At 38.7% G+C, this 288,358-nt stretch overlaps 3 protein-coding genes across 7 annotated transcripts; 1 reads left to right on the top strand and 2 right to left on the bottom strand.

Annotated features, from left to right (window-relative positions):
• Positions 1-31,190: 31,190 nt before the first annotated feature.
• ARHGAP5 (Rho GTPase activating protein 5) lies at positions 31,191-76,981 on the bottom strand. Of its 3 annotated transcripts, none has more exons than XM_032187779.1 (9): positions 76,877-76,981; positions 75,127-75,240; positions 69,565-69,671; positions 62,293-66,192; positions 53,497-53,644; positions 43,465-43,542; positions 42,018-42,149; positions 40,902-41,007; positions 31,191-34,987 (listed from the first exon to the last, which is right to left on the bottom strand). In XM_032187779.1, the coding sequence occupies exons 4-9, from the start codon at positions 66,013-66,015 to the stop codon at positions 34,657-34,659; spliced, it is 4,518 nt and encodes a 1,505-aa protein (XP_032043670.1). In that variant the 5' UTR covers positions 66,016-66,192; positions 69,565-69,671; positions 75,127-75,240; positions 76,877-76,981; the 3' UTR covers positions 31,191-34,656. The 3 variants fall into 3 exon arrangements, with proteins under 3 accessions (XP_032043670.1, XP_032043672.1, XP_032043671.1); XM_032187781.1 differs by having other exon boundaries at positions 53,497-53,641; XM_032187780.1 differs by lacking the exon at positions 75,127-75,240.
• Positions 76,982-171,361: 94,380 nt separating this feature from the next.
• On the bottom strand, positions 171,362-261,031 carry NUBPL (nucleotide binding protein like). Its single transcript, XM_032187648.1, has 11 exons — positions 260,932-261,031; positions 259,873-260,020; positions 254,205-254,239; positions 243,477-243,567; positions 229,784-229,823; positions 229,606-229,696; positions 208,618-208,711; positions 194,824-194,909; positions 188,738-188,858; positions 183,695-183,777; positions 171,362-172,272 (listed from the first exon to the last, which is right to left on the bottom strand). The coding sequence occupies exons 1-11, from the start codon at positions 261,013-261,015 to the stop codon at positions 172,210-172,212; spliced, it is 936 nt and encodes a 311-aa protein (XP_032043539.1). The 5' UTR covers positions 261,016-261,031; the 3' UTR covers positions 171,362-172,209.
• Positions 261,032-276,679: 15,648 nt separating this feature from the next.
• On the top strand, positions 276,680-287,839 carry DTD2 (D-aminoacyl-tRNA deacylase 2). Of its 3 annotated transcripts, none has more exons than XM_032187650.1 (3): positions 276,680-276,771; positions 285,440-285,509; positions 287,488-287,839. In XM_032187650.1, the coding sequence occupies exons 1-3, from the start codon at positions 276,706-276,708 to the stop codon at positions 287,811-287,813; spliced, it is 462 nt and encodes a 153-aa protein (XP_032043541.1). In that variant the 5' UTR covers positions 276,680-276,705; the 3' UTR covers positions 287,814-287,839. The 3 variants fall into 3 exon arrangements, with proteins under 3 accessions (XP_032043541.1, XP_032043540.1, XP_032043542.1); XM_032187649.1 differs by having other exon boundaries at positions 276,680-276,813; XM_032187651.1 differs by lacking the exon at positions 276,680-276,771 and adding an exon at positions 280,999-282,189.
• Positions 287,840-288,358: the final 519 nt, after the last annotated feature.

Here is a 288,358-nt window from a genome sequence, read left to right as displayed (position 1 = left end):
AGCCGAAACACATTAGTACATTTGGGATATCACAAGCAAACTTTTAAAAGTAGCCTTTACTGGATTTTGGTTTTTCAGTTTAAAGCAGACAGTGTTTCCAAGGTAATTTAGTGGAGTTTAAGAATAGCTTCTGTTTATAGCAATGGGACTATGCTTCTACAGAGATATTGCCCTACATCTGAGAAAAGCCAGGGCAATTAACAGCACTCTTGTCACAGAAAAAGAAAATGCATTTTAAGTGCTTCCATTTCATGTATGAAAAAAATGAATCTTATTCATGACCTAAGCTGGGGAAAAAAAAAAAAAAAGAAAAAGAAAAAGAAAAAAAGTGATTCTGCTGCTGAAATTCAGGAAAAGGATTTGTCACCCTGACGGTTCACACGTTCTTCATATGGCCTCAGGTGAGTCATGTCTCTGTGCCTTAGCTCCAACCTGGGAAACAGCAGTGGCAGTGTATCAAATCTGTTTCATCTGTGCCTTTCACATCTACCTAAATTGTCTTATCTTTAGGACAGGAACAAATTCTGAGGCCTTGTTTTTTTCTTAATGGAAGATGGCTAATAAGGCATACATTAATAAAATGCTTGCCCATGCTCACACTAAACTATTTGCTACACCACAAAGGAGAGAGGAAATAAAAGCAAGTAGGCCTCACACAGAGGCAGTTTAATGGGGGGAATTTCTGTCATTCTACTTTTTCTCTGATCCTCAAGAAATTTTGTACAATAACTAAGAGGGAGGCATTTCAGAGTAGGCCCAATGTCCCTTGTCCATGAAGATACCATCTCTAGAACTTGCTGGGTCTACTCAGAAGTATACCCAAGCAGGATGAGTATTGATTCCCCTTGTCTATCTTGCAAATTCTCCCCTTGATAAGCAAGCCCATGCGGTACCAGATGGATGCTTGTTCCAGCTGACAGCTTTTAGGCTTTCGCACTGCCAGAACACGGGGCATGCAGGAATGAAGGAAAGGAAACAATATATTTGCTTAAGTCCTTTCGCAGAGATGTTGCATAGTCTTCTAAAGCTGCCTGGTTTTGGTGCTGAATACTTGAGTTCCTCAGTAAGAACAGCTTGTTCCCTCCCCCAGACAAATGAGCTGGAGGGAACCCTGCAAATAGTTCCCAGCTTCCGACAAGGTTTTCACTATACAGGGGATAATCTACTTTGCAAAGCTTTGTAATAGTTAATGGGCATCAGGGTGGTGCAGAGAAAATTATGACTAAATGGGCTTCAGTAAAATGAAGGTAAGTTGCTGGAGCAGTACACAAAAGGAAGGCACTTTGCTGCCAAGCTAAAATGCCTCAGATCTGACACAGGCATTACTGATTACGTACACACCCCCATAACCACCTTGTCCACTCTTTGCAGAAGTGAGCATAGCTTTATGCACTCCATATCTCCTACTTAGCAGCTATCACGTAGTGTCATACACAGATAAATTGTACACAATCCTAAAAGCAATGCAGTCAGGAACCTCATTTGCAGGTATTTTTTTCTGTGGCATCTTCACAGATGATTTATCCCAAATTAACCTGTTTAACTAAGTGTAACAGGGACAGCATGGCTACATCTTTCTTATTCTCATAAATATTTTCTGAAGTGAAATCAAGTTTGTAGTTCTTCTTAAAAAAAAAAAAAAAAAAAAAAAAAAAAAAAAAAAAAAAAAAAAAAAAGTCCCAACCCCATCGTAAACTGTGACAAAACTTACCAATTTTCTAAAAATATGAAAGCATTCATAACGTTGCCTATTCATTTGCTAGGAATAATGGAAGAAAAGAAGAATAAATTAATGCAACCAGGAACTTAGCAAATTCTATAAAATCACACAGACAGGAAGAAAATTTGCTCAGTGTCAAATCTTTAGCTCAGTTAAGCTCTAATTGCACTGTAGTTTAAGATGGAAATGACTTACAGAGCTCATCAAATTTATGTCACTGCAAGGGCTGTCACAGAAGATGTATCAGATAGTAAGCGGAGGATACATTTGTTCTTAGCAAAAAGGCCAAGAAAAAAATCTATCTTCTTCCTACATCCATCAGCTGAGGCAAGAACACATAACTGGTTTAGAAGATAAGGCAATAACTAATTCAGTCATGTGGAAAGAGCTGCCATGAAATCCCTCCCACCACCCACAACATTTTTCCACCCACATTGTTTGTGCTGCAGCACAATCCCCACCTAAACTTTAAGAAACTGAAATTCATCTCTTGGCAATCCTAAATGCTTTGTTATTTCAACCCACGATTCTTTGCTTCGTTGGCGGCATAATATGTTAACTACAATGAAATCACTACAGGCCTAATTCAAGACCTTCTGATGTCCACAGCAGCAGTCACTTGAAAGGGAATCCATCCTTATTAGAGGAGAGAGGATTTTCAATCAATAACTGTCAGCTGTACATTTTCTTAAACATGCTGTCAGTAGGATTTCTGTCCTTCCTTGTATCAGTCAAATGCTTTTCATACTCACAAATGTGAGAGCCATTTAGTCACTTCATGCATCTGCTTAGATTTTAGTTTCTCCGGTGAGAATGCCAAAAAGGAGGCCAACTTTCACTGTGATTATTCTGTTATCTGTGTACACATGTAGTAGAAATTGTATTGAGACCACAAACTCATTTCACATTCTGTAGGTCACTGAACAGCTGCTCATAATGATTTTTACTCACTAATGACCTAGGTTATATTTGAATCAGTGCCCTAGAGGTGAAAAACTCTGTATTCCATTACTGATCCCCTGAGTCATAAAATCCCTTGATATATTTTTTTTTTCTGAGGTGGCTTTTGCAGTATTATTATTTATTATCTTATAAAAATTACATGTTCATCAAGCTCCAGTAAAATGCATAATAAACAAGCTGCATATATAACAGACAGAAGCATTTGCATTAAATGACCCTCAAAAAGTGGCAATACAATAGAATCAACACTATATAACAGTCATAGGAGTAGAAAGCAGGAGGGGTGCAATCCATGGAAAGGAAATATTCTGTCAGGAGAATATAACTGTATAACAAAACAAATTAACAAGATATTATTTCTGGCACAGCTGAAAAAGCCTTAGTAAATGAATTATAAACTTGGCTTTTAGCCCCATCCTTAGGTAATATTACTATGTATATTAGTCCCATATTTAAGTTAACATGGTCATTTCTACTGGGGAAGTATATTACTTTTATTAAGATATTATACATATCACTTGTGCTATGACCTCCCATGTGTTACATATACACATAATTCTCCCATTCCGAGTGAGGGATTAATTAAGAGAAGTACCCAGGACCCTAGGAGAAAGAAAAACAAAATAAAACACTGTTGTGATTCTTAAAAACACAGACTTGTATAAGAAATGTAGCAAGGGGTTAAAAAGACAGACATAAACTGCTTTGGTGTCTTGATGTACCAGTGCTTTTCAAATATTAGACTCTTCCTACCTGCTGTGCTTAGCTTCAAAATTTGGTGCTGCCACAGGGAAAAAAAAAAATCTGTTTGCTTTTTCATCCATGTACCACATGGCTTTCACTTTCATCAAAACACAGCAAAAGTGTCACAGGGGAATCATTCCCTTGGCTGCCTGAGCACTTGTGATCTTTGACCTCTGCTGGAAATGGATTCCAGGCACACTTCTGCCTGACAAGTGAACCGTGTAAAATCTTGATGAGGTGTGTATTTTGTTTTGTTTGATTAGCAAGCCCTAAAATCGAGGCAAAGCTTTGTCTTACTATGAAAAGCCCACTTTCTTTAGCCGTGCTTTCCCTTTGCAAATTTACTGACCTAGAATGGCAAATGCTGTTTTCTACACAGGTAAAAAGAACATTAGTACATGAAAGTGGCGTTTCAGCGAGACACAAAGGGCACCAGCTCCGAGCGCAGATCTTGTGGCAGAAGAGGAAGGCTTAGAGCCATGACGTCATAAATCTCAGCAACTCCTGCAATGCACTGTGCGCGTACCCGCAGCATAATGAATCTGCTCCCTGGAGGAAGAAGCTTAGGAGCAGGAGGGAAAAAAAAAAAAAAAAAAAAGATTATTTTTAGCTAAGGGAACCCTTTGTCATACAGCATTAAAAATCCTTGAATTGGCTTCTCACAAAAGCAGCCTTGTGCAGTGCTCTACTTTTAACTCGTGGAGTGCTGTAAAATGTAACAATCGCAGAGTAAAGCACAACCTTCTGAACTTGTCTGCTTCTTATTCAATGCCCTTCTGGCTTCAGTTAAAATTTTGCACATGTCAAAGCTTCTGGTTTTAGCTATAGAATTCAGAACTCTTGTTCTTATCCACTACCAAGTTACACATTTTCGTGTGTTATACAGACGTCAGCAACAGGAGCAATAAGCATCGTTTATTAGCCTGACAGGTTTAAAATGTAATACCTAAAATTAATCTGAAGGTCCATTCCCATTTGAACATTTTATCTAGAGAGACACAGATCACCCTTTTCCTCTAACGTCAAAGAAATTTGATTCTACATCCATTAATAATCCCAGATGTCAGCCACAGACAACATTTTCATCAATCATTGCATTAAAGCACTGACCAAAAGATATACCTATAAAAGAAGAAAATACACTTCCCACTACTTTAATGTCTTTAATGCGTTTTCAAGATTTTAAGCCATTTTGCTGAAGGCTACTTTTAGTAAAGTAAAGAGACAACTGCATATACATCCCAGCTGCAAAAATGTTGATTTTATTTAGCAAGGAAAAAGAAGTCTCACAATGTGTTTCAGCTACCTCCTAGATATTCCCAAGTTACATATTGTGCTTTGTAATATACCTAGCTGTTTGCTAACATTATGTTTGGGCTAATCTGGATCAATTCTGACCTGACCTCGCGGAGTACCTACAACTGCCTGCTCTTGCTCCATGTCCAGGCTGGCCTAGCACAGTGCTGTTAAATGGTGTGGCAGGGGTATGTGTACATCACGTTAAGTCAAACCTGAAGGGACCTACCCAAGCTGCCTCCAAAAGCATTCATTCAAGTACCAAAACAAGACAGACACATCAGTGCAGTATTAGTCTGACTAACAAGCAGGGCTAATTAGTCTATATAGCAGCTTGTACTAATGAATTTCAATGAAAATGGGCTAAATCTAATTACCTAACAGCTTTTCTGGATAAGAGCACATACACAAAGTGTTGCTATGACTTAGCTGGTACACAGTAAGTGTCCACGCATTTAACCTTTTGCTCTGGTTCAAACCAGTGCCATTCCCCAGCCATATCCCTGGGACAAGCCTCTGACTGCCTGTGGGGAAAGCCATGCAAAAGATGGGAGGAGGAGGCTGTGGAACTACCACAAGTGATCCTGCACGTTAGGACACTGCTGGTGAATAGACAAAAGAGCATGCACTACTGACATCACACGGGGCTTGTTCTGCACGTTACTGACTTCTGGTTAGGTTAAGTCCCTGCAGAGCCTACACCTGCCACATGGGGGAAGCCCTCATGGCAGAGTAAGTTATGCCTTATGATGACTGTCACTGTACAAGACAAAGACCTAGCATTGAAAGTAAATGGCTTCAGCTCCCCATTGATATATATAAACCATATATCAAACTTGATGTGATCATCCATTACGTTTTCCTCATATTGCATCAGGATTTATTTGCTTTTGATCGAGAGTCTTAACTCACCATCCCCAACCACTGTCAACTTATGCTCTCTTTGGTCTGCCTGCATTTCCTACTGAAATACTGAGTAACACTTTTTAACATTTTGAAGTAGCCAAGCAATTGAAGTCACATTTTGGTATCAATGAGACTCCTAAATCCATAGCAGAAGCAAGACTAATGGCTAATTATATTTATTCCTCAGGCTTGTAAAGACAGGTGAATAGAACACCTAAATTTCCATTGACAAATTCAGCAGCTAACCTTTTAAAGGTAATTTTATTAATTCCAAGTCCCTGTCTGTCCTATGGATGCCTACATAAAACTGTATATAAATCTTATGGTCCTAAATCACGTAAGTTCCTTTGAATTTCCTTCCCTTCTGTTGCTTCTGTCAAACATTTCCAATGCTCTTCTCTCTCTGGCATAATTTTTGTAAGAGAGTCAGGCTGATACTTTTCACTGGTTATGTCTTTCTTCTATGCTGACTTATTACTTCAGAGTTATACCTAGCTTTGCACTGTGAAGTTTACCTTCTGTAAGAGATTCAGCTAGATGAACTGAAAGCACTCAGCCTTCACAAGAGTTAGTTCTAACCATTTTATATCCAAATGATGTAACACTTCATGATGTCCCTGTTTGATTGTCTAAGACCCTAAAACTTCAGAATATGGAAATGAAAAATTAACAATGTACTAGTTAGCATTACTAGTATCATCATGCCTTTTATGTAGCTTCCTAGTGGACCAAGACCCCCTGTGGTAGGGGCAGACCTAAAAGTACAGGGGCTGGGAGGAGGGCTGTTTATAGTCATGTTAAGATTAAGCTGTTTGCCAAACAGCTTGGAAATTTCAGGTCCAAGCAAGAGACAGGTCAACATTTTAATTTCGATACATACGGCTTACAGGGTTACACGTAGTACTGCTGAAGTTGAGTATGACAAGAAAGCGATAAGGGAGAGGCAAAAGCAGGGTTGGGATAGGAACAAGGAATGAGGGGTGAAGAAGAGCTAGGTACTGGGTTCCCAGATGGGAGGAGGAGGAGGATGTGGAACTACCACAAATGATCCTTACATTAGGACACAGCTGGTGAACAGGAAGAAACTTGCACACAGTGGTTGTACTGTACATTGCTGATTTTTGATTAGGACAACCTTTTAAAAATAGATGTATGAAATAGTAGAGGTAGCAATCAGAGTAACTTTGTTGGGAGAGGAGGAGAGAAGCATTTGCCACGCTTCCCCTTTCAAAACTCCCCCACTGTGCTAGACCACAACATCAGCAGGTCTTGGAAATCAGAGGTCTCTACTAAGCCAGCTGCAGCCACAGGTTAGGATAATCTTATCATGCACCCACCACACACAGATGATGGTATGCCAGGGCTTGCCATGGACTTTTCAAAAATGGCAAGTCTGTCACATGGAAGTCTGGGCTATCACCACATTTCTATATGTACTGTTGTTCCAGATAAACAAACCGAACTGTCCAAACCGGAAAGCCTGGTGATGTTTCTTAAGACTGGTCCAAATTTGCTTGCTATTGCTTCAAATGCAGAATAATTCAAATAATGGATAGCCATTCAGAGAGCTACCTTTCAGCAAATTGTTTCAGAGTATGCAAAGCTACCATTTTCATAAAGAAGTTTGGTTGTGTTTATTTCAGGGAAAAAGCAGATCCTTGTATGCAGTGTGCCCTCCCCCCCATCATCAGTGTATCAGACAGCAGTGTACACAAGGACTCCTAGCCTTATTAATAATCAGTAGTTAGCACAGTAATTAGAAGTTTGAAGTGCTAATAAATAGCTGCCATATGTGGTCTAATTCCCTTGCACTTGCAGTAGATAATGCTTATTGCTTATTGATACCCAATAACATATATGCGCTAATTTACCGGCAATCTAAGGAAACCATAAGAAACTAAATATATTACACAAAAATGTCCTGACTCTAATCTTATGGTCTCATCCTTCACAGGAAAAGCATCTGAAATCTGTTAATAACTTGAACTTTAGTTGTGCCTTAATGAGATAGAGTCTTGATCCTTTTAGTAAGTGAGGCAGCAAATTCAAATGTTTCTAAAAATATAGATATTGCAATTCATTGTGACCAAACGCTTTCTTGGCATTCAGTTCAAACAACAATACTAATGAAGCATGATAATCCTTGATGGTACAGGATGTTTAAGGATCCAATTAATATTAACAGGCAAAGACTAATCAAGGGTTATGAAGAAAGTGCTGTAAGTTGGTCTAAGAAAGATGAATCACATAACACTTGCTTGAAAACAAATCCTACTCTGATTGCCGATAATTAGACTTTAATAGGTAGGCCCTAGTGCATGTAGACAGATTTTAGAGCAGAATTGGGTACAGGGAGGGAAGAAGTGACAAGTAAACTTTTTTTCAGATCATAATTTCCTGAGGGAAAAATTTTAATTTTGTAAAAATTTTCAAGTTTTTGACAAGGAAACTGAATAGACAAATAACACAGATGACTGCATCCAGGGTTATTTTTTCTTAATCCCTAAGAAGAACAAGGCACAAAAACATGTTTTTATGAAGAAGAGTCGACGCTACATAAGAATCTGGAGAAACAGCCTTTTGGCCTTGAGACTGGCAGAGCAGACGAGAACTAAAGAAGTAAGTGAAGGACTAATGAGGACTAAAGAAATAAGTGTGGGCAGTAAAAAAAAAAAAAAAAAAAAATTTAAAAGATCCTGGAAAGCAAATCAGAAGAAACTGGTCTATTATTGAGGATCACAAAAGCAGATGTCCTCTGTAAAGCAGGCACACAGTGAAGCAATAATCCTGAATGGAACATGGTAACTGAAATGCTGTCCAGGCAAACAGGAAAAGATAGTGTTTGACAGCCTTCTTCATTAATGACATGCTAGATGTAAAAGAAAGAAGAAAGCGAGGCTGCGGTATAGGTCCAGAGGCGAACAGACAGCACTGAAATTTCTTCAAAACATAATTGCCATATTCAAAACATAATTTGTCTCATACAAATTTTGACAACAATTTTAAAACAAATTGTACTAACACCACTAAGGACTTGTTTATCACAGGATGACACAGTTATTTTTACGGACTCTATAACCAAATCGTCACCCTCTTTCAGTAAGGGAAAAGAAAAGAGACTGGCCAAATAAAATGATTTTGAGTTGAACAAGCATGAGTTTATTAAAAAAATTGCATATAAGTAAAAATATCGAACGTCTAGTGTTTAAAATTTCCATTTCTACAGGGCACACATGGGAGGTAGTTAAACCTATTGGACAAGGAACTTTGTAGACATAAATAAAGGTGACACTAGGAATTTTTCTACATCAAAGATGGGCATGGTTCCCATATGCTGTATATGCATCAAGGAAAAAAAAATCTCTGATGGGATTAAGCATACCAGACCCAGCTACATAAACAGCAACAGGGAAGGAAAGGGAGGCCTGGGGAAAACAAAGGCCAGGCTGTCAGTCTCCAGTATCTTGTCAGTATAGCTCAGAGAGCAAAATTGACAGGAACCTTGCCAGCAAGTAATCTGGAGGCAAACATTCATTTCCAGAGAGCTTCAAACTGGAGTTTGTCTGGAAAGCTCCTCCCAGTGAGAGTTTTCATGGGATGGAATTTCCTTTTCTGGCCTGCTCTGTTTCTGTCTTTAGTCCTGAATCCAAATTGTTATTCAGCCCCTCTGCCACATTCTCCAGTTTTATGTATGTATTCATAATAAGGCTTAACTTCCCATCAGGCTTTTTTTTTTTTTTTTTTTTTTTTTTTTTTTTTTAATAAAGACCTGTTGGTTATTTAAACATCTCATTCATTAACAGTCAGCGCTAGCTGAAGCAGATACCCTTTCCTTTGGTTAAGATAACTCTGTTTCTGTGTTTTGTTTTTCTCTAAAGAGAAGAAGAGGGAGATATTTGCTCATCTCTTCCTCGTTTTCTCTTTCTGGCAGCTATGGGCTATTTATCTTTTTGTGCTATGGACAGTCTGCTTTAATGGACCTTGGAAAGTGGAGCTCTGACCAAAGAGTACTTCTTACTTTGAAGTGAATAATACAGTATTTGAATTTTGGAGAGTTCTGGCATCAATATCACATTACACACTGGGTCTAGGAAAGCAGACAAATAAATGAGGACTGGTTACATCCTATTTGTTAGAATGATCTCTCTGTGTATTTGGCAGTAAGAATGAAGGATGTCTGCCTGGCACCCAAAATGAAGTGGAGTTGATTCTCAGATGACTTCCAGTACATGGCCAGTGATGACTTTCTAATTCCCCTCAGCTGCACCTCTGGGTGGGGGAAGACAATGTCTACTCATGCAAAGGAAAATGCCTTTCTTTATTTATTGATTTCTGAGGATTGTACAGGCATAGTCCAAGACTGCTGACAAACAGGTAAGGACAATGAATAATTGGTATGATACTAAACATTAAACAACTTATCCTATTTAAAAAAAAAAAAAAAAAGCTATCCTTTCTCTTATGGCATACCATTTCATTCTATCTTTTCTGTATCCTAACTGATCTGTCTAAATAAATACTAGCCTTGGCTAGCTAGAATTAATGAGTACTTTAAGAGCTCATGTATATTTCAAAATTTGTAATAAATTTAAACTGATACTCTAGTTCACATTGAGAAGGCGGAGAATTCAGTTCTGGCATCTCTTTAAAAACAGGAAAAAAAAAGAAAAAAAAATATGAGCAAAAAAAACAGAGGATGGTACTTCAATATGAAGACAAAATTAAAGAGTCATGCAAGGATATAATGAAATCATACACGTACAGAAGATAAGAGAATGCTCTTTGTTTAACAGAGGCAAGCAGAAACTTTCTCTCAATTTTGCTCTTTTTTTGATCTGTTACTGCTAGAAAGTATTATATGTACTCACAGTCATGAGATAAATAATACCAATCTTTCAGACATCTGTTGCAATCTTGTGATATAACAAGTTGTAAAACACAGCTACAAGAATGCAGGAAATATTAATCCTCATGTTTCAGAATAACCACTTCCAGGGGTCTAGAAGGTCAAGACGACATTTCCTGCATAGTGCAGGATTGTTCCATTGATTAGTTCAGAGATTTCCACCTTAAAAAGCCTTTGTAAAACCAGAAAACAGACAATGGAATGACTAACTACCCTCTTGCAGTAAAGAAACTCTTGATTTACCTCCTGAAAATTTGAAACATCAGATTTCTCAGAAATACAGTTTGGCATTTTTTGTTTTTTCATTTTTTACTGTTGCAAATCGATGTTGGTAAGACTCTTAAATAGTGCTGTCTGGTTCAGAACAAATTAATTCAAAGATTCATTAATTCAGTGTAATAAATTTAAAGGCTTTAAAAATAGAACGGTATAAAAAGATGGAAAATATTGTGGCTGAGGCAGAGATTCCATGTGTGAATTATATGTCTACCAGAAAAAAGAAGTGAATGAAAGGGGGGTGTTGAGACAGCCCCAAAAGAACAAGAATTTACAAAATGTTGCATATGTTCAGCAAGGGAGAGGTGAAATTAGACTGCCACACCGAGCAGGGGGCAAAAAGAAGAACCAAGCAAAACATGAAGGCAAAAAAGTGCCAAGCTCCATACTGTGGAAACAGAAGAGAAAGAAGAAATAAGTGAGAAATAAGAAATAAGTCTTGCAAATCCAAGAGATAAGGACAGCAGTAGGAACATTTGAGTTCTTTTTCTATCTCCTTGAATTATCATGTGTCCCATTCATGTAAACATCACAGGCCTCTGTGAAAACTTGTGCAGGATAAGGTAACTCGTACAACATGGAGCGAGGAGACTTTGCTGATTAGCATTTCTAACTGACTTAGGAAGCTCAGCTGCAACATCCTGTTCAGAAACGCAGAAATCTTATCTGTATTCTGATGGGATGAACAGACACTGTACGGATGATGTTGAGAATAAAAATTCAGGGAAGGGTGAGACAGCCTTACAGCTTGTGTTTTCTGGAGAGCAGGGACAGGTTACAAAAGGCTGGCAGGTTATACAAGGTATGGGAGCTTTCAAGAAGAAAGCTGCTTTTATGGATTGATCACAGCATTTTTTTCTGGCCAAATCAGAGGTGATCATTAAGTTTCATGGGCTCTGGTTTTGTATTTTTCAGTGTTTAAGTTTTTAAAACCCTTCAATGGCAATATAAGATGCAGCTGAATTTGATCACCACAAATCAGATTTGGGATCAGGAAAGTCAGTCATCCGTATTAACTAGTCATCCTACCAAATTTCCCAGTATCATCACAGCAGATGCTGTGAGCAACGTTATCCCAACATTATTCTTCCTAAGCAATTTTTCTGCAAAAATCTTGTTGACTTCAATGGATAAGTCAATTGTATTCTCATCTCTGGCAGGAGACCTGATTGCAATGTTTATTATAGGCAGAAATTGTTCCCCTGCTTTTACCCACTAACATTACCCGTCAACCAAAGATTTTTCTCTGAGATCACTTTCTTTTGCTGGCAATACTACTCAATGCTTACATCAGGAAGAGGTGCTTGGGAGCACCTGTGTTATGCTGCAGAACAGTTCAGATAAGAAGGAATAAAAAAGGGGTGAAAAATGAACAGTTCCTATAATAGTGCTCCCTTCTGGAAACAAACCTCTTCCCAGCCTTGTCCCAGATGTGCCACCAGTCTTGCAAGTAAAGCAGCAGTAGGATGCAGGATGGATTGTTTTGAGATCATTTTCTAAACCTTTTCCAGGAAAGAGAGAAATATTGGAACATTTCACCTACTGCAAATTCTTTCTAAAATATCTTGCCAACTTTTCTGCCTTTGAATGCGTGTGTGTGTGTGAAAGAGGATTCACCAGTTTCCTCTGAAACTCACCTAATTCATTCCCCTGTATGTGACGATTTAAGCTTCACATTTCAATTGTAAGTGGGAGATAAAATGTGGTAGCAATGAAGTAAGAGTGGTACCACCAGATCTGGATGGAATCAAAATAAGTTTTACAGCTGGAGTAAAAGATAGGGGACAATGGTGGTCAAGTTTCCTACTGAACTATATGCTCCTGCATCACTCTGTACCCAACCTCTCTGCAAGGCCACAGCTCAGTTACCGGAAGGATTCCTTTCCCTCTTGACATAAAAGGCAAATGGAAGAGAAAATACAGTTAGATGGCAAGTGAAATAGGGAGGATAACATGAAAGTAAAGAAGTTACTCACCACCATGATTTTTATTTTGCTTTCACATACTAATTTCTGAAGAGGTTAAAATACACAATCACATTTCTTTTACTAAGTTTCAATTGTCTGCTGCAGCAATTGCATACTGCAAATCTAAAAAATAGCAAATTCACCTTTGACAAATAATCTAATCAAGACTCATCCTCCGACAAAGACACGTTTAAGTAAGAGGCAGGGCCTGATTTCAACAGGCCACTCAGGAACCTAGGCCTGACCTCAGGCTGTAATCTTGCAAACAAAAACCTTTTTGAAGGGCAAGGATTGCAGGTTCAGAGGACACATGAGGTGACAACTACATCTTCCTTATCATCTCCTTGAGCTCACTCCCATTACCATCTACAGTCCAAAAACCCTGGAAGCACCAAGTGCCAAAGGCTTCGCCTGGATGGATGGCCAGAGGGAGGGAATCCATGGATGGCTTATCTGCAGCAAAGGAGCCCACCCGTGCACGCCTTCCCAGATTCACACCTTTGTGAACGCCTTGCTCTTCTACGCCCTCTCCAGCCACACAGCTGAAGAGTAGGGCAGAGAGAAAAGCAAAACTCCAGGAAGGAGCCTGAGAGAAGCTGCAATTAAAACAGGCCTGGCCAAATGCCAGCCCTGAATACCTCCAGATACAATAGGTCCTAAACCTAAATTAGGCCAACTGCCAGGCTTGGGGATGCATGCAGAACCATAATCTCCCAAGAACAGACAGAGGCAGCAAAGTGCAATTAAGTGTTCTCAGTTCACCAGTCAGTCAGAGCAATCCTCAGGCACAGCAACACTTGCCAAACATTTTCTGCACACAACATGAATGACAAAAAATAAAAGATTTGATTCAAGTCCTATTGCTTCGGAGAAAAAGAAGGAGAAAATCTGAGATCTGGGAAGGGAAATACTAAAACATGCATATGGATAGAGCTAGGAAAAAAAAAAAAAAAAAAAAAAACAACACAAAAATGGAATTTTAAAACTCCCCCCCCACCTCCCCCGTGGACACATAACTACATATGAACGGCACCGATTTACCTTTTGGTAATGAGGACAGTTGCAAAAATTTTGGCTAAGAGGCAATGTGAAACAAATTGAATAAGAAAACCACCCAGCAATATACTTTGGCTACAATTTATGTTTGTTGGATTCTCAGCTTGTACAAGACAGACTTCCAGTAATCCCCCCTTTGACACTACCACCATGCTCCAACTTATTCTCCTCATTAGGCTCAGTTATTTGCCATCTGTCTGTGCAAAAAAAGCCAGTCTGAATATTATTTCTTCATCATAATGTGGAAGCAATAATGAAACACATTACATGAGAAGCAAGCTGGAATGAGGATACTCCTCAGTCCGAAGGACAAGAGCTGGAAGCAGTGCTAGGGCTGCTGGAGTCCAAGTCCTGCCACAGCCCTGTGCCAGGAGCCAAGTGCAGGAGCTGCCAGAGAGGGAAAGGATTAAATCACAGCCAGCTCTGGTTGGGGTCAAGAGTTGGAGGAAAAGAGAGTTTTAGTTATGAATAATGCCACTGCAAAGAAAACAAACCCTGCAAACATACACACAGGCAACAAGCAAAGCCAGTCTGGGTAAAAAGGGAGATACTGCAGGGTAGGGCTTTTGGTCTGCTTCATGTTAAGCAGAGCCAAGATGCTGTCTCAGGTTTGGAATAACAGGATTTAACATTCTCCCTCTACCTCATTGCCCTTTCCAAAGCAGAAAAAATGGCCAGGATGGATTAAGAGCAAAAGTCGTGGCTTACCAGGGCACCCACAGGAGCAGCGGTGGAGATGTGCAAGAGTTGTGGCTGTTGGGGCATTTGGAAGATGGCTGCAGCCCCATAAGGGGCCAGCACAGGTCAGCACAGAGCTGTGCTGCCCTCCGTCTGGGCTCAGAGTTGGAAAGAGCCAGCACAGAGAGAGCCACCTGCACCCACTGGCACCTCGGCTGGCTGCCAGCATCATGGGGCCACCACAGTGGTCTTTGGTACTGATAGTCTTTTTGTTTTCTTCTGTACACAATTATTTTCATGGAGACCTCATAAATGAACCTGAGGATGTGGAATCTCACCACGTAATAGCTGAAAATTTAATCATTATGCAAAGCTGTTGAGCTACCAATCACTAAGACTCTTAGGAAGTCAGAGATAGCAAGAGAAAGCAAGAAATACCTGAAGACTTCTTTGTACCCTTTCTCCCATCCTGCTGAAGAGAGAATCACAAGGTATTCATTATCTGTTTTCTTTTTTTTTTTTTTTTTTTTTTTTTTCCTTTTCTGATTGACAGGAGTGAAGAAAGTCTCCCAAAGGAGCACATAAATAATTTAAATGGCACACACAGTGGTTGCTAGTACCCAGCAAAATTCATCCCGGCTGTAATTCTGCTTGGTTCTATAGCACTCCTCCTCCAAAGCAGATAAACTAAATACATACGAGAGAATAAAGAAATAATACAAAATGCCAGCAACCCTCTCTAGGAGGGGTTACTATTTTTCTTGATATAGGATTAAAATCTAAACTGTATTTTCAGGAAGGTTATAAGGAAATTATGCAATGAAGTGCCTTGGGATCTTTGGATGGAAATCACTGCGTATATTCAAAGTCATTGTTAACTAACATAACTTGCATACCATTACTTTGAACACAGCCAATCCAAAATATATGTAAAAGACATTATGGGAGTATTTCAAATCAGGGCACCAATCCAGAGCATATTAAAGTGTATGAGCTGCCTTCCTGTCTCTAGAGTTTTTAATATGATGAATGCTTGAACTCCTGTTAGCCTTGTTACAAGAGTTATGATATAGTGACTGTTCATCTGAGCACCAACAGTCCATTGTAAACCAAAGTAAAATGGATAAGACACTTCAGTGAAAGCCAAGACTTGTGTTTCTTTTTTTTTCTTTTTTTTTTTTTTTGTCATTTTTTTCTTTTTTTACAAAAACATTTTATTTGAAGTTTTCATTTCACCACTGCAAACAAGTTAAAAAGATCTTTGCCTCACCTACTGTTGTAGATGTAGAAGACTAAATTATTCAGAATGGCATGGTTTTTGAATCATTAGGAATTTAAGCAATTTAAGCCATTCTTTTTCCTGCAAACATTCTAGACAACTAAATAGAGATTACACTGCTACAGAAGCTGAAATTTCTTCACTTTAAGGAAAACTTGGTTTGCTATTGAAGCCCAAGGAAAACTTAAGTTATTTATTTTTGCCTTTGAACATCATTCCAGCTACTATCTGAAATAAGCCTGTGTTGGGGGAAGAAAGAATATATACAGCTTTGTCTATCAAAGTCAAGGCACAAAGCACAAACATCATTAAACTTTTCAGAACCTTTGTCAGAGGTAGATATGTTCTCTCTGAGGGGAAAACCAAAACAAAAATGAAAAACTACTACTGCTTAAATTTCTTCTATGGGATTTTATCTTTTAAATCTTTTAAAGCTCCCTCCTAATCCACAACTATATAGGCATTCCAAACAACAAAACTCAAGGACTAAATGTTTTGTGGCTTATTTTACAGATGGAATCATTTATTTAACATCCAAATCACTTTTGATATTAAGTGGTTTTTTTTTTTGTTTGTTTGTTTTTTGGTATGGTTTCTTAGCACTATCGTAGGTGTCAAGAAACAGATTTTTTTTTTTTTTCAATGAAAAAATACTGCAGCCCATAACATAGCCCATTGCTGTGTGTCTTATGAAGCAAGATTTAAATGTTCCTGAACTTGAATTAGCTGTGCATACAGAAATTAATGGGGCAGTCTATAGCCGTGTAATCTATAGAAGAGGAAAATCATCTTTCAGAAAATACTGAAAAATGAAGCTGCTTCTCAACCAGCTTCTGCTAATGGTCCTGTTTCCTGAGGCTATTTGGGAGAAGAGCATTCTTCTCACTCTGATACACCCACACCACTCTGTTAACTCCATTAGAGAGTTCTTTGCTTGATTCCGTGGTTCAGTGAAACCTTACCTAGGTCTTGATGATTGCATTATTATTTTTGTCAAGCATAGTGCCTCAATATTTGCTTGGCTTGGTCTATCATTGCTCAAGCTCTTCATGCAGATGTGTGTGTGTGTGTGTGTTTAAAATACAAGGGATCAAAGGAGCGACATTCACCTTCTACAAACGGAGTGATGCAACTGAACATGGACCTGGTGTGTGCATATGGTAGAAGCTTAAAGTTATCTACCAAACACTGTAAAAAGTTAAATCTAGCACAGATAGAAATGACCAAGTACTTCAGTGGGAATTTTAACACACCAAATGCTGAGGAATTTGCTCCCTTTGAAAATCTTATAAAACAAATAGTAGATGAAACAGAAGTGATTTTTACAGGATTCATAGAACCTGCTTTACAAGTATAAAGAACACGGACTATTTATCTGCATGTGAATGTAATTAAAATTCAAAGCATTAACATGAATAGTAAGAATAACAAGAACTTTAATAAGTCCCCATGGAGCACAGGCTAAGCTGGTTTGTTTGACTAAACTTCCTTTCATAAATATAGCTGCAGTGGAATTGTGCACAGAAGAACAATAAAGCAGAGTAATTACCCAAAAAAGAGAACCACATAAAGGTGAACAAAGCAAAAAAAGTATGAATAAAGGTAAAGCCAATGTACCAAATATAAATGAGAAGTAAAGACGGCTGTATCAGCATGCAGCGAGAAAAGCAGTTACCCAAGCACTGCTGTCTCTCAGCCTCTACCTTTATCTCCTGCTTTGTACCTGTTTCATGTCACAGAACCAAGACAAAAGCAATAAAATAACTTTTGAAGAAATATAAAATACATACCCCAATGTTGTACCGACATGTCAGCATGTACAAACTGCTTTTTCCAGATGACAACTGAACAGACAGTAAAAAGAAGTTTCCCTGCATTCCACCTCTCCTAGTGCTGTGAACAGACCAGAACAGGCTGCTTGTTAGACAATAGGTTTGCATCAAAGCACCCAGTCCTCTCTAAGAGGAACATCTTTTAACAATCTTTTAAGTCTTTTAACCAACAGTTTTCCAAACGTGCTCCAAGAACAAAAAAGAAGTCAGTCACTGCAATTGCTGCTTTAACAGAAGGATTTGATTAACCATCCAGAACGTATTACCTTGGGACGAGACAGGCTTACATCTCTCCATCTCCACTGCATGGATTTTCAAACCGTTTGTGAAACAGCTCCCAAAGGGCTGTATTACAACACGGTTTTAAGGCACATGGAAATGAGTGATAGTTCTCTGTAAAATGCTATGTTTTAGCCTAAAGCATAAGCCCCTGAATCATAAACAACTCCGACATGCGGATGGGGCAGGGCAGGAAACTTGGAGAAGTTACTGTGAAAGCTTTCCCATGTAAGTCTTTCCAGCTTATTTTCAGAGGCCTGAAGTAAATCAGGTTAGATCCACAGCTGGATTTTGGAGCACCAATTTTTAGTCCAGTACAATGCACAGCCTTTAACTGGCATTCAGACATCCTGTATATTGTGTGGGGGAAAATGATAAATTAAAGGTGCATCTACAAAATCCACAACATTGGTAGAAGAGATATGGACTAAACCAAGTGATTGTATTTACCTGGTCTTGAGCCTGTTCCTGGAATTTGGAGTCTCCAACAACCATTGTTCGTGAAACATAACCAAGAGGTCATGTGGTGGTTTTTCACTTTCATCTTATAGTTAATTGGTTGCAACATTCATTTAAGACACAGAAGAGTTGTGTCCAGATCCAGTCTCCTTTTGAGATGTTTTGAACTTTTGTGTCCTACCTCCAGTGATGGTGTGGGTTGCTTTAATCCCTCTGGTCAAAACTAAGCTTTGAATCTTTGTGTCGATTGATATTTATGTGCATAACACTCTAGAGCAGGGACAGAAAGAAAGAGTGGCAGTGACTTGGTATTTTTTTAATGTTAAATATTTTAACACATTGGAAGTCAAAACATTCAAATCTTTTCAACATATAGTAATATGTGTATGCATAGACACCAAACAGCAGTAGCAATGTCTGCACCAACAAAAACAAAACTCAGTATTAATATCAATTATCCCTGGTGAATTGCACTTAGGCAACACTGGAAATCTTCTAAATGGAAATAATGTGCTAAGACACATCAGTTTATTTTCTTTATAAACAGCTTTTTACAATATTTACTGTCATCAGCCTGTCTCCTTACACTTCTGAATCGCAGCAGGTTCCTGCAATGTAAGAACCTTAAGAATAATAAAACAAATAGCTTTCCTATTCAAGAGATTAGCCTCTAGCACACACAACCATTACTCTCGCCATAATACGATTCATGACTAGTTAAAAGAGATGTAATGTACAGAGTAGCCTGTCCATCATGCAGGCCTGATGCATTAAGTCTTTATATTCCCATGCCTATGTATTTGCTGGGCACTAAGGTTCAACAGTAAACTTAAATGTATGTCTCACAGCACTTTTTTTTTTTTTTTTTTCTAGAGAAAAAAGCTCTTTCCAAAGGCTAGCTCATGGTGAAGATTATTATTTTTATGTATTCTATTAAACAGGGATAGTCAGTGTTTACAACAGAGTCATTACTCAACACAGCGTACAAAAGAGCCAGAGATATTTTAGTGAAGCATTTGCCTCGGTTGCATTGCTGACAGAATAAAGAAACAGTAGCAATGGCAGCTTAACATTTGTTTTCATAAAGATAATAATTTAACGTGGCAGTAGTAAGTCTCCCACAATATGTGTCAGCCACTGATAGAAGAGAAGCTGCTTTCTTCACAACGCAGGCAAGGAACTCTAGGCACAGTAAGGACACCCAGAGATAACAGCAAACAGAGGAATATACATGAATTCTGTTTTATGTCCCAGCTCCTACACATGCTTATTTTCTGACCATGAACAGACTCAAGGAAAGATATTTTTTTTAGTTGACAAAGAAGAGGAACTAATTTAGAGATATGTCTCCTTACAGTCAAAAAATGAACTCTCAGCTTGAGTCATACGTGCACATCTAAGACACACAACAGGGCAAAACTTGGGAGAGGATAAATCTGGATGACGTCTTGTGCATAGTTTCAGGAAAAGAGTAAGAAATGATACCACGCCGAGAACGCTATGAACAGTGCTGTCTACTTTCAGAGATAATGCTTTGCCTACTTATGTTAATGGAAAAAAAATATTTTAATGTGAGCAAGGCTATTACCCATCCTTCCATAAAACTGAATGAATTAACTAAATTCTAGACAGTCTAGAGTAGCTAAACAGAACCTCACAAAAACTGAAGTCTCATTAAAAATGAAATGTAACCAAAGAAATATAAGACTCAAAAAATGAGCCCCCCACCAAAATGATTCATAAATTTCCATCTAATCCAGTGTTTTATTGGGTTTGGTGGTGGTGGAAGGGGAAAAAACAGGGCTCTGTAGCGTAGGCTGCACAGAAATTGGCCGCAGTGGGAGACAGAATTGATCAATAACAAATCTGAGATGATGCCACGTGTAACTTTCTTCTGTGCAAATGATCATCATAGATGAAGGGAATGCTATAAATACCCTCTATTGAAATTTTAATAAAACATTCAATACAATTACTCCAGAGATTCTAACTGAAGGCTGGTCTATCTGCACAAGTTACAGAAATGAAAATTGTCTGTACAATCATAAACGAAGGATAGCAATGAATGACAGAACATCAAGCTGAAGCTTTTATCCCAATGTCACATCCCAAAGATGCATATTAGCCCCATTTTGTTTAACAGTGATATTGATTAATTGAAAACAGCATTTCAAGAACAGAGTAGTGTGTTGGTCAAAATCTGAGGTGATAATACATCTCCTGAACCGTGACTGAGATGCAGAAAGGTTACAATATTGGCAGAATAGAGATTTTTCAGCCAGGCAAAATACAAGCTAATCCATCTGTGAGAGAAGAAACTGAAATAGCGAAATAAAATATGAGCGAACATTGAGGGGAGCGATGCGGCTGGGGGAGATCTGGGGAAAGCAAGGGCAGAACAGTGGCATGGGCACTTGTTCCCTTCCCAAAACCTGAACCAAAGGGAGGGAGAGAAAGGAGGCAGGTGTTCAGATACTGAAGAGAAAATATGCAGATCACTCCAACATACACTTCAGACAGAACTGAAGCTGTTGGTAGTGGATGCTGTACAAAAGATTTATATCAGTGAGAAGAATTTACAAATGTAACAGTCTCAGAAAGTGCTTCAAGAACTTCCCAGCTTATTTTGCACATTTATAGGGAAGAGCAAACAACACTGACTGTGAGTCATCAAGAAGCTTATCAGAGTTTAAAGGTGGCAGCTTCTTGGTGGTGAGAGAGTAACAAGGATAAATACTTGAGCATACTAAGGAATTTGCAGGGACTCCAAAGGAAAACAACAACAAAAAAAAATTATCATTTACGAGCTGGAGTTATTGATTTCATTGATGAAAGTTACGATGTGCAAATCCAGTGCCACACAGCACCTTACCCTGTCTTCACTGGGAGCACGCTAACACGTGCTTCTTAGTTCCCAGCCATACCCAAACAGCACCTCAGCTGAATACTGATGACATAACTGAGGTAGAAAGAGGACAAATTCATCTTGTGCTAGTACCTCAACAATAGAGGCACCTTCAAGTTGGGGAAAACCAAATCTAACCTATAAAAATTATATATATACACATTATGTTGTGCATGTACTATTGCTTTCAGCAGTGGCTTCACAAATAACGGGTCCTATGGTTATCCCAACCTTTTGTTAATTAAACCATTACACATATGGCATTTCTAGAATGACACAAAATGCATGGTATAGCATGTATGCACAGCTTTATCTATAAAGTATCAAGAACATTACAGAAATATGGTTCTTAAAAGGATATTTTTCTTAAAGCAATCTTATCAAGTTATTACCTTCAATAGATGTACTGCAAGTTGGTTGCTTTGCCATTTAAGAAATGGCTGCTTCCTGGTTTTGGCATGCAGTGTCATCAGCAAAAGCTGACACAAGGGACACTGGTACCACAGTCCCAGATCAGCACACCCTGATGAATGGCCACATCGCTGAGAATTGCAACGAGAAGGCACATGCTAGGCTGCAGTGCCATGGATTTAGCTTCCTGTGAATGTAAAGAAAGTGAGAAAATGAAAGGAGCACAGCTGTGCATTTAAAAAGCCAAATCACAGATTTTCAGACCACGGTATTTCTTTTAGAAATTAAAGTTGTTTTTGTTGTTGTTGTTGTTGTTTTCTTATTGTTGCTTTTATCTAGCCCTGAAACTGATGAAGGGAGCCATAAATTTAATAGTCAACAAACCTTATGGAAACATGGCATTAAATCTTCAATTAGCATGTACTAAATGAGATCTTTATTATGGGATTCAGTGCCAAAAATATTTGCATTGTTTATACAACAGCACATATCTCTTTGCAGACAAAGCTAAAAATGCTGCAAGAAAATCCTTATTCTAAAATTGATAGAAATGAGGAGTTATAAAACATGAATTAGGTATGCTAAGAAATAGGAAGCATTTTAACATTGTGAATACACCAAAGTATTACAGAAGCGAAGACATTTAACTTACGTCACCTAATTATTTCTCTTGAATGTGAGAAGCATCCTCTAAAGAAAAAACATTAATTCTAGAATTTTCACTAAGTAAAGCAATTTAATATTTTTAAAGCAAGACATCCATGATGGAAAAGAACATATCTGAATTAAGTATCTGTGCTTTAAGAAGAGCCACATCTTCTATTTGCAACCACTTAATTCAGTAACCATTTTGAAAGGCTGCCTTTGCTTTTATCCAAGGCTGACTGTCTCTTTTGTGTTTTCTCTATCATCCTTCTCAATGACAGCGCTAGATCACAGAATTGCAGCATGATTTAATAGCTGGTATCTCAGGACTGACAAATAATAAAAACTCCTGTCTCTTGGCTTCTTTGAAAGGTGGAATCACAGAAGTCCCACACCAGCATGATCTCCCAGGCACTCAGGCACGTACTGGGAAGGTGCCCAGAACCAAATGGACCCCACGGTGCCAGTGTCCTGTGCGGCAATGTGCATGGAGCAGTGCAAGAGGAGAACCCGGCTCTCCTGAGCTTCAGGTAAAATCAATCCCCCTCTTTGAAAGATACCATTTATAAAGCGTATGCTGGTAAAAAGTAAAATAAAGTATTAAAAAAGAGGGTTTTTGGAATATAGGCTTCAGGGCTATTCAGCCTTACACATTATCTACGGGACGCGAAAGATATTGTACTGCTGTACTCTGTGCTAGTAAGAGTGGTCAGGACTGCCCAGTTTGGACTGTCAACATTAACTTATAGTGCTGTAAAAGACAAGCCACAAAAAGGCTTATAAACATAACCTGTAAAAAAAGCTTACAAGAACATGTTACTTTGACAAACAAAAAAAAGACAGTTGTGGAAAGCTGTGAGAAAGAAATAGGATGCAGCAGTCTTTCAGCATCTAAAGGTCACCATAAAGCTGACAGTGATAAATATTCACTGTGTCCATCTGCAATAGAACTAGAATAAATGAGTTTATCTTGCAGTAAAGGAGATTTAGTTTGGTTACCAGGAAAAACTTCTTTTCCCCATAAGGATACTGAACCACTAAAATAAGACATGGACAAACCTGTGGAATCTACCTCACAGGTTTTGAAGAAAAGTGTAGAGAAATTTCCATCGGAGAAACAAGGGTGTTCAAGGTCTACATTCATATATTCTAAGGTGACTTTTGTACCTATAGTACCTCTTATGGATTGTGAGTTGCTGTGTCTCAACATCCATGTAACTCTTAAAACCTAATGAGCATTTGCATTGATTAAACCAGTACAATTTAAATAAAGAAACGTAGCCAATTATAGACACAAGTGAAATAGACCCACTTGCATATCTTGAGCTAGAACCCTTATGGTGATACTTGCGTCCATTCTCCTCTAAAGTAGTTTGATTTTGCATCTTGAAATGGATCTTCATCTTACTTAAAAACTAAACTTTCCTCTTTTAAGATATCTGCATTAATTCTAATTCTTACCCATTTCCATATAAGGCTCCCTATTTTATGACTTTTTATTATTATTCTCAATGTTATACAATTGCTATTATTATTTTTAAAAAGACTATATGTTTGTAAATCAGTCTTCATAGTCTGCACAACTTCCAGAAACTTGTTAGCAGAAAACAAACACTACATGGCCATGAAGGTCTACCACTGACCAAGAGAAAACATAGAAAGAAAGTAGGTTGTCACATAAGGAGAAAAGTGAAAGCACTTCCAAGGGATCACCACAAAGAATTAAGTAATGAGTGAAGGTAGAATTATTATAATACTTCTCAATTCTAAATGCAGTTTCTACTGTATGCTTGTTCTTTCTGGAAAACATGAGGAAAATATTTTATATAGTGGCACAGAAAGTTGTTACGGTGCTACTGGAAAAGTTATTGCAGGGCTGCCCAATAAAATCTCACAAAATGGGTATACAATAGTTATACTTTTTTTAAAAAATATATATATATATACTTTTTTCTGAGCTATTGTACATATATTGGCAAGCTTTTGTTGTTCATGTTGTTGTATTGTCCTGGTGTGGCCCCCAGAAGCACCACCAAAAGGATAATGCCAGATGCCAAGTAGCATGAAAAGTTTCTTGTCCCCAAACCTTGCAAGGTTTGGCTATGAGACATTGGCAAGCTGGTATACAGCAGACCAGTGGGTGACAGGAGTCAGGCAAGGTCATTCCTTGCTCTTGGCTACCCTTATCATTTGGGGAAGTATGAAGGACTGAAGGATTTTTAGTAGTAAGCTTGCTAAGAATATAATTTTCAGTTCTTTTAACAAAGGAAAGGATGAAATCAGATCTCTAGATTTGAAAACACTGGTCTATTCATGCTTGTGCATTTTCATACCTATTTATAAAACAACTGTTTTTCAGAGGCAAAAGGAAATGGGACTTCTTTCTTTTCTGCTCAGTGCACGTTCACCTGAGGATCTCATGCATGTACTTGATCCTCTTTCTTCCATGCCTGCCACCGATACAGAATAGGGCTGATTCCTGATTCACAAACTCCCACATTTTTCAGAAGTAAAATCACTCACCTCAAGTTTGTCCCCTGCTTCCTGAATACCAAATACATGAATAAAACACGGAGGTTCTTCAGACAGCAGACCTAGACTAAAAATTCATGTGCTTACAGAACATTTGAGTTTTGGTTTCCAACACAACGTAGAAAACTCAGTATGTTGTGCTATATATAGTGGAATATGAGACATTTGGGGACACAGAAATTATAGATTAATAAGTAGAGGAAACTACATAGTGTCAGAAAGCCATTTCGTAACTGTGTGTACATGCACATATGCAAGATTTCCGCCCATCAAGAAGAAGCTACCTGTGGGGACTTCACTAGCAAACAAAAATGATAATTCCTTCCTTGCCAATTGAACCTTGACCAAAGCAGGCTGTACAACATTTTCATCTAAGGGGAGCTTTGGTTTCACTTTTAAGATGAAGGAGAGAAGTATCCAAACAGTAACATAGGACTTGGTCTAACTTTTATCAGATAAACTCTCACCAAAATACCTGCTAGTTTGAGCTAATACAGCCATTACGGTGAGTTAGTATGACTTGTGCCTGTGTAGAGATCTTCTCTTTTAAAGGGAGCGTGGCATATGTCAGAAAAGAGAATATAGCAAATGCATCAACACAGGTCAGCTACATATTTCTGAGAAGTAGGGTAGAAAATGTGGCATTTATACTCTGCCAGATTATAAAACTATAAAGCACAGGCTATGAAGGTCATTCTAGTAGTTGGGTTTTTGGTAAGAACAAAGAGAAGACATGACTTACGTGCTTTGCCTATTGCACCTCTCTGTGTAGAGCTACTCGCAGACAGGGCCCTGCTCTGTACACAGTGCTCCGGGCGTTGCAGGTACAGCAGCCAGTCACAGCTGAAGAGAAACCTCTGCCAGGTCTGGCAAAAAAAGGTCATCCCAGTTGTTCCTTAATAAGGAACAACGTCAGCTGTCTGCTTTAATATGACCTTAATAAGACATCTAAATCCCTTTTACTCACCACCAGAATAATGAGTAATCCAGGGTCTCCTATAATCAGGTATCTCTGCACAAGAGTGTTTGAAACTACTGAAAAAAATTGTAGTTGTTTAAAAATAGCCTCAGTGTGCCATCATGTATAATATACTTAGGCAAAACCATAAGAAAGAATCTGTTTGTTAGTCAGAAAACTGCGATGCCATTAGAAAAACTATCAATAAAAGGTTCTCTTCAATGTGGATGCCTCACTGATGTTTCCAGAGGACTACTTAGCTAATTCTAAAACGTTCTTTGAATACTGAATTGCCATTACTTGTTTTCATCCAAGGAACAAGTAAAATGTTGTTTCCAATCCAACATTAAAAATGCACATTAGGGTGTGGGTTGTTTTTTTCTATTATTATTTTTTTTTTCTTCATTTTGTTTTTAATTAAACTGTCTAGATCGCAGTTCTGGCTAAAACAAGTATATTTCTGAGAATCTTTGTCAGGGTAGGAAAGTCACTTATCCAATATGAAACCAGAAGTTCCCTTAAGCAAGTGTTTATGTTACAGCTCTTGGTTCTTACATGGAAAGCGAGGTGCAAACTGTCTTCAGCATCTGCTCGGCCTCCTCATCAAGCATGAACTGGTGGTGATGAAGACCACTGCCATGCTAGAAATGGTTGGAATATATCCTTGTAATATAAAAATACAGAAAACAGAAAAAATACTGAATACACTAGAAGGGAAAAATACACATGAAAATATTTTCCTCCAATTTAGTTGAAAATTCACTTCAGCAGGTAGCCATATGGGCAATGTTTACCTGCAAAAAGAACAATTGCTTGGGTTTTATTACTGTTTTATTTTTTGTTTGTTTCTTTTTTCCCCTACCACCCTCCCCTTTCAGGACAATTCAGCATAGACATTTACCCCACCTCCCAACAAGTTCAGAACATACTTTTTACTATAGTTCAGTGCAAGAATAGCTAAAAGCTTCCTTAATTAGTACATCAGAAGGGTGGGGAGATCATGTTCCTAGAAGTTGTAAGCAATTTTTTTCTTTAAATTTCTCAAGATTAGCCATCCTTGGACTCTGGGCACCTGTCCCATAAATTAACGCACAAAGATAAATAATTGCTTGCAGACATTCACCTTAGACCACTCCTCCTCAGAAAATTTAGGGAGAAAAAAAATAGGTTTCATATCAAGCCCAGAAGTTAACAAACCTACATTCTTGTAGTGCAAAGGAGGAGAGGTGAGATCTAAAGCCAAGTACTCCCAAATGAGAATGCCCTGCAGCACCATCTCTTGATTCGTGTTGAGGAAACTCTAGCTGAGCAGCTCTCCTGGTCTCTGGGGTGGGGAATAAGTAAATGGAAAGAAAAAAAATATCTCAGGAAATCAAACTCAACTTATATACAGAGCAGTAGCTCAAAAACACCTTCACAGCAGCCAGTAATTGAAATACTGGAAGTGTGGCAATGGTCAAAGTCCAAAGGGGGCTGTGAGACCTTGCCCCTCTGCTTATGAAAAGCACATGGCCTCAGAGAAAACCAGAAGCAACTAGTTCCTCCCCATACTTTGAATACTAGGATGTGGGCATCGATGCCTGCAGAGTCTTTTAGGGTGTCTCTCGTGTCAAACTGCTTGCTCATTTCCTCGCTGGGTCAGCGCTCAGCTTTGACAATCACATTACGTGCACACCAGTTCACCTGCCTCCTAAAGAAAAAAAGCATTAGTTTCCTTCCAAGAGGAAGAACAGTCATGGTTGAGAGAGTAATTCCACAAATCACTTACTCTGCCATGGATAGTCTTCCAAATGATTCCAGCAGGATTCATGTCTCTATGTGCCACTTTCACATCCTCATTCAGTGACCTGGGTATTTACTGCACGGCATCACTATCATGCTACAGAAATACATCCCTGGCAGATACTAGAACAGCCCTCATTTTTCTTATGAGCTGCCCTCTTAGAAAAGACAACAGGAAACAAAATAATACTTGACAGCACCAAGTACAAGCCTAAGGAGAACAGTTTGACATCTACTTCTCTAGAAGCACCTCCGGCCAGGGAAGCCTTGTATCCTGCTACATAAATCCAGCCAGCTCCGAAGGGATGGAAAGATGGCTTAGAACTGCAGATCATGGTGGCAATGCCAATCAAGACTATTTTATGTCAGAAAACAGCAACAACAGATGACTCTCAGGGCAACATGCTTCAGAAACGGGGATACCAATGAATGAATTAAAGCTGTTATGTATACCCCCGTTTCACTTGTACTGATTTTGGTTGACAGCCACATGCTAATCCATGACACTCGTTGGGGGGGACAAAACTCCTCATGAAACATACAGAACCTGGGCCCTGAGCTCTCCAAGAGCAACACTGGCCCCTGAGGTGAGGTTAGAGAGGACATCAGAGGAACGGACTGTTCCCACCTCCTCCTCCCTTTACACTGTTGCTTGAAGGCATGAAAACTCCCTAAAAGCAAACCTGTAGCACAGAAATGGAACCCAGTGCAGGCAAGCATTGCTGACATGCTAAGAATTCATAACATTTATCCCTCGTCCATTTTAAACTGTCTCCTAAATACTCTTTCACTAAACACGTTAGGACTGGAAAAGGATGACAGTGATATCCACCTCCCAGCAATGCGCATCTCCACATGTGGGCAAGAGTCACGTTGCTCTGGGTCCTGCAGAGCCAAAATCACAGAGGAGTGCACACAAACATGCACAGACCAAAGGGGATACAGGGATATCAACAAGCGTTTATAAACCTTACGTGGAACCAGAGTGTTGTACAGGAGACAAATGTTATTATTGTGTTATAAACTGTACGTTTTGACAGTAAGTAAAGAGAGAGAGAAAAGAAGCCATTATGAAAGTCATCTGTGAAATGATAAAGAAACTTTTCATCTCTAGCACAGTTAAATAAAGGACATAGGATCAGGATTATTTACATGACCATACAGGATGACAAAATTACATGTAGACCAGTTAGAGCTAGACAACTCACAGAGAGGATAACAAAATTAGATACACCTGTTTATATTCAGTTTTCAGAGCCTAATATCTGAATTGTAAGCAATTATCTGCAGCAGACCGGCCACCTGAACCACTGTTATCAACATCTACTTCTTTATTAAATTAAAAAAAACATATCTGTGTACACATACACATTTCAGTAATGAACCACAGGCAATTCTGATATGTGAAATAATGTAAGAAGCAGTTATTCAAGACTTTTTTTTTTTTCCCAGTAGGTTTCTTGATCCCTTCTGTGTTCCCAGCACTGCCATGGGGTCAGTAGGACCAGGTAAGTGTGGTCACTGCAGAGGCAGGTCGCACCATCTATAATTCCATGGCAACTTGTCCTGTTCTGCAGATGCTTCACCAATTTTCTGCACTCAGTGTCAACTTACTAACCAACTTCAACTGAAAACTCATCATCCCATACATTTTCTAAATATAATTAAGTAAAACCCTGCAAGAGCAATTTAGGAGCTCCTGACAATTCTCAGCAGTAGCACAGCTGAGAGAACTGCAGGATAGCCCATTTGCTGTCCCTTCAGCTCTTCATTTGTGAAGCAAAAGAAGACGGCTTGTGATACCATAATTCAGGGGAAAATATAAGCTGCAGCCACACTATTCAAAGCAGTTGCTCACATGAGCAGGCAGAGGTACTCCTTGAGCAGGTCTGTGTGCCCCTGAAGCAGTGACAAGGCCATCCCAGGAATGCTCCTCAACCACCTTGCTTGCTCCGTGCCTGTGACAAGTCACCGTTAATGACAGGTAAAGCTCACAGAGAGAGCCAGGGCAAGCGTTAACACGACAAGATTTGCATAGTTTTGCATCTCAAATATCCATGTGCAGTTTCCTAGAGATCAAATACAGACACTACCTAAAAATACCACGCAGTCTTGGCTGGAAATACCACGAGACTCCCTTCCCATTTTCTCTTAATTCAACAGCTTGCAAGGAACAAGGGCCTTTCATTACCATCATACTCAGACTGAAAAAAAAACCCACAAGTTACTGCACTGTAGGCATTCAGCAACAGTATTTAATTCTCTATTTTCTAAATCAAAAATGATAAAAAGGGACAAGTTATTATTGTTGTACTCAGGTATGTTAAATCCATAAGAGCACCAGCACGTTGGCTAGGCACCAGTAACATTTAATTCAGCACCACAACCACCAGCCCCCCCACACACACTGCATTTAACAGGTAGATAAACACATGGGTAACGGCTCCAACATGCACCATTCACATCTGTGGGGAAGAACTGTCAATAATAATAATAAAAAAAAAAAAAGTGGTTACTTTTGCTAGCTATGATGAGAGATCAAATTCATCCCTTCTGATTCCATGGAAACCCTACACATCACTTGAAGGAAAAAGAAATGGCACAAATGAAGACTTATTTCACGCGTTGGTTCTCTAGGACAGCTGTACATCAGAAGATTGGGGTCTGTTGTACAGCCCCACCATGGCATTACGCTGCAGATTCAGCTGAGATAATGTCTTTGGATACAGCAATCTAACTGAGAACCTCACACTGAGTTACAGGTAAAATGAATCCTATTAGAGATTAAAACCTTCCAGTATCTGAGGGTGTTAAGATTCACAAAAAAAACTGAACACTGTTCATATTTGAAGGCTGGCAGGCAGTTTTGCAGTTACTTCTGTGTTACTCATGGTACTCAAAAGACACTTCGAAGAAACAAACTAAGCGTAGGTATTGCATGAACTTAAAGCAGTACAACTTGCAAGTTTTTTCCTTTGTTTTTTTATCCAGTTGGATTTATCCCATACAGTTAAGAGGAGAATTACAACCAACGATATGAAATGCTGAGAAGTTAAAGCTTGCCTCAAGGTGCAGTTTTTCCTGCAGGCTTAGAAATTCTATAGGAAACAATTTCAAAAAGAGCCTTTTTATTTTTTGACCATTCCTCTAGCATGGTAGAAATCGGAAAAAAATGATTTCCATAATCACAGCCTTTCTTGCTGAGCAGCTCAATCAAGTGCAAAATGTAAGAACCACAGAATTTACTGTGCATTGAACAGAAAAACAGAACACTCTCCGTCTGATCACTTGGGAGGTCTGCATGTCTCCACCCTGGCAGAGGGGTACATCACATACAGAATGGGGTACACCATTCAGTTCACATTGTGTGCAAAATGCTTACACATTTATGCAGTTTAAAAGAAGTACAAGAGATCCAAAAAGAGAGACTCGTGCCTTCCCCACCCCATCTCCCTCCCTCCCTCCCCCAGAAATTCCTTAAGCATTCGATGCACTCAGTTTAGCAAGATTTATGGCTAAATTTCTCTGTGTATGTGAGAGAAAACAGGGTGCTTTTGCCTTCAAAAATTTAGTAGGCAACTAAACTGAACATTATACACAGTAAGCATCTTAGTATTTTATTCATTGCATCTTTTATACAGAATAAGCTTTACTGATATTTAGTCCACTGCAGTATTGTGTTGATGTAGCAACAAAGGATTACATTATAAACAAAGAACAAAATTTTACCTTTAAAAATTTTATATATATGTAACTTTTTCAGTTGACAAACAGCATCACAATTACTGAAAAAAAATGAAATAAGCATGGAAGCTAAGGCCAAATTTTTCATCTCTAATTGATTCGTTTTCCGTATTTATCATAAATATTAGAAGCTAAATGCCAGCAACTAAAAATAAACATATCTAAAACTTTCTAGCAACCAGTATTCAAATAATGGAGAAAACATACAACAGAAGAAGTTTCTTTTCACATCAGTTGACATCTGCGATCTATTTACACTATATATGTTAAAATTCCACAAGATCATGAAGGGTAAGGAATTCTAAAACAATCTGTTAACCATTTCTTAAAATGGTGCTTTTGTAACTCGAGTGGGTCTTGAAAATTGGTAAAACATTGAAAAACATCACACTGCAGAATGCCTATACCAAAATTACATAAAAAGAGACAAAGTACTCCATAAAGTGTCACTGAGATGCTCAACTGAAAATAATATACATATGTATTTTTATCAAGATAGATATTACTGTAAAAATGCTCACATTTTAAAAATAGAGTTATTATTGTTTTTATTTCCATTAAAACTAGAAGGGACTACATGACCCAGCGTATGAGGAGTTTGCATATAATGACATGCTTCCTCATTTTATAGCACTACCAAAAATAATGGAGAAAGCTCTATTGTATACTTTAGTAACGATGGTCTAATTTCCTAGTATCCTTTAGAAGCTTTACTTTGTGGGTGTATGTGCAAGCAAGTCTGTACACATGTGCCTGTGTACATAAACACACACACCTCCAAGTGCATACACACACACATCCACATTCCTGCATACAACACTTGCATAATGCAAATCCTATGCAGGAACTCTGCCAAGTGACAGCCAAGAGTCACACGCTGTGCTTTCTTACTATTTTTCTTCCAATGTTTTTATCTGGTAAATGCAATAACACTCTCGTATTTGGCCAGATGTGTTAGTTTTTAGCAAACCATAAAATACCTGATTTAGCCATAACATACACAAGAAGAATGTTACTGATGGTGAGTTCAGTGTGAAAGCTCATGAAATGGAATGTCAATTACTCTAATAATTAGTATTCAAAGATTAGATAAATATTATGGCAAACACCTTGGACTTTATAGAAAGTTCAAAATGTAATTCACATTACAAAGACCGAAGATACTTTATGTATACAACTTTTAAATATGGATATGACTGGCATTTATTTTTAAGCTTACTTCTATTAGAAATAGCCTTGTTTCCTGTACAGGTGATGCTTTGTCTATACCATATATAGTAGAAAAATAAATTCTTTAGCAACCTAGAAATAGTTTATAAAACTCTTGTAGTCTCATTTGCTTTGCTAAACATGCCAATGTTAGACTGACAACTATAAATAAAAGCTATATAGACAACAGATGTAAAGTAGAACAAGTTAAGAATACTACAATTTACAGGACAGACTTTATTGTACTATTAATTCCTGTGTGCTTTGCAATAGGAATAGGGTTGACTTTTCTTTTTTTTTTTATGTTTTCTTAGAAAAGATAATTGCAAGAATATAACACAATATCAAGATAATTTATAATATACATGTAACTTAAAACAGCAGCCGAGTTATGGTATCATAGTAATCTAGAATGATATTCCAAGTCATAATTAGAAGTACAATACCTAGGACATAAGTGGGAGGGAAAGGCAATTTTTATTTTATGAAAATGGAGCAAGTCAAACTCTTAAGAGCCTTAAGTCTCAAAATCATCTATTTACTATAATACATACAAGACGATCTTAAATCTTGTTATAAGTGAAGATTACAACAGTGACCATCATAAAGCTTTTTAAAAAAAACTACACAGAACATTCTAGCAGCTGAACGAGCCAAAACTCTTGTCGTCTTTGCAAACCTAAAAAGGCGTATTTGGAGCATGGAAGAAAAAAAGCTGCTATGAAGTATCACAATAGTGATCATCTATGGTCTCTCCTTTGCTACAACTTGTAACCTTCTATTTTTTTTAACCACTAACAAAATATTTAACCAAAAGATCTATTTAAATTAAGCAGCATTCTCTTACAGCAAAATTGGTACCAATGTAAAATGAAAATAAATGAAAAAAGAGATCATTAAAAAAAATGGTGCAAAACCAAAAATCAGTCATTCAATTTTTAGTACAACATACCACAGGAAAAAAAAAAAAGAATACAAGTTTGTGATTTTATATATATACACACTCCAAAGAAGTTAATCGTCAGTACCCAAAGTATTTATTGCCATGTATTAGCAATGCATTTTTTTTTTTTTATATCTTTAAAGGGTCACATAAAAATAGATTTAAAGAATAGATTAATTGAAGTCCTAGATTAAAACATTGTTTGGTTTAGAGAATTTTACTACAACAAAGTTCATGTTTATGTATGAAAAGTTATATAACCTTATATGAAAATGTCATGAACTATTTTCTAAACACTACATGTATTCCCAAGTGGGAAAAATTAAAATATCTAAAATATATTAGATTAAGTTTACAAGACCATCAATGATCTTTCAAACATGCAGTTGTTTACAGAATTGAGTTTTACAAAATGTTTAGTTCAGGAATGGAACATAAAGAAATAAGTAGGCAACATCAAAACTTTTGTACAGTATTTGAAATTCACTTTTACAACAAGCATGTCCTTGGTATTGTGCTGTAAGAAATAATAAGCAAGTTCACCCACCCTTAACAAACTGTCCACAGGTTTACTTACAAGTAAAGATGGAAGGTGAGGGATTGTAAAATTCTCAACAGTGCATTTTGCATTCTTCCATAAACCATCCTAAGCCTACCGTCACATAAGTAGCCAGGAGATTACAAAATAAACTATAGCTGGGCTTTATTTGTTTACACAGAACGCTTGAATGTGAATAAAATTGCCAAAAATAGCATGTTAAATAACAAAAACAGCCATAAAGCAGGCTGTAAGCATTGAATGTTTCATAAATGTAATTTTTTAATCATTAAATTTCTATAGAAAAAATTTTATTCACAATATATTGTGACAAATTGTCACAGGAATGATATAGTGATTGCAATAAAGTATCATGCAGCAGCAGCTTTGTACTTTATAGCTATTTTTGCTTTTAAAAATTAAACCTCTCCAGTCATGCTTACCACATAGTTCTTATCTGCAGCGTGTACAAATGAGGAACACAGTACGGGATAGAACAAAAAGATGTCCAATCAGCTGGATGAGAATTTTTGTCATAAATATGAAGTACATTACTGTATCCTGAAACATGCATGTCTATAGCTTTTCTTTACTGTCCAGTGCCAGGCTGCCTGCAATCATCTCCTATCTATATAATACCAAGAGGGTCTGCTGGTAGTTGTGGCTGTATCAGCTGAGGCTGCAGGGGTGGCGGCAACTGAAGAGGTACCATGGGCTCCACCATCTGCACTGTGTTGGAAGGCGGTGGCTGACACGCCACTGGGTTCGGTGTTTCTATGATCTCTCCGTTGTAAAAGAAAAACTGACACTGTTGGATGAAGGTCTCTATAACCGACTGGTGGATTTTCGTGGTAGAAAGGAACTCTCTGTTTTCAAAATCGGGTCTCATCAAAGTAGGCCAGAAACAAATTGACAGGTTATCGGCAGTCATAAAGTTGGTTTTATATTGCTGGCTAACCCTGAAATGAGAATGACATGCACAGAAGTTAATTAAAAATTGTATGCAATCAAACCACAAGTATTTAAACACACACCAACATTTTGAAGTGACAATAATAAATTACAAATTCCTCCACCAGCCACAGGCTTACATGTGTTATAAAGTCAAGCAGATTGTCTAGGAGAAGAATGTCAGAACCCGCTTCTTACTGCAGTACAGCCACATATTGACCATCATTTACGATACTCAAAGAAAAGGGGATCACATTAGATTGTATGTTAAGAAAATGCACAACCAGTAATACCAAGTGTTGATTACAGCACATCTATTCATTTTTTTTTCATGCTGGCCCGCAAAAGAATTTGCCTCAGCTGTAAAGAACACATCAGTGCAAATTGGTTGGAGCAGGTGCCCCAGTCCAACTCATTTTGAGGAAGACTAGTAGCCTTTGTCAAGCTAGGTCCTCTTGTTGCATTATTGCTAGTTAATATGAAAAAAAAGTACAAACATAAGACTTGAAATGAGTATCTAAATTACTTTTTAATGCAAAATGGAAGCTCCCTGGTAACGGGTTTCAACAACCTTTCAGGAATAATAAAAGGAAAGGGATGGATTGCTTTAATGACTGTGGATATTCAAACGTTCAGCACGTAAAAACAATTAAATTGCAGCAATTGTGTACTTGTATACAGTTGTATAGAACTTATTTATAAAAATGGCTATTACTGTTTATTCAATCACAACCTTGAAGAAAAAAAAGTTTTTTTTTATCCAATTTTGTTACCATGCCAATTTTTGTCACTGTATACATGCACTCAGAAGCCTCCTAAGATTGTACAAAAGAAGCAGAAGGAACAGGCTCAATATTCAGCTTTAGCACTCTCTCCTTACTAACTTGCAACTTGGACCTTTTCCTCTATTACAGACTCGTCCCTTGGAATGGCGATTCTGCTGTAATTCTCTTTCTCCCATTCTATTTCTTTTTGTATTTAACGTTCCTAATACTATGACTTACCACAGTCACACCGAACCAAAATCTCTATTTTGTTTCTCTGATGTAAGCAAGTAGCACTGCAACTCCTGTGATTACTGCAGCATTCTTCCAAAGCAATATCTAATCAGACTCGGTTCACTCATCTGCTGCTTATTAAAGCAAGCACAAATGAGCTAACTTATTATTTCTATGCTCATTCTCTTCTTGTAGTCACTTGCTGTGTTTCACAAGATGCTGAATTAGGCTGAGCCAGGATATCTATTTAACATGCCAGCAGCAGCTACTGCAACTGTAACTGAACTCTGATCACGAAGTTAATAAGTATCTTATTATTAACTAGTAGGGGAAAAGCAAAACAAATCACCTGGAAGTATTTTTGCAAGTATTTTATCAGCAAAACTATTAATATTATTCCATACACATTTTGCACAGAAGCTTCTAAACAAAGCAGCATTTGAGCTTTAAAGTAATAAAAATATTTTAAATATATAAAATATTAAAGCTCTTAAAAGTGCAGAGTGAAGCAATAAAAAAATAATTAGAAGACATTTTACCTAATATCAGCCAATATAATTTTAGGAAAAAAAATCCATTCCCTATGAAACTGCAGATTTGCCAATAAAAGACGTGGGGGAGAGTTCCATGAACCAGAATTAACTGAATACTGTCCAGCTCCAACAAAAGAAGGAATTTTTTCCTTATTGTCTCTCCCTGCCACGTGCAGCGTACAGGCTTCTCTGCTTATGCTCGTTAGGTTTGGCACCTGTCACACCCCTCTGTGAGCCAATCTGTTGAGCAGAACAGCACAACACTACCCTAGCAAACTAATTTTGTTTGTTTGTTTGTTTTACTTTGTTCTTATGTTTTTCCAATTAATAAGTAAATTCAACCTCAGTTCCAGATTTCCAGAACTTCACAGGAACAACTGAAAGGGAGATTGTGGTAATGATATAAGGAAGAACTGACAGGTTTTGACTATGCCTGAACTGCCAATTAATGTACAAGTTTACACATCAGACTAGTATCATAAACACTGGAATTAAAGAACATTATTAAATGTCAAGACAATCTATATAAACCAAGATAGTTTAAAAAATAAACAATTCTTTAAGCAGGGATCAATCTGAGTGCCACAGAGATCAGTTCCTTAGTCTATCATTATCACACCTCAAGAAAAAGCAACTTCTCCTGGTGAGTTAGTTACTGTTCTATGAATTACATAAAATTCCATGAAATATGTATGAAGTTTACAAAGTAATATATTTCTAGGTCAAATTAATCTACTAAATCTACAGAATCTACTCAAATGGTTTGATACCACAAAAACCAAAAAACCAACAACAACAAAAACCACCACCACCACCACCACCAAAAAATACTCCGAACTCAAAAGTCTTTTAACAAAATGTCTCTTACAGGCTGGGGAACTGCAATTGGAAAACAGTTCACTTTGGAAAGAACTGACACTAAGGAAGAAGAAAATACAGGTTCCCAAAAAAGGTAAACACGTTGAGACGTTGAAACAAAAGAATTTCAAGATGCAACACAAGTACTAGATTACTCTTATGGGCTCTTGCTCTCAAACCAATGGTTGGGCTTGATGATCTTGAAGGCCTTTTCTAATCTAAATGATTCTACGAACTTTGTAAACATGGTTTTGATGACAGGACGTTCAGAAAAAGAATGAGCCCAGGTTTGGAAATTCTACCTCTCTGCAATGAATGGATTCACTGAATCAATTTCCCTAGGTTGGTGCTGTATGAACTACAGGAGAGAAACAGAGCCTGATGAATTCCAAAATACTTGTAAGCATGATGGTTTGGTTGCTTCTGACATAAGACTCTTCTTGGGCAGAAGATATGTAAACTAAACTAAAATACCCTGCGCTCTAAGTAACATCACAGTTTCATCTAGAAGTTACTAGTGAGAGTTGCATGAAACATCTGGTGTTAATAAACCTGCCAAACAAGTATGCTATTCTACTGGGAATACAATTCTTGTATTAAGGTAGACAAGACAAAGGCAACTGAGATACAGTTGTCGTGCAGAAATAGACAGGAAAAAAAACTTTAGTAACTTGTCAGTGACTATTTTGATGATCAGCAAGAGCAGACTGCAAAAATTTCTGACAGCTGGCTGTAGTCCATAGATTGAAAAGCTGTGAAAACCATAGTAAACACTACAATTATGGCTATAAAAAATATTTTCACTCATTTACAATGCATGTATAGTGGTAATTATAAAGGATAGACTTGTATTTTAGCACGCGCATTACTTATTCCAAATTGTGTGAGAGTACACAAATACTGCCTCTCGACCTGTTTTTAATAAACCTGGTCCAAAGGATATTGGGATACCATTCCTGAGTAAAAGCAATATTCATATTACTTTTATTTTATAAATATTGCAACTCCTACCATACTTTCCCCATACTACTTCAGAATCTTCTTGTGAGTGCTTAACAAATGTCTTTTTATCTTCTTTTATAATCATTCAAAATGAAAATGAAGAGTCTGTATTTCAACCTTGCCACTTCTCTTGACCCTACCATCTTTGTCCACTCCCAGCTCTTCAGGCTGTATACCCTGTATACCTGTGATCAGACTTCAAAAGCTGTGCAACCATGTTTTTCATAGTCCTCAGAAGCACACTGTGCCATATTAACTCTTACATATAAAGGGAGCCATTATAGAAGAAAAAATTAAAGCCAGTGTCAATACAACACCATCCTGTTTCAACAAAGTCTTTAAAACTCACTTCTACTTACTATTAATCAACCACAATTAGACAGCTAGCATACTATGAAAGGTACTTATCACACTGAAGAAATATTCATCTCCTCGCTGCTATTTACTGCATTCTCATGGTCTTTTATGTCTAGAGCAAAGTCATCGGGACAGTACTTGCATTCTTTGTTTCAATAACAAAGTCCTATGTTTGTGGACATACCAAAATAGTATCAATCACCAACCACTCACACTTAACTATATAACAATAGCACATTTCTCACTCTGCTGACATGTGAAATAAAAACTAAACAGTGAAAATAGCAGTTTGTAAAGAGAACTCTTCAGTCATGTAGAGAAGTGTTTTGGAGTGTTTTAGCTCATTTAATGAGAAATTCATCCAAAAAACACATTTCAATTTCTATTATATACTAGCAATAATTCTCCACTTGTTAATTTCTTAAAAATAAATATAGTCTATAAAGAATTCAGTTACAAGAAAAGGTCTGAGTTTATTTTAAGATCCTGTATTTACCTCCATATATATGCAACTGCTTATGCTTAGGCAGTTCTCTTGCTGAATGGCACTCACCTGCCACTGCAAATGAGAAAAATGACAGCCTCTCATACTTAAGAAAACATTATTTGGTTACTAGCAACCTGTATGTATGTCACTCATCTTTAGGAGGATGAGAACGGACTGGAGAGCAAAGGCCAATATACATCACTACTGTTCTCCGGTAAGTTCTGTGATGAATTTATTTCAGTCATCTGTGTATGTGCATGCATTAGAACCTTTTCAGCATTTTTTACAATTGCGTTTAGCTCTTTAACCCGCAGCAATCTGGGTACTTGACACTGCAATTAGACTTTTGGTACACTCAGCTGTGCTATGCAAACAGATGACCAGCTGATGAATTCTGACAATTGCAGGACTGACACTATTTCACTGAATTCAAGTGACATGCGAGTTTCTATCTGGTCCATTAAGAACTACTGAAACATTTCAAGTGACTTATCTAGTAACTGTGTCAAATACGTGATGTTTCATTTTTACCTCAGAACATCTTTCAAGTATGCAATATAAAAACACATAGAAAAATTCTAATTATGACTATCTATTTTAGAGCTAGAAAACAGAATTTTTATTTGGCAAAACTGCAATGAAAAAATAGATACATTCCCTTGCAAAGGAAAATGAGTAACTTCATAAAGCTTTAGAAATATAGTTGTGACTGAGAGAAGTGTAAAGTAGGTGCCTAAATTTCAAAGCTTCTCATATACTCAATGAAAATAAAATTGTAGGTTGGAAACGACCTTTAGAATCATCAAGTCCAGCCATCCACTTAACACTAGAAATCTACCGCTAAACCATGTCTCTGCGTGCCACGTCCACATATCTCAAATATGTCAAGGGATGGGGTCTTCACCACCTCCCTGGGCAGTCTGTTCCAAAGCCTACCCACCCATTCCATTAAGAAATTCTGCCCAATATCCAAGTTTAAACCTCCCCGGCGCAACTTGAGGCCATTGGCTCACATCCTACTCACTTGCCACCTGAGAAAAGAGAGGACACCCTCCTTGGTGCAACCTCCTTTCAGATAACTGTGGACAGAGATCAGGTCTCCACTCAACCTCCTCTTCTCCAGACTAGAGAACTGCAGTTCCTTCAGTCTCTCCTCATAACTCTTAATAACATAGTTAATCTGATTTAGTGGATTTCAGAGAATCCACTGTTTTAGATGAATAAGAAAAAGATAGTCTTTTTACATTTTATGACTGCATATTGTACACTTGCAGGGTGTACACTTAAAGGGTCAGATCAGATAGTATACATCTAGAAGTATTAAGACTATTTTAGTAATTTTTTTTTTTTAAAGAAAGCCATTACATTTCCTTGTAAGAGGCAAGATTTAGGATATGAATGTAAGCAATTTACCATACTTATAGCTTTGTTCTACATTTTAGTCATTCAGTGGGTGTTTTTAGTGCTACATTTTAGATGCTGATTGAAGCTGACCATGATGACCTCCATGTTCCTTCGAACCTATATCAGCCTCTAACATTAGTAGCTACTTCCTGAGAAATGAGATCTGCAACAGTTGTGCAAATTTGTTCTTTCAGCTTTCTTGTGATATACAGCAATTAACAGTTACTAATACATCTATTTTTCGAGTGTTACAAATTAAAAAAATTAGTAGAAAATACTAAACCTGTTTAGATGCGTTATCACATATTTGAAGACATCGTAGTTAACCGGGTGGAACTTCTTCACAATTTCCTTTAATTCATGCAGTCGTTCTGTCCTATCCAGGATCTCTATAGAAACAAATGACATTTTCTCATACATTTAGAAAGAAATTCTGAATAGTGTTGCTCTCTTTTTCCTACTTTTTCCAATTGCATTGGAAAACAGTAAGACCACCTATATCACACATTCTAAGCTAGTGCATGTTTTGACTGAAGTTTAACTAATCAAGAAAAAAATAAAACCTCACCAGAAACATAGTAAATAAGGGATTTGCCTGAAAAGTACAGCAAAAACATCAAAAATAAGTGCTTAGAGATGTCATACAAAAATATAAAATTTCTAAGGGAATATACTTAAATGAAGTCCAGGCCCAAGCCTTAGGTTTACACTGATATTTTCATATTTTGAACAAAACGCATTAAGAATATTGGATATCACAGCTGTATGCTGCAAAAATGAATAGCACTGCTTTTCTAAAACAGCTTGCTGGCACCCAGAAATGATCCCAAGAGAGATGTTCCCTCTTTAAGGAAAGGGAACAATTTAGTCATATTTTCACTTAAAACTTTTAAAGCATTTGTAAACATGGTTAACCATTTCATCTTACACAGAGTTCAAGAAGAATTTAAAAAAAATCTCAGATTTACCATAATATTCCATATATATGTCAGATTTCTACAGACTTCTTTGAATGGAAGCCATGATGAATTGAGGGGCGTTTCCCCCACGTACACACCTGCTTAACAACTACATACCTAACTACATTAGATTTCCAAGAGTTTTCATCATATGCAGAACAAATACAGAATTAAAAAAAGGAGATTCTTCCAATTAAATTTCCTAGGTAAACTAGAAATAATAGGCCACAACTTATTTAGAAAAATCTAATGTAACAAGTTTACTTCATCATATAGTCCAATTACTTTGAAAGAATGTTAACAAGAAGTGGGTACATCTAAGCAATTAAAAAGTCAAGATAAAAATCAATGCAGGTAACCCTTCCAAGTACAATGAACTAAAAATAGCAATAAGGACAATCAATTTGTAAAAATAAAATCAAAACAAGATTATTACTTACTTGATGTTTCTAACAACTCCTGATGTAAAGAGTAAGGAATTAATGGATCTGGCAAATCTGCAAAAAAGGCTTTAAGAGCCCCAGCCACAGCATTAACTGTCACTTCCATAGACTCTAGACTGATATCATGATCTGTAAGACAAAATTAAACAGCACTGTAAGTAAAACCTACAGCTATCCTTCGTGGCATTTTATGAAAGCAAGAACTTATTGAAAATGCTGAAAATGAAAATGTTGCCAAATATTTGTCAAAAACTCACGACAAGGTGAATCAGTGGGTAAGATACCATCACTTTGACACACATGAAATCAAATTTAACAAGTCTGACAGTATTAAGAAAGCAGATCAGAAAATAAAGTTGTCTAACTCTGTGTGGATCTAAATGCACTTTTATTTGACATTAACTATTTTCTGATAATTCATTTTGCCCAAGAATGAGTTTTAAAATCTATTTCCCCAAATTTTGTTAAAAACTGGCACAATTTGCAGAGTTCATGTAGACACACTAACAAGATCACAAAGCCTTTTAAGCAAGGACAATAACACATGCAATAACAACACAGTGATTCTACATTGCCATATAACCTACTACTAGATTCACTGTAAAAGTCATGCTAGATAATTTAAAAATTTTTCAAAAGTCCACTCCACCTGAAACATCATTTAATATAGTGACGTCTAGCGTTATATTTAGATTATCTGAAATAGTACAAAATGAGGCATTAAAGAAAATATATATTTATTCTCCTTATCATCTAGGAGGAATTTTTTCATCTATTTCATCTATTTCACACAGATTTAATTTCATGACTCATATCCAAGAGGACTCTTAAAATACGTTTTTTTTTTTTTCTTTTTGAAGGATCAACTTTGATTAAATGAAAAAGCAGAAAGAAAAAATAATGCTGACCCTTCTCAATACACCCAGATGAACAGCATTATTCACTGATCATATTCCAGTACATTCCAGCATGAGGAAGGTGGTATTACAAATTCATTATCAAGATTTAATCCATGTTATCAAGTTAATCCATATTATATCAAGTTAATCCATATTATTCAGAGGGCTTTCAATAAAATAATTATCAAAAAGTTCTACATTCGGGGGGCGTGTGGGAAGGAAGTCAATGCTTTAATGCCTAGGAATGGTGAGCACTTTAGACTGCAGTTAAACTCATTTATACAGCTAGAATAGCACCTAGAAATTCCACAAGCAGCACTTAGAATCTTGTAGCCAGTTAAAACTGATTTTATCTCATCCTTAGTTTACACACAGCTTCAGTAATTACAACTTGAACTGTATCAGTACAACCTACCAGAGCATTAAGCACTCAGTACTAGAGAAAGCAGATTGAACATGTAACTCATTTACAGTGACTGCACTATCTTATAAATCCATGGTGAATTCAAGTTGTTTTGGCTTTAAATAATAAATTTGGGCATTACCTTGATCAAACTGTTTCTGAATGTTGTCTTGATCTGTTTTATTACCACTGACACGGTACAGGCCTTCAGTACACAATCCTTAGAAGGAGGGAAAAAACAGATATAAAACAAGGTTATGTACTACAGAGCAAAACAGAGCCAGTCATAATTATTTATTCAGAAGCCATAGGTAGGAACATAAATCCAAGTGCCTAAAAAGTTACATGGTAGTACTATATCACTGTAATTGTTATCAAAACAGGAAAATACCAATTGTTTTTTGATTACACTACTCCATTTAGTGTAAGTCAGGAGGGGAGCAAAGTGTTAGGAAGCAGAGGTTCTCCAGGCTGCTCATTATTACCTTGCCTTACTATGTGTTACTGAGTTATCATATTTCTAGCTGCCACCCTAGGTAAATAACATTACAATACAGATCCACACCTTCATTATGAACACAAAACACAGACACACACTCATGATCGCTCGCTCCACCCCATTGATTATGCATCCTATCACATCGCTATCTGTTCTGCCCACAGCTACTCGCTAAACGGAAGCATCCAGCCTGCTAATCACAGCCACCTGTAATCTTTTTCTTTGGCGATTTGGAAATCATTAAGGACAACAACCAGTTCATAGTCCACAGTTCTTCATCTTTACAGTTACAAAATTATCTATATGCTACATCTCCATAGCACTACATGCTTTTATTTAAAAAACAACAACAACAACAAACTTTTAGAGCTCTATAAAAGTTTCTTGGCTCTTTACCATCACAGCCCAGTAACTGAATGCATTTTCCACCATCAAGTCAATACAGCAACTCCTCAGTCATACCTCAGTCTCAGAGCATGTTGATTACCAGCAAACACAAGAAATCCTGCTCACACGCTGCAAGTACAGAATACACGTAACTACTTCATACAGCTGGGAAAGTTGCATTAATCCATTTGGCAATTATCACTCTTATAACTCCGTTTCTCCCTCTTCATGCCGCACACACATTTCTTTACTGGCCCCATCAAGACTACCTTTGTAACTTTTGAGTATTTCTTCTTCAAAAAACCTTCCATTTAGCTTTCCAAATCCATATTGCCAAGAATCTTTTCTTTTAAGTATTTACCAAAACTGTCCTTTCAAAAAAAAAAAAAAACAAAGCACTATATGCTGCTTTCCTCAAAAAGCAGCAGGAGATAAAAATTGGTGGCACAGGGCAAAATTTGGGATTCAATGATTTCCACAGCTGGAGAGGTTTCAAACCTGCCTTCAAAAATGCGCCCCAAATGCTGTCACAGAAAAATTTTGTATTCCTCTTGCTGAAGTTGTAAATAAAGGAATAAAATTAAAAAAAAAATAAAAAATCACTGGTAGGTAAGAACAAGCTAGGATCGTTTAGTACAGGAGAACTCTCAGTTAGATCCCCCACAGCCCCAGGGTATTCTGTGCTTTATCCAACTACCATTCCATTTCTTTCTGCACAAAGGGAAATGAATCTGCTGCAACAGCATTTTCTGTAAAGTCTGATTCAGTCGCTGTTTAGTAAGAGAGCTTAAACCTTCAATACTTGGACTGGGCTGCTGTGGAAACAGAGATGCTCTATGGTAGTATCTGGTGGTTTTGTTTTTTTTCCCCTATTTCACCACACAGTAGACACCTCTTTGCTCAGACCACTACAGCTCTGAGATACCATAAAAGCTAACACAGCACTTCTGAAAATTTTCAGGAGATGCCTACTAACTTTAGGCATCTTCTTCCAAGAACAGCAGCTGAGTGCTGCAATTCTGGATTATGCTCACTAAATTTGTCTCTTACATTCCTCATACAAAAATAATTTTTCCTGCTTTTATATTCTAGAAAATAACACCTCATGAAACAGTTGATGAGCTGTTAGTATGCTGTTCTTTTAAGGCACACGCAGAAAAAAGTTTAATCTGTTTGTGTACATACATGTACACGAACTTAGAAGTTCGATGATGTGATTTAAGTAATGTTTCAAGTTTATATTTTTTGTTGAGTTTGCTGTTGTTTTATTAACCAACCAGGTCTCTGTAATGTTTGTTACATCAAGATCTTCAAGTATAACATTGCAGTTTACCCATCTAAACTTGACAGCTCATGACCACATTAACCTCAGCAACAAGGCAGACCAAGGCCTGCCCAGCACAATATCCCATTTCCACACCAGCACGCAGGACATACTTGAGGGAAGAGGTAGGAGCAGCAGGAGAAGAAATGAGTAAGTTTTCTGTGGTACATCCTCCCATCTTCCTACGAATGCTTTTGCATAAGGACTTGCAATCGCCATTTGAGTTTTTATCCTCCCCTAATTCAGCTAAAATCCCTTTAAGTCATTTATTGTGGTCTTTACAACAACTCATGGCAGAGAGCTCTTTCAGAATTCAGTAAGGTAGAGCATGAAAACATACTGGTTTTATGCTCAGTATCTGAAGTTTTCCTAAAGCTTTTTTGTTGTGTTAACAAGCAGTGAGCTCTCTACTCTGTCAAAACTATGTTTTTTTTTTTTTGTTTATTTTGTTTTGTTTTTTATTTTGCAATTTCCCTTCCTCAGAAATTTTCTAAGCTGATCTGTTTAGTTGTTCTTACATCAAAAGCCACCATTACTGTCCTGTGCAGTATCTTTTCCAAATTCTTTTCTACTCTAAAGCAGATTGATCCAAACTGCAAGCCCTATTGAAGCTGCGTGTGTAACGTGGAATTACACTAAAGGATCGTTTTTCGCCATACGTTCTCTTTAATTCTTTCAGTTCTTTTTGCTTGTTTGACACCACGTATTGAGAGTAGATGTTTTCAGACAGCTTCTCTGATGATTTTAAAGCCTTCTGCGGAGTGACAACAGCTATACTAATATTTAGCCTGACTAAGAGTCACACAGTAGCTGCCAACTTGGCATCTGCAGCCAGGTTCTCACTCTCATTGTACTGCCTCCGTTTTGAACGCGTGCCATCTCATCACAGCATGCCTGTTTCTCCCCAGTCTAATTCCTTCCCCTACAGTGACCAACTGAATTTTTCAGGAGTCATTTGCTACTACAGCAGCCAAGATGATCATTCTCAGAGTTACCTCTGTAAATTTTGTGATCTCTACCAGCCCATAATTTTACTCCACAGATTGACCTAATGTACCACTTCTCAACCACTATGCCAGCCAGACTACGCAGGACTCAGGGAACCTCCACCTGACTGAGCCAGACCGGTAATTTTGATGTACAAGAATGTAGGTACCTACAGAGCAAAGAATGCGAATTCTTTTCAAGTAAGAAAAGCCTGACACTAAATTAAATGATATAAATACATTTAAAATGTTCCTAATCTGTGCACAGAAACACTGGCATTTAAAGAATCACAACTTTCAATTCACACACTCAAAAACAGCACCAGAAACATTTGACTGATTTTTGCAATAATATATAAATTATTGAAATGTTCAATAAAAGGAATCAGTATGAAGAAAATAAGCAGTACTTTCAGGAAGACTCAAAAATAGGAAGTTCTCATCCAATGCTGAATTAACAGTTCTACAGTCTTCATTAACCAACTATTAAACAAGCTCTCAACCAGTTTATGAACTACTACTCCATCTCATACTTCACGGCCAGTTCATTTACAAAACAAAAAACAACTTCAATTAAAATGACACGATAAAAAGCAATTCACTTTTTCTGTGCTTGCCAAAGCAAACAGGCACATTCTTTACTTCATTAAAAATGGACCAGATCTGAAGATACTGTAATTTTGTTTGGTCACTGGGCACGGAGGAAGGTAGGGGAATAAGAGTAGCAGCTAACCAGAAGTACTGACATCGTGGTCTTGTCTGCATTGTTTAGGAATTCTTTACATAATTCCCATGATGTTTCCTTTGAAGAGATACCTTAATTAGCAATACAGCTCAAGTGCACAACATGTGTTTATGAATATTTCAAAACATATTTGTTTACAGCTTTTAATGATTCTCACACACTAATAAATTAACACGTGTGCTCCTCCCTCCATCCGTCTGGTAGTCAGTCTTCCTTCAGAAGAAACAACTGATGCCTGTTTTCCCCTCCTCTTGCGTTTCGACAGAATTTCCTCCCTGCTGATTAATTCCAAAGTTGCGATGCCCAAATTGAAGTCATCACAGAACTGCTCTGGTTGGAAAGCACCTCAGGAGGTCATTACTCCAACCTCCTGCTCAAACAAGGGTCAATGCTGAATTTAGATTAAGCTGTGTAGGTCTTTGTCTAATCTGATCTTGAATACCTCCAAGAACAGAGTGCCCACCAACATTTGCAGTAACATGTACCAGTGTTTCAATAAACCTCAGAATAAGATTTTTCTCCCATCCAGTAGGAACCTCCAATTTTAATGATTATTGTTTCCAGTTCTCCTGCTATGCACATCAGTGTTTAGCTTGGCTCCATCACCTCAGCTATCTCCTCACAGGTATGAGAGCGCTACTTTCCTTAGCCTTTCTCCCTCCAAACTGTGCCAATCCAGTTCCCATTACCTTTCCTCACAAGTCATGAGCTCCAGACCCTGACCCTCTTTCTGCTAGACTCTCTCAAGTTTGTCTACATCTTTCTTGTAGTATTTCAGATGAATTTTAATAAGTCCTGAGAAAAGAAGCACAATTACTTCAAGTTACTGCCTACCCTTCTGTTGGGTCAGTCCATTACATCCTCAGCTGCCTTTGTTAGCAGGATGCACTACTGACTCGTGCTTGGTCTGTCTATCACCAGAACCCCCCAGATCCTGTCCAGCTGCACTTACCAGTTGCATGAAGTCAAGCACTGAATTTATTAAATGGCAAACTGTGCTAGTATTCATAATATTAGTTTGATGCCTCCTTACTTGGTAAACAGACTTGAAATGTCATTTGTATCAAGCTTTTCACCTATTGTTTAAAAACGTACGCCAACAAAAAATCCAAAAAGCAAATTAAAGGAATATTTAAATATTTTAAAAGCTCATATATTATATACTCATATATATGAGTAGTTAGCATGAATAGGTTTAGCCAAAATTACTAAAAAAATTTAGCTGGGAAAGCTAAAAATAATCAACAACTGTAGGTGTTTGGTAACAGATAAACAGAACTTGAAAATAAATTGGCAGCATATAAAACAGCATAAAAATGTCACTACGTTAACTACATCAAAATACTCTATGAACTTGCAATAAACACTTTTTACACTTAAAGTTTAGAACAGAATTAACATTCAATAGGTATCTTTACCTTGTTTTGCAATTATAAAATTCAATCATACCAACAACATTGAGACAGAAAAAATTACTTTTGTTGAAAATAAGGATTTAATTAGCCTTCAGAAACCTGTTTTCCTCTCTTTCAAACCAAATTGACTACTTCTGAGTCTGGGTAGCTATGCAAAATTCATGTAATACTAGAGAACTCTGAAAAAATATACTTCTTACTCTTCACATGGCAATTCTTAAGGAGAAATGCACAATCACAGAATTCATGCTATTAATATAGTTAACGTACAGTTGAGCTTCAAAAATTATCTGATCTCTGCTGCCTATACAAAGAAAAAACAAGAATGTATTAAAAAACGCAATGGTCTACATAGTTGTAGAGAAGCAGCTCTAGTTTTGAGGCTAGCTCTGCTTCCCCGCTGTGAGCATTTCCATAAATCTGGTTTGCAGAACACTACTACATATTTTAAGTGATGTACCAAAATGACCTTCTATTCATTCCATCAGGAGAAAGCAACAAACGCACAAGAACTGTATCCTCAAACCTCCGTTTAGAAGCCTACAGCTGAAAATAACTACTAATGTCAAAAAGTCAATTTCAGCAGCTGCCCTTAAAAGCAAGTTACATAGTGATTTAAGGTGACAGAGGTAAAAGCATACAAACATCAGCAGGTTATGCACTACACAATACCACCAGTGATTATAAAAGTACTTACATAGTCTGTAAAAGGTTACAGGTAAGACTATAATATCTTTACCAGAAAAGTAAATTTTCCTGAACATGTATCTTTGTACTAAGATGTTTAGTGGAAAGGCTGATAATTCACCATTATCAAGTTACTTACCTGAAAGGTAAAATTATTTTCAATCATCTCATTCAATGAATCAACAAGAGCGAGCTCTGACAACCAACCAAAGATTACTCATCCTGCTATAATTATAATGAATTCAAAAATGAAAGGCTTGGATAGAGGAAACATTTGCCTATAATCATGGACATATGAATAACATATTAATACCCACATAGAGTTTGTTTATAGTATTTAGGCACATTTTCATCAGTATTATTAAATTTAAGATAATCTTACATGATATCGTAATTTTTTAAATCAATAGGTGCTGACAAAGCAAAATATTATGGGCTATCCCTACTTTGTGGTATTAGCAACAACAGTACACACTGCTGCCAAACTGGGGGTTCTGATACATGCTTATTACTTACTAGGTTTAGATCTGCTAAAGCACTGAACACTTTACTCCCTCAGTTTCTACCTTTAGTGCTATCAAGGAAAGTTTCCAAAGAAATTTGAGCCCTTGATCATCTTTGAAAAGCAGAAATTATTTGACTCCATAAAGCAAAATCAGTCTAGAACAAAAAATTCCTGCTGCAAAATATCAACCAAAACAGGAACACACAGAAAGTACCTTCATGCGTATGTATCTACAAACGTATACCTGAAAGTAAGCGATTCTCAGCAGATCTAGCTTTACCCTGACAGGATTCTTATGGCACCTTCCGACAAAAAACTTGTTGAGTTAGAAAAGGGTAGAATTTTCACCTCCTGGATTTACTTCCATTTGTCCAAATTATTCCTCTTCCACTGATAAACACTCATGTTTTTAAATGTGAGGATATTCCAAAGCACCACGATAAAACAGAAAAATCCATTGGCATTTTCTACATGCTGTCAATTCTTTACAGTTTAAGTTGAGTAAGAATCTTCAAGAACAGTTTCTGATCTTATCTGAGGATCCAGAGCAAAACAGGGAAAACTGCATTTTACACTGGGTACTTTTTAGCCTCAGTCACAATTCTGAAAAGTGGGTCTAAAGCATCTTCTATAATTTCATGAGGCAAGGAGAGGAAACATGAAAATTTTAGATTAGCCCTTCAATTTAAAGTTAGCTGTATCTTCTTAAAAAAAATAAAAATAAAAAATTAATTCAGCCACAGTGCAAATTACATGCGATAATATAAAGGGAAGGAGCCGAACTCCATTAACTTCTATGATTCTAAGTACCTTAAAGGGAAGCTAAACAAATCTGTCCTCCATAAAACAAATATACTGATTAGCTTCATTCAAGCAGAGTTGGAGAAGACTACAGATCTTGATTAAAAAGAAAGATGATGATAGTAAACACGGGTATGTCTGATGAGTCAGTCAGTACTAACATCAGGCTGACTTGCTAAGAGAAAGCTGAAGCATTGGAGGACTCCCCAGGGGCAAGCAGCTGATACGATAGCTTTATCAAATGGAGCTGGTACTGTTCTGGACTCCTGGCTGCAGCTAATAGATCTTGACTTGCCTTCTGCAGACTGATCATCTCCAAAACCGTTTTCATGGGATTTTCTACAAGATAGTACCAAAGTTGATGATGGGAGTCTATTTCAGCAGAGGACTTGAAGGCAAGGCAAGTGAAAATTTAATTTCCCTTGTAGCATGCTTCTCTCGAAGAAGGCAAAAATAGGTTCTATCAAAGGAGGAGGCTGCATGAAAACTAGAACACATGGTTTGAATCTCATCAGATTTCTACAGAATATTAACCTAATATAAAAATAACACACATCAGCAATAAGACTCCCACACCCAAGTAAGGGAGCTGTAAAGAACAACCAAAACTTATACAGAATCCAAACTAGGAGAAGAAAAAACTAATTCAGATCAAAAGTAGAGGCTTTGTTCCATCTTTTCCAAATGATTAACAGAAACAGCAGGACAACAGTCTTCACAGTCACACACAAAGCACACAGATGGCTCAAGGTTTGTGCTGCTTACACATACGGCCAGAATTAAAATCCTCCAGTTTTCAGTACCTGCACAGCAGCAGATCAGGAGAACCAGCATACAAGCAATACCTCCCCAGCCACCACCTTCTGAGGAGCCCCACACATTCTGAACCCACCAGCAGCTTAACTAAACACCTTATCCTTCAAAGACAGGTCATTAGAGGAGACAAAAAGTGTTAGATCTACTGGATGCTTCAGTTATCTAATGATTATGATGAAAAACGATGACTATTCATGTTTACTCTCCATTATATCTCTCTCTCACTCCACAAGCTGGTAAAAATGATCCGTTCAGAGAAATACTAGATTTTCTCTTAAAGGTCTCCCACAAAGTCAACAGATAACAGACAATAATACTTCCAAGAAAAAGGAACTTTCTTTAGATCCAGATGTATAATTTTGGGGTTTCAAAGTGTTCTTACAAAGTTACATGTGCTCAAATTTAAGATATTACTTATGGATTCTAAAGACTTTTTTTTTTTTTTTACAAGTTATTTTTTCTACCAAGACACTACTGGCAAAACGTCTGTTCTAAATAGCTGTATATAGTAGGTGTATGTAGCCATTTTTAAAGAACATAAATTCAGACCATGACTTGCACTATATTTTTGCTGCATACAACAGCAAGCAAATTAGAGTGGTATAGATCATCTATTATATATTACTCCTCCTCTTCTTTCTCCTTCCCCATTCTTTTTCCAGGTGAGGAGGAGAAAGTAAGAGGGATGAAAATACCGCTCTTACCTGCAGGCAAAGAATCAATAGGAGGTAAAGGTTAAAGACAGATACACTTACATCTTTGACTCCCAAAAGGTCACTGCCTGAGGTTTCACCTATTTTTTTATTATTATTATTATTGTAATAATGCACTACAGAAGTTGACAGAAACAGCCATCAGGCTTACTGCCTGTAGTAAACCTTTTGGAAATGCTTACTGTTCTCATACATGGCAATAAAATTGAATTTCAGAAAGGAAATTCTTCAGTTTTATTCTTGCTCAAAGTTACTGTCATCTTACAGCTAAAATTGTATCACAGAACGAAGGAAACGTAGACAACAGGTACTGTTTCACTCTGCTCTCAACAACATCCAACAGCAGGCATCCAAGGGATGTTCCTGCTTGTGTTTCACCACCAATTATTCAACCTTATGCCTTCACTTGCTTCAAATGTAGCCAATTAGCATTTATGAAACTTCAGAGCTAGCAAGAGCTTCTCACAAAGTGAAAATTAGTGCTCTCCACTTTTAAAAACAGAACAGAAAAAACAAAACCTAACCAGAGATAATACCCAAGCTTCAGAAAAAATTCCTTCTCCAAAATGTAATCTTATGTTGGACCAGTTAATATCATTTTATTCGCCTCATGGCCCCCCAGTAAAGAGAATGAAAGCAAGAGGGCTCAAACACATGACCAGGAAGGCACTTAAAAAGATGAAAAAAAGCTGAAATTTCACCTTAGTGCAAAGACGCATTAATATTGTACAATAAGCTGGAAATTTGGAAATTAAATAAATTGCTTAGTATTGCTAATGCAGAAATACATAGATTTAGAAAGTAAAGCTTTCTTCGTAACAAGTTAAAGTGCAAGTACAGGTTAACCCGCAAAATAAATAAATAAAAGTGAGTTGACTTAACAAACCATATCAAGTATCTAATTTCTGCAACTGGTAGAAGTAGATTTCAGAGCTTTTCAGTGTGTTACATAACATACTGTGGCAAAAGTGAGACATGCAGAATGGAACGCTGCTAGGTTAAAAGTCATTGGATATTACAAACTGAAGTCTTTTTTTTTTTTTTTTTTTTAAATTACAGGAAACATTAAACTTCAAATGTTTCTCAATAACCTGTGAAATACTTGTGCAAATAAATAAGACAAACACGTATTAAGTATATAATTTAGAAAACAGACTATTTTTAAAACTTACTTTACCCACAATGAAGTTATTTATTTCTGGGATAGGATTCTAAAAGTGCTTTAAAACAGGAAGTGAGAGGCATTGCTCGGTATGCAAGTGGGAAGTCTTTCCTCCAATAAGTTTCCTGTCTTACCTGTGTCTTCAATGAATTGCACACATTTTTCAACAAACAGAGGTATGGGTTTCTCCAGTGTAACCAGGTCCTGCAGGGGCATCCCAAAGTAATTACTTTCCCAGTTTCTACGGATTGGAGGATTGAATGCCTTAGCTTTCTTTTTCTGCTACAACAAAACAGAATTATTTAAGTATTAATTAAGTAACATTCAAGTAACATTGTAATTCATATTGCAACCACTTAGTAAAAACAAACAGATCACACATCCATTAGAAAATCAAATCCCTCCATAGCAACCTGAGTACAAATGTACTTTTAAAATAGCATACACTAGAGAAACAGTACCTAATTTCTAAAACATTTGGTCATTTTTGCATCGCAAATATTAACTTTCAGCACCCTTCACAGAAGAATCCACATGAAGTACAATTTAACCATAATTCTATTGAAATATGTAGAATAACAGTATGATGTTTCCTATCACGAGAGACTGTCTTCTGCATGCCTGTCAAAGAGACTAAGCAATCTTTATATTGCAACTATTCTAGAAACATGATGATGCAGAACGAATAGCAATAAATCTCAGATCAAGAGTTGCAGGCACTAATATTAAATATGACTGCTTAGTTGCAGGCACAGGATTTTAGTGAAAAGGATATCTGCACTCAGCCAAATCTTGCAGAGCGATTTTCATATCAAGTTTTCTTTCTTTTCTCCACAACTACCTCCAACCTTCCCCAAGAGACATTTTTCACTGCTGACCTAATAAAACCACTTTGGAGATATATTGTAGCAGATACCACATTTCATCTCTGAATGTTGATGAAAATATTCAGAGATGGCCATGTAAATTGGCCAGTCAATTGGCTTTAGAGTGGCAACTAAATGTGGTAACTGAATGAACATCATCATCATAATCAAACCAAGCATTCTATTAAGTTTATGCACTGTAAAAACAGTACAAGCCATTGTGTTTTCACATAAAAGCTCTGACTTATACTGTATGTTGAGTGAAGAATAACAAAATGCACAAAACACAGAGCTAATAACCAAGTTGGCAGTATTTCGGAATTTATAAGAAGACATCTCACTATTAAGACAAAACACACCACCGTTTAGTTTCTAGACCTGACACTCAGAAAAGTCTTGGATTTCAACCTCTTTGTGCAGAAGAATGGGTTAACCTCTAGACTTTTCAATTTTTATTTTCTTCACCATCAAATTTCTTTATTCAGGCCTTATAGGCTACCTGTAACTTCAGGTTAGAAAGGCATATACTCATTGTTGACTTGCTCTAGTCAACAAGTAATGGCTTTGAGTACAGCTCTATGGGAGAAGATGGAAACTCCAGCTTCAATATGTCTCCATCACCCTGCAGCACTGTGGAACCTCTGGAACAACTGCTAACAAGACCTGTTGTTAATCACAGCCCTTCAATTAAGGAGCCTAATTAAGGGGCCAGGCTTTTCATGTGGAATGTTTCTAGGACAGTTTCTGCTCCTTGAAATTGGTAACAGAGTACCTGTGATTGAACACAGTAACAAAAGACTAACAAAAACTGAGGATTATCTTTCAAATTTGGGATTCCTACAAAAGGTGCAACACTTAATAGTTTAGAAGAAGGGAACATTTATCAGCAAATTCTTCAAAGTATTAGAAAAAAACTGCTCTCCAGCAATTTGTTGCTCCCCAGTTTTACATTAGTTGATCTTTTTATTTTTTTTATTTTTAAAGGTTAGATAAAACTGCAGGATAAACTTCCATGGTTAAAGCAGACATCTGAAAGCATTTTTTCCAACTGTCAACTCTTTGCCTAACTTCTATTCATCTTGGATAAAATACCGCTGGTTCATCCAGCATATTTGCCTTCAGATCAGAAACAGCCTTTTCTTCTTTCCTTCTCGCTGCCACAGGCCCCTGCTTTTAAGTCTCCAGCACACAACCCAGTTCATTGGCTGTTTTCTCCTTAGTGGTAAAATATTATTTATTTAGGCAACAACTATACACATTTCTGATGAGAAGACACTGAAAGGGACAAGTTAAAGCTAAAGAATATGTAAAACTCAGCAAACACCCCTGTCAAATGTTGAATGTAAGATAATTTTAGAGATGCTGGCATTAACACAAAGGTGGCAAATAAAAGCTGCAATTACTGCTCTTTCAAGGTGGTCAGTGCAACATCCCCACCACCTTAGAATAAATGGAGTATCACCAATACTCTGGCTATGTATTTCAGACTCAGCAGGTTTAAAAAGGCCGACTCTCTTTGATAAAGACATAATATTAGCATAACATTAACAAATTTGGTTAGAGTAGAAAGCTATTTGGTTAATGAAGTAATAAACTGGGATGTTACAGAATTTCTATGATAAACGTATTGAATATTACCTGTGTATATCTGGATGTAGTATGAAATACCAAATATCTCAAATATATACTCAAATATTCTCAAGCTGGAATAAAGGCTGCTTTTGCTAATAAATGCCCTATGTTTAGGAGAATGGGTTTAAGAACCTAAGACTTGCACTATGGTATTACACACACTCAAAAAAGCGTAAAGGTTTCTTAGAGAAACTACCTGAAACAATCAGTTTCATCTCCAATATGGGAAGTAAGAATTTGTCAAAAGAATTTAAATAAAACTAGGACAAAATAGAAGAACAGGACAAATAAAAAAGAATTCCATAACCTGGAGTTCTTTTCAGCTGATCTAAACACAGAGAGTAGGAAAAACGGTTGTTGGGGGGCTGTTCCATAAACACGAAATCAGGATTTCATAAGGCACACATAAAGGTACAATAACAAATTTATCAGCTATTTCCCATTATGTATCAACTTCTTTTCTTTCCTGTCACATGCATTAAAATCTCTTATGATTTCCTTGTCTTTTGGTAGATGTGAGTGGGTAAAATCTTCCCCCAAAAGTTGCATCGTTTCTAACATTTTTAGATTTTGCTGGCAAGATGAGGATTTTGTCAGTTATTTTTAGTTCCATAGACATTTCAGCCAAATACACCTACTCACCACGATACAGCAGTCACCTAATACTGCAAACAGCGAGCACTACTCTAGGTACAAAAACTGTTTTGCACACTTCTCCTAAACCATAATAAAAAAGAACTAACAGGTACCAAGCCAGAGCAGACAACAAGCAGCACAGAAGCTTGTTAGCTAATCCTAGCAAAACGCTCAGACCACTGTTTCCATGTGTCACCATTTCGTGTCAGTAATTAAAACACCATGAAGCTGAAATCCTCAGTTTTCATATAAATTTGATATTTTTTTTTTAAAATAATTTATTGATGTGCTAATACGGAGTTTTTCACTGTCTCCACCATGGGTCCTACCACTTGCATCCTGCCAAAGGCTTCCCAGGACAACTATTCTTCATTCCCTAACAGAGGTTAATGCCAAACCCCAAGCTGATCCTCACGTTTTGGCAAGAAAGCATGCCAACCCTGAGAACCCCAAGCTTTCCTCAGGTTGCTGATACCAAAAGCATTTACCTGCAATACTGCTTTAATTACTAGTTTAATCACAGGAACAAGTGTTTTCCAAAAGGCTAGCTGAAGTCCTCCTAACAAGCTAAACGTGAAAACATTTATTCTAGCACCACACGGTATCCAATCCTTAATTTCAAAGTTACAACTATTTTTATAAAAAGCATAAAAACATGAAAATACAGATTTAAAATATACTCAAGATTAACCCTATTGACTGTAGGTAGCAGGGAACCAGTTAAGTGGTGCCCATTCTTTAGAGAAACTAGTTGGAGATGTCAGCCAGCTGTGAGTACACTGCACTGAAATATTGCTTTTCAAAATTAACTTAGAAAAACTGCGCAAACCTATCTATCAAACCCCTTTCATTGAAGGGCTACTTATTCTAGCAAGTCCTCTCTGCTCAAGAGGGACTCTTCTTTTTTCCCCTCCCACTTCCTTCCCACCAGAACTCCCTTCGTCATTTGTTTATCCACGGGGAAATTCAGCCGCTTCTCTTCTACCTCCCACACTTGGCTGCTACTTTTAATACAAAGGAAATTTTCTGCCTGCTTCATTTGCAGTCAGCCCTAGGGTCATGGAGGGCAGAGTCAATATTTTCAGAACTATTAAAATAGTTCATAAAACCAGGTACCATGAGCAGCATTCATTTTATAGGCTTAATGAAGTATTTGTAATCTCTAATTCATGGCTAGCTCCTCGGAAGCTATACAACACATGAATAATGCAGATGATGGTCCCCAGCATGCCCTCTTTCTTCCCCTTGTGCCATTTTTGGAGTTTCAGTTTGTTATACCAAGTTTTAACTGCAGAGGCTCAAGACGGCACATGGCTCCAAACATGCATTTGCACAGCGTTAGATTTGAATAGATGAAAATTGAAAGCACAGACTTCAATTCTCGTAATCAAAGTGGGGAAAAAATAAAATTTTCTTTATGCTTTCCAGTCTGTAGTAAGCAGCAATTTGCTACATCAACCACTGAATTTACACTAAAACAGTTGAACAAAAATTTAAGTCCATCTCCTCTTGGTCACAAGTTTACCACAGTCTGACCAAAACAGAGATCAACAGATAGACAGTTCCTGACACTTTCCAGTAATGGTTTTAACAAATTTCATATAGGTTTGACATTGTAACGAGAGCTAAGATGTTTAAACGCGGAAACCAGATGTCAAACCCGTACTACTTATATCATTAGAGAAAGGTGAGAATTCATCTAGGTGCTATTGGATTTTTCTTGCTGAAATATTAAGACAAGTTTTCAGATGAATTTGAAGTAAAATGCATCTTAATCACCTCAGTGTGGGGGTGAAATGGAAAGAAAGTAATTCGCCGTCATCTTTGTTCAATCTTGCTTGCAAACAAGTTTACAGGGCAGAAATTTTTAAGTGCTGTTTTTCAGATTTAGTTAAGCAATACAGTTGGAAACTCCAGACATACAAAAATTAAAGGAAAAAAATAAACAAAAACATGACCTGTCCTTGAATAATAAAACTATTGACTATTATTTAAAGAAAACAAATTGTAACACCTTAACAGATTTAATACCATTTAACAATGGTATGTCAGAAAATCGTCATAATCTGTAAAGGGAGAAGTAGAAAAGTATAAATAATATAAAAATATATAGTAGAAAATATAAACATTATAAATTATAAAGTAAAAATAAGTAAATATATTAACTGAAAAATTAATATCTGCAAACAATTTTTTACCATGTAATAAGGCAAGAAGCCTGCAGAATTTATTTCAAGATGACGATTTGCCTTTCCATTTGCAAAAATTGACTCAAAATATTTGTTGTTCTTGATATGTTGGGGAGGAAAACAAAACAAATATACTTTATGAGAGGGGAAAAAAGAGCACAGCCTAAATTAGGCACCAAACATATCTTAAAGGGGTCACAAGGATAAGAGCTCTAAATGAGATGAGTAAATTTTTAATACTCATGAACTCCACAATAAAGATAATTAATAAGAGTATTAATTGCAGCTACAGTGAATGGCTACAGATTTCCATACCACACAGGCTTTCTGCTGTACAAAGAAGTGCTAAATTAAGACTAGGGTCAAACTAATTATTTTCAATGATGTAATTGACAAATTAATAATAATTGATTGATAATATTGATAAAATGTCAAATATTGATAAAGCAAAAAATATATTGTTTCAGCCAAACTTGTTTACACATGAGAAGAACATGGTTGGGAACCATGAGACCCAAGGAGCACCGAGGTTTAGGCCTTATATATTTATGATATCAATGCATCAACTGCCCAACAACTGCAGTTTAGGATTCTTGCACCCATGAAGGGGTTCCTTCTGTCTGCGGTATATGGCGGCTTACTCCAGCAAGATCCTTACCCTCTAGGAATGGCCACTTCCCTTTCATGTCTTGAAATTTTCTCTCTTGCACCATACCTTCATACTCATCAAGTTAAATGACCACAATTAATTTACTGTAGAAGGCTGCTGCTGCTCAGGAGATTGGTGTTGACCAACACATACTACTCTGGTACTACACCTCGGTATTACAGCATTGAAGATTCTAACCCAGCAAAGTACCTGCATTAAGTTGCTATTTGTACTTTTTGAAAAAGAGAGGGACAAATGAGTACAGGTATGCATCTCAGGTGGAAAGGTCTAACTAGGCAGGTGGAAAGAGCTGAAGCAAAGTTGCATGGAACATTGTACTCTGTGCTTAGCTTGTCACAGGTTTCTGATGAATGGTAAGAGAAAAAATAATTAAACAGAAAAAGCACGTAGACATAAGGGAAAACTCACTCATCTTAACAAACAGTGGCAAAAAACAGGCACCTCAAAGCTCTGGAGCAGCCCTGGCTATATGTACAGACTGGGGGATGAGGGGCTGAACCAACCAGGAGTTAGACTCAGTGATTCTTGTGGGTCCCTTCCAAATCAGAATATTCCATGCATGACTGTGATTCTAGTTAACAGATCAGTCAAACTACGGCTGGTAAAAAAACACAGTTGTTTTTCCTATTGTTTGTCAAAACTCATTTCCTCCTTCCTATCCATCCAGTTGTAATCTTTGACAACGAGGACCTCAGACTTAATTAGTTGACGTTTTGTTAAAAAATAATATGTTTATAAGGTATTTGTATTTTATGATCACGATATTTATGGCAAAAATAGCTACACTTGTATCTTGTGTTACCATTACATACAGTCAAATAGTTTAAAGAAAGTAACAGTAAGGGCTTAAGAAGCATTCAGGAAGTAGTACAGATTTTTAACCATGTCTTTCACATTCATGGAGTTGAAATTCTCAAAAAAATCAGCACGTAATCCGTAAATAGTGGTACCCTAATATCCCTCACATGGGCTATATAACATTCAGAAGTAAAAATATCATCTAACTAATTCTTCGGGTATTGTTGTTAAAGACTGCTAGATGCTCATTTAATACAACACATGAAAATATGGTAAGTTGCAAAATTAATAAAATTGTGCATCTCTTGCAAAAAAAACAGGTTTTTGAAAAAACAGTATATTGCTTACAAATTACAATAAACTGCAACTACTCCAACAAAATGCCAGTTGAAACAACATATGCAAAAGATGCTACTTATTAAAAACACCAAGCATTCAACATTCCTAGACTTGGAATACTTATGAGCATTTTAGCTACCAAGATATATTTACTTTCTCCATCATTACAATAATTTGTACTTCTGCTATTAGAGACTTTCACTAATTTGAGAGCAACAGCCCTGCACCACAATTTGCAAGTGCAGGAAAAAAGCAAGAGGTATGTCAGAAAAAAATCAAAACTACTCTTGCACTCCTCAAGAGCCTTACCCACTACAAAAAAATCAGAACAGCCTGGAACTTGGACTCCAGCTGCCCCGGACAGCCTAAAGCAACAGCAGAGGCTTTGGTAATGACAGCAGGGGGGTTGCTGACACAATGCCAGGAAGAGAAGATCCTCTGATACCCGGTCTACACAATTTAAACATAAATATCCAACTCAAGAGGGATTCTCTGTCAACTCAACACAGCTGAGACAGTAGGAAGATTATGAACACTATATTTCAATGTCAACATGGCAAGATCATTTCAATCAAAAGTATATAAATTATTGTTTTTTAAAAAAATGCTTTCCAGAAAGAATAACTTCAAAGTATTTTTAACCATATGATTTTATAACCACAAGACATCATTATTTATGCTTGCTAGGAAACCTTAAGAAAATTTAGTGCCCTTTAAATCGGTCATGTGTAATTCAAATCACAGCTGCATCCCAAGAATAGAAATTCAGAGTTTAATCCATTAGTAAAATTTAACTCTGTATTCTGTTTGAGCAAAACTTTTTTCTAAATACTATTCCAGTACTGTCAGATATCAGGAAAGTTTTTAAAACACTACAAATGACAATATTAAGATGTCAACTTATCATCATACAAGAAAGAAAATATGTAACTGACCAGAAAAATTACCAATTGAATATTAAATGGGGTCTACATGCAAAAGACAATGACTGCTTGCCGAAATTTAAAATCTGAACTATAAAGAATATACATCCAGTACCTACATCATGACACTACCCAAAATATGTGAATACCAAGCATAAAGATCAAAACAAAATAGTCATTTTTCAAGCAGAATATCAAATCATTATGTAGAAAGCCATACTAGGCAGGCATTTTGTTCCCTTTGTTTGAACAGAGAACTGTACAGGTAGCACAGCTTCCAAATTGATTATTTGCTTGCCCACACTAGGAAAATGCAGCAGTAAGTAAGCAAGCACTATACAAAGTTTCCTTTTCATGCTCTTGTTTTAGAGTTACAGGTTCCTGGTAGACAACTGAGAATTAAAAAGAAACCACTCCTTTCATTCACCAGCCCTTAACTTCATTCCAACAGCCAGACCTGCAAGAACTGAAAGAACCAGTTCTACCCAGGAACTTATAAAGCATTTTTTTTTTTTTTTAAATAAATGTCATGATTAATAAGGCAAGATATTTGGACCAAATTCTGCCTCTACTTACTCATACAGAAGGAAGTGAAACTGCATATGTACATACAGAAAAGAGCTGAAACTTAGGCAGACAATCCACCTTGTTCCCTCAAGTTCGCGGGTTCTGATCAAGCCACATAGAAATCTTGGACAAAATGAAGCAGTGCTACATTGAAATTTTAAATAAACCATTTCAAAATAAGGTGCAACTCTTGCATGTTTTAACTCTTCCCTTCTCACAATGCACTAGAAGTGGGGAAAAATTATCTATACATACGGACGCACACAGATGGTTTACCGAGCCATGTCTTATCACAAATCAGTCAACTTACCTTCTTATCTTCTTTTCCTTTGTGAGTTTTCTTTTTCATTTTTTTATCATCCAATTCTTGATCTGATGTGATAGCAGGATTATCTATGCCACCCTTCCATGTTTCGACAGGTGAAAGCAGCGGGTCTTCTTCACTTCCACGATGCCTTCCTTTTCTTTTAGTTTTAGAGGTGGTAAAAGCCTCGTCATCACTTGCATCCGAATGCGTTCTCCTGTAGTAAGACTTAGCTTTGCTGAACAGTGTCTTAGACTTGTATTTGTACTTTGAAGGTCTTCTCTCCCCGTGACTTTTAGACATTCTGTCAGAAAACCCATTTTCTTCATCACCCTGGGCATTTATAACAATTGAATTTCGAACTTTAATAACACGGTTCTGACTGTCATCTGGAACTGCATAGGTATCATCTGTAAAGCCTTTATGTTTGAAAATCGTGTCAATAGGTTCAGCATAGTTGTCAGATTGGTCTATATCTTCTGGTGGTGCTGCAGGCACCCGAGAAGGTTGTTTCCTGGGATTTTTACCAATACCTGCCTCAATTGTTTTTAGGAGGTTAGGATCCAGTTTTTTCACATTTGTTCTTGGAACAAGGGGTTTCGGTTTTATTGGAGGAGGCACTTTATGGTTGCGTTCGTGGTCGTGACAATTGAGAGGCGTACTGTGGATAGGATACTCATTTCCTTCCAAGTCCAGTCGGTATTTTGAACGCTCACTGGGCGTCGGGAGTAACCTCACATCATCACCAATTGGACTGTAAGGCGGTGGTCCCTCAGCATCATCCTCTGAATCTGGATAGTTATAGTCAAGGGAACTTCCTCTGGGAGATCTTGAAAAAACATCTTCACTTGTGTGTGTTGTTTCCCTTGTGCTGTCTGACATATAAGAACTTTCAATCATGTTTTTCTTCTCTAACACATCACTGAAGAACAACGTGAAGACCTCAGTTTGACGATGATACTGAGATAATGAATACAGAGCTGTAAACTTCGCAGTAATCTCTGTTGCTATGTGCTCTCCTTCAGTCATGAGTTCCTTGATTGCTTCATTCTCAAAAAAGTCTGCCTGGCTGTCTGTAACAGCCACTAACTGGACAGGAATCGTATCCTGAACTTCAGAAAGAAACGCACGAAGCATTCCCATGGATGCCTTCCGCTTTGCGGAATAGACCAGTATATATCCGTGAACGAGTTCATCTTTCCTTACACCAATCGAGGAGTGGTACGATAATATAGTGATTTGTATGCGGCGCCTCTTTTCACCTATTATTTTATCAAGCATCAAAGAATTGTTCTGGCCAGCCTGAGCAGCACTACAGGAGTGAGAGTCAAGGAAGGGTGACAGAATGAGATCCACACTGAATGGATCACCACACATGGCACACATCACAATTCTTAAGTCAGCCTCTGACAGATCTTTAATGGTAGGAACAGGACTTACAACATCAAAGTGGTGTTTAACTGCTTCCAGTACTCCCCTCAGAGCTTGTTTTATTTGGGTCTCATTAAATTTACGTGGATATGTACCAGCAGGCACATCTACAAAAGGACACTGCAATTTGTTAGCCAGCTGCTGTCCCTGATGTCTCAGAATAGGCAGATTCTTGCTAACACTGTCCCTCTGATTAGCCAGGATCAACGTAAATGGAAGATTAGCCATATACTTGTCTCTCCTTATCTGAGATGCTTCAGCCCTTATTTTTGCAATGCAATCCCCAATAAAATTCAGAGATTCAATGGAGTTAAACACACAGAAACAACCATGTGGTTTGAAGGTAGAGGTCCACAACTGAGTCAACAGGTATGGGGATTTTGCATCAACAGGCCTAAGATCTAATTCATATATTTTTCCATCTAATGCATATTCATCATCAGTGGATTGTGTCCGAATTTCATTTGCTAATTCTTGTGCAAGGCCATCTTTGCCCAAAATGAAAAGATTAACCTTATCTATGTTGGCACTATCGTGGTATAAATTTGAACGGCCATGATCTAGCTGCAGAAGGCTGTTGGCAAGTAGCTGCTCTACTTTAATGTCCATGCAATTTTGGCCACTGAGACAAGTTTCTTTAGTTGGGTGATAAACAAATCCTATGTGTTTAAGCAGAAGAGATTCTCTGTCAGGTGCAAGTTTCTGTAAAGCTTTGTATCTAGGCTCTTCACTCAAAACTGCATGAATTTCACTCATTTTATCTGAACTTGGCGTTGCATTAAGATCCAGGTCATAAAACAGCTCTGAATGTTCAAAAAGCATTTCCTGAAACTCCTCTTTGGCTTTTTCCACAATCTCCCTCTGATGCCTACCATACACTTCCTTGCTATCTGCATCAGTGATATATTTGAATGCCTCGTCCTCCATTACAAAACATATAACTTCTTCCCATGGCTGTCCAGGTGAAATGAACTGGATTTTCTCAAGAGTTTTTTTGAATTTCTCCTTCATTTCCACCCTCCTTTTTTCAGATATAAGATGCTGCACGTGGTTTTGATAAACCTTTTCTGCCTCTAGTGTGGTGAGAAGATCAAATGGAATCCTTCTGTCATTCACTTTGTCTATATGGTCAGTTTCATCCCAAGGTGTTTTTTCAAGCACTACAAAACAGGAGTGGAAATCAGGCCTTTTCTCTATTAACTTCAAGGCTTCTGACCAGCCCAAATGTTCAATCTCATCAAGATTTGACAGAAGAGTATTAAGAGCTCTTGGCAATGCATTAATATATTCTTCTTTTCTTTTTCTAATATGCTCCTGTTTAAGCTGCTCTATGTGTTTTGAAAATGTATTTTTGGCCTTTTTTGTTCCTTCCAAATTTATGTACTCTTCATAATCAGGGTGGTTTTTCAGTTTATTACTAACAGTTTTCCAAGTGGCATGATAGTCTCTCACAGTTTGGACAAGTTTTTCAAACTTGTCTGTTGCTGTAACAACTAGCTGTCTTTGTGTTTTATAGGCATCCAAATAGGGGATGATTTTAGGTTTACCACGAGTTTTATCCATCATTTGTACCAGTGCAGTAAAACAAGTTTCAACGTTGACATTGAATCTTGCTGATGTTTCCACTACCACAAGGTTTTTCTTATTTGAAGCAAACGCCTGAACTTCTCGTAGATAGTGATCCACACATTCATCACATTTTGTTGCTGCTATTATTATAGGTTTCTTAGACTTTGATAGCTGAATGTAGAGATTATTCACAAATTTAAGTTGATCATCGAACTTCCTATTGCATCCTTGGCTTACATCAATGCACAGTAAAAAACCATCTATGCTTAATTTCCCTTCAGGCATTTGTTTTTGCTCAAAGTCTTGCTCCAAGCCCAGCTGATCTGTGCAAATATACATTAGTTTTTCTGCTGACTGCAGTTTGGAGGCAGCTGCACGTTTTATATAGGGTTGTAAGTTCGTACTCCGATGAGGCAAGAAAGTCTGGTCATCAATGAACTCAGTCTGTTCAATAACATGAATTCGGCACTCAATTCCATCCTCACCGCTTTGTGTTACGTCACCCCAGTACAAAAAGTGATCATTGTTAACAACTCTTCCTCCAAAGTCAATTGTGCTAAGCACAGAGGTATGCTCAGGATAGTATTCATCTGCTTTTGAGCGAACGAATCTATTGCACAAACACGATTTTCCAACTCCACAGTTACCTTTATCCTTTTCAGTTCCAGACAGTCCAACAACACTAACAGCATAAGATGGGGGACGTGGCTCTTTGTTTTTTGCCATCATAACTTTCCTCTCATCCTTCTGCAATTATCAAGGTAACTGTATGTGGTTTTCATTCTGGAAATGTTCCTACAAGTTTGAAATTGTATATCCAGGGTTTCAGAAAGAGCTTTCAGTTGTTCTTGCTTCAGCTCGTCATTGAGAGAACTTCAAATACTCAGGACAAGGAAGATCATCTTCCTAAAGAAAAAAAAAAAAAGAGGAGAAAAGTTAAAGGCTGAAGGTATTTCCCTTCTATAATTCATAAGAGGAAAAAAAAAATAAAGCACTGTTACTTGCTTACTCTGAAATGGTTTTCTCTGTATATGAAAATTCCACAACTAATTTAAATGTGACCTTGAACTCAGCATTAACTCACATTAACGTTTTTATATCATAGATTTAAAAGTGAACAGTTTTTAGACATAGATCAATAACGGTTCATCTGTTTGGATAGGTGATCAGCATACATCTGAAAAGTACAAATTACTGTTTTCTTTCCTAACTTAGGAGCACCAAAAAGCATTTGTTGTTTTTTCAGAATTCATCTTATTACTTGGGATGAGGGGCAAGTGAAATTTTACAGTAGCTGGTTCTCACCAAGTATAAATACAACAATATAAATACAACTCTAAACCCAACCAAATATTCACGCACACGTACTTCTATTCATGTTCATACTTCCACTGAATAGCAGGCTTACCTGCACGAATCACGTTACTTTTGTGTGCATTTAAAGGTTTGGTTTGAGGTTTCAGTAAAGAAATGTTTAAAATAAGCTGTAAAACCAGGAAGTTGACAATGGGACTCAGCTGGTAGCTATTCTGCAAAAGTAAACTACTTCATTTGTATACCAACAGTAAATTGTTTTTAAGTAGAAGTTTCTAACCTGAATTGTACTAAGTATGAACATTGGTATACAGATACTAATACAGAAAAACAAAGACTTAACTCTGAGGTTTTTAAAATTACAAGTCACTCAGTCCTTCTGTCTCTAGCAAAAACAAAAACGTAGAATAGCTGTTAAAAGAAACTCTACCTACACACAAACTTCCACAAAATTATTACAAGGTTCCAGAAGTTTGATTGAAGCTGACATCTGCTGTAACAAGTACCATTCATCTTTTAATCAGAAGATACTGTTTGCATACATTTGCAGTATGCAAATGGAAAGACATTTACTATTTTAGAAACAATTGCACTACTCTCAAACCATAAAAAATGAATAGCTGAATGGCCAGACTCAGCAGACTATGATTAGGGCCACTAACTGGAGGTGTACACAGGGGGTTAATATTCAGTGTAATACTGTTCAACATCTTCCTTTATGACTTAGATGATGGGGCGGAGCGCATGCTCAGCAAGTTTGCCGATGACGCAGCTGGGAGGATTGGCTGATACACCAGAGGGCTGCGCTGCCTTCCACAGAGACCTCGATAAGGTGCAGGGAAGGGCTGACAGAACTTCGTGCAGTTCTAGAAGAAGTGCAGGTGACTGAGCACTGGAACAGGCTGCTCAGAGAGAATGCTGAGCCTCCCTCACTGGAGATATTCAGAAGCTGTCTGCACTCGATCCTGGGCAACTCAATCTGGGTCTTCCTGCTTCAGCAGGGGCACTGAACCAGCTAACCTCCAGAGGTCCCTTCCAACCCTAACTATTGTGAACATATGTTGATAATACTACTTTTCTCGTTCTTATCAACAATTTGTTGAGAGTGGTACTGTAGTACCTTTCTTCGGTAAGAAAAAAAAGTCCTGTGTGGAGCCATGAGCTAGACTCCATCCTGGTGGGTCCTTTCCAACTCATGATATTCCATGACCTGCCACCCAAAAGGTTCTCAAAATCTACCTCAATACTGAGTTGCAAACATTAAAACATACCTAAGCTTGATGGCATGCAGTAATAAGAGAAATATTTGTATCACGCTGTAATAGAAAGTGGACTTTCAATACCTTGGCTATAAAGAATCAATGCCTGGTCAACAGTTTTCCAACTTCCAGCCTAACACCCACAAATAGAAATCTGAACTTCTGATCAAAAGCATAGTCTTTATGTAACAAACTCTGTAACAAAGTTCATTGATCACAATATAGAAATAAATATATGTAAAAAAAAAAAAAAAAAAAAAGCTTTCAGGTATGGAAACAGTGAAGAAAAACACCTTTTTAACTATTTATTTTAAACGAAGCATGAATTTCATTGCAAAATGAAAGGGAAAATAAAAATTTTTATACTGAACAGCTTTCATATTGCAAGAAGTGAAACATGATGCTTTTTAGTAATTTTTGTTTGTTTTAAATCCATTTACACAAAGACATACAGAAAGAACTTATTTTAGACTGTTTAGGTTTTTTTTTGTTTGTTTGTTTGTGTTTTTTTGTTTTTTTTTTTCACTTCTTCCAGTATATTTTTATATCCGTAAAACAGAGAATTCAGAGCTAATAGAAGATGGCTCTGGAAACAAAAATACTTAGTAAAAGCCGTGTTTATATTACTACAAATAAACCCAGTGTTTTGTTTCCAAAGCAAAGCTCATCATAGTAGCATCATTCAATCTATTAGAATGAGAAGTTCAGTCACCATTTGTGCTATAAAATGTTTTCCATTTACCACAGCACAATACAGATTTGATGTGGACTAAACTAGAACACAAAAGTCTTCATTCACAGTATTATTTCATTTAATCAGGAAGACACTGTCTATTTGCAACTAGTTTACAAGAAGCAATCAATACTTTCAGATACCCTACATCCTCACATAGCAAAGGTTCTTCCTTCTCTAGTAATAAATGTTTTAACCAATCAATACATTTTTAAGAGACAAAGTAAAAAGAGTAAGGTGAAACGGGACACTTACAATGCAAAAACAAACACTCTACCCTCTCATAGAATTTCTGACATGGAAGATTCTCAAAACAGTGGAAGCTGAATCACTTTACATATTTAAAACTAGCTCTTCTAAAAAAAATAATATTCTATTTTGCACTGACAAAGCAAAGTCATAGAATGAAATCTATTTTAATTAAGTAATAAACTTGATAAAAATCTAACATTATAATTACTTCATATTTAATATGTAATCATTATTGAATTGCTGCCTAAATGGAAGATTCTTCTTTTTGGTATACTACTAATTTAAATGCACTGTACAATTTTGAAACATACACACAGGAAATGCACAATAAGGTACTTTCATTACATTACTTCAATCTTTCAATCTGACTAATCCAGTATAACAAAATGAAAATACTCCGAGTCCCCTCCCCCCAGCTTTTTCCTTGTTACAGATTCAAAGGAGGGGCTGTTTGTTTTCTCCAAGTTACTTCAGTCTTTGAATTGAAAATAATAGTGCACTTCTACATGTAGAAGGATTTTGACCAACTATGGAACACAAAGTGTATGACTTCACTGCAGGAAGAATCTGACCTTCGATAATCTTGCCGTAGGATCTCATCTCTACAGGCTTTTAGATTTCCCAGTGTAGTTTTAAGAAAATACAGCATATCACCTGGTATTTATTCACCTACCCTCCCCCTTAAACACAAGATTATGAAGACCTAAAGCCCAAACTTACCCTTAGGAAAACAAGGTGCAAAGCAAGATGATTATCCTGCTGTGATCTTTCTGCAGTGATGTCACACATTTAAACTGTGTCCTTCAGTAAGTCCTTCCCTGAGGGATCTGAAAACAAAAGTAAGATTCATTAGCAATTTCAAAATAATGAAAGCAGGAGCAGCAATCAGAAAAGGTACAACTCTTAACCTGTGCATGATAATTGTTTCCCTCATTTTAAAACTATAAACCTAATTCAGAAGTCAGAGCCCAAGCTGGATCTTCCTCTAAACCTAGAGGGTTTAAATTCTCTAAACGCAGCTATTAATACTTGGAACAGACAGAGGACATAACTCTTCCTAAGGACCTGTGATTTCATAAGTTCAGCTTGATATTTTAACAACTCCTAGGCTGCAGAAGCCTCTTCTGAAAAGTGAATACAGTGTCTCAGATAACACACAAAATATGAGATACAAAAATCACTAATTACTGACAGAATTTGGAACTTTTAAAATATTTCAAATATAGTTTTGCAAGATTAAGTCAGTACAGCCAGTAACTGCAGAATACATAAAGTGAATGTATGCCCCAAGATATGTATCTAAGTTTTATTACTAAAAAAATTACTGAGTATCTCAAAACCCTTTTACCTGGAAAAAAAAAAAAAAAAGAAAGAAAGCCTTTCTAAAGTTAATGATCTCATTGACTGTGACAAATCAGAAATTGAAAACGTAACTTTACTGGAATATGTTGTATTCTCAACTAGGATACTAATTTATTAGTATAACCCTGGTATGCATAGATTTTACTGCATGGCTGCTGCTATAAAGTAAGCAAAATTGGGTCTCTTCCATGGAACTTCTTCAGTTTGCAACCACACAAAACCAGACTGAGTGCTGGGTCAGTGCTGCACATAATATCATAAAGAAAAGGAAAGAAACTTGAGGCACTTGGACTGGAGCATGATTTACACCACTTTTAACTAAGGAAAGCGATCATTTTTAAACGAGATGCAGCACCATGCTGGAAACGTGCTAAACGTAACATCAGGAAAGTACGGCAAAGCTTTTTCTTGTTTAATTTTTTGGGGGTTCATTACAATTATATTCTTTGGAATTCTACTTTGCTTTGGAAATAATAAAGGTAATGGAAAAAAATTTAAGCTTTAGTAATCCTTTTGGACAAAGCAAGCGATAAGCAGGATACCAACGCCACATCGGTCCTGTAGCTCTCAGCTCGTGGTACCAGACATCACAGTGACTAGCTAGCATGCCAGCAGTCCTGAGCTAAGCCTGGCCCTGCTTTAAGGCTAGCCTCCGTCACGCCGAAGAGAAGAGAGGAGTCAAGCCACATCCCTGCCGTGCCCTCCCAGCTGTGTGTGGCACTGCCCTGCACCCACAGCAGCCAGGAACAGCGGAGGGGCTGCCTGGGCACCTGGCGGAGCTGTCGGGCTGCCAGGGGGAGAAGCGTCCCTGCCCGCATGCAGGCAGCTGGGGGCACCAGCCCCAGTGGGCACCACACACTCTGCCACAGGAGAAAGCTCTTTAAAAACAGGCACCACATGACCTGCTACAGTCACTGGTGCCATTTATTTTCTATTAAGTCTCTCAAAGTCTTTTGAGCAGAATTCTAAACTTTAGCACAGGATATCATATTATCAGCAGCTAATAAATACTAAAATACCATCACCTATCACTATTCGGTGATTGCAGCTGCACAGGAAGCTGCAGATGGGTCCATAGGCAAGGAAATCACTTACACACAAATACTTGGACTACTTCTGAATACCTTCTGAAATTGGTCGCTGAACCTAAAAATGTTTACCGTCTGCAGACCTAATACCGAAGCACAAACGTGGCAGGAGAACTGCTCATGCCCACAGCAAACCAAGCAGCTGAAAACAACACTGACAGGGGAAGGAAAAAGTGTTTCCCTGCAATCCTCCAACTCACTAATTTTGAGTAGAGGCAACAGTTAGGGACCACTACTTGTCAGGGTTAGTTTCAGTCATCACAGTTCTGTGATAGTGTTTGTAAATTAGGTTGCCAAGCAGAAAATAACAAAAAAGCACACATGAAGAGAAGGGCCATCCCAGCCTAGTCTGCTTTGCAGGATGTGTGAATACACTGAGAGAAAATTCCTGCAAACTCCACTGTGGATCACAAAGTCAATTCAAACACATTAAATGTCACGGAAATAGCCTGTAGATCAGTTTTGAATGCATACCACTTTCAAATACTAAGGACTGTGTCTTCAAGAAAGCTACAGGTTTAGATTCAGGTTACTACTGACAAACTTTTCATACCGATGCAGCCCTCGTTTCACACTTTGAGAAACGAAATTTAGGATTAGAAAATATTTAGTAGGGTATCCGAACTCCCAAGACCTATCTACCCAAAACACAGCAGAACAACAATTCAACTATTGGCACTTAAAGAGCTAATAACAATGTTGATGTAGCTTAAGGTAGCTGTGCTACTTCACATTCAGTATTTTCCTCCAAGTATCTTTTTTTACTCTAACAAGCATAAAAGAATATCTTCAAAACAATCCTTTTTACAAACTAAATCAGGTCCAGAGTACACCAATATGATCTCACCAACAATCATAGTTCACCAAAGTCTGTTGAGGCCCTGATCTCTCACGATGCCCCGTTATCTTCACTACCAGGCCAGTAGTTGTGCTCTCACAAGTACCAGTAATCTTCACTAATTACCTGTACATGAAATCTGATTTAAAAATAAGGGTAAAGTCAATGCTCCTTGGTAAAATTCTGCAAGTACCAGTCCAAAAAAAAAAAAATCAGACTGCACATCAGGAAATAAGCTCAAGCAATTAACGGCATGGTAACAAGGGATGACCTAAGTGTCTTCAGTAGCGCCACAGACTGACAAAAGAACAGAGTTTTAACAGCAGGGTGATTGGTCCTGCTAGGTAAGTGGAAGATGAGAATAGATTACCCCAACTGGTCTGGTATTCATCTCAGACTTAGTTACCATGACATTCACCTGCCATCCTTAAAGAAGTCAGGTACTAGATACTCCTTTGTATACAAAAGGAAAGTAATCAGTTTATAAAAGAGAAAAACTGACTGCTCAACTTCATATTAAAAAGTCAATGCAAAACTGGGTTTAAAAACAGAAGTTCAAAGATCTTACCACGTTTAATAAATTTCTCCTACTAATAACAATACTTTGAAGACCTCTGGTGTATTACCCAGAATTAAATCAAGGCTTTTATTTCTAAATTCAAAAGAGAACGGCACTCCTCAGCTGGAATCCAATATTCCAGGGGCACCTATTAGCATTGCTGCTGTTAGGAAAAAAAAAAAAAAAAAAAAAGCAAACACAAAACAAACTGCACAAATTAGATCAAGGTATAATACACAGGTAAACTTCAGAAGCTCAAATAATCATCACTGCACAAGTCTGAACTTAGGCCTCTCAAGTGACTTATCTACAGATTTCTGAATATCTGAGAGCATTCAATGCAGGTTCAAAGCTTTCAACAGCAAAGTAAATAGTACAAGTTTACAGAAAAAATAGACTCATAATCCTTTTTCCACGGGAAAAGCTACTGAAGACACACATAGTGTTCACAGCAGTTTCTCTGTAAATAACCTGATCAGGTAGCCTGCACTAAGTTATTCAGGAAGAACACAAAAGCATGAAAGGAAGAAATCTTACAAAGGGAATCCAAGACAGAACTGATAGAAAAAGAAAGAAAATGAGGCAGATGAGGAAGAATGGAACAAGATAAGCAGAGAAATGGGGCTAAAATCCATCTGCTGCAAAGAGGAGTTAAAATCTTGGCAGAGGTCGGCTTGATAAAATTTCACTGATCCACACATCTGGATCATTTTGTGTTATTTTGCTTAATGGGGAACCGCTGTACAGAATCTAGGTACTGACACCCTTAGTTTAGAAACTTCATTCAAACAGGAACTTGGTGTTTGACCTTGTACAAGTCAGATGCCTAAGTCCTACCTATGCAAAATGAGGACTCTTCTGTTTTAAGTTGTTCATGAAATCAGCAAATAAAAAGCCATGTGCAAGTAGAAAATAATATTTTGACTAATAATTAGCTAACTTACATGAGCTAATACTACAATGTAAAAACCGTACATGTTTCTAAAGCTGTGCATGTAGGTATTAGTTTCACGTTTTTAAAAATGCAAACATTCCTCTGCAGTGCTAGTGTGTCAGCTGACAGAGCATTGCAAGAACGTGTGGGAACCGTAACTGAAAACCAAAGAAACAACTCTAATTTACCATAAAATGCAATGTGCAGAAATAGCCACCAACTGATTAATTCAGTTTCTGGTAGGTGTTAATGATTTTAAAAAGCACAGTTAATACCTGAATTCAAAATAACTTCACTGCAATTCCTTCAGTTTTTCCTGCCAGAAATGTTGAGCTCAATTTTCTTTAAATATCCCACTAAAATCCACAGATTTAAGGAAGTGATGACAAGGTTCAAACAATAATCTGTAAAATTAATACCCTTACTAATTTTTTTTTTTAATCCAATGGAAAAACAACCATGTTCCACCTCAGTTACACCAACTTCTAGCCTAGGAATTCTCAGAGAAAAAAACAAAAGTACTGTGCCTCCTTTAAGTTATTACTAACACAGAAACAAGGAAAAAATCTTGTCAGTGCTCACACACAATTCTCAGTGTTGTTGGAACTACCTGAAATTTTTTTTTTTTCTTCTAAGCGTGGCTAAACGCTTTCAAAACAACGGGAATCTTAGGTCAAATAATGCGTTGCTTACTTTAACCGTGCATTTAAAATGGCCAGCCAAATGAAGTGAGCCTGCCCGGGCTTGGTGCGCCTATCCCAGGATAGCCATGCCTACAAAGCCCCCTAGCGGCCGTGCGGCTCAGGCAAGCCCCAGGAGTTCTCGCCAGCACGGGAAACTCTTCCCGACCAACGCAGGCTCCCCTGAGCAGCAGCAGCCTTTCACGACCACGCAGTAAGCACACACAGCTCAGGTTTTACTCTCGTAGGTACGTCATTTATGGATGTAATGCTTTCAGTCTGCGAACCAACGTGACTCTGCCAGCAGTACCTAATACCGAACATTTGGCTTCACAAACTTCCATTCTTTCAGTAAAGGTCAGACAGTATCATCCCTGAAGCATGCCTGACATGCGTAATTTTAAGGACACGCCACATGTTAGCCTACCAAAAACAATGATGTGGAGTGTTTTAAAGTTTTATGCAAATTATTCTCGAAGGATGCCAGCACATGGGATTTATCTTCTGTCTTAAGGTTCTGTCAATCTCTCTCTATAGAGATATTAAATCTTTATCAAACAAAAGTAGAATTAGTTTTGTACCATCTACTCAAATAACAATTCCCAAACTTATACAGAACAATCTGTTATTATGATCTGCACATTTCTTTCCTACAAAGTTTGAACAAGGAAAAGCACCTATAGCTTCAGGAAAACACAGTTTATCTTGAACCTCAAAAATGTGCAGCATTTGATTGCTAGTGCTAAATATAGGATTTTAAAAACAATTCCGTCTGAGCATGAGGTATTTAATTGGATTATGTTACACATGCAATGCCTTACCTAAAATAAAGTCCAATATCGGTAAGCAGCAGGCATTTGGTTGCAATTATTTTTATTTTGAGGGGTGGGGGGAGTGCGACGACACAACACTGGCAGCCACTTCCTATGGGGATACTTTAAAAAAAAAAAAAAAAGCATACTATTTAAGTTCAGTATTTTCCAAGCTTTAAAATAACTTGTTACAAAATACACCAAGCTAGTGATAATGTAACAAATGCTTAAACAATTTCTGCTACTGTAAGTGCCATAGACCCTTTAAAAAAAACAAATCTACTATCTTACTATATTGACATCATGCTTTCAGAGCTCTAGTAACACTGAGTTCCAGTAGAATACTATAAAAAGATTGTAACACTTCTTGAAAATAATTTTCAAAGAAGGAACAAAAGAAGGTAAACCCTCATAAAAACACACCTGGATGACTATTTGCAACACCCTAGTTTTAGATACATACTGCAAGTTTGAAATACAAACGTGTTTTTTTTTTTCCTGAGAAAACATGTAACTCTGGTCACTGATGTCACTGCTGAAAACAGCTATCATACTGAAGAACCTCAGGAAGGTAAGACAGCACAGAAAAATGCAGCCTACTAATTCCTCATTCATTTATGAACTAAGTGTACAAGTATCAATGCTGTAACTGGCTCCAATGCACAGGTTTAAAATGGACGTTCAATTGACCAGCAAATGCAGTTCTCTCTTTACTGCCTTTACTCTGCAGTGTAGAGTTTTTAAATTTCTGTCAAAGATCTTGATTAAGAAAAAAAGAAATCCTCCACTTATCCGCATGACACTGAACTAAAGAATACACATATACCCCCACAGGCCTATTTTGGTCTAGATTTAAAACGTTCCCCTCCTACTTATTAAGGAAATATTCCACACTGCTATCAAAAGCGATACAGGAGAGGGCAAAAGGGGGCTACAGAGCCAGGGTGGGGTGGATTCTGGGGGGGGGAAGGTGACGAGTATGTCCTCCTTCTCTGAACAAACAGTCTATTTTCAAGGAAAATAGTGCTTTATACTCCTTACGTCCTATATTTTCAACACTATGGCGTTCTATCTGTGGTGCTTTCCTTGGGTGGAGAGAGTCTAAAGGTTATGCTGGTTGAAGCGATTCAAAACGCATGAGAGCTGCAACACTGCAACTGGCTACCCTATTTCAAAGGCTTACAATCCACCTGGTGGAAAAACAGAAACGCACACACATCATTAGGCGAGCGAAGTTTTCTTAAATTTAGCGTCGAGCGATATCTGAAGGTGAAAGGAAGGAGGAGGAGAACTGACAACTGTTCAGATTCACTGGAGAAGCAGGAGCAGCGAGTAGAAGGGGGCGGCGAGGAGGGAAAGAAGTACGGAGAAAGGAGAAAAGGGGGGGGGGGGAGGAGGAGACGGGCAGCGGGAATGGGAGAGGGGAGGAAGCCGGAGGAGTAGGGGAAGGAGGGAATGAGGAAGGAAGAGGAGAGGAGCGGGGAGCTCCCTTCCTGCCTCCCTCCCTCCCTCCCCGGGGAGCCGCGGCCAGCTGGCAGCCGCGCACGGCAGGCTCGGACCCTCCCACGGCCCAGGCCTCCAGCACCTGGCCGGGGCCGGCCGCCCCGCTCCCTGCCCTGCCCTGCCCTGCCCTGCGCGCTCCCCGCTCGGCCGGGCCTCGGCCGCAGCCCGCAGCCCCTCCGCGCCGGGCCGGGCCGGGCCGGGCCGTGCCGCCCCCTTCCCCCGCAGCCGGCTTGGGGCCGCCGGCCCCTGCCCTCACCTCTGGCCGCCGGGATCCGGCTCCTCCGCGGCGGCGGCGGCGGCGGCAGCATGCCCGGGACGCTCTCTCCACGCCGGCGGCTCCCCCAGCCCCAGCCCCGGCCCCGTCCCCGCGGGGCTGGCTCGGCTCCGCTCCCCGGCCCGCCGCCGCAGCCCGCAGCCCCCGTCCCGCCTCCCCGCTGCTCCCTTCCCCGGCGCCCTACGGCTCAGTAATGGCGGCCGCCGAAGCCTCCCCGGCTGCCGGCTGCCTGACGGCGCCTCTCGCTCCCCCTAACTTTACCTCAGCAGCTTCCCTTCCCTCCCCTCCCCCCTCCCCTCTCCTCTCCCCTCCCGCCCGCCCGCCGCCGCCGCGGCTTCAGCGCGCGCGCTCCCGCCCGCCCGCCCGGCCAGCTGCGCGTGCGCGGGGCAGCGCCTCTTCCTGCTGCCGCTGGAGGCACCGGGAAGCCGGCCGCGCGCCCGACGCTCCCCCCCCTACGACTCCCCTCCCCTCCCCGTGCGGGCACGCGCGCCGGGCGGCCCCGCTCCTGGTGCCGGCGGCCGCATGGGTGGCGCGGGGAGGGGACGGGGCTCCGGGGGTCGCGGGTTCTAGGCCCGCCGCCGCCCGCGCTGCTAGGCCGAGGCGCCGCGGAGGCGCGTACGGGCTTGTAGCCGCCCCGAAGCGTGCCCGCAGCGAGCCGGGGCTCGGTGCTCAGGGTAGCGATGGGGGCAGATCGACGGAGTTTAAAACATCCCCGAAGGGGCCGGGGCCGGCCCCAGTCCTCCGCTGCCCGGTGGGGAGGAGACGAGAACGCCAAAGGGCCCCACCGCCAGCCTTGCGTCCCCCTTGCCAGGCTGCTTGGCGCTTTTCACTGTGATTTCCAGGCTTAGCAAATAAAACACAACATACCACTTCTGTCTCTTTTTTTGCCTTAATAAAGGTCTGGCACCATGAGCAGGCTCTGAGGCCTGCGGAGGTAGATGGCTCGGAAGGTGGCCATAGCCTAGTGGTTCACAGATGACACCGGGCACCTGGAAACTTCTGGAGTCCAACTTGCCATATTTCACCTTAATCTCCACATGCCGCCAGTTTGCTGATGGCTAACGGAAGGTCACATCCGTCTCCCACCTCACAGGGCTTTCCTGGGTCATAATCAATGCTTGTGGAGCATTCACACGACGGCAGTTTGAAGTAGCCAGCGCGGGTTTGTGGTGCCACCAGAGCTGGCTCTCTGCACGGAGCGGTAGAGACATGGGGCACAAGGGATGTATACATCCTTTTCATGAATACATACAAAAGAACAAATTAACATGCTACTTACCCATGCCACATTCAAAGTTTTGAACATGTTACTTGTAACAATAATATTTGATCACTGCGTGATTTGTTCTGTGCGTTTTTATATGGTGCACTCACATTTCACAGTTTTACACATGAAAATTAAGAAGTTAAATGAACAGGTTAAAAATTCAGGCCCTATCTTAAGACATGTTGTCTGTAAACTTGTTTTTTTGAGAAAATTCTAACTAGCAAAACCCTGTGGTGTTAAATTTGAACAAACAGCCTTACATAGACACTGCCTTATAGGAGAATATTTCTAGAGATATTTTCTTAGTTATGTCCTCACTAACGAGATAGAAAATTCTTTGACACTGTAATTGGAATGTCTGCGAAAGAGTTTCTGTAGTCACGTCTTCTTTAAAAACAAAAGGCAAGCTAAACAAGCCTAAAATCATAAGTTAATTCCAATTTGAATTGCCTTATTTTGAGAGTTTCTTGTATTTATTTTTGTTCAAACTACACCTTATACATACAAGTCAGGGCATGAAAATCCCATCTCAGATTACCAGAAATAAAGCTTTATATTGATATTCATATCTAGTTTAAAAAATCTTTTGGATTTCTTATTTCAATGAAATAGAAGTTTTAGGGAATGAGACTTATAATTCTGAAACTCTGCATTAATTTTCTTAAGCAGTTAATATGAAAAATGTTCTTAAAGTTCTGTCATGTAGAAGACTTCATGCAGGGATTGATTCTATTGCTTATTTCAAACCTGATTTGACAACTGAAGTGAGCTAAAACTAAAAACCTCAGACAAAGCAAGTAGGCTTACATAGGTATATATATATATATATATATACATATATAAATATATATATACACATGTATGTATATATATGTGTGTATATATATATATATAAAGTGTAATGAAGCTGGACATGAGCTTGGGAATAGAAAGGAAGCCTTTCCCGTCAAGGTCAAACCTGAAGCACAGAAGGCTGGTGCAGATTGCTTCAGTTAGAAGGGGAAGGAAATACCCTTTGTTACAGGGAAGGCAGAGGTACTCTTCATGACAGAGGTACTCTCTTCACAGACACAGGGTGAAAAGCAGAAGGCACAAGTTGCTTCTTATTATGTTAGTCCCCAGCAGACACAGCAGCAGCTTCAAAAGTGGTCCTTGGTGAACGAAAGGAACAGGTTTCCAGGCAGAATTAGATTGGCTGATTCTTCTGCCTCTGACCCTAAATATTGCCTAAAAATTCAATATAATAGATGTAAAGCCAGAAAGAGATTTTCATATAGATCTGCTCACTTCAGATCACCGCAATAAGAGGAAACTGATGTGCAGAAACTCCATTTGCTAGTTGCCTTCCAGGAATCATGCAAAGTTCTGGCAGGCTACATCAGGCAGCTTGCTATGATTTTGCAGAGCTTATTAAACCCTTTGATTTTGGATAAAGCTACTAAAAGTCAAGAATTATGGCCAGTGAACCAGCAAGCAGGGTTATAAGCAGATTTATGACACACTATTTTTCTTAGATTCTATGAAATTTATAAGCATTACAGTTTAATGTTAACTGTTGGGCGGCGATACACACACAGCCCATTTCAGAGCCATATTAAGGAGACATGCAAGGTTTATAAAATTTCACAGGGACACTGGTGAGGGAATTGAAAATCCATAACAAAATAGAATACATACAGGTAGTGTTATGCCCTTATGAGATCATAATAATCAGAGCTATAGAGCTGCTTAAAGTTTCATTTCACTAATGAAGCAGTAAGAAGCATGAAAACAACTTGGTCAAAGACTTTTTGAATGTGAAATAACACAGGGGACCTCACAACTTAGAGAAGGTATAAAATATTATAAGGAAATCTGTTTATTAATTTAGATAGGTTAGTGTTTTGTTGGTTATACAGAAAGACATTTTAGATAAATGTTTTAGTAAACCTTGAGAAACTCAGAAAAAAAAAAGTCATTAATGATATACAATATTTGTTATTTGTAACTATTGTTGTTATTTGACTTCCACTTAGGAACTGTAATAGTGCAAGGGCTGATTATAAACACAAAAAAGTAAGCATCTAAACACCTGTGCAAGGTGAGCAAAGAATGTATCATTTTCTTCTGTCTGTTTTCTTGGTCAACATGACCTTAGGAATAAAAAAAAACAACAGCAGCAGCAGCAATCCACCCTTTCCCACACTGCTTCTGTCTCTTACACTGAGCAGGGCCAAACGAGAAAAGAGCTGATTCTCTTTTTCCCCATGCTTCTAGAATTTGGGGATTTCAAACCACAAATCAATTCAGCAATGCAGGCACTTCTCAAGAGTACAGCATTTCCTTAATCGCCCTTGTTCTCCGATCAGGGCTTGCTTTGCACTTGCAAGTTGTGTAATCTCAGTGGTGTTCACAACCAAAAATCAATGTGCTGTTGTTGGTTGTAGAACACGAAGTCTGTACAAATTATTTTACCACAAGCTGCTTTTCAGACCTTTTCCCCAACATCTTTCATTAAACAACAGAATTGCTAGGTCTGTTTTACTTCAAGGAAAAGACACTGTTTTGCATACAGTTGAAGAATCTGTGTTACAGCACCTTCTCTGTGAGAAAATCTTCACATGCTTTGAAAGTGTTGTACTGCTTACACTCATGTTAATTCATTGTGTTGCAAGTACGAGCATTTGTACACAGGAAGAGAAGTCAAAATATTAGTGTAAATGCTTACCCTTTCATCTCAAACTACTAAGGAAAAAATGTTTAGTTTCTAATACAGGTCATTTAGATAAATGCATTCACTTACTAAGAGTGCCCCATCACTGCATAATTCCACAGTGTTAAGGGGAAAGCTTCTCACCGACGTTAGTGGTTCCCTGGTCATCAGTGCACCTGCCTAACAGCAGGTAGAACTTTCTGTACTATTTTCTTTGACTCTATCCTTGACTTTCTTTATTTTTATTGTTTAAAGCAAATCTTTTATTCATTTCTAAATGTATTACTACACTGTTCACCATTTTTGACTCATTTTGATGATCTGCTATTTCAAAAGGAAAGTCAGGAGCATAATCAGTCATTACCCTGAACCTCAATTATGCAAAATCAAGCAATTTTTTCCTGAAGTACTCTTTCTCTAAAGGATTCTTCACTTCACTGCTATTAATAAACAATCAGTTAACCATAGACCACTGTTTTGGTTTCTACAAGTCAATTATTTTGGAAATAAACTAAGAAAGATTCTCTTCCCTAAAGTTTTTATTGACTTTATGTGCAGCATAATGATATTTATCTACTGAAAACCAAAAGGAAGTAAGTATTTGAATACGTCAATGCACTACATTATACTAGTTGGCTACATGCATCAGTGTTTACTAAAATCATCATTTAGTTTAATGATTTCTGCGTCACAATTATTCTATGTATACTCACAAAATTCTGTACTGTTTTCTTGTTGCATAGCTGCACTATGGTTTGAGTAACTGAGACTGACAGAACCATAATTCTTTCACGTCTGTAAGAAAATCAGGATCCAAACTTTTATTTTCCTACAAAATTCATTATTTTAGATTATGTTGCCTTATAGTTGGCAGTGTGTAGACAAACCGTAGGAAAGGGAACTGAGTGTGGTCAGTACTTCTGCTACTGATTAGCAAGGGTTTTTTTTTTTGTCCTCATCTTTTAAGTGCCTACAGATCACATTCTTGTCATCCAGATCACTCCTGTGGACCAACACTGTGGTATATAATCATATTTCTATGTGCTACCAGGAAAATTCTCACTTTGCAGGGGCAAAAAAGTAAGTAGTTTGCAGAGGGACATCCAGCAGAGCGTGTTATACAAGAAAGCTCTTTTTCCTGTCTGCCTGTACTCCTGAGGAATGCACAAGAAATCATTGTGAAAGAATGAACTGGCATCTGCCATACAAAGGAAGCTGTCCCAAGATTTGAGTTAGACTGGGGAATCAAAACATTTATGTCACACACCAATAATGCAACGGCAGGTACCACATTCACATAATCAGCTCTTTGTGCCATGACCCCTTGCCTTTTTTCTAAGCCAAACTACTTTTCACACTGCAATACAGAGTCTACAACTCCTGAGGTCCAGGACGACCCAGAACACAGAAAGATGCAACAGAGCAGGGGGAAGAGCGAGTGCACAAAGACCTAGAATCCAGTCCTATGCCTAAATGTTAACTGAAAAAAAAAAAAATAAAAATTAGCCAGACACACCTTATGTTTTAAATTAGGGGAAAAAATAAAACAAACCAAAACAAACAAACAAAAACCTTCCGGGGTAAGTTTAGCACTTTGGTATTCACAAGTGAAACCTAAACACTCAGGAGAGCTGTTGCCCAGGTCAGCATTGGGAAGGAAATAGCCAATTGCTTCCTTTTGGGACTTCACTTATAATGAGGTAATTTTACCTCCCGCTGCCAGCTGCTAGCTCCTCCAGCTCCGCCCCACAGAAGCCTTGCCCTCAGCGGAGCACCCACAGCACCCCACAGCCCTCACCAGAGGCTTGCAACAGGCATGCCCATGGCATCCTGTCCAGCCGGCAGGGGCTTCTGCTGTCACCCACGCAGGACTGGATGCCTCATTTTGGTACAGATGTTCGCCTGATGAAGGGAGGGAAAAGAGGGCAGATCTTTGTGAACAACACCTCTCCTGTTGCTTGCTCATTGAAAAAATCAGTGAGTGAAGCACTGGGAGCTGCTGAGAAGAGATTACCCTTATCACAGGTGAACAAGGAGAGGGCTGTGAGGAGAAGATACACAAAAGAGTCCTGGGGACTCTGGGTATAAGGGAGGCTTGCTTGTGCTATCATTGTGTCTCCCTGTGTGGTTTCACACTACTCAGGTTTTCTGTTTAGAGGCACATTGGGTGTAGGAGTAAAGAAAGAAGAGAGAGTTGGGAATAAGATTTTCTTGGTTGCTTTCTGCTAGATAATTAATATCAATATGTTTTTGTTTCAGGTGCCTTAGGGATTATAGAGCTTGAAGAAATGGGTGGATTTCAGTTGCCTGTTTGCTTTAAAGCTATGATTGAGAATTTCTTTTTGTAAAAGGGGAAAAAAAAAGGTGCTAAATGTGCCTTTGGAGAGGTGATGGAAAATATTGTGACACTAGTCAAGATGATTGCAAACACAGTAGGGCTGAAATGTGTTCAGCTGACCTAACAAAGCATGAATAATATATCTCCTCATTTGACTACAATATTACTGGTCAAATTGCAAACATATCAAGGTGATTTCAATAACCACGCTGATGTACTATCAGATATTAACAGTTTAGATGTTACAAGAAAAACATCCTAAAATATTGTTTCTAAAGAAACAGTACTAAACATTATGCTTCAAAGCAGTCTTCTTTATAGGGCAAGCACCTTTCCTTCTCTAATAAAAAGTTGACAGACACCACAGTTTTTTAGTGTCACAAGAAGAGCTGTTTTATCCCAATTACAAGCATCTGATTAAATTTAAAGGCAGCATATGTCACAGGAGAAGGGGGAAGGTTCATTTTACCAACAGAGGTTTCAATGAGGAAACCATCACACCATTGATTACATTATATATATAAATCTACTATTGGGGCTATCTTTATGAAGATATTTTACTTATTTTTACTTTTATTTAGAAATCATTTTGAACAGCAAATCTGACAGAAATAAAGAATGCTCACCAATTACCAATAAGTTGATTGTAGGCTGCAATAATTTCAAGACAAATTGCAATTATAGGGCTACAACTCTTTGTTTCCTCCCTCACCTGGTCTTAGAGGAAGAACTAAGAAAGAAGTATAATGGAAAGGATTGCCAGACTTTGTGTTAAAGGTTAGAGAAACTGAATAGCCTTTTTTTTTGTATACGTATTAGAATCCTGGGCAAAGGCAAACAAATGCAGCTATGAAATAATACATCCTCTGGAAATCTATTGTTTGTGCATATGTGAAACACTTTTTCACCCAAAGTGTATATGGCTCATTTTTCTGTGTGAAGAACACAAAACAGCTGTATTTTCCTAATAGATGCTAATTGCCTTCAAGAGACACACAGTTCTCTCCTTTTGTCCAGTAGTATGAATCCAGCATGTAGTCAGCTCAGACTACATTAAAAGAATTTGGGCCATTTGAGCTGAAAGTAATTTAACCAAACATTAAGAAACATTTGTTCCTAAATCTTGAATTCTGAACTGTGACTCTGAAATGGGTTCCATATTCCTGTGCCAAATACTTTACATCCAAATCACACTTTAAAACACATATGCATGAGCACCGTCAGTTGAGCAAACGTGTCTTAAAAGGCGTACCAAAATAAAAACCCAAGTTATTATACACCTACAATAAACAGGAAAAAGATCTTTTGTTGTCATTGCAAGATGATTTAATGGGTTTCATATGAACACATTTAATTGCAAAACTAGATTCATTAATGTAATGGAGTTTTTGATATTATGTTGTGCACCTCTGTTTCTTTTTTTTTTTTTTTCTAAGATAATTTCTGCCATAAAATATAACAGCCCATATTTGGGGGAAAAACAAAACAAAACAACAGCAGACCTTGGGATCTTTAAATCCTTGGTTTGAAGAATGTGTTTTGTAGTCCTGGGCAACTGCACACAAATACAACTATGGAATACAGCCTCTATAAACCTACTGTTCCTGCACGTGTTGTGTTTTTTACACCAGAAGTATATGAGGCTCTTTAGCCTGTGTGAAGAATGCAGAACAGCCGTGTTTTCATAATAGATGCTAATTGACTTGAATAGATATGCAGTTCTCTCCTTTTGCCCAGTGGTATGAATTTGGGATAACATGCCTTTTCTTCCCATTCTCTATACATAGACTTTACAGACTGTAGTCAAGGGAATTACTCTTCTGAGTAGGAACAACTTACATGCACATACATTTATGGAAACCAATAGATAACAACATGGATATTTTTCTCATTTGGTGCCTAAAAATCACTCCTTGCCATTTTATCAGCTGTGGATTTTTCCTTGTTAATTTTTTTAATTCCCATTCCTTCTTCCGTGGTAATTTTTACACTGTCATTTCAGGTTGCATAGTTTTTTGGTGGTGGTGGTGGTGGTGGGTTTTTTTTGTGTGTGTGATTTTTTTTTTTAAATATTAGTAAAGTTGAGAAAAGTCATAGAGTAAAATTTTTATCCAGGTGGTATGAATGGCAAAATTTCCACTGGCTGTCCTAACGCCGTGATTTACCTGACTGGGTGTTCCAGGAGCAGCAGCAGTGGCACAATACCTTCTGTAGGTACTTTGTGCTGACAAAAGGAAGTTTAAAAAGAGCCAGATGAAAGGTTCCTTTCAGGTGGTTCTCTCCTTCCATAATTAAAACCTTAAACTACTTTCCTCTTACCAAAAAATGATATATTTACTTCGTTAATATGATAATCAGTGCTGCCACTGTGATCTTTTTTTCTACATCTCGCCTTTCCAGTTACAAACACACACGCACACACACTCAGCAAGCACCATGTCAAATGGTACAGCAAGTGGCTGAAAGGCGCTACTAAGACTGTTTTGTTACTAAACAGCTGCTCTCCTCCTTCAGCATTATTCATGAATCTGCCAACTTCTTCCTTTCTGACAGTGAATCTGTTGTGCACATGAAAGAGGTGTGGCACTCCTCTCTATCTTTGAACACATGAATAAGAGAAAATCTGGTGTTTAATAAACAGTAGCTATCATTATTCCCATTTTGTTATCTTATAATCTAGTCTTTCTATACGAAGTTTCATCTGTAATAAGACTGAAAGGAAAACAGAAAATAATCTTGTTAAGTAACAGAAGTATTTATAGACTATAAACCCTATTACATCTCACAGCTATTATGGCACCAAATTACTTTTGCAATTAGGGGAATTTTTCTTCTTGGTAAAACATAAAATTAAATGCATTCTGGGTATTTTGAGGTAGATCAAGCATTTGAGCTCTATTACTTTATAACTGTCATATGGATTTGCCTATGTAAGCCATTTAAATTAGAGAAGCTACAATGATGCTATGTTGCTATTAAAAAATAAAATCTAAAAGAAAAGTCAATCTTCAACATCCATGTGTCTGAAAGTTTGGACATGAGAGCTATAAGCAAAAATAAGCACATTCCACAGATTCCTGCTCACAGAAGTCATCTCTGCTCCTAGGAGGCTCCTTGGACTTCTATTGTATCTGGCATACAAGTCAGTTTTTTAGCAAAAAGAGTAAAATTACACAGGAAGTGGTCTCCATGATCAAAAAAAATAAAGAAATATTTACTCATAAAAGATAGGGAAGGAATTTCAACACTGCTAAGTGTAATTTAATACAGTCCAGAACTGAAGTAATTAATATTTTATAGAAATGTCTGTATTTTGAGACACATTAATCACGTAGATTGCATTTGGAAAGCTGACTAGTTGATTTTGCCCTTTGCTTTAAAAACAAACATTTATTTTTACTTTTTAAGTCATTTTAGTTTCATCCAAACAATAAAAGTAACAGTTCATTTCTATCTCCAGTTAAATGCATTACCTGGAACACTTAAGGGACTGATGGGGTAGCTAATGGATGCCTTGTTTAAGATTTCTCATTTTTTCCTGAGAAACACCCCCCAGGAATCCGTCCATATCCTTATTCTGCACTGGGTTCAACTCAGTCTCCTGTTTAGTCAGTGGGATGTTTGCCAATAACTCCACTAGGATCCAGATTTCTCCCATCATGCATGTATATGATTCATTAATATAATAAGATGCAAGCAGTGAGTGGCAAATAATCCCCTGCAGAGCTGAGCCAAACCTATGTCAAGAATACAGATACAGAAAGAACTCTTACCCATATACTTACACACTTTCCCCACCTTAGACTGGGACATGCAGGCCAGACAATGAACAAATTCAAGTCTTCTGTCAGCTGTCAAAAAAAAAAAAAAAAAAAAAAAAAAAAAAAAGCCTTTTTCTCAGGAGAAGCAGCCAGATCCTCTGCCATTTGCCAAACCTTTGTACATCACACAAGTTGCTCAAATCTGCCTTGGGCTTTAAAATGTGTTTCAAGGACGCTCTGCAGGAGTTGGAGTTGCTGGTCATGGTAGAGAAGCATGTGCTTGTTTCACCATTTAATTGCTATGTGGAATCAACAAATCGCTTAGGGCCAAATTAAAAAAAATAATGATGCATTTATCTAAAACAGGACACAAACTTATGCAGAAAATCCCAGTCAACCTGCTTTTAGATCACTGTATCATACTGGCCAGTGCATTCCCTTAGGTTTACGGGAACTTGGAATAGAGATCCAGCTCAATACTTGAGTTCATTTCTTTTTATTTTCTCCAGTGATTGTCTAATGTGGGATGGATGGGAAGATCAGAATTTCGGCATCCTCCCTTGCAGCCAGTACCCTAAGTCCTGGGGTAGAGTGTGGCTCTTTTTACTCTCTTAGTAGTCACAGGAGTCCTTCTTTCCCTTCTGCCCAGTGACACAGCTGCAAGAGAAAGCTCCAAGGGAAACTCTTCAGCTGTGCCTCTTCCCTTGTGGTTTGGATCTTTGATTGGAAGTAAATGATACAAGTCTGAGTACTCTCCATTTGATGAGAAAAGCTGAAGACAACACTGAAAATACACACTTTCTTGTTTTCCTAGATCACTTTCTGCTGTACTTCAGAAAAAGCAAATCAACATTGCTTAGATCTGTGAACTAGGAGGTATAGTTGCCTATCTGTCTTCTATGGCTTCCCTGGCTTCCATTGGGCATCTTTTCATCACTCTCCATTCACCAGATGTTTTTTTTTGAATAGCAAGTCTGCAGGAATTTCTAAGAGGACATTGAGCATCTCATCTGGTTTTGAATCCCATTTGTAACACCATGTGCCTTCAAGTTTTATGTTGTGGCACCAAATTTATAGGTGCTAATGCCTTTTACTGTAACTAGCTCTTCATTTTTACAGCTCAGATTTACAGCTCAGATCCACAAACAAATTACAGTATCATCTCTCTTAGGTTATTGTTAGGCTTCATTAATTTAATATCTGTAAAATGCCTGGAAACCATCAGAAATATGCTTGGTGCTCTTGCTGTCATTACTTTTCTTTAAGATAATAGTCTGAGCATCCCTGTATGCATTAATTTTAAACACATTGGTAGGTCTCTTGAGCCAAGTTTGAAGTGAAGTTTGTAAAGTTCAGCATATACTTCAGTGATCACAGGGTCACAGCTTCTCCTTGTATAACAGTTAAGAGGATATAGAATCATAGAATCATAGAATATCCTGAGTTGGAAGGGACCCTTAAGGATCATCAAGTCCAACTCTTGACACCGCACAGGTCTACCCAAAAGTTCAGACCATGTGCCTAAGTGCACAGTCCAATCTCTTCTTAAATTCAGACAGGCTCGGTGCAGTGACCACTTCCCTGGGCAGCCTGTTCCAGTGTGCAACCACCCTCTCTGTGAAGAACCCCCTCCTGACATCCAGCCTAAATTTCCCCTGCCTCAGCTTAACCCCGTTCCCGCGGGTCCTGTCACTAGTGTTAATGGAGAAAAGGTCTCCTGCCTCTCGACACCCCCTTACGAGGAAGTTGTAGACTGTGATGAGGTCTCCCCTCAGCCTCCTCTTCTCCAGGCTGAACAGGCCCAGTGACCTCAGCCGTTCCTCGTACGTCTTCCCCTCAAGGCCTTTCACCATCTTCGTAGCCCTCCTCTGGACACTTTCCAACAGTTTCATGTCCTTTTTATACTGTGGTGCCCAGAACTGCACACAGTACTCGAGGTGAGGCCGCACCAGCGCAGAGTAGAGCAGGACAATCACCTCCCTTGACCTACTAGCGATGCCGTGCTTGATGCACCCCAGGACACGATTGGCCCTCCTGGCTGCCAGGGCACACTGCTGGCTCATATTCAACTTGCTGTCTATCACGACCCCCAGATCCCTCTCTTCTAGGCTGCTCTCCAGCGTCTCATCGCCCAGTCTGTACATGCAGCCAGGGTTTCCCCATCCCAGGTGCAGGACCCGGCACTTGCTCTTATTGAACTTCATGCGGTTGGTGATCGCCCAGCTCTCCAACCTGTCCAGATCCCTCTGTAAGGCCTTTACGCCCTCATTTGAGTCCACAACTCCTCCAAGTTTGGTGTCATCAGCAAACTTGCTCAAAATACCTTCTATTCCTACATCCAGATCGTTTATAAAAATATTGAAAAGTACCGGCCCTAAAATGGAGCCTTGAGGGACCCCACTGGTGACCGCCCGCCAGCCTGACACAGCCCCATTTACCATAAGACATTAAACGAAGTAAAAGTCATCATTATTTTTTTCCATACTTTTGTTTTCTGGAAGGCTCTTAAATTCCAGGTAGGCACTTACTGACTAGATAGGTAGATAATAATATAAAGTGGCTTTACTAAGATAGCCATTTACAGCTGAATGATTTGAGTTTCCATATGTATATTAAGTCTACAGTAAGTAGACTAAGTGTGTATTAAGTATACAGTCTGCAGATAGGCCTGTAGAATCCAAAAGGATGCAGTTTTCATTTTCTAAAAAGGAAGGTGTCTACTATATCTGGTTTAATTTCAGTATAGTAGCTGTAAACTATAGATTATGTTGTTAATTTCTCAAACAATCCCGACTAGACAACCTGAATGAAGCAAAGCTAGTAATGAATTCACTTTAAAATAATTTGCAGTGATTTATAAGTGCATGTGTTTCATTATCTATGAGATTATAGGAAAATTGATTCCTTTGCATATAGCTTTACCATAAGTCTTTTTGTGTTTTTGTGTTGTTTTGTTTTTCCACTGAGTGGTTATTAAGTTCTCTTTCATTTGCTCTTACAGCTAAAGTAAGATTACTCTGAAAACAACTTGCTCTATTTCAGTTTTCATAAATTGCAGAAGAATTGTATGCTTAATGTAACAGTAGCAAATCAAACAGCAAATCACTACCAATTGTTTTCATTTCCAAAATTACAAGATTCAACTGTAGATTGAGAAATTAAGTCAGTAACATTCTAGTTTATCTTATTTAAATGTAATCTGTCAAATGATTGCTATATGTTGCCCTGTGTCAGATATGGTTTCTCCTTATTTCTTGGTAATTTAAGAAATAGCCTAGTCATCTCATTCCTTCTCATAAAAGTGGATTTTGACTAAATCTCCCAGAACTTTTTTTTTTTTTTTTTTTTTAAGTATGATAATCTTGAGGCATTTCAATAACATATAGACTGTACTTATAGCCTTTTACATTTTAATGTAAATGTCAGTAGTTTTACTCAGTTCAGACTATCTCTTTATTTTTATGCTGTAATCTAATTGAGCATTTTCACTCCATTCAGACTCCTTGACTGTTTGAACTATGAATAGAGTGCTACCTATATGGATATTCAATTTTCAGTTTATTGCTTTGAAACATGAACTGTTTAACTCTCTTCCCTGTTTTCTAACTAAAGTCCTCCAATACATACTTCATAAGGCTGAAGAATTAAATCCAGGCTTGTCATACAAAGAGGGAAACAGATTAAGATGCAGCCTGACTGCGAAGTGGTACAAAAACTCACTAGGGCTTCCCCAACTCTAAAAATGGTATGTAATCCCGATGAGTAAGCCATCCTGATATGTGACACGTCATATTGAAAATTACCCAAACACAGGTCAAAGTGTTCATTTTCAGGAATATTTCCTCTTGCTGAAAATGTAATCAGGGATTTAAAAATGAGGGTTAGGTAGTTCTGCTGTTCAAAATGTCGTTCTTCTCCCCCAAATTAAATATTTTAAGTGAGCTGACGTCACTTTCAATAAACTTTAAAAATACTAATTTTTTCTATGGTACATTTTGATGAATCAGGTAGAAGAACTACTCAACCCTAAATGTTTCTTCAGTCCCTCCATATACAGTAAGTGTCCTGTGGCTATTTATTTCTCTTGTGTGTTCTCCTCCCTTTAATATGTTGACAGAGTGAGCAGAATGTACAGAAGTGATATTAAGGAAAGTCACCACAAAGTAATGCAATGTAACGGTACCTGCTCTTGCTGAGATTTAAACTCATGTTTTCCTGAAAATAAAAACAGTAGTTTCACTGGTCATTATATAGGTTAAAAGCCTCTGTTTGTCAAATCCAGAGTTTAGGACCAGGACTTTTATCAGGTTCCTAAACTGACCCATATGTTACAGAGGAGTAATGACTTCATGTGACATATTGAGTATTTTAGGAGTATTATCAGCCATCACCTTGCACCTGACCAATGCTGTCATAACATTTAGCCAAATTTGGCAAAATTATATCCTCATTTTAAGAGATCAGGTAATACTGTAGATGAGTAAAATAAAGCTATGTCCCAAAATAGTCCAAACAACTTTTTAAATGAAAATTTTCTACAAGCGTTTCTTTTAAAATGCTGATAAAATTAGGTTTGTAGCAGGATTGCTTAAGGTCTTCAAGGATCTATGCAGAACAAAGAAAACCTACTTTAAAAAAAAAAAAAAAAAAAAGAATCAGGAAAGGAATTTCTATTCTTGTTTTTAATCACTTTCAAAAATTATACGAGCCTGCAAAACCACATTCTGAAACCATCACCTGTGTCAGTTTTTACCCAGTATTTGACATTGACACAGTTTTCGCAACTTTATTTTCAAAAATAGAAATACTGAATGTCTGAAAGAGGAGAAAAAAAAAAAAAAAAAAAAAAAAAAACTGGCTCAAGTATAACCTGCTGAAGACAGAAGCACAGAAGTACACTAACCAAAAAGAACAAAACACTTTTAACTAAAACCTTATTTGAACCCAAAGTAGGACAATGTCCTTTTAATTGTCAAAAAAAGTAGTTAGCCCAGGGATTTAACATCCCCTCCCAATAATCAGCAAGATAAATAGTAAGAAATGGTTTTTACTGTCTCCAGATTCCTAGAAGAATGTGTGGATGAGGACTTTTCAGCTGTCTAATAGAAATTTGTGACCTTTTTTGCTCCTACTTACAGTTTTAGCCAAGAACTCTTAAAACCTTCAGGCAGTACAGAATGCTCAGTAGCTGCTTTGGAGAGCACTTCACATGAGATGCAGGCAACTTACATTAATTCCCTTTGCATTTTTATGTCCAAACATTTTTTTTTGTTTGTTTCTGAAGCTCCCATGGCCTGGCAGTAGGGCTCTATTCCTGACCTACCATCACAGCAGCATTCCTCAGGTTGGATTCTGCAGTTTGCTAAGCCTGGATTAAAGGGGATATAAAGGTTTGCAAGGAGAATCCCTGGCTTTGTTCCAGGCACCCCTGAAGGCAGCAACCAATGGCTTCCTCTTCTTCCAGAAGCTGCCCGAGGTCAAAGCAAGCCCCAACACAGCCTATAATTCTTCTGTTAAAGCAGACAAACTACAGCTCTCCCAACCAGTCACCAATCATGGAGTGAATGACCATGTTTTAGTTTTCCACCCCCTAACTAATCTTGACAAGTCCTTGTGGCAGGAACAGCAAAGAGAGGCACAAAGCTGCCTTTGAGGCATCTCAGGATTCCTTCATGCAGAAGGAACCCTCAACAGCACATTTAGAAATACATTTGAGTTGTTTTACACCATTTTAAAATGAAGTGGGGATATACCAGGAAGATGTAGAAATTTCATCTGAAAGACTGACAGCCTTAGATTTTTTTTTTTTTTAAGCTGTCACTTGCTTACCTGGCATGAAGTGACTCAGACAAAGGCTCAAAGTTCATGGCAGATAACATGTGAATATAAGCAATGGCTTAAAGTAATCTTCATGCAGGCAGGGGATTGCCGTCAGTTATCTGTTGTTCCAGACAAGGTCTGGAGATCCCTTACAAGCTACATGATCCTCCAATTTTATGAGTATCAATCCATTTGATAACATTACTGTGACTTCTGAGCTTTTCTTTGGTAATAGAAGTACTGGAAAGTACTCTGAGAATTTGCATTTTAAATCTGAACAACTTTGGAAAGAGTTGTATGCTTGGGGAAAAGTTTGGAAAGCCTGTCTTACTCTGTACTTCTCTAATGTGCTTCAGAAACATACATAAGAGTTGACTTACTGTCAGCTCTGCATGTATTTGCAGTGGAGAAGATTGGGTAATGAAGGTGTCAGTTTAGTAGTCAAGAGAATAATGGTTATTGGTCACTGATTTTTTTATTTCATTAATCAATTCCTTTGATGTGAAACAGTATTTCAGAAGAACCAATAAAATTATAAATTTCAGTACAAGGTGACAAATGTATCTTAAAAAAAGAAATAATATCATTAGAAATATGGAGAACTTTAAAGATATAAGAATATTTCATTTCAGTATTAGCTAAATGACTTTCAGCATTGCTTTAATATTTTTGTTATGGCATTTTTGAAATTAAGGTTTTAGTCTTTTTTTTTTCCAAGTGCTTAAAAGAGTTTATATAACCAGTTGAAGAAATATTTTTAAAGATAACACATAATGAATTAACCCCAAATACCCTTATTTTTAATGAAAAAACAACCTATATTATCCCAACATGAACTTCCCTTTATATTTTATGCAGAATTTCTGCACTGACTAAAACATTTGTGGGGTTTTGGATGACTTATTATCCTGCATCTATTGAAACAGATACTCCCCCACTTGCCAGCTTAAGTAAGAGATACAGTGGCTGAAAATGATCAAAACAGATAAATGGGAAGAGAAATAAGGTGCAGATATTTAAATAAAATAATATTTAATCTCCAGAGTATCTTACTAAACTATACGTACCAATCAAGATTTTATCATTCATGAAAAATTCTCTCAATTCAGTTAAAGTTATGGTCTGTGCTATGAAAGACCTGAGGGCAAATAGTACTGTTCTCCCCAGCTTTAAAAATCGATGAATCTGCCCAATAAAATTCAGCATCAGAGGATTCTCAGCACTAGGCCACAAGTGCTGAGTCACTTGTTGTAAGAGCCTACAGCAGGTGCTTCTCTGTTGATTTTTAGATCCAGAATTGATTCTGTCAGAATTAAATCTCAATCTTTCATTTCCATAGAAGAATGAAAACTGAATACAGTAGAGATAAGGAATCATAGAAGTACAAAAGGGTTTATTCCGTGACTTAGCATTAAATTAGTAGCAACAAATACTACTTAGTACAGACTAGTCCTGCAAAAATTAGACCCTCCATGCAGGATGGAGGCTTTGGTTCACAGCAGTTATGAAATTTCACACTGTACCTTCATTTATTCATGCAAAAATGACTAACATTACCACTGCACCACAGGACTTCACTTATTTTACTGCAGATATTTATATTCATTTAGCTCTGTTCATTATTGTGGCACTGTAATGTATACTTTTGAATATATTAATCACACAGTTATAATGGGACATAAAGGAAACAGAATATGCTTGTGTAACAATATATTGCAAGTTTAATTTCAGTTTAATATGCTCTAAAATCAGACGATTTATAGATACAGGGTATTTAATTAAAGTGACTACTCTGGCTGTGCCCATTCTCTCTCTGCTGACTGCTCCCAGATGCACATACCAATTTGCAGACCCTGCCCCATGCCCAGGCCTGCCTCTGACTGCAGACCAGGCTTTGGGTACAGTCCAAACCAGTCTCACTTTTCTGGAGTGCCAGGCATAGGTGAGAGGAGCTAAGAGCAACCACCCAGCACTGTCGTTGCCAGAAGTCTCTGTTTAGCCAGGACAGTGCCTGGATGAGGAAGGGCGAAGCCACACACGGTACTAACCCAGTGCCAAGCATGGCCCTCTCCAGATGCAGTGTGGCAAGTTACCCACCTCCCCTGCAGAGCTGTGGTCCTTGGGCTATGGTTCAGGTGCTCCTAGTGAGCTACAAACAGCTCTGCCTTCCTCAACTTCCTTATTCTCAGGACCTACCTTGGTGAGTCGTACCAATGGAGTGCTTCACCAAGAGCCTGAGGGCACAGGGAGCTGGGAGACAAATGGATGGGACATGGCCCTAACACAAACCTGGCACATAGCCCTGCTGTTGTCCCTTTGCCTAGGATCACTTCCACAGGAGGCAATTAGCAGTCACCACCGCATCCTACTGTCCCAGTGGGTCGCCAGGAATCCCTTCTCCTTCCTAGGGTCATCAGATACTGCACAGAGCCGTACTCAGGCCTGCTAGAGAGCTGTCAGTGAGAAGATGGAGTAACCAGAACATGACCAGGGCCCTGCGCAGAGAGCTCCCCGGGAGGGGTGCTAACGTGTGCCTCAACAAGCCCATGACTCAAGCAGGGGCCAGAAGGAGGGGCAAGTGCCTGAGAGGATGTCTAGTTAGGGTGGGGAGTGCCTGATCATGGCCAGATCATGCCATGTAATCATAACAGAGTCCTGCCAGGTAATTGTTTACCAATCTGAATGGCGTGTTTGCATTCAGTAACTGTGTAGACCAACTTGAAAATGCTGCCATGGCAGCTAATCCATGCTGGCATAGAAGGGGGAAGGAGGGTTTTCTGCACATGTCACCGGCAGCCTGGGAAGGTTTATGTCCCCTGGGAACAAAATGCCTTCTAGCACTGCAGAGCTGGCTGTGGTGCAGCTCACTGCCGGGTGGGGTTGGCAGCCATCTGACTACACCCACCAAGGCTTGTCCCCAACACGGAGAGTCACCCAGTGCAGGAGCAGCCCAGAACTCCGCTTTGCCCAGGAAAAGGGGCGAGAAGATGGATAGAGAAGGGGTGAGTCACTTCTGAGAGGTTCCTTTCCACCTCAAGAGCGCTATGTCTTTGCCTATGTCTTTGTCCAGCTGGTACTTGCCCATCATTATCAGATGACCCAAATCTGTGGAGAGTGGTGTCCCTTCACCTACACAACCGTTGCTCCCCACTCCCAAGACGTTAATACCTGTACAAACATACCACAACCCAGCTCCTCTCCAGTTGTCTAGCTGGTGCATGTGGCCCGATTTCAGCTCCTCAGGAATGGAAGAGGAGGAGAAAACAGCTACCAATGAGTCTACTGGATTTTGGAGACATTTTGCCTGTAAAGCTTAGTGTCATGGATGTGGACATACTTTCTCTGAACTTAAAGCACAGCTCTTGCTTTGTGAGCAGCCAGCCTAGGGCAGCTCTGTCTGTTCAGAACACACTCCTGTCAGACAGCCTCCTTGCCAGAGCAGTGATAAATCCTTGCTCATCTCTGTTTATTCTGATGAGTGTCTGAATCCTTCCTGAGCTCAGGTTGCTCCTTGGTGCTTTGTTGTTGCTATGGTGCCACATAGGGGGACTACATGGCTTTTTACAATGTGTACCTGAGAAAGGTGAGTGTGTACAAGGTGTGAGGAGAAGGTAGGATTTAAGGAGCCATCAAGACTTCCAAGTGAGCTGCACTCACTGATATGTTGCCCTGTTTGTAGGCAATGTTGGGATACATCTGCATATGACATGCAGTGCCTCTGCATGTCACAGGCTGCCTTAGAAAGGGAGCCCAGGGTGCACTCCAGCAGATATCAGCACCTGGGTAAGGTAGGTTACAGGGGGCTCAGACTCCCAAATGAAATCCAGCATTCTCTAGTTTGACAGAACAGATGAACTCTGAAAAAAAAAAAAAAAAAGCCTCTGAAAAGAAAAAAATAACTTTGACCACACCTTCAGGTCAAACCTGCTTGTCTGTCACTTTCCATATGCCTGTTGACCCTTGTTCAAACACATTAGATTCTGGACGTAAGCATGGGACTCGGAAGTTAGCGGGCCTGACAGGAGAAGGACAGCTTATTTCACATTTCCCCTCCCCATTCCTCACCATGCAAATCATTTGTATTTGCCAGAAAGAGCTGACAAGGGGAAAGAAATGTTAGGATGAAGTGAAATAACACAGGATCTTATAGCAGAATGCTGTTCAATCATAGTCTGAGCTAGAAAGACTTACAGGATAAGTGTATGGAGTTTGAAGAGAGCCATGCTAATTCCGTGTTTATATGATAGGCAGAGCTGTAGCAGAGCTCCAGATGAAAACAAACTTCTAACCCATGTTAAAGTTATATATACAAGCTATCAAAAACATAACATCGAGAAAACCATGATACTACGTGAAACCAATCCATGTAAATCTTTCATAGCATATACAGTATATGCTCCCTGGGAAGGGTACAAAGGGTATGTGCTATGTCTAATGTATTGCAAAACTGAATATTCTGTTGTATTTATTACTTGCAGGCAGGTACAGCCTACTGAATTTATAAACTCATTTTTGCTTTCCTGGCTTATCAGTTCATAGTGTGTAAGATATTGTCACTGCAAAGACTCTGAAAACAAACTTATAACTTGTGCTACAAATAGGACTTCAAAATTGTGAAAAATAGAGTACAAACTTTCCAAGTACACTTTTCAAGTACACTTTTAGAGTACACTTTTCAAGTTCATCTGTATTAGTTTTTACCAAAACTGCAGTTCATCATTAAAAAAAAAAAAAAATAAATTTTTTTTTTAGGCATTGAAATTAGCTTATTTGGTTCAGCTCTATGAGACTCTATTTAGTAACAATTAAAGTATGTTTTTTTTTTTCTTCTTCTTTTTTTTTTTTTTTCCCTGCAGATATTGTAATATTCACATAAAAGTTTTATAACAAAGACTAGTACTTTTTATAGGATAGCTCTAAATAGCTGGAAGTTGACACGGTAAATTCTTGAAGATGATCTTGAAATTTCCTTGAATTTGGCTTCACTGGAGAGAAAGAAATTTGACAGACAGAGAGGGGAGATGAATAGGTGAGATACCAGAACCTAAATGAGATATAGGGAAAGGCTGATGCAGGAATCCTCCAGAAATGTGAAATGCTGGATTCATTGACCTGCTCCTCTCCTTGTTCCCTATACCTCCCCTGAAAGGCTCATGGGTTTTCCCATGTTTTCTATTCTGAATAGAGAAGCCTTATCAGCTTCTGCTTACATGCCCTTCTTTAATGACATTGTATTTGCAGCTTCACAATACAGTACTTTTGTTGTAATAGAAGGTGGCATGAAAATGAAATGCAGAAGAGAGACCAGTTCTTCGGACAAGGCATTGTAGAAGTGAGGCATTCATTTTCTTTCTTCTAAGGCAATCATTTTATTGTCAAATATAGCATTTGATTCTTTTCCTACTGAAATAAACTCTCACATGTTTCAGCAGTAAGCAGCTTTGAACTTACAGCCATGTTTTCATTACAGGATTTTTTTTTTCCTTTCTATCACGTGCTTAATTTTATCATTTTCTTCACTGTCACTGGTTGGTCTTGAACCATTGTCAGATTAGGAAGCTTGGTACACAGTATTTTCAATTTAAATGTATTTCTTTGATATTAAAAGAAAAATTAGTTGCTCTAAGTATTGACTGTAAAAGTCATAGAGCTCTAGATCATTTCCCCTGGGAATTTTTTCAGTATCCTTCCAATTAGTCAGTCAATAGGATGTTCTTATATACATGATAGTTATTATTCTCTAGGGATTTCCTTCTATGCTCATTTTCCAAGATGCTTCCAGAAGAGGAAGAAAGCTTTTAAAGTGTCTACTCCCCCAGCACAGCATTTAAGATGACTAATATGCATTCCATACTATGAATGATAAAGAAGCAACTGCACAGTTACTTGCTCTTTTTTTTTTTTTTTTTTTTTTTTTTTTAAGAAAAAAAGCTGTATCTTATTTCTGTTTCTCATTCGGTAATACTCAGACAAATTACCCTGCTAACCAGCTTCACTGACTTCCAACAAGTATTTTTCTACTGATGGTAAAAATGATTCATATTTCCAGTTACCTAATTTAATATAAGTTCTCATAATTCTCATTTTCTCCTCTACATAAACACAAAGCTTTTATTTTTCATATCAACATTTTTTCTGTTATACCTCTTATTAAATTCTAAACACCTTCCCCCCCCCCAGCTAGGCTGCCATTGTATGCACAATCCAAATATTCAAATTATATATAAATTTACAGCAGAGGATAGGTTAGGTTTCCAGAGATTTCAGACGATTCCATTTACACCAATTTTACTTCATTTTAGGGAAAAGGTCTAAAAATAATTAAGAGGTCCTTCAGGCAGATGACTGTCTTCTAATTGCATAAATATATATACTTGTGTTACTGTGGGACACTGTTGTGGGTATACTACAGGTATATACAGCTCATAGACAGTTAGCAAACACCAGCAGAGGGTTGTGGGGCTCGCTCCCTCCCTTACTGCTACAAGCAGCCCACTGAAATTGCACTGGGAACGCAGTGCCCTTGGTACTCCACTGCTGCCTGCATTGCCCAGCCCCTTCTCATGTGACGGCACACATTTCAGTCTGGCCTCACGAAACCCGCTGTAAGTCCTAGTACTCAGATGAGCGTGACAGTGCTGTCAAACAGGCCCAAGGCTCAAGCCAAAACTCCCATATGGCCCCTATGCTGTCTTGTCAAGAGGGACAGGTCCGGCACAGGTAGGGAAGATTCAGAGTTCAAACCCAGATCAGCTCAAAACCTGCTGCTATGGATATAGTGAGTATCAAGAGTAAAGAGCCGCTATTGAACTGCTGGTTTGTACCACACTTAAACTGAGCAGACTGGGGTCTGCCCCACATTTTTCTTACGTTCAGCCTACTCAGTCACTCCAAAGCAAGACGAAGTTTTCAGTCAGACTGGTGAACTGAATTTAGTCACGTCTCAGCCTTGACTTTGTCCTAGAGGCAAAGTGGAAACACATGGGACAGAGAGGCAAAGAAAGCAGGGCTGCCTTTTTTTAGCCTCTGACTGCAGGTAAACCACTTTGTGTATAAGGAGGCTGCACCCTGTGCTGACGGGGCAGTTAGGCTGACTGCACGATGGATTTACAGTATGTTTTCAAAGCATAGTTCTACAACATCCCCCCAGAATGAAATCATATACGTTCAAAACGACCAGGAGTGAAATGGCAGAGCTTTAGTAAAGCTGCTCAGTTGAGAAATAACAGAAACATATTCACACAGCCGTAAAATCAGACTTAGAATTATTCAGCAGAAGTTTTTATTACGGAAATGAAGTCTATTTAAAGCCAAATTCTCATCCTTGGACAAAGCTCAAGTAAACCTGCCTTTTGCAGGCAAGTCCTAATAAATAAGATGGTAAACAGAATTTTCCAGCTAAGCTGAAGTTTTCACAGTCCATTGAAACCTAGATAGTGAATCAGTGAATTTGATGCTACATATACTTACTCAAAACATATTTTTACCCTATCCTTAGCCCTATGAATTCTCCTAAAAAGCAATGCTAGCTGCAAAAAATGTCACATTCAAGTACATCTTCTTTCAACACGGCCTCACCTACATATACATCACTCAGTGCAAGATCACAGAATCACAGAATCGCAGAATCACAGAATTTCTAGGTTGGAAGAGACCTCAAGATCATCAAGTCCAACCTCTACCTAACGCTAACAATCCCCACTAAACCATATCCCTAAGCTCTACATCTAAACGTCTTTTAAAGACTTCCAGGGATGGTGACTCCACCACTTCCCTAGGCAGCCTGTTCCAGTGTCTAACAACCCTTTCGGTAAAGAATTTCTTCCTAACATCTAACCTAAAACTCCCCTGGCGCAACTTTAGCCCATTCCCCCTCATCCTGTCACCAAGATGCTACTGTCTTGCAGGCACTAATTACATAGGTGAGCCATAGGTGAGCATTCAATCTTTTACATTCACTTTTGAGTCCAGTATCATGCTGTATTGTTCAAATCTCGGACAAAACATCTCATCTAGCAATAAAAGTCTGCTCACAGCCTCAGAGAACAAAGTAAAATTCAAATTAGAGCACAGACTTGGTAGAAGAACATATTTTCATTGTTATTTTTGCATTATCTTATTTTCAGGGAGTTTCATTCCATAACTAGCTTTTTTTCTTTTCTTAATTTTTGGTTATGCCGAATAGTTCTTGTAATAGCTGATACAGAAAAGAGCTGGTAATAATTCAAAAACTTTCAAAAAGAGGGAAATGCTTTCCTTTTAAAACTAACAATTTTGGATCATGCAGCATTTTACCATTTGATTGTCTCCTCAGAAAAGTCTTTGCTCTGAAGAAAATACCAGTGAACACTGAGCATTTTAAAGATGCTTCTAAAAGGAAGAAAAATAAGTAACAGGAGAGATTTGATAGTCTCCAGAGCCATAGGAGAAAAAAAAATGTAAAAAAAATTTTTAGAATTAATGGTTGCATCCCTTCAGTGGCAGGAAATATAGAATTCTTTTAAACATAGGTGGGTTGTATTTTATTAAACAAAAATAATTTAGATCTCTATAATTAAACCCCTTCAAAGACTTGTCACAGGAAAGTACTCCTGCTGGAAGATCCTTGATCCTTCTCCCATAGAAAGTCAGCAGTGACCTTAACCCATGAGGTCCCCTGCAGATGGCTGCCCTTTGGGACCATTCCATCACCTTTTGCCTGGGCAAAGCTCCTACAGCCTTCCAATGGACACTGCTTTATCTGCATAAGCACTTCAGGCCCAGGACATGAGTTCCAACACAGTGCTTCACACAGAACAGTATCCACTCATCCATCCACAAGTTTCCAGTGTGTCTTTCACTACAACGTCCAGGCAGAGAGTCCAAGATCTGTAAATGTGTTTATTTGCCATCCTAGGAAATGCTTACTTCAGTTCCACTAATCAAATGTTGAGGAAAAAATGCCGAAAGTAAAAACTTTGCTGATATAAACAAACAATTCATAGACATAGATAAAGTTTTGCTTAGTCACCCGGGGGGTCAGTACTGGGTCCAGCCTGTTTAACACCTTCATTAAGGACGTGAAGGATGGGGTAGAGGGCACCCTCAGAGAATATGCAGACAGCAAACTGAGGGAGTGGCTGCCCCACCAGAGGCCGTGCTGCCATCTGGAGCAGCCTTGGCAGGCTGCTGAGCTGGGCTGACAGGAACCACATGGAGTTCAACAAGAAGGAAGGTGTCCTGCTGGGACTGGGGGAGGAACAACCCCAGGCACCATGCTGGGGGCCACCCAGCTGGGCAGCAGCTCTACAGAAGAGGAGCTGGGGGTACTGGTGGATGCAAGTTGAATGTGAGCCAGCAATAGGCCCTTGCCACTAAGAAAGCTAATGACATTTTTGGCTGCCTTAGGCAAAGTATCACCAGCAGGTCAAGAGAGGTGATCCTTCCCATCTAGTCAGCATTCATGAGGCTGTTATCTGGAGTACTGTGTCCAGTTCTGGGCCACCCAGTACAACAGAGACTTAGACATACTGAAAAGAGTCCTACAGAGGGCTACGAAGATATTCAAGAGACTGAAGCACCTCTCCTGTAAGGAGAGGCTGAGAGGGCTGGGACTAGAGAAGAGGAGGCTCAGGGAGGGTCTCATCAATGTGTACAAATACCTGAAGGGAGGATGGCAAAGAAGAGGCACCCAGGCTCTTTTCAGTGGTGCCAGGACATGAGACAATGGGCACAAACTGGAACACAAGGGATCCTGTCTGAACACCAAGAAGCACTTTGTTATTGCATGGGTGCTGGAGCATTGGCACAGGCTGCCCAGAGAGGCTGTGGAGTCTCCTCCTTGGAGATCTCCAAAAGCCACCTGGAAGTGGTCCTGTGCACCCTGCTCTGGGTGGCCCTGCCTGAGCAGGGGGCTGGACCAGGTGGCCTCCAGAGGTCCCTGCCAGACTCAGCTGTTCTGTGATTCTGTAACCTATAGCAAGGTTTGGGAAGATTTGGTACCAGGAGAAGTCCATGAGATTGCTTGTATTAATGGTGCTTTTAGAGTTGTGGGAATTACAGTCCAAAATGACTCGTTTAGCTTTATTCTGCAAGGCTAAATGACGTAAATGGGAATGTTACTGTGATTCAGAGCTGCAAAGTGAGAGTTGGAATCTGTAAAAAAGCACTACAAACTACAAACTCTTTCTGTAATGGCCGTCTGTTGTGCTCATTCAGTGTTAGACTGCCAAGGAGTTCACTGCAGGTGTCCGTACAGCTCAGTGCTGCCATTGATACAATGATGAATGTCAGTTCATTGGTATTTTCAGCCCCTCATCTTGCTGCCTCCCTTTTGTTCCCAACACTGTTTGAGCCATGAACTTTGCATTTCTATGTTCATGAATACACTGAACATATAAAAGATTGAAAATAGCCTGAGAGTTTTTAAAGCTCAAATATAACCAAGATTTGGGCTAAGGAATATCCCAAGTTTATAGGTGCAGAGTAACTGTGGGGGATGGGGTAGGGAAAATGGTACAATGTTCTGCATTTCTTTCAATTATTGTTAAATGAATTAAATTTCTAAAAAGAGTGACCATGCATACTCATATTTGCTGCATGCATCATAATTAGAAAGTCTCTAATATTTGTGATTAATTTCTTGATGATCAGAACAATTGAAAAATGGAGCAGAGGAACTGTAATGAATCCTGATGGAGTTCTCCTTGGGACTGTGAAGGCAGGGTCTAAGGAAAAGATCTGGAGACAAATGTGGAGTGTAGCACCTCCCTGTCCTGTGAGCCCCTTCAACTAAGAAATGCCATGCACTTTGTAATATCAGGCATACAATAACACAGGAAAGAAAATGAATTCTCAAATAATGAGACGAATGACTACGAATTCTCAAAGTGCTCGTATGCATACTTACAGGTAAAATAACAGTGCCAGGGGTGCTGATGTTTTTGAAAAATGTAATCATAGACACCACACTAAAGTATTTAGGGTTAAATCCCTGTAAAATCTGTCCCTTGTTTTCAAGTAATTTCTACAAAATGTTTTTAGCTACAGACATAAGTTTCATTCTAGTGAGTGTGTTGATGGGACAGAGCTTGCAGCCTGACCATATTGCAGCGAACTTGCCCTAGTGTTAGTCCTTATGCTGACACTTTGATAAACTAGAACTCTGGCTCTGATGAGAAATAGTATGATAATAATCTCTGGCAAACATTCACAAATTAAAAAATATATATAATTAAGGACAGCATTGTAACATACTACTTCCCACCACTAGAAACTGTTCTTACTAGAGACATTTGAGCAGTATGTTGCTCCCTGCTCACTCTCCCCCTTGCATACTCTTTCTCTCTCCCCGACCTCTATTTCTGCTTCTCAGACACACTTTTAATTTTGGGAATCAGAAATGTAATGAGATCCAACCCATAATTTAAGGTTAATTTAGCATTAAGTTAAAACAGAAGGTCTGAAACATATGGCATACCTCCTTCTTTAGCAAAAATCAAGAATAAAGAGCTGGCAAATCAGACCCTATAATCATAATGGACCAGAAATGCTGAGCATGATCAAATCAAAGCTTAGCTTAAATATGTGTAAGTTAATTTCATCAGTGATCCATTTGATTTATTTTGTTTGATTTCTCTCTTAAAATGACAATCCTTGTCAAATCACCTTCATTTACTTTGTTAACCTAGGGTTTGGTAGGCCTGACCAAACACACAGAACACAAAACTCCATCTAAAGTAATTTTTTGGTTGATTGTGGGTGTTTTAATTTAAAAAGACTTGCAAATTGTTGAGCAGTCCTCTCCTTGATGCATGGTGCAATCAAGCTTCCCAGGTTGCTTGTACTTCTTAGGATTCTGCTAATTATTGCAAATGATGATGGTGACAGGCACGCACCATCCTCTCTAGTAAGGCACACAGCTCACATACTCTGCCAATGGCTGCTTCAGGCACCCTCCACCCCACCCAAAAGAAAAAAAAAAAAAAAAAAAAAAAAAAAAAAAAAAAAAGCTGAAACACAAGCAGAAGATGGTGTGCCCATACCTTCTGGTGACCCTGATGGGTAATAATTACTGTCACTGGCAATCAGAAGCCACTGGTCACCATTAGATACTGGCTGAATAGCTGTGTGCTTGCTCCTTCCACAGATGCACCTTGTAAAAGATTAAAATAAGACCCCTGTACAGGTGAGAAAAAAAACAGTTCTTGTGGGACAGTATCACGGCTTAGATTTTGAGTTTAGAAGAATTTCTAATTCAATATATTCATTAAATTAATTAGTAACTGATAGATGCAATACATCAAAACCATGGAAAATGGCTACAGAGTAAAATTTATGAATTCAAACATTGCTCTAGGAGTCTACATTCTATTTTGAAAATTGGCATTTTTTAAACATGGAAAATGTTTCCTTCAAATCTTTTTATAACTGAAGATGCACATAGGCACCTCCTACTGAGCTTTTAAATACCTACACCTGCTGAGCATTTTAAGTATCCCACTAGGATCCAGATTTCTCACAGCATCTCAATTACGTTGTTTCTAACAGAGGCAAAAAAATTTAAATTGAGGTCCATCTCTCCAGAGAAGTAGAGGCCTCCTGTAGTCAGTCTGTACACTTACACAGTATTAGATAAGGAGTCCTGGAACAGGCAGATGTCTTTTAAAGTCTGTAATGAAAATGCAGGCTAGATCTATCAAATCTTGACCTACCACTGGAAGATCTACTGTAACAAACTTCACTTAGGCTGATATTTCATCTAAATAACTTTTAAACATCCACCATTAGAACAGTAAGAGACATTAGCAAATCAAATCTCTTCTGTAATTCGAAATTGCATTGCCCCAGAAATTTTGTCTTACTTGACAGAAAAAAAAAAAAAAAGTAGCCCATAGTAATGCAATTCAAAAGAAACTGAGCATCAGGATCTAAGCTGGTCATCTATTAATTTTGGTGAAAAAAACAATGTTGCTTTCTTCTACTGAATCGTCATTTTGGAATAAGTACATGATTCCCACTCCTGGTGGCACAAGTTATCAGGACAAACTGTGAAGCTTCCAAAAGAGGCAAATAGCAAGAGAAAAGGGCCAGCTGTTATGAATTTTGTGCATGCCTGCTCCTATTTAGCTGTTCCACCTCCTAGCAGGGTTGTAGGGTTGGATTCTGATTTCTGTGACAGTTCAGATAGCTCAAAATAACACCACTGATGGGCATGTATGCAGTTACTTTGGAGAAAGTAACTGCAAAAAGATGAGAATCAGGCCCACAGCGTGTCTCCTTGCTGGCTGAAGGAAAGGGAAATAAATGTTCACATGGAGCTAAGAGAGAGAAATGGGAATGCACATGTTGGAAGTGCCTTTTTATTACAGCTGAAATGACTTGACTTCCTGCTTCCCTCTGAAATTGAGAAGGACAGATACAGCAATAGAAGTGGAATAGAAAGGAAAACCTTTAAAGTGTCTTCTATTTTATCTTTAATTGAACTGTGAAGTCTATTTTCTACTCTTCATTGTCTATATATTTCACTAAAACAAGACTAGTGAATAATTTTAAGAATAAATGTACAAAATTATAAAATTTGATTACTTGCCAGCTTTCATTATCATTTTAAATGCTTTTTATTGTTATTATTTCTGAATAAATGCAAGGACTACATTATTTCCTCTTAATTGTCTATAAGTGTGTAGAAAGCTAACTGGAGTACCTTTACTTTTTTCAAAAAAGTTAGCATGCCGACTGTACCAAATAGCAAAAGACATGAATTTAAAACAAGTAGAACAAGTGTGTTGTATTGGTTATCATTTACCTACATGCTGATATATCATGCAGTCATCACGTAATGAAACAATACTGAAAATGCTGCAGATTATGAAAAGAGCTATGGAGAATAGTGTTCCTCCCTAATATTTATAGTTCAAAATCACTTTTCTTAAGGGTATTGGCCAACAAATCTTCTCTACAAATATTCTCTTATTCATAATACTATCCACATCTGAAATTTTGATTTTATCTCCCCTTTACATTTTTGGATAGCACTATGTGCTCTGAAAATAATTTTCTGTGAGGGGCAATGTGAAAATTATAAACAATTTATGTCCACGTGTTAAAGTAAAAAAAAATCTTCCCAGTCTCATGCAGTAGCACAAGTGAATTGTCCTTGGGTTTCTAACTCTGCAGAGATGTAGGTTATTACAAGATTATCAGCTTTGAGGTTACAAGAATAAACCATAACAAAAACATTTATATCATTTTTATGGTTGCCGAAGATCTCTTAACGGTCTATATATTTACCTAAGTCTAATAACCTTAAATTTAATCTCAAACCATTTCTTCATTTGTCTTTAAATTCCACTGGGTAGAACTGAGGATAGAGGAATAATTTTTCCATATTCTGAGTCTACTTTCACGACAGGGAACAATTCTACCTCACAGTGCACCAGCTCAAGGAAAGCTGCATGCACCTCTTAAAGGCAATGCATTGCAGTGGAGCAGACCTCCTTTGGTGTCACTCCTGCTAATAAGTTGGCCTGGGAGAGACTGAAAAAATACACAGAGCACAACAACTTTTCAATAGCGTGTGTCCTAAGCTTTCTCCGAGTTAATTTGTCACACCTGAAAAAAACTATGCCCCTTAATTCCCTGGGCTAAACCAATGCTAAGAACTGCACTGCGTTGTTCAGAGGTTGTCTCAGGTGGTTGCTGTTGGGTGTGGGTGGCTTACCCTCCGGAGGGTCGGAGCTGGGTATCAGAACTACACCTTCTTAATGCATCTACGTGTGTTGCAGAAATAGTGGTGGTACCAGTCTCTGTTGAAGCAAGCAGTATCTTCCTGAGTAGGCATCTGACAGAGAGTATTTAGGCCTGGAGCCTGAGCAGTGGGTGGAAGCGTCAGTTCAAGCGGTGACCATGCACAGGCACAGTTTTGATCTTGAAGCCTTGCTCCAAAATGACACATCCAGTGGAGAGCCTGTATATGAGTTTTCTGTAAATTTTACAGAGGCCTAAATTCAGAGAGATTCCTTCCTATGCTTTCCAAAGACCCACAGACTCTGTTATAAGTGCATGTGTGTTTGATGCGGGAACGAGCTGGATCTCTCCTTTGTTAATTTCCAGGACCCGGCAGAAGGAAAGGCGCTGCATCAGTTACTTTTATATAGGTAAGTAATTATCATTTAGGTATCACACTCATGGCCTATTAACTGCCATTGTATTTTAGAAATGTGAAAGAATCAGACTGGTTAAAGCATGCTTTCAATTCCTATTGAAATTTGACTTAATCCTGTTTAAATTAACTTAATCTTATTTAAGTGCTGTGATGTAAAAGCCACAAAATGAAGCCTCCAAATACGTTCTTATATCCTAGAAATTATTTGGAGCAAAATTATAATAATCTGTATTCCTTTTATCGTCATGCTAGCTGTTCATTATTTCTCTGCTCAGAAAGATTTTAATACAATGTATGGAAGGGGCCCTTCACTTCTGCTGGAATCGTATTTACTAAATCCACAAGCTATTTTCTCAAATTTAATTTCATAGGTTCTATTTTTTCTCCCGGTTTCAGAGTGCTATTTCTACATGTACTGTACATTGACATAAAACAGCAAAATAACAACTGACAGGCACTGTAGGATTGCAGTAATTATTTTAAAATAAGGCTGATTTGTTCTACTGCTTCTTTCCCTGAGGCCAATAACTGGAGGCTAGTTATGCTGCAATGCAACAAGCCAGAGGAAAAACACCTGTTGCATATGATTATCCTCTATTAAAATGTAATGAATAATTCAACATGAATGTTTTAAAAAGCAGTATTGTTATCGTGCCTTTCAATTCTTAAAAAGTGTCTGTAGCTGAAGAAAGAGAGGGTCAGGTTAGCCCAAGATATTGGCTTCATTAACTGGAGTTCCACCACTTTTCTACATTACATTACACACATGGATTTAAGTGAGCTGAAAAAATGCAACTGAGCAAGAATGTCTGCAATGGTCATTCAAAACAAGCAATTCCAAAGTTGAGGCAGGGTAACTAAGGTGAATTTTATAGTGGTATCACTTGTGTTTCATCAGGAATACTTTCCCATTTCACTGAAGTGGCTGCGGAGGAAATTAGACAGATGTTACCTTTCATGTCAACGGTTCAGGATATTTTCTGAGAACTACTTTATTGCTGAAATTTCATGAAAGACAGGTAAGTTTTTTGCATTGGCAGCTTTAAGCATACACCTCACGGAGATTACAAAAAGCTCAAAATGCATAAAGGTCTCAAATATTCCAACTGACCAACAGAAAATGCTGAGTATCCTCCCTTACTTTCCCCAGGAGTGTCTAGCAGCTTGCAGTATTGGGCTCTCATAAAACAAGAGAAAATTTCTCTGTACAAAGAGATACAAAACTAGTATACATATTTATTATCACCCAGCCGTAATAATCACAGGAATCAAGGTTATCTACTGCAGAATAGATCCACTGGACAGGATTAACTTCAGATTTAATTCTTACCAAATCATGATCAGAGGGTCTCAGACCCTGAGCCTTTTGTGTTTAAAGGCAAACATGAAGACAGAAAATCGATGGAACTCTTAAAAGACCTAACTATAAACAAGAAAAAAATGTTATCTCAATTACAGTGGAAAAATTGCAATATTGAAAAAGACTAAAAGGGATAGTTTCAAAAGTCCAGGGAGTATTTTCCTATGACTTAATTCCTTCAAGGCAGAGACACTGCATGTTTTCAGCATCAAGGAAGGATCTTCTGAAGAGAGAGACAGAGGAGCTCTATTCATTATTAGTAGTGACCATACTACCACACATAATAATTCTACATCTACACTAGCTAAGCCATCTGGAGTCTGTCATGGTGAAATTTTAACAAGTATGATCCTGAAATTCAGATTGGGTTGCTGTAAATTTAAATTACCAAAACTTCCACTTCTAAAAGCTCATTCACTCAGAAACTCAGAATATGACCTACAGGGCCAAGTTATATATATATATATATATTTTTTTTTTTTTTTTCTATAGCTTTGCACATCTACTGGAAAGACAACCAATAGTACACACAATTCACAAAAGCAAATAATGTTTTTGTTCAGATAGTGCTTACTGGCAGATCAGGCAATGAATTCAGTAGTATTTTCAGTATTTTTTTAATACCACAAACCAATCACTAAATCCATAGCTTCAGAGGGTTTCCTGATTCTGGCTAGACCTATATGAAAATGTTTGTATTCAGAAGAAGCAGACACATTTTAGCATTGAGAGTGCTATTTTTAATGCTTCCCATGTTTTGCAGTAGAAAAAAAAAAAAAAAAGAAGAAGAAGGAAAAAAAAAAAAAAAAGATTCTAAGGAATTCATTTATTTTTGTAAATGAACATTTCTTCTCAATGCTGCACCAGAAAACTTTCTGGCTTTAAGATTAGGTAGAATTGATGTTATCAAAATTCTCACCACGGACCAGTAAGGAAGCTTCTCTCCCCACAACTTCTTCACACTTTTCCCACAAAAGGCTCACAACTACTTAATTTGCAGGCTGTCTCACAATACTCCTAAAGCATTGCAGCAGGCCTTACAAGAACTATAAGCCTGTTGCAGGTAACATCTCTGGAAACAGGCAGTTCTGCTATTTCCAAGTTTAAGACTTGGAAAGTTTTCACAGATTTTGATTGGGCTGAGGAGGAAGATTGTAGAGGGTCTCTATTTTCATTTTCACAGTTTTTTATAAGCCATTTTTGCAATATTTTTTTGTTCAAGGAAGTTGTTACCATGGTTCCTTCAGCAACAATTTTCATGTTGCCAGCCTTCTCTCAACCGGAGAAATATGTATCAAGTAGCAAAATACAAAAATACAAAATACAAAAAGACAAAATACAAAAGCAAGTTGAATGAAACTTCCCTAGTTCAGGAAGAGAAGAGCTTCCTTAACTACATGTTGAAGCTATATTATCATGTTAAGAAGACTCATTTTTCATAGACTATTCCAATCCTTTTTGGGTTAGACAACATCTACCGTTCCACAACTGAATTCACACAATTGCAGAACTACTTCTTATTTGTTCTAAGACCTAATTTCACCAAGTTCCTCTTTTTACTGTGAGACAGCCTCATTAATTATTTCCCATTTTATTTTTCCACATCATTCAGGATGTCTCAGCAGTCCATTTTGGCATCTAGCAGCCAAGTCCTCATCATCCTCACACTATATGCATTTCTGATGAACAAAACCTATTTAAAATCATCTTGATTCCCAGATGTAATGCCACCCCCTGTATAGACCTCCTCCATGCCTGACAAGTTGGTTTCACTGTATTTCACAGGAACAGCCACATAATTACATGTTGAAATATCAGTAAGCCAGCTTTTTCCATAATGTCATGCTGTAGGTGTGTTTGAGTGTTCACCCAGAGCTGTTCACCCATTCTCCGCAAGGCTGCTGAGCTGAAGATGCTAGTCCTTGGAATGGTTATGTACAGGAAATAATTACTAAGTAATTGTAACTTCTATGTGTTAAACTGTAAGACACCTCTCCCTACATTTATTAATAAAAATACTATACGTAGAATTTTAATGCATTTGAGCTGCTTATTTGTTGAAAGGATAGTGGGTTTCAACCATTGCCTGATTCACAATTTCCGTGACATACAGATGAGATTGTCACTTTTCTGGTATTACTACTTGCCCTAGAGTTTAACTGGCAGACTATTGCTTCAACCTATGAACACATGATAGATGCACCACATTCTATGTTTCTTGTATTGGTTTGAAATTTTATTGCATCTTTGCCATTAATAAAAACTAATTTTAAAAAAATATCAGCACTTCTGACAATAACACCGTATTACTAAAATCAATTTGCTTTGAATCCATTTCTTTGGCAAAAATATTTTTGGATAATATAAAATAGTGTTTTACATTAAACATTAAAAACTATGTGTGGAAGCAGAATTTACCTCACTACCATCTATGAGGTTTATTTTCACTTCCTAGTCACAGAGATCTGCCACCTCCTATGTTTTTTCTCCTTAGTTCAGTGAAATCTTTAATTATTTTCCTACTCCTCTTCAGTTCTTAAATTTTCCCCATTCAGAAGATGCCATGCATTGAGAACACTGTTTGATTTTCTCAAGTATTGAAGAGGAAGGGACCAAGTCTGGATCTCTAAGGGTACCTCAATGCCCTAGTCACTCTGGTACTATAAAGGAGAAGAGACATACTTCATCTCGTGATTTAACAGAAAGTGGTGACTATCACTTATTTATTTTTAGAGAGGTCAGAAATATAAAAATGCATTCCAGAAATACCTACAACCTCAAGACCCTCAGAAGACAAGCATCTACTCTCTAGTTTGTGATTTTGATAAGATACGGGCACAGAACTGAGACAGACTGAAGCTCACAAAAAATGCCCAGTAAGCCTTAAAACAAAGATAAGAATTCTTGTATCTTTAGGATCAGTTGGCAATTGAGGTGGAGGTTTTCAGCACTAAAATGTTGGAACTATGCATCTAAATTCCACCTAAATTCCACCTAAGGTACCCAAATCCATTGCTGGGTCTGGCTTTAAATTCCATTAGTTACATGAACAGAAAGGAAGAAAATCAATACTTCAATTCCAAATGTGTCTGGAAATAGAGTTAATCCATTATATACACATTGTGTCATACTGAAACAATATAAGAATTCTTCTCTTACTTTGGAGAACTCACAGCTGCAATATCTCAACTCTACTTTGCAGGCTTTTATCACAGTTTTAATGAAGTATAGTTGGTTTTGAAGTAAAAGTCTGTCAGTTTTCATGAAAGGCATTAGATTCTTGTCTTGCACTGCCTGATCAGCTTTAAAATTGAGTTTAGTTCTCATTATCCTCTGAACAATATATTTTAAAGAAATTAATTGTAGTGATACATTTTAACTTGATGTGACGACAGGCTCATTATCAAGAGTAGTATTATGCCAGCAGGCAAAGATGGATTAGCTAAAAAAAAATAATTAAAAAAAAAAAAAAATGGGGGCTCATTGTTAGGAAGTTTAAAAGATTAGGCTGTCTCCTGGGCAAAGGTCTTTTTACCAAAGTCAAGAACCTTTGAGAATGCTCTACATTCTGTTGCACTTGTGATACAAAAGACACCTTTCATTTCTACAAAAGAGGTTATAAATACCACAAGAATGATTTCTTGGACCATTATTTACCAGTTGGAGGTAAGCAAAGATCCAAGTAGAAGGCAAACCAGTATGTAACTGCCTGCTTTCTGTGGCCCCAGTAGTCTAGCAAATACCATGCTCCCAGAGTCAGAAGAAGAGGTCATTATTTCCCTTTAAAATGTCAAATTTTGGTAAGAGACAGGTAAGACATTAAGAAAAAAGGAAGACAAAGTAGTTTGACTTTTATTGCCTCTGGTTAGATCTCTAACACCTCCAATTTTTCAATAGTCTAAAGAGATCTCCTCCTTCAGTCTTCAGTCTACTGAACTCCTAACTATTCAATATGCAACGAGTCCTGTACTGCTGCATATGGCGACAGCATTGGCTCTAGAATTAGTGTCCTTCTTCATGCCTGCAGTGATCTGTGGCAAAGCCCTCATGTAGGACTTCTGCAGTGGAGGTGATTCCTTGGTGCTCTAGTCCCATACCTCAGCAGAAACATGCCTGCCTTTTCTGCACCCATCAGTCCTGGGCATCTGCCAAAGCAGGAGAGAGCCAACCAAAGACTTGAAATGGTCATTCCTTACCAAGAAAGACCATATTACCCACTGTCGCCAGTGTCTGTGAACAGAAATAGCCATGCATTACATGTGTCCTCCACCTTCAGCCAGTCTTCATCCTAGCTCTCATAATCAAACTGAAGGCTGTGATTAGGTGCATTCATGGCTGGTGAGGGAAAAATTGACACCTCATAGTGTTGTGCAGCCATCCCTGCAATCACGAGTAGCAGTGCTTCTCTAGAGGGGAGCAGGGACATAGCTGAATAAGAAAATACATCATTTTGGTTAAACAATCGTAACTGAGGAAGAGTTAGTGGTGCAGCCTGGTGGCTTGCCTAAATTGGAAATAGAGAGGGCTTGAGAAAATCTGTCTCAGCCAGTTTGTGGTAGAGAGAAAAGGGCACAGCAATATTTTTGAAAGGCAAAAGGGCAGGCAAGGCTAAGAACTAAACCTTACTAACAGAAATCGTAAAATTCCAAGAAAATTAATGCCTTGGAGAAGACAGGAAACAAAAGATGATAATTTAAATTTCTAAAAATATTGAAATTTTATAGTTTTTACAGAAAAAAAAAAAAAAAAAAAAAAAAGAAAAAAAAAAGCAAGTCGCAGGGAAAGAAAGACCTTTCCAGAAAGAATCTAGAGAATCCAAGATGTCTTATGAGAGAGAGACATGAAATGTCTCCTCTAAGGAAGATTTATGTAACGGGGGAAACTCCCAGTGGGAGACCACCTCTGTGATTAAAAACAGAAAAAGTACTATCAACAAATTCCATTAGTTACCAAATGTTTTTCATTACTTCCGCAGTGGAGGCTTCTGCCTTGAACTATGAAAAATGCTTTGATAAATAGCTTCTAAAAGCCCAGCTTGAGGAAGCTACGAAGTTGTTTCATTCATAAGCAGAGACTGCAAATTACTGACAAAAAGTCTGGCTTCCCAGCTGCAAGACAAAACACCCGAAAATAGTGCACTCAATTAGGTAGGGGTTTTGAAGGAGTGGTTGCTGCCTAGCAAAAATAAGGAAACTGATTACCGTAATATATCAGGCAAAGCACGCTGAAGAGCCAGCTGCAGGTTTTGTAATAGAAAAAAGCAACTAATTTGAAAGGGTTTCTCTTTGAGATTAGAAATCGCTGAAATATTTTGTTGACTGCGGAGGTTAAACTTTTCTACAACCTCCTTGGGCACCAGCAACCTCTTCAGAAAACTATTGGCAATCTACAAAGCAGAGGTTTCTCAACTTTCTGCCTCTCCTTCTTTCACCTACACTCCTCTTTTATTTTTCTTATGAAAAGGAAAAAGGAATCAACACATGGATTCAGAGATAGTGCCCAACATTCACGAAAATGGCTTGTATTAACTTTGAAAATAAACATTTTTATGAAGGTTTAGATTTTCTGAATGGACAACTTTTTATATCAATACCAATAATAGAAACTTTGTTTTTAAATGAAAATGGTGATTATGGTGAGGGTTGATCTGCAATTTAAGTGGAGCGATTGAGGCCTCACATTCAAGTGGAAGCACATTATGAGTGAGAAAGATGCACAAAAACACTCCCCCTCCTCCTTATCAAATCCTACACAGAAAGTTTCTAACTAGTGAAGTTTATTTGCCCTGTGGTTTTTTTTTTTTTTTTTAAGATGTTTCAGAAGGAGTGATAGAACTTGCTATCATTCTCACGGATATTTAAATAAAAATAATATGAACCCAAATCCTTGTGTTGTACAGTTCCTCTTAATATTCTGACATTTATTTAAACAGAGTGGTTGATGGTCCACTACATTTTCTGAAACTAACCCACAAACTGTCTGTGAATTCAGGCAGAAAATATCCTGGACACACAGTGACAAGATGTGGAATATTTATTCTACATGAATATGCAAGGAAAACTTCTAAATTTGTGCTTTGAATTTTCTCCAATTTTGCTTCTAGACACCAATTTTCCACTCTTTTAGTAAAAATTTTGAGAATACAAAATAAATAAATAAATAAGCAAACTGAATTCCATAAATACAGCATGACTTTGTTAAGAATCCCTTTTTTCTTCTGATTTTCACTGAAGGGTCATGGGTGGACAAACGGTGCATTGGAAAAAGGATGGGGTTTATTCTGTGACCTGGAGGGAACTTTCCCTAGCTTGCTTTGCTATGCTTCAGCTTCCTGATACCTAAGAGAACATCTCTGAAGTGCCTCTCAACTACGAGTCAATAACAATTTTTCTCAACTACCAGCAGCCACTGTCACAGCTAGCATCTCCGCCAGGTATGTAGAGAAATGTTGCTGACATTTGTTACCAGTTAGAAGGGATGCAAAAGGAAATTAGCTCATCAGAGTCAGGGTTGATTCTATAATGAGAGATAATGCTAGGGTACCAAAGTGGAGAGGAAAGCCCACCCAAGAAATAGCCATCTATTGTTTCTTCTTGGATCGGGAACAAGTGATGTAACTTTTCCATCACAGAGAAACGAAGATATTTAAGAGCAAACTCAGCCAAGTATTCAGATGCTAGAAAAAGAAGCAGCCAAAACAGAGGCTATTGCCTGGGAACAAGTGACAAAATGAGATCTAGTCCAAGCCAGTCTCCCTTTGACCAAGCACTATTTAGAAAAGATCCTGCGTACATAAAGAGAAACTTGTGGTTCTGGAAAGAGACAAATTGTAAGTGACATTAGCTTTCCAAGCATAAGGATTGAGAGAAATGCCACTAATAATTCAGAGGCCAGCTATTCCCTGATACAATAACCAACAGATATTTTCATCAAATAGTTGCTAAAAAAAAAATAAATAAATAGACAATTCTATTTTAAGCTTTGTTCTGTTAGTAGTGGGAACATTTATAAAAGAACGTGTTGTAGGAAATAACTTTGAATTAAATGATCTGAAGCTGATGCCATTTAAATGGAATGGAAGAACAAACAAAAAGCATAGGCTGTAATTCAACAGACTGTAATAAGCTTAGGCAATAGCTGGAGATAAAGGAAAGTAGCCTGGAGCTTGGGGCAGGCTGCAAAACCCACCTAGAGTAAGTTAACCTGGGCAAACCAAACCCCTTCAGTTAGAGCAGCCCATGAATAACCTAATTCGAAGCTGTCATGGAGGTGTCAACTACACTACTGTTACTGTGAGAGCTGCAGCACACATAACATTGAAGTTCCTGACTTAAAATGAGAAACTTTAAGGAAGTAAGGGGACCAGTTAAGTCAGCCAGGCAAAAAGCTCAGAACGATGTTTCTTCAGGAAGGCTGCAATGTCATTACATTGAATTGATACACTAAAGCAGAAAATGGTAGGAAAACTCTCAGAAACATTACTGAAAGGAGGTGCAAGGAGGTGTAAGAATAGAATCAACACTATCAGTAGTAAAGAGGGGTTGGACCTTTCAGAGGAAATGAAAACAATGTCCTTTAGTCTATACAACTGAAAAACAGGGAAATATAAAATTAGTTTCGTTATTAAGGAAGGAATTGGTAGTTGTTTAAGAGTATACAGATTCTTTCCAAAATTTAAAGAGGTATGGGTTGGAGAAAGGATATGAAAATAAAGCTTCTTGAACTTGTCTTGAAGTTGAAACAAATCTCCAGGTATGAAGGGCTAGGTCATCTCCTTGCCTGAATTTGAAAAGGAGGGGCACAGAAAATTGTGGGTCTGATGGCAAGTATTAGTAATAAACTTATCAAATGGAATAGTACCAAGTAATATGACAATCACATGGGTCGTAGCTACATGTGAGGCAGCAGGGAAGGAGAAAGAGTAGTAGTCAGGGCCACTGCAAGCCCATTAGACTGATCTGAACAAAATGTAAAGCTTTAGAAAGAGTTTTAAAGAGGAAAAAGTCAGGTCTGAAGACACAGTGAAAATGGAACGGAAAATAACAGGAGTTTACTTCACCTAAAGGCTAACAAAATCTTTTCCTTTATTAAGATAACCAACTCTCTAGCCACAGGAAATGCAGTACACCTACACTAACTGTAGTTCTGTAAAGCATCTGATTCGAAACCAAGTGAGAAGTGGTTGGCAAATCTAGAGAAAGTATGTCTTCTAATGAAACTGATACTATTGCTAATGATGTACAACAATATCATATGTGCCATAGTTCTAGTTAAAACTAGTTCTAGCTTAAACTACAAGCACTAAGACAGTGCAATTTCTCTGCCGAAGTGCAGTAAGAATTTCACTGATACAACATCAGTGTTTTCAATATGTTTACAAATCCTGGAGCAACTTCTTATCCATTGAAATAGACACCAGAAAAGTGGAAGACCAGCTGATGTTTCATGGCAAATTAGAAAATGTTTTTTAAAAGCCGGAATTTTTGCTGTCTTGCAAACCAAATACCCATTGGTAATGGTAGCATTTATCGCCATATTTATATGATCCTATCATGAGAGGAGAAACTAGCCTATTATGTCAACTATAGCAGGCATGTTTGTTTTTTCCTTCCTCTTCTCATTGTTATCAGCATGTTATTGAGGAAATAAGAATTTACTGACAAGTTACTCCAGCTGTTTATTTCCTGCCAAACATTACAGGGGAAATACTCTTTTGTCAACGCTTGTTTGATGCTTTACCCAGATGAACATGATGGCACTGCCTAGCAAAGGTGGCTAGCACAGGCAGAGGTTTCTCCAGCACAGAGGAAACTACATGAGGCTGTCTGTTTGCCACCCCTTTTAGCCCACCTGGTGCTACCAGGTAAGGATAACTCTAGCTGCCATCAGTATTTAGCTGAACACAAACCTCTTACTCATTGAGCTCTCCTTCTTAACACTATCTATTTAGTATTGTTGCAGGAGTAACAAAGGGAATTGGGATAAATCCATTCTATGGACAAATAAAATCTCTCACCCATATGAATTTCCTTGACATAGCTTCTGTGTGAGAACCACACATAATGGCCGATCCACCAGTCTGGGCATTTTAACAGATTACCACACAGCAGATTAGATGTACATCCAGCTGCTACAGAACAGCGTATCATTTTCACATAGTTTTATCGCATCACATGATTCACTGAAATATTTGATATGGAAAATCAGTTGGGATTTTTTTTCCTAAAGAAATAATAAAATAGTTACTCTGCAATGGAAGTCATTTATAAGTGTTTTGCTAGGTTTTATTATTTATTATTTATTATTTATTATTTATTATTTATTATTTATTATTTATTATAGTGCGTAGCTGTTATGATACTATGGATCTTGCTGAGTACATACTTTCACAGTTACAGTTAAGTTACAACAGCATTCACAAGGGGGCCATGCATGGTGTCTTTGAGGTAATACAGCCATTGCTTACATGCATAAGGCAAATAAACAGAAGGAATTGCAGATACTAATTTTTTTTTTCCCACAAAGAAAAACAGAAGAGAAAGTAACAGTATGAAGGGCTGAAAGCAGAACATCTCTAAGCCCACATACAAAGAAATTCTTCTGAAAAACTACTTCCCATTTGAATTAACCCTAAATTCAGAAATAACCCCCCAAAAGCAAAGAAATCAAAAAAAAAAAAAAAAACCCTGTAAGACAGAAACCCTCTAGGATATATTGTAAAAGTGACTCATGAGGTTTAAAGTCAATAGAAGTTGACGAGTGAGACTGAAATTCTGTGTAGTGCTTTAAAAATATACCCCTAAGGTACCAAGTAAAGAAACCAAGAGCTAATCCCTGCATACAAATATCATCTACTGCAAACTTTACTTACAGATTTTTTTAAAAAGGTCACAAGGAATAGATTTTTTCGTCTGCCCTAGAGGGCACAAAACATTTGGAAAGAAGCCTGCCCTGCAGAGAGAGACAGCCCAAATATGGTGGTTTAGGTGAAGTTCCAGAGGTGTCCAGCTCTCCTGTTATTCCTCTGCAGTTCAGACTATCACAACCATTATGGCTGGTACAGTTATCTCTAAAGCACATGCGCACCTGCTGTGTATGCACTTCTGACCCCTAGATCCATGCAGAAATCCACTCCCTTCAGTTGCTCCTTTCACTTCTCTTTTTTCTATCTCATCTGCAATTTCTACAATCCTGTTGAAGCAGGGGGACAGTCAGTTTAATAAAATGATACGTGGCTGAGATTTTTCAGAACTCAGGATGCTTAATTGTTACACATATGCAAAAGATTATTGCTTCTAGAGTTGCATTTTTAAGAATTTATTTTGTTGTTTGTGGTACAAAGAGAGAATGGAGAGAAATTTCAAGTAATAAAAAGCCCAGGCAAATCTGCATGCTGGTGTTTAACAAAACCTATTCAATTGTTTATTCTTCTGAGTCATGCTGCAGTTGGGAGGGAGGGAGAGACAGAAAGATGACCTTTCTATTTACTGAACTCAGTGCTGTTGATGCTTGATGGAATTTGTACCCTTTTAATAACAATTCCTCTTTAGTACCATTTTGTTCACTTGATTTCTCACACTTGCTTTTTAAGATGGACACTGGCTCAAAAACAGGACACTTCACCTGCTTCAGTTTAGCTTTCTCATCTGAGCACAGATGATGTCATCTGACACAAGAATGTGGCTTCCAGAGGCCGTGTTTAGCACAGGCTGAGATCCCCTGCGTGATAACAGAAAGCACAGCCCAGAACAATGGCTGGCCACGTTTGCTGGGTGGGACAGAGAAGTGGGTTCCTTCTTCCCTGCTGAGAGATACTGGTTTGTTTCTCTCCAAGAATGTACTGCATGTTTACAAAATAATTGTTGCAGTGTATAAATAAATAACCATATGCTCTAGACTTTTGAACAGCAACAGTATAAATGGTCACTTCCTCAGTTACTTCCTACAAGCATTTTCATGTTATCGTAATCATACTGACCACTGGCAATAATAAACTGCACCGCTGTTCAGAGCAGAAAAAAAATGTCAATCTTCTCCATAGAATTCAGACACATCACTTTAAACTTTGCTTGGTTATTTTAGCTTTAAATTATTGCTTAAGCAATGAGTCCAGCCTGAGGAATCTCTTGTGGGCTGCTGAAGTGTTAGTTTGGTTTTGAAAGGAAACATCTGAAGGACCAGGCCAACTAAATTCCAGAGGGACAGCACTCCCCAAATGGCAACATTTCCTCAAGTATCCCTCTACTTGCACTTCTTGAGAATTAACAAGTTCTGAGAGGCTTTCCAAAGGAATATTTCCTTACAATATTTTTAGAGGCATTTTAAGATAATTTCCCCTCATAAAGCAAAGGGATTCAATTCTTCTTTGTATCCGAATTCCACTCAGCTGAGCAGCAGATGAAGCTATTAAAAAACAATGGCCATGATTTAGGTTGATAAAGGACCTGCTCTAACACATAGCACATAAAAGCTCTTAGGAGTGGCAAGTCAGTGAAGTGTGACAGAGCATGCAGTCCTGCCCCAGCTCCCATCAGACGTACAGACATGGACTCCCACCCTCTTTGCTGCATCATACCCCAGGGGAGACTGGCACAGGTGCTGCCTCCACTGAGAAAACTGTTCTCTGCCAACCACTCTGAGCCCACTCCATCCACTTGGTCCCTCTGGAGAGCCACTAAGAGCTGGGCTGAGCAAACCTTGCAGCATTGAGCACTCTCACAGGAGCCTCGAGGACCAAGCATGGCCATAAGCAGGCACCAGCCAGGGCAGATCCTTGCAGCCCAGTTCCCAAGGGACAGTCTAATTGAGGACCAGCAGATGGCAAGTAACATGAAGCAGAAGTTGCTATAGTTAATTGAGTACAAGTGGGCATTAAGAAATGAGTACTCAAGGCTATTTTCACATAGCTCTGTTTCAGACATGATTTTGATTGTTTTCCTCATGAGCAATGCAAAGTTTAGCACAGAAAATTCTTAAAGCTGGGCCCCAGAAATCTATTAGGTAAATTTGAATATTTTGCTGCTACTAATCCAGTGCACAAAATATCATTCCCCCCCAAAAAAGGAAAGGTATCTGTAATTTGATCCCACTATTTACACTGCATCTATTTCTCCATTGACACAGCTAATCTGCTCTCCCTGCCATCTCCATATCTACTCTCAATGGAAAATTCATGGCAAACACAATGAAGAGAATCAAGCGTTGTCATTTGGACAGCAAAAGCTATGCCCAGACTGACAGAGCAAAGCCACAGAGTTCAGACCTGGGTGGAAACTGTGAGGTTTTGGGGAGAGCAGCTTCATGGGAGCCGGGGGTCCAGTCACACTGTTCTGCTGGAATACAGCAGGTGCTCTTGGCACAAATCAAAGCTTGGGATTTAACATTAGAAAATCTTAACAGTGTATCACTGGTTAGATGGTGATTGGCACAGACCTGTAGGAAACCTGGAACTAATATAGCAAATATTGTTTGGAACTAACAGTTAGATTCCTGATAGAAAATATATATATATATTTTAATAACTAGCTTATCTATTATTCAATTTCAAGTAATTTATCTTCCTACTCCGTTGCTATTATTAGTTAAGTGTTTCTTTTTTCTATTCTTTTCAAATTGAAATTTGTTTACACTGAATAATTTCTACCAGCAAAAAGTTTATATACAGGAAATATTTGAGGCCAACTTTCACTTTTCACTTCTTTGGAGTCTTCTTCCCTGCACCCAGAAAGGTGTTCAGCCTCACCATATCATTATGAATGCTGTAGTTAAAAATATGTGTGTGTGTACATGTGTATATATATATATATATATGTATGTATTGCTTTTGTTTTACATGTAAAGAAACTGAAAGGAATTTTATTTTTAAATAGCATATTTGGACTCAAGGCTGAAAAAGTCTAATATTTACCATGCCTGGTATGTACAAAGGGGAAGGAAAAGAAGACTTACTGTTATAGAACAATCTACAATAGATATAAACATACAATAAATGACTCCCTGTTGATGGACATTGCATGTATGTGGTATAAGTACAGAGCTATATATAGAGAGATTTATATGCACACAAAATATGTATGTATTATATTAGAATATATAAATGTATTAGCATAAAGAAGTTTACGAATGCTAAATTATCTCCAGGTATTTACTTAGATATGCATGATTATAATTAGACTCTTTAAATAACATTTATGACAATTAAGTGCCAAATTATATGAATTAATGTCTCTTTTTCTCCTCTATAGGTGAGTAGCAACTTTATTTTAAGCTGTTTTACACTTTAATCACATATTTCAAAAGTAATTTTCTATATATTTGTATTTATTTAACGTATTTAAGAGTAGACAGTAGTACCTCCCTTGTATCTGAAATGCAAAAAGAATACAATCAAATATTGTGATGTTGTAATTACAAATTGACATTAACTTCCCCACAGACTGTTCACATCTAGGAGAGAAGTTCATACAGTTGATTTGCTCTTTGCCGCACAATGGTGCTCTTATTTTATCTGACATTCACTAAAAATAAATGTGTGTGAATGAAGGAATTAGGTCACCTAGTGACATTACGGGTGGCAGAAGAATATTCAAGAAAAAAAGTTTGTATCTGTGCACACCAAGTAGTATAGTTTCACACAATAAAATGACAGGATGACCACAGTAATTGGTTCCAGTCCTGGGGCCAAGCAAGGGATGCCATGGTTAATGCAGGCAGTGCTCTGTCCGGGGTGCGTGGCACCCCTGAGGCTGTGGTGGCTCTCAGCATAATCAGGGAAGGGCACCTCAACTACAGCCACATTCCTACTGCCCCCTGCTCAGGGTCTCAGCTGTTTGGTGTGACCTGCCGATGGCAGGGCAGGGGTACACAACACCCCAGCTCGCTTCCCACGCAGGGAATTTGCACCTCAGTGGAGGCTGAAAACCCCTTTTTGCTGCCCCAGGCACCGCGTGGTTCAAGGAACATAACACTCAAACCACAAACACATGTTGAAGGCAGCAGGAGCAATCTACTTGCTCCTGTCACGTCACCTCTCTCCTACCTTTCAGCCAGCTGTGTGTTTGCACAGCATTGTACAAGGCCTTTAGCTTCTCACGGAGTTTTGCTTCAGTCCATGACAGTAAGTGCCAGCTCGCAGCCTGGTGCGCCTCCAGGCCTGGTTTGCAAGAGATAGGCCCATCAGAACACATGGACCTGCTGGAGGTCTTTTATCTGCTGACGAGGATAGCCATTAAATATGCAGTTTGCATAATATGCATATAAGTAATCTCAATTACTTACCCATTTGGGCCAGCTCTGGTGCAATGCCTGCTTTGGAATAGGATTAGAAAACAAACAAAAAAAAAAACTACAGAAAGCTTCCGAAGAAAGGAGCTATTATAAAACTATATAAACTAATATAAGGAATATAAATATAAACTTATATAAATATAAGGAACTAATATAAAACAACCCTGGAAGACAAGATGAAGTTTCTCCTTCACCCCCAGGTATTAGGAAGGCCATCACACTGTGGTCTTTCCAGGGGAAGGATTATAGAAAGCATACCTGTAGTTTCGTAGTACTGATAATGAATTGTTTCCTTAAATTACAGGAACTGGCACTATCTAAATTCATTTTATTAAATCTTCTACTCAGTGAGTATGACAGATAAAAAAATGAAAATCTTTACAGCTTCCTGTAGGGTCAAGATCTGCACAAATCTGTGCATGTTCTTTTTGATGGACAAAGCTAATACAGACAGTTTTATTTATTTGGGGAAGTAAAGAATTCCTCATGTAAAACAAACTGTTAGCTACAGCACTGAGTACAGGCAGAGGAATACTGAAGAGCCTTGACCTTCATACCTACGGTGACTGAGCAGCATGTAAGGAGGAAGAGAGGGCCTGCTCCCTAGCTGCAATTTATTCATTTTAATCATCTTTGCCTCCTTCCTCAACTGGCCTTCTATCATGACAGGACTCCCTGTGTCTGAGAAGCATCGTTATATTTGGTTTTCATGGCCCTATGCTTCTGCCTCCAAGACATATTTCAGTGTCCTTTTTTAAATACAAACATGTCCTCTATGTAAAACTCACACAAACTCTTCTGGTTTAGTGAACAAGAAGTAAAGCTCAGGACCCAAATTTAGTTCCCTGTATATACACTTCATCTGCAGTATTTTGAAGAAAATCCTTCTCCATCATAGTGCTTACAGTGCTCTTACAGGCATCTCAGGATTTCTGCAATCATATTCATCAAAGCTGCTGTACACTGAGTTTGTAGGTGCAGTGGTAAAAAAATATACACTAATATCTCATGTTGTTAGAGCTGCAATGCCAACCACAATTGGCTCAGCTCACAAGAAGCATTATACTGCCAAAAGACAAGCAGAGTGACCCAGAAAATCTGTACAGTAATCTTTCTGTATCCATTTACACTAGATCTGAATTCGGTCCTGTGCCCATTTGATAAATGATAAGTTTTAACAGTGTTATAGTGGTTGATTCACTGAGATGAGAATGATGTGCTGAAAAAAATCATGAAGTCCATAATCTTTCAGCTCAGTCAGGAAAAACATTAATAATGAAAGAGTATGGACAGGTCACTTCTACTAACAATATGGGACATCACAAACTGCAGTCAGTATGCAATACTTTTCCTATGGCACAGAAGGGGCAGGGATTGTGTGAGTGCTGCTTTGTGGTACCATTCCTGCCTCTTTGTGCTGTAAGATACTTTTCTTTAGCCATAGTCCTAAAATGTCTTGTGAAGAACAGGAAAGGGCAGACACTGAACAAGGAATTTTCTATTGACTATCTTCTATCTGTACAGTGTCAAATACCAAGGAAGATTGGATTGAATTCCAATCAACAAGGCTATTTTTTGTAGCTCTGTACCAGCCAAGTTACTGTAAGAGACCTTGGAGGCACTGAGTAAGCAAGGCAAGCAAAAGCTGCACACATACGTCCACATACCTAGATTTATCTAGTGTGCAAAGGTGCAGAAGCCTTCTAATTCCATGGTTTTCCAGGTCCTTTCCCATTGAAAACAATACGTTTCACTAATGCAGGCACATGAGCACCAGGATCCATGCAGGGTGGGAGAGGACAGGGTCTTGCCAGCCTAAGTCAATAGCCTGAGCTGTTCTGGATGCCCATATTCAGCATCTTCAGCTTCCTAACACTTTTCATGGCAAAGTCAAGTCATAATCCATCTCAAAGAAAATTTTTTCTGTTGTTGAAATACATAATTCACCTGATAACTGAATATACAGCTCATATACAGTAATTACTCTGAGACTGTTTTGGAAAAAGCAAACATTTATGGGCTAATTACCAAATGAAATTTGCATGAAATCTCTACTACCACAAAACAAATACTCAACTCAAAGTTGACTTATTCATGAAGGAGAGCCTCACTTCTTTGGCCACAGCAATCTTAGCATGGTTCTAGGTCAGCTTTATTTGTGCCTGGGCTCTATGCACAGAGAACTTTTCATAGCACAACAGCTGCCATACTGACACACGCAACACCCTGACACCAAAATGACTATCTATCCTGCTAAAATGCTCTACTGGCTCTGATTTCCTGTGAACTGCACATTGAGATTTTGATGACACAAGTTTTCATTGTGATCCTGATGGACTGTATTCAGTGCTCTGTTTTGTTTTGTTTTACAGAGGTGAAATCTCAAACAGAAATACTAATCTGAACCTCAGACAAATAACAGCAGATAAAGATCTGTATTGAGATGTTGTATTTGACACAACTGAAGGCTGGAAAAATACAGTTTTAGAACAGCCTTGGGGAAGATGTGTTCAACTCTTCCATCAGCATACTATCTAACTCAAGTGAAGACTATTACTAATATAAAGCATTTTTAACAACAAATCCTGTTCTCCAGCATATCAACTACTGCTTGCACCATTTTGTTTTAACCTTAGTGACCCAGACAGTTTCCAAAATAAAGAGAAAGCTGAAAACACTGGTTTTGCTTAATGCTGGTGAATATTTTCTTATGCAGCTGTTAAAACAATGGCAAATATCATCCTTGTGCACCAAAATAAAGTTTCTGGATCTAACACCAATTCAGATATAAATGCTTTAATTGTTAGTGTATTTGGTAGTCAGTGGAGAGAGGAGAACGTGAGAGCAACAGGAGAGACAGAGTGCACAAGGCCTAGCAGAGACCAAGCATTAAACACATTATACAGTTTATTATAACCTAGCTAAGAAGAAGGAAATCCTCACTAACTGACATTATTTACTTATTTATTTTACTAAGTTCAACCTTTTGGAAATAAATTACTACTGTGCTTCATTTTAAGTGGCTGTATAAAGTTCACAAGGACATTTTAAGGTACCTAGTTCTTCATTTCCTAAGGCTGTTAATGCTGTTCCAAGAACAAGAATGTAAAATAAAAATAAAAATTTGCTAATTTTGTCTAAAGAGACACTGCTTTTTATCCAGCACTCCACAAAAGATATTTTTATTATCTTCCACTGTATTTTAATGGTACAGAGACAGGGGTACAGCCATGAGGGCTTCTTTTACATTTTGTACACTTAAAACTAGATTTATTAAAAATCCTCAAATGGAGATGCCTAAATCAAAGTGTCTAATACCAGATGGAGACAACCCTACAAAGCTGGTAACCCCTGACAGGTCCAGCTAAAAGGACATCATCTTCTCACTGTACAGCAATGCTTACGCAGAAACAGAACAGAAGCATCTACCTCATGGCTAAGAAATCATGGCACAGCATCTGCAGCCCCTCTGCCTGGTTCAGGTCTGCCTTTTGGTGGGAGCACCAAGCACAAACCTGCTCCTCATAGCCCTAAGGCCAAGCTCTGAAGTCTTTATTCAGTACATTTCTGAAACCCTTTAGCCGATATAATCCATCCATTTCATTTTCCAGGATAAGAATTGTTATTAAATGTAACCTGTTTTGTTCTCTTTTTCTGCACACGTATCTGAAAGCAAGGCCAAGCGAGTGGAAAGAAAAAGTGTGCTTATTCTTACTAGATCAGTTGACAGCACTGGAAGAAGCAGACCAGCGGTTTAGCATCTGAGCCAGTTTCCAAGCCTTGAAGTAGAATTTGTGTGCTGGAGGCCCTGTTTGCTTGCTTTATTTATATATTTATTTATTATGTCCTTAGGCTGTCATAGCTACAATAGCAGTACTACTACAGCACAGTACGTACAGCGTGTATCTCTCCCAACATAAACACAGCATATTCATACAAAACAACAAATTTTCATCCCAGCAAATTAAAGCTCTCATCTGTTTTTCTTTTTAACCAGGGAGAGAATATTTTCCTACTTTCTCTCATGCTATGAGAGCAGGTAGGAAAATGCACTTGCATTCATGTGCCACTGAAGACAGACGGGACATATCCATTAGGCATGGATGGATTGCTTATTAATACAGTTCTCCAAGGCCTGTGTGTGGGGAAAGGATTTATAGAAATCCAATGGCCAGCATCTTAAACCGGGACACCCAAAGTAAGAGAGCTGTGGTTATATTTACCTACTTATTTGTGAGATTTTTTGCAAGCCTGTAAGCAAGTCTACAGCTTCAGAAAGGTGACTAAGCAGTCTTGCCCCAGAGCAGAGGCAGGAAGAGACCTTCTCGTGCATGGAAAAAAGCCACCATAGAGTTCCTAAGCATTGCCTCTGACCCCTGCATCAGGGGAAGGACTCTTCCCCAGCACACAGGGAAGGAACAGGCAGCAGAGGATCCTGCCATAAGGGACCAGGGGCACCAGGGGAGTTTGTGTCACTACTCAGGTGCAGAATGCTGTGCCTGAATTGCTACCTCCGTCTCTCAGATACACACCTGCACAGACTTAATCTTTTATCTTTGTCTTTTATCTGATGGGATGAATCTAGGCTGAAATTGTGTTTTGGGTTTTGCATTGAGTCTAGCAAAGCTTGCAGATTCTGAGAAGTTAAGATGAGCAGAGAGACTTAATCTATAGCAATATGATTCATACACGTATATACAGATATGATACATTATGTTGACATAAAATGTCCACATTTAGCTATTCCATTTATAATGAAAATTAAATCTCTTTCAAGCAAAAATATCTACAAGCTTCTTCACAAAAAGATTATGACAATTAAAAATGATAGACTGAATTTCAGTAGCATTACCAAAAGTGATCATATATTTTTTCTTTCCTTACTCTCTTCCTTCTCAGTTAATGTTCTTATTACCAGAGTTTCTTTTCATCAGAGTAGACATGAAGGAAGCACTATGAATAAACAGAAGGGAATTTGGATGTCAGGACACACTTTACCCCAGGCTTTTAGCATGCAATATAGTTTGCTAGAAGGCAGCTTTGATGCCACTGTTCTTTCCCCAAAGACATCCCTCATTACCGAATGCTACATGTTGCCCTGTTGGTCTGGAAGAAACATTTCATTAACTACAATATCACTATAGATTGCATCTAGTTGCCATAGAAACTTTAGAGAAGAAGCTTGGGTTTAACCCTTGGAATGGACTGAATTTTTCATCCTTATAGCATTATAACTTAAAAAGATACCATGGCTTTTATTGGCCTTTATCTTTCAGCATAAAAAACTGACAGCTGCTGATAATTCATACAGAGTTGATGGCTGTGAAATATTTTTACAATATCTGCTACTTAACTGGGACACTACAGCGAGGGACAAAATTGCTGTTGACTTCACTGCAGCTGTGATTTCCACCTCATCCATTCGAAGTCAAAGGCTACTGTAAAACCCACATAGAAAACTCCTTTTAATGCTATGTTCTGGTGGAAGAGAGAATGAGACAGCAAATTGTGGGTGCTGGTGCTTTGCCACAACTCCTCTCTGTCTCAATTTGTTTGCCAAATGGACATAAAGACACTGCATACTTCTGAGCTGGTTAGAGATCCTCAGGTAGAAAATGACTCCTTATGGATCTTTGTTTGGTTTCTTCATGCATTAGAGGATGTCTAAGAGATTTTTTTTTCTTTCTTTTGCTATAGTAAAAAGAAAAAAAACCACAACACTTCAACCCAAGAGCATAGACTAATCCATCCATCAGGTTCTGCCTCCCTAGACAGGAGTATTACTACTAAAATTGTGTTTTCTGTTTACTGAGACTCCTTCCTAGTATGCAAGGAAAGCCCAAACTCCAAAGCATTTTCACACTGAAGTAATGCTCTGCTGTGCTCCAGATCACACCACTTCATCTGTTAGCTAAACAGCTCACTCAGTGAGGAAGCAGCAGCTCCCTCAGGAACTGGAGCCATGATTCCATACTTGTCTGCACTTTGGGCTTGACCGACAGAGCATTTTTGCTTTACTGGTTTCACTTCTGTAAAACAAAAAGGCTGCGAATTATGGCACTTACCCATAAGGGTAAATTGTGCAGTGTATGCTATTATCACTCTATAAAGAGTTCTTTCTACCTTGCCAGGCTCCATAAAAATGTGAAAAGCTTAGTCTCCAGAAGGTCTTAAGTTCTCCATCTCCCTTTCTCTTGTGTTCTCTTTTCCTCACTTATTAGGAATACATCAACATCAACAAATGATAGTCTAAGGTTACAGTAGTGGAAGGGTCTGGCTTCGTCCCCTGCCAACATTCTTTGCAGGGTGGCTTCTGCACACTAGCACCTTTGTTCTTTTTGCTACAAGCTCTTTTCAGTTTGCAAAACTCAGCCTCTAGTTACAGCTGGTTTTGTTCCGAAAGAAAAACTGGAGGGGGATGAGTGTGGGCGAGTAATGGTGCACCCGCTCAGTTTTGTGACTATTCCATGGCAGGGCTGTGGTGGGGCTTATATTTAACTTGGTAACAGAGGTTTTGTTATTAAGATCTTCTTAGCTACATTGCACAGCCCTTACTCATGCTGGTGGACCAAGTAGTGTCACTGAAGTCAATGAGGCTGTGGTGCTTTATTATTTCAAATCACATAATGATCACTGTAATAGGAATGATCATAATGAAACACTTTCATTGGAAAGTCAATGGGTCTATTTGTGCAAATGTTCACAAGCATGAATGAGAATTGCACGACTTTGCCCAATACATACTATTTTCTGAGAAGTTCAGTATCTTTTCTTGATAAAATCACCATGAATAATACTGTCTCACATGTGCAAACTACACAATGAACCTGCTTCTGCTTGGAATATCTAATCTGTCTCAGTGGCATTGCTCCAGAGGAATGTATTTAACTCTTTGGAGCCACCATTAAATTAGGAAAAAAAAATAATAAAAAAAAAAGAGGCTTTTAGCTGATTGACTAGGAACAATTTGAAAAGGGATTCTCTGTCCTTAAGAAGCACTGAATTTGAATAGCACTCTTTCATTTCAATTGTCTCATACCCAAAATAGTGCCCTAAAATGGTGCACCTATGGAAATTCACATGAAAGAAATAGGATTCAGTATAATAATTCCTATTAGAGGACATCTATATGACTTGAAATAATGAGGTTCCACAGTGAAAACTATCCAGTGAATACAAAACTCATTAATGAGTAGTCTCATCTTCTATTAGCATTCAGCATTTTGAAATAGGAAGACAGCCTGCTACCCAGTTATACATTCAAACTGAGAATGACAAACACCAGTAAAACCAGTAAGAACAGGAATTCTGCAGGAAACTATCCTGTCAAAGATAAACTCAGCAGCACACACAGGTAAAGGGTTTAATTTTGCTCAGCCAGGAAATCTGTAAACACAGAGCTGCTTATCAAACACCCTGTTCTTGCACCAGACCTAGGCAGATTCTTAGGTTACAACAGACAGACACCGTATTTTTCTGACAGCATTTGCCATTACACATTGGGTAATTCAACACTACATTTCCTTTGTCCTCTTCTACTGGCAGCAAAGGTTCATTCACATCTTTCATTTGCTCCTAAATTGAGAAAACTTGAATAGGAACTCATAATCACTAAAAGGAAAGACAAATGATTGCAACAGACTTTATACCTTATGCAACAGCCATCTGAGGGGACTGAGGCTGCTTTGCACCTGGTCTAGGTGGAACTGGCCCTCCCATACCAGCTAAAGGGATCTCCTCTTCTGCTGGAATGTGAGATACAAGACAGGCAGTAGCTTTATTTGCTGTGAAAGAATGGTAGCACCAGTCTTTACAGAAAAGCACAGCATAATTTCTCTTCTCTGACTGCAGGCAGTCCATGTAAAGACGTTTGAACAGCTCAAGGAAACCACGTTGCTTTTTTCACAGAATGATCTTTGCTTGGCTGCTGTGTGTCCAAGTTACTCTGGACGTGTCTGTCCAGTCATCCTGGATGTAAGAGGAAGGCTTTGGCTATCTTTCTGGGTGGCTGGTATTCTGGTTGGAGTGGATGAAAACTGAACATGCTCAGTCTGACACTGAATGTGTGCACAGTGAGCGTGACACAACCGGAATGGGTATTCCTGTGGATATTCTTGTGGATATTCTGGACAAGAGCATGGGAACTCAGCATTTTGGAAAGACACAGGTTCTGTAGTGTAAAACTTTGAATATCTGAAGAAGAAAGGGTGAAAACAGTGTAATTAATGGTCAATAGATACCGCAGATAATCAGCTCAGTATTTGTTGATGCTGACTGATTTGAATACAAAAGTGTTCTTTGAAGCGATGAAAGTCTGACCCTTTATCCTGCTGCGACATCCCGGCGGAACAGGGCAGTGAGGACAAGCACTGCTGTGACCTCTCCCATGCTCATCCATCCCTGCAAAGGGACTGACCAGCCGTGAGAGAGCAGTCTCACGACCAGGCATCTGTAAGTATTGGTATCTAATACTGCTCCCTCTGATTCAGGGACTCTCCAATTAGTCTGTGACTTGGGTCTCTCAGAGGAAAATCACTATATAAGCATTGAGATTCTCAAGAACTGTCATATTCATAATCAGATTAATCTGTCCTTGCGCTTTCAAGATGCAGCAGAAACCTCTAAGAGAAAAGCTGATCTTAAAATTCCCTAAATCCTCACACTCACTAGGAGGTACGTTTAATACAGGTCAGGATTTATGTTTTTCTAAATGTATTGTCTGCCACAATTCTAAAACTTCGTGTACTTAAATCATTCAATGGCTGCATTTCCATGGCAATTCTACCTGCAAACATCCTGCCACAGAGACCAGATGTCAATTCAACATCAGAAGGAATATCTCTAAGCCTCAAAAGAGCAAATAGTTCTTGTACAAAAAAGGAAGAACATCTGTCTAAACAATCTTATAAAAACACTACAGTATTCCAGAAAAATAACCAAAAAGCATGTAGCAACAGTTATTGCATTTACAGAGTCTCAGTAAAGAATATTATAGGCTATTAAATTTAAGGTACTACTGTGTGGCTTTGTGTATTATTTTGTTTTTTAAACCTGTACCTTTGAACATGCTCTCAGGCATCTTCCCACAGAGACAATGCTCATATCTATTAAAACTTGGTACTCCAAATAGCTATCAAACAAAATCAAGCTATTTTTGAAAACCACTGGTTTCCGCTACTATTTTCCTTCAGGATAAGATGATTTTTATGTGCATTTAACCAAATTTTACTAAATTGATAGTTACCACTAAGATGTGACAGAAAAGCGTGTATATGAATGATGATTTAATCTAATTTAACTGCAGTTTAAATATACTACTGATATCAGACAGTGCAGTCCAATATCTGTTTTAAATGGCTGGAATCCTGACTTGCATAGACATATAGGTATGTGCTGTGTGACAGAAGGTGCTCAAATCTGTGCTGCGAGTTGCCTTACAAAATGCAGTTAGGCTGAACCTGGCCTGCTCGCTGAGGTGTGGGAGTGAGAGTGCACAAATGAGAACTACCTATACAGACTGCTTTAAAACTAAAATCACATTAGTGATGTTAAATCAAGTTTGCAAGATTTTTCCACTCAAGATATCCCCAAGTACAGAACAGATGTTTTCGTCTCACCTCAGTCTCTCCAACTCAGACTCTGACAGTGCCCACTGCAAGTCTCTCAAAAAAGAATGCTAAGGAACTGGCAACAAACACTAAGGCATATAAATTCCTGAAAAACAGGAATTATTGCTCATTTTCTTAGAAATTGAAAAATAAACAGTCAAAACTGAATCCTGTTCTATGTGCCCTTTGTTAACTTCTCCTATTATTGACCAATTTGAACAGCACAGACACCCAACTATTGTTTGTAAACAAATGGTTAAAGGATTAGGAACATACAGCAGTCACCCTTCCAGCCTTATTGATGAAGTCTCAAACAGGCAAGCCCTTGTAGAGGGATTTAAGCAAATAGAAAGCATTATTTATCTATAGATACTGAGACATGAGTTAATCGTACTTGCTGAATTGTAAACAGTACTGTATAAAAGAAATACCTAAGGGCTTAATTGCTAAAGGCGAATTAGATTCAACCTTGTAAGGCATAACTTTTAGACATCTGGCTGCCTAGTGAGTCCTGTTCCTGAGCCCACAGTTTCATATGTTTCACAGAGAGAAATAGATGCTTCAGAATGGCATTCACAGACACTGGTTGACAGACCAGGGAACAGCCTAGCCTTCCCAGCAAGAAATACAAGCACAAGGGCTGGAGCTTGAGTGCTCATGGATTGTGCTGCTGCCTTCTAGACTGCCATAAACATTCACAGTTACTTCCTCTTCTAGACAGCAATGCCCATGTCACATGACTCCTGTCTTGCAAAACTAGGCATAAAACCACTCAGAGTGTGGCAGGCCCCCAGCACTCCAAACCTGTCTGAGCTTCAGTGAGCAGTTAGTAATTCAGAGCAGCGAGGGCAAGGGCAAGAGCTCTCCCTTGCTTTTCCCTCTTCCTTCCACCACACACTATACACGTCAAGCTCTGCTGAAACAGTAGATTGAGGAGGGAACAGAAAACAGAGGGGAAAAGAAAAAAATATATATATTCTGAGAAAGCAGGAGTAGCTTCCAGCTATGTTTTTGTACAGCTGCTACCAACGCTACCTCCTTCCTTCTCAAAACCTTCCCTGGCCATTTAGCACTGCCACTGCCTGCTGCTAGAGGAGATTGAATGAAACAGTCTGGATAAAACAGTTAAATATTCATTAGAGCAAAGAGCTTAAAGAAAAATATAATATTCTCAGTAAGAACACATCCAGGGAAGACCTGGGCTGCAGCCTTTGCTCCCGTAGGGATACCAGTACTGCTTCATAGCAGAGCAGTGTTCAAAGCAAAGTTCATCAGGTCTTCCTTGGACTACACGCATACAGACACTTGACAACCACTCCATGCTTCTTCACAAGCCAGGAGAATCCATCAGAAATGAACAGATTCACCTACAGTCTGACGTTTACCAGCATGCTAAAACATTGCATTGAAACCCTGTCAAAAACGAGCAACAGCCATGGGCAGTTGGTTCACTTCAGTGAGCACAGCCCATCTCTGCTGCTCCTTCAGGCTGACATGTCATGACAGAGATTCTTCTCCAAACACCTCCTCTCTCCTTGTCCTTGCCCTGAGCAGTGCACCTCCTGTCAGATAACTAGTGGGTGGCAATCCTATTCCAGCTGCTGGCTGGCAGGACCCTGCACGAGAGCTCAGTGAGCCCCTGCAAGTGCTCATCAGATGGGTGACCACTTGTCTGGGGGAATGATAGAGAGGCCTCTTGGTTTCTCTTTCTTTACAATTAGGCTGAAATTACCCAGTAAAACATCTACAAGAGTGCATCTTGTTTCACGGGGGGCAGAGATTTATGCCCAGCATTACACTTTGTTCCACGCTTCTCCCTTTGTTGCAGGGTGAGCAGCAGCGACCGGCCATTGCCAATGCTGTTAAACGATGGCATTTCCTGTTCTGGTTAGCACTACAGTTAAAGTTTTAAATTATCCCCCAGCTGAATGTTTTCCTGGTTTAATTGCCAGGCTTTGGAAAGAGGCCTAGCACCCAGGCCCTGACAGGAGTACAGCTATGCAATATCCAGCTGGCTGCTGTCCCAAAGCAGTTAGAGCAGCCACTAACTGGAGAGAGAGAGATTTACACCCCTGTGGGCTCAAATACTTGTAGCTCCTCTTGCAGAGATCTGCCTTCCCTGCTACTGTAACCCACACTTCCCAAGTGACTGCAGAACAACTTGCTGGGGTTTCGCATTGTGGTGACCCTGGCGGCCTTGCCAAGCCTTGGGAGAGCTGGATGGGCAGCTGGCTGCTGCGTCAGCCTCTGAATGCTGCTGGAGGGCTGGACGATGCTGAGATCTGCCCTGCGTGCAGCCTTGCTCCATGCTGGCTGAAAAGCCTTTGCTGCTGAGTTTCTTCATGAGGATGGGTGGTAGAGAGCTACGGTTTCTGATTTCTTTGGCTTAAACAAAGCATTTCCACTATTACTAATGCATGGGATTTACTTGTTAGTTAATCTACATACAGAAAAAAAAAAAAAAAAAAAAAGATTTCACTTCTTATTAACATCAATGTGATGGCTAATGTGCACTCATTCAGTTTGATTATGATGATGGTATAAAGCCCCTGTTATTCTTTTCATATTGTCCCTTTATAGGCACAGGACTCTATTCTATCCCCATCTCATTTGATTACTACTATTTACTCCTAAGCTGAGTTTGAAGTAATTATTAGCTTCACTCTTATTTTCAACAAATGCTCAGCAATTCAGTCTCTCTTCTGGATTGTTTTGCCTCTCTAGGGTTAGAAGGGGTGACAGAGAGAATCAATCATTCAGATGAAAAGGCAGAATATTTCTCTACAGCACATACAGAGCTGTTGTGCTAACATTACCAGTGTCCTGCCTGGCTGTCTCCACACCGCCCCATTGCCCTGTGCTTTCCTGGGGAGTTCCAGGGAGCTACAGGCAATCCAGAGCAGCAAAATCTCCTGTACAATCTATGCTGAGTACAGATTTTAGGAGTAAGACTTGAATCCTATAGACGTAAACCTGCTCATGACTGCTGCATTGCCTCTGCAAGGCTACAACAGCAATCTTTCAGCTATGGTGATGGCTGCAATTGCTCTAGGGGCAAGCTCCATAATTTTCCTGGTACTTGCGCAGTCTGTGCTCATTTTCCAGAGCTGGCTTTACCACTAAAAGCTGCTCAGTCTCTGTCATAGTGATAGGGCAAGAAGACAATGTCAAGTGACTTAAGCCAGAAGTGATTCTGGATTGCGTGTTGGTATTTAAGACCTGGGACTGAGACCAGAGCCTAACAGTACACCTGTTGTTCATTCACACAGCAAGACCATTTGCTCAGGCCAGGATGCCTTTTCTCTAATGGGCAAGGAAGTCCCTCAGCTTTCAGAGGTCTAGAGGCTTATTAACAGAGTCTGACCTTCCTCTTCAAAGGCTGTATGAGTGGAAAAGTACAGGGGTGTCAGTGCCAAGCTCCTCAGTTTGCTTGGGAAACAGCTGTAGCAGTTTAAGAAAGAAATATGTCACAGCTGCTCCCAGCAGTAAATTCCTGCTGCTTCAATGTGATGAGAAGCAGAATATGAAAGCATGAAAACCATCACTATATTGCACAACCAAGCTAAGCCATTACCAGTACAGTCTAAACTAATCTGTTTGCACTGAAAGAGGTTAGGAGCACTAATGCAATAAACCCATCCTGCTCTTCAGCTCAAAGCCAGGACTGTTAGCTGAGATTTCAAGCACCCACAACCACTCTGATGTAGCTGCAGTCATTACAGCATGCCCTGAAGATTTGGAAACAGAAGCTGGTCCCTGGGCTTGGGTTTCTCTTTTAACCATGTGTTGGTCAGGCTGTGTTTTTTAAAAGGTGACCAGGATGGATGAGAGGGTTTAAAAGGCTCACTATGCCACAGCCCTAATCCCAGGCCTAGAGACAGAGCCTCTTAGGTTTCCCAAAATAACGTCTTTGAAAGGCCCTTGTCCAGGTGATTAACTAGCATAAAAAAATAAAATATGTCACAAGTGAAGGTTAGGATTTTAAAAGAAATAGGATGGGTTTAGGCAGTCAAATTGTATTGAATTTCACATCTCAGGCTCTACTGAGCTAATTCTCTAACCTCCAGGCAAGGCATGTACATGACAGCTACCTGCTGCTTGCTCAACAAGTTTTCCCTTATGAAAAGGGATGCCCAGAGATTTCTTCAAAGAATGACGAGTGTGAATAAAATAAGGGAGATCTTGTCCACCTCAAGTTGCCCTAATGGTGTAAGAGACCTCTGGTGAGCCTTGCCAAAGAGAATGGTGGGCAAGATTACATGGAGAAACAAGGTGCCCTAGAGGAACACTGACAGATGGGAACTCCATGTTTTGGAGACAGAGCAGAAGCAAGAGGGAGGAGAGTGGTTGGCTATTCGCGCACTACTGATTTTGCAAAGCAACTTACTGGCTTTTCTGTAGGCCACATTGTTGCAGGCTGCTACCCTGACCCTTGGGGTGCAGGGTATGTCAATGAAATGCCACTACAAATTATGTTCTTGTCAACTCCCAAGAACATTGCATTCTTAAAGCTGGAGCTGGCAGGGTTGATGTGCTGATACTGTGGGGGAGGGTAGGAGCAGTGTCCAGAAGGGAAAGGTTTCCAGGCACTATTTCCAGGAAAGCCTGAAAGATTGTAAGAATAGAAAGCAAAACAAAGTGCACCAATAAAGTAAAGCTCTAGGCAATGTATGCCCAGAGATGGACCTCCAGTTCTGAAAAAAACAAGCTTTTTGCAGCACTGAAGGAAGATGGACCTCTGCACACACTTCATTTTATCCCCTGGGTCATCTCTCAGATGAACGTCAATAGATAAAACAACATTAGTGTGCATGAAGGAGAAACTTGGATTCTGCCTTGGAACATTCTCCTTCAGCTGTGGTGCAAAGGATTATGCTAGGTGGCAACATCACTGCAGTGCACTATATAAATCCCTAGAGAAAACGAAAACCTCAGGACCCAATCCTAGTCACTTTTCCAGAGAACCTTTATCACCATTTTCTCAGCTCACTGTTCCTCACCAATATTTAAGAGGGAAGAGCATATTCTACCTTTTGCATGTGTGCATTTAAAATGTGCACAGAGGGAATATGTCTTATATGCTTGTATTTCCTTATTGTCACAGCATACAGCAGTGGGTCTGATAAAGTGTACCTTGAATTATTTAGGGTGTATCAGGAACATAAGGGGAAGACAGAAGATAAAGCCAAGAGAGAGAACAATGCCTGAGGAAGCAGAGTGACCAAAGTCTGAATGCACATAGAAAAAACATTCTGGAAAAATTAAGAATATAGAGCTTTGGAAAGGGATAACACAGAAGAAATGGGGTGGTATAACTGAAGAAGCGGAACAGCAAGCCTTTTCTGATTGTGTTTGGCTTTCATGGAGAGCACTGAGCAAAGATGTACAGTCAGGGGGATCATGTGCTTGTCCCAGCTAAACAGGGTGACTAAGTACAACTAGTATGCTCAGTAAGAACAAATGCAACTAACTACACCGAGAAGTTAGGAGATGTAGCAGCATATCAGGCAGCAACTAAAAGACTGTTAACCTCATCCTCACACAAGGCAAAGCACGCAATATATGAGCCCCTACGAAAGGGAAGCAGCTGAGCAGTATGTAGCGCAATACAGACTGCGATGTTGTGCGATAAGAAAGCCCAAGCATGCAGGATATACACAACTTGTGGGGAATGTCTGCGATAAAACGTTTGGCAGCTGTGTGCACCACTAAAAAAAGAAGTTTCTCTTGTTTCTATTACAGCCTGTGCAGTTAATGCATTCCTTCGCTGATAGTGGGACTGAAACAATTCATTAAGGAAATGGACATTTTCTGTGGATCACATTTGCTGCTCATCACTTTTGTTCCATATTTAATTCTCATAATTTCTGAGCTACATTTCCAAACTTCTGGAATTCTAGAAAGGCAGAATTCCCAGACCCTGCTGAGTTATATAGTGACATTCATTCCCTCATGGGGAAAATGTCTAATACTTATTATTCTTTCCCTTACCTGCTGTAAACAGAAGGAGAATAGAAAAAGAAAAATAGGCATGTAAAGGATTGTTCTGAGAGGCAATCTGGATTAGAGTTTTGGCTTTACCTTCTTCATCTTTGCCCTTAACCAAAAGACAAGCTTTAATCTAGGAGATAGTTTTAAGGAAATTAAGAAAAGTCTCTCTGGCTCTACATCATTACGTACATTCTTTCATTAAACATACATTCATTGTTATTTTAAAGTATGAGTTTAAATCAGGATATAAATATTTGTATAAATACTATAATTATTTTTTTAATAATGATAATAAATGTAAGTCTTACCTACTTGGTGGTATCTAAGAGTGTTGTCTCTAGGAAAACAGTCTTGGTTTTGGTTCACAAATCACTTCACTTGTATACAACAAGCTACACCTGATCCAAGTTAATAAAATAATGTGTATATATATATTGCACAATTGTAGACAATTTAAAAAGTGCTTATGCTACACATTTATAATCTTTAGCCAAAACACATTTGTGAGTGTTTCTCCTGAATCAAAATATGTTAACATAAAAAATATTTTTCTATTGCTTTTTATTATTATTTATAGCAGAGAAGAACATGGTGTTTCCCTGTTCAGCTTTCTCAGATGTTAAACTGTTGACAATTATGTTCCTGCAATGAACGCAGAGTCTGCCAGTGTTGATGCTGACTTCATTGTGGGCAGAATAACATGTTCCAGCCTGCTTCCATGAAAGGCAGGAGGGAAAACTACCCTAACTTTTCATAACACAGGATGAAGATGCTTAATGATGATCCACATTCAGTAGGTGCTATTCAGATCACTGTTTACAAGTCTCGTAAAGTTTGAAATGGGTTGATTTGATTGCCTTTAATCAATTCATTAACATGGCTTCCAATTAGAAACATGCTCATCTAAGAAATGGTTAATGTGATATCCTGAAGGATGCCAGCTTTTTCTAATGATCTACTGATAATTAACAATGAAAATACAGTACTTTAAAAATCACCTGATGCAGACTGCTCATAGAGAATATAACATGTATCAGCTTAGATCTTCTAATGACAACACATCAAGGATTTTTATTATTATTTTATTTTTGTTGTTGTTGTTGTTGTTGTTTTCCTAAATGCTGATGCAAGTACTAAGTCCTGCTACTGGGTCAGTGTTTGAAGAACTGGTATGTCAAACTGTGAAAAAGCTTTAACTGAGAAAATAATAGACACAGGGTACTTGGATCCCCTTCATACTATTTGACTGAATTCCAGCCTTTCTACACAAGTGATGGCAGCCAATAACTGAAGCTGGAAAGCTGCTAGGAAATTTAAGTGAAATTACTACAGGCAACACCTCTAAAAGCACAAATATTACAGTCACTCGTGGAATTTAACCAATCCTCTATCTGTTATCAACACTTATTCCTGTTGATATGACAACACAACGGTTGTATTAATATAAAGAAATCATAAGTAGAAGCCTGGCATTGCCCACACCCAGTAACATGACCTGTGATTCAGAGGAGGATTTTACTGCTTGTTTAGCAAAGGAGACATCAAAGGTATTTTTATTGATAAAATTGAAGATGGTAGGGAAATGGAAGTAAGCAACCATGCTAGAGAACCACTCTCCCAATCATACGCTGGTTTCTAGATCATGGGAAAAAAAAAAAAGAAAAAAGAAAAAAGAAAAAAAAAAGTAAAAATAAAAGTAAGTAATTTGCTCGTAGTTAATTTGGTAATTAAGAGCAGATACATTAAGTAATTATAGCAAACCTAAAGAAATAAGAGATAAGAAGGCAACAATAAGAAAAATATGTATTTACAGTAGGGCATCTGTGAGTCTAGGTAAACTGTGCAATATCAGCTATTTAGAGTAATTCATGATAAAGTAAAGAAAGCATCAATCCAATTAAAAAAGAAAATCTCAGTTTTCCTCACTGGCTGTCAACATACTGGTCACCAGCTGGTAGATCTGTACAGACAGGCCAGTAGAAGCAGGTACTGAAGAAATCTTTGAAGTGAACTAGCTGTTTTGTAGTGTTTTGCTCATTGTATGGCCCTGTAAGTACAATCCAGTTTTTGTTTTTGTAGAGCGAACTCCTCACTATCTTCAAGAGTTTGTTACCCATCTAGTATATAAAGTGCTGCTATAAATAAACACAGAAAAGCGATATTAATCCTCATTCTTATTCATTCCGAAAATCTCAGTTTATGCAAATTTTTAATGAACTTAATAGGGCTTTCCCCTAGGCAAAGGCTGAAGGCACAGAGAGATCATAAATCTGCTCAATATCAAGTTATTATTCTTCAATTTTAAATCAGTGCCTTTTCACCTGCAGAATTTGGATAGAAAAATGTGCTTGACAGGCCAAAGACATGGGCTGTGAAGCTCCCGTACAACTTCCTAGGGTTCAGCTGTCTGCAGCTAAAGCCTGCCTCCTCACAACACCCCAGGTCGCAGCGGGGCCCACGAGCTGAAGTTGCAGCACTACTGTGAAACCTGGCAATTATGTCTCCTCCTGCACTGTCTTACATCTCAGCTGCTGCTGCTGCAGCTGCACAAACAGATTCCTAGGTTTTACCTTCAGGCCTGTTCCCTGGCGCTAATGGAAAGCGTTCCTCTCTTTGCCATCATTCATCTCTGTCGTCTTTGTGGAGAGGAGACTTTCAAGTCCACAGGCCTGCCACACTTTGGAGGTTGAAAGATAGTGTCTGCAGGAATGTGGTATTTCGGTGTAACCACTAGCCGTTGTGTTAGCAGTCTTACTGCTCCAACAGCAATTTTCAGGAGGAAAAAAGGAGAAAGCCTTTGTCGGGCTCCTTCCGCAAGCTGCACCTAAAATAGAAATTATTCTCATTGTACTTCCTTGTATCACCTCTCACTTACTTCGAAGTTGGCTCTACTCTTTTCCCCATGTTTTTTGACATTACTGAATTCCTGGGGTATTCACTAAGGTCTCTGTTTTTTAATGTGTGCACAATAGCTTTCACTTTGGAAGCCATGCCTACCTGCATTTTCACAAGTCTTTGAGTTCCCTCTGAGTTGCTTCACCAGTGATTCCCACTCTTGGTCCCATGTCACAGCCTCCTCTGGCAGTACAGAGCAAAGTAAGGGTCCCCTAGGAGTCTCAGATCTGAGCATCCACCACTGAGGATAGCAACTCCTAGGCAAAGAAGAGCTCCACAGAAGGGAAACATCGTTCTTGCAGACCTCCCAAGCTGGTGGTTTTGCACAATATGCTGCAGAACATTTCCATTTGCTGATGGCCAGGTGCAAGTTTGGGTGAATTGATGAGCATGCTGTCCTTCCTACACAGCAAACAGCTGGAAATAGTCTTGTTCTTTGCCTGTATGTTTCCACTGGTACTTAAAAGAAACATGAGAATGAGGTCTCGAGGTATGACTAAAACAGCAACTAAAGAAAACAGAGATAATGAAGATAAACTTAGCCAGACCAGGGAGGGTTGCTCATATTATCTTTAATGCAGAAGCCTAGAGACATGAGAAAGCATTGCATTGCCTCCTTCCTCTCTCCGTTTGTTCTTGGTTTGTATTTTTCCTGACTGCTGCTGCTGCATCAAAGCACTTACACAGAAAAGGGCCTGGCATGACATGCCAGGAACAAGATTGTGCTCAGTCATGAGGCTTTGATCTTGAAGACTGTTCAGCTGCGTAGAGTGCACAAAGGTGCAGAGTTGGTACAAACTAAAAGAGGGAAAAAAATCTGGTGGTAAGTTTTGCCTGCTGACTGAGGAGTTAGTGCAGGCCAGTAATAAACGCTGCGTGTGCAGTTTTTCATTGCTGATGCAGTTTTAAAACACTGAGCATATGCAGAGGAAGTCCCAGCATGGTGGTAAATTGCTGCATCCAGATTTTTTTTTAATCATTCCGTATATTTTTAGAGATGTACAAGAAATGAAATCTTCAACCAGAAGGAAGTGTGAAAAGAACTTTCTATGCAATATGAAGCCATCAATGTTTGCAAACCTGATATATAGGGAGAAATGTATAGATAGGTAGAACAAACTGCCCCTGTTGTTTCAGGTCTCTCCATGTGTATTAATATCAAAATCACCCCTAGAAAATTCTCTGTTCTGGTCTTTACTTATGTTTTTAGTGTCATGCTTTCTCAATATTTCTTTGTCCTCTTGATTTACAACCACAGGGATGAAAACCAAGCAAACACCATTTCTTTGTTTTCTAGAACTCCGTGTTTTGTTCCATTATAATAACCAGCCTGACAGACTTTTATAGAGATTAAAAAAGGAGATACAGAATGTGCTGTGAACTGTGAACTTCGCTAAGGATAAGTGATATCACTGTGAAATAAACAAGCACAAGTCCCACAGGGAGATACAGCGTATTTAGGGAATACTGCAACCTCCCAGAGATTACTTCCAGTAGCACTCATGTGATGCTATCTGTGAATCAAAGCTGGTATATATATATATGTGTATGTTTTTTTTTTCATTCCTTTTTCAATCTGATCAAAGATGGCCAGAACCTCAACAGGTGTTTTTAAGCCACCATCAATAAACTAAACAAATGTCAGCGTGCATCTCAGCTGCACGTTTTTGTCAGAAGCAGATGCTTATGGAGAACAACACACGCTAAGCATACTGCCTGCGAAACTTGGCCCGGCACCCTTGGCTGCATAAATGTCTGTATAAATATCTTAACAATCAGGCTAAGATTTTAAATGGGAACGCATCATTCTACCTTTGCATAGGGTAACCTCCACGTTTCCAGTTACAGCAATATAGTGGCACTTTTTTTCTGGATTAAAAAACATTTTTCATGTTTGAAAAAAAAAACTGAGAATAGCTGATAGAAGTGACAGTGTGTTAATGTCTACATCTGATGAATACAAATGTAGGGAGAATTGCTTGTTGCTGAAATACATTAGATCATAGCAGCAGCAAAATGTAGCAGTGAGATGCCACCATCATCATTTCAACGTCTGTTCCATATAATTGCAGAGTGACTGCAAGCTAGCAGAGAAAGCTATCTGTCTTTGGGATTCTTGTAAATGACATGCTATTTAAAATAAAACATCGAGACTATGAGAAACATTCAGAGGCTTTTCAGCATCTACTGAATTGTGTACAGTCTTCGTGAAACATCATAAATGCAGTTCTCAGAGGAAGTAAATGGTTGTCTGAAGACACATTCCTACCACTGCCATTAACACAACTCATCAGCTAACAAGAGCGTACTCATCTGTCTAGACACAGATGATATTAGAAAAGTAATCAGCATAGATCATATTCATGTCCCAGTCCTACAGGAGCTTTGTGTGGTTTGATTCTGTACCTGCCCTGGCCCGCAGTACTGAGCACAACCATCCTCTCCCACTGATGGCATTACTTATCTAAGCTCTGCATGATCAGTGGAGCTCCTGCTGTCTGCACCTGATGAAGTATTGGTCTGGTGCAGATAAATACAGAGCTCATTGCAGAACCAGAGCCTTAAAATGTCAAAGAAACAGCTTCTTGTCTTTCCTTCTCCCCTGATACTACAGAGAATGTTTAAAGATTAGCTTAGATTAAACACCTAGCATTTTGACAGGTAAAGAAAAAGGACATGATTTTCACCCAAACTGTTAAGACAGTCCAGAATACAGAAGCACAAAGATTTAATATTCTTTCCAAAGAATGAACACTTTGTTCATTATGGGCATTATAATAACTCTGTACTTGAAATCCATTTTTATGTTTAATTTATATCTTGAATTCTGCTAAACTCTGCATTTGGAAATTACTTAAGAATCCCAAACTCCCATTGCACCTTCATGAAAACAGGTATGTCTTTTGGTTTGTTAATCTGACACTTTTTCTGCCTTTTGTCATGTCTTATTCTTATGTAAATATGATTTCTATTTAATGATATTTGGGAAAGCATGAATACAGTTCTGGCCAGTTTTCTTAGCTTTGTTATGTGAGGGATATCATCAATACAAAGCACGATCGTCCAGTCTTGCAGACTTAATGTAGCAGAGTCACAAGAAGAAAGAGTCCACGTCTCATCTTGAAATTGAAGCCTTAATATTGTCAGTAGGGCACTATCTTAGTTTTTATCAAATGCACACTAGAGAAACAACAAAGACTCAGACATTAATTCAAATTTATTGAGGAACTCTGAGTTTGGCTCTATAAGTGCTAGCTCACACTGAGGACATGACCCTTGGAAGATTTATAAGCAAAAACCTAAGGGTACATAACTAGTTTCATGTAGCTAGGAAGTTGAATGAAAACTTAAATTTATTTTGCTTAAATGAGAGAAATAATTGCCTTGGGATCTGTTTGAGACACTGTAGAGGTTTCAGGATACCCAGGCAGTGAAATACCAATGAGAAAGGCTGGTAAGAAATATGTTCATCCTATTACAGCTTAGAGAAATGCATTATACTATGTCTGTACTTCTTCAAGCATTGTGCCAGATATATGAAAATGTAATAATGGCTCTAGTGATTGTTTGTTTCAGTAATAGCTTTGTATGATAGCAGATTGAGGTGAATTCTAATGCTATCTAGATCTAAAATATGAGCAGTTCACAAATAGTGCATATTTTTTCTGTTGCAGCAGTCTTATGTTGTCCATGAATATATATATATATCAGTCAGAGTACATTTCATAACAGTCTTCTGTCGAATTTGGTTTGAAAGGTCCAAGTACCATATTATTTATTTGGTATTTATGTCTACTTCATTTTTTCTTTGGTAGGGCTCACCATTTTTTTCCCCAGAAGTTATTTCTGTAGTAATCCAGGAAGTAAAAGATATATAGTTGGAAGGGTTATACTCACTTAAATTATGTAGCTTGTAAATTATCATGGCATAATAATACTTCCATAATAAGATTGGAGGGAACAGCAAAAGCAGATGATATTGACACCTACATTTTTAACATCTGCAGGGTGAATATTCAAGTGAGTTATTGGAGGAAATTATTTAAACACATAGCTAACAGAAATTTCTAAACAATTTATGCATGTTTATTTCAAGTGTGGCAAAATAACAGTATAGCTTAAAAAGATCGTAGTGCTCAGGGTGATTTTGTGCCTACTGAGTCACTGTGAAAGAAAGAACAGAAAATGTTTGAAAAATGGCAGAGCAGCTCCTCAGCAAAGTTCTTCATGCACACAGCTGTTGCCAGATAACTGTATTTTGCTCACAATTGAGATTCAGAGACAAGGGTAGAAGAGATGTCCTAAGAGAAAAATGTTAAGAGACAAACATAAAACAGAAGACAAAAAAATATATATTATAGATGAATAAACAATTCCAAACTAAATTAAAATGCTACACAACTTTGTCTTTGAGACAATTCTACTCAATGCTATTCAAAAACACTGTTGCTACTTTATCAACATCACAGCACCCAACCCAGAAGGAGGTAAACCAAGGTATCTTGTCCCATATGAATGTCTGAGATCTGGGAGCAGTACTAATAAAAAATGAAAATAGAGATTCTGCCCTCAGTATTTCTGTTATCATTTGAACCTGTCAGAGTGACACTGCAAAATGTCTCTGCTCGTACAGAGAAGAAAAACTGTGACGCAGAATATTCCTTAAGCTTCATCACCAACCAGCACATGGTCAAGAGGTCACCTCACAGCTCCAGTTAAGACACAAGTAAAATGCAAGTGCTATTGGTGCTATTGCTCTTTTAGGATGTTTTCATATCTCCATTCAGAACAAAGTGCTGGAGCTCTTGTGAGAACAGACGTTTAAAGAAATTAAGCTTTTATGCCACAGACAGTTCCACATTCTGATGAAAAGTGAACTCTACTCATTCTTACTGTCACTGTTCCTAACCTTCTGTTTTTGGGAAGTCGTTCTTTTAACATCCCCATATACAACCCCAGAAAGAGCCTCCAGATTCAAAGTTACTATATGCCACGGATTTGCCTCCACTTGCATTTAAGAGTCTAGGCAACCATGTCTATACTCATCATTTAATGCTGGAATCACCAGAATCATCATAACTCAAGTCACAAGGATTTCTCCAACAAAAGGAAGGAAGGAAAGAAGGGAGGAAGGGAGGGAGGACAGATTCCAGGCTGCCAGATTTTGTGTACAAAAGAAAACTATAACTGGCACACAAGGCAAAAGCAGACAGCAGAAAACATCTTGAACTGAACTTGACAGTTAGCACTGAGTCTGCCCCAAACAACATTGATCTCATCGTGAGACACACAAAGCTTCTTCACTAAGATGTGGTTCAATGTCAGTGCAAGCTGCACAAAGAATCCCGTAAGTTATTTAGTAGATCACAAAGATGGGCAGTGCTGCATTCACCCTCTCATCAGATATTAGATTTTCAAATTTCAGCCAAGCACCCCAGATGAAAATAGCTCCATTATCGACCTTTTATTTCAAAGCAGAAATCAGAACATTCACAGGTAAAGGATCTCTGCCCCCTTTTTGCAATGGTGCTAGCATCCAGAGGTTTGTCACCTTTAGAGATTTAAAATAAGCATAAGCAACAAGGTCAGGCAGGGCTGGACTACCAAAGCTCCTCTCCTCATTTGCTTCCCTAAGACTAGTGCAGGCATCCCAGATTCAGGCATTACACACGGTCCTGCTGTGCTCCTTCTTTGAGTCACAGTGTCCAGGAGGACATTGCAGGGCTGCATCATTAAGGCAGCAGCCAGTTCTCTGCTAACAAGAAAGCTCAGCCAGTGGTCCCAGTACCACCACAGTAACCTCAGAGGCACTGGCACATGCACAGCCCACTAACTGGCACTGCAGTGGGGAGCATCTGCTAACTCCCTCCCTTTGCCTATGATATGCTGGGCTTTCCAGCTTCCACATGGGCTTCCAAAGTTTTGTGACACCTCAAGATAGATGAAGTGAGAAAAGTGGAAATGTGAGACAGAGAAAAATGACAGAGGAAAATGAAGGCTGATACAAGCTGAGAGATAAAAGATGCCTCAAAGTTGATCCTGCAGCTTTCCTGTAAGCCAATAGAATCTTCTGTTCTCCAGTGCTGCTGCCTCATCTCAGTTCCTAGAGCTGCTTTGAAATGATAAATCACACCATCAATCCAAAATAACAACATACAACAAAGCTGGACATTGTCTGTTGCAAACAACAACCACTTCATTGTAAAGATCACACATGACTCAGGAATACTTTTTGTAACTCTAGTTCCACTGAACCTGTGCCTACTTGCACATCTGAATTGCTACACGTTTTTATACATATGCATCTCACATATTTATTAAACATTCAGAACATTTAAGTACAAGGTCATACTCATCTCTATTTATCAGCCTCTATAGCACAACCCCTTCACTGCCCACAGCCTAAGAGGGGAACATACTGAATGTGGAAAATAGGCCACAGAAGAATAGATATAAAATAAAGGCAGGGACAAAATCAGAAAAGCAGTGAATGAAATACAATTAGGAAGAAACATCCATGGCAACAACAGTGTATTTCTAAAAATAGGTTATTAGCAAAAAGAAGACCAAGAAAAGAATTGGTTTCCTACATAGAGGAAGCCATCAGTAGAATATCTGAAAAAGGTCAAAGCATCTAATCCCTTCAGTTGCATTCAGTTTGCTAGCACCAGTAGAACCAGCAACTCATGGTTTAATATTTCTGCCTAGAAGAGAAAAAAAGGACATTAGAAGACATTTCCACTTCACCTGACCACACTGTTTTCATCACAGAGTACTTAAAGAAGGAGGTGAAATAAGGTCAAGAGCATTAAGAGTTAATTAACTGTTTTCCTTGGAGCTCATGGATAGCAAGTGGTGAGGTCCGAGAAAAGGAAAACAGAGCAGTATCATGCTCTTATCTAAAAGAGGTGAATGGATAAGCTAGGAAATTTCAGACCAGCTTCTGTAATTTTAATTCATGGGGAAAAACCAGCAGCAGCAGAGTTTTGTAGCTCAAATGTGTAGAAATATAGGTCAGAAATGGTTAATAGGGAGAGAGAATGGATTTTATTAAGCTAACTGATGTAACTAAGAAGAAAATCAGAGAAGGCTTCTGAAGTGAAAACACTTTTATTGGAAAAACTGTGAACTAAATAAACAAGCTACATCTAAGAACCTAGAAGAAAAAAGGGAGGGGGGGGGATGAGTAAAAGCCAATAATGGATTTGCCAAGAACAAGTCATGTCAAACTATTGTAATTTCCTTCTCTGACAAAGAAACAGACATTGCAGATAGAAAGGAAGAAGTGCACGTCATATATCTTGACTTATTAAGGCTTTTGACACTCTCTTGCACGACATTGTCACAAACAGACTGGGGAAATATAGTCTAGATTAAACTTTTCAATGATGTGTGCAGAACTAGCTGGAAACAAACTACATACTCAAAAACATCAGAATTTCACTGCCAAAATGAAAGATAGAGAGATTGGGAGTGAGATCTGCAACAATCTGCAGGTGGCTGCCTGGGTCTGCTCCTACTGAGTACTTTCATCAGCAGCCTGAAGGAGGGAAAGTAAAGTATATTTGTTACACCTGCAGACAACAGACTGCTAACAGGGCATAAACAATTTGAGGTACAGAGGAGTTAAGTTAAACAGACCCAGACCACAACCTATCCACCTTGCCAACAAGGCTTACCCAGCGCACTAAAAATGCCAACGCCTTCACAGTCACCCTGTCCTTGGGCTTAGAAGACCATCTGTGCAAAGGGAGGGAACAATAGAGCATTTTTTTTTTTTTTAAGATTAGATTAGATTTGTATATTCTAGGTTACGTTAGGTTCTGAGAAACCTGTAAAACATATTGGGAGTGTTGCAGAAGGTGGGGAAGCAGTAGCTAGGTGTTGGGTAGCCACTGGTCTGTGGGAAGACAGACATGAACCAGACAGTTCAGCTGGAGAGGGCCCAGACCAGGAGGTTACAAGGGGAAGAAGGTAAGACAGCATGGTGGGAGACCAGACACAGGTGCAGGCAGCAAATCACTACATTTGTGGCAAATCACAACATCAAGTACTGTTTCCTAGAAGTGGGTGGATGGGTGTAACAAGAGATTGATAAACCACAAAGTTCACATACCTCAGACTCATGCTGGCTGCCTCTATACAGAAGACATACTGGGCGAACATCACATCAAGTCTGGATGCACATTGCTGTGTGCATGTTGGCAAATTGTCCCTCCTGATCCATCCATGAGCACTAGCACTAGCCTGTCGTCAGCCTGCATGGTCTGGGGGACACTTGTGGAAACCCTCATGGACAAGTCTGTCATGGGTCCCCCATGGCTCAATGAAGGCCCTGATTTTGGCTCCTGCCAAACAAAAGAGGAAGTCAGGGGGACTTAGAGAGAAGAGAGCCCCCACAATGGCATTACAATCTTCATGAGTCTGCAGTGGCCAAAAAAATCCCTGCTATGTAAAAAATACCAAAGCTTTCTTCTCTCTTCTGATTGCATTAATCATCCTTTACAAAGCTACAGAAACACAGGCTCCACAGGTGCTTTTCCAGCTCTTTGTTGCTGTTAGGATCCTTTAGGGACAGATGCTGCCTGTGGTCAGGGCATCATGTGGTCAGTGGGTGCTCCCCGTGCAGGTTGCTCAGGGCAGGGCCTGGCAGCCAGGAGCAGGGGACCAGGGGGCACCTTCCTGGGAACTGGGCCAGGCCAGGACATGGGCAGACGGGTGGGCTGGGGTCAGTGGGACCCATGGCCAGGCAGGGCAGGGCTGTGGGGAGCTGGAGCCCGGCCCTGCTGCAGGCTCTCTGGGCTGATGTGGGGGCCTGAGTCTGGGAAGGGTGGGGGAAGCTTTCAGGCAGTCCCTACAGTCCCATTCTTCTTTCTGGAATGGCCTGTGGGTCTCCAGAGAGAGACATCTTCATAAAATAAAATAAAAAAATCTGTAATGTTTGAAATGGCTCCATGATTTGAAATTATGAGAAGCTTGTGCCCAAGAATGATTCACACTGCATTATGCGGAGAGTCGTGGAAGTCCTGCTGGTGGATAAGATACACATGTAACTCCTGGGACTTCAGGCATAGCTTCATTGTACATCCAAACTCCTGCTTGCAAACAATACATCAAGTAAAAATAGCAAGACAACTGCCCTCCCCCCAGTTACTAACCTGAAACTTTTCCTCCTCTTGTTAATGTTTTAAATGATCCAATGGAAATATTGCTGCTGTCTAATTGACCAAACTCTGTCTTTATTGGCACTACTCATGAAGACTGATGACGTGGAGAGCTATTGCAAAAAGCCACTGACAATGTACATACCGATATCCTAATAACTGGCATTAGCTTCTAAAATCACATGCTACGCACAGTAAAAATTATCAGTGCAGAAATTATTATTGTAGCTAAGAGGCAATCCCTGAAAAACACTGTTCATTTTAATAGCAAATTACTGGGTAAGTTTCAAAGCTGAAGGAGGAACAGCTGTAGTTCACACCATTCCTGTATAAAGTGACACAGATTTATAAGATGTGAAATACTGTGTCCTATACAGGCCAAGTACAATTTATGTTTGCTCAGCTCTTGGCCAAGGAAAAATGTTTAGTTTTATTCTGCCACGGAAAACGACAGTAAAGGAAGCAGGAGTGGACAAAATAAAATTAACAAACAAACAAAATCAAAAACTGAAATCAACAACCCATCACAAAAATAAAACCAACTATATTTATAGTTGTCATTTTTGCTGTCCTATCCCAGCTGGAAACTATAATGGAGCTCTGTGTTAGAAACTGGATAGCAAAATGTACACTGCACAACAAACACAGTTAATTTGCTCTTATATATGTGCAAAGATAGAACCAACACTTTTAAAATATTTTTATTCGTCTAGTAAAAGATATGACCTAGACTCTGTTTTTAAACCAAGCTAGCTTTGCTTGTACCAGTATTTCAAATGAGTATTTTAATTGAGTTTTAAAAGAGAAACAACATGCAGAAAAAGTTTACCTCTGCTAAAACTCCTTAGCTGGACAGAGACCCTTAGTTTTAAGTATACAAAGTACACATCATTTTGTTATGATCATTGAGATGGTGCATTACCTGCAGAATTTACTACCCAGAACCCATTGCTAGCCATGAATGAGCTGTAAACATCAATGGTGTGGATGTGTACATTTTGCACTAGATTTGGTGCCATAAAGGAAATGAATGAAACTAATCAAGCCGCCTAGCTCATGATTGTTTTTACAGTTCACATCCAGCTGAGTTTACAACACAGCAGCAAGTAAGGGATATAACAAAAGCATTTCACAAAGGCAATTTGAAAATGTAATTGGTTTAAGTCATTGTCAAAGCCAACAGGGGCACAAGTTTATAGGACAACTGATAACAGTGCACAAATATTACTTGTATGAAAACTACTGTGCATTTAACTACATGGAAATTAGCATGTAGTGGCAGGATAACAACACAGTGAGTACCATATCATTACAAGATTATAGCCTTCAGAACCAAAAGGCAAGAATACAGGTTATATGTTAATTAGATTTAGATCCACTAAAGGTAATTACATAGTAATCTTGGTGTAGTTACATGGTGTTTAATAGGAACCCTATTAACTAATCATGTAATTAAAGAATAATTGTATGACACTCCTGCTCTGTGACATCCATGGTGGCCAGGTAAGTTAAAACTGTAGAAAACAGTATAGACCGTTCCTACAATCAGACTTACGGCAATACCACACCCTAAATGTAGACAGGAAAATCTACCAAAAGTCAGGGCACTTGCTGCCTTCTCAGTACACAAAGAATAGCATCTCATACCCAGACCCACTGTTAGTTTCCACAAAATTACTCAAAAATAATCTTACTTCATTTTTTTTCCCACACTTTTCTCTGTAATTTCATTTCCTGTAGCCTCTTAATCATAGCTACCCCCTCTTTTCTTTCAGCATGTTTAAAGCAGCACTGAGTCACATGTTGCTCATTCACCTGAACTTGCTCACAATTAATTTATTTATTTTAAAAAGTTGTCACTAATTTTACTACCATTTTGTTGTACAAACTTGATTAACTCCTTTTCTCCTTTATTTTTTCCCTTTCCCCTCTTCTGCTTTCTTTGCCTGGAGACTCTGTTTGTTTCCTCTCCTTTTTGCAGAGGAGATGCAATTGATAAACAAGAAAGTTACTGGATGTCTCCCATCAGACTTTCCAAAACCAAGACTAGCCAGCAAGGCTCCTGCATTTTGTTTCCATGAGCCAGGCATCCTTTCTGCATTTTGTCAGCAAAAGTTGGTCACTGCTGCCACACTCTTGCATGAACTGCTGATGTTGCCAAAAATGTTTAATTCCAAAGTGAAGTGAAAAAATGGGAAATTCCCACAAAACATCATTAAAGTCCAGTAAAATAAAATGTATCATTCTTTTTTTTTCCTTTTTTTTTTTTCTTTTTTTTTTTTCTTTTTTTATCTCTTGTTTTTGTTTTGCACTTCAATTCATACCAACTAAAATTGGGGTTATATAAAAACATAATCTACAGGAGGAAGGACGGAAGGAAGGACGGAAGGAAGGAAGGAAGGAAGGAAGGAAGGAAGGAAGGAAGGAAGGAAGGAAGGAAGGAAGGAAGGAAGGAAGGAAGGAAGGAAGGAAGGAAGGAAGGAAGGAAGGAAGGAAGGAAGGGAGGAAAAAACCCAAAATCAATGTCTCTGCACAACTCAGTTTCAATAAATAAGCACTTTTCAAAAGAAAAAGATCTGACCCAAAGTTTCCAATCATACATAATACTACGTTTGTTTCTGGGGCTTCCCTAGCCTGTTGGAGATGCAGAACTCTCCATTCAAAAATGTGAAAGCAAGTGAAACGTCAGACTAATAAACTGCTAGGAGCACAATGTGCAACCATCCATGATACCACGAACTGTGAAAGGGCTGCGCACTCTGTCTAGTTTTAAAATACCAAGTCCCATTCACTACCCTGCTGAAGCTCAAGCCTCAGAATGTGGCTTAGCCCCACAGGAAGGAAAAAAAAATGCCTTTTTTTATTTTGTTTTAACAGACCTCATCCTGGCTGACCAGAGCACAGCACTAAGTGGGTACTGCTCCATCCTCAGCGAATGACAAAACACATAAAGATGGGCATGAATGCTGAAGAGAAGCAAAGCTCCTGCCAGTTTCCCTGCTGTAGAGCCCCACGGAAAGGTAGGCAAAGCTATGTCAGTGCAATGCTACAGTAGTATCTAATATATATTGAGCCAATAATATAATCCATAAAAATGGGACAGGCAAAACAGAACAAAGATTAAATCAATGGCATGATTTAATACAAGCAATGACAGCACCGTGCCCTATTCTTACCTTTTACTTTATTATTTAATATCTGTTCACCTTCTGCTTCTTGTAAAGATACTCAGCTCCATTTGCCCCACAATAGCCACGGACCCTGGGGAGCCTGCTGTTATCACTGAACTGCCCACAGCAGCCTGAAGAGTGAGCTGTGCTGAGGGAAGAGAGACCAGATAAGAGCCTGTAAAATACATTGATTTGGTGTTTCCAGTCTGGTGAGCTCTCTGACACCTCAGTGGGAGACACAACTGCTTTTGTCCTCCCACCCAAGGGGCCTGAAGGCACTTATAGCTTGATGTAGTGGTATGTGCAGCTTGTCCCTGATCAGGCTGAAACTCCTTGGTTACACCCCACTGTAAATTGGGGTCATAGGGATAGTGTGTTGTATGGTGTGTTAGGGTATCACACCTGGCATTATACTGTTAGATACCAAATGATACTGGTACCCTAACTAAAGAATTCGTTGTTTTTTTTTTTTTTTTTCCTTTTTCTTTTTCTTTTTGTGTGTGTGTGTGTCTTACTTTAGCTGTATAACCCTCCAAAATCCAAGTTCAGAGGCCATTGTAAAACTAAAGGGAATGGTGAAAATGTGACAACTGAATGCTTTCCTGGTCATTTCCACCTCAGAGTTGGAAGAGAGGGGAGACTGCGTGCAAGCCATGTAAAGGACTCCCAGCTCTCAGGGTAGCTTTCACTTCCTGGATCTCTGAGCACCTAATGATGGTTCAGAGAGAAGAAAACAAAAGGCTGTACATGTCAGGAGAGTTCTCTGAAAGGTAATGTGACACTGAAAAATTATGTCTGATTGTGAAGCTTTTTGGCGCTGAAACAAGTCTGCTGGGCCAGCATATTCACACTACACAGCAGCTCCCACGTGTTCAGAATTAAATGGGCAGCTTGCTAACTAACAGTCCCCTAAGAGCAGGGGAACATATTTGCATATGGACTTGGCATCTAGGTTAGTCATTGTTGAGACAAATGGCTGGATGATAAAGTAAAGCTAAGCAGCAAGCACAAGTAGCTCGCAGTATTACTTCAACTTAGAGATAACGGAGACTTATTAATTAACAGCAGTGATTACTAGAGTGTAAGAGGTTATGAACATCTCTTTTTTGCATGCTAAAGGTCTGTTTACTGTGCTGATATTGACATTTTTCAGAACTGCAATTCTATTTTTTTAGCATATGGAAACAAGCTTCCAAAGCAGATTATGGTTTATTAAAGGACAGTAGAGTGAAGAGACCATGTCTGACTTCTCCACTTCTCCTCTGCAATAAAGACATCCAGAATCTGGAGCCAAGTAACCCATTTCCTGAATGCCCACAATAGTCCTTCAGACCCAAAGGGAAAAGCATTGACATTCAGCAGTCACTGGAAGTCAGTAGAAGTTGGGGAAAATAAATAAATAAATTAATTAATTAATTAACAGACATTATTCTCTACATCTCTTCCTCTCTCTCCACCACTTCTGGGAGCATCACAACCCAGTCTCACAACAACCACTTCAGCCTCAAAGCTACCACAACTCTAGGTCACTGCTTTTGGCAGCTGTGGATCTGATTGAAAATACCAGAGGTCGGTTACCCCAGCTGAAACATGCAAGAGAGCTGGGGAAGGGAGAAGCACTGCTCCTCAGAGATATGGAGTGAGTGGTTCTCCTGGTTTCCCAAGCAGCTTTTGCTTGCTGATCTTATCAGTGTTTCAAATATCCTTTATGTACAAAATGGTTACAAAATCCCCAGAAACCCTGGGGATGCTGTGATTAAGGAGCATCCAGGGACTGATATGTCACAAGTATGGTCAAAACTAGGCACACCGACGTCTAATGAGAATGGAAAGTGGCTGGTCCTTTGAGAAACTGGGACTTCCTAGTCTGGGTGAGCAGTCAGCAACTCTGGGATTTCAGGGCAAGAGACTGACAGTATGAACAGAGCAGGAATCTATCTGATTGTCAACTGTAAGACCTGTCGTTTGCCACAGGAGCCTCTTTGGGTCATACCTCTAAGTTTATAGAGAAAACATACTGACTGACTTGGCAACTGTAATCAAGACAGTTGGCCAGAAGAACCGACCTGTAAGTGTTTAGCAGGCACCAGTTATTAGTGTCCATGCTGTGAAAATGCTTCCTTGTGTGTCCTTTTTTCATCTCTCTCCCTCCAGCCTGGACGGAAGTATCTCACCTCTTTGCCCTTTACCACACACAAAGGCTGTTGTTACTGAGGAGCTCTTTGTGCTAGCAGACCAAGGAAGAAGGAATTGAGGAAGTACAAATAGGAAAGCAGTTCGTGTGAAGAAAAACCCTGAACAAAAAGTCAAAAAAGTGAATTCATAAGAATCAGTCTCCCCTTCACCTTTCAGGTTTCTTATGCACATTGGAGATATTGCCTGAATACGAGGACATTAGGAGCATTATCAAGATGAACGATTGTAAGAGAAGGGGAAAAGCTCAGCAGAATTTCTTAATACGTAATTAAATGAGAAGCTTTTGATTTAAAATATTTACAAGCCCAGCAGAAGCACAGCCCAAGGCTGGGGAAACAAAAGTAGAGAGCTTGGGTTTGTAAATACTTTGAGTTAAAAAAAAAAAAAAAAGTAATTACATAGCTAAAAAAAGAAAAGGTAGATATAGAGGTTGTGTGTAAGCCATACAAAGTAACTCCCGCATCTCTGAACACCTGATGCCAGTCAGGAAGGAAGCAAAGCTGGGACTGAGAGATGCCGTAGGCATACGAAGACTGCAGTACTGGTAACTGAAGGAACAAAAGGGAAAAGGCAGTAGGAGGGAGGGGAGGACAGGAGGCAGAAAGAAAGAAGAGAAATTTAAATTAGTATGAAAATTAGCTGGGTTTTATTCAGTCAATATTTATTTATTTAATATATTTATTTGAAACATTATTTTTACAGAAGGTTCCCAGCCAGCTCACTTGGTGCATCAGAAATACAGCTTACTTCAGTGTCAGTGTTGTTGGTAGTGGTCTGCTCGGTACAAAGGAGCAGGAATTACAGCCGTTCACATACTGCACGCAGCCTGCAGTAGCCATTTCACCAAGGTGCTGGAGGAGGTTAGGTGCCGTGCACTGAACCACCCAGCCAGCACCCTGCTGCTGCCTGCTACTGCTGCAGCACCTGCACCCATTAGGACAGATTTGGGCCTTCCCCAAAAGTAAATATGAAGTTTACGGTAAAGGATGGCATTCCAGAAGGGTAATTTTCTGTGTCTGTATGATGTTAACAGGGATGAGAGTGTACACATTCAGCAGAGTTCCCCATTTTTTCACTTTGGTCTAGCTAACTCAGGAGATGTGAACCCCTTCAAAGAGTCACTCTCTTTGAGATCGTATTTCACTTGATATTTATAGTTTGTTGCATTGCAGCCAGTCTGTTTGCTGTCACAGGATTTCCTCTTTCATTGATTAGCCTTTCATTGATTACAGCCTTATTCAGCCAATGGCCACAGCAACTGCATTAAAATAGGGCTGCAGAAAACAAATCCTTTTTGTCAGTATCTAACCAATAATTTAATAGCAATGGGTTGTTGCCCTGCATTTCCACAACATGCAATTTTGCCAACTTTACAGTTAAATTAAAATACTCCTATTTTTTTCTCCTGTATACTGCAACTCTGGGAGTTTAGTATTCATTAAAACAAAATAGCAAGGTTCTAGTCTCCACAGTTGCAGAGAGAAATTCGTGAATACAACCTCAATAAAAAAGTAGGCAAATTAAAAAAAAAAAAAAAAAAAAAAAACTTTTATTTTTTTTATTTATTTATTACCCTCCCTAAGCAGATCATGAGTTTTGTGCAGCCTGATGGTTTGCAAATTCAGGTTTGGCAGTACTGAACTTGGGATCACTGAGTCAATATTAGCTCTTGGCTGTCTGTTCTCACCTTCACTTTTGTTTGCCTACAAGTGGAGGTCACATCAAGAAATACATAACAGGTGTTTTAAAATACTAACCTTTTTGAAAATGTACGCTGACTTTATTTCAGCCACTCCAACCTCTTTTTTCCCCTGGAAATAAAGCCAGAAAAGGCCAGCAATGACACAATTCTCTCTTTATAGCATCAGGTGGTGCCAACTGAAGTCCGTGAGAGCTATTTGAAAGCTGTCACAGGAGAGGAACCTCTTGGTTTCTTAGATCATCTGGTTTCAATTTGGATAAAAAGCCATTTTGCACTTTCCTGTCATTTCTTGCTCAGCTTTAATTGTTCCAGCTCTGCAAAGGCACCAAGCACTCACACAGCCGACTCCTTTGTCAATCACTCAGATTCCTGTTTTGATAATGCTCTCTCTACAGTATTGTTTAAAGCAGTATGTCAGTAAGAGACTTCCGGATTTAAAATTTTTCATTAATTCACATAGTGCAGGAAAATCAATACTCAATGAATGTCCAGACACCCTGACAGGCCATATACAGGCTGTACCAGCTTGATAATCATTATAATTTCTCTAGGAGGTATGCCGTGCATCTACAGAGATACACATAAAAGCATCTTGGAAACAGAGATTGTAACTAGCTTATCAAAGCTCCAAGCCCCAAGGAAGCAACCCTGAAACACAAATCCAAATGGTAAAAGAGTTAACTCCAATTAACCAGATCTAAAATAAAATCAGTAACAACTAGAAGAAAAACCTTGACGGCTGGACTGTTGCAGACTAAGGCCACCATTCCAGTGCAAAATCATGAGGCAAAACTGAGCACAGATTTTGCTTCTTTAAATTATTCACAATCAGTATGACCTCCCAGGGCTGGGTTCCCTGTTCTGCATTTCTCTGTCTCATTGTCATGAAAGTATGTTCTCCTTGACCTTTGCAAAGCTTCCTCTTTTGTGCAGTACCAGGTATACTGACAGAAAATATAGATATCTACAGCAGATACAAAGAGAAAAAAAAAACCACCCAACTACTAACACCCAACTACCTGTCTAAAAAGAAAAAAATAAAATAAAAATAAAAACAATTTCCCAAACATAAATTCTTAATGCTTTTTACAAAAAAAAAAAAATAATTTATTAAACAGCATGTGCTTATTAATAAATTACAAGGCAACCAGATGTAGAAGTCACTTTCAATGTGTTGTTGAAGGTGTTTATGCTAATGAGCAGAAGCAGAAGTATTTTTAGATGTTTGTTTGCATGGGGAAAATAGCCTGTGCCAAGTGACTTGGAAATACATGTGATGGGTAGTTAACTATTGTTCTTAAAGAATGGCAGGCAGTCTTTGTTTTTACATGCTGAAGAGGACCTTTCCTCTTTAGAAGTGATTTCCACTCTCTATTTTTCAAATCAAATGATAGTGAACTTCCATTAAAAAAAAAAAAAAAGCATTTCCATTCTTCCATGAGTCATATCTAGCCAGCTTAATCCAATATAAATAATACTATTTTAATAGGAAAAGTATTTTAATTGTTCTGTAAAAGCAATAATAAATCACAAACTTTTTCCTTCTCTTATTATCTCTGGTAGAGCAGAAAAAGTAACTGAGCAATCACTCAGGAAGATACCATCAGGATGGTGATGAGGAGAAAAGAATAGTGCTCTGAACTAAAGGAACAGGAAAAAATCAAATTCTTCAGAAGTGTTGAGGTAGGGCCTTCGTTTGGTTATTTTAGCACAACAGCTGAAGATATCGCTTATCTTACAGCTCTTTAGGAAGTACATTTTGTTCCATAGAACAAACTCAGGGTTACTGAAAGGGAGGCGCAGCAGCAACTTCCACTGCACACTGGTGCAGGCAGCGCCAGCAGCAATGCTTCGTTACTGCCAGTTACCTTGGGTATTTACAGCCAGGTGAAGACATAAAGCAACTATGAAAGCATACCGGTTTTAGGGGGAGCATTATTAGGCACAATACATACACAAATCTACCAATGTTGTGTCTTTATATAAAAGTAGCTACACAAATGCCTTACTGGTGAATGTATACTGAAATTATAGACACAGAGGAATCTGAAGTGTACAAGCTTCTGAATAATTTTGATAGTAGGGTTTACATCTCTTCATAGGCATTCAGTTAGTTCAGACCTGTTTGTTCCCTGGAGCAGGCATTCTTTTGTACGCCAAATTGGAGTATGTGGGTATTTTCTGCAGAAATATTATACCTTCCAGGTATACAGGCATCAAGCATTTTAGATGCAAATGAAAATGGTATCTTTGTACTAAGTGCAGTTTAAGGTAGTTGTGTTAGAGACAGAAGTCATTCCATTCCCCCTGTATGTTTTCGTAACATTACAAAATTGGGCTAAAGTCCAAGTTTCCTCCTCCTGGCGACAGCTACCTAATCCAAGCTGTGATGTATGCCATCTCCTTGTATTTTATTTCAGCAATATAACATAAAGTGGATTTTTCAGATGACATCTAACAAGGCATAGCGAGAATTTTCTTTGCCACTACTGATAACAGTTGTGACAAATCTATCTGGTTTGTAGATTTCAGGAGAAGACTCCAGGGGCATCAGATCAAGCCATCTCAAACAAGACACAAAGAGCAGAGGTTGCAAGGCTGATTTCTTACCCACGTGTTACTTTACCTAGCCACCCCTATTGTGCTTTAAAAAGGGAGAGGAGGATTTCTCCACCCACCTCCCACCGCCCTGTCTTTCTTTAAATCTCAGTATTAGCATAAACTAGATCAAAATAACATTGTTATAAACGTAAATTACAGCATATCCTGAAATATAAATAATGTGCTTTTAGAAGAGAACATTACAAAAGCAGTCACAATCAATTACAGTTTAATTTAGAAGCAATTATATCTGGTATATATCCTATCATTAAATATTTAGCAAGAGATCTAAATCAATTGCACACCTACTTATTTTTGTCATAGCATTTCAAATTCATGCACATAATAGGAAGCACAGAAATAACTTTAATAATGACCAATAACAACATACAAAAATTGGGCATAGCAGTCCTTATGAAATAAAGTTACAATTCACTCAGTTTTGAAAATTGAAGCCTCAATGTTACCAGTTCTGTTTTGATAAGGTAAAGAAAAATGTATGCATATTTTAGAACAATAATGTCTTGAAAAAAAAACAAACAAACAAACAAAAAAATTAAAATATTGCATGGAGCAGCACTGAATGTGAAACAAATAAGGAACTTAAGTTTCTTGGTATTTTTGTGAGGAGATAGCCAAGGAAAAAAGGGCATTTTCTGGTAAAGAGATAAATAACTGCATCTATCTCAAATGAATGTACTGCTGGGGTTAGCACATTCTGAAGTCTTCCCCCAAACGTTGCTACTGGCTCCAAAGTCTCTTGCTATTTAGAGCTTGTAAGACCTGGCTCAATGTTCCCAGTTGAATAATCCGGTTGTCTAAAGAAAGCAGAAAATGGTAAGAAGTAGGGAAGTTCTACTTTCTAAATTATGAAAGACAAAAGAAAAGTCAAGGAAAAGAAAGTCACTGGCTTATGGAGGGGAAAATTTTTATGAAATAAAGGGAGATAAGTGCTTATTTTTCTCATATCTGCCTCTCTGCAGATGCAGTTTACATTTGTGATAAATTGCAAAGAAACAGTTCAGCAAATTTCTGACAAATATAATCTGAATTTTTAATCCTCTTAATTTGTATCAAAGATAATTAGATAATCATGAGACGAACAGCTATGTGTTCATTCTTGTACAGCCACTTAATGAAACAAACAACTTTGTTGATGGAGCACAAGGATTGGGAAACGGTAGTCATAATGCCACAAAAATGTTTGTGCAGAGCTGCTGAAAAGTTTAGAGCCGTGACTTTACTCTGATGCTGAACTGTCAATAAATAAATAAATAAATAGAGAACTGTCACCATCCTCCTCCTCCATATCTTACACATCTGACGCACACATTTCTAACCAGTCCCAAGGAACAGGCAGGCAGTGCTGTTCACGATCTAAAAGCCATCTGCAAAGCCTGACCTTGACTTCGAATCCAGAGGGAGTTAAGGGTGGACTCCAGTTGCGAAGCAGCAGGGCTGGGCCGTGCCCTCCCTGCAGGCTCCAGGAGATGGGGTTCCCCATGCTCAGCCCCTCGCTGAGCCCCGGAGATGCTAGACTGCAGATGACTCCTAATAGCCAGGAATACTCTTAACTGCACCTAGCCCTCTAAAAGCAGTGCGATTTACTGCTGTCAGATCACTTGACTGTGCTTACATCAAAACAACAGCTGAAAAAACATAATGACAAACACTGGTAATGAGCAGCTAATATACGCTCCAGGATGAATTAGCCTTGACAGTATTTCTGCTCTTGCAGAGTCCCTGCTGCACAAGATTATCTTCCACTGTAGCTTGTTAAAAGTGCGCCAGTGCTCAAAACTCCCTTATGAGAAGCTGAGCTTGAAGTGAGCCCAGATGAGGTCTCCTACACAAGATGGTGAATCAGTGCCACCTTATAATTTATGCCTTCCCATGCATAAGCAAAAGTGTGCCCCTCAAATTGGAGGTCAGTCAATTATTTTGGACCACCTGTCAAATTAGAGACTCAGATAGATGTCTTACGGGACAAAATTCCTGCATGTCAACATTCAGGAATGGGATTTAAAGCAATTTCAGCAGTTGAATAAAATTGTTTGTATACAGAAATGCCAATCAATAGATCTTAAAATGCAATAATCTGCTCAAAGAGGAAGGCGTTAATTGCTAGGAAACTTCACTGCCATGTGACTTGTCAAGCAGTAACCGGCCACCTACAGAGACCATGATCTGGTTCTCCACAACACATCACAGGAGCAAAATGAATTCTTGTTTACAATCAGAGATTAGAAGTCATAACATTTCTAGTTTGCAGTGAGATCACCACTCTTATCGCTTGGCTTTGAAATGCAGGCAACTTCTTACCATCTCTCTGCTATAATGCAAACAACAAATTACCCTCTTTGCATTTATGTTTACAACTTCCTCACTTCCATGAATACCAGACTCTACTATTTTGCATTTCAGTGGTACTCAGCTCAAGAGCACAGGTCACAGAAAATATGCATTTCATGTGCCTCATCAGAAACTATAAAACTGTACTGCCAGCAGTTCTGAGTCTTGGTTTTCAGTTGAACATGTTAACGCTATCACTTCTTTAAAAGAGAAGTTCTTTTTAGAGATTATGAATAATACACTCTTTCAAAAGAATGTGGACAATTAAGCAGAGCAAAATGGGAAGACATTTCTCATAGGTATTGTTTGATTAATAGACATTACAATTAAGAAAAAGGTTTTCTGAAAATATACAATTAGCTAATAAACAAATCACATTTAGTTTTATTTTTAACTTGTTGTAGAGCCCCAATGAAAAGCAGAAGAGGTACTGCAAAATAATTACCTACTTTACAAAATGGTGCAGCAAGCAATAGCACTGAAATTATCAGTGGTTAGTGTGTCAGCAGGCAACCATGGTATGATGACACAAGAATATCAGGGCATATTCAAGCTAACTGAAAAATAACACATAGCCATAGGTATAGATAAAATGTGCACAGGGACCCACTTATCTTTTTATAAAGACACAGTTTACCAACACCATGCAACTTAAAACCCATAGTTTACACCACTTCAAAGGAGGGCTCTTCCTTGTGAAAAAGCCAGAAAACAGCACAGAGATTCCAGGTCCTCCCTTCCAATTTCACATTTGAAGACAGCATGGAAGGCTACTTCCTCATACGCTGTTATTGACCCTCACTTATCTGGGTGCCTAGGGCCCTAAGGAGCCCTTCAAGACCACACCGGGCAGATGGCACTGCCATTTCTACCCCCTCCCTGTGCCCGAGCAGGCTCTTCCCAAAGCACCAGAGTTACGAGGCGAAGGTGTCATGGCTAGGGGGTCAGCACTGTTCTTGGTGCAGCCTTTGACCTGCAGCTCTTGTGGGCAGTGGTAACACTTCCAAATGCAGGGCCCCACAAAACACTACCTACAAGTAACGAAGCACACTACTTCAGCGGGAAGCAAATCAAAGCAGTGATCACAGGCCACGACACCTGTCAGGTGCAAGGGGAAAGCAGGGCTCTGAAGTGTTACACAGCCTCTGGGCTCCCGCAGACACACTACCCACAAACTACTAATAAATAGCGACCAGTGCCAATCCTGGCACACAGATATAGGCACTATAGTCTGATAAGAAGCACTGATACATCAGAAAGTAAACAGATTCCTAGTTTTCGGGGAAGAATAGATCACAACACGAAGAATAAATACTTGAGTGAGTCATTTCCTGTGTGAGGGAAATAGGAACATGAAGTCTAAAGGTTTAATGCTGCCACAGTAGGGTGTAACTTTCTCCAGATGAAATCACAGAATGAGCCGGGAGCCACCTAAGGTGAAACCTCAGTGGCACCACTTCCGTGCTGCTGGCTCCCACGGTATCGGTGCCCGCACACACTGCACTAGTGGCTGGGCTCTGTAGATAGGTTTTCTATCCTTGGCTGTGACAATTAACTCACGCCTCTCATGTGCCCTTTGCATTTTATCTGCCAGTTTGATATTGTTCCCATGCCAAGGAAGATAAGGTTAATGAAGACATTCATGAAGGGGGAAAAAAAAAAAGAAAAAAGAGAGCTTTGTAAGGGTCATGTGTTTGTACTGTCAAGATATGACCAGCTACTGGTTAGAGGAGTTCCACCCAACTACCCAAAATGACAGTCAGTGGGGATCTTTTCTTATTGCAGGTCCCCAACACAAAACAGAAAATAGGGAACAACCCTACTGTTCATCATTTTATTTGGAAGAATATTATACAATGTCACCTCAAAGCATGCAATCTTCCCTAGGAGGCCCTGTACATAATTTATTTATTTTTATCTTAACAACCAACAGCAGTAAACTGCTGAAAAGGAAACAAGAAACACTTTGCATAGTGCTGCCAAAAAATGGATCGGAATAGAAGAAATTTCAGGTTAATTTATTTTGGTCTAATTTCTTAAGTAACATTTTATGGTAAATGTTGTTGTTTTAACTATTGCCTTGTAAATAAATACACATTTCTATAGCTTCATTACCATGAAGAAGTAGTGCCACAGATGAGGATTCCCCATGACCTGCAGTGATCCGATTATTGTGTCCTGCCACATTTCTGAAGCACCAGGATCAGTAGTCCCTGGGGTGCCAGGCATTCCAGGTCACATATTCTCTATCTGCACATTTCTATCAGAAGTAGAACAGGTACTTTCTCTCTTTTTTTTTTTTTCTTTTTTTTTTTTTTCTTCTGACAGTATAAAGATTTCCTTTCATACGCCAGCCACATCTGCAAGCTAATAAGGCATCCCCTGCTTTGCCCTGACCCATCTGCCTTCACTAAAAACTTAATTCTGCGTGTATTTTTGCTGTGCTAAACCAACTCCTATTACTTCCTGGCATTAGGTCATTCCAGGCGAATACTGGCACTTCATCACTTTTCCCCCTTATCATCCACTATTGCAAACTCATGTGCACATCCTGTACACAGACACCGATGTGTGAGTCGTTCTGTGTGAACACAGCAGAACTGCTCAGGACTGGAAAGCAATCCACGGCACCAGCAGTTTGTCCAAACGTCTTCATTACTACACTTGTCTGACTTAAAAGGTGAACTTTAGAAAGTGTAAAATAGGAATACTTTAAATAAAGTACTCTGATGTGTATTGTTTTCAACATTCAGGAACTACCACTTCTTAATATTAAAAGGCACTTCATCAGCAGTTTCATTCTCTATTAGTGAGGATATATTTCCCATCAGTGTAACAAAACCAACAGCATACACAGACAGTGATTTCCTACATTAACCCAATAGGGAAGATGGAATTCAGCATCTTCTGCATTCAGTGCCATCACTTCTTTCTGTAGAGTAAGAGCTGTCTCGATGTGTTATTAATAGTGAAGGAAATCTGCTTCAGAAAAAGTTTTATTTACACTGTAGAGAAATTAAGCCAGAAGTGAAACAGCAGTATCTATGTTAAATAAGGAATGCGTCTGTAAAACATGCATTGATTTAAAAGCGCAAACAAGCTACAAATTCACAGGTTTTCTAAAAGCTTAGGATAGCGAGGCTTTACAAAAGAGGTGGCAGCAGTGCTGACACTCACAAATAAACACAGGTTTATTAGACTGAGTTTTCAAAGCCTAGATGCTTACAAGGCACCTTTTCCCAGCCTTTTAATGCTCGTTTTAAAGAGGAACTCTACACAATAGCCATTGGGTCCCATTATCTGGCAAGAGGAAGTGGTGAGTGTGAACCCAAATCTTCCCTGGCTCAATCTAGAATGTAATTAATTAGAGGCCTCAAGGTAGCAGAGACAAAGGCTGTTTGTATGGAAATCCCTCCTCAGAAGGAGGTGTGCAGACACTTCCTGATCCAGCAGATAAAACAACGCAGCTCAGCCCGGCCTGTCTGAACACCCTACGAAACAGGTCTCACATCCCTGTCAAAACGCTCACTGCGGAGCAGGAAAGTGTTCAGGCTCTTCAACTTTGGTTGATTTTAACTGTTTCACTTAATGTAAAAATGTTTGTAACATTTACATGCCAGAGGAACACTCCATATCTGCAGCGTGTAAGCTTGGTTTAATAAGTTTCTCTTGCTTTATTTCAACCAAATAGAGGACAAGCTGGGCCTTAAAATTATGTTATAGTATTTCTTCAATGTTAATTTGAAAAGGAAATCCTTTAAAGGAAAAGGGGGAAAGTAGTCTAATGCCATGAAAAAAAAAAAAAAAAAAAGGTTATAAAAGGTTATTATAAACAAAGTAACACTATCAAAAATAATATGAAGGTTGTATTCTCAAAATAGACCTCTATTTAGTAGCAGGAAGCATACGTTGGGTAGGCAAGTGTGAGAAGTCTTCTGTCTGTCTCTTGGAAAAGATGAAACAACCCCTGGACCACAGGAAATAACACGTTTTAGAAAATCCCAGTGGTACGAGTGAAAGCACTTCAAATAAATCTGCAAGTCCTCCAAACAATATTAAAGGACAACAGATGTTCTCCCCATTAGCTTGTTTGAAGGCTCACGTAGTCCCTAGGAGAAGCCATTTATTTGCATTGATTAAAGTGGGTATTCAGATCCAGACTCATATAAACAGAGAAACAGAGCAATAGGTGCTTGAGGAATGACAAACCATGCCTGTCCTCTTCACGCTGACGAGAAAGAGTCACTGCATATGCAAAGATAATGGAAAAATACAGACCTTTGTATATACTTTCTTTCAGACTTAATGTCTTTATAATGTAAAACAGAACTCACAAAAAAAAAAAAAAAAAAAAAAAAGAAAGAAAGTCTTTAAACTTCAGCTAAAAGTTACTTTTTGAATCATTTTTTTTCTTTTGCTTTGTTTCCCTGATAAGTTTCTGACATGCTGGTGACTTGGCTGATATGCTGCCAAAATAAAAAATAATCCTCATTACGAGGAATAACTCTTCTCGTTATAAGCCAGTTCTGAAATTAAATCAGCAATTCTGATTCATCTTACTGTCACGCATCCTTAAGCAGGAGCTGCTCTGTGTACCCATCTCCAGCAGGAAGCACTCCTGCTAGATACGAGCAATGGCAACAGGGGCCCAGACATGGCTGTAAGCTCAGCTGGTGCACAGGTACCAAAACCAAAAGCGGAACCTCACCGCCTTTCCTCCGGCCTGTGAGCATCTGTAGAGCCAGACGTCACCCTAACGACTGGCTGGGTGTGTTGTTCACAGACTGATTCAGTAAAATTCATCAGCAATGCTGCGAGCAAGGATCAGAGTCCAGCCCAAGTCATTAAGATAAAAGTGTCAGCTGTGATTAGGACTGAGTTCCTTATTTCTTCCACAAGCAGTATGGTTTTATCGGAAGTGATGCATGTTTCTTGCTTGTCCTTAGCGAGACTAAGTCGGATGCCTGAGGAGCTATACTAAGTTCAGAAGCAATGGATTTGAATCTGCCCAGCCAAAGCCAGGCATGAGACACGTCTTTGTGCCCTTAGTGTAATCTGTGTGGAAATGTAAGCATAGAGATCCCACCCACACCAAGGACACCTGGAGAGACAGAGCAGTGCCAGGCTCCCTTTGTTAAAGGAGTACCCAAGACATCAAGTCTGGGGCTCACATGACAGTCCTAGGGCTGTGGTTGCTATTACAGAAGCCCTGCACGGCTGGAGCACCTAAATCCCCTTTATCTTGTTGCACAGCATCAGAGGTGCCTTTGCGAATCGATTCTGCTCTATAATCTTTCACCTAAGCAACAGAGGCTTCTCCTTTGTTGTTCTCCTGCCGCTTCTCTCCCACACGTATTCTCACCCTGGCAGGCCCAGTATTAGTAAGGAAGGGTCTTCTGGGAACCTGGAGATGTAACCACTGGCATGACAATTTTCTTTCTTCCCTTGTATCTCCCCCTTGGTTGCAGCCTGCAGTGTACAGTACGGGGCCCAGTAACAACCAGAACGAAGCTGACCATCAGACCAAAGCCTGCTCTAACCAGCGTCAACAGCAGCACCAGCAGGAAAACCCAACAGGGAGTTGGAGTAGGTCCAGACAGAAACCATACTCACTCAGGGAAGGATATTATGGGGGAAATCACCTGCTGTACTGGATCCAAGTGAGTCTAATTTGAAGCCAGTTCAGAATTACTTTTTGTTTTGTTACTACACTGAAGATAAGCTGCTTCTCTTCCTAATTTCATCCCCATAATTATCAATCACAGCAGCTGAAATGCATTGTAGTTTGAACTCAAATTGAATGAGGAAAAAATTGATTTGTAAACTACCTTCCTCTCATAACTTCAAAGAACAATTAAAAAGTGTTGTTGGTATTCTGAGGAGAAATGCAACACATGCAGGAATGCACAAACCATAGGCTTCGTGGCTGAACAGCTCACAGCAATCTGAAAATTTAATAGCAAAACACTTCACCGAACAGTTTTGTATCTGCTTTGAGCTTCAACTTGAGGAAAAGTGTAATTTCTGAAAGCCAGGAAATGCACTCTGTTAAGAGACAGCCTATAGGCTCCACCACCCAAGAAACAACAGGAATTATCAGCAAACAACTGTGTTTGCTACCCAAAGGGCCGTGTATTGAACGAAAAATAACCAACTGCAGCCCCCTCACACAGCTAGGGCAGTGCTGCAAGGCAGCCTGGGGAACCTTGCACACAGAGGAGGCGGCAGGGACAGACGGCCCCCTCTGTCCCCATACCTCTCCAGGAGATCTGCAGTGTGTAATTGCAATTTAAAGCACTGAAGACCTGTGTAATTCTGTGCTGGTTAACTCATGATCACAGTAATTTTGCAAAACAGCCTCCACTGCTCCTGAGCAAAGAGCACCTAACCATGCAGTTTAGGAAAGATGGGTCCTATTGTCAGGATTAGTACTTTCACCAAAACAAAAAATGTAGCAGTACAGTAGGAAATATCACAGAGATGAAAGTAAAACATTGGAGCCGAAAAGAGCAAACACCACTGTGTGTCAAGGCTATGACCTGTATTTATAAACGTATGGTTAAATGTCAGTGTCTCCTGCTCAGCCTCCAACTGATGCACCCTCCAATCCAATAATGAGTATCAGAGATTTTATGATCTAGCATAAGATGAGAAGTCATTAATATTTAACAGTGCACTTCGTAATTACCAAATATGTGTTTCTGTAACAGTAAGTAGCAATAACATCCTGTCAAGAGCCTTCAATTCCTTTGCAGGAGCAGGACTGGAAAACATGCTTTTTCACCCATGAGAATGGGGAAAGTAAAGCAAATACATTCTTATTTTAAATTTGGTTTGAACACTGTTACCCTTAAATGCAAAAATGTCCTATTAACTCTGATGGTCCTTTGTACAATTAAATATATTTTAAGTGACCAACAATTTCTAATCAATAAATCACCTTTCACCTGTTATATTGTGCAATCCTTCCAAAAAATGTTCAACATGAATTTTCAGATTGGGCTAGAAGTGAATTATGATCATATTTAATCATAACCCCTTTCACTGATAAAAATGCATTAAAATAATTCTACAGGTGAAAAATTCAACACAGCAAAGACAAAACTTCATTAAAGGAGGAGAAAAAGTAAAAATGAGTTAAAAGGGACATTTAAAGCAAATTTCAACCATTAACTACCCAAGAAATACCAAGATAAAGGAAAAACAACCAACCTTGTATCTGCGTAGGCATTGTTCACCCACACTCAACATAAACTGGGTGTCAGAGACACAAACTTTTTTAGAGTGAGGTTCAGAAGATGATCTTTTTCCCATTTTTCCCACTGAAAAATTTTCATTCTACTATTCCAAAGCCACCATAGGATTACTTGTTGACATATCAACTATTACAATAGCTAAAGCAAAAATAAATATGTACAGAAAAAAAAAATCATTAAAAAACAATGTTAACAATAAAATAAAGAACAAACCTTTAATTTTTGTAAAATCTATTCAACAACTGAAAGGATCTGAATATTTGCAACAACTCTAGAGGTTTGGGCTAACATGTGACTGAAAAAACAAAACACCAATATGTGATCTCATGGGACAGTGCATAGGAGGGAAGGCTCATGTACGTGTACATGTATAGAAACAGACTTGAAGAAAAAATAAAATAAAATATAGCTTAGGAGTACATAACTTCGGTATTTGCAAAATCAACTAAGTTTGAAATTCAACCCATAATTTAGTCCTACCTTTCCCATCTAAATTCCAGGTAATATGATTTTAATGTTCCTAATGTAAATGGATACCAACTTTTTATCTTGTATCACTTCAGTAAGGAAAAACAACTAATTCAAAATGTATGAATAATTATTTGGACTACAGGGAAAAATCTTGGTCCCACAGAGATCAATAGCAGAACTCCTTAGTATGGTTAAGCTCCCAGTCTGGTTAAGATGTATGTTTAGGATGCTTATACTTTACTGTGTAGATGAAAAAGCCTAAATGTCAGCTCAAACATCTGACTGTGAATGGGAACTCATTCCCTGAAGGCATATTCTTTTACTTCAACACACCAACACAAAAACAAAGATCACAGAATGTAAGGCAATAAAAAAAGGAAACCAGAAGACCGTGCAGTTTGATGACCAAAGTTTTCTTTGCTGTATCTTTACACTTAAATTCCAAGTTGCTGCACTGTAAGAGGAATATGCAATCGTGAATTTAATGTATCTTGAATGTTTGCATCCCCTGGCAAACTGAGCTCTGGCGTTTTCAGCAAAGACCTCAGTTACCTTGTCTTCTGTCTGTGTCTATTATAATGCAAAGCAGTCAAGAAATAAGCCTAAGGGTCATGTCATCCATTACCCAGTAAACTGAATTACCTCATGATCGAACATTATCCAATAACGAATGAATTTTTTCATGATCCATCATAAGAATTCTTCAGAATATATGCAGATCTATCTTTTATTTGTTTAAAGATGAATGCACACATGTACTGCAATTACATAACTGAATTTTCTACATAAAATTTTGCATAGGTTAAGGTCAGCTTGGTGGTTAAGCAAGTAAAAAGCTCAACAAAAATTTACAGAAATTATAGCATTGCAAATGTCACTTTTTAAGTAGGTCTTATATCTTGACACCCTTCTCATCATTCTGCTTGGCTGGAGAGGCTGTTTTCCATTCCTGACCTTAGAACAGGGCTCATCAGAAAGATGTACTTTATCCCTTCTTGCTCGATGACGTTACAATCCAGCAGTTACATATTGTCTATCATCTTTTGCATACTTAAATCCATTTGGACATGGCCAAATAATGATTTGCAAACCTATAAATATCACAACCATAATTTAAACTCTGATAAATTAATTCCCAGAAAAGGTTTCTCATAAAGACTGGTGTCCACAGAATTAAGTAGCAGGACTCTTGTTAGTCACACCAGAAGATCGCTTTGGTGGTTAGTTTGTGATAAACACTTCAAGCTGGAGGTACTTGCAGTCGTCTTACGATTTCCATAGCTATCTTTATATATGCTTTAGCCTGTAAAAACAGAAACATATACTTAGAACCTTTCATTTTCTGTATAAAGCAATACGTCTTGTTAAGTATACATTTTCTCACACATTCAAAGGAAAAGAAAAATGTTATAATAAATGTGTTCTATTCAGCTAGTTTTGTGTTCAGGAAAGTTATATTCTAATACATAAAGTAAGTACAAGCATTATTTAAAATACTGGGGGTACAACACTTTAGTATTATTCTTAGAGCTTGACTGAACAATCTGTCTTAAACAGCAAACAATCAATATTCTTCCAGAGGAGAGGTGCTGAGATGGAAGGAAACTCCAGTCCCACAGGTCCTATTAGTTATAAACTCCCCTCACCTCAAAGACTGAGATGAACTGTACACAGGATTGAGATAGAGAATTGGGAAAAAAATCCAATAAAAAAAAATAAGAGAATTAAGTCATTAAGGATTTAAAAAAAAAAAAAAAAAAAAAAAAAAAAAAAAAGGACATCATTCCAAGAGGCTAAAGTGGGTATTGGAAAGAACTAGTTCTGCAATACTAGTATCCCTATAGTATCCCTACAAAAGCTCACTCTCACATCAACCTGTGGCACTTGGCAGGATGCTCTAAGTTGGAGGGCAGAAGACAAAACCCTAAGACTATCAGGAATGACACAATTCAAGCTTACTTCTATCACCTCTGAAAAATGACGTGGCTGGGACCGTGATTGGGCTAACATTGAATATTCAAAAATGCAATGCCAAAAGATACATAAAGCAACTGCCTTTAACACAGTACAAACTACAAAACGAAAACCCAGTAATTTCTTTATCAAGCTCACTAACTCACAGTCAGAACATAAGTTTTAGAAAGGTCTTTGACCTTGATATAAAGATTTTCAAGTAAAACAGTCTCTTCTGTGTGTTAAATGTGTATGTATATGCATATCATCTACACTGTTCAGAGATGGCTTTCATTGTTACAAATTTATACCTTATCTGTAATTTGAACTTGTGCCTTTGTGGTTGTAAAGTAAAACAAAACTTCGACTGTTCAGCCTGCTTCTACTCCATTACGTTGTAACCAAGGCACCACTTCACCTTCTCAAATCAGCCTGCATTTGCAGCCCATGTTGACAGCCTTCCCTAAATGGGGAAGTTCTTCCTTCTTAAATAACTAGAAGAAATCACCAGAATATTCCCTACTGCTCTGCTCTCCCCTGCCTCCCTTGTGCAGAACTTGTAGATGACTGTAACCTCAAGTTAGACCTTGCAGTCCCAACGAGCCTTTAATACAGCAAATAAACTGACAAATATATGAGGGCAGAGCTTGAGGGGCAGGACGAGAAGGTCCCAGCACATCTTCTCTCTTCTAAGCTTCTCTCCTTGCCTGTCAGTTTGCTTTTCTGGCACTCCCAGCCTCAGTGCTCATATACTCCTAAGACTAAACCAAGTAATTTTCTGAGATTGTAAGGAACGCAGACACCATCTACATGCAGATAACAGATTAAACGCACAGCAGACGAAGTGAAGGCCTTAATCCTGAAATGCTCTGGACACACAAGTTATTCATGCAAGCAGTTGCATCAAAGTCAAGTGTGTAATCCATATCTGTAACTCATAAGATTTAAGCTGTGATCAGCGTTGTATCCTCTAGCTGTACAATGACAAAGCTAAGACTTACTTTAAGTAAGAATTATAATGCATTCTGACATCTGGCCAAACAGCAGTATTTCCCATTCTAAAGTTCAGTGTGTTTTAGATAGTTTTATTCTCTTGTAACCTCTCTTGATACTTATCGTTAAAGAAATTAAAATGCAGTTCTAATAGTATGGTGATTATGGTTAGAACAGACTCAGAAAACTACAGAAGACTAGTACCATTCATGTGTATTTCCTCCACAGGCTTACTCCATAATGCTCTATTTTAGGACTCTCACAAACTACATGTAAGAGGCTTCCTTAAAACCATTAAGCCCTGTGTCAGCTTGCACGCTTATAAGGCAGGGCTAAATCCAGGCAGCACATCTATAACTGGAGATTCTTTATAAGGGATTCTGAGGAACAGAATTCTGCTCAGCCTTTTGTATTACAGATAAGATGGCTCTTGTTCCAGAGTAGCTTTTACATTTCTTAGTACATAAATTGACAAAATATCTACAAGGGAATTATTCTGTCCTAGTTAGTCCTTTATTCATTGTTAAATAGCACCAATTAAAAAAATTAGATATCACTATTTCTTCATTTACTTTGTGAACATCACATATGCTTAAAAATCTACAACCTATACCCCTCACGGCTATTTAGATCACACTAATTCATTCCAGAGAATAAAAGGAAGCATAATTATTCCCAAGAGACCTGTGCTGTTATAATCTGCAAGACCTCATAAAGATTGTGCATGTAATAGAACAGATGACCTGAGAAGCAAGGAATAGACACTGCACTACAAAGAGAACACCGCAGCTACAAGTCAGGTGGGCTGTAAATATTTGCTCATTGTAATATCCCTTGCTGTTTAATTCTGCTACATTCTCTACACTTATATTTCCTTCAATTTCTATGGTAAATCATTCCGGTCCACCAGGCCACTTACGAAGAACAGCTGTGGCACTGTAGGGTCACTCACAAAAAGACACAATAGAAAATCTCAGTCACTTATATAAAAATAATAAAAAAAAAGATATTAGCTTTAAAAGAACTGCATCTAAAATCTTGCAATATTTTTATTCTGCACTACATTATGATAGGCCAAATGCCCAGGGACCAATGATCACAATAACACGTAGCTGAAAAAAAAATTAGTGAGAAATGAGAGTAAACAGTGGGTTTTATTTTATGAAGAACAGAACAAAAAGATTTCATTCCACAGTATAGGAAAATCCAAACTAGTCCTATAGGTATTATTGCAGTGCATTTGGGTAATACAGTTGTGCCCACGTGCAACACCCAGTACACTTAGTTATTAATCTCCTGGGGAGTCTACCAAGTCCCCAGCTAGCCCACCTGCACAGATGAGATAATGGATCAATCTGGAACAACAGATCAACTTCAAAAAAGGTGACTGACTGAAATCAAACTGCATTTGCACATAAGTATTTACACTGATTAGTGTAGGAGTTCTCCAGGTGGGAATTTTGGACTACACTGAAAAGTCCTGCAGGCAGTTGCCCCTTTGCACAGATCAATTCATAAGTTTCAATGAGTTAATTAACAACATGAATGCAAAACCCAGCCCCTTTCAGAGACTACCCAGGCAGTTTCTGCTCCAGAGTTGACCAAATGGCACATAGATAACTGTAAATACACAGCAGAAATTGTTCTTGCAGCTGCAGGGACAGTGGTTTTGTACGCAGTTAAGATTAGAGATGTTTTGTGCACAGATAATCAACAGCTATGGATCACACATATGCTGGAGTACTCATTCAGGATCATGGACTGGCTCCACTGTGAAAACTGAGCTGAACAGGGGTCCAGGGAGTCTCACTTGAGGCAGCTAAGACACTACTGATTGACAAGAGCCCTTGTAAGAGAAACTTCCATAACCATCCAGACAGCAAACAGATATCCCACTTGGGAGATTTGATTCCCTACGTGTTCCCTGTCAAGATCTCAATAAATAACATTTCCATGTGCCCCCCGCCCCAACAATATTCACGAGTGTCTGGGCAATGATTTCACATTTATGTACACTAACTTTCATTTGCCATTTATCTGAGCTGTCGTTTAGTAACAGGAGGCTAGTTTCAACTCTTTGCAGCCGGCATGCTAGTGTTACCTAGTCCAAATATTACCAGCAGTCTCTTAACCTCCTATGCACCCTAAGCAGCTGTTTAAGCAGCTTTTTTTTTTTTCTCCTAGATACCTACTTTATAAGTTGAACAGAACAGTCTCTCATTTCCTTACAAGGTCTCCACCAGTAACCAGTCTTTGAGAAAATCAACTGTTTTGAGCCTTTCAACAAGTCACTCAACTATGAGTGAGGGCCAGTCTCTCAGCAGCAACATACATCAGCAGACACGAAAGGTCTAGAGGGAATCTCAGTAACTCAATGCACCTTTCATTAAACAAACACAACTCTATATGTATTGAGCCTTTTCTCCTACTCTCAGTCTATTCAATGTGGCATCTGTACACAGGTACTAGAGCCCATTCAGTTCAGTTTTATCCTCCATCATTACTAAGAAAAGAAGAGGGATTGCAACTGAAAATGGAGAATGACTTTTATTCCTTTTCGGTTGGAAAGACAAAAGAAACTGTAAAGGACAAGTTCTTACTCATGACTGAAAACCATTTTCATTTTTATAAAATCAAAGTGAGTTTTACAGATCAGTGTTTCCCTTCATGATTTGGAAACTCTAAAGGAGTGGTTTACAAGGCTCTTTCTGAAAGCTTTTTTTTCAGATGGACTGTTTATATTTACTAATAACATATCAGTTAGCTGCAAACAAAACATTCTCCCTGTTTTCAGAGGATGAATAAGTGCACACGAGACAGAATGCTCTAAAAACAAACCACATTTTTTGTTACAAATGCTGCCCAGGTGGGGTCTGAGAGCAACAGCGGTAAGGGCAGACAGAGATGGAAGGTGATGTTCAGAGTCAACAGAACTAGATAATGGCCACATGAAAGACTTTTCACCTCTCGAAAACTAGTACAAACACTGTCAGAAAAGACTGCAGCGTTCCTTAAATAACAAATCTTAGGACCAAGAGGGCACCACTGATGAAGCACAGATCTTGAGGTACGAATTGGAGAACTTGTAATAAACTTTGTCAGAAAAAGGACCTATGAGTCCTACTTAGCTGACACAATCAGAACATCTTGATTAATTGCTCTGGTATGGAATAAGAGACATGGACTGGCTTTAAACTGCAAGTAATCTTTTTATTACCCCATCTAATTAAGTCATATAGTAACCCTAGAAAAATGTGAGCCTTTCAGTTACAGCATTTAATTCTCCTTCAAACTCTTACCCATGAGGCATGTGTGCATCACTCCTAAGACAACTGCAAAATGAGCTTACAGCTTATAGCTGACTCTGCCCTGTTCATGTGGATTGGCTTGGCTTGACCTACTAATTTGCCTTGCGGTTCATTTTTACTGAAGTACAGATCTCAGGTCGCAAACAGCTCGCTGCAGAGGCTGCCAGTGTCTAATAAGAGGGATGCACAACTACTGAATACCATTAACCCCTCAGGAAAACCAAAACAGGTAAGAGCTGGTATCACATTTGCCTTCCCCCAAACCACCGCATACCAGCAACTCAGAAAAAGCATACTGATCCCATCACTTGCTTGAGGGCCAAGGACACCAAGGAGCATAAATCCACTTAGTGACATGCTTTCTAACTTCTACTAAAGAACTCCAAGACTACTAAAATGGCTATTAATCTGTTTTAGCAATCCAAAGGAAAATCACAGATTATCCCAAATTGGAAGGGACCCACAAGGATCCAACACCTGGAAAGGACCACCCAAAAAATTCACAGTCTTACCATATCCCAAGTTGAAAGGGATATTTTATGCAAGTCCTGACTGTCTAGAATATTGAATGCTACTGAACCTATAGAGAAGGATATAATATTTAAGTCTGCACAACTAAAGTCTTAGGGACTTGTACTTTATTCATTACTAAAGAAAACTAACAATCATGGGCAACAAGCAACCAGTCAAATAGCGGCCATCATAAGGACAAACACTAGACTTGGCTACCACCCACATGAAAGCAATGTTAGGTGATAGCATAGAAAACAAACAAACAAACAATGAAACTCTCTTTTAATCGGATTTTCGGATTTTTAGTGTTCATGGAAATTGCTTGTGACTTTGACACAACCCCAACCTTCAGTGCATGTCTGGAGCTGCCCCCTGATGTCTGTATTTCACCATGGTATGCTTTTAGTGCCTTCTGAGCTATGATGATAAACACTGGTTTAAATGAGCTTCCAACTTCAGATAACTTTATGTCACCCAGACAAATTCTTGATTGCTGTAAGTACAGGATCTTTCCTACTCTGTCTTCCTCTGGGTAGCTCTGTAACAGTCTTCTTGGCATGAATTGGCAACTTCTGCCACACTTCAGGGAAGCCTCAGCCCAGAAAGGAAACTTAATGAAATTATAAAAGTTGATCCATAAATTACAATAATTACGATGTAGAAGATGGTTAAGTAAAGTGGATGCTTCCTGATAGTACCTAAAAAAAGCCTTAGTACTCACAGGACATGGAAATTTCCTGTAATCCTATATATAAGTAGCTGCAAAAGCCAAGCCTTCCTCTGATAAGAGCCTCAGCCAGGAAACACTGCTAGCCTCAAGGTGCCATTGTATGTGTACATCACTCAGGTGCTTTTATGTATATCTAAAAAGACATCCTGCCCAGAAAACATGGTTAAGTAGAATAGTGCAATTCAAATGCAATACAGTAGCATCCTTCAAGCAGACTATCCTAACACTCAGCATTTTCTGCAGCAGAATGAAGTGTAAATGAGGGTTTGATGATGCATTGTGCTATCTACAGCTTGAACAAAGGATTCAGACCTACACATGCCAAGTGTTACTGTGATCATTCAGAGGAAGCCTTGATGGTAAGGCATGTTATAAATCATATCATGCAGTCTCTACTTCAGGGTTTGCTTTTCTTTCAAAAGATACCACACCCTGGAGAGACCACTTTTTAAATGGAATTATTGATGACAGCTAAACAACAGCAAACATTATTCCCTACCACTATTTCAATTTTTTTTCCAACCATTTCTTGCAAAGCTTTAAAAGCTTGTACATTTTTACCCTACCCACACTTCACCCTTACAAAGAATTTTACAAAAAAGCGTTTCTGAATATGAATTCCATCTGTCCCTTCGGACCACACTAAGGCCTGTAACATTTCTAATTTAATTGAAAAGGGATTTTTAAACCAGACTTACTTTCCTCTGTCAGACTGCTTATGCCTAGTGCTCCTTCTTTCCACCTGACTGGGCTTTCTGTCTCCCCTTAAAGAGCCCTGTGGATTTTACAGTCAGCACATTCCTTCACCAAGATATCACAGAATCATAGAATCCTTTAGGTTGGAAAAGACCTCTTAGATGATCATCTAGTCCAACCTTTAAATAGTCACAATGAGTGAAATTTTCAAGAGCACCTGAACACATTTCACGTAGTTAAATGTGAACTAAACAATAACAGAACATCCCCCCGTGTGTGTGTGTTTTGTACCATACACTGGTCTTCATGATAAGCTGGATAGGATGACATTAAGCATGATTTCCAGCAACAAATCTGGGTTTTCTTGCTCCAGGTCAAGTTCGATTTTTCTCCCACCCAAGTCAAATTCCTCAAACCGGAAATAAATTTGTGCATATCTACAAATGGCTATGCAATTTGGGGTTCTGATACCCTAACCTATTACTGGTTCTCTCCGTTTGTTCCCATACTTTTCCAATACAATCTACTTGATTTTTACAGAACAAGAGGTTGAACTCAAAGTTTGCCCTGTTTGCAGCAAGAAAGCACTAAGGAACTGGCTGACCGTTACATGTTTCCTGATTTATTTTTTTTTCCAAAAGCAGTTATCTTCCTTATATTTCTGCCATGAGGGCTCACCATTTCTTAAATAACAGAATAAGAAAGAAGGTGAAATCTAAACTTCATTCCGTTATTACTTCTCTGCTGTCTCGGATGTATTATCCTCCTGAATCTTAGAGGTGTATCATCTCTCCACTTTTTTTTTTTTTTTTAATCATCTCATTCCCAAGCCAAGATGAGAAAATGTGCCTCCTACTTGTCTCAGCCTCCAACACATCTCCTCCCTGAAATGCCTATTTGAGCAAGACTCCCCAGCTTTTAGAAGGTGAATGGTTACACTGGTAGAGCAAATGTACTTTGAATTTACTTGAGTTGCTTCTTTAACCTTGGGATAGATGGGATTTTCGTGTTCAGTGGCATTCCTTCACAGTTTCCCTGTCTCTTCTAGCAAGGTATTAGTAGCAAACCACTGGGCCATCAAGCCTGGGATATACCCAAGAGTTTCAGCCCGGAAGAGCTCACAAGACAACCACCGTACCCACACCTCTCTGAGTTTTGTGTTCACAGGTGGAAGAGCACTTAAACTTCTACTTACATTTTCCTCAGTACTGATGGAGAGTTCGCTGCGGATTTTAGTGATTAATGTAGCGGACAAATAACTCCATGGGAATTAATCATGTTCTGCATCTCTCACTGTGCTTCTGCCCTCTTACCTGCAAGTTTCAGAATGCCTCTTTCAAACCCCAATTTTGCTGCTGATTCCTTTTGGTGATCAGCTACATCTGAGCACTAACAATTCCCACCTGGTTTCAGTGATTCCTCTTCTGTTTTCCCTATTCTACCTTTCCCATTTTAGCAGCGTTCATCATTTTCTTTTACTAGCCTCTGCTGCTTAGAGACTCTCACATATGTTTGGGTGAGCAAACAACAAAGAGAGCCAACCCACCTCCACAGCTTGAGGGAGGAGGGAAATGCTCCCAAGACTCTCAATTATTTCCAGAAGGGCCTGGTAAGTCCTTGCTGTTGATTAAACTAAGAAATGATTAGCTTCTTGTAGAGGATCTTAGATCACTACCAATTGCTGCTGTCTGCCTGCTATCTTTCTGTTGGACTAGTCCCTGTTATTTAGGCTAATATGTGAGTACAGCAATATTCAATTTTCACAGCGCACTTGTGCAGCAGATAAAAAAAAAAAAAAAAAAGTTTTATCAATAAAGACTTAAAAAAAAGCCGTAATTTAAACAACTAAGCTGTCAGAAACACAAGCATAAACAATGTTATACAAAGGAAAAAATCATTTTACCAGCATTGTTTATTTCTCCTTGGGGACATTATCCCTTGGAGACTCAAGCTTTACCAAAATAGAACTTCAGCCATTAAACCCTGACACCCTTTAGCTATACAGGCAACCCTTTCCACAAGAAGATGCATCTCAGGAATTATGTGCCTTTTGATGGAGAACTTTGGAAGTGCATACATCCACACTTCTACACATAATTTTATTTTTTTTTATGGAAGGTTTATTTCGGCTGTTAGCAATTTTCCTGCTAGTTTCCCTTTTCTATCAGCTGCATCTAAGCAAACGAGGCTTTAAAGCAAAGTATCTAACCAAGTTTGCTTATACATTTTAAAATCCTAGTGTAGAGTGACAGCTATGCTTTTACATATCAGCAAAAGAAGGTGAACCCTGTGGTATGCATGTAAGCAAAAAAAAGTATTAAACAACATTTAAGAAAAACCCTTCATTCCAATCTTGATGAAGCTTAGAAGGTGTGACTGCATGCTGGTTCCTGAGAAGTCAATCATCATCCTTATTCCCCACTCTCTGAATCAGCCAAGTATTATTTCAGTTCTGTGAGACTGCATTTCATTTTTAAGTGTGTTCTAACAAAGACAGCACAGAATTTTGTATACAAAAATCTGTAAATTTAAGGGACAAGAGCAGAGATAATTTCAGCAGCTCAGTGCACATTGTTCTCTATCTGAAAAACTATGATTGTTCATGCATGAATAGCCACAATTTTACTTTATTTGAGAAACATGGTGATGGGTGTCATGTATTAAAGATTAGAATCTGACCTTACACAACCTCTCCCACCACCAGTTATGTGATAAGAATTTAATTTTTCTTTTAAAATATAAGAGGACAACAATCACTTTCTGTATGTATAATGAGAAACAAACCAGGAATAAAGGGAAATTCTTTTTCATTCTGTAGAGATTAGTAAAGTCTAAAAAAAAAAAAAACAAACCTCATTCTCTGAGGAGAATGATTATCTCACAGACACAATGGCAGAGAAGAATATTAAAAGTTTTCCCCAGAGTCACACATATTTGTCAATCTTTATTCCTCTTCATATTTAACTTAATTGCCACAAATGGTGCTTATAACCCCTCCTTTCATTACCAAGAACATAGTCCAAGAAGGAACAGATGGCAACCCTACAGACTCTCTTGTCTTTCTTAATTTTCAGAATGCTGTCCTACACGTTTGAGTGTATGTAGGCTCAGACTCCTGCAGGCTACAGACTTTTGGTTAATATAGATTTCAGATACTGTGAGCTGTGAGCCTTCCATCTTGGTTTGCTCAGCTGTTTTGCTTCAACTTTGACCTAAGCTATACATCTATTCAAACCTTAGCAGTTTCAATCAAAATTCACAGATAGAAACTACAGTATTGATTGGAATGATTCCTTTCACAAGATCTGGACTCAAGATCACTACGTTATTCCGCAGAGGATCAGCACAGGTCTTGCCGAAGACTACAAAAATATCAATTAGAAACAAACAGCTGCTGCTTCTCTAACAAACAAAAAAAAAAAAAAAAGAAAAAAAGAAAAAAAGAAAACAAAGAAAGAAAAAAATAAGGTGCTACAATCTAAGTCACTATTTCTCCAGAATCCTGATTAGTGTGTTAATGATACTGGATTATACGCCCCTGGCAAACCCCCATTTTTTTATTTTTTTTTATTTAGTAAGGAAAAGTTATTTCGGCATGTATCTAGCAATCATGGTATTAGAAAGGTTATATGTACTTTTTAGCTTATCTCTAACACATTCTACTATCTATTATCATTATTAATCAATTTATTTTTTTTATTGGTAATGTCTAAGCAGCAGTGAGTAGTGATGCTGCATCATGCTATGCACTGTGACAACACAATGTGACAGACAACACTCTACCCTACAGAGCAAGGTGGACAAAATCGAGTAGAGAGGCAAGAAAAAATACTAACCAGAAAAATCTTACTCTGTAAGTGTTAATGAAATTTCATATGTGCAACTGCTTTTCCTCAGAGACTTGCATATTTGACTCCTACCACCTCAACAACCCACATTTTCCTTTGGCAATAAAATGTTATGGTAAATGCACAGAAAAATCCATTTCATCTTGTATGCAAATTCCTTCACTTTCAGCTGAAAACAATCCAGGTACTGACAACACGCAGGTTTTGTTCCAATAATCTTTTGATAGGATCCTTTGACAGTTTCCAGGGTCCGCTACCAAAGGCTCAACCGACAGTTTCAGAGGACCTACATTAGCTGCAAGGTCTCATGTGGCTTGACACTGACCTTCCTCCTCTTAGCATGCCAGAATCTGGATCAAATCTTTGCTATATTGAATGATTTGGACTAATTAAGCAAAAACACATGCACATGCAGAACCCATGACCAGCATTCCAAAACAAAGGCCGAAGTTGCTTAATGACAAAAATCTCTTACAGAATTGCATTTTTCTAAGTTACATTCAGACATGTTTGTTTTCAAACAGCAATAATGAGAAGTGCTCCCCGTTTACTTTTTTTTTTTTTTTTTGGGGGGGGGGAGAGGGAGGGGCACAAGGGGGAAAGGAATAGTGGGGTGGGAAGTGAGGAATAGGAGGGTGGGAAGGGGGTTGCTTTGTTATTTTAAGTACAGTGCACCAAACTTACGGCATCACTCTGAGGTTGTGAGATCACAACAGGCTGCCCTGAATCACAAGTCTCCCGTATATTAACATGCAGTGGAATGTCTCCTGTATTAAAGACACCAAGATACATGTAAGTGAAGACAATACATCTTAAATGTTTCGTTAAAATAGCCCTAAAGTGACTTGAAATAAAATTCCAATTCAGGATATTCTTTGAATTACTTAATACCAACAAATTAGCATTTAAAATGAAAATTGGCTGCAAAGACGTTTCTATATATCCATGATTAATATATCCATGATTAAGACCAAACCTATTTTGGATTTTTCTTTCTCTGAATAGGAAGGACTAGGCTTTGAAATAAATGATGAAAGGTGTTTTTTTTATTTATTGTTTCTTGAACACACAGAAAAAGACAAACTGAGATGCACAAACTATTCCGAGTACACACAGAAGTTTGCTTCTCTCATGCAAATACTCATGCAACTTACTGTTCAGCTTATCTCCTCACTGTATATTCTTTTCAATGCATTTTTAAGATTTTAATCACTATTCAAAGACTTATTTAAATACTTAATTTCCAAATAACAACATTTGTTAATGCTCCTATTAGGCCCTAGATCCAATTAAAAGGTAGGCAGCTATTCAGTTCCTTTTTCTTTCCAACAGAAATCATCTTTGTATTCTTTCTAACAAGCAGGGAGCTGTCACAGGGGAAAGGAATGTTCTAAAGGAGAAACAATTAGTAACCCTGGTCCATTCTGGAACATACTTCCTGAAATACAGTTTTTTAGCACTAAAGAAAACATGAAGTTCCCATATTTAGTTCATTACCGTAACAGATAATTATGAGGTAAATTGAAGACCAACTTTCTTTTAAAGAAAGATATGGCAGCATTTTACATCACAGATGGGTGCAGACAAAACGGCCTATGCTTAGTTCAATTTTGAGTGCAATTCAGAAGATCCATCAATTTAATTCATACATTTAGCAAAGTTGACTTAATCTACACCAAGCCAGTATAGATTACTGAAGTTCAATATAGTCAGAAGAAACAACATAGTCAGAAGAAACAACATAGTCAGAAAAATTGTATAAAAACAGACTTTGAAGTAACAAATCTAGTTAAGATTTAAAGCAAGCACAAAAATAAATGAAAACCAAATAAATAGCAGACCAAAAACATGGCTCCATGATTACTGAGCTGAATGCTTGAAGAAATTCAGTTTCTTATGATTATTATTATTATTCATTTCCTTCAAATTTAATTGTTTCTTTTTTTCCCAGTCCTGAATGAATTTCTTTAGGCAGAAAGTCTGTCCACTCATTAAAATAAAAAAATAAAATAAAATAAAACAAAACAAAAACAAGGGAGTCCTTTAAAATTTCCTGTAACCCTAAATGTTTTTGTTAACAGAATAAGAGTAACTTTGTAAATCTCCCACAGCTTAGGTCTTACCATTATTTTGTGTAGACACAACATTCACTTTTTTCCCCAAGGACGTTTTATTAGCGGAAAAAATACTTCTTCACTGTCAGTTTAATAACAATCTCAGACAATTACAAAAAAACTTATTCTATTACAAAACAGCAACTTATCTTCCCAATGCTTGCAAAGATTTGCTTGCACAACATGAGCATAATAGGACATGTATGGGCAAAAGTGCAATGCAGAAGACAAAGCAAAAGGCAAACCCAATTAAAAAAATCAAAACATGATACATGAAGCAGAAGCAAAAAGACAAAATCTGTGCATAAGTTTGGCTGATAAGGACTTGAGGAAGATGAAGGTTTTATACTGTTCTCCACTATAGGACATGATGGGAAGTTATCAATGTAATATTTTTTTCTGATGATACTTTAGACTGCAAAGAAAGCATAAGAAAGTGTAAGTGCTCAGGAAAAAAAAAAAAAAAAAAAAAAGAGCCGTTGCTGCTTCTATGAGGAGAATGTTGAAAAACTTTGTAAGTACACCATGGAAGATTGTGCTTGACAAATTTGGTGGCCTTCTACAACAAGCAACTGACATCATCTACATGGGCTTGTGCAAAGCAGTTGACATTGTACCACACGATATCCTTGTCTCTAAATCAGAGAGACATGGACTTGATTGCTGGACCACTTGATGGGTAAGGAATTAAGAGCTGAATCAAAGACTTGCAGTTAAAAGCTCAATGTCCAAGCGTGGGACACAAACGAGTTGTGTTTCTCAGGGGTCAGTATTGGGACTGGTGCAGTTTAACATCTTTGTTGGTGATATGAACAGTGGGAAAGAGTGCAGCCTCAGCAAGTTTGCCAATGACATCAAGATGTGTAGTGCGGTCGACACGGTGAAGAGAAGGGATGCCATCCAGAGGGACATGGACTGGCTTGAGAGGAAGGCCTGTGCGATCCTCATGAGGTTCAACAAGGCCAAGTGCAGGGTCCTGCATCAGGGCCAGGATAATCTAATCCTAAACACCAATACAGGCTGAGCAGAGAATGGATTTAGAGCTGCCCTGAGGAGAAGGACCTGTGGTGTTGCTGAATGAGCTCAACATGAGCCAGCCACATGCACTCGCAGCCCAGAAAGCCAACCGTACGCTGGGCTGCATCAAAATAAGCATGGCCAGCAGGTTGAAGGAGGGGATCCTCCCCTTCTACTCTGCTCTTGTGAGAGCCCACCTGGAGTACCCCATTCAGCTCTGAGACCTGCAGCACAAGAAGGACATGGATGTATTAGAATGAATCCAGAGGAGGGTGTTGAAGATGATCAAAAGGCTGAGGCACCCCTCCTACAAAGATAGGCTGAGGGAGCTGGGGTTGTTCAGCCTGGAGAAAAGAAGGCTCTGGGAAGACCTTACAGGCAACAGAAGGCTGCTACAGGGGGCCTACAGGAACTCTGTCAGGGGGTGTAGGGATAGGAAAAAGGGGATTGGCTTTAAACTAAAAGTGGGTAGATTTAGATCAAATGCAATAAAGAAATTCTTTACTCAAAGAGTGATGAGGCGCTGGAACAGGCTGCCCAGAAAAGCTGTGGATGCCCCATCCCCAAAGGTGTTCAAGGCCAGGCTGGATGGGGCTTCTGGCAACCTGATCTGGTGGGAGGTGTCCTGCCCATGGCAGGGGGATTCGAACTGGATGGTCTTTAAGGTCCCTTCTAACCTAAACCATTCTGTGATTCTACGGTGTGTATAGTACTCAGTATCTTCGCAGTATGTAAATTTGCTTAACTTTCTGGTCATAGTTCTGGTAACTCAAATAAAAAAAAAAAAAGAAAATGGGAGTTTCTGAGACAGAGAGAGAAATTAGCAATGCAAAGTCTTACTCAGAGACTCACTCTTTCCTATAGGGAAGAATAAAAAAGAAAAGGCAATTAAAAATACTTGAAATATTGAACTACACTCTGAAGGTGACTGGTGACTCCCAATTGTCTTCTGTCAAACAAAAATAAAAGAAGTTTTCAATCAAAGGCAGCAGAGCGTGAGCAAATAGGAAAATACTTTTCTATCCTGCACACTGTTAGCTTGCAGACTTTGTTGGGTACTAATGAAACTAAGAACTTAGATCTTCTAAGATGACTAGGTCCTGAACTGAACAAAGAGAACAGCAAAACATAAGCCAAATAAATTTATAGATGGATAAAATCTCTCAAAGCTTTTGGGTGCAATTCAATAGCAGTAGGATAAAATTACCATTTGGGATGGATTAACATATAATCTGTAAACAGAAATTTTTATAATATCATATGGTATTGCTGTGCAATGGTCACCCTTGGAAGTATGAGCATACTAATCAGATCAAGTATTGTGATTCTAAATTTAACCCGTGGGGCATTTTTCTTAATCTTCAAACTGTCATTGAAAGGCTAGACTAAGGGAAATTTCACTATTTTTTTTTCATATGTTTTGACCATCCCCTGCTAAACCTGCAATCTCTCACACCTCTCCTTATTAATCACTATTACAATAGGTTCTGCCTTGTTAGGGAATAAAAGAAAAACATTTACGAGACCAACAACACAGCACATCATCTGTGCCTGTGTATCTAAATGCATGTTTGACTCAACTTCTTGCAGAACATTTGCATCCATCCACATAACCCAAGGCTGTAGAAGTCCCCTTGGGCTCTGATCGCAGCTCATTATATATTCATAAGACTAAAAGATAGCCCAAATGCACGTCTTTTAATTATATGTTGCTGTGTTATCTTAAGTTTGCGTCACACCTTGATGTTTTTGTGTTGATCTAAGTGAGCTTCCTGGTTCTTTTAATGAATTAGCTATGGAAAATCATTGAGATAATTATAGTAATACATGGAAACACATCATTAACACATGCAATTATCCCATTTACCAACTTAATTACGCTGTGTGTTTTTTTTTTTTTTATACTGAAAGCACAGGTTGAAATATGCCTTTTTAAAGCAGCAACATACATTTTGATCGATGTATATTTTAGCTTATATGCACGCCAGATGATTTAATCATGGACAATTTCTGTTTTAAACATAAATTTTCTTTTGAAACAACATTTTGCAATTCAGCACATTCTTTTCATCTCAACACTTAAATATAATCATTAGTGTGTTTGCTTCCATGCTAGAGTAAAGGTATCTTCATATCAGCTATAGAAACTATTATATTAACTATAGAAACTATTCCAATGAACTGAATTTCAATTAACATATTTATTTCACACACACAATTCATTTAAATTAAATAAATAAGGAAACTTCTACTGGCATTATCAAACAGAGTTCTAAGGTCTAAATTTTACAGGATAGCATAGCATAATTATAAAAATGAATTTCAGGTAATATAGACATCATTACCAAAATAATCCATGTTCTGTATTGTTTGTAATTCAAATGAGATTTAAGATGCAATTCAAGAATTTGCATATCCAGTCCATATCCCATTAACAAGAATGATCCTGATAAGAATCAGAGCATGAAACAACAGGGACATTCATCTACTTAGACTTTTAATTCTATTCCATTTGAACGTGAATATACAGTAATTTAGAGTTGTGCAGTTCTGTAGTTCAGTTCATGCCATTAAAAAGCTTTTTCTACATTCTTACCTAGAACATCCAATCCAAGGGTTTTTGCTAGATCTCTTACACCATCAGCTCCAAAAATATGTGTCTCATGTTTACATTTGGGACACTGGAAAACACTCATATTTTGTACTAGTCCTAAAACCTGTTGAATTAAAAAGAAGTAATGTTGAAACCTGGGATTCAAGCATCAGTTGTTACTCATCGCTGACAACAAAGAAGAGATGATCAACACAGAATCAACAAATCATTATCAGCTTTTACTGTCTCAGTTTTGCTATCATTTGTACATTATTTAAAATTTTCTGTAATTATATCTCTCAAATATTATAGCTTCTTTGTCAAGAGTAGTACCTCTTGAACAGATCTAAGAGGTCCCCCTCCCAGACGAGGAGATGTATATTATATTTCCTGAACTCTGAATACTGGAAGAGTTTTCAGGTACTGTTTTATAGCTTTGTAATTTGCGATTTCAAGGAGCAAAATAAAAACATACCATTACAAGAAATGACAATCAGACATGCTTTCAAGATTTTTTCGTAAATTATCCTTTAGGGAAATATTTACAAAAAGAACCAGATTTGCTATTCTTCTGTAAAGAAGGAAACATTTTAAAGGTCAAACAACAGAAATAATTATGTGAAAGAAAGTTGCAAAACTACAGCATAAAAATCTAATACACATGTATTAGGTACCTTTCTGCTGGTGCCAGGTGTTCAACAGTATACATGCAAAATATGTCCTGAAAATTGGCCAGATCAGGCACAAAAGTATCTTCTTTCACAATGTACAATAATGCTAATGATAAAATTGATCGTAGTTTATTCACCTAGTAAACAAGACTGTTCACTGAAGTAGAGCAGAATTTCTCAAAAGTGATGACAAGAGCACAAAAACACTTGAAAATTTCTACCTCTTTGCTAATCAACAAAAGATTTGCTTTAAGAGGTTCCATGCTACTCAATTTCATCTCACAATCTTTATGCTACTTAAGTATGTCACATACATTATAGCTGAGTTGTAAAAATATGATTATATTTTAAAGTACAGAAAAGCTGCTATATACCTTGTGGTATTCTGTGCTTTCTAAAATTTCCCAGAACATTCTAGTTCTGTACTTTGGCAAAGTTATTAGGATAGTAATGTATCCTCTGTGGCAATGAAACATATCTAAAAGGATGTTGGTTCAATGTAAGCAACAAGTCTTAAGTTAATCAATTAACAGTGGCCATACAACTTTTGGCACCAGAAGTGAAAATAAAGACTTAACTAAAAGAATATGGAGGTAGCACTGCAAGTAAAGGCATGTTATTTACAATATCTTAAAAATTTCCATATATCAAAGTTAAAACTGATCAAAAGGCAATACCTTTTTTTTTTTTTTTTTTTTTTTTTTAAGCTACACGTACCACTGTTACGTGTTTCATACCAACTTCTATGTTTTCCTTTATTTATGTAAAGCTCTCAAAGGGTTTACAGCAAGGAACATTTTAAGGAACAGTAAAAAAAAAAATAATATATATATACACTTATATATATATATATACACTTAAAATATATATATATACACTTAAAAAAAGAGAGATTACCTACTTTGAATTTAACAATACAGTTTCCTCATTTCCCACTGTCTCCCAGGGACTGCTAGAGAAGCAAGAGGAACAAATTTCGACTTGCTGGTACATCACCACAGATATTTTTTTTCATCCAGTTCTTAAACTAATATGACTTATGGCATACTAAGTGTGAGTACATGGCACAAAGGTGTAACAAGGGTGTACAGCCACAGTCTTCTTCCTGTTGACCTCTGAGGAGGCATTCATCCTGCTCTCCTTAAATTAAGGTCATGGAATTTTCACTGTGTTGACAAACTGGAGAACACTGGAGGGAACATTATTTGATGAAAGAAAAACAGCGTTTTAACTATGATACAGGGAAGCCATTATCTGCAGAACAAAGGAAAAAAAGATCTTAATATTTATGCTCTAAATGAATTCATCCACATCCAGATGTCTTGGGTTTTGAACATTTTGTTCTCCTCAATGTAGTTGTACAACACGTATGATACAGTGAATTCATAATCAAAGTCATGTAGTCTACTATTGTTTTGCAAATAGCTTAGAAATATTTCAGCTCTTTTGTTAGTTGAGATAACCTAATAACTGAAGAAGTCTTTCTGCCACAGTTACCACAAATACGGAGATACAACTGTATCCCCAATGCTAAATCAGTTTTAGAGGTCTTATTCAATGTCCTTTTTTGTTTCCATTCCAACAAATCTCTCTAAAAGCAAATGACATTTCAGCATTACACAGTCACTTTTACTTTCTCAGCTTTATTCCTATCTGTCATCCAACCAGTGAGCAGTGCATGTACAGTGATTACTGATGTATAAATTGTTCTTCTGGCATAGGAATAGATTTTTGGAATATTAGTTGCCAATTATAAATACCCAATTTGATACACAATCTGTCCAAACACACACACCTTTAGTGCTGAAGTCTATTTTTAACAAGCATATTTCTGCAGACATTTAGAGAAAGAAGAGATATCACTATTGTTTTCAGAGCTTTTAAATCTACAGACAAAGTAATTGGTCTTGCTAATAAAGTGAGTAATAACTCATTTCCCTGCTCAAATAATACATCTGGAAAAGCTTCAAAGCAGCTCTGACTGTTTGCACAAACTATCCCATAGGTACCTACGAGTCTGATTCTTATCCATAGAGAGTTCCTCTTCCTGAGCATTTCCCTGCAAACTTGGCTCAGTAACGACATGAAAACTATGACTAGATGCTCCACAGTACAGGAGCTAGCCTATGGTGCCAGAATACAAGACAGTCACAATACTGAACTTCATTTGGTCAAATTATTTTTCTGAATTGTGAAAAGACATCCATCAAGAAGTAAGAGGCAACTTACTTTTCATTATCAATGACCTGCATACGCGCTGTTTCTGAATGCTTACTTATTCCTTACGTTCAACTAACCTTTTGGTTAAACTACAAATCGTGCCCAAATCCACATATAACTGCTCTCTCTATACAAAGAAAGAATGCCTGAGAAACCCACCTAAGTCATTCCCTGTACTTTAAGAACAGCTGGCGGTGAGGTCTGACTCCAGTCTGACTTGAACTGAAGTGGTGAGGGTTACAGTTCCAGTTTGCCATAGACTTCCTATGGAAGTATGTCACTTGATGTTTTAGTGCTTCAAGTGAACATGCACATTCATATTTCTGTCTTCCTAGTTTTTTTCTTCTGACAAGAAATTTTTAGTTCTAACTGCAGCTCCCTATATGAAGCCATAATCTTGGCTAGGTACTGTAAGCTACAAAAATACCAACAAGTACGTATCTAATTAAACAACTTTTTATACATCTTAGAAGGAAATACATAGCTGTATTTACACAGTTTCTTTGAAACCTGGGAAATCCACAATGAATCCTTCCAACTCAAGGAAGCTACGAGGAAAGTTGCAGATTTAATTAAAGCCTTCTCATTTGCTTTCAGGGATATGCTTTTATCATAAACCCTACCCAACTGAACTCAATTTCAGAATGTGAAAACAGGCAATTTTTTCCTAAATACTCCAAGTTACTAATGTGGGTTTTTTCATTTTCTCTGTCAACAGCCCAGAGAAAGCCTCTAGGATCTATTAAAATGACAGCTAAACTCACATAATGGGACAAAGTCTTGAGAGTTCATGGTGACAGTAGCCAGTATCACTTCGCCACGTCCTGCCTTGCCTGGTACACTGCACTTTGAAAGAGATGGGACTCTTCCTCTAATGACTACATCCTAAGACTTAAAGTAAGACCTGCACTGTAATCCTGGCTCCCATGCTGACTCTCAATGACAGATTTCAATTAAATCCTTCTGTCATTTAATTTTAATTCAGTACGGGACAAACAACGCTAACAACTGTGACTTTACTTTGGTAATACTGTATGGATGTAATGTGAGGCTCTGGTAACTAATGACTGAAGCAGTGATGGGAAGGTGGTGTATAGATGCCTATGTGCACAAGGGAGACTCCGGTTTATGGAATAGAAGCAAGCACACTCAATGACTCACAGCTTAGCAGACTCTCAACTTCTTTGGAAAGTAGACTCTCTGCAATTGCTTTTTTTTTTTTTAAAAAAAAAAAAAAAGATTTTAAAGATCAGATTTTTTTACTGAGTCAACTGCATGATTAGGACACACAATTTTAATATGGCCCCACATATTTCACCTCTTTGATGAAAACCCCAGGTTTGAAATTATTATTTTAGACTTAAAACTAAATGTAATACATAAGCAGGATCTGCTTTAACACTGAGGTAAATGAGACATCTACACTGATGCACATACAAGGTGAGAAAAAAAGTAAAGCACCAAATAACAGCAGATGACTGGCTTGAGAGCATTCAAACTCAGCATCTGGCACAACTGCTTTGCTGTGGCTTATCATTCGAGTAAGACAGATCTGAGGACTCCATCAAATCTAAACAGATACTTAAAATCCTATCTACCAGCAGTCAAATAAACAGCAGCCAAGTTGGTCATAGAACACATGATTTTGTGGAAGCATTCTCTTCAAGGAGCACTGAAGAAAACTGACTTAGAAAGAAATCTGGATAATTTCTTACAGGAAGGAAAATTCAGTGAAGTACTAAATTGAATACGATTTTATATGAGGAAGATCATCTTGCATGATTTTAGCAAATCCAAACAAAATCAAAACAAAGCATTTCATATGCTTTTCTTCTGTCATATCTACATGTATATCTGTATCTATATATATGTATGCATGTATTTTTTTTTAATAGCAAACAATAAATGCTGCTTTCATTTTGGTGCAAAGATACTTCATGAATAGTTAATTATAAGGAATTTATCTATTTATTTCTTTTGATAATCTATCCTGTAAATTAAAACAAAAAAGGCAAAGCAGTCTCCTCACGATTTCTGTTGCTTTTTTAAAAACTTAAAGAATGCACTAGCCACTCAAGAAATTTCCCTTTCTTAATAGACAGTAGAAGTGACCTTCACACAGATAAGCCATAAAATATACATTTTTTTTTAAATTAAGTACAGTAAATGGCTTTTTTTTCTTTGCTATTTAAAATAGGGAAGCATTTCAGTTTGTATTTTCTCATCAAATGCACATTTCAAATGAAAAATGAGTCTCTTCGTGAACATACTCCAGAGTATAACATTCAGTTACTTAGCAACTTGTAACACTGTCAAGACCTTACAGCAATTTAATCAAATTTTTACCTAGAAAATCCGTTTAATTAGTAGCTTATTTTTAAAAATTAATATAAGAATAATAAACAAAAATATATGCTTCTTACATTATTTCAAATCATTTTTTGTAGTTCTTCAATTTAGATCTAAAATATTAATTCAAACCAGTTCAGTGAAAAAACACAATTATCAGTGAAAACTTCCAGAATATTAAAAAAACAAGAAATCAAGTCAAATTTGTTACCTTTCTAATATTTCCTCATTTTCCCTCCATTTCAATCCACATGAATATTGGGGATAGTTTTAAACATTTCATTTCCCAAACAAGCAAGCTACCACATTAACTCTAAGCCTAATGAGAAACAAAGCAACAAAGATGGACTTGCTGGTGTAACAGTCACAAAGCCTTTCAAAAGGCAAAGTGACAATTAGGTATGCACATATCTTCCCAAAATCTTAAATTTCCTTCTTAAAATGAAGGTGTTTTTTTCCACATCTCAAGAAATTTCAAATTTGAGCTCTAACACAGAGATGAAGAGAACATATATTGAGGATATAGTAAGACAATGTATTTGGAAAACACAGATGGCTTTATAAATCATCTCTGTCTGGTTAGCTGTCTGACATATTCCAGGTGATTAAAAAACTGTTGTAAAAGAAATTAAATACTATTACCACCTAATTCTGACAAAATTCTTCTTTCCCTTCTGTTAAAGTAAACTTCTGATTCAGATATAAGGCAGATTCTAATTTATTTTTTCCCCCAAACAAGAATTTATGAGATTAAAATGATTCGTGAATAGATTGTTCACCTATTACAGCATATGGAAATTTTCCACGTTTTTAAAAAAATCTATAGGTATTTTTAATATAGATGCTTACAGGTACATGGACTTTTCTAAACATTTCAGCTCCCTTGCGTGCATCCAATAAAGCCACATCTTGTGGAGTGGAGATGATCACAGCTCCTGGGAAAAGAAAACATGAAACATCATTGAAGTTTATATTATGCTTCATAACCACTAAATATTTTGGCTGTTCAATACTTTTTAAGAAATAAAATTACAGTTTCTTTATTATGCAGTGATAAAAACAACTGAAATATAATGCAGAGTGATAAAAATAACTTAGAAAAATATAAGATGAAAATATCTACTTAGAACACATTTATATTTTCTAAATGAGAAAATGGCTCTAGTTGCTATATGACCACAAACAGACGATAACATGGTCCACACGCTCACAATTTGCAATGGTGATATTCTGGAAATACGTACACAGTAACTGTTCCATGCCATCTGAAAGCTTTTGATTTAACCTTAAGCCTTGCACTAAAAGCAAGAGGCAGCTATCTGCCATTAGCTTCTTTCTTTCTGAACCTGCTGGGCTTTCGGATACCACAACTGGCAGGCACAAACTTGAAACCAGTTATTCCAGGCACAGCACCAAGGAAGTCTAACATGATCGTGGCTGTATGAATGATTCTAAAATAGACCGATGCATACACACTTGCATAATGTTTGGGGTAAAATAGCGCCCTATTGCTCACCAGTCAGGCATGACCCCAAGTTCCCTGATAATTAGGGCTCCTAAGAATTATTAACTACTCAGAACAGATAGAGCTCTTTGTTAGAGGTAAGAACATAGGAAGTCTACACATTACTATGTTACATCATTTCATGACTAACACAGCCTGCAAAACCAATATTGCCGTTAAAATATTCCTTATCACTTCACAAAGAGCTGTGTCTGCATCTTTTTGCATATGCTCAGGGGCTTCAAATATTGTTTTCTTAACACTTGCATCAATAATATGCTCATATCCATCCCTATTTTTAAAAAATGGGTTATAAAGCATCACATTAGTGAGCAATTGATTAGTTCTGGTTTTACAGTGATCAGCCAGTCTCCTAAGTATGTTATAAAAATGTCTCTGCTAAGTTGTATCACACTAACCTCACAGAAGAAATTTGTGCCCACCTTCACGCTGAAAGCAATTACGATATATAATTTCAGACACATGGGCCTGCAGTTGCCACCCTTTGGTGTACCTGTCAAAGGAAGACACGTATAGATTTCCCTAGTCATCACCTGGGACTGCATACTGGGAGCTTTGATGTCCCTAAGAGGCCTCCCAGTTTGGAGCAGTGGGACAGGCAGCCTTGCCCCTCACCACAGCCCTGTGCAAGCCATGTGCTGCATGGTGGCATCTCATCTGCGTGACAGTCAGCCGTTTCCAAACATTGCCTGACAGCACATGTGAATGTTTTCCACCAGTGTGCTTAACCTCTAATTTGCAAAAGAAAAATACAATCTGGCACCTCGCTCCTGAAAAGCTGCCAATCTCTGCCTTACATAATATTAGACACAAGTCCAAAAACTGAACAGCATATGTAATGTACTAAGCAAATGCAATTTCCCTATTGTTCTCTAAAACTCTGGCATCCAAATAATTTGCTGGTTTTCCCAAGTTGACCTGCTTTCAATGACACAGCAAAGAATAACATAGAACGCTTCCAGTTACATCTACAACACCTTAGCCAGTCATTCCAATGAAGTGTGGGGTTACACTTCACAGACAATGCTGAAATACAGGGTTAATTCCACAAAATGCGTGCACCCTACATATTTAGGCTCAATAAAGATCTTCCAATACTTAGACAAAGTGCTTATCATAGCTGTCTCTTCAAACAAAACTAGAAAACTAGAATTTGTGTCTTATGTGTTCACACATACACAGTAGTTGTTTCACATGGCAGGTTTTGTTTCTGCTTTTTTTTAAAAAAAGATATTGGCTCAGTTAGCATTCTGTATATCTTCATGGAGAAGTTAACATTCAGTCAGCAGAACTTAACTGACCATTTTCTGGTCCAACAATTTTTTTTAAACAAATCAAACTAGGCACAATGCAAACATCCAATATAACCATAAACAGCTTATTTGGGAAAGGTTTTGTTTTGTTTTGTTTTACGCTAATAACCTGTTGCTAGAGAACCTTACCCAAAGGGAAAATCTCAAGAGATGAAAAGATTCAATGGTATTTTGCAGAGTTTAGGCTGCCTTGAACACAAACTCCCTGTACAAAAATTTCAACTTCTGTCACATGTGAGTTAAAACTAAGCTTGTGGATAACTTGGATGGCTTTTTCCACAGAATGAAAGGCAACATAACCAAGAAGCCAGTGCTGAGGGTGTAATAGGTCTCTCTCTACTATTTTAATTTTTGTTCTGAACTGGATTACGGAACAAAACCACTACATTATTTCCCTCTAGTAAATTTTTTTAAAGTTACTTTTGTTGCTCCTGTTTGTGAGAATACTGAAATTTGGTATCACATCCTTCTACTGACACTGAGGACAGTGCTTCTTAGAAAAAGAAGCGAGACCACAGGTGCTGCCTCTGATAACCACAGAGGTAACTGTAACAGCAGCAATAAAAAAAAAACTTCACTTAGACTGTATGCACAATGGCTTAAGAAAGCAGAGCACAGTATGCACTAATCAGACTAGTCATGTTAGTTAAGCATCTGACACTTTCATAAGCAGTGTAAAGAAGGCTATTTAAAATTACTGTAATTTCATTAGGATTTGTCTTCTGGTTCTAAAGCACTTCCCTGGGGCCCAAACTGGTTAACAGTATCTTCATTAAGTGATTTACTTCACATCAACATAGAAGATCCAGGACATCTCCTCATTTACATTTCTTGAAGTAAAATGTAAATTAAAGGTGGTCTCAAGGAAGTACTACCCACCAACTTTCATCAAAATGAAGCTAAGTTCCATATTCAATTATTGATTCAATTTACTTTTTAATTAGAAGTAAATCTGATTCAATTCTGAACATGCTAATTTGGAAAAGAAAAGCAGTACACTACAGTTCTTCAGGAGCTCCTACCTTAAATTCTATTCATACATAGTTCAGTGAAAATTAAATCCTTAAAATAACCTAGAAACACGAAAATAAGTTCAAAAAAATATATTACAAACAGTTACCAGTGATTTACTGACTTGCAGAATCTGATGAGCCTTTTGACCTATTTATGAAATACCTGTTTGGTGAGTGATTATTTCCTTGCAAACAAACTGAAACTCAGGCACAAAACCACAGGACTGGAAGGGACTTCAAAGGTCATTGGCTCCAGTCCACTCCTAATGCTGGTATCTATAGGAAACCTGTCCAAATCTTATTAAAAGTAATTGCAGATTGCGAAGTTTATTATGGAGAAGATCCAGAACCTTTACGGTCAGAAACCTTTTTTTGATTTCCAGACTAAATTTATTCACAGTGAGCTTGTACTGACTTATAACAACATTCTTTAAATTAAGTGCATTTTCTGTCTCTTTGGTACAACTGCTAGCCCAGCAAACCCAACCTGAAGTTCAGGAATTCAAATTATTAGCAGCATTATTTCCTCAACTAGCAACAGAATGTGGCAAATGAGACTTGCCTCAGTGTTCCCCTTTGCTGAATAAGTTTGCATACTTAATTCAGAAAGCAATTCAAATGACAGGCAAGAAAGAACACAGCACAGACCTTCTTTGCTGTTTTGGCTCTACATGGTTAATAGGAATATCAAACAGTAGAGTTATTTTGATCAATAAAGTAATGAAATACGACTGAATTCATGCACGCAGCATGACTCTTGAAGCAATACATGCAATGTTTACACAAGCCTGTCTAAATAATGCAAACTAAAGCTGACAAATTGAACAGAGAAGTTCCAGAAACTATAATGTTATCACATCGCACATTAAAATATAGTGTAAATTCTATCTTCACAGTTGTGTGCAGAAGAATAATTTCTATGCCTTGAACATACGCATCTAACAAGCACATTTAGGTTTAACTGGCACATCTTATTCATGCATTTCATTTCTTCTTGTAACTTCACTGTATTTCAGTCAAAGAGCTGAGGCACTTTGCATTAATAGAAACTATGCTAACTATATTTTTAATACTTAGCATGCAAAATAGAGAGACAGAACTAACAGCAGCCTGATGTTTGCCCTTCTTCTTAAAACCCCAGGTGCTTAATCCCCAGCAAAAGAAAGGTGTGCTCGCATGGTGCACTGTTACTCACCCTACTGGTGGACTGGTGCTTAGGAAATGAGAAATACTGCAAAAACCTTTAATTTCTGCGTAGAGAAAACATCACCTACATTCACCTGTATCACTAAGGTCTGCATTAGACATTTTGGGTTACAAGACACAAGGTGCAATCTCCCCAAGCCTTAGATACAGTTAATTTGTACCTAAGCAAATCTCTTAGGCTCTCTTTCAAGCCAGTGAAGAAAAACAGGCAAGTCTAAAAAAACAGCTGATAAACTCAGTTTACAAGATCGACCTTAGGATGAAAAGATTCACTCTTTAACATAATCCTTTTTTTTTTTCCCGCTCTGATATCTACAAAGGCAGACTTCATAACTAAGCTACGTGCATCTCATCCAGACAGATGACTAAGAATGCAACCTGCCCTTGCCAATATTAGATTAATGACTGGATTATATCACCTCGATTCTTACTAACTTAATAAATAATGTCACCCAGAAAACTGTGGAGTGAAAAGTAACAGACCAGAAAGACTGACAAATAGAGTTCAGGAAGAAAAAGACACAAAGACATACTGCATTTTTCTAGTAATTGCGCCTGCTGATAGGCAGGCATTGAACACTTGCAGGGAACCACATTCAGACCTCAACGCAGCTGCCAATGGCCTGATCTGACCACATTACCATGCTTTTTGTAGCTTTTGCTACCTCTTCCATTGCATCAATTTCAAACTTCCAGGCAAGACTTTCAAGTTATAAATAGCCTAATGAACCAGAATCATCTCCACTATGGATCTTCAGAGACCTGCTCAGGTTCTGTGCAATTTCTTGTTATTTCATAAAATATGCTTGCAATTACAGGATAGCTTGCACTTGAAGATGCAGAATGAGCTATTGTTCATCTTTGCTAGAATTACAGAATTTCAGTTGGTGATGCTTAAAGTTGCACTAACATTAAAAACTTGCCATCTCCTTGGATGAACCTCATAAAGAAGTTCCTTTAGGTTGTGTGTGACACGTCTCATTGCAACTGGTAACCCGAAAGAATCCTTAGTCTGACTTTCCTTTAAGGAATCCTTAAAATTCATATCATAGTGCAGAATTGTCCTAAAGTCTGGATCCTGGCTGTGTCCCATCTCCAGCCTGCTTCTTACCTTCCTGGAGGAGTCTGAACAGCTGCTCAGATGGTGTATGTTCCCAACAGCCACACATCCTCTTCTGCCCACAAACTAGCCGGTAATCAGAGACTGAGGCGCTACCACCCTGCCCACATGAAAAGAGGACATGAATTTTACAGCAAGCTCAGGGAGAATCCTATACTCTTATTGACAGGAACTTCATCTGTAAAAACTGAGCAAAGGAGTATCAGTAGCTGGACAAAGCTGTCATCCTGCAGTTCAATTGCCCTCACCCAACTGGCCAGTAAGTATTGTAACATCCATTTTGCACTAGATCACATGGAGAAAGCCATAAAGAAGATGCTGATTTTTGTAGTGGTAAACAATACACGGGTCATCCAATACATAACATTTACTTGGTAAACTGTTAGAGCACTGAAAATATTTGTAGTAGCATCTGTGAACAAGCATTAGTTACAAAATACATGCCTAAAATAAGAAGTTACTCCCTCATGGACACATTGCCACATTGCACTTTTCTTTGGCTGTCTGAATTAGCATTTTTCTGCTTTACTCCATTGCACCTCCTGCCTTCAAGGCCTTTTGCCGCTTACATCCAAATTACAGTGCACATTATACTAGGCAAGAGCAATGTCCAAATATTCTCTTTTGACAATTAATATGATTTTTAAAAAAACTCTCACAATTTCTGAGAGGTGCCAATCAAAAGAGAGCTAGGGAAAAGAGTGCTCCTATTCCAAAAAACAAAACCAACAACAAAACTACACAACACAAAATACTTCAATCATGTCCACAAACTTGTTTTTAACTTTTTTCCCCAGAGGTGAGGGTGAATGCAGTATCATTATTCACATGGATTTTTATTATCCTTTGTAATTGTCAGCTGAACTCTATGCTTGTTTATTCTTCCTATTCAGAATTGTCTGGAAAAAAAAGAAGCAATTACAGCAAATGTGCTGCTTAACATACACTCAGCCACTATTGCCAGACCTCTGAGAACCTCAGTTTTCAAAGCCTGTGTACATCACAGCTTTTTTCCTCAATACCTAGAAACTATTTTTTAAAGAATAATAAAATTCAAAGAACTTGCACTGAACATGATCTCACTTCAGCTTGGACAGGAAATCCGTTAAATATCCACGAGCCAAGAGTTAAGTTTAAAGTAATACTAAAACAGTTTGAGCCATTAACATGTAACTCATACTGCATTTTGGTCTCTAAATTAAATGTACAGTCTACTGGGTTAGGCACTTCATGATTAACTGCTAAGACCATCCAAAGCTAAGATAACCTTGATGATGATTTTCATTTGTCAACTACAGCTTTTCTGGCAAAGGAAAAAACACTATTTAAACATACAAATAGCTGGACAAATGCAACTGACAATTTAAAAAAATCCTAATGTTATGACTAATGGTTGGTTGTTGTTGTTAATCTGTCCTAAACCTATTTGCTTTTCCTTTCATGCAGTTATTTAAAATACCAGAATATAGCATGAAAGAAATAATAAATCTCCACAGCTATCTGAAAAAAGTATAAAAATCTAATGTTAAAAATATTTGCAATTCAAAAATAGATCAAGTAAAATTTACCTTAAAAAAAAACTCAGACAGCTTCCATAAAATATCTTCAAAAATTTACTGTAGATACTAACAATGCACAACCTCCATAAAAGAAAAAAGCTAGCTCAGAAACAGAGAAAAACATTGTAAATCATTGTTAAACTAAAAGGAAAGATCAGATGCCTTGCAACTGTGATTTCCATCAAAGTAAGAGATATTCAACCAGGGGCAAACAGACACTTATACAAAGAGCACTGACAGAATACAGATATACCTACAATCAAAGCATATGCTACATGCAACTCGTATGGTTGCATTGGTTAGGGTTGGGTTTTTTTGATCATTTCTCTTCAGAAAAGACAAAAGAATGCTGCCATACCTACCTACTTTGTGATTTCAGTTAATTTAAGAAGACATCTTTATCTCAGAAATCACAGTCTTTTTCCATACCAACACCGTGGAAAATTTAAAAAAGAAAACAAAGTCATTTTCTTTTTTAAAATTATGTGGAATTCTTTTTTTTTTTTTCCTCTTCGTTTTCAGTGCTTCTTAACTGGATCTTGCTGGTTTTGTACATTATTAGATGTTAAGCAGGATCCAGTTCAGCTAAGCAGCTCCATGGGGCAGATATCCACACTGCAGCCCATGGAGGAGCCTCCAGTGGAGCAGGTGGATGTGGCCTGGAGGAGGCTGTGGCCCATGGAGAGCCCCCGCAGGAGCAGGCCCCGGGCCGGAGCTGCAGCCCGTGGAGAGGAGCCCACGCAGGAGCAAGGGGGTCTGGGGGGGAGCTGCTGCCCACCTGTGGGGGACCCGTGCTGGAGCAGTTTGCTCCTGGGGGATGGATGGACCCTGTGGGATGGAGCCATGTGGGAGCAGTGCTTGAAGAGCTGCTTTCTGTGGGCAGCCCCCGCAGGCTCAGTTTGAGAAGGACAGCATCCCATGGGAGGGACCCCACATGGAGCAGGGGCAGAGAGTGACCGTGAAGGAGCAGTGGAGACGAAACATCACAGACTGACTGCAACCCCCATTCCCCAGCACCACTCGGGAAGAAGACATACAAGAGGGTCGGTAGGGATGCTTTCTGTTTCCTTTTAGTTTCTCACTGACCTAGCCTACTACAAGCCTACTCTCCCTATGCTGAGCCTGTTTTGCCCATGATGACAATTGGTGAGTGATCTCCTTGTCCTTATCTCAACCCTTGAGCCCCTTTTCATCCTATTTTCTCCCCCTCTTCCTTTGAGGAGGGCAAGTAAGAGCGTGGTGTGATGGAGTTTACTTGGCCATCAGTGTTAAGCTACCACAGTGGTACACACACTGCTATCATCTACAGTTGTCTACAACACGAGATGTGTGGCATTGACATATAATTGAATAAATAGCGTTTGGCTTACTAGTTCGGTATGTAGCATGCAATAAAGTGTTTCAGAATTTAAAAATGCCAACTTTCTTCAAGTTGGTAGTACTCTTCTACTCTTTTCTCCTCAATTAACATATCTGAATAGAGAAAATACTGCTATGACTTTTAAAGCTTAATCAGTACAGACAGAAATAAGCTTTTTGTTTTCATTTAAACCTATCTATCAAAACAGTGTTGTCAAAAAAAGAATTATTAATTACAATTCTTTGAAAATATGTATTTGAAGTAACAGAAACTCCTTTGGTAAGTATTTCAGCCGTTATCTGCAAAAGACATTCAGGAGATAATTAAGATCCACATATTGCTGAAAGTTAAGGCCCTTAGGAAAAATTACTTAATTTGTGGAATAAGGCAACAAAAAGAAGGTAGGATCTGTGCACTGTGTTGGCTTTAAATCTAAAAGGTGATGAAAGTAATTCCCTGTATGGCTAGCAATGACAACACTTCTGCTTTTATGGAACTTGACAAAACACATAAATAGCATATACATTGTTTTCACTTTGCTCATCTTGACTAATGGTCTTTCCTGATTTTCAGTAACAGCCTTTTTAAAGCTTATTATTATAAGCTTATTATAATAATATGCTTTGTGGGGAGGGGAAGGGGGAATAGAAGAGGAAAAAAAGGCAAAAACCAGAACTGTTACTTCCCAAAGATGGGAAATTTAAGTGCACTGAAATAAAACAAAACCTTTTACATTTACATCTATTTATGCAGTTCAGTCCAAATGTCATCATTGTAATTATTAAGAGACTGTTCAGTAAGATGTGTAATTATTTGTCTCAGTCCACTTCCCACTGGACAGGTGTGTACTTCTAATGGTTTTCACCATCATGGCATCTTGATGTCCAGAGAAGAGAGTGATATGACAAAGTTTAGAAAATGAAATGACAATTCCATTATTAACCTGGAGCCAGTTCTGTCAACTGGGACAGAGTGTCAGCCTATACAGCTGTCAAGCTGTCGCATTTTACTAATGCTAACTTCACTTTAATGTTAATAACGAAAGGGTGACAGGCAGCCTAACATAGTTAACAGTCTCCACAATTTAGCTTCTCTAAGAAGTGCTTGTGCTAACAGGGTGTCAGGACACTCTCCAAGAGGCAGGCACTTTCTCCTACCCATGCAGTTTCTGCTATCAAGACAGCCTTCAGTCCTGGGGGTCAGAATCAACTTTCTAATGAGAGAGAATGAGGAGCTTCTCTCCTTATGTCTAGGAAAGCTCATTCTCCAGCTTCTATTCACTGGATTTATTATTTATTCACTGGATTTATGGCTCCTTTATCTGAACGAAAGAATGTACATGCTTAGATTTCTCAATTCAGCAAACAGGTAATGTAAAGGAATCACAGACCTTTTTCTCCATAATATCATTAGTTCACACAAAATATAAGACATTTTGATACTAAACATCACAATGTCATCTGAACACTCCTACATATTAAATGCTGAAAAATGTGTAAGGAAGTTTCAAACTTTCCCATGCATGCTGAAGACGTGATAAAGCCTGCTTCTGGGTATCTTGGACACAAAAATTGAAAAAATAGAAATAAAAAAGTAGAACTAAAGAAAAAGTAAGTAGCAACATACCATAAACAAAGCCTTTTTCTCTTGACTGACCCAGAATTTTTATTTGGAAAGTATCTAAAGAAAGGAGTAGTGGTGGAAGAAAAATATATATCCCATTTTCAAGCTGTCATATAATTTCTCATCTGCTAGTTAGTTGAAGAATGACTGCAAACATGTAAAAGTTACAGGTGATTAATGAATAATATGTTAAATAAGACTTCTCCTAGGAAGGGTAGCTATGAATAATAAAAATAACAGTCACTGTAGTAACCTTGGTCATCATCTTTTACAGAATGACAATACATACACAAAACTGCCACTTCAAATCAAGTTGTGTGAGGCTGATGTTCTGATCAGAATTAAGTGACAGATTTTGTTGTGTTGCTTTTATCCATTGCATATTGCTCTAATCTTTTCATGACTCTAGGAAATTATGGTAGCTGTGATGCAGGTGAAAAAATTACTCTAAAAACCAATACCCTTTCACACATCCTAACAGTCCCTCTCATTGTCAAATGTTGCAATGCTACAGTTTTTCATGTCACATTTGAGCAACCCTCCCCAAACAAAACACATTTGCCAGTGCTCTTTCTCAGACTCACAGAAAAATTTGTAGGGCAATTGGCAAAAATATTAATGCAGGTTCTGTACATTTATTTAGAGACAAAATAAAACTTTTCTACACTGTCTATCCCTAGGAAGCCACAGATAAATAATGAAAATGTAATGTAAATACTATATCTCACATACACATGCATGCAAATCAAAGGACAACTTCATGCAAACTAGATAATGCACTTCCAAATGTACTTAACTGGGATATATACATGCTGTTTCTGAGGAAAGAAATTATGCTACTAATACCATGACCGTCCAAGGCATCCTCAAAGGAAAAACTAAAGAACAAGAAAAACGGAGAAGCAGCAGAATGGCAGAACACCAAATACATTCTGTAATAAATAAATAAATAAAGACACCACACAGCTTAGAAACATGAATTGCAAACAACAGTGGAGCCCATTGAAAAAAAAAAAAAAAAAACACAGCAGAATTCTATAGGCTGTTCCAAGGACACCATCATTGATATTTGTGACATCGTTTTCTGTATCCTTGAAAGCAACAAGGCTGAAGAAAATAAAGGTATGCTAAACAAGGCTAAGGACGGTTGAATAGACGGCAACCAATTAACAAGAGTGAAAGAATAAAGCACAGTTAAAGTTGTAATACACAAAAACAAGCTCTTCCAATGAGAACCAAAAATAAAACAGACAGCAGAGGAAACTCTATAAATTGCTGAAATTCGTTGAGTCAGAAATAACACAGGGAATTATAAATCTTAATCACTCCTTGTCTGTTACATTCGTCTTCTTCAAAAGCACAAAACATTTGTTTTTACAATGAGTTTTGACCTTAGCTAACATGCTCTACTACACCAACTCATGTGGAAGGCAAATGTAAAGTGATGGTATCATTCTAATTTTATGAAGTTAGGATTGGTGAAGTAATAAATGGAACTGAGCAACTATAGTACTGATGAAGTGATTTCAGAATTCAATTCAAAACGCAGTCTTCAGCTAGGAAGTTGTAGAAGCCCACGCTTATACAAAAAATGCCATAGTCAAGTCTATAAAGAGACATAGGAAAGGAATTTATTCCATTAGGGCATATGAAGAGAATCTGTATCTGTATTGTTGGTGGTTTTCTTTCCTTTAAATCAATGTCTTGTCTATCTTGACTTGCCTCAAAATACGATTCAGCAAGTGTGAAAGCCACATGCTTCTGACAATTATATATAACAGAAATTTAGGTGTACTGTAGTGAACAGCAATTATCAACACCCATCATACTTTAAAGGAACCCATAATACGTACCTCTTGAATTTCATATTTTTTCTACCTTTATGTCTAAGATTTAACGTGAAATTCTACCATACCAAAAACTTCCACACCACTGTCACGCTATACCTCATTGCTTCAAAACCTGGTAACAAAAGACCATCCTGCTCTGCTACTCACATATGCTATCAACACTTAATACCAGTGCCAGGAGTAGGACTCGATGATCCTTGTGGGTCCCTTACAATTTGGGATATTCTATGATTATTTAAGAAAATGGGTATGAATCATGGTTTTCTTTTTACTGTATGTTTGAGGTCACAGATAAGCAAAGGCAGTAAAAGACTCGTACTTCTTACAGGAAAAAAATCATTAAACCTGACTTTTTTTTTTAAACCTTCCACCACTCACCACAATTACAGACAGCGGAATGAACCCTCTGTGATTATTAACAATTCTGAGTCAAAAGCATTGCCAATGAATTAGCATGTACCCTAATATTTGGGCTTCATATAAATGTCAGAAGATTTATGTTTTTCTAAATTTGACATCATGGAAGTTTATGAGATGCCACTGCACAGATTTAACCCTAAATTTAACTTTTTCAGACATTTTGTCTTGTAGATACATGGATAACTGTCTTTATCATGTAAGACAGCCCCTTACACGGTAAAGATACTAGGTGCCGCCTGATTTTAAAATGACTCACTTCACTCCTGTAGTGTTCACTATGCCATAACAGCAGTGATGATTTGCTGCGAAACCAGGGTCTGTGTCTCAAAATCTGTTAGCTCTAGTGCATTTACTCACGGGCACACCTGCAACTCCCACCAATCTTTTTACCTATGTGTGTAATTAACCCTTTTTTTATCATACTCAGTGAACTTGTAGAGATACACAATCTTTTATTTGTTACTTGGCAGCCTGTTAAAAGCTTTACATTCAAGTGAAATAGTTCTACAAATTTAAGGTTTGGTGCCTCAACTTCAGTGCATTACAATCACCAAAGCACAGACAACAGAGTACCAGAGAGAGCCAGCAGCTGCCTGCACATGTGAGCCAGTCTGCACTCCGGAAAAAAAATGAGAGCAGTGAACGTTGCTCAAAAGGTGTTCTTTTTGTATCAACACATTTATCTATTATCACAAAGCAGTGGAGCAAACAGTTCCACTGATTATTTAATAAATCTGTTTGGAAAAGGTCTCTGGAGGTCATCTACTGGCAGCACTAGAGAGGGCTAGACATGGCTTCCTCTAGTGGAATCTGGGGACTTTCCAAGGATGGAGATCCCACAAACTCTTTGGATAAGAAGTTCCAGCGCTGCACTACCCTCCTGGTAAAGATCTGCAGCAACTCTTGAATTAGTCCTAGAACCGTAAGGATTGCTTTGTCTCTTTATCACTCAGTTCCTAATATTCATTACACTGCCTGTTGACAATTGCTTCTGTTGGAAGTATGTCAGACAGGTCAAACCATTACAATCTATTAGATCTCACGAGATCCTAAGTATCCTTTCAGAAGCAGTATTTCTAACTCCTGCTTAAGCCAATGGGATTAGAGGGCAACCTACATACCTCAAGACTGATTTGTCAATGTTTAAATCCCCTATAAAAAAGTCAAATTCACAACATGAGAAAAAAAGAATGCATTAGTGCAGTACAGCGCTGCATGGTTTAACCGAATAAATGCTGTGCATTAACAGCATTGTCAGCTTCTAATTAGAAAGCAACCATGAAGACCAACTATTTTATTGTATGAGCATTAGTATGTAGTAGGTAGAGACAAAGAAAATACTTTCTACTATTAGCCTTAACAGTTTTTGGCATAGCTGCCTTTCTTTCCAGAATACTGATATACTTGACTTCTGGGTATTTTTGAAACTTCCCTTAAAAGAAAGCAACACAATCTTAATGCAGACAAGTAGAAAAATCGCTGATAGCATTTCTCACCACTACACTACTGACAGAGTTGCTAATCAGTGTGTAGACAAAAGAATTGTCTTGAAAGGCAATTAAAAGAATTTTTGATTGGTATTCTTAAAAAAAAGACTTATCTAATGCCACCAAACTAACTTCAAATCTCATAAACACTCAAAGAATACACATACCTGCAACTGGAATATTTTGTGAGACTGACAGCTGTACATCTCCAGTCCCAGGTGGCATATCTATTACTAAATAGTCCAGCTGACCCCAGTCAACCTAGAAGAAAAGAATAAAAACGTATTTTGGACATTTGAAGTGTTTTTACTTAAAGCATTTCACAAGAAACAAGGATTGAAATAACAACACATTACGTAGAACACGTAAACCAAGGACATCTTGGAAGAATGATACTCAGAGACCCTCTTAGCCAGACTACCAGTAAAAGATCAAAACATTTCTTAGAAAATCACAGAATCACAGAATCACAGAATTTTCTAGGTTGGAAGAGACCTCAAGATCATCGAGTCCAACCTCTGACCTAACGCTAACAGTCCCCACTAAAAACATCCAATCTTTCCTGATCACTCAAAACTATGCACATACCTTTCTGAATATAATCCTTACAGAACTCTTCACCTCCCTCCCCATTTCCCCCAAAAAGGAAATTAACAACTTAAGCCTTTTACTTCACAGTTGCTTAATCACAGTTTAGAAGCAGGTGTTACATAAAACTTGAGTAAAATGCTGCTTGTTGTGTAACAAATACTGCTTTGGAACTGTTTCCATCAATTTTAGACCAATTTTGCTTGCTACTTATCAATTCTTTGAAACCTATATATAATCTCTTTAGTAATCCTTTCCTGGTTTGTTGTTGTCAAGTTATTCATGCATGGAGAACCACTGGTACTGATTTTTTATCAGGAAAAATGGCTGCTGGAAAAAACAAATTTGTTAAATGAAAATCACTGGGCATAATTATGCAGACCTACAGTGTATATAAAACATCATAGAATAAAACAAGTTTACCAGTCGCTAGGCATCAAATGAGAGTGACCATTGAAGATACTAGGCTCAAATCTGGAAATTCTGTAATTATTTGTTCTTGGCCAGGCACAGACTTCCAGGTGAGCTAAATTACTCTTCCTGGAGCACCACATACTGCAACACAGGCTCTCCATGAGCTGGAGGCTGTCGAGTGGTGCAGCTTCCCTATCACAGGGAAAGGAAATAGTACTATTCCACGTAACGTACAGTCAAGCCATGATTTGCCTAAACATTTCCCAGTGGTTTAACTAAGCTTTGGGAGACCCTTAATTCAACTCTGACATGGTGCAGGCATATACCAGTGTACTTTTTCTAGGCAGCGATAATGATATGAGGTCTTCTGCCTCTGCAGTACATGAGTTTTAGAAATCAAAACCATTAAAAATAGTGACAATGCAAAAATATCTCCCCACACATTTCTCTCCACACAGACAATGTGATTCTATGTTTCTGATTCAGACTACAGATGTAGTCTCTGAGCTGCTCTCAAAAGGAAAATGCCAAGCAAGAATGAGATTTCACCTTCTCTTTTATCTTATTCCTTCCCTCAGTGTCACTGGAACAGCAAAAACAACCAACTTCTTTTTGCTTGTCCACAGTTACTGTTCTGGAGTGTTAGACTTTGTCAAGGGAACGTTCATTCATTTTCATCCAGTCCTTGTACAGATGACGATGTGCTGGGGAAGCACAAGTGATGTTAAATCCAGACCACTAATCAATGTAGTACTCCAGGGAGAAAAGCAATGGTTCAGGGCAGACTGATGAAGATGCAAGATTTTGGAGCAATTACAGGAAAAAGAGGATGGGGAAGGTTATTTACAAATTCTGACTTAAGACATCTAAATTAGATGTCTTCAGGTGTACCTGAATTCAGGTGTGCCTGAATTCATCTCAGGCACACCTCCCTTTTTTCTCTTCCTAAATAAAAGCTGCAGGAGACTGAATGGTACCTAAGGCAGTCTAGCTAGACAGAAAATGCTGCTTATGTTAACCACAGCAAAAATTACACTTCACTTTTTTACATTATCAATCTCTATTTTATAATGTCGATATCGTGTCAATGAAACAACATATGCCAAACAGATTTCTTAAATAATTAGCATTCATAATCATATTAAGACTATACAACCCTGGAGGGGTTATATATAAGTCTCACTTATGTGCAAAATGTACATACTGAAACTTAAGCGTGGAATAGAGAATCCAGTTTATCCTTAAAAAAAAATTACTACATTTTTCATAACTAATCCTGCCTAATTGCAAAACAAGATAAGTGCCAACGCTTGCAGATGCCTCCTTTTCCAGTGAAAATTAACTCTGCTCACTTAAAGGTGTGAAATTTAAATTTATGTATTAAATTTCTTAATTAAAAATTAACCATTATAAAGGTGACAAATTGAAAGGTAAATGATATAGATGCTGATATAGATGCTAGCAATAGAGTAGCTAGCAATAGTTTACAACAGGAGTAAAGACAAATTCCTTAAAGATTTGTAACTAAAAACATCTACATACATAGAAATCTAAATATGCAGGAATAAATCTCTCATAATAATCACAACCATTTTGGAACACAAACGTACAGCGGATTTTATGCTATAAAAAGGATAACAAAATGCATTTATTTTCCCCTGTGTCTTTATAAAGTACGATCCTGACACCTTTTGTTAAATCCAAATTTACAAGTCCAGTAACCACGTTCTCCTTCCTTAAATGCTTCTACATAAACTACGAATTAACTATTTTTTTGCCTTCTGCCTTTCAGCAAGATGCAACCCTAAAATATATTGATGAGCAGTATGCCACTTGTATCATTCTGATTGAGTTTCCAGCTACTTAAGTCTACACAAAACAGTTATGGTTGTTGAAAAGCTTGGGATACTGAGTAGTCTCCAGGCTTTTACTGCATGAGCTTAACTTGAAGCACCACCACCACCTCACAGAGTACTGCAAAATAATCCAAAACCCATTCTTACTAGGGGTGACTGGAACGAAAAATAGCTCTTTTTCCCATAGCTAAAAGCTTTCTAGTTTCAGCTTTCTAGTTTCATATGTAGTTGCTGGCCCTGACCGTATATTAGCTCTTCTTGTGGTGTCCTTCTGGGACCATGCTGTGGCATTTCTTCACTTTTCCAGATATCAGGTTCTTCAATCACTAGCCTCCTTCATCAAGCTCCATGTGAAGCTTCTACCTGGCACACATCACAGTTCCCCAACCAAAACACCCATACCCATGCCAGTACTGCTCAGACGCTCATCTTCAAGTAAAAGTACACTTTAATGTAAAGCTTACCAGTAGAAAAATGCACAAAACAACTGCTGCTTGGTAAGTTACTTCCAAAATTTACCACGTATGGAAGAGGAGTACAGAAATCTGAAGGTACCAGAGCTTTCTGCCTCAAGCTTCCTTAAATAAGTGACTCCCTAACAAACAAGAATATTCTGTGTTGTGCTACGAGTAATGATTTGTGTTAAAATTACAAAACTCTGAAAACAGAAGTTAATCAGGGAATCTCAAGCACATGGTGAACCCCATTGTACGTCTCATTGCTAGGCAACAGAAAAAATACTCTGTTAACATGTAGTGCAATTATATTATAACACTTTACTTAATTTATGGCACTGAAACCACCTTATTTTATGTATTTTCTTCAAATTCATGGATTGAAAAACTTAGACTTCATCAAATAAATAGTCTCATTGTATAACATAGAAGGTACACCAACACAGCAGTAGCAGAAAGGATGTTTTGCTGCCGTGCATAGTAGCAGAAAGACAAGCTCTTCTCACATCAGTTCAAAAACACAAGGAAGACACCTAGGTGTGCAAGTGTTAAATATACATGAAAATTATTTTCCACACACCTCAGAGTTGTGCCAGCACAATTTTTGGAAGGCAGATGGCAAACTGGATTGGAAAACTGCTCCTTATTAAAAATAACATTTTTTAAATCCTCATAATTTTATTCTTTCTTCCTCTCTATTTCTAATCTAGGGTACAAACAGATCTAAGACCTCTGAGACTCTAAATTGCACCACAAGGACATCGATATAACTGTTACAAAGAACTGAGCTAGTGCTTTTGCCCAGGAGTGAACAGTGGCCTGTAACCACATGGACCTGCTCAGACTCAGGTTGGAGAGCTCTCCAACTCACCACATTGCACTCTGTAGACTCCTACTTGCTGCAAAATAGAACAAAATTAGAGGATGATGAACACTGTGGAGGTCAGTTGCTTCTTCATTATCCTCCCACAGCAGTACATAACCAGTACAACAGGCTTTTATTTAACACATCATTGAATATAATTTGGAAGGTTCTATTTGTTATAGAACTGCACACATTATTTAATGAGGGAAAAAATTTCAGGTGTTACTAAATATCAGCAGAGGAGGAAAAAAAGGGGGAAGAGACATTTTTAATTAACTTAAAATTGGAACATATAATCAGAGAAGTAGCTTTCTGAAATCTACTATTGCCATTCTTTCAACATTATTAAAATGGGATGTATAATCAGGCTGTGACATAAAACACTAATTTGAATGCAAATCCTGTTTATACGCAACAATTTACCAAATCAGGACCACTAGTCTTCATGTTCTCAATCAGTTCTAAGAAGTGTGCCTGTATGCAAATGCCACTGCATACAAGTAAATGAGCTCAGATTAACAGCACATTAGAGGAGTTCCCTTTGCAAGCACTGAACTGATGGCAGTTACAAAAGCCTGCCTCGAAGCATCTGTAATCTGTCAGCACCTCTGCATGTACAGAAGTGTTAATATCTTTGCCTCTCTAATATATACAGTGCGTAAAACATTTCAAACCATAGAAATATAATTGCACTTCGCTTAAGTATAGCATTCATCTTTTTTAAAAAAGATTTAACTTGACATTTATTGTTAAGCAATGTAATTAAGTGCCATGTGCTTCTGTGTATTTTCCCTTGCTCAGAAATACCATGAATGCTCCTATGTAAATTACTTTAATCAATCACTCTGTTTATGTGACAATTCATAATCAAAATACCAGATATGCATTTTAAGTAAGGGCTCCATATAGCAAATTAAACCTGAGATAGAGCATGGAGAAAAAAAAGATGGCATTTCTGTTGAGGAATGAAGCCTGAGAATCCTCTGTGCATGAGGTAGAAGTGACAGAACATTAGCACAGAAGAGGGATTGCTACTTGTGGTTCTGAAGTAATCCTGGTGTTTGGTAAATAACAGAAGATATTATTTATTTGTTCTCACTAAGAGGAATACATGCAGAGTTTCAATCAAGCAGCACTGCAGGTGCAGACTTGGCAGCAGCCAGCCAAGCTCTGAACACCAGTATCAGCAAAGTACAAGAGCTATGTCACAGACAGCTTAAGGGCTGTTCCTGCCTGACCCCCCCTCCTAACTACTGTGTTGGGTATGCATGTGATTTAGGACAGGCAAACAGCTGAACATACTAAAGGTAAGAAATTTTGTTGCAAATTTAGTATGCATACGCATACAACTGTTCACATGCTTAAAAATCTCTTAATACAAGATGAAGCAAACATTAAAAAGTAATTCCTTGAAAATTTACTTAAAGATGCTGATTAAACATGTATAGACAGTGGAAATTAGAAGAACTGGCTTCATGATAAAAGAAAGAAGATTTTTAAGGAATAGTATAATTAAACTTATGATATGTTAATTAATATTTATTCTCAAAAATATTTGATAAACTAAAGAAAGGAGCATTTCCCAGGCGTAGAACAGAAGACGCTTATCCCCTCCAGTAACTCTCTCAACAGTGAAATAATGGCTTACGCCATAGCAGAGTATTCCATAGTACTTAATACAACTTGACACTTTCTGAACAAAGAGCATTGCCCCTTTGACTTGTCCTGTGATGTTTAACCAATCTTGAAGACCGACAATCCAGTATTGCAATAGTTCAAATACCCTCTGAGGTATTTCTGAGCAGCCTATTTTGCCAGAGTATACAGAAAAATTGAGGTGAAGCATCTGAACAGTTTACTCCTCAGATTTCCATAAAGTGAAGGAGATTGTCCTCTTCTTTCCAAATACAGACTAAGAGTAACTTTAAGTACCTAGGAAGGAAATCAGAGTCCTGTTCAATTCAACCACTGAAACAGAAACTGGCCTCCTCCTCCCGATGGCTTTTAATAATATAGAAATCTGAAGGCAAATGAAAAATATGATGCAGTTGCCTGAAATTTCTGTCCTATATAACCTACAAAATGAAGCAACTCCCAAAAAACAAGTATGAAGTGGCCATTCTGCAGAGGGTACTCCAGGAGACTGAGGATAGGCACTTGACACCAGGCTCCTCCTCCACTTCAGGAAACCCTACCAGTGCCATGTCAGCCTTAGTGGCATAAGAGAGGGCACAGAGATGTGGACCAGCCTGACACGTCCTCAAGAGTCTGAGGCTGGTCACTGGGGACAAGTGAGAAGGAGTGTCTCTATGCATCCCCAGAATGATTAATGGAGATGGAATCAACACTATCATATCTAACAAAATCTCCCACTAGATTTGAGTTATTGCTGTGAAAGAGCCTTTGTGAGTTGAGACTCCTATTTCCCAGGGAAGCACTTGTTCCCTAAAAGGAGACAGTTTGAGAAACAAACTGTATTATGCACTCAGTCTTGAGACTGATAATTCATCTGCTGCTCTCTGTCCTTGACCCACAGTCTGTACTACATGATTTGCAGGAAATTTTCTTCAGAAATATATATACCATCTTTTCTTCCTGTTCTATGACACAGAATTGTCTGTAGTTCAGCTTCTCAACAGCAACGTCTAGAAAAGAAACATGGAATGAGACAAGTTTCAATTCGTATGCCTTTTAGCAATGAAGTTAAACAAAAAAAATAAAGTAACATAAACCTTAACAAACCAGAATAAACTGGGCTAGCATCACATCATCTAATTCAATTAACAACCAGGTTGATGCAAATGCTTTACAGACATCACCTAAGCTACAAAGTCTCTTTGAGCTCTCCTTATTAGTACACAGGGACATGTGCATCATCTAGCTATCAGTCCCAAAGTCAAGAAAACATTCTTAAGGCAGTGTTATCAGGATTCCTGTTAAGCTCATAAAATTTATGTATGCTGTCTGGTTCAGATATTCCCTACAACAACAACAGATGGAAATAGTACTAGCGTTGGTAACAACTACCGAAAGGGAGAAACTTATTAAACTCATCCTTTATATATACTCTTGCCAGTATTACTCTAATGATATTAAAAGCTGATGTATAGTTTAAAGTCAAGTGCTTAAGCTATACAATGGAAAGGAATGTTCCTAATTCTCTCTGCAAGTCATTTAACTTCCTTAAACTTCAATTCATATCCTGGTACAATAAGAAAATTCATAAATTCATTACTGGGGTACTAACAGACTAATACAGGCATCAGTGTCATTGAGACACTCATTTTAAATTAGTACTTAAACATTAAATTTAACAAGTCAGAAAATTCTGTTTCTTAAGTACATTAATGCATTTAATTTAATTAAAACCACAACAGTACAGAAGCATTCTTCAGAGGCAAGTCTAAGACCTTCAGGAAAAGGATAACAGAAGAAAATAACATGACAAATACTGTTCAAATCATTTAAAATGCTGCTGAAGAAAACCCTCCAATACTACCATAAACAGTGCAATATAAAAACTGGAATAGAATCAATTAGATGTAGACCACTGAACTGAGGCCAGACACAGTAAGTCTCAATACAGGACTGGTTTTCCTGTCTGGTGAGATGTTATCCAATCTCAGAGTAAGTAGCCTTAACGTGAAACATTAATTTTCCAATAATAAAATGTTATATACATGTATTTTACAATAATCTGTTTTCCACCAACACTGATAAAACCCCATTGTCCAAACCTGATGTACTTAAAATTAAGATGCATATCCTCCACAGTCACTGAATTCAAAATAGTCTGCCCTTGCTAATGAAACCAGCATTGGAGAGTCCGCTTGAGTTACCTGGAGCACAATAATGAATATATCCAACAAGAAACAAGATGTCACAACAAGGCCGCATAATATATAGTATCCTTCGCTTCCACAGCAAGACTCCAGAAGATGAGAGAGAGTGAAAGAGGAGTGCAAGTGAGAGCACGTGCAAGAGGAAGCAGAACTGATTCACTGGAACTCTTGACCAGGGACTATCTGTAGACTCTGAAGCTGATAGATACAAGTTTTCTGTTAAAAGAACTGGCTTTACGTTGGCTGCAAAGGAACAAGAACAACTATATATGGACTGTTCTTCCAGAGAGCGAAACACAGAAAGCACGTTAAAATACAGACAGTATGTAAAAACAAAAATCAATTTAAGAATTACACACTTTTGCAATTGCACGCACAACATTCCCACAATTAAAGATGTGCTGAATGTCTTACTGTTAGAGTAGCAAAAGCATTTACTATGGATTAGACAACAAATATATGACAGCATTGTATAAAGATTGCCAAAATAATTGCTATGCTTGCAGAACCAAGCTTTTGCATTCACTGGTGCCCTCAGTTATAAATCTGCAACAATAAATTAAAAGTGTTACTTGTATTCTAAAACTAATTAAACTACTTTGCTGAAGGTGCTGAAACCTTGAATTTTAGGGACATTCAGTGATTACTGCCAAGAACAGGACAGGTTTCATATTTTCATTTTTATCCTGGCGTTTGGCTACAATTCTTACTTCATCGTTGATACACAGAGAAAACTGTTTATACCTAGCAAAAAAACATACTTAAAATGGGCACCCACTAACTACACAGTGAAAGAAGTGTACATGAAAGGCATCATTCTGCTAATAACAATTTTTTCTTTTGAAAGACACTGTTGATAGACTAAAGCAGTGTAAAAGCAGAACCATCTATTGGAACTTCATAAATAGTACAGAGAAGCACTGGGTTTTTTTGGTCAGGGATAAAAAAGGCATTAATCTCTGGTGCCTTCAGCACATTTATTTCATATTTGTGTCAATCATTTAGCATGTGAGAAATGGTCAGTTTCTCCAAAGAACATAGGTACAAAAACTGCTGCCATTCTTGGGTATCCACAGCTATTTTCTGGGAGCAAAAGAGATATGGGAGGATGTTGTGAGTGAAGGGATCAGTGTCTCAGTTTTCAATGGTCACACTGCAAGTCAGTTCATTTAAAAAAAATGTGTAATTTAAAATATTAAAAAAACTATACTGATATCAAATTAAGACTTGTGTATATAGTGACATTGATATTTCATTTGCTAAGTGAAATTGAGTGACTAATGCTGAACAATGTAATAGTGTTGCTATGATGGGGAAGACAGTTCACTTTTGTTTTGAACAGAAATATGAAAAATGTCTAAAAATGAAAAAAAAAAACACGTCTAAGAAGCAGCCTTGGCAAGTTCCACATACACGTTCAGAAGCAAACCTAAAACCTCTCCTAAAGATTTTGACTGCTCAAGAAGTGAACGCAGCTCCAGCAGAAGGAAGCACCGCAGCGGACAGACTGACTCCTTCCTCTTTTACACCCGCATGCATCTCCTCAATTTGTGTGCATGTGTGGTGTGTTATTTACTGCCAGGTGTCAGGAGGCTCTTTACTTGACTTGGCACAACAAAGTCCAAACTGACAAAACAGCTTGCTAATAATCAAAAGATAATTTGGCAATCACCGCTAAAAATTTATTGCTGTCCTCAGGCAAAGCATCGCTTGCTAGTAGAAAATATCAATGTCCAAGTATTTTAGCTGTAATTTGAACTGCAGCCCTAGGAAAGGAAGTTTGTAAAAGGAGTGTGGAACTTTGATTGTGTCATTTCTGATAATTATGATAATGATCTCTGTACTTCAGAATTTCTTTACCTTTCCTGTCATAGCTAATATTTGCCAGGAGCATTGAGGAGAGCCAGCTGAGGCACAAACACTGTCTGCCCTTCATCCATAATTATTTCAACTTACTTCTGCAGCACAGTTTTAGTGGTGCAAGGACAACATATTGGACCCAAGCATTAAGGCAGCAGCACCCAAAACCACCTCAAAAGTAACTCATCTGATTCGCAGCAACTCATAAGCTATGAATTAGGTGAAAGTCAGGTGCCTGTAACCCACAGTAACCTGGATGCTTGAGACAAAACTACACATTTTCATCACAAAACGCACAGATAGTGAAAATTCTTTTGCTGCAAATATCAAAATCCCGCTGTGCACTAAGTGATAAGACAAGAGGAAAAGGCCTTAAGGTGCACCATGGAAGATTCTGATTGGATACTAGGAAAAAGAAAAAATTCTTCATCAAAAGGGTTGTGAAGTATTGGACTAGGCTGCCCAGGGAAGTAGTTGAGTCAACATCCCTGGAGGTCTTCAGAAAACATGTAGATATAGAGCTTAGTAATATGGTTTAACAGTGGACTTGGCAGTGCTAGGTTAAAGGTTGGACTAGACGATCTTAGAGGTCTTTTCCAACATAAATAATTCTATGATTCTACAATTTTAAGTGTCAACCAGAAGACCATTTGGGGTCCATTAATTACACATACCTTTGTGAATAAGAATCAAGTCTTACAGGACCAATCTAGCAGGCATGCTCAAAATGCACCTGTCAGTGATAACACCGAATTCAACACAAAGCTGAGCACTCACAGCCGTTTTAAAGTGAACGCACATGCCAGAAGCCTGTGGTTCTGCTGCTGTAATTGTGGCTTTTGATATCGTAATTAGCTGCATGAGAGAACCCATACAAGAAGTGGAAGATATGAGTTTCATTTTCTCAAGCAGGTGTCATTTATTTCAGCTAGTGTACAAGGAACACAGGAGTCACACAAGCAAACATAACCCTTTATATAAACTTGGTAGCTGAAGAATTCACCTGGAAAGCTGAAACATTGGACTAACAATTTCCTGCATAGCGCTGGCTATGCTGCTAGTTTTGGTCCCAGAAATTGCACATCCCTGTTCGTAGAGTAAATGGTATAGCAGAAGGTTTTGACTGCTTTATGCAGCTTCATGGCACCCTCTTGGGAAATGGGAAATACAGGTTTAAATGTAAAACTGAGAAAGAAACTGAACTCACAGCTCTCTTGTCCTGGCTGAATGATTCCCTTCCCAGGCTATTATTCTGAACATAGAATAAGCCTGTCAAGTTAAACCAAGAGAAAGGTCTTGGCACCTTACAGAAGATACTCAGTTTTGGCTCTAAATCTCAGCTCCACAGAGCTGTCTAATCCAGGCTACAATTACGTGCTGAAATCCAGGACAGAAACAAAGTGAGACACATCCCATAGGCTTTTCCTAATAGCATTCTTGCTCGGCAATTTCAGGATTGCTCATTTCCAGCCCGTGACCCTACGAATTTGACTTGCACCATTAAATTTCACTTACTCCCCATCAAGCTCTAAACTTCAGCACTTTAAAGATACTGTACCTATTTTATTGAGGCAGTGGCAAAAAGTCTGAAGTAACCTCTCAGCAACACTGGGAGGGCTTTCTTCTAGGCTTTGACTTTCCAATTCCATTCTGGCAGGCAGGGCACCTACCTACCTGCAACGTTCAGCAGAGCAATACCCATGTCCCTTTTTCATTTGAACTACGGCCGGAAAGAAAAGACTTCCTTATCATTGGAAAAGAAGGTGATAGAGTGGCAATAGCTACCTACAACACTCAATATTTTGAGAAGTGTCACATCAATTCTGGAAATTTTGAGTAATGATTTATTTTCTTTTCTTTTTTCCCAGTTCTTCTACCACCAGTACTCCAGTTTAGCAAACACTTGAGAACATCCTTACATCGCCGCCTCTTCTCTCACAGAACAAAGCTGGATGCCATTTTGGACACAATGTTCCGAACTTTGCTACAGACAGATGATGCCAACTCTTAAACCTCATGACAGTTTCTTTTAAAGCTGAAGGAATTACATACATATATACATACGCACACCAGTTCTAGCCCTAAGGCAGCCATTTTGAACAACCATGAGCTCTGCCGTTTCTTCCTGTCTAGTCAAACCCAGAAACACAGTTGTGTGTTTTGCATTTGTTTTATTTTATGCAAAGGAGGGCAGACACATGCATACCTGTGTAATCTGTGCTGGAGATGAGACTACTGGAAGCAGAGCAAAGAAAACACTCTCACAGCCCGTTCCCACAGCAGCAGTAGCTGCACAGTCATAACCATGACAGCTGAGGAGCCAGGCCAAGAAATGTTTGCTGTAAATACATTCTCACTCAGTTGTTTTTTTGTTTTTTTTTTTAATCCTCAAAGACAGTTAAAATACATTTACTGCAAATGCTTCCAGTTCAGCACTATGTTGCTGGCTAATGTTTTTGTTTTCTTCTGGCTTTTCTAACACTTCTTTTTATGATTGTCAATTCCTTTCACAGACTATAATCCTTTTTCATATCAACTGCTAACGCAAGCCAATAAAGCAACAGGGATCTGTATAGATCCTACTTCCTTCATTAAGGGAAGAAAAGCAACAAAACGGGTTTTGTAGCTTCAGCTGGAACAAAAGAATCAAGCCTATATTCGTTCAATCACACCTTTCCCAAAACACAAAGGAGCACTGGAGGCAAAGGGATACGGTACAGGGTGGCAGCAGGAATGCTCTGGGTGTGAGGACCTCAGAGGGCTGGGGGTGGCAGGAGGGACGTTCTGCTGTCTTCCACTGCATGGGCTGCAGGACATCCCTCAGTCTGTGTTTAGCTTCTCATCTCCAGGAAGTATTGCACTGCCCTTGCAATATGCACACACTTCTTGGGACTGGTTTAGGCAGTTCTCTCTGAATATACAGGGCCCTTCAAGACCATTATTAGTATTTTAGCAAATTTGCTATGATTACACAAAGAATTCTTCTAACGGGCTTTTCTAAACATCAATGCCCCAAACTAAAGCTCATAGAAATCAGTTTCAAGCCCACTGGTTTCAGTGGGCTTTGGATGAGAAGAAGTTAGGCTATTTGTCCTTTAGTCACAGCAAAATGAATTGAACTAAAATCAGGATAGGCTTCCCCACCTCCCAAAACTCCTTTATAAGGTATGAGAGGGCATCTTATCCTACCCCCAAACAGGTTCCTTACATTTGGTGATAAGGCATGTGCCTCTTGACCTTCCCTGCTTTTAAATGAAAGCTCATGAAACACTTAAGGAAAAATCTCACATGCATTCAGTTACCGTCTGTTGCCTGCCAGCTGCAGATACAGGCCAATTACGTGCACCCTTAGGAGTATTTCAAAGCAGACCTTACTGCAAAGTTTGGTCACTGCTACTACTGAGTTCTGCTCCCCTTTTCAATGTATCTCAATGGCAGATCTCGACCTTTCTAAATAAAACAAATACATTGATACAATGATCCTCTATATAATGAAGAAGTGTCTGGATCTTTTTGTACTTTGGATCACAAAAATAAAAACAGAAAAGCAACTGAACTGCCTCAAGATGCAACCATTCTTCATGCTCTGAAGAACAGTGGTATCTCAACTTTTTTAACCCTCCCTCCCGCCCCCCCCAAAATCACAAAATAACAGCCTCTGGCCTGGCCTAACAATCTCTATGCTCACCTCAGGCTAAGATAACCCAAAATAGAAAATTAGAAGAGAAGACATACTTAAAAAAAAAAAAAAAAAACGTTAAAATGCTGGCAACATTTTTTTTTTTTTTACATGTAGTGACACCTGGTGAGACTACCATATTTTAAAATTATGCACTGCAGAATATAAACACATCTTAGTAGCTCATAATATAAACACAGCTTTGTTTAGCTTTTTGAAACATAAACTGTAAATAGCCTGCTACAGACTATATGCTTCAGTTTCTCAATTATTTGCAGACCAGATAAATGAAAATTTTTACTAATTTCGACACTGAATTGTTTTGAAATATTCAACTGCAAAATGCTGCAGAAACAAAATACAGAGAAAAATATTAATTATCTGCCTTTAGCATACAGTTCATGCACATCTATTGATAAAGACAACCGTACAGACTGTTAAATGTATATTATAAGGCAAGAATATGATTACTACTGATCACTACTGAACCTCCCGATCACCCCTGCTACAATTCCCCACCGCAGCACCTCAACCTTTTCCCGTCTCTAGAATCTACCACCGTAATGGAAGTTAAATGTCTTCAAGGGAAATCTCTTGACGGAATGCCCTTCCAAAACCAAAGAGTGTTAAAAACCACAATCCAAAAATATCTTTTTGCTTCTTGCTTTACTGCAGTGCTTTTTTTTTTTTTTCCCTCCAGTTGCTCTTTACATTTACAATAAGAATAATTTTCATCATTGACTCACTACTACTATTCTGGGGATCCTTTCAATTCATTTGAAATATAGCTGCAAAAAATCAGAGCCATCAACTTGTTATTGTTGCCTTTCTCCTGACCCAAGACGTGTCATTCTCTGCTGAATCCCTCTCATCCACCCATACTCTCACTAATTTTATCCGAAAAAGACATTTTTTCCCCACCACGCTACTAATAATTTCAACCTACAGCAAGCCCCCAATGATATTACCATATAAGTGATTAAACTTTTTTTTCCTAGTTCATATTTAGAATGCTCATTCAAGACAAAGATTATTTGGGTTTGAATATATTGTCTCTGCCTATGGGGATCTGATGTAGCACCTGTCAAGTGGCCAAATGGCTTTAAGTGCTACTGTGGAAAATATGCTCTCATTCATTATATTGAAACTTGCTCGTTTGACTGAAAGACTTAATTATATATTCATTTGAGCAAGACACAAGATGTCTTGCAAGCATGTCTGTTTAGCTTTGTGATTAGGACACTCACACAAGAGAGACACCTGCATTCCATTTTAGGTTTTGATCACTGGCTAAAGCATTCAGTCTTCTCTTTCAAAGGCATAACCTTCTTCTCTTCTCTGAGCTGCAGATAAATTATATATGCTGCTAGTCAAATAAGCAGCAGGACGTCTACTTCAGAATTAATCATAGATTCACAGAACAATTTAGGTTGGAATGGACCTCAAGATGTTTTCTGGTTCATCGTTCTGCACAGAGCAGGACCAACTGGGAACAGGCTGCTCAGAACCTTGTCCAACTGAGTTCTGAGTATCTTCCAAAAGAGAGAATCTGTAATCTCTCTAGGAAATCTTCACTTTGCACATACAGGAAGCAACTACCTCCATCTTCTCTGTATATATCAGTTAGGTAGCTAAAGACAACAGCTCAGATGTCCTCTTAACTTTCTCAAAATCAAATATATCCAGTATTTACGGTATCTCTTATTACATGCTTCAGACCCCTTACCACTTTGATGGCTCTTTGCAGAAGATGCAAGTAAGGTAGCATGTACGATCAGGTGTTAAGCAATTGTGCATATATCTGCAGAAGACATTAAGCATTATGCTACAAAAAAAAGTTCCAGATGCATATACATATACACACACACACACAATGCTATAAAAATACTACCACCATTACCTCTGTTAAGTGCTGATTTCAAATCAGCTCTGCACTTAGTAGAGAGGAACTTCAAAAGGAAAGTGGCACACAAAACCTCCACCTCCAGCCAGAACATACAACTATAATTATCACATAAACTGAGTTCAAGTTTTTTTTAAAGGACGAGAATGAATCTTAAAGCTACAGCTCTAACCTGCTTTAGGTTAAAAAAAAAATCATTTGGTAATTTCCTTTGCTGAATTTATGTTCTTTCAACACATTTTTAGGGGATAAAGTCTGTCCATGCTTCAAAGTGCAAGGTCCCATTTCCTTTTGTTCATGTGCAAGTGCTCTGCATTAGAAGGCTTATATCATTTGCTTTCTACTAGCTTCTCTGTATTATTTCCGTTCCAATTATATCCCTTCCAGTGAAAGTTCATTTAATTTTCTTTCAAAATGTACCTCTTGTAAAACAAAGGCACTAAACTGTTGCTAAAAGGAGCAAGGAAGAAATGGAGATTAGATAAATTTAGCATTAAGCCACTCCAGAGAACTTTGTTGTCTTTCTAGGAAAAATGTGTTCACCCTTCTCAGGCACATTTAAGGAACATTTACAGCTCACAACACCTTCAGCAGTTCTGAATGTTAGATTTTTAACCATACTATACCAAGGAGGCTGCCAATACACAAGATGTTCTTGCTGCTCCAGAGGAGCAGGATAAGGAAGAAATACAGGAGTCTTGCCAGGTAAGATCTGGCTAGTCTGCAAAACATAGGTTAAAATGCCATGTCAATGTAAGAAATCCTGTTAAGGATGTTAATCAACCAGAGATCCCTGCCTTGAAAAGAGAGCAGCTTCTTTGGGCTAGTTCCAAGTGGACTGGTTGCACTTAACAGAACTGCTCACACCTATAATCCCTATTGTGTGCTTCTCATAGTGACACAATTTTATTGATAAATATAGGAGAACACTACATGCTGAAATATGTACTTTATACCTGTAGTCCACTCTGTACTTGTATTTCAACCTGATGAATTGTTATTCCACATCTGTTAGGATGTGAGCAACCAGCATGTACTGTCCTTTACATTAAAATTTATATACTGTAAACAAAAAAATCCCCTTCACTTGTATTACTGCTGTGACTACAGTAACTATTAAACTGGTGGTCAAATGCAATGCCACTTCCCTTGTGCCAGCCTTTTGGCAAAACAATTGCCACAATATATTCTAGGATGTACAGCAACCAACTTTGCGGAGCCTAGATTAGTTCAGAATCATATCTACACTCTTCTATTTGCTCCTTTGCTGGTGAACTGTCAAGATGTTCTCAGGCTGTGTTATGGTTTTAGTTGAGTTAGAGCTAACTTTATTCGTAGAGACTTGGATGATGCTGGGTTTGGGATTTTTGATGAAAATAGTGGCGATAACACAGCAGTGTTTTAGCTGTCGCAGAGCAGTGCTTACACAGAGCCAAGGACTCTTCTGCTCCTTGTGCTGCCCTGCCAGCGAGGAGGCTGGGGGCACACCAGAGGCTCGGAGGGGACACTGCCAGGACAGCTGACGAGAGCAACCAAATGGATGTCCCATACCACGGGGCATCATGATCAGCAATAACAGCTGGGGGAGAGGAGGAGGAAAGGCGGACATTCAAAGTGATGACATTAATCTTCCCAAGCAATCGTTGTGTGACAAGTCCTGCTTTCCTAGAAGTGGCTGAACACCTGCTTGCCAACAGGAGGCAATGAATGAATTCCTTGTTTTGCCTTGTTTGCATGCATGGCTTTTGCCTTACCTAGTGAGCTGTCATTATCTCAGCCCATGAGTTCTCACACCTTTATCTTTTCAGTTCTCTCCATCTCACCTGGGGAGAGCAAGCAAGTGGCAGTGTGGTACTTGGTTGCCTGCTGGGTTAAACCACAACAGACAGAAGTGGAAATGGTGTTAGAAAACTTACAGTACAGCATCTATAATACAGCGGTAATGACCACATAAAATCCTTGTTGCAGTAGCAGTTTAAACCAGACTACAGAAAGTTTTGCTTGCCTTCCCCCACCCTCCCACCCCTTTTTCTTATAGGTGCTCTTCCAAGGTTCTCAGCTGTCTATTTGACATTTACTTCAAAGCTTCTCAGCAACATCACTATTCAGGCACAGATTTTAGGTAACATTCATAGAAAAATAATTTAAAAAAATCAGAATCTTTACTATATTTAGCCTAAGGTTCACCAGGACTCATTTCCACAGCAAATACACCAAGACAATGCATTTTGAGGAACTCTTAGTCTGAATCATAGCACTGGGTCAGGAGACACAAACAGTAAAGAAGTGAGCACTGAACGGAACTATAAAGAAGAGAAGGCAGCTTCTGAAGTGTATGTTAAGTGGAAAGCAAATAGGAAAAGCCCAGTGCCACAGATGACAATGGAGAACTATCAAAACTTCTCTGCATGGGCTTTAATGGTGTTTTTACAGAAAAGATTTCAGAACTATCCTTTCAAAATTTTAAGTAAACCAAAAAATACTCTGTTCTACCTCACCTATAGGCTACCAAAATTCAAAGGAAGTGTTAACAAAGGTGGATGAGTTTTTATATGAAAACAACTGTTGCTGGGAAATGAGTAAAGTCTGGATAAGAGGAATGATCATTCTGCAACGTAAACAGGCTTAACGTACATCTCATTATGTTAACAAAAGTCATTTCTCAGCCACAACTAAACCTCAGATCATATGGCCCATGACAACTGGCCACTGTAATTTCAATGCATGTAAACTAGAGATGTTTAACTGAAAGGGAGCAGCACTGAAAAGCCATTCATCCACCAAGGATGAATTAGGCAAGGTGAATGAGAGGAACAAAACTATAGATGTATTATGAAAAGTGATGTTTGCAAAGCTCTTTCAATACTTGAGTAGGATATCCTACCTGCACAAAGTGCACAAGGAGCCACAGAGTGTATACATTTAACAAAATGTATTTTCCAGACAAACAATTCCTGAGATTTGATAAACTGCAAGAGTAAAAGAAGCGTTTAAATACTAATTACAGGCACAGACTGATTAAGAGTTAACAAGTTAATGAGTCAACAAGTCAACATTAATAAGTTGGGAAACTAGACCCTCCAGTGTTTTACTGGAGTATTTGAAGCATGAACAACTCTGAAAAACTGGTTCTTTTGTAAAGAAAGAAAAAAAAAAAAACACACTTATTTACAGAGCAAATACAAAACCTCTTAGAACAACATACACAATAAAGCCACCAAGACCTAACAGTAAACACCACTATGAAATACTAACAGTGTTTTTCATGTGAAAGCCTGGGAACTTCTGACACAATCAGTTCCATCAGGTGTTTTCTACCTGGCTGACTTAATTATTTTAAGAACTTAATATTTGTTAGCTTCTCTGAGTGCACAAATGTCCTTACATTAAAGTTATAGACTATAAATCTAGATTAGGGAGCTAATTTAGATAGTTTACATGTAGCTATAGAGGTAAAGCAGCTATTTCTTAAGAACACTGCCTTAGAAATTTAGAAGCAGAATCATTTTATTCTTGCAAGCAATTTTATCCTATCAAACAATTGGTAATAGCCAAACAACCAGAGCAGATAAAGAGAAAAGAGGAAACAGTTTCAGAAGACCCAAGAGATCACAAAACCATTTTCAACACAAACAGAATGATATTTATCACATGCTGTGGTCCTCTCTCATTCAGTTGTCCTAGGCTCTGACATTTGTTACTAGTCAATCTCAAGCATGGGTTAGCTGTGTCAGAAGGGAGATATTACAGTTTTTAAAACCAAAGCAGCATGTGTAAGTCTGGATAATTTGTCAGACGTTTTCTAAAGACCACCTGTTCATCTGAAAGAACCCACTGTTTTTTCTTGTCAGCTAGGAGTTTCTTTCTTCTTGGGAGAAGACGCAAACAACTCTTTCCAGCGCAGATTTAAGCAAACCCTGGTCATCAAATAGAGGCAAAGATGCTGCAGGAGAGAAGAAATGTAGCTATTAGGTCTTCCTCTTTCAGAAGGTAGGTTCCATTGTCAGCGAAATCACTGATGCCCTGAGCATTAATGGACTCTCTGCCTTGTTCCTGTTGCAGTCGGGCAGCACGTAACCACTTCACTGGCTGCTAGGGAGCAGTGAGCTCATTACACAGCACCATCAACACCCTCCATGAGGAAGCTGGCACACGTTTCCCATCTGGGGATACCTCCGACTGAAGTAGTAGCACTGCAGTGCCTGCCAAAAGGCTTCAGTCTCCCAGGGCTGAGTATTTGAATGCAGCAGGTGCTAACTTCAGCTCTGTCTTTGAGGTTTTAGGCTCTAGTCTTTGTCAGCCGGGCCAACACAATGTGACACACGAAGAGGGCAGAACAGCCTTCCACAGCAATTGGCATGGATACCTCTTAGTTTTAAATGTCAAGTCTAGACAAAGAGGTTCTCCCTTAAATTTTGGCACACGTGTCCTTTCTGACTAGAGCAACATTTGCCACTATTCTAAAGTCTGTTAGAAACAGAGAAGAATTCACTGGAAACAGGCTAGGGAAAAGGAAGAAAAAAAACCAAACAAACACACCTCCTTCTCAGTCATTAAGGGAGCATAAGTTTTGGAAGTATTTACAGAACACATACAAAAACCTAGTGATCTCCAAGCTGTATACATCAGATCTCTGGAATAGATGTCAGCCATGAACAATATGGGTCACGTCCAAGTTTAAACACAGAACTTTAATGCACTTAATGCATTTTTTCAGCTGTTTGTCTCATTAGCACTTCACAGATCTACTCGCACGAAGAAGGAAAAAACGATCTGTCAAGAAATAAAGAAGCTGCCCGGCTTCCATATGCCAGCAGTTTTATTAACCAACGATTTATCTGCATTACGCAGGGATAGTATTTCATGATTTTCATGTACCTGTCAAATGCCATCCAAGAATGCTTAGTGCTGCTGAATAAACAAGCACATACAGGAATGCAGCTGTAGATAAGCACAGACACCTATACATTCAAATTCTTAGACATTTGCAAAATATTCTTTAAAAATACACAAAAATGCATTAAAACGTGGTGATCCACTCATCAAACACACAGAACAATGACTACATAAAGAGAATAGATAAACACAGTAAGCTTCAACTTTTTCTCTTACCTGGAAAGAAAATAAAATTCTCTTATTCTCAGAATGGTCATAAGGTAACTGAACATAAGTGGAAGTCATGATCATAAGTTGTAATAAATACTTGAAATGCACAGGAAGTAAAATTAAAAAAAAAAAAAAAACAAACATTTTTTTCTACTTTTCTTTACAAACATCAGTTCCAAAAGGCCAGAAAATTGCAAATCAAAAGACCAGTGACAACATTGTATGAGTTCTGTACCACCAATCTTATTAGTTCATTTGAGATAAGCTCCAGGGATTATTGTTTCAAATGCATATTGCTTGCAGTTTGCCTGCTGTGAAGCTTTCATTAAGTAAGCAAGGCCACAAATGGCAGTTAGGTCCATGACTCTTGTCAAGTGTCCACAGGAAGATTTGTGCCATTTGGTTCTCCAGTGAAAACCTTTCTATTAAGTTACTGACACCGAGAAAATGATTCCTTAGTGCACAAAACATGTTTCAGAAGTCTGATAGCAACACAAGTCCATATAAAAGATCAAGACAAAAATTTTCACTGCTACTTTGAAACAATGTTATGGTTAATCACGTATCAGTTAGATATAAATCCTTACTTGTCTCAACAATTTCTCAACAGCCGACATGACCATGAGTCCTCTCCACACAACCGGGGCGGTCTCGTCTATCAAGAAGCCCATGGACATGCTGAAACAACACAGCACAAGGTTAGCTTTCCAGCACGATACCAAGTATATCTGTAAAGAAACTTGATTTGAATTGAAACATGCTCACCATGCGATTCCATAGTTCTTAAGGGGCCTCATTAGATTTTCTAAAACAAAAGCAAACAAGTTTTTTTTTGGAAGGGTGTTTTTGTTTTTTTGAAGAAGAAATAAGTTTAGACAATGGTTTCCTTTTCAGAGCAGTTTTCCCTCCCTCCCAGCAGTATTTGTTTATTTCCCCCCTCTCATTCCTTCAGTTTACATACGTGTATACCTTTGTCTATTCTACCTGAGACCCTAGCTCCACTTTGTCTTAGTTTGCAACAACTGGGATCACTGAGGTCTTGCCAGAATAACTGTGTATTTGCCCATATTATCACTCTCTGCTGCTGAAACCCAGACTTCACCAGCTTATAAAAAATCCCCTTGGCTACAAGGCACAGATCACCTATTTGTCCACCTTCTACTTCTGCAATACTTAGATAACTGCTGAGTCATTTTTATCAAAACAAAAGCAAAGTCCTAAAAAGCTCTGAGATTTTATTTATTTATTAACTGCGCTACCAATTAATCTTACAAATCAGAGGACCATTCCCTTTAAAACACCACATTTCAGGGAATTCCTCTTATTCCTCTTTCTACTGTTTGCTTTGAACCCCAGGTGAGAGGTACAAAATAAAGCCACCACTACATGCTGGTAACAGCTCTAGATAAGAAGTCCTAGAGGAAGTCTGCAGGACTTAGAAACATTTCTGTAGGAACAATATATGTTTATTTGGACATTACAAAAGTTATGTCCTTGTCATGTTCCATACTCCTATGCTTTCCCGTGTCAAGAAGATAAGTGGAGAAATATTGCAGTTGTTCTGCTGGCAAGGTGGTGAGGCAGCAGAAAGTAAACAAATAAAAAGGTAACATCAGTGCATACAGAGCAAAACTCTCCAAAAGCCAAAACCTCCTCTTTCTTTATACTCTCTGCCATCTCAATTCCCACCTTAACTCAAAATGGCACACGTGCTCAGACACACACACAGAAGAACCAAATGAATTTTATTTGAGCCTATCCAGTTTATTTTAAGAGCATGTACAGGCAGGAACTAGCAGAAAACTGCAAGAACAGTAAGCCATAAAAATTATATTACAATACATATTTTGACAGAAACCTTTGATGCATCTAAAGTAAATATATATATAGCAAAATCAAAACAATGTGGGTAAAATGCTGTGCATTCAAAGCTGAACTCCAAATTCAGACAAAGCAACACCCAGGAGCATTCAAATTAAACAGCTAAAACATACAGATGAAAGCTTTCAAGCAATGAAAAGTAAGCAGGCAATCAAGCCATGTAATTCTGTAGAAATATGGTCAAAAATAAATTAGGTATGGTTTTTGTATTCACAGTATTTTGGTTTACAAATCAAAAAGACAAAAACAAACTAAACAAATCACTTGCATGACTACTGTGCTGTTACTCAAGAAGAGAAGGGCTTGGACTGATTCACTGAGCTAGCTCAATACACTTGTGTAGTTCTGTTCAGTTTGCAGTCAGGGCTGAGTTTTGGTAGCATTATACTGTCTACCCATATTTCTAGTACTCAGGCTTACTTCTTCCCGCTGCAAGATTGCTTGGCTATGAAGATGTTGATGACATTTGAACTTGAGCCTAGAGACTCCTTTATGCACTGCTTTGGTGTCCTTGTAAACATACATACTGCCACAAATTACAATCCTGTTAACAGTCTTGAGAAAAAAGATTGCTTTCATATTTACCTACAAAAAGGTTGTAAAAAAGCATCAGCAACAGTATATATTATTGCAGCATCAAGGTCTGCTTCATCTTTACCATTAAATAGGAACAATTTAAAAAAAAAGGATGAGGGAGAACCAATTCTTGACTGCTCAGCATGTGAGGATGAGGAACTGGAAGATAAGAAAGGAAAAGCTGCAGAACGTCTGAAAACATAAGAAACTTCACCAAAATATCATGCAACTTCTCAGTTCAATCCAGGTGCTTTAATATGTCAGTCAAACATCTGAGACAATCTCAGATCCACTACCTGCACAGTTTCTGCTGTACATAGCACAGGTGCAACACACTAGCCTCACACAACAGACACAGCTTCATCCTTCTCCTCAGTGGGTAACAGGAGAGTTGCTGTGGGTACACAAACACTGATTTACAGAGTAAGCAAAGGAATCTCTGTTGCTAAAACGCATGCATTGTTTACTTCTCAACAGTAGAGATTCATTTTTATCAAAACTGGATCTTATATCTTGGTTAATACCAAGGGCTATAAACTGCTCAGAAGAGCAAAACTTAATCAAGTTTACATACTGCACAAGAACAATTCCCAACCTGCTGTATATTCTGGCTATAACATTCTGCATATTCTCAAAGTAATACAAAATACCGCAAAGCACCCCACTGCCTGCCTACTGCTAAAAAGCATTCTTACGACTATCTGAAACCTAAAGTGCTTCAGTGGGCTCTGGTAATCACCCTTGTCTCATCAAAAGCAACAGGCATTCTTCCTCCTTCACCCTGGGTCTCACAAAGATTTTCTAAAGCATAACATGTAAAGAAGATTAAGCGAAATGAGTTCTCAGTAACATCTCTATTTCCTATTTCTTTCAGAGTACAGTTAACACTTCCTTCTCTGTTATCAGATGAGATGCCTACTATACAGCTTCAGAAAACCAAGAGAAAATAAAATAAATCTAATTTCTTAAAATTGTAATAGACACAGCCCTACTATGCCATCTGTGTTAAAAGATCAGTTTCCTTGTTTGCAAACTGTAAGCAAGCTCAATGGCTCTAAATTAAAGGGTTCTTTGTTTTCAGTCAATGTGCAAACCCAGATCAATAAGATCAATAGAGCACCAACAAACTACCAATAAAATGCCTTTTCTGGTAGGGCACTGGAAAAAGCAAACGTGTGCAAGCTCATTAGAGCAGTTCAGCAGATGGCTGATTAAAAGTGTTGTAGGATTGGTCTGAGGACTGGGCTGTTACTCCCTGGGGGAAGAATGATGTTGAAGGCATTAGGATGGATCTTCTGCATTTGGTAAGAGGTATGCTTTGGGGTTTGAATTATTTTTTTTTCCCCAAATGCCAAGCCATGCAGATCACCCTAAGGAACTGAGTTCTTTTTCTCTAGAAAGCCTGACATAGCCGTTTGTGCTGTGCTAACCTGTGGTTACCATCAAAGTACATAGCTATGAGGCCTATAGGCATGGACATTTCAACTGTTGGTTTTGTTTCAAATCTGTTGACTGAAGCACTAGAGCAAGCAGAAGCTTCCTTTCAGTCTCATCTCATCAGGCAAGTATAGACCATTATTCCAGAAGGTTTTGATGTTACATTATACCTCATTAAGAGGCATCACACTGCTTAAGAAAAATAAAGGCAGCCTATTACATGGATGTTATTTCTGTAACATCCATGTAGGGAGGTAGTATCTCATTTTATGGATGAGAGATTGTGAAATCTGTGCTACAGATTATTCAAGATTCCTGCAGATTTGGAGACCTGTGCTGCATCCTTCCCAAAGGCAGCATAGAGCCATGGTTCCACTAATCTCCAATGTTAGAAAGCATGTAATGACAACTGATAAACATTCAGTTTTATTGCTGATGTTGCTTATTTTCCCTTGAAACTGAAAGAATTAAAATAAAAGCAGCTAACCTAGGCGTAATCGGTATACAACAGAAAGAAGTAGGAAAAGAAATCACACATCTTGTCTGTAATACCTCAGTCTCTGAATGGCATTTTAACATCTCACATTTAAGCATTAAAACAGCAGCTTTAGAAATATATTTAAAAGTATATTTCTATTTCTAAATAGCTCATAACTTTAAGTATTCCTTCATCTTCCATTGTATTTTATTAAAATAAAAATCCATGCAGCAACTCCTCGGCATACAATTATTGAAGTTTCAGCAAGCTGGTACTTCTTCACAGCGCACAACAAAGCTAAAGGTTCTGCTGCTGTTTATACAGCTCATCATTAGCTGAGATTTTCATGACAAATTGCCATTTTTACTCCTCCTCACATCTCAGCCATGTCTCACTGCCTCAAACACAGAAGATGTATGGCACGACAAAGCACTTTGCCACCACGCTAGTCAGAGAATGAATAAGACAGTGCAGAATATGCTGTGGATTCCAGTACATTAAACAAAATCATCTGAGACAAACTCAATTAACGTGCCATACATATAGACAAGCTGAAACAGATTTTCAGCATGGTCACTTGTAAAATCTGAACAACTTTTTGCATCATCTGCTTTTCAATTGTATACAATTTCATGCTGCAGTGACTACGGAATATTCTATCAATCTAAGTTAGGGCTCCAACTTACACAAAACTTTCTGTTAATCAGAGCAAACAGTAATTTTCATATGGCTGTTGCTATGCAGAAGTATAAGGACGTTATTTGCAGTCTAGTTTGACAGTCAGCTCTCAAGATCAGAAGCCTCTAATGGGAGGATCCAAGTTCCAGTGAAGGACTGGAAGGCTCCAGACAAGGCAGGGTTGAACACAGATTTCTAACAAACAAGAGAAAATAAAAATAAAAAATAAAAAAGTAGATAACTTCAGTAGGTTCATAGAAAATAATCATCTTTAAGCTGTGGAAAAAGGGGACATAGGACAGGAAAGGAAACAGACTAACAAAACAGTGGGCTTTGCTGGTGTCAATAGAATTGTCTCACACCACCCCAGATGCCTTTGGGAGCTAAGAGGTGTGCAGAGGCTTTCACTGAGGGTACAGGTGAGCCATACTTTCTGAAGGGGTAGCTTCAGCATGTTAAGAATGGTGCAAGTTTCCCATGGAAAGGCAACTTAATTCCACCCACAGCATGGTGATGTGAGAGGAAAGCGAGGTGCAGGGGAGGGGGGCAAGCAGCACGGAGCAGCCGGGCCCAAGCATCACATGAGAGAGCAGCCACCAAGCCACCTCAGAGAGGCAGGCTGCTGTCACCACAAGGTTGGTCAGAGTCACAAGCATCATTTTAACTGCTTACACCAGAAGCCCAGAATATTCTATGGCAAGTGACAGACTAATTGAGACTTCAAGTTTGATTTCACACTGCTACAAATTTATTTGAAGGACTGCCTCAAATGTATTGCAATTTGTATTTTAAGCTTGAAAGCGGAAGGCTGCGATTTCCCATTACGCCCTGTGCTAACAGTGTTATCTAGCCATGGAGGCATCACAAATGCTTAAACCAAAGTAAACCACCACAGAGACTCGAAGAACATTATTCAATACTGGCAACACAATTCAAGTTCAAGAAATAAATGCACAAAGAAACATGGCTTTTTCCAAAAGATTTGCTTCTCATATTTAGTTGGCCTAGCATTCCCATTAGGTTTTCACTACTTTTTTCCTGCTGGCAGACTGCAGAGGCAACAAGGCTCTGTGAGAGGCTTTTCATTACCAGAGTGGGTTTGCAGCTGTGAGATGAGTCCTACCCAAAAGCAAAAGGTCTAATTGCTTACTGGAAGATTATACATCCAAATTAAGCCTGGCAAAAGCAAACAGCACAAGGATTTAGTCATATCTTTGTTATGTTTTTAAGCATCATTAGCTTGTTAGGTTTGGAATAAAAGCACAGGACTAGTTTTTATCAGTATTTTATGAGTATTTATCAGGCAAGTTATGTGAAGCACAGCCTTGCTTCGGATGCTGCTGTGAAAGGAGGATTGCCCAAGTCAGTCATGTAACACAGGACAACAGACACGACAGAGTACCACGAACCCAAGGGACAGACATTCCCCATGCACTCCCTTCAGTTTAAGATCTAACTTCAACAAAACCCTGCAGTTAACCAGGGGCATCCACTGCTTTCCAAGAAAAAACATGGAACTCAATATATCTGAGTCAGTTCAGCCTTTTTAGGCTATATACTGTAATCAAGACAAAAAAAAGAAAGTGTCAATGAAAACAGAAGGAAGTAAACTGTTCAAATGATTATATGTAATTTTAATAACTGTTGAAGCTGCTGGATGCTAATGACAGATGAAAACTACAGTAAACTTGTTAACTCTCCATTTAAGACAAACAAATAAAGTGTTCTTTGTGTATTAAATATTCCCCTCTGCATTTCTCATGAATCACCTCCATACATCCTTTTGTGATTTTATTCCTATTTCACCATTTGTAAAATGAAGCTCAGGATTCTTTACAAGACTTATGACTATCAACTAAATCAAGGGAAAGAAATGTTAGCTTTTAAATTTTGTCACTTTTAGCCTCCTGTCACTATAGGGAAAGGATTAAAATATATTTTTCTATTTTTGATGTATTCAGTTTTATTCTTTCTCCTGAACAAGCACTCAGTTATACTGTGGAGAAGGGATACAGCAAGAAAACCACAGAGATAAAGCATGAAAGTGAAACTGCTAGATGAAAATACCGAGAAAGTTCAGAATTAGTTACAGTTCTTTAATTATACTTCTTACAGATAAGAGGGATGGAAACATTTACATGTATTCCTCTGAAATAAGCAAACAGGTAAATAAATGTGTTCAGTGTACAAAAAGGAAAATGAATCTTTTTTTTTGTTGTTTACATACATACAATTAAATGCATGTTTACCATTTTATTATAATAAAACCATTTTGCAATTTGGTTCCAATTTGTATAAAAGTTGAACCTGATGAACCATTCACATCTTGAATAGTAAACGTTGTAATATTGTGCTAGTCATAATCCATATCAAAACATTTATAATTACCACATGACAGGGTTTACAATATGAAGAGTAATATACTCTGCTTTCAAGTACCTGACATGTTGACATGTATTTGCTTCTCGTTGTGTTTCAGTAATTTGTTGCAATAGCATTTAGTGAAATTTCATTTGCCCCTTATCCAAAAGGGCTGCTCTCAGTAAAAAATTTAATTACTACACACTATGTTCCCTACCTTATCATCTTACTTTTTTTTTTTTTTTTTAATTTTAAGTATGAATTGTTCAATAATGAAAAAATAAATCTTAACAAGTTAACTACACTAATTGTTTTTTCTTACTTTTTAAACAGCAGCTAACAAATACATGCTTATAAACAATCCCTTGCAGGGTTGGTGTCATCTCAAACTACACAGGCAGTCTTAAGTCTTTCAAAACTATAAATCTAACCCAATATGGTATGATTACTATCTAGATATGTGATTTCAAAATATCTAGTGAAACCAGAAGAGAGTATTTTAAGAGAAAGTTAGCTGTTGGTTTTTTGTTTTTTTTTTTGGCCAAACATAAAATCCACTTAAAGGAAAGAAGAAAAAGAAATTTAAAAATAAAGATTCAACAGCAATAGACGCCTTTATTGTAGTTAAAACAGTCCTTTTTCCATACTCATCCCCAAAATATTTTTAATTCCTTTTCACTTCTTGATCAGATTGCCATTATACTCCTTCTCTACGTCCTTTCCCCCAAGTAAAGGTCACCATTTTTCTTCCATAAGTGACATCAAAAATTTCCAAATGAATCAAGTTCAAGGTTAACTGTTACAGGTTTGAGGGCAATAGTCAAGGTCCAGAATAAATAATTTAACATTTAAATATTCTTCTCATTTTCAGCTACCTCATGACACACGAAAGAGCCTCCAAAATAGAAATACAACTGATTACAACATTCTGAATTACTATTTTGTGTTCAAGACTATTTGAAACAGATTTTCAAAGTGCCTGTGTACCTATAATGCCAGTGGCTGCAGCTGGAACTTTTGGAACTTACCAGTCCTGAATAGGAAACAAGAACACCACCAAGAAAAAGTATCCTAGAAGCCAAAAAAATAACCAGGTACTTGGGCAGTGAGCCACTGCAGAACTGCTTGGGATGATCCCAAGAAAGCCCATTTCCCATCACCACACCTTTCTTTTGTTTTCATTTAAAATTATTTTACTTAATGTAGGCTGAAATACCTGTACAGCATTGCTGTGTTTTCTCACTTTTTTGTTTTCATTGTAATAGCTACTTGAATTAGCCTCTCAAACAGAAAGATATTTTTATACTAGGCCAGAGTTTACCATTTTTGCATAACGTAAACAGTCTATTCTCAATGCATGCTTGCCTGAGAATATCAGATGGCTTTTTGGGATAATAAGGAAAGACATTGACCTCAAACCAGTCTTCTCACCAGTGCATGGATTTTCAATAAGCAATGCCACTGACTGCAGCTGACCCTCTTCTGTAATGGAATCAACACAAACAGTTTTTGCAGCCCAGACATGTCTGCTTAGTCTCCAATTAAATATCATGAATAAGGATGGTGCAAATAGCATATGCTTTTTAGCAATAGCTAAAGGAGAGCAAGTTAAAAGGGCAGACTAAACTTGCCAGCCTAAGGACAACAAACAGGTACGAGAATCAGAGAGGATGTGAAGTTTGTCTGCTGAAGTGAAAAATTAGATTAAAAAAAATAGGGATGTTGAATGTACTTGGGAAAAAAAAAAGTCCCATTCTAACAAAGTCCCCTGATAAACCCAAAGAGGGTCTGGCCCTGACTTGAGATCTTCAGAAATAGAACTGCATGTCTTTGTAGCCCAACAAATCTGACGTGTGACTATTCTCCTTCAGCCACCTACATAAACTGTGAGAAGACCACACCAGCAGTAAAAGACCAGCATTCACTTCAGACTACTTTCAACATAGAATCAGTAACGCAAAACATTAAACTACGTACTATTTAACACAAATCAAGAGGCAGTAGCAATAACAAAATGCCTTTTTTGAGACAATCAAATTTAGTTTTTATTTGAATTAATCATGACAAAGTTCCACTGGTAAAGCATAAAGGTGGTGAATACAAATTCTGTCTTTAAAATTCATCTCTCACATATAACTGGGGAACTTCAGGGTTACCTGAACAACTACCCTATCAATATACCATTACCTAACTAGGGAAAATAACCCCAAAATGGATCCCCAGATCCCTTGATGACTATTTCACGTAGACATCTTTAAACAGCAACTACAGAGCGTATTTTAAATCATCCCTTTCTGTTAGAAATTCTGATATTAAACTGAAGAGCAGTAGATACATAAATGTATCCCAGGGAAAAAAAAATGCAAATATCTATTCCTGATTTTAGAATTTTATCAGTAATTGCATTTCTGTAGCTCCTGTAGTATTATTAGCTTCAGTAGGGCTGCAACACACCCACTGCTTTCATTCTCTCAGGAATTACTTCTCAATTCCAAAGTTTGAAAACACATCTACTAGTGATCTTTTCAATATACTACTTAACTAAGAAATAAAAAGGATACTGAAAGCATCACAGAATAGCAAAGCTTCAAAATATTAAAAGAGCACTCAACTGCCATAAATAAAGAAGTCCACCACAATCTTCACAATCATTTAAGTGAAAAAATGTTACATTTATCCAGCAAAAGGACAATATCCTTGCAGCTGTATGACAGCTTTTACTTTCTGCCAGGTAGTTTAAACGGTAGAGTAAAAAAAGAAAACAACTTTTGCAGTCCACTAAGCCAGAAAACAGCTTTCAAGTACCCTATTTGGGGAAAAAGTAGAAGTAATGTTTTCATTACTTGTGTTAGAAATGTTGATCTGTGTATATACTGTAGCTGATGTTAGTATTTATCCCATAGTTACATAATCCTCTATTAACTAATTAAATTCAGTCATGAACTTATTAACCAGGATTTCCCTGACCTTGATGAATTACAAGTAATTCAAATGATACCCTATTAAATGCTAGCAGACTTTTTCCAACGTACTCAAGTCTGCAAGATTAAGGTAGTGGAGTACCTTTCATTTATACAGACTCTCTCCTCCCTGGGAATTCCTAATTCATTTTGAACTGAATTCATCACCCTCTCTGTCAACAATCACCTGGAGTGCACAGAGTTCTGCCTGGGGATGGCTGAGGAGCCAACCAAGAGCTTATGGGTCAGGATTAAATAGAGGGCAGGGACATTACAGAGAGAGCCTGCTACAGGACACTTGACCGGGAAGCCCAAGTGGATGAGACCCTCCATGGACAGACAGGAGAGCGACATGTTAACAAGCCCATGTTCCCCATGGGGGACTTCAACCACCCTGACATCCATTGAAGGGACAGTGCAACAAGGCATAGGCAAGCCAGGAGGTTCCTGGAATGCACTCGTAATATCTTGGTCTTGGGAAGGGTCACTGCACCCTCAGCAAGTTTGCCAATGACATCGAGATGTGCAGTGCAGTCAACACACTGGAGGGAAGAGATGCCGTCTACAGGGACGTGGTCAGGCTTGAGAGGTGGGCCTGTGCAAATCTCACGAGGTTCAACAAGCTCAAGTTCACAGTCCTGCATCTGTGCCAGGATAATCCCAAACACAAATACAGGCTACACAGAGAATGGATTGAGAGCAGCCCTGAGGAGAAGGACCTGGGGGTGTTGCTGGAAGAGAAGCTCAACATGAGCTGATAATGTGTGCTTGCAGACCAGAAAGCCAACCATATCCTGGGCTGCATCAAAAGACACATGGCCAGCAGGGTGAGGGAAGGCATTCTACCCCTCTGCTCTTGTGAGACCCCACCTGGAGTACTGAGTTCAGCTCTAGGGTCCCCAGCATAACAAGGACATGGACCTGTTGTAAAGAACCCAGAGGAGAGCCACAAAGAAGATAAAGGGGCTGGAGCACCTCTCCTATGAAGACAGGCTGAGGGAGTTGGGATTGTTCAGCCTGAAGAAGGCTACAGGGAGACTTTACAGCAGCCTTCCAGTGCCTACAGAGGGCCTGCAGGTAGGTGAGGATGGACTTCTTGTTAGAGAGTATAATGGTAGAACAAGGGGTAATGGCTTTAAACTAGAAGAGGGTAGATTTAGATTATATATACAAAGAAATTCTTTTGGGCACTGGAACAGGCTGCCTGCAGAAGCTGTGGCTGCCCCATCCCTGACAGTGTTCAAGGCCAGGCTGGATGGGGCTTTGAGCAACATGGTCTGGTGGGAGGTGTCCCTGCCCAGGGCAGGGGGGTTGGAACTTGATGAACTTAGACAAACTCCACATTTCAATTGTAGTGCGACTATAACATTCTCTATTCAAATGTAATAATTGCTGCAGATTTATTTTGTATGGTACCAAGCATCCCTAATCCCTCTTTGACTACTACATGTGAGGGGAAAAATAATTAGGAATCTGAGTGCAAGAGTGATCAGAACCTCCTAGAACTACTGTAGAGATTCAGTAACAATGAAGGCTGCTACTCATCATTTTCACAACCAGGTCTCATGTTGTGGACAGAAATAGTCTTTAAACACAATTGTTGACTGCCATGCTACTAAAATGTTTTTAATTGACTTACTGATAAAGTTAACATTGTTAATACAGATCTTTAATGTGTAGAACTGTTTTCTGTCATAGTCTACGAAACAAGAATTGTTCAGAGTTTTATTCTTGAAAATAAAGATAATTAAATGATCTAATAAGAAATTAGAAAACCAGGCTAAACTTCATCAAAAGGGTCACATATATACTTGTAATATATACATAAATGTAGATAGAAAAATATGTACATACACGCACACCCCTACAATTGATCTTTTCTTGCAAGCATATCCTATCATTGCTACTCACTAGAATAAAGTTTGATGTTTACATTGATGTTTACAATTAAAGTTTCCTATGCCTTTCAGTATCCTACTTTCACAACCAAATCATCTTGATGTCAATACTTTCATTGTTGCTACTCCACAGCTTCATCAACTCCACGGTTATACTGCACTGAAAAGTAAACAGAATTCCTGAAATGGAAATTGCACCCCTTAACCATTCATACTGAATTGTTACATCATTTTCTCAGTAGACTTGTGTTGTATGTCACGCTTTTGAAATACGCTAATCCATTTGCTGTCGCTTAAAAATGAAGCATGTTCTTAAATCCTGGTATTATTTCCTTGTACATTCCATATAGAGACAGAAAGAATGTATGTTTGCAATCAAAATGTGTTTACAGGCCAACAGAAGCAATTTCAATTCAGGGAAATCCTCCAATTTCTGTTACACTGAATGCTGTGTTTTTCACAGCACAGCAAACATGCCAAGACAAAAGCGTACAGTTAATTTTCAGCTGTATCCTCAAAGTATCTGCAGACTACAAAGTTTATATATCACAACATTGATCTGTCCTAATACCTAAATGTATATGTTTTAAGTCCTTGCATTCTTAGCAAATAAGATGTTATGACCATATGAAATAGACTGGGCAACTTCCTCTTTATTTGTGATATAGATTTAAATTTGGTATGAGTTCATAAAATACATGGCCAGATTTGTAAGAATTTCAAAGCTAACCAGCCAATTTTCTAGCAGTGAGGAAAAAAGATGGAGAAGTAACCTTTTACATGATCATCTTTAGAAAGGAAAAAGTAACATCTGTTAACAATATATAACCTAATATCATATAAAAAGGAAAACAAGAGATAAAGAAGACATTGCAACATAGTCCTTTGTGCTCATATCACATAATGCATTTCAAATACATACATACATATATATATACACACACATATATATGCACTTATTTATATTTTACAGGAGAACAGAGCTTATATGACACACTTTCAGCAGGTCCCAAATTACACGAGAATGCAAGGAAGTCAAATCAGGTAGTATCAGGAAGTCAAACTGTACTGATGATATGTGAAAAGATTCAGTTATTTATTACACAATGGAGTTATCTTTCACCTTCAAAAACTAAATCAGAAGCCCGACAAATAAAACCAAGTAATCTCTTTCCCTCTGTGAAAGTATCTAAATGATTTCTACATTTGTAAGCTAGGTACTTGAAAAGTACTCAAATGGATCGTCACCTGTACAAGCATACATCTTCTCGTCCACCTGCAGTGCATCTGTGTATAGAAATACATTACTACTTCTTTCTCTGGACTAAAGGGTGGAAACAGAAGGAGACAGACAGTAATCCTAAATTTACTGCATCTAAATTTTTCAGAGGAGCAAAACAAAGCACTAAAACCCTATCATCTCAGAGGTTAGCGGGATAAAGCTGTTCTTCAATTCCACTCCCATTTGGCCAAAGTGGAAGTTATGTTTCTGAAAGGTGAACAGACTTAATGTAACCTTTCTACTTTGTCTTCCTTACTTCTCCCTAAACTCTCCTGCCTGAATTTGCTTTTCCTCACACCAGAATCCTTCCCAACAGAAGTAAAATCAGAAGTTTCGTCTACTTCTGGTACTCACCATGACTGTTTTTTCTAAACTCACAATTCCAGATTAAAGAAAAAAAAGAATCTAGTGGCCCTGAGTATTTGGCTGGAGAGAGAGATATCAAAGGCAACCATTTCAATGACATTTTGAATAGACATTGTACTAACTACTGTAATGGTCTCTCTTATTTCCTAGGTTAGTCTCCCTCCCCAACACCCCCATCCCCAGACTACTGTTCTGACATAACAAACAAAAACAAAAATATGTTCTACAATGGGATCAGAATCTCACTGTCTGCAAGTCTAAACCCACTGACAATATCCTTTCTTTCCTGGTTACCTTTTCCAGTCTTTTCAGTAATAATCCATGAAAACCTCAAAGCCTGTGGACCGACATGAACAAAGACCACAAGTACGCTCGTTGCTTTCAAATCTAGTTTGGACAGCTATCTCATTAACAAAAATTTAAGAAATGAATACACTGCATTTACATCTTCTGTTTGCACCCCCTTCCATGCCACACCAAGGAGGCACATCTATGCTCATTCCTGAACAATGAAACAACATAAAAATCACTTCACACTTACTTGGTGTTAATTCTGGGTTTCCTTTAAGGTTCATCATCTTTGGAATTGAAGGCCCGTATATGTCTGCATCAAGCAAGCCAACTTCTTTTTTCTGTGTAAGGACCAAAGAAAAAGTATTTGTCAAAACGTCTTTCTTCCTTTGTAAGCAAAACCTTAAACTGCCCACAGGAAAAAAATAATAAATAAATCTTGACTTCCAACATAAATTATCACCATTTCCTTTGTCTATTTTGCAGTTGATGCATGAAAGTTAGTATTTCTACATGTTTTACCAGAGGTCACAAAATCTAGATTCTCAAATCCTCACTTGCACACATTTTCTGACTTACCATGAAGACCACAGACCATTATATTAAAGAACGCTATAAGCAACATTCTCTCTATTCAATGTACCTTTACAGAGGAATTTTTAAGGGTATCAAATTTCATCGTAAAAAAAAAACAACTATCAATGTTCATAAATATATATTGAGATTGGAATGTAGTTAGTGACTGTATAAGGAATGTGAAAACAGTAAGATGGATTTATCTTTAAGAGGCCATAGTAAACTTTGGCAGGCATCAAAACATCAAAACGCAAGTCTACGAAGGCAATTAAGCAGGTATAACACTTTAATCAAATGCATTTACACAAAGGAATGCTAAAAATATGGGTTTATTTAAACACATATGGTACACTACGCAATAAACTTCAAACAAAAGTTATTTCAGCTATGCAGTCTAGACTTTCAAGATTCATATCTTTTTTTTTTTAAAAAAAAGTACATGCACACATTTGGTGAAAATTAAAATATTTTTCCTACAGATGGCAAGACAAGCTACCAATTATCAAGTTCTGTAAACTAAGTAATAAAGAACAAGCTCTTAAGAGCTGAACATCAAGCTTCTCAAATATAAAAAGTTAACTGTATTCAACATTTTGCATAACTGCAAGCAAATATGTTTAAGGGCTTGTTCGAAAGGTTAATAAGGCAACGGGAGCTTTTCCAACAATGCTGAGTCACACTTTCACTATTAATGTTTCAAAGTGTGCGATCCATTTTTTGAATAAAGATTTCATAGTTCAGTATCACATTAAGCCATTTTGTTATCATGACTTTGATGGGAAAGATGGAGAGAAAGATAAAGGCTCAGTAATAAATATTAAGCGTGTGGTTAGAAGAAGAGCTTTAAGAGGCTTTTAATGCAGGTCCACAGCATCCTTACCCTTGAAGAGGATATCTAAACAAGTACATTCCTCTGCATCAGTTTATTCAGTTTGTTTTTTAAAGCAAAAATACACCTGGATTAAAAAACTAGTTCCAGCCCCTACTACTAAATAGATCTAAATTTCAATTAACTATCTCATAAAAGCAGACACCTGAGAAGCAAATCTGACCCTATTTACTAGAAAAGAAATAGGATTTAGCAGAGGTTTTCTACTTATCTTTTATTTAAACAGTTGATAGTGAACCCTTAAGACACCCTTAACAGCTGATCAATTTAATGTGTCAAATTTACCTAATGTAAGTCAAATGTATCTTCAGTTTTATAGCTGAGAAGTAAAAAATACTTTATGTGATCTATAATGTATTTAATAAAGAAATAAACTTCACCACAAAAAAAAAAAAAAAACACAACAATTTAATTTGGGTTTAGTTATTCAATATACTTGTTATTACACACAGCAAAGCATACATAATTAAATGGATTATTTCATACAGATTTTTAATGCTTCTTACTTTATAACATTCTGTGAAAGCTATTACAACAAAGTGCAGGAATTATTTTGACAAATTATTCTACCTCTTGCCTACTGTATGAAAGCCGCAATTTTAGAAAGATTGAAAAGACCCATTTTAGGTTAGATTTCAAAGACATCAAAAAGAATATTAGGGCTTCTTTGTTCTTGTACAAAACGCATATTTTAAAAAGATTAGCAAGATTCATGACTCAGTCCCTTTATCTTTGTCAGCAACTAATCGAACCCATCAAAACATAATCTAAGGGCTGTGCCACCTAATTACATCTCAAATTAAAGTAAATATTTGCAGAAAAACCTACATAGTGTTTTAAACCTGACTGACATTCTTTCCTTCAACTTTTTGAGGGTTCCCCTCCAACCCTAACAAGGATCATCAATACCCACTGACTACCCGCAACAGCCTTACTCCTCACTACAATTCTGTCTTCAGCCTGAAGGGAATGAAGATTTAGGGAAAACTAAATTAATTAGATTGACTTTGTGACCTCCTGTGCATAGGCAGATCTTCACCACCACCAGCTATTTATTCCTGGGAGTCTGCAGGACAGAAATCATGTCTGTCTACTAATGTACTAAGTTTCCTGAAATTAAAAAGACATACACTGGAATAAAAAAATCCCTCAATTATCTAGGAGAACTTTGCAAATACAGCTACTATGCCAAATTACAAAGCTGACCTTGTTTCAACCTAACAAAGCAAACCTGACAGTTCTCAAAAAAAAAAAAAAAAAAAAAAAAAGTCCATGCAGTTCCTCAAAAGCAGGCATAATGCCTGTCTCCGAGATATACTACTTTCGTTCTTGGATATAGCTCAACAAAACTCATCTTCAAAGAAGAGGAATTCACAGATTCTCCAGTTTCTACAGCTCATGTTAATGCAGGCAGGAGTGTTCCTGAAAGCAGGGCGCTTTCCACAGACTGACAGAAGAAAGTTCTTCTGGAAATTCTTCTTTAAATCACTTGCAGATCATCACTAAAGATAGCCTATAGTAGGTTTTTCCTCACTGAGCAATCCCACATGTTACATAAAAAAAAAAAGTTCACATTATCTAAAAGTAGCAGCTTAGAAGAAAGCATTGGCCCAATAAGCTAAGGTTTTGGGTTTTGTTGCCCTCCAACATCACTTCATCTGCAGCATGTAAGTATCCCTAGAATACCACTACCACCCCTATTTTCAAGGTTTAATTATCTCAGAAAAGCATTATGGCGTCTACCTTCTAAGACAGGTCCAGATCATCTCTTTCAGCATTTACACAATGCTTTAAATTCCTCAAGGAAATTTGGAATGCAGCTGGATGCTACTACATGAAGCTGTCAATTGAACTACCAATACAAGCTACTTCCCACGCTGACTGAAGTTTTATCTAAACACATGATTTAAACCATTCTGCAGGAAAAGGAGGCAGGTATTACATCTCCACCATTTTCTTCTTGCAGCTCTATTTTCTGCTTATAGAAGTATTTCTTTCCTGCTCTATTAACAAGTAACATTTCCCCACTCCAGCTGGCATAGCCATAACCAGGTTGAGAACCGCTGTTCTGAAGTTCACCACTGCCCATTCCCTCCCACCTGCCCAGCTTTGGAGAAAGGCTGACTCAATCTTTAAGTTCACCACACTTCAGAAAATACCTCTTAGAGACCTTTATGTTTTGTTACCTACCTGCACATTTAAAACAGTTTAAGCTCTGAAGATAAAACTGACAGTGTAACCATTCCCATATGTTTTAATCATGCACTTTAAGTCTCTGACATATGGCCAGCTACTTAGAAAAAATATACTGAACACAGGCAGAATTATAGAAACTCTTCATAGTTAAATTTGTTACATCAGCCAGTAAGAACACAACATTTAAAAAAATATATGTATTTTCTTGCCACATACAAACACAGAACTAATCTCCTGGTATATTCAGCAAAAAGTATATTTAAACACTGTATGGTAACATACAGCTTCTTATCAGTACTTCTAAGGTTTTTTCCCTTTCTAGTTTAATGATCTCTAGCATAGGCTAAGTACTACTAGGATTTGTTCTTTCCTGAAAGCTGGCACCAATATTTCAGGTCTCATCAGATCATGGGTCAGATCAAGATAGCAAAAAAAAAAGAAATAGAGTAAAGGACTGTGGTAAAGAACTACAGCTCACCTTCATCTTCTGCTTTTACATCATTGACTATGTCACCATATTTACTTCACTGACATTAATCTTCCCAACAAGATACTCATTTTCCCAATTAGACCTCCCTGAAGATGTCTGACAAATATTCAGCACAAGATCTATACCATCACTGCATTTCTTACCCCAGTTCAAATTTTCTCGAGTTTTTGTTCTAATTTATCAACTTGTTTTTATCTACATTAAGAAATGAAAACAAGGTTTTCAGTCATTAGGCACAGATTCTGTATTTATAAGAAAGCTAACTGCTCCATCAATAGATAAAGATATTCTTGCATATATCACTGAGAGTCTTACAGCTTCATACTGTGCAGCATGCAATTTACAGGCATATTTTACCTTTATTAAAAAGAGTCTTTCCATCTGCTTCTTGTCCCCAGCAAGATTGCCGACATAATTAAAATTCAATTTAGCCTTTGCACTTGGACACTGGCTTGTGAGTGATAAAGATTTGCATTACTACTTTATCCTAAATAAACTGGTTTAGAGCTCTGGACATTGTTGAGTTAAATCCTTTAACACAAAAAGCACTTGCTGAAGGCCGTATTAGAACATAGCCCCTCTGTATAGTGGCACAAGAAGGTCTTCCAGAAGAAGTAAATTTTGCCTCCTTTGCTTTTCTGTATGCAGATACAAAATCACTCAATTGTTATGTTTGTTCTCTTATGCAGGTGACTTTTACCATACATGGTCCTTGTATAGATGTAGGTACATACCAGTGATGTATCCCTCCTCCTATAAACTATTTTAGCTTACACTGAAGAGTTGCTTACTCTCATATTCTTCATTTAACAACAAACAAAACTCCTACATAAATCTTTCAGGTAATATGAACTATGAAATCAATTAGATTTTCCAGTAACAGATTTTTTTTTTTTTAACCAAATGCAACCAGTTCCATTCATGCATCACAGATCAGTCTTCCACACATAATTTTGTGTTAGAGAAGAATCTAGTGATATGCATTGATTTCTTCAAAGTCACCAACTGCTTTATTGAGGAACAAGCCTGATAAAAGACTTTATGCCAATGAAGGGGAAAAAGAAGATCAGCTCACAAAGATCTGCTATAAATAGCTGTTAATCAACATAGCCTACATTACTCCTAAACATCCAGAGACTCTTAAACAGCATTAATTTCACTTTTGCTCATCTGTTATGAGATATCTTTTCCATACTTGGTAAAACACATGCATCCCCACTGGATTTGAGTAGATGATACTTTACTTTGAAGTAAACCCTGCAGACCAGCAGAACTCCCTGGTGTTCAGCCTGGAAAGGATGGAGACACAGGTTAATGAGCTGCCGTTGTACTGCGTGGGAACGATTCTGTGCACCCGCAGCAGTCCCAACATTCAGCAGCTGCAGCCTATTTCAAACAACTTCAGCTTTGCTAAGTGATGGTGCCAGCTATTTTTAATGCTGGTGTTCTTAATCCTCAACCAGTGACTCTCAATTTACCCTTCTAATGTGGTTATAGAATTAAAGCTAATCCCAAACTGCAAGCAGCAGCATATAGGACAAAAGGGAACTTAAAACCAGGATAGGCCCTGGATTCACCATTTGACATACTGACACATTGAATAGCCATCTTTTAATCCCTGATTCTCCAGCTCTTTCAGCTGAACACTACTTATGTGCCTAGCTGTAAATTGGATTAAAGCCAATAAAGTCCAACTACAATTTTGTCATTATCTGTCCCAGAAATGCAAACTTGCTTTCAATACCCATTCTTCTGCTGGTTTAAAAGCCCTTTTTCCTTCATATGAAGATCTTCTAGCTTCCTGTCAGGTACAGAACTTCTCTGGCATTTTTTTCCTACAACAGCTTGCAGTAGCTCCTACTCGGATTTCTCTATCATCAGGTACCAGTAATTCAATTTCATTTGGCCTTACACATCTTATATCTGATTGGGGGAAAAAAAACACTTCATAGAGCACCATTTTTAAAATAATGGTTAAAAATGCACAACAGTATCCCAAACGCTACCACATCCCTGAGGAGGTGCCTCAGTGCACTCCCAGCATGCCAGATGGTTGTGGTAAACACACTCCACCTTGTGATGTATATTCTTCAAAAGACTTTTTTGTCCAAATTAAGTATAGTAATTTGATTAAAATAAAACGTTTTAAGAACTGCATGTCTGAGACAACTTTTACTATTTTTTTTTAAATTTGAAAACGGTCAAATTTTTCAAGCTTTATTCTCTCGTTTTCTCAGCTGATCCAGAAACTGAGCTGTCACTACCAGATAACCCCAATCAATTCTCACTGCCATCTCCACCTTTATCAGCACTTTTCAGCATTAAGAAATTAGCCTGAACACCTATCTGTAGCAATTAAAGCCTCCCGATTCTCCAAGCAACAAAGGCTGCCTTAAAAGATGCCTAGAAATCAAACCGAAACAATTAGGAAGGGTGCATAGGAGGAAGACAAAACAGGTCAAAAGCTTTCCTTCCAGCTGCAATTACTCAGTGATGAAGCCCATTGTCCTCTAAATTCTAGACTTTCTCCCCCTCCCTGCTTTTGAGCCATTTCAAAATCAATGTGTGTTGTTTGATTCATGTTTGGACACCATTTTATTATCCCAGAAGCTTTTCCCATGAAGACCCTTCTCACAGCCACAGTTTGAAGCCCCTGCCCCACTGCCATCGGCCCAGGCTGCCACCCCGCTATGTTGCTCAGCAGCCAGGGGGATCCTGGGCCATTGCAGGCCCACACATAATGGCCTAATGGCCGCATGAGGAAGAGGCCTGGGGGCATTCCACATTTTGGTCCTAATCCAGTCCTGTAACCCGTAACCCAGGGCTGGGCTACAATGCATTAAAGTGATGTTTGCCACTCATCACCTGCCCTAACTGCTCTGGGCAGAAGCCATTTGCTTACACTTACCTGCTGATCCATTCCGTGTGATTTTACTGCTTGCTGCTCTGTCCTTCACAACACAAAAAACATTTCACCCTATAGTGAAAAACATACATCTTCTTGGAAAGAAAAAGAGAGTCAGAAGAAATCTGACAAGGGAACTTGCCTCGCAGTGACAGCACAAGCATGCAGCCTCCCAACTGGATTTGTGCCATCCTTAGTCATGCACAGCTGGTGTTTGCTCACTAAAATACTCTGTTCATAAACAAGCAATCTCTATCCTATTATTGCTGGCATCTATTAATTCAACTTGTTTCTACTATAATAAATCGTCTCTGGCCAGGCAGCCTTCATAAATAGTCATTCTAGTCTGAATATGATTTGTCCTGGCACAAAACCCAAAAATTCTCCTCAAGTGCTCCTATGAGAGCACGAATGACTGCTGGTACATCAAAAGAATGAAAAAATCTGCCACCAAACTAAGCAAGCAATTAAAAATAGGACACAGGAGCAAAACTTTAGTTATTTCTTAACATAAAAATAAAAACTGTATGATTTATAGATCTTGGTACAGGCACAAGAGTTTACACAAATCTTAACCAATCCATCCACAACAGGTAACCCAGGGCACCACAGTCTAACAATCCAGAAAGTGTTAAGAGGCTGCCCTGCTCATCTTCTTGGCCTTGCATCAAAAAGGGAAAAAAAAAAAAAAAAAAAAAATCCCCAACACACACTACTTGGACATGGTATCTAGGTATCTAAATGAAATCCTGTCTCAGAGTTATTTACTCCGAAACCATACGGGTAAAAATGTGCCAAGCAGCCTGAGCATCAGCATGCAGGACTCCAGCTCCTGAATTCTAATCCTGGCTCTGCCAACAAACAGTGCCAATGACAACAGCCAAGGCTCTGTCGACTCCTTAATACTTTGGACTACCATTGTAATACCTGAAAAAGCTTCCATGTTAAAAAAAAAAAAAAAAAAAAAAAATCAGCTACTTATTTATAGAAACAATAGTTCCTTTTTTTTTTTTTTTCAAGCTGTATAAACCAGACTTTCAAGAGACGATGGAAGGAAGCTTTCTTTTATCAAGAAGACAAGAAATTCCTTCAGGCTTTGATTGTTAATCTGTTTCCAACTTATGACACTATCAAACAACAATAAGGTGTCAAAGCTGTTACTAAAAGCAGCAAGAATCTACTCTAATCCAATCTCCTCTGAAAGCATCTTCCACAGATCTCCCTCCCCAGAAACAGTTGTTCTCAGTAGCCTGTGACCTGTATAATCTTAGAAGAATAACACTTGAAAGATCAGAAGACAATGTATTTTTAAAGTCATTTAGGTCCAATATAATAGTTACTTTGAAAATCTAAACATTGAATTTGTAACAGAGAAAGACTGTATTTAATGAAGGAATCAAACCACAAACCTTTATCGTCATGGTGACCTTTCTACTCAAGTCCTTTCTTTTTTGCCTTAAACGATACATCACGCTCAAGCATCAGTTTCTATAAATCTGTATTTTGCTTATAAGAGACATAAGCACTGTCATGAAGTTGCGGGAGGCTGCTGCTGAAGGCCTGATCTACTACCACACTCATTACCATCTCCTAAGAAACAGGTGAACTTAGGACAGTAATAAAGGGAAAGAAAACCACAGGAAGGCAATGCACAATCATTAGTTATTAACAATAAAATGAAGAAGCCACTGCTGCATATCTGAGGTCAAAGAAATTCACTATAAACTTCAGCAGGAGGCACCAGTGAACTCTGGAAAACAGCCTCCTTATTTATTTCACTGTAACAAAACTGAACATTAGTGGGAGCCCTACAGCTGAGAGCAGTGAGCAATCCCAGCCTGGATCAAGGTCCCAGAGATACTCATTTCACAATTTTTAACTCACAAAACTACTGAATTGAGATCAATGGGAGCTAACAAATGAAAACACCAGCAAATTCAAGCCCAAAGGTTGAACACAAACATGTATGCCATCATTTTATATAAAAAACAGATACCCGTGCATGAACAAACAAACAAGAATTGAGTTCCTTCACTTCAACTTACTTTCATGTTTTACATCTCGTAACTACATCAATGAAGAACAAATGAAGAGACAAATGAAGAGCAGCACCTTGTTAGATTGTAGCCATCAGTTCATGCAAGCCACAACACTTTCATCTGCTTTTCATTGCTTATCATCCACCAGACTCTGGCCTCCAATTTCACACCACCACATAATCTTAACGTCAGAAGTGTCTAGTGCATTTTATAACTTAACTCTCTTGGCTCAGTTTCATTTATAATTATTCTCAGCCCTGAATTGCCTAATAACTCCAGTAACAACCTCTTCAATTGTTTGGCTATGGTCTCTTATTTACATGCTTTACAAGTATCTTAGCCGGTACCGACAGTTATGTGCAATTAGTAGACATGGTTTCCATGGAGCTACTCAGTGACCATGCCACAGCACAGAACTCCTCGCAGAATCACATTTATTTTGGAAAAGTATTACAGCAAATGCCATGTTTTAAAGTTAATTAGAAGGAACCATTCAAGCAGTTTTGCTTTTCAAGATGACAGATTTTTCTCCAAAATCAAATTACTCCAGCAGCCTATTTAAAACATGGAATTAAAAACTGTGAAATATCAAGATCAGTTGCCATTACAAACAGCACACATTTCATATAACAGCTTTAACACTTCTTATCAAGTATGATTGATTTTATGGAAATCTTTAAAAAACCTTTTACAAATTGTTACAGGAAGTGTGCAGAATGCATGCAAACTTCACTCCTACCTGTTTTATTTTACTCATCTTTTACAACGCAAGAAGAAAAGGATGCTACATTTACCAGGTCAAAGTACTTGTGAATACCTTGTTTTATATCACTTTGTAAATATTTTCTATGTTACACAACATCAACTATGAAGCACTTTCCAAGTGTCATTTGAGAATTCAAACAAGTAACTCCCTGTTAAAGTTGACTGTGACAAGATTCCAAAGCCATGCTTACTATGTATTCCTAAATAGTAATATCTCATCTGAATGAGGTGCTTCCTCACTTAGTTTTCTTGGCCCTTGCGTAAGATTATCAATAAATCTGAACTTTCATCATACATTAAAAGCTTCACTGAAAACCTTTGTGGAATACTCTTCTAAAGGCTACACTTTTATTTTGTATTTACTAGCTATTTGGGGATTCATACTTTATGAGTAAAAAATTTGTTTTATATACCCTTCCATAGGAAATCATGAAAAAACTTGCTTCGAAGTTTACTTATATATCAATGTACACAATGGAAGCACCAGGTGAATGTAATGAAGATGCCTTGTTTTTTAACATTAAATAGGTCCCACTGTTTATATTCAGTCTAATTAACATTTTGGGTTTTGCAATACCAAACTGGGCAATGATATTTTGTTACATAAAAAATGGATTTCCAAGCTTCAGGAAAGACATACAGCTCCTTCCCCCCCCTTAGCCCTTTATATTTCAAGTATTTTTATACATGAATTTCTCCTGAAAAAGTAAACCTGTACAGCTACAAATAATGCTTTGGACACCACCCAACAATTACTCATTTTTTCCAAGTCAGTACTTTGAAGTGATAGAATTTATTTATTATGGATCTCCAACCTGCACAAACATCCTCTAGTACATCTACACATCCTTGGAGAATTGCAGTTGAAATCAGAGAGACACAGTGGAAAGTGCACAGCGAAACCCAACCCAAAGAAGGATGAGAGCCGAGTCGTTCATCATGCTGTACAATATAAACAAGTTTACATAAACTCAGAAGTCCATAAAAACAAATAAAGAAATTAACTGCCAGAATAAATACTTAGATTTTATGTATGTGACTGCCCCCAGCAGTAACCATTTTATTTATGACTTACACACTTGTTTAACATTAAGGCAGATAATTAGATCTTCACCTACCGAATCATTTGCTGCTAGGGCAAGGGCTATATTTACTGCAAGAAAAAGAAGAAAAAAAAAAGATTAAGTACAAGAGAATTTACTTTCTAAATATTGATATTGTTGTGGTTTCTAACAAGAGAAAACAAAGATAAATCACACTTGTTTAATAATCACATTCATCATCTTGATTTTTAGCTTCTTACACCTCTGCAGCATTACTAGTTTCAATGGCAGCAGCACTCACATTTCAATCCATGCTTGCTAACGACCTCACACTAACCTGCAAAAACCTACAAACTCTAAATTTCTACAGGACACTGAGATTAAATTATAATCTAAGCATTTTGCCAAAGGATAACGTTAAGAAAAATCACTGTTGACTCTTGGAACTAGACACTACCATAACAATAAAAATGATTCTACCATAGCTAACCTCACCATGGTCTCTAGTTAACTTTTTTTTTTTTTTTAAGATAGAGATTAAATACGCATTGTCCTAAACTATTAAACTACTCTGACCAGAAATACACTTATACCCTTTTTCCATTTTCATATATCATGAGAAATTGAAAATTTTCTCGAAGAAGGTGCAATGTATGCTTTTTGCTCGATTTGTATGTCTGAAAATAGTCTCATCTACCCTGAAAGCACCTGTAGCAACTAAAGAAACAGAGTAACAGGATGAAGCAATTAACAAATCCAACAGTTTGTTTACAGCTCTGTTTAAAGCATTTCAATCAATATTTAACTCCTGTAACTAGAAAGCACATAGAAGAAATAGCACCTTTTAATGGTTCACCAGCTTCAACTACCTTTTGGAAGATCTCCTAGAAATATCAATATAACCAAACAGTAGGCATTATACTCCAAACAGTAACATGTTTAAAACAAAAAAACACTTTTGCATGTAAGGTTTTTTTTGCTTCTTTACATGTTGTTGTATCTCAGATGACAGAGAATTTTAAGAAAGATAAGCTGCAGCCAGCCTCTTCTACTGGAAGAGCATGAGGTTACTGAGAACAAACTGTGGAAACACTCCCAGCTTAAAGAATGCAGTATGGAAAGAGGTAAATTTCTTTAAGCAAAATAGCAAGGAGGTTAGTAAGGAAGATTATACAGCTCTCTGTAAGGCACACACATGCTCTGTTCACTCCTAAACTGATAAAGCAATAGGGATTTTATTCTTCAGCCTGCAATTTAAGTAGATGCTTGATTAACTATCCCCTGAACCAAGCAGAGAGAATTTATCTTCTGAACCTTGGAGACTGATCTACAAATCACAGCTAAGACAATAAACATGCAAACCAATGATTAAATAAATAACACAACTGCAATTCATGTTTGAAGAGGCACAAAGGAAGCAGCAAGTTACTCCACATACTGTCTTCATAAGTCTATGACTTGTGTTGTTGTTTAACCCAGCAGGCAGCTAAGCACCAAACTGAGTGGGATGGTGGACAGAAACAAGGGAAAAAGGTAAAACTCCTGGGATAAGATAAAGACGGTTTAATAGGACAAAATAGGAAGGGAAATTAAATAATAGTAATAATAAAAATACATATACAAAACAAGTGATGCACAGTGCAATCGCTCACCACCTACCAAATGATGTCCAGCCAGACCCCAAGAAGCTGCAGCCTCCCCAGCCAACTCCCCCAGTTTTACTACTCATCACAAGGCCATAAGGTGTGGGACATCCCTGCAGCCAGTCTGGGTCAGCTGTGCTGGCTCTGTGCCCTCCCAGCTCCTGGGGCTCCCCCAGCCTCTCCGCTGGCAGGGCAGTACCAGTGAGAGGCTGCAAAGTCCTTGGCGATGTATGAGCACAGCTCTGCAACAGCTAACCTATTGTGCATCATCAGAATTATCTTTCTCCTAAATCCACAATACATCACTGGTCCAGCCAATATGAAAGCAATTATCTCATCCAAAACTTGGACAGCTTCATATGTCTACCTTCTTGTCTACATAGAATTACCACGTATAAAATTAAAGTATGATCCACAATGCTTCTTCAATAAAGGGTATTTGACTACTAAACAAATAGAAGGAAGTCAGTGAAAATAATACAGTGGGAAAGTCTGAATTTATTAGATGGATATCTGGCTGGACACAAGGTACCCTTTCGAATCCCAGCTAATTCTTGCATTCAATTGTCTTTGTATTACCATCAGTTCCCAGAGGGTTTAGAAATGCAGCACAGGACCCTAACCCAACCCTAAATGTTTACATGGGCCCTCACAGTGGAATCCCAATGTAATCAGGACTGCAGGGCAGTAGAACATATACATTCAAGAAGTCCAGTACTTCCTCCCACCACCCCAAAACTTCATAGCACAACGCAAGCAGTCTCTGCCCATCCTACACAAGCCAACCAGTATCCAGAAAGACACATAAGGAGATTCTAAGTTAGTCTTCTTGATGTCAGTGCAAGTCTAGGATCGTTTATTAGTTTGGACTTTTTAACTTCCAAACCCCCCACTGGCCATAGAAGCACCACAGTTGAATTCACTGAATATTGAGCTAACACCACCAATAAAAGTGCTTGGCCCAAGATCAGACATATACGGAGCCATGGGAATGCATCCACATTTGTGGCACAGTTAAGCTACATCATCAATAACATAACTCAGATGAACTCCTTCTGAAAGTTAATTTTGAAATAGTTAGATCTCCCTAGACAACAAAATATCTTAACTTGTAAAGAAGGTCCACTACCAGAAAACATGTTGGTCCTGCAAGAGAGAACAAATGTTATCAACCTGCTTGCCAAAGCACACATTTGTGTCCACATTGCTCAGATAAATAGATGGGGATTTTGATCTCTACCTTGAAAGGGTGAGTTTCAACAACAGTATATCCTGCCTGCAGAATAAAAACATACAAGAGGAAAAAAGAAATTACATTTGGCAACGCATTGGCTTTATCAGTTCTCCTGAACAATAATGAAAAATCTCATCCCAGTAGCCTTTGCTGGATGTGTCTCAAAGTTCAAAACAAAGTATCAATAGTTGTTAATCCTGCTGTTCAAAGAAATAACTGTAAAAATTATTTTTCCACAGTTTTTATTTATCTGCTTTATTTTGTTTTTATTATTCTTTTATTATTTATTCCAGCCATTTTTCCCCCACTTCCACAGTTGAAAACAACACAAGTTTCAGTAAATAAGAAGCTTCTACTCTTTCAAGCCTACACTTTGAACTCTTCACATGACAAGATGAATTTTCTACCATGCTCTCAACTTAGAGTTATGTATAAAGAGGGAGCAGAAAAGAAAAGGAAAAAGAAATTGAAAGCTTCAGTTGGATTGAGGAAATCTAGCAGAACACTGGTAAAAGAGGGGAACTTGACAGGAGGTACAAATAGAGGAAAGACAGAAATCAAGCAAACAAAAAACCTCTTACTCGACAAAGATTACCAAAACAACCAAAAGCATCTAAACACAGACTGAAAAATACTTCTTCCTATAAAACAATTTCTTCTTTTAATCAGTGACTCCATTGATTTCAAAAGCACAAAAAGCAACAAAGAATGTAATACTAAAGCTGTATGTGACAGGCAAAAAGAATTACTCAAAAGAAACACAATGATCGATTGAAGAATGCCCCTGACAAACCTGACCCTAATACATAACCGCTCATCTTGACAGGGAGATCTGGAACAACTGAAACACAAACCCATAGAGGGAAAGGAATATGAACAGCCTTGACATTGTTTCAGAGGGATGCAGATAAGGCTGACAATACTTTATGTGGTGTTTTAGAAATTAAGAGGTGTATACCACCTCTAATTACCACCCTCCTTCCTTTTTCAACTCTTGCTCTCAAACTGTGTCAGCAGAGTTGTCACCGAGCACGTTCCCCATAAGCCTCTATTACTTTTTTCCCCATACATATTACTTGATCTTCAATTGCTCATCTGAACCATTTAAGGCTTTCTTATTTTTAAGACGACTCTAGATTCCTCTTTCTTCTCAGTACTATAAATAAATGCATTCATTAACAATAGGTTAACATTTAACATTAACTAACATTTGAATTATCACTTAGCTCTCTTATTTAATGTCTGTTGAATCCTACTTTATTTTTAAATGAATGGATAAGAACTCCCAGCTCTTTAAGGGTTTTTACACCTGTTGTACTTTATGTAGAAATCAAATACAGATTACAAACACATGTACAAACTACATACAGAAACCAGTTAGTGGAACTTAAATCAGCACATTTGTTTGTAAAAGTGAGGGGGATAATGTATTGTTCAGATTACGTTCAGTTTGTCAATCTGTTGACATACAAATAGCTATTCAGTATTTTCATTAACCTGATAGAACCCACCAACAAATTATAACCATCAACCTTACATCATTAGGTAACAGAAGCATCGACTGTTTTGAATGTCTTCATACAGGAACGTGTACACTATATACATACAGACATATGTATCCTAGGTATAGGATATTAAATGTGCATCCTATGTATAGGAAAAAATGCATTCAATACTTCCACATGTATTTCCCTTAAGTACAGTTGCTTTCACTATGGGTAACATATTTGTATGTTCTAGAATTTATTAGCCAGCCAGTCCTATTCAAGCAGGGCTGAAGTACAAACTACAAAATGAGAAATTAAGAATTACATCAATGTGTAATTCACAGCAAATGGAGATGAACAGAAGACTGTGCAAGTAGACAACACGCAACTGAAGGATGACTCTCCTTTCACAATCAGAGTAAATTTGTTTTTAAACAAGTTCATAAAACTTTAGAGATCTTTTATGTTACCTTCAGTGTCACCTTCGTTGAATTTCAGGCAAATTTATACAACACTAGTAACCCATGTACCATCTTGTTCTATGACTTAGGAACCTACAATTAGGAAAACTTGAATTCAAAGCCTAAGAGCACAGATGAGAGAAGTCAGGAGTTCAACATGACCCAACAGGTTCTTATCACTTTGCATGGTTTATCACTACTGTTTCATCTCTTGTTATGAGAAGTCTTCACAAGTAGTTGAGAAGACTGGACAGTGACCTGATACTTAAACCTTCTAAATACTAGCATATTGATATCCCCTAATGTCTATAGCAACACAGTGGAGCACTGTGCAGGTACACCTAGTCTGCTAGCGAAGGAGGAACAGTACCACTACACCAGCGTGTAATTCCCTCCACCTCAGCTTACTCTTATGTCAAAAAAGCAGCCTGTCCCAGGACAGCACTGCACTGTTACAAGTACATTATTTCAAAGCTGCCTGCTCAATTGGCACCCACTTGGCACGAACAGTTCCTAAATTGAAGACCTCTGTACCTGTATGGATTTTCAAAGGCTGCAATGAGACTTCACAGAGGTTGAGGGCTGTTAGTGGGATTTAATTAGAAGATTACACCACTGCCTAAATACTCCTTGGGAAATATTATAAAGTATTAAAAAACAAACAAACAAGAAAACCTATGTTTTTTGCAACAAAAAGCTTCAGTGTTACTTACATAATACCACGTGGGGGTAGAGGGGAAGAGGGAGAGTATCAAAGCACATTTCTTTGAGGCACTGAAATAAAGCTTAGTGATCTGTCAGGTTTTATTGCTGCCAGCTGAACGCAATTCAAAAGACACATTAGCATATAAATATTTATACATCTATTACAAAACAATAAAAACACAACAGACTGCACAAAAAGAAGAAAAATCTTACCTGCTGCTGTTGATTTCCCAACTCCCCCTTTTCCAGAAGCCACAACCAGCACCTGCTTAACTCCTTCTATGGGCTTTTGCTTTGGCAGCCCTCGCGACAGGATCCGGGCACGTTTGTCTTGCAGCACCTCATCCCTGGAGCTTGAGGACTAATAAAAAAGAAAACAAGGACGCATATATGCACCAGAGTGCTGCAGCTGCGGTATCAAACCTGCAGTTTTCGTGGAGAAAGTTAACAAGCATGAACCAACCTGTGCTCCGAGATAATTTCAGTACTGGTGCAAAAAAGCTTCTTGTGTACAGACTCTCCCTAAAGGAGCCTGGTTCACAGCCAGGCTGGCTTGAAACTACCTGGCCTATTTTAAAGCAACCCCAGAGGGCACTTTGTTTGGAAACCATTAAGTGTGGTTGAACTTAAACCTTAATAAATAAATAAATAAATCAAGGCTCACAGCAAACTAAACCAAAACCCTGTTCAATAATTTGGAGGCTTTTGAAAATCAGGTTCAGATTACTTGATTTTCGAGGTCCTCAGCGCAATCAGCATTTCCCTGAGTATCCCCACAACCAAAACCATGACCCACGCACCTGCTTGCACGAGCTGTTACTCCGCCACCTGCAGCACACCCGGCGGCCAGAAGCCACCTGCATTTTCAGCACAAGGTCACGAAAACGAGAGCCCTCGGGCCGGGACCCAGCAGCCTTTCCCCTAGCAGCACCGCCAGCACACCGCGCAGGGCTGGCAGCACAGAAGGGGAACAGACGGGAGCAGCTGGGGATGTGCCAGCGGCTCCACACCACCCCGCTTGCTGCCCGCTTGCTCCGATGTAGGGGCACCGCCCCATATTCCCCCTCGCTCCGGGAGCCCCCCTACGCCGTGGCAGCCCCCAGCTTGCGCCAGCCAGGGCTTCACGGCAGCGCCCAGCGGGTCTCCCCCAGCCCCACTCCCCAGCGTGCCGGGCAGCGCGGCAGGGCACTCCGAGCCCCGGAGGCGCCCCGAAGGCAGGCGGACCCGCACCCCAGGCTGAGCCGCTGGGCGTGGAGCTCCCGCTTCACTCACCGCGGAGCCGGAGGACGAAGCGGCGCAAGCCCCGCGGCAGGGGACGCGGGCAGCGCGCACCGCCCGGCACCAGGCAGCGGCCATGGGGCTGCTGCTGCCGCCTCCCCGCCGGGCGCGCTGAGATGGCGCCGCCGCGCCGCGCCTCGGCCCGCCCCCAGCGCCCGACACGGCCCGGCATGGCCGCCTCCCCACCGAGGCCTTCTCACAGCCCTCCCGGGACGGGTTGAGCCCCTTAGGGGGGTCCCGGCCGGTCCCCGCTGACAGCCCGCCGTGGTTACAAACGGCACGGAAGAAAAAATCGCCTCGGCCTGGCTGGGCCGAGCCGGGGAGCCCCGGCTGGCTGCTGCGGCCGCCACGGAGGGGTTGGGTTTTTTGGGGGAGTATTTGGTTTGTGTTTTTCTTTTTACACCTACGGCGTTTCTACAGTTTGTCAGTAGTTTTTCCAAGTCCGATCTTCATCTCCAAAGTGGCTGGCTGGCCAAGACCTCTTGGTCCCTCCATGGTTTCCATCATCATCATCAAATACAATAACTATGTTCCAGCTAAGCATTTGTGTCGTTAGTTAAAAGAACAAATAGACATGTAGCCAGGACTGGTACCACTTACTTGTCTTTGTAATACTAATTCAGAAGCACTGCTAATTGTTCTCCTTAGGGTTTTAGTTTTCCAACCAGCACATACCTATCCTCCAGCTTTCGCCAATACCACATTTCTGTTCCTTACATCACGGGAGATTCGTTTAAAGCTTTAAGATGAGCAGCATCAGCTGCTTCTCTCCTGTCATCAAGGCTCGGAACCATGTTGTAGAAGGCAACGTGAAGGGTTTGATGCAATTTCTTCTCAACGATTCCATGAATCGTCCTTATTCATCTAGATGGTAGTACAGAAGTAATTCCAACCTTGTCAGTTTCAGGCCATTAGTTCTCAAAGGTAAAATACAGTGTAGATAGTGTCCTTTGTTGGTATCTCTTGTACCATGTAACAGATCAGGGGATCTTGCATCAGGTTAAATTGTTATTATAAGAAACACCGCCTCCCTTTCATACCAGGCAGAATTTTCATCACTCATTTAATATTTTTTTTGGCTTGTATTATTAAAAGTACTAATCAGGCATTTTGCTAAAAGCCACCATTTTCAAAGGCTTCTTCCAGTGCTCAGCAGCCAGAGAAAAATTACAATGATAAAAATACAATTTTTGCTATCCTTTAAGTGCTTCTCATTCAGCCTTTCATTTTTGCTGTAACCATTTGAGCATATTTTGCTTAGCTAGCACACATACTTGAAGAAGTCAAATTGTTTCCCAATAATTCACCCTAGTGCCAAATCAAAATGCAAAAGGATACTGAAAACCAATGAGCCACTTAATTTTGAAACTATATTAAAGATCTACCTCAAGGGCCTTTTCTTCACTGCCCTGGGAAACCACATTACCTTGTTCCATGCAAGAAATATCCATAGTTATTTTTCCTACCGTGGGTGGTTAGAGGCAGTGTTAAAGTGCAAAATACTACACATGCCGCAGAAATGAAATCATCAGTGCAGGATCACTGGTAGGCATCCAGTTTACCTATCCATCCTTACAAAGTCTGTACTAAGGAAAAAAAAAAAAAAAAAAAAAGAGCAAAAAATCCATAGTATACTCTTTGGTTCTGAGAATAACTAACACCAACTGCAGCAATCCTCACTTCTTTTTTTTCTTTTTCCTTTTGAAAACTCTGATCGAGCACAAAATAAAATTGATTTTTAGAAAAGTATGCTGAAAGAGTTTTCCAAACTGCCACCTAAGAAAGAACGGTTTTCAATATCTTGCTTTTCTTTTAGCACTGCTTTAGCAATAATACAGGAGCTAATATGGCAGCATGTTATCTTGAATACGTAATGAAGAAATGGCTATGAGAAAGAGATTAAATTTGCTCTGAAATAAAGAAGGCATCTCCAAAATACCATAATTGCTTTGGGCTTTCTATTTAAATTTTAACACTTGAAAGTAATGGTGCTTGTGTGACATCATCCATTACAGTTCACATACAGTGCTAAAATATGAGTCCAGGAAGATGCAACCAAAAATTAACAAAGATCTTACTGCCAGACATGAGTCTTTATGGAAACTACAAACAATCTCTGTATTTTTCCAAAATTCTATATTGGATTTTTCAATAGTTCAACAAAATGAAAAACACAGTATTTATTTTTTTTATGCAAATTGATATTCTGTTCCTTAAGTAAGCGTAAGTAACCATTTCAAGCTACAGCTGCCCTCGTGTCATTCTCAGACTCTATCATTCCCCTGTGGGGTGATGGCAACAGGCAAGCTTTAAAAGAAAAAAAGAAAAAAAAAAAAAAAAAAAAAAGATGAAACAACTACCAATGTGAGTTCTTTCCTTGATCTTTGCTCTGCTCCTCATGCAAGTTAAAGAAACTTTTTTGCTAATTTACTTTTTCCTAATTTACTTGATACCAAACCACATGACCTCATCCAGTGTTGGCTTGGTATGTTTGAGGAGAGTCCTTGTCTCCCATGCTATTTCCCCTATTTTTTTCATTAGAATTTCACTTTTTCCATCTTCTTCCTGCCAGGCTTCAGTATCAGGGCCTGCAACTGACATGGAGACAGTTACACTCACTCCCTGCAAAGTTAATTTCACCCAAGGGATTTAAACAGATTCTGATTTCAAATATCTGTGTAAAAAAGTGAGATTTACCCGTGGTAATATATGGAATAGTACCTTATTTAAGAAGCAATGTTTTGTTCATAATATATAGTAATACTTGAAACTGCAACATACTGACAAGCACAATGAAATCATAGAAGAAACAGTAAGAATTTATTATTTTTCTTTATCATGTGCATTAGTATTTCTAGTAAATATAAGACCACAAAACTAGTTTGATTGTATGTGAATGCTTTGCCAAACTTTTAACTGAAAAAGAAATTAAGTTCTCTGCTTTAGTCCTGTTTTGCAAAATGAGGAAGAAAGTCTGCCACAATTGAGCCCAATTTAGTTTGTGTATTACTTTTGGACATCGTAATCAGTGCAGTCCTTCACAGTCAAGAGGAGATGAAAACCTTATTTAAATTATGGCTACATTTTTCTGAAGTCATTCATCAAGTTCTTCAGGTTAATATTGTGCACTATAGTAACAGCTACATTGCAGTGGAAGTACGGCTGATGTTACAGCAATTTTTCCAGCCTTGAGCAAGCAGTGCAGAAAATTAAGAGATTTGTTGAACACACCCTTCAGTAACAAAAGCACATAATTTTTTCTTAGGTGTATATATTCCTTGCATGAATGTAACTATCTCAAATGAATGATATTTCCATACTTAAAGAGGAAAACAAAGGCTTTGATGACTTTTTCTTCAAAAGGTTTTCCTATTCTTTGCCATGTTTTACAAACATTGAAGGAAAGCTGACACTTTGCCCTTTCCCTTCCCTTCCCTTCCCCTTTCCACCCTTTCTTTCTTCTTTGCCCTCCCTTGCCTTCCTTCCCTCCTTTCCTTCCTTTTTTCAGTAGTGCCAATAAATTGCAGTTGAAGTGATAGAAGGAGTCCTTTTGTATTAGGCATCATACGCAAATAAGAGTTAAAATGTTCACTACCCTCAAGTTTCAGTAAACCACTTGACACCTCTGCTCTCACTGAGTCTTAATGGCATTCAGGCACAATTTCAGTTTCTGAAATCATTTTAATTCTGCTCTTCATTCATTTTCTCAATCATAAACTTGTGTTTTACAGGAAGTATTTCTGTTAACATCAGAACACAGAGCTTAAATTAGTTTTGTAGAGCAAATTAATCCAATTTGAACAATGAGGCTAATTGAGAAATTACATCAATTTTTAGTGGGTTTTGTATTTACTATTTATTTTTAAAATCTGGCTCATGTTCCAAAGTGAATTGGTTTGATTCAGTTTGCTCTGTGACCATTAAATACTTATCTCATCATTCCCAGTACATAGCAGTGCAAGACGTTTCAAAAGGGTACCAATGTACTTTGGGTGTATATAGACCAGTTACACAATTATGCCAGTAGCAGCCTGTTCCAGATTGTTTCAGTGTACAGAGGCCAATCTCAACTGAAAATAAATGTGCTCCAAGAATGTTTTTTACATGGTTTTGAAGCACTACATGTAAAAATATGAGGCACTCCACAACTGTGAAGGCAGAGCAGCTGATCCTTGGAATACCTGTTTCTCTCATTAATCCACAACCGCGAAGGAAAGCAATTCTTCTTCATGGTTTTGCATTCAGCCAGAGGCAGGTCCCTGAAAATAATCTAAGGTTTCTGATCTCTAATCTTCTGTGCTCAAGTGTTACTATTATTTATCCATAATTTAAAATTAAAAAAGAAAAAATAAATAAAAAAATAAAAGATAGATAGTTCCTCAGATTTTTAATTATGCTAACATCTTCTAATGCCAAACAGCAGGTTTCTTTAGGCAGAACAGAGCTGACATTCCTTGCATAGACAGTTAAGATAGGCATAACTTGCCTATTTTCTCCTGTATAGCAAGCTTAGACCAAGGAAAATACAGCCTAAACCAAAGCACCTTTGAAGTTTAACATTTACAAGAAGCAAGTTCCTCTCAGTTCACAAAATATATTTTTGATTTCTTTTCCATCCCAGCTCCCAGGGCACGAAGAAGAGGGACTTGGTTCAGTTTCCTACAACAAAGTAGGTCTCTTGTTGTAATGGACTCAGACATAGGCAATTTTCTAGTGAATCAATCATGAAAGCTCCTGGCCTATGGATCTTGAAAGTAAGGTCTAAAATCAACTCTCACAGAAATAAATTTAATTTATATTCTTCTAATTACTGCCACTAAAGGACTGCACTGTACCCTTTAAAATACCGATTTAATCAAGCTTTGGAATGAGGAAATGGAACAGTATTACAGGAAATAGAGGGACTATTGATAGAAAATACAAAATTGTTTTGACACTAAGTGATTATTGAATTCAGTGCTTGGCATATTAGCTCACACTTAGAACTTATGAAAGCCGTTAGAGAAAGGAGGTTTCGTTGGCTTCAGCTGTTCTGCCTGATCTCTGTCTTGCTCTGTCACCTACTGAGTCATGGTCATACCCGTAGCCATGGATAACTGGCATTTAAAGGATAGCAAGGTCAGTTGTATAATTGTATTTTTCTTACTTAGGCACTTTAATTAGGTACATATTCACATTTATTCTGCATGATAGTTTTCTAGTGCTAATTATCAGGAGTTTTACTAGATATTAAACTAAACATTTTACTTTTTAATGTCCCGTAATACCTATATATGGATCCAATGCTAGAGCATGCAGACCACTAAAATGTCTGTTATTACAGATGCTATCACTGTCCCTTTCACACATTTAACATTCTGTCCATTACAGTACTTAGACTTCATTTATCTGCATTGCTTTCAAAATGTATCAGGCAATATCCTCTAATACTATCTTTTGAATTACATTATGCAATCTGACCTTTCGGAACAGAACATCTTTCCTCTTTGCTCTTGTATTGAAGAACATTGAAGAAATATTGTTTCTCCTACAGACAGGATGCTGTTGATTCAGTTGAACTAGACATGGTGAAATTCCATCTGAAATCCTGTATACCTACTTCTGATCTCCCATACTGAAGATGAATTTAGACCAGGAGTAGAATAGCAAAGATAAAGGCTGCTGTGATTATCAAGAGAATTAAAATCCTATTATAAAACTAACCAACAAACTTTTAAAGGTTCTGTAATGGCTAATAACACACATACGCAAACGTACAGGTATAAAAAAGTTTATATAAGAGGGCTTGGCACTATATTCTAGAGAGAATGAGAGAAAAAGAAATGAATATTAATCCATCTATTCTTGAAATTGAATGTTATTTTTAGCTGCTCAGAGCAATGATGTCTGGACCATCCAATTAATAGTGGTGAGGGAAGAAGCCAAACTAGTTTCAGGTGATAACCCAATGAACACATGCCTATACCAGTAGCAACAAGGCAGTTTTGCATTTGCTACCACCCTGCAAGACCAACTCAGAGCAAAATGGCTTGAGATATTTTCATCATCAGGACAGCTCCAACTATCCATATACAATTGCTCCAGTGCTTGAACTTCTGGCCCATTCAGTAACTTCTCAGTTCCACACAAAACTCGTTGGATTTCTCAGACCTTCAGGACTGCTACTCAAGGCTTTTTGCTCTGCTCCCCCTAAGGGAAGATTAGCTTCTTCCCCACACAGGCAGCAAAGGACAAAATGCATCAGGGAGATGAAGCAAAGCCATGTCATGCAGTGCTATTGTTGAGAAAGCCCAAACTCCAAGTGAAAGTAGTAAGTTCTGTCAGCCTAGACCTTATCTATGGCCTCAGCCAGATTTTGTTTTATTTACCTTTCAGCTCCTGTAATGTTGCCATGTACTGACAAGCAATTGTATTTCACTCTTCAGATGCTTGTACTTGAAGGGGAGCAATACAGTTTTTGACAGTCTGCTCTGCGTAACTCAAACTTTGCTATTGTTGCCAAAAAGCACAGCATGTTTTTTATGACAAAAGTTAAATAAAGCTTTACAAGGTAAACAGAATGTAATATGGATTTTTATTACTTTTTTATAATAAGTCACTTTCTCTCTCCTTGGTATTTTTCCCATTACTTCATGCTGGTGCTCTGACAGTATCCAAAGGCCAGTCAGAATCAAGACAAAATCAGGTACCTGTGCATTTCAAATGGCTTGGGAAACATAATCCTTTCCCCAAAGGGCTCTTCTGATTCATGCTGCATGCTTATTTTGGACAGACAGGACTGATAAAGCATAATAGACAAAACGCGTCAGAAGTACCAAACAACTGTATCAAAGATGCTCTGACTTCATGGAAAAAAAGCGTCAAATATCCCTCACGCTCCATTCTGACCCTCAGTTACTACTACCTCTCAACATGTCAAATATCAGCACCTCAAAATTGCCTCCCAGGTACCAGCAGTGCTGTATAGAACAGGCAGATTGCATGGGGAGGTATTGCCCAGTGATCCATTCCACACACAGTTTAAAAGCTGATACAGTCCTGGCTCAGCAACTTGTGCCCTCTACTTCTGCACCCTTACACATCCCCACATGGGGGTAAAAATGCTTTCAGCTCTGAGCTCCCAGACATACTGCCACTCTCACCAAACTACTGAAATCACTGACGGAGAGATTCAGTTTAAGACTTGTAAAGACAGGTATGAAGACAATTGAAATAGTTGTCTAAGCATAGGCATCTACTTATGTAGTTGATGGTATTTAGAGAACTTTTCAGCTGACTGATGACCGTAGCTACATCTACAGTGCTAAATTAAATGTGCCTGGGATTGTTCTCTGCCACTGATGCCAGCCAGCACAGAAACCCCATGTTCATCTTATAAAAATTATCCCACTGTCCAAAGCAGCATGGCATCATGCAACCGGCCTCTTGAAGATGGGCTCTGGCCAACCTTAATTGCTAAATTGGGAGCAGAAATTTTCCAGCAGTGAGTTAACCCTGGCCAAAAGTGTGACAGGAAAAGCAAAGATGAGTCACAGTGTCTGAGAATATTTCCCGCTATTGATGAACTTCTAGATGTAGCCTAGAGACTTACCTGAACGTGAGCTGAGTCCTCCTCTAAGCCTCAGAGTGAATTAGATGCTTTTTCTGTGACAGGAGCTAAAACACCTCATATTTGCACTACAATTTATTTGTGAGCACCAAAATGAAGTTGCTTTAATCTGGACATGAATCTCACTCAGATTGGCACTATGAAGAAACAATTATTTTTTGCCCTACAGGCAACAGAGTATCCAGGTAAAGATTAAATACCTTTAATTGATATTAAAATATCCCAAGTTACAGACTAATTGTTTTACCCTGTTATTCATATATATATAAGCCTCCAGCAGTTCCAAAAATTATCTGTGAAATTAAAAGCTCTTTTAGAAAAAAATTATACCAAATACCATTTTTTTCCTCCTATTAAAACATCAAATATTGAAGATAAAGTGTTTTCCTTCCACTCTGTAGCAGCTATTTAGCATCCATTGTAAAAGAAAGAAAGTGGGACCCTTTGGCAGCTTAAAAAAATCAAAGATTATATGAAAAATGTCCTTTTCATCATTGCAGTGCTTCTGAGGTATCAAATAGTAAAGAAATCATCTCACCCCCAATGAGTTCAGAAACATGCATTGAAAAATCTATGCTTTAAGGAAGTGTGAAAATTAAATATTAAAAAACAATTCTTGACACTGGAAGGTCTTTGAAATATGTTAAGCCACACTGGAATTCATAGCAGGAAGCCACATTATTTCTTGACACATGGTCTATTATCTTATTTGACTCAATGAATATTCATTAGAATTTACAGTCTTCTATTATTTATCTCCTTTTATTTTTCCACAAGACCTGAGGGGAAACAACATCACCTGCTACTTATGTTGGTTAAAATCATGAAAGAATTATATACAGTATTGCATTAACTGAGACAAATCATTAAAAATGAAAGGCTGATTTTAGATGAAAGTTGTACAGTTACTACACCTGCCTTTTGTTCTCTTTTAATGGAATGAGTTTCCAAAATACAATTTTAATACAAGTCTGTAGACCAACATTACTGTATCTCCATGTAATGCCATGTTATGGCAAAAAGAGATACCTGTTTTGTAATGCAATGATTTTCCACTGAAGAGAATTAAATGCCGAAATTTGTCAGCCTTGCTTGGCTTACTGAGCTTTGGCAATCTTGTTGAATGATGCTGAAAAAGAGGTTGTTGTGTTCTGGAAACAACAGCTTCAGCGACTGATAAATGACAGACCAAGCATATAATTAGTGCCTCCTCAGACTTCCCAGTTTTTATCATGATGCATGGCAAATACCACTTGGGATGACTTCAGAGGTTTGTTATTCAGAGAATTTCCTAATGACCTATCATTTGTGTGCATGCTTTCCTGACTAGCTAAGGATCAGTATGCCTGAGGAGAAAAAATGATAGGAGCTGTGGCTCAAGGAGAAAAAGCTTTTGGCCTGAAGCTGTGGTAAGAGTATTATTTGAATGTCATACATATGAATGCAAAAAAAAAAAAAAAAAGACATACAGCCTGATTATGCCAGCACACTCAATAGTAACTGGAGGCAAGGAGTCCTTCAGGTATATAGAGAATAATAAATCACCTTTCACAGTGTTAGTCAAAGGAGTAAAAAGAGCCATGTCTCAATTCACCCATTTTTTTTAATAATAACATAAGGTTTTATGCCAATACTCTGGTAATTTTATATATGGCATCCATTGACAATATGCAAAATTCAAGTTCCAGCTCCTAAAAGATGTTCATATATTTTTGTCCATAGGAATGTCCTCAAACTACCACCAAACTCTCACTGAAAATGAAAGAAATTGTATTATTTTTGGTATTATGGTATTCAAATGCACCTCTCTAGTAGTAATTGCTATTGCAAAAGTATTTATGAGATGAAGAGAAGTAACATAGCAGCATCTTGTAAGGGAACAGATTTTAATTCCTTCAAATGGCACAGCTAGAGGATGGTATCCAGGATGGTATCCAGCATAATTTCAGCCTGGAGAAAAGGAGACTCAGGGGCGACCTTATTGCTCTCTACAGGTTCCTTAAAGGAGGCTGTAGCGAGATGGGGGTTGGTCTGTTCTCCCATGTGCCTGGTGACAGGACGAGGGAGAATGGGCTAAAGTTGCACCAGGGGAGTTTTAGGTTGGATGTTAGGAAGAACTTCTTTACCGAAAGGGTTGTGAGGCATTGGAACAGGCTGCCAAGGGAAGTGGTGGAGTCATCATCCCTGGAGGTCTTTAAAAGACATTTAGATGTAGAGCTCAGTGATATGGTTTAGTGGAGGACTTGTTAGTGTTAGGTCAGAGGTTGGACTCGATGATCTTGAGGTCTCTTCCAACCTAGAAATTCTCTGATTCTGTGATAATGTGGACCAATAACAAAGGGGCTGTGGAGCACAGTACAAACACTTGGAGTCACCTGGGGTCTGCACTGAACCAGTCCTGAATGTAGGACATAAAAATTGCAGGACCTACATGGCAAGGATTTCCATACGGGGCACAAGAAACTGAAGCTGAGCTATACCAATCCCAGATGGCCTGAGTGGAAATACTGAGCTTGCTCATTGATAACTAATGGCCTGCACAGTTGCAGACTCTTTTTCAGCACTTCTACTCCTCCCAGTTGGTCTGGGCCTTGTGATTGCAGAGCTAGCTTTTCATGGCTGGGTAGATGCTTATTTCTTCAGCACTGCTGGAGGTGTCTCTGCCACTGTGGAAGGGCTCATTGATTCAATTACTGTCCTACATCCAAGTTGTTTCCATGCACTCATGCTAAGCAGAACCCGGATACCAAGTTCAGGGAGTGGAAGAGCAAGTGCAAAGACACATGAATATGCCCGCAGGAATCAGTCTCTACCATTCCTAAACCAGAGCAGAAAACTGCTCACCTTTGAGCGACTCCTTCCAGAGCCAGTTGGGTAGCTCCATACAATATCTCTTCGAATTCCAGAATTGAGAGGGCTTTGTTAAAACCCAGGGTTGGCTCTGTACAACACAGGTTCAGGACAGGTATCTTATTAGATCAGCTTAGTTCTGTGAAAAAAATAAGAAATACTGTACTACTTTTAACCAGTAGAAGGTGTTAAAATTAGACCGCATTGTACATACCGTAAGTAGGCTACTCCCACTGCTCTGTATCCTGCTTCAGTGGAATCAACAGAAGTCCTTTTAAAATTAATGTCTGTCAGTCATGCAGAGACAAATGTTTGGTGCAGTAGACACCCAAACAAGTAAAAGTACAATAGTTAAATATCACAGGCAAATGAATATGCATGGCACATGTAGAGAAAGAAACCATGATTAATAGCATTCCTACTTCCTTTAGGTAATCATGGTAAGCAAGCAAAAATATACTTTAAACAATAATCTCACTTTACAAATTGTTTTATATTATATTCTGTATCTCATGTGATGAAGATTTGCCATTTAACTGCTGCAAATTTCACTTTCCTGGTCATCTGTGATGATGAAAGAGTCTTCTAACAGCAACCTCTACTAGCTGTCACAGCAGAATCCATCAGTTCTGTCTCAACATTCACAGCAGTAGAAGCATCCACCTGTGATTCCTTACTAAATGTTTCTAAGTGATTTAAGTAAGTACTCTTTCTTTCCTTATGCATGCCCTGTTACTTCTCTTCTTTTTTTTTTTCTTTTTTTTTTTTCCCTTCCTCTCTGTACACGTGCGAAGAGAGAGTTCCACACTGGACAATGGATAAAATGGAACATTTAAATATAATTCTTCCCTTGACACTCTGTGCCCTTTCAGCTATGTCTGTCCCACAAGAGGCAATTCTACCAAGATATAACCTATTTTGTATCTTTGCTATCTAAGTGCCAGGCTGCAGCTTTATATAGTTTCTCTTCAAGACAGATGACACTACCTAGGGGCACTCTGTTGATGTGATAGCTGCTTGAAAAACCTTTGATTAGGGTTTCAAACACCATAGAGAGAGGAACAACTTCTAAGACGCATCTCGTCTCTTCAAAGTTCCAGTCAGCTACTGCCACTGCCAAGTGGCATATAACACCAAAGTTATTACTAACAAAAAAAATCATCCCTAGGGAAGAATACAAGACAATCTGAGATCATTTTGGTCCTGAAAGACCTCAAGCATTTCATCCTCTGATAAACAGGAGAAACCTGAGTACCAGCAAAGGCAGAGCTCGCAGCACCAACCCCTCTCTTCACAAAATAAGACATTCCATTAAATGCACATGAAATATGCATGACCATTAACACTAAGGATAAGGAAAAATGCATGTCCACTGAAGTTTGTGATAAATGGTTCGTACTGCCATCTGCCCCTCTTGAACAGAACTGATGTGAAAATAAGAAATGTCTTCTGGATACAGCCAGTCTCAAAATACATACTTCTCTGCTGCAGGTACAGAAAGTACACAGTATACAATGAATACATTGGGACTGCTATCAATTTAAAAAAAATGCATGAAAATGTCTTTGATATAATAACTGATATATTCTCTAGATGTCCAAATGTTTGTTTCTGTAAAAAATAATAATAATAATAATAATAATAATAATCCGAATGTAATCCAAACTTCAAAATTTAGCCAATATATTTTTACCCCACTCTGGTTTACAAACGAGATCTTCCACCTAACTATGGCCCAACACGATTCAAGAAACGCAAGATGTGTTACAACAAAATTAATTTGTTTTTCACCACTTGCTGAAGCGATCGGCTCTGGGGCAGACGCGTTCTGCAGCGGAGCGGGGCATCGGACAGGCAGGGTTAATTTGTCCAGCGCCGAGCCCGCTCGCGGGAGCCGCCAGGACCCGGCAGCCCTCGCGAGGGAGGGGAACGAGGTGAGAACGAGGCGTAGGCGGAGCCAGCAGCGCCCCCTCCCCGGCCGGTCATGAACTGCCCCTAGGGAGCGCGAGACACCAGGAGCGGGGAGACCAGGACGGGCAAACAGGGCGTGGCGCGCCAGAAGGGAGAGGCGCGGCGGTTAGCGTGGCAGTTCGCGCAGGCAGGGCGAGCAGGAAGGGCAGAGCGCTGCCCCCCCGCCCATACGAACACCTCCTCTAACGGCGGACTACCGCTAGCTCACCTGCAATGCTGTACGCCAGGCACAGCGCTCTCTCTAGGAAGTCTGTTCACACCCTGACTCAAAACTGCGGCAGTTCAGGTCTCCGGCTGCAGGGAGTGCCTGAGCCTGTTGCTACCACCTGCGGGGGGCAGAGAGACTGTGTGCGTGAGGTGCGAGCAGGTGGATGACCTGGTCTGCCTCGTGGCAGAACTCAAGGAGGAGGTCGAGAGGTTGAGGGATATCAGTGTGAGCGGGAGACAGACTTGTGGAGCGACTCCCTGTGTGGCCTGAAGGACAGGTGCCGGGGTGAGACACCCCAGATGGGGGTGGACCCCCTGCCATGTCGCCGTCGGTCAGAGGGAGGGGACCTAGGAGTTGAGGAGGAATGGAAACAGGTCCCTGCTCGACATCACAGGCGATCCCCCCCCCTACCGGCCCCACCTTCCCAGGTGCTCTTACACAACAGGTTTGAGGCCCTGGAGGATGCCTAGGGCGAGGAAGTCAACTCCACGCCTCAGGACTGCCTCCACCAAGACACAAAGAAGGGTGATTGTTGTGGGCGACTCCCTTCTCAGGGGAACAGAGGGACCTATCTGTCGGCCTGACCCTACCCGTAGGGAAGTCTGCTGCCTCCCTGGGGCCAGGGTCAGGGACGTTGCCAGAAAACTTCCCAACCTGGTTCGCCCCTCTGACTATTATCCTCTTTTAATAGTCCAGGCTGGCAGTGATGACATTGGGGAGAGAAGCCTGAAGACCATCAAACGGGGCTTTAGGGTACTGGGACAGTTAGTGGATGGAGTGGGAGTATAGGTGGTGTTTTCGTCCATCCCTACGGTGGCAGGGAGGGGTACAGAGAGGACACAGAAAGCCCACCTGATAAACACGTGGCTCAGAGGCTGGTGCCAACACAGAAATTTTGTTGTTTTTTTTTTTGTTTTTTTTTTTCTGACCATGGGGTGCTGTACTCATCACCCGGCCTGATGGCCTCAGACGGGTCCCTATCTCTAAGGGGAAAACAGATCCTGGGCCAGGAGCTGGCAGGGCTCATTGGGAGGGATTTAAACTAGGTGAGAAGGGGGATGGGGCTGAAACAAGGCTTGTTAGAGCTGTGCCAGAGGGAACAATGGCAAGGCTGGAAGAGAAGGCAATGGCCCAACTGAAGTGCATCTACACTAATGCATGCAGCATGGGTAAGAAACAGGAGGAGGGAAGCCTTTAGGAAGAACTTTTTTACTGAAAGGGTTGTTAGGCATTGGAATGGGCTGCCCAGGGAAGTGGTGGAGCCACCATCCCTGGAGGTCTTTAAAAGACGTTTAGATGTTGAACTTAGCAATATGGTTTAGTGGAGGACTTCTTAGTGTTAGGTCAGAGGTTGGACTTGATGATCTTGAGGTCTCTTCCAACCTAGACAATTCTGTGATTATTAGATAAAGAATTACACAAACAATGATGGCATACTATTTTTCTATGCACTGGTCCACAAGCATATTTTTTAAAACTTACATATGAATAAATGTTCTGCATCAAAGCCTGGCAAAAATAATGGTATCACAGCAAAGAACAATTAATATCCTTGTATCTTAATATCCCTTTATATTCTTCTTATATAATTTGCTCATAGACTGTAATAATATCTATTTTCCTTAGCAATCAATTTATATCACAAATATATATGAAAAAAATCATTTTAAATGGTTTTCTACCTCATTAAGTTCTTCTTAATGAGTCTGGGGAAACAGCTTTAGAGTAAATGAACAGAAGGCATTTTAAATAAAATTAGCTGAGTTTAAATAAAAATAGCTCATACTTAACAATACCCTACAGCTAGCAAAAATGAGCTAGTTTATCCACTAACCACCTAGCGAGATTTCCTCTTCTTTCATAAAGGTTTGCTTTAGAACAAGCAACCTCAAAGAACCCTAATGCAAAAGAGAACGTTATTTTAAAATAACATTAGTTGAATATACCCCTATGTGTAACAATGGCTATTTAATGAGTGCACGTTGCCCCTTGCTGTGCAAGTTAACTGCAATAATTTACCGGATGATTGAGGCCAGGTAATAAAATTCAGTTTCTTACTGATGTTACTAGGTTTTACCTTAAAATAAATAAATAAATAAATAAATAAATAAATTTTGAAAATAAAATCTTCAGTCTTAAAATGAATTCCGAGGAACTGCATCCTGCATCAGTCTGTCCTGACTTTGCTGGAGCTGGGGTTATTCGAAACCTGTGTGTGTCAGGATTCACATAGGGGAGGAAGGCAGAACTTCTGATTTAGCAGCTGTTCAGTGAATGTCACAATATGTAGCCAGAAATCTGAAGAATAGTAGAAAAAGCAGTTGCAATACCTTAGCTTTTCTAATTTGTTGTGGATGCTCATTTCAGAATTATGCATTTTTCTTTGGGTCCTAATTCTGGACCCTACCTACACAGCCCCCTTTTGTACAACTGTGTTTTTTTCTGTTTCCTCTGCTCTGAAACAGCATTGCTGAAAAACAGAGCTCCAGCGTGGGACCTCAATCAACTCAAATAAACACTACTTGTTTTTGAAGGAGTGACGAGCAGTATTTAGACCGGTCATCCATGGTCTTTCGTTCTCATGTGGAAAATACACAGCATGCTAGTCTTACCCCAAGCATGCCACGCCACGTTACCCCACAAGAGAAGCAGATTTTATTTCTCATCCACTCAAACAAAACAAAACAACACGCAGCTTCCTGCGAGCTGTAGGGCACTATTAGGCACGAGCCGCAATACTTGGTTCTGAAGCTGTACCCTTGCATCCTCGCTACCTGTCCCCTCTTTAGAGAGCGCTGACAACCCACAAGCCCCACTTTCCCTTTTGCAAAGGGCAGAGCTCTCACTGACCCTCTCCGCAATTTTTAGCAATGCCCACGCTGCTTCCTCGCGTGTACGCGAACGAGCAGCCCGAGGAGCCGCGACCCGAGCGCCGCGGGGCGGCGGGCGGCAGCCGCCCCTCGCCCTGCGGCAGGGCCCAGGCGTCGCTCACCCGGAAAAGGAACGGAGCCGCCGCTGCCGGGGCCCGCCGCCGCCCGGCCCCGGCACCTCGCCCGGCCCCCGGGCCGCCCCCGCCCTCCCGCGGCGCTCCGCCGCCAGCCGCCTCTCGCCGGGGCACGCCGGGCCCGAGATGGCGGCGGCGCGGCCGGTGCTGGCCCGAGCCGTGCTGCAGCAGTGCCTGTCCGCTCGGCTGCAGGTGCGGCCGCCCGAGAACGGCTCCGAGGCCGAGTGGGTGGAGGTAATGGGCTCGCAGGGCTCAGGGCTCGGCCCTTCTTCCGCCGGCCGGCAGGGCGAGAGGGTGAGGCCGGCTGTGGAGGGGGCGCCCCAGGCGCAGGGCAGCTCTCGGTGCCGCTTCTCCTCGCCAGCCGCGGTCAGTCAGATGTGCAATCCCCGTGGTAACTGCCCTGCAGCCTCACGAGGCTGGCTTTCTGTCTTCGTCTTCAAAACCTGTGGGCTGTTTCTGCGGAAATTCATCCCTCAGACAGGTTCTGGGGTGTAAGCGAGCCCTGGGCGACACGTAGCCCTACGGCACCCCTACGGGAGCTCCCTGGCCCAAGGAGGGAGGAAGGCAGCGAGGCTCCGGGGCAGACGCGTTCTGCAGCGGAGCGGGGCATCGGACAGGCAGGGCTAATTCTTCCGGCACCGAGACCACTCGAGGGAGCCGCCAGGACCCGGCAGCCCTCGCGAGGGAGGGGAACGAGGCGAGAACGAGGCGTAGGCGGAGCCAGCAGCGCCCCCTCCCCGGCCGGTCATGAACTGCCCCTAAGGAGCGCGAGACACCAGGAGCGGGGAGACCAGGACGGGCAAACAGGGCGTGGCGCGTCAGAAGGGAGAGGCGCGGCGGTTAGCGAACAGGGCGTGGCGCGGCCGTTAGCAAACGGGGCGTGGCCAGTCTGAAGGCCGTGGTGCCGCAAACAGGGTGTGGTGCGGCAGTTAGCAAATGGCATGGCAAGTCAGAAGGGCGTGGCGCGTCAGAAGGGAGTAGTGCGGCAGGTAGCAAACGGAGAGGTAAGGCCGTTAGCAAAGGGTGTGGCACATCAGAAGGGCGTGGCGTGGCCATTAGCAAACAGGGCGTGACCTGTCAGAAGGGCGTTGCATGGCAGTTAGAAAACAGGGCATGGCGCGTCAGAAGTTAGGTGCGTGTGTCGATCTGCTTGAGGGTAGGAAAGCTCTGCAGGAGGATCTGGATAGGCTGCACCGATGGGCTGAGGTCAACTGCATGAAGTTCAACAAGGCCAAGTGCCGGGTCCTGCACCTGGGGCGCAATAACCCCAAGCAGAGCTACAGGCTGGGAGATGAGTGGTTGGAAAGCTGCCAGGCAGAGAAGGACCTGGGAGTGATGGTTGACAGTCGGCTGAATATGAGCCAGCAGTGTGCTCAGGTGGCCAAGAAGGCCAACGGCATCCTGGCTTGTATCAGGAACAGTGTGACCAGCAGGGCTAGGGAGGTGATCGTCCCCCTGTACTCAGCTCTGGTGAGGCCGCACCTTGAGTACTGTGTTCAGTTTTGGGCCCCTCGCTACAAGAAGGACATCGAGGTGCTTGAGCGGGTGCAGAGAAGGGCGACGAAGCTGGTGAGGGGCCTGGAGAACAAGTCCTACGAGGAGCGGCTGAGGGAGCTGGGCTTGTTCAGCCTGGAGAAGAGGAGGCTCAGGGGCGACCTTATCGCTCTCTATAGGTACTTCAAGGGAGGCTGTAGCGAGGTGGGGATTGGTCTGTTCTCCCATGTGCCTGGTGACAGGACGAGGGGGAATGGGCTTAAGTTGAGCCAGGGGAGTTTTAGGTTAGATGTTAGGAAGAACTTCTTTACTGAAAGGGTCGTTAGGCATTGGAACAGGCTGCCCAGGGAAGTGGTGGAGTCACCATCCCTGGAAGTCTTCAAAAGCCGTTTAGATGTAGAGCTTAGGGATATGGTTTAGTGGGGACTGTTAGCGTTAGGTCAGAGGTTGGACTGGATGATCTTGAGGTCTCTTCCAACCTAGAAATTCTGTGATTCTGTGGCATGGCAGATAGCAAACAGGGCATGGCCCATCAGAAGGGTGTGGCACCGCAGTTAGCAAACAGGGTGTCACGCGTTAGAAGGGCGTGGCGCTTCCGTTAGCAAACAGGGCGTGGCGCATCAGAATGGCATGGCGCATCAGAAGTGTGTGGCGCGGCAGTTAGCAAACAGGGTGTGGCGCATCAGAAAGGCGCGGCATGGCAGATAGCAAACAGGGCGTGGCATGTCAGAAGGGTGTGGCACAGCAGTTAGCAAACAGGGCGGGGCCCATCAGAAGGGCGTGGTGCAGCAGACAGCAAACAGGGCGTGGCGCGGCAGTTAGCAAACAGGGTGTGGCACATCAGAAGGGTGTTGCGCATCAGAAAACAGGGCATGGCATGTCAGAAGGGTGTGGCATGGCAGATAACAAACAGGGCGTGGCACGTCAGAAGGGCGTGGTGTGGCAGACAGCAAACAGGGTGTGGCGCGGCAGATAGCAAACAGCATGGCAGGACAGAAGGGCGTGGCATGGCAGTTAGAAAACAGGGTGTGGTGCGTCAGAAGGGTGTGGCATGGCAGATAGCAAACAGGGCGTGGCCTGTCAGAAGGGCGTGGCGTGGCCATTAGCAAACTGTGTGTGGCGCGGCCGTTAGCAAATGGTGTGGCACATCACAAGGGTGTGGTGTGTCAGTTAGCAAACAGGGTGTGGCCCATCAGAAGAGCATGGCACAGCAGTTAGAAAACAGGGCATGGCCTGTCAAAAGGTTGTGGCGTGGGAGTTAGCAAACAGGGTGTGGCACGTCAGAAGGGCGTGGTGTGGCAGACAACAAACAGGGCGTGGCGCAGCAGTTAGCAAACAGCATGGCGTATCAGAAGGGCGTGGCGTGACAGTTAGCAAACAGGGTTTGGCTCATCGGAAGGGTGTGGCGCGGCCGTTAGCGAACAGGGCATGGCGCGTCAGAAGCTAACTGCGCGTCAGAAGCTAACTGTTTGCTAACTGCCAATCTAGACAATTCTGTGATTCTGTGAAAACTAGCGGGTTTTCTAGGGGGAAACCATTCAACCATTTAGCCTTTATGGTTTTCTAGAATAGGGGGGGGAATGCTTACTAGTTGCTGTCATAGGCAAAACGGATTTAGCTTGGTAATTTGGTAATTATCAAGTACTTACTTAGTAGTTTGGGTATTGGAAGGAGAAAAAGATGAACATCTAGACACACAGGAGGACATCCCTCTGTGTTTTGCAGGCTAAATTTGACTTCACACACCTCACCCAGTCTCCGCTGCTGGGTCTTCTCCTACCCACGTGTTGTCAGCACAGGTTATGCTCAGTCCCTTCACAAGGGGCGAGACAGCATGGGCTGACAGCATGGCGAGACAGTTTCTCATACTGCTCCATCACGGAGCACCTCCTACTCCTGTGTTGTTTGTGTTCCCTCGCTTGCATTTTCTGCCCTTTCTTAAATACATTCTCACAGAGGTGGGCTCAGGTGTGTCCTGCAGTGGGTCTGCTATGGAGCTGACTGTTTCTGGCCCATGACCTCCTCCTACAGCAAGGTGCCTGGTGGCTTTTCAGTGCCACTGTCTTCTCTGCAGCAGTGGTCGTTCCTCAAACCTCTCTCTTCTCCCTTCACCACCCAGGCCAAGAAAAATCAGGCAAAAAAAAAAAAAAAAGAAAAAGGCTTAATTTTAACAATAGGATGACGGAAGATTTTGGGGGTGTGTATCTCTTTTCAGAGAGATGTCTATATTTTTGTTTATTTCAGGCAAAAAGTGGTTTTTAAATTCATAATATGAGTAGTTTTATGAAATAAATAGTGCATCAGTATAATTTTGATAGCAAAATAGCTTTTGCAACAAAAGATCTAAAACTGCTTCTGAGTTTGTACCTCATTAATTGTGTGATACTGTGCACTTAAAGAAGAAAGGCCAGGTAGAGCAATGTGACTGCAGTAGCAGTTGTTTGGATTTTTATTTTAATTTTTCCAGACCAGTAACCAAAAATGAAGCTCACGGGAAACACTGTAGTTTTCCCCTTTTCTTCCCATGGTCATATGTTGGGGAAGGTAGGTAGGCCTCTAGACTCCTAGGGCTAGGCAGCATACGGAGTGGCCAGGCTATTTACCAAAGCATGAAGGCTGGCACTGGGCGTGTGTCCTGCTGTTGTCGCTGTTTATGCATTACCTACACTAGAATAAATTATTTATATAGGTCTCAATCATTTAGCCTTTCTGTTTTTTTAGTTTGGTCTTTTGTCTTTCTTAAAGACTACTACAACAGAAGAGTCTAAATGTAGCAATTCATATATATCTTTTTTAAGGTAAAGATTGTAGTATGTTTAAAGGGCGTATGAGTTCATTCAACAAACCTGAAGAGAGTTGAAATACAAAATTTCTGTCCTTAGGGCTTTCCACTGTATGACTTGCACATAGTTCTTGAAATGTTTCTCTCCTGGTTCAGAAAAGGATGATGGATCTTTGACCTACTTTGTACAGTCCGGTCTGGAAAGCCAGAACTTTTGCTTGAAGAAAATATGTGTCATCTCACAGATGCCGTGTTTGGTTGAAGGCCTTATTAGCCTCTCAGTTTAAGGAATATAGTGAAGATTGCTCAGCACAGCGTAAATTAACTTTAGAAATACCCTATTTCTTGTTTGCTAATCTTGGAAATAATTGTAGATCTTGTAGGTAAAAGCAGAAAAGTCATTGTGCTTGTTGTCTTTCCAGCTGTCCAAATAGAGCCATATGTTTTGTTGTTTTTTTATATATCATGAATAAAACTGCTATGAGGCAGTAATTTAGCAGCATAATTTAAACAGATTTATGCTGTTTATATCTCGTACTTGAAGTTTTAAATGTCTTAACCAAAATCATTGGGAAAGTAACAGAGTTGAAAAAAGTAACCACACTGAAGGAATGTGCATGAGATTTGGCCAGCGTGAGCTGCAGGTATTTTTTAGACATGAAATTTAATAATATTTGTCATTGGTACTTATGAATCTTTCCCAGCTTTTAAAGAGAAATCTGTTGTAACAAGAGCTATGGAAACTTCATGGTTCCTTCAGTATGACTTCTTTAGAGGTCATTAAAGGGAATTGTTTCTCACACTTCCTTGTAGGATAATGCTACTCTCCATATATGTGCACAAGTGCCAAAATAAAGAAATACGCACCTTGTAAACTATAATTTATGTAAACCAGTGTATGCTTAGTGACCTGTAACAACCTAAAAGTAGGTCCTGACCTTGAGAAACTTCTCATGTACTATAAATAGCACATTAGGTAGGTGGCTTTGAATAGCTTCTGAGCTTCAAAAGACCCCTGCAGGTAATTTAGGAACTTTAGAATGTTCTTTATCTGGAAGAAGGCTAGGTGTGTACATTATATCTGTATTGCTCTTCATTATATTTTCATGATTGTATTTTTCTGACCTGCTGATGATTACCAGAGACAGGATGCCTTGTTTATGGAGAAATGTTGGTGAGATAGGATCAGTTAAATGTTTATGTATACAGAAAAATACTTTGGAGGAAAGAAAATGAACTCCCCTTCTAAACACAGGAGAAGAATGAGATGAGATTTGGAGCATTCCACAACTGTGGGAGAAAAGAAATGTAAAATGAATATTCAGCTAAAGAGTGTAAGTACCTACACTTACTGCAATGAAACCATCCCGCCCTTATCTTATTTCCCTGGTTTGTCTTCCGGTTAAGATACCAAACGGTGCAAAATACCAGGTGCAGGTTGTTCTGCAGCCCGTGGTAGATTATGCAATCTCTCTTTGATGCAGCAGAATGGATGAAATATGAATAAAGCTTCTCGACAGATAGCAACTCAACTTGAAACGGAAATGTCAAAGAATAATTCACGTAAGTTAGTTTTGCAAACTGGCTTTCTGTGGATTGCAAAGCACCTCTGTTTTCATTATCAATTGCATTACATTTTGCTGAAAAGCACGTTGAGATGACATTTTGCAGAATATATTTATGTTTTGCTAATGAAATCTTGCAAAAAACAGGTGAATGTTGCAAAAAACAGGAGGGCCAGGGGGAGGCCTTAGTTACTTGTTGATCCTGCCAAAGAGCTAAAAAGGACGTTTGGAAGCTGCTGAGGTTGCTGAGGCTGGATGGATGGCTGTAGGGGCTGGGTACTTCAGCCCTTCCTGAGGCAGGTTGCCTGGTCTGATGATTACTTGGGACAGTTGTATTGTAAATGCCTGTGCTGCAGAGTCACTTGCTTGGCTGGTTTATTTAAGTAGGCATTTTACTGATAACAGCAAATCCACACAGCACAATTTCCCTGCCCAACTGCCTGCCTGTCACTATGTAAGTTCTTTGTAGTGGTTGTTTGCTTATCAGCATGTTGTATTTGTAACCTTGTAATTTGTGTTTTGCTTGACTTTAACGGAGTTAAATATAGCTTTGAAGAGCTGTCAGCTAGGCTTCATTAGGGAACAGCATTGTTACCTTCAGCATTGGCAATGGTTTTGTATTGGTTCAAAAGCTTTACCTGTACCTGTTCCTTAACTGGCAACATGTCTTAGATGTCTTAGGACATCTGAACCATTGGTGTAAGATCTGAGGACTGACATGCATTAATGTTAGGTTAGCTCTTGAAATCGCATGCAGTTTTACATCTACTCAGTCAAGTAAAATTAAATAATTTTATATATATATATATAACAGGAAGTTGAAATGCAGTTGAACGTGTTGAAAATAATGTTCAACCACAGTTTACAATCACAGTTTAAACCATAAATTTCAACTGTAACATGGTTGCAAAGTGTTCTAGAAATCATAAACATGCAATAGAAATACAATCTCCTGTCTAATTGCTGTGAGACACTGAAACCAATGTGTCTCAATTTGTGATAAAAAGTATATTCAAAATCAGGCAGCAAATCATGAGAGAGGATGAAAAGTAATTAATGTTTCTAGCTATCTGGCCGTAGGACTTCTAAATGTCACTTTATTTACCTTTTTGTCTTTTTAAATGAGCTTCTTGCAGAATATTGTTACTTCCATATGTGAAATTGAACAGAAACTATCACAAATCTCAGAAATAGAATAATCTGTGAGGTGTGCAGTGTAGCTTAGTCACTTATTTCTAATTCAGTGGTAAGATATATGCAATGTAAATGTATTTTACCTACTTCATAAAGAATTTTTTATTAGTAGGTATGTGTGCATTATTATTCTTTATTAATATCTTGATGGTAGTCTGTTTCTGGAACTAATATTTAGCTAAACATATAAGACTATCTAACCTTTGGCAGCCTGTATTTTTCTCCTTAATTTGAAGAGAGAGTTTGAAATGCCATTTGAGGTTCAGGCCATCAAATTTCTTACAGTGTTTATGAAATATGGCAATCATTTGGGAATGGAAAGCTGTATAATATTCTGCAGTAGTCGAAATGAGTTTTGAAAGGAGCCATTTATAGCTTTCGAGAGAATCTCTGTGTGTGACATTTCAGCTACAAAGAATATTCTCTTTTTCCAGAAGTTAGCAACTAGAAAAATAGTTAAGAAGGCATAGCTCTCATCAGTCATTGCCTTGAGCATTTTGTTCAATCTCCACACGAACAAAAGGATAAACCTCATGTGTATAGTTTTACTTACCAAAAACCTTTATCTTTCAAAGAAAAGAGAGTAAATAAAAAGGAAGAGAAAGTGTTTTTTCTTTTTATTTTCTTTTTCTTTTTAATTTTTAAGAAACTCCTCATATTTCTTATATTTTTTGCTTTGATAACGTTGACAGTAATGAATTCTTCATGCCCCAATCTAGTTAGTATCTCTTAGGTAGTATTTCTTAGTTACTATAACCTGACATTTATTTTCCTTCTAATAGGAAGGTAAGAATACTTATTCTTGACAAAGCAGTGGAGAGAGGGTTGGGTGGGTGTTTTTTTTTGTTTTTTTTTTTTTTATATTGTGTGGATGTGGATATTGTATGCCTTCTGGTTTTTTGTTTGTTTGCTTGTTTGTTTGTTTGTTTTTTCCCTAAGAGCTTAAACCTTTCACATATACTTGGTCATGACACAGCATTGCAGTTGGCTGCAGAGCCTATCATTTATCTTAATAAAGCACAGGTTGGCACATGTATTCTTTGTGAATTAAACCAGGGAGTAAAAAAGCTACCAAGGAATTGTCTTACATTTTCTCCTCAGTACAGACCTAATTCCTTCCTCAAATAGCTAGTTCCTAAAACTGATCTCTTTGAATTCTAAAGATGTGGCATATCCTTTGTACAAATTAGGGGAAAGGTCCCATTTCATCAAAAAGATTTCACCCAAACTGATAAATTATATTTTTGGTAACTTTATAATGTTCTGAACAGCTTCATAATTGTTGGTCATCATGTTTAAATCAGTAATCATATTTAAATCTAATTAAAAGGCTTTGTGTTTTGTCAGAATTATCCTGTACTGGATTAGTTTTAACATCAAAATATAATAGAGTTCAATGACAAATCCCATGGTATTTATCATATTTCATATTTGGAAATAGAATTCATACGCAAAAATATTTTATCTGTATGCTTAATAGATAAAAAGCTTAAATTATTTCCTGTTCTGTATTTAAATACTCTAATTCTAATTTGTGACCTTGTGTACAGTAATACTGTATATGCTAGATTCTAACTAAACTTGGCTTCACATGGAGCTAATGAATTGGCTTAATTGTGTGTAGCAGTGTTGTGCAGATAATCAGCATGCACTTCATAAGCTTCCATAAGCCTGTAAATTTGATGTCTGAAGCTGCAGGAAGTAACTAAGACTGCTTTTGGGAACTTTGTTATGTGGTCTTGTAATTTTTTGTACTGGATTTAATGATAAGCCTGTGTGGTGGGCAATGAGAGACACTGATATATTTTTCTGTAATCTTTCATAGATCCAGAGAGGGCTTGTTATCTACATATGCTTCTTCAAAGGTGCTGATCAAGATCTTGTTCCAAAAATTGGTATGATACAACCTTTATAAATTCTTCTATTGCTTGAAAAAGAATTAAGTGATGGAGGCAGAGAAGGCAGCAACTGTTTAGACTAGAAGTCAAAAAGCCATCAAATAGCATCACTCCAAATCAATCAGCTGGCTGAAAGAACAGCTTGTTTGGTCATATTTCATTTGACAGTTGCCTGTATCTCTTTTTCCGTCTGCCTACTCATGATCAACCTGTTAGAAAATTAATTCATACAGAATGATAACAGAAAGTGCAACACCTACTGTTTTACATATTACATGTATCAGGTAACAGCTTCAGTCCAGGACAGAACTGAACTTAGAGAAGAATGTTTTCAAGTAATTCACGGCTTGATTTAAGAGGTATTTTAATTTTTATCAGGGTATGTGCAGGATATTTAAAAGTATGGCCAGTAGAGGGAGTTGGGTGGATAACTAAACTGTCCTTCCCATCTCATTTCAGAGATACTACATACCCTGTTAGTCTTTCAAGTGCAGTCTTCTGGTTCACAAGTGATAACAGCAATATCTGTATTCTTTCTGTCTTCTCTGCATGCACTTTAACGTTTACATTCAAGTGGAGATGATGCTGTGAATAAGGTCAAATGGTCGTGATTTTTGTCTGCCTTCATTCAGTGTAGTTTTGACTTGTTTTTTTTTTGTTTTCAATTTTTTTTTTTTTTTTTACTTTTATTTCATTTCTTCACCCTCTTTTCTTCCATCAGTAGCACTGGATCACCTGGAGAATCCAGTGATGATGCATGTTCCACATAAAAATGTCCCTTTTTGTGGCTTGCTGATAGTGGTAGTTTCACAAAAGGTCATGTAACAATAGTCTATTTCAAGCCACATGCTGGGACCAGCAGAAAGATCTGGCAGTGTGCAAGCACAGGTGCTATTGAAAATGCTGAGAGCAGCTCTTGGTGTTCAAGGGCATAGTCTTTCTGTGATGCTAAACTAAGTTGAAACCTTTGACTGTATTTAAAGCAGCATGATATGAAAATTGATTTTTTGCTTGTGAGAGTTTCTTGTGGGTGATACTTGAGAATAATCACCTTTTCAGCTGTGTGGCAGCTGAAAGAGGCCAGAAAAAGAAAAGTTCTGTTTCCTATTAGGAGATTCATCTCCCACCATCCTCCTTAAGTGTCTGCTTATGGCATATTTTTTCTTAGTATGTTTTGAAACTGTTTAAGTGAGTTTTTTGTTGTCATTTAGACTTTCATGAGATGACTAAACCTCACGGGTTTTAGAGTTGGAGGACACTTAGGCGGATTTATTTGATTTTTTGTAGAAACACTGGAAAATATGATGCTAGTAAATGCAACAAGTCTGTCTACAAGTTTGCACATTGCAGTTTATGGGTTAAATTGCATCTTTGACCTTCCTGCCTGCCTCCTCTCTCAAAAGACAAGCTGACAGCTGCAGGTCTCCAAGTGGAAGGCTGAAGAGCGCTCACTCCACATGAGACCAAAATGCTGAGCCTGGGGCTTCAGCAGTATCAGTTAGGTGTTGGATCCTGCTGCAAACGACTCCATCCAGAATGAAAAGAAAGTCAGGACAGAAACACCTCCAGAGTGCACCGAAGATGGTCTTATCTCCTACCATGTATAGAGTTTTGTAAATGTTTCCTGACTACCACACAACTAATTTAGGGTCACTGATTGGATCCCGGGCTCCTTTGGGGAGCTCCAACTATAAAAAACTATATGATTTCAGACAGTCAGCCACTGTCCCCCTGAAATAACTCTTTAGATGTATTATATTCATATAAATGTCCTTTGTATTCTTCACAATACTCTGACAGCTGGTTAATAGTATTTTTCGATTGTTCATGTTTCTGTTCTCTTAGCTTCTTTTACTTCAATCATTTGTCCTATCTTTTGGTATCTTGATGAATCTTAAATCTTGTTTTATTGGTATATTAGGTCCAGGTTAATTTACTTTAGTTCCACTAATTTTTGTTTTATTTTTATTTGCAGTCAACACGCTGTTGAATGTTAAATTAAGTGAAAATGAAAGTGGAGAGTATGTATCTCTCCTTGACTTACCAGGCAACGTGCTCATCATACCACAGGCTACCCTGGGTGGTAAACTGAAGGGAAGAAAGATGCAGTACCATGCAAACATAGAAAAAGAAAAAGGGCTGGAACTTTATTCTCAATTTGTGACTTTATGTGAAAAGGAACTGGCTGCCAATGCCAAATGCATGGAGGCAGGTGTTCTCGTCAAGTATGGCACATATGGGAACAGACAGGTGTTAAAACTGGATACAAATGGACCTTACACTCATTTGGTTGAATTCTGAAAAAAATAAATGATATCCTGGATACAGTACTGGCTGTAACTGTTGTCTTTTTTTATTTCGAAGTATTAATGTAGTTAAATGGTTTGGGAGATACACTGTAAGAAGGACACTGACTCATCTGTGCTGATGTTACTAATCCCATTAAATAGAAGGATGCCTTAGACTGCTTTGCAATAACGAGCATGTGTTTTATCTATATACTCATCTGAAGTATTGTTAAAATAATTTTTAAGATTGATCCAATGAAAATGTCTCATTTGGAAGTTTTTTTTGCTTTTTTTTTTTTTTGGAAGAAATTTTACTAGTAAGGTCGTGCATACATTTGTTACTTCAAAATAACGACAAAATATTACTGTATTCGCTGTGGTAAAGTACACTTGAGGAAGTGAAGTTTATGGATTAAAAAGAAAGAATGCTGTAGCTGTAATTATTTGTTACCCAGTTTCCTGAGTCAGACACTTAATTATTGCCTTCCTGCTTTCCATCTATAAGAGAGAAATGCTTTCTAGTTCACAAAGATAGTGAAAGCACAAATTCACTGAATT

This window comes from Aythya fuligula, chromosome 5 (genome assembly GCF_009819795.1).
Source record: "Aythya fuligula isolate bAytFul2 chromosome 5, bAytFul2.pri, whole genome shotgun sequence".
Classification (NCBI taxonomy): Eukaryota; Metazoa; Chordata; class Aves; order Anseriformes; family Anatidae; genus Aythya; species Aythya fuligula.
The sequence above is the reverse complement of the archived record's forward strand: the minus strand, read 5'-3'. Positions and strand labels throughout refer to the sequence as shown.

What these genes read in the sequence shown, in the direction of transcription:
- ARHGAP5 (XM_032187779.1), bottom strand. Translation starts at nt 66,015, where the DNA reads ATGATGGCAAAAAACAAAGAGCCACGTCCCCCATCTTATGCTGTTAGT. An exon ending in GCAATTCATTGAAGACACAG is followed by an intron (nt 43,543 to 53,496) that starts GTAAGACAGGAA and finishes CCTCCTTCTAAG; the next exon opens with GATTGTGTACTGAAGGCCTG. An exon ending in GTGATAACGCATCTAAACAG is followed by an intron (nt 34,988 to 40,901) that starts GTTTAGTATTTT and finishes TTCTCATTTCAG; the next exon opens with GGTTAGCCAGCAATATAAAA.
- NUBPL (XM_032187648.1), bottom strand. Translation starts at nt 261,015, where the DNA reads ATGGCCGCTGCCTGGTGCCGGGCGGTGCGCGCTGCCCGCGTCCCCTGC. An exon ending in TGGGAAATCAACAGCAGCAG is followed by an intron (nt 254,240 to 259,872) that starts GTAAGATTTTTC and finishes TTTTTCTTGCAG; the next exon opens with TAAATATAGCCCTTGCCCTA. An exon ending in ACAAAATATTCCAGTTGCAG is followed by an intron (nt 194,910 to 208,617) that starts GTATGTGTATTC and finishes TTCTTTTCCCAG; the next exon opens with GAGCTGTGATCATCTCCACT.
- DTD2 (XM_032187649.1), top strand. Translation starts at nt 276,706, where the DNA reads ATGGCGGCGGCGCGGCCGGTGCTGGCCCGAGCCGTGCTGCAGCAGTGC. An exon ending in CCGAGGCCGAGTGGGTGGAG is followed by an intron (nt 276,814 to 285,439) that starts GTAATGGGCTCG and finishes AATCTTTCATAG; the next exon opens with ATCCAGAGAGGGCTTGTTAT. An exon ending in AGATCTTGTTCCAAAAATTG is followed by an intron (nt 285,510 to 287,487) that starts GTATGATACAAC and finishes TTTTATTTGCAG; the next exon opens with TCAACACGCTGTTGAATGTT.